This window comes from Schistocerca gregaria, chromosome 1, assembly GCF_023897955.1.
Source record: "Schistocerca gregaria isolate iqSchGreg1 chromosome 1, iqSchGreg1.2, whole genome shotgun sequence".
Taxonomy (NCBI): domain Eukaryota; kingdom Metazoa; phylum Arthropoda; class Insecta; order Orthoptera; family Acrididae; genus Schistocerca; species Schistocerca gregaria.
This window is the reverse complement of record NC_064920.1, coordinates 767,521,707-767,810,064: the sequence shown is the minus strand read 5'-3', so window position 1 is coordinate 767,810,064 and position 288,358 is coordinate 767,521,707. Positions and strand designations below refer to the sequence as shown.

Below are 288,358 nucleotides of genomic sequence, written 5' to 3'. Positions count from 1 at the left end.
AACCCGATACACTGCAACAGACAGTATCTGCCGTTCTGTGAGAATTGTATGTGAGGTTGTGGGGTCACTCTCACAGAGCGCCATAGGAATGAGGAGGCAGTGAGTCAGCACATACAGCAAAGGATATATGGAGAAAATTGTTAAACTTAAAGGATTTATTCATCTCAGTGGGCATCTCTGTACATATAGGATGCTGTGTAGAGCAGTTGGTTTCAGGGGATCAGTATTCATTTGCTAAGTATGGGCTTGGTGACCCTGGGGTTCCTGAGCTGGAGGAGGTAAGCACCACCAGTTCTGACACCACAAGCTCTGGGCCAGCTTCAACCATCACTGTGCCGTGTGGTGGTGGAATGTTGTGTGTCACAGGGAAGGCGGATCATGGGTTGACTGCCTGGATCGCAAGGATGATTAAAAAAACCTTCAGTTGGAAATGTGTGCTGATGTTATGTATGGCAGTTGAGATGGAACAGTCGTTGGTGGGCAATTTCTGGTGAACCTGCACACCTCAATGTATAAGGCTTACCTAGGCAGGCAGGTGAACTTTTTATTTTCCTAGCTGCTTGTGAAACTGAGACACCTCTTGAAACTCTCTCCTTCTCCTCCTTTTCCCAGCGTAAAACATGGGCCACTGTTGAATACCAACACTCAATTAAACAAGAAGGCTTGCATAGCCAGTCCAGACTTGGGGATTGAAAAGAGTTCTTCAGTGCAGAGTAGCAGAACACGTGCTGCTGGTCAGAATGTGTCGTTAATTGTTAAAAGAAAAGAAGGCACTTTCGAAAAAGCTCTATAGAGAGCATCGCAGGTACATTAAGGTCTATCAATTGGTTATGCAGTGGGATGTTGTTGTTCAAAACTTCTAGTTCCCAACAAGCAACAAACCTGCAGAAAACAAAAAGCCTTGAGAAATATGCTCTTGAAGCTGAGCTCCACACCACCTTGAATTACGCCAAAGGTGTTGTCCAGGGATCCGGTGTACATTTCCCAAGGAGGAAATGAAAGATGAGTGGGATCTAGAAGACACAGGCGACATGCAAAAACTTGTGAAGAGGTTAGACTTCTTTATTCTGACGTTCAATAGCACAAAGCTTCCAGAGTATGTCATGGCAGTTTCCTTTGCGCAAGTCGGTAGCCTTATGTCCCCAACTCAGTGCGCTGTTTCAAATTCCAGTGCTTTGGGCATACTACTCTGGGTGTAAGGGAGAAGTCACTTGTGGCAAATGTGGTAAGGCTGCCCTCAAAAGAATCACTTAGTCATCTCCCTTGAAGTGTGTGAATTGATACAGGGCTCACCCTGTCTGGAGTAGGGACTGCAGCATACATTCTGAAGAAAGGAAGATGCAAGAGTTCAAAACTACAAAGCACATCCCATATGATTAGGCCAAAGAGATGTATAAAGCCATGCTGCCTCCACATTTGTTTCGTCCTCTGTTCCAGTTCTTAAAAAGCCCGTTCAGAAAGCATATGTTGCTACACAAATGGAGGTTGCTAGTGTCAGCACAAGCACCTGAATTTGTCAATGCACTTTTGCTGCTGTAGTTATTTTCAAGTCCATACCTTCCCCCAGAACATCAGAAAAGATCGTGGTTGCCAACAGTGAGGAGTTTCCTACCCCTCCTAAAGTTCAATATGGTTCACTGTCCAGTGCTGCCACTATAACTTCTGCAGTTATTGCTCTGAAGTTACCCAGGTAAAAAAGTCGAAGGCAAAGAATCAATCACTGATAGAGATGAGAAGTAAAGAGTCTGATGATGTTGACATCATCCTCTGTGCCATCCCTCTTGAGTCTTCTTCAGAACTGATGGACCCAGATGTTGTAGTGGGGCAATCATCTCACCCCAAAACTGAGCTCCACACATTGTGGGCTCCCCTCCCCTCCCCAACAGAAAGTCGGTGTGAAAGTGCTGCCCCCATGATAGATGGCTTCCATACTACACTGGAACATTAATGGGTTCAGGACAAATGTTGAGGAATTGAAACTCCTAGCATAGGAATGCCCCCTAGGATTGTATTTGCAGGAAACATGTTTTAAAGCATCTGATGCCCCAGTATTACAAGGCTATATACTCTGTTGTAAGGTTGACCTGACATGAGAAAGGGCCATGGGAGGGTTCACTATGTTTGTCAGTAACGTGCACAACTCCTCTGCTCTCCCCCAAGCTACTGACCTGCAAGCAGTTGCAGTTGAAGTTCATGGGTGTCAGAGGATCACTGTTTGCTCGCTATATTTATCTCCGCAAGATTTGACTGACTCTGAGACTCTGACATATCTTATAGAACGTCTCCCCCAACCATTTCTCCTACTGGGAGACTCCAGAGGCAATAATTATTGTTAGGCTCAGCCTCTGCTTGCAATCGTGGTTGGAGTTTGAGGAGCCTCATGACATCTCATGAGCTGAGCATCCTAAACAAAGGTACTACCCATCACTTCTGTGCTGGTATTGGATCATTTTGAGCCATTGAACTCTCTTTCTGTTCTCCAACCCTCTAAGCTCTGTTCAGTGGGAAGTCATTGATGACCTCCTTTCCCATGACCAATACCCACTCCGTGTTCACCGACTGGAGGAGTCCTCCCCTGGAAGGCTGCAGTCACAATGGATGCCCAGCAGAACTAACTAGATGCTTTTCTGCCAGTTGGTTGTTTGAATGAGGTGACAATGTCTGATGTGGGTGGACTAAGTCACATGAGTGATCCACCATTCCACTGACATCTCCATTCTGAAGCCACCATGCCATTTTAGGGGGGGTAACCTGTTCTTTGGTGGACTGTTTAGTGCCATTCAGTAATCCGGGTGGGGTGTGCGGCACTGTGGTGATTTAAGTGCCACCCAGTGGCAGAAAACCTCACAGCCTTTTGATCAGCAAGGACCAAGGCTCGAGGCATCATCAAGGAGAGCAGAAAAGGTCATGACAATCTTTCCTGGAGTCTGTCAATCATTCAACTTGCTCTACAACAGTATGGGAAACTATCGGGTGGATTTCCAATAAAAGCAATGTGTTACCTGTTGCAGCATTGTTGAATCAGGGGTGTCTACAAACAATATTAGGACATCATGCAGGCAATTGAAGAGCATTTTGCAACAAGCCAGCCAGAAACCAGCATTCTTTCATTACCATGCCATTATGGAAAGGGGTGAACTAGACCTCACTCCACCATTTCGTAGTCCTACAACTGTCCATTCTTTATGTGGCAGCTGGATTTGGCACTGTCAAATGCTCATGGTACTGCATCTGGTCATGACCAAATCTAATACAGCATGCTGTGGAACTTGCAACCACCATCAAAGGAAGTCCTCTTACAATGTCTTAATTTAATGTGACTGACCGGCTGCTCTCCCAACTCTTGGAGGGAGGCAATTTTGATGCATCTTCTCAAACCAGGAAAGTATCAAATTTACCAGTAGTTACTGGAGCATCGCATTAATGAGTTGTGTAGGAAAGACATTGGAAAGAATGATTAATAGTTTGGTCTGGATGTTACAGACCAGGCAGCTCCAAAGTCGCTCTCAGTGTGGATTCAGGAAATGTCAATCCACGGTGAACAACTGATTGCTAGAGGCAGCTATCTAGCAAGCATTCCTAAGTAAACAGCATTGTACAGGTATATTTTTGATGTATGCATACAACACTACTTGAGGCCACTATTCTAGGGATGCTCCTGCAATGGGGCTTCTGTAACCATCTCCCCATCTTCATTTGGTCCTTCTTATAAAAGTGCTTTTTTTGATACTGCGTTGGAGACATGCTGTTGGATCATTGTAAGCAGGAGATTGGTGTCCCTCAGGGCAGTGTTTTAAGTGTTATCCTCTTTGTCACAGCAATAAACAGTATCATGTCTACAGCAAGGAGTTCCATACAATGTTCCTTATTTGTGGATGATTTTGCAGTTTTGTATTCCTCCTCCAGTATCCATTATTGCAACTTGCACTTACAGTTAAGAGGGTGGAGGAGTGCAATGACAGGTTTTACATTTATGGCAGGAAGAGAGAGAGAGACAGACAGACAGACAGAGAGAGATTGAGAGAGAGAGAGAGAGAATTTTCATTTAAATTGTTCTTCCTATCTTTTTCGTTTACCTGAATTGCGTATCTCCCTTTTAAAGACTGTGTGGTTTTTAGTCCTCAGTTTTGACTCCAAACTGTTTTGGTTACCACACCTGAAGGGAAATATCCAGAAGGTACTGAACATTTTGAAGTGTCTTAGCCACAAGTCTTAGACATACAAGGTGCATCTGCTCCAGTGTTTTAAGGCTTTCGTGCGATCATGGGCGAATTATAGATTCACAGTGTGTGGTTCAGCAAGGCCTTTGTACCTGAAGATCATTGACACTGTACACCATGAGAGTACCAGGCTGGCTATGGGCACTTGCAGGACCTCGCTACTTTCGCTTCCCCAGCAGACATACCACTGGTCATCCAGCTACGGAATGCCTCTTTACCAATCATTGACAGGCAGTGAGGTCATTTAGGATCAGTGCAAAGTATGTGCTTGGGGCCCTTGATGTGAGGCATGTAAAGGTACAAATCCAGGGTCCTAACTGATTGCCACTCTGGTTACTGCAGAAGCCCAAAGTAATTTTAGATTTAGTACAGTACGGCAGAGGTTGCACTCTTGCATACATTTTAATACATACTTTTTTGACGTAAATAAGCACCACAACTGTCTATCTATATTTACATATGGGTCAAAATGGGGACCCCCTTGATTGTTTTGTGTTTTACCCTGATTGTGTCCTCAGGACCAACTGCCTCAAGAATTTACTGTCTATGACACAGCGTTGTACGCAACCTTTCAGGCACTGGAGCACATAAGATGTGTTTTGAGTGCTAAACTCCTTTTCTGTTCCAATTCCCTGAGTGCACTTCACTCGCTAAGATGCTTGTACCTAGCAGATAAAGTTTAGTCTAGTTTAACATGTGTGCACACACACACACACACACACACACACACACACACACACACACACACGAATAGTGCTAGTATTAACATTACTGAAATTTTTAGTTCTACACATGCAACTACATTTAGAGGTACAATTTTTAAGACATTCAGAATATCCAGTATGGTCGTTCAGAATATCCGGTATGCCCTCCTCCTACTCGGGAAAGGGGTGTCTTTCTGCAGGGTGCAAGGGCACACGGGTATCGCATGCAGGGAACAAAAGGGCTGATGTAGCAGCCAAGGAGGCACGTCATGATCCTCAGTTAGTTGGGAGTGCTATATCCCAGCATGCAATCACCTAGCTTTTAAGACACAGGTCCCTGCATCAATGAGAGAATGAGTAGATAGAAGTGGCTGACAATAAACTCCATGTTTCAAAGCCACAACATCGCCAAGGTACACCTCTTTCCAGCCACACAGACAGGTCACACAGATGGTCCTATGATGCATGACTTGTTTCTCTGGTAAGAGGATTCTACAATGTGTGGTGCTTGTGGCAGTCATCACTGTTCACCACTTTTTATTAGAATGCATTTTCTTTTTCAGACCAGACAGCTGTGGCAGATTTACTGACAGATCTGCCTTCTATTTTAAGTGACTCAAATGAATGTAAATAGTGCAACATGTTTCCTAAGATATGAGGGAGATGGTCTTAATGAGTTAATACAGTGACTGACTCACCCGTGCTTTTTGTAAGTGGTCAGCTGGTCACATTTGTCTGTGCCATTGTTTTGCCTCCTTGCTTGTTGTACTTATGTTTTAATCCTTGGTATACCACTTTTCACCCTTTCTCCATTGTCGTAAGGCATTTGAGACTGAGTGATTGTATGGTCAATGGGAAAGAGGTGGCAGTGAGTGTCATTTCATAGGTTTCATCCTTACTGTGTGCAACAATTTTATCCACAATCATTTCTTTTAATATGTTTAAGGGTGCTGATAACCTCACTGTTGAGCACCCATAAACTTGAAATGCACACATCATAGATCAACTCATAAGATACTCTTTTAATTGCTTGCTCCCTATGAAATTCTTTCTGGCACCAAGGACACTCATGCCCCATGATGTTTTGACAGTTGGGCAGGAAAGATGATGGGACATGTTTTTCATTCAGCAGCAGTGTTTCTTCTCACCCTGAGATATTAACAAGAAAATCTACTTGTTGCTACTGCTGACCAGCAAACTGGGAAAAGTGAAGGATGATATTTTACGCTAAATATTATTTTGTACATCATACATATGACTCGCATTCATCCTGACCAAATGCATGAATAGAATATGGGGATTCACTTCTCATCTCAAGTTTACTGGAGTCCTGGAGTCTCATGGTAAACTCAATGTGCTCATGTTTATAATACAGTAGAGTGTCGATTATCCGAACGTCGGTCAACTGAATGACTTCTTAACCTGTCTACTCGCTCACACCTGTTACTCTCCCACCCTATCTTCCATCATCCCCCTCACTCCCAAACCAAGTTTCCCACAGTAGTCGCCGCACTGGGCCACAGCTGGCGGAAAATTGCTTCCAATGGGACCTTCACAAGGTGCTGCTGACAGGCCAAGCCGCCAGTAGCTGTGTTTCAACAATCAGCACACTTCTGTCAGCTTTGCACTGGCAGTAGAAATAGCGGCAGTATCAAAGCCGTTCACGGCAACAGTTGCGCCAGCTTAGAGTTGAGGCGTGCCGCTCCGTGCAGTTTGAAGGATTGCGCGCCCCCAAGAAGAGCTTCTCACGGTGCTAACAGGCACCTTCTGTTCTCTGTTATGACCACTTGTGTGCTGCTGCATGAAGGAGTGAACTTGGCAATACAAAATGCTTAAACGTAAACGTGTTGTCCTTTCTATGAGGGACAAGTACAAGATTATTACTATATTATATTCCTACTGAAGTTGCCTTGGTATGTTACTTTGTAATACTAGAAGAGATGCCTGTTTTTATGAATAAATTTACTGTACAGTACTTCATTTTGGCAAATAAACATGTACAGTTCGATTATCGGAATAAACCAGTTTTCTGAACACCCATGTCCTCGAATTACTTTGGGTAATCGATGCTCTACTGTACTCACAAATATTATGCATTTGGTATTTACTGGTATGCTATGCACGTTTCTTATTATCTCTCTTCCAAGCCAAAAATGACTATGCAAAGTAACAGAACTTGTCATTGTTTGGCCATTAATAATGGACACTCTATCAACTATATTCTTTGAAAGAGGCATATATGAGACCCCCCCATGTATTGTTTCAAACACTTACACGTAAACATCCATATAAATATACAGGATGCTACAAAAAGCTTTCCCAGTATCTCCTCCTTGTAATTCAGAGAATTAGGCCAATGCTGGGTTTAGGATATGTTCCTCAAACCTACAAGCAGTTGAGGTGCCATGTGATATTGTGTGCCATTATTGGCCCATGTATGTATGATGGTGGTTTTGAAGACACACTTGATAGGTGGGAGAGGGATCTGGATGCATAGCACAGTGCTGCACTTAATGGTATGAAACCATGGATTGTTTATGACCCTGGAAACTTCCCTTTCCAAAAAGGGGATTTATTTATTTATTTACCATCCAATACATCACACATGTGATATAGGATTTGTCATTTGATTACACATAACAACACATACACATCATAAATGGACAAACATATACAAACAGCAAAACAAATTACATACACATAGTACATAAGTAGTGTACAAGAACTTATTACACAAAAACAAAAGTATGTGCTCATGATAAACAATTATAGATCATGAACTATGCCTTATACACAAAACATATTACGGATATTTAACAGATTTTTCATAAGTACCATAATTACAAAGTTGAAAACATAACAATTAAATTAGTTTAAATTAAAAAAAAAATAAGTACAGGTTTCAATCCACAGTCTGAGATAGGTATTCATTTACACTGTAGTAGCATTTTTCCATCAAGTATTTTTTTACTTCACACTTGAAATTATTTTTGCCTTTCAATTCTTTAATTTGAGATGGAAGTGCATTTAAAAGCTTTATTCCTAAGTGGCTAACATGTTTCTGACTTTTAGTCTTTGCTACATAGGGAATGTGGAAGTCTTTACAATGCCTTGTATTGTGATCATGGTAGCTTGAGTTTGTTTGGAGATCACAGTTATTTTTACTGATCATTTCCAGGCATTTAAAAATATATGTCAATGGTATTGTCCGTATCTTTAGTTGTCTGAATAAGGGTCTACAGTGAGTTTGTGGTGGGCTGTGTGTCATGATACGAATAGCTCTTTTTTGCGAAATAAAAATGTCATTTAGCCTTGACCTGGTTTTTCCCCAAAAACTTATGCCATAGCTTGCAACTGATTGGAAATAACCAAACTACACCACTCTAACACATCCCTTGCTACATATCTTGGAAATTATTCTTAAGGCAAAACATGTTGAGCTAAGTTTCTGAGTAAGATATACACTGTGTTCATTCCAGTTTAAATCTTGGTCAATTCGCATTCCCAGAAGCTTTGTGATGCACACTTTTTCTATTTGTTTGCTATCAAGCATAAGGCACAAATTTTCCACTTGACACTTGCTTCCATACTGTATAAAGTTTTTTTTCTTTGTATTTAATGTCAGCATATTTGAATAAAACCATGACTGTATATATGAAAGCATTTTTTCTACTGTAGTACACAATGAACCTTTTATATCACTAATTATGATACTCATGTCATCTGCAAACAGTAGAATTTTGGCTGAGTTGTCTGGAGCCTGTATATCATTGATATAAATTAGAAATAACAATGGACCCAGAATGCTGCTCTGTGGAACACCTATTTCAATTTGTTTTGGTTCAGACATGAGTTTAAAATTGTGAAGATTGTTGGATGACCTCAGCTCACCAACTTGTGACCTGTTTTGCAGATAAGATTCAAACCATTTTTTAACAGTACCTCTGATGCCTGTTGCTTCAAGTTTCCCTAGTAATATTTCATGATTCACAGAATCGAAGGATTTGGATAAATCTTGATTAATTCCAATGACCTGTTTATTTGACTCCAAATTTCTTACTATTTCTGTTGTGTAGTCCAATATGGCTGTTTCTGTACTGTGTCCTGCTCGGAAAAAATGTTGACTGTTGTTTATTAGTTTATGTTTTTCTAAATATTTTGTAACCCTGATTTTCATTAATTCCTCATGTATTTTGGAGAAGGGTGGGAAGAGAGATATAGGTTGGTAATTTTCTATTTTATGTCTGTCACAATTTTAGTATAGAGGTATCACTTTAGAGATTTTAAGTTTATCTGGAAATATTCCTTCACTAAGTGACAAGTTTGCTATGTGCACTATAGATTTGACAACACATGGAACAATTTTCTTGATTATTGATACAAGTACATCATCCAACCCAGAGGACATTTTGGATTTCAAGCATTTAATGACTTTTGGAACTTCATGCTCATCTGTTGGGATTGCCATCTTGCTGGTATTTACCATTGGAGTCGCCACTGTTGGTTGTTGCTTAAATTTACTACTTAAAGTAAGGGGAATATTTACAAAATAATTGTTTACAGACTGATGACCATGGATGTTAAGTCCCATAGTGTTCAGAGCCATTTTGAATTGTTTACATAGTTTGCCATGGCATCTTTTTCTATGGGGATATTTTCATTATTTTTAAGATTGATTTCCTGTTCTTTAGTTTGACCCCCAGTTTCTTTTTTTACCATTTTCCACATCATTCTGGACTTGTTACTAACCTGCCTTATTAATCTATCATTATTTAATAATTTTACTTTTGCTATTACTTTGCGGTAAGTCTTTTTGTATGTCCTCACATACTCAAAAAACTGCTGATCATGACATGTATTTAACTTTAAACTTAGTAATTTCAAGGTTTCACTTGACTTTTTAATTCTGGGTGTAATCCAGGTCCCTTTGGATCAAGATGATCTATAACTCAAAAGCTTTTTTTGAAAACACATTTCAAAGTATGTCATAAAAGTGGAAGCAAATGTATTGTAAGCACCATTTGTGTTTGTTTGTGCCAAGACCTCTGACAAAACTGCATTTTTAAAATTATTTTTCAACTGATTACAATTTTCAGTAGAGAAAAATTGTTTGTACTCTCTTTTTATTTTCCTCCTCCTTGGGAGTTGCAGTGAGATTAAAGGTTAGTGCATTATGGCCTGATAATCCTATATGCACATTTGTAACTGCAATTTCATGTGTGACCACATTTGAGAAGATGTTATCTATTAGGCTTTCACTGGAATCTGTTGTTCTAATGGGAGCTGATATGTTGGGGAACATGTTGAAGCTTTTTAGTATATCTAAAAACTTGTTTTTTACTGAACTCTGGACCAATAGATTAATATTAAAGTCACCACAAAGAATTATGGTAGAGTTCTCATTTGAGAAAATGTTGAGCGTTTCTTCCAAATTCTTAAGAAAGACTTCAGTATCTCCAGATGGTGACCTGTAAATTGCTGCAACAATTATTTTCTTCTTTAAACTACATAACTGAATGGCTACTGCTTCAAAAGTCTTTTCTGTGATTAATGGTTTAGCCTCCTATCTTAACTTAAATTTAAGCTTGGGATTTAGATAAATGCATACACCACCACCTTTGTCATTTTGATGGCAAGTTTATATTACCTTAAGTTTATGCTGTTTAGGTCACTGTCCCTGCACTAATGTTCCATAACACATAAACAATCAATATGGTCACTATTTGCTGCTACCTCAAGTTCAAGGTACTTGTTTTTAAGACACTGAATGTTCAGACATATAATTCTTAGCTGATTTGAACAATCCATTTGACCTGTGACTTTACACTCTGTTGATGCATTTTCTCTTACACTGTTACAAGATTTCATACCTTGTTGTAGATTCCTCTGCTTGTACACATTTACCTGTTTCTGTGTTATGTGCTGTTGTTCACTGTTTTGCCCCAGCAAAAATCCTGGTTCCTCAAGGGTGGCTGCCTTCTTCATTTAGGTAATGTAATAGATCACAATACCCGATTATACTGCAATTTGGGCAGTTGATGTCCTTTCCCCAAGTGCACTTTGAGAGGCTGCTGCTGCTGCCTGATAGACAATCATCACTAAAGGTACGTAGTCCCAATCCAGAAGATGGTGCTTGCCATCAATTTTCTAGTTATGGGCACAGACACTGACAGCACCGCAGTTCATGATGGTCAAGTATTGCCTCTGGCAATGCCAGTGCTTATGCTGGCAGCAGTCCAGATGATCATATGGCCAATGGCAAAGCCACCAGTAGTGCGTATACTGTACATGGGAACATTGGGCTATTGATTGTGAAGGCTTGGGTGCAGACAATGGGGATTGCAGATCCAATTCTTCCACTGTTTCTGAAACAGCACAACAGTCTATTAGTGTCGAAAATTAGATATATATACAGGGTGGTCCATGGATCGTGACCGGGCCAAATATCTCATGAAATAAGCGTCAAATGAAAAAACTACAAAGAATGAAACTTGCCTATCTTGAAGGGGGAAACCAGATGGCGCTATGGTTGACCCGCTAGATGGCGCTGCCATAGGTCAAACGGATATCAACTGCGTTTGTTTTTTTTTTTTTTAAATAGGAACCCCCATTTTTATTACATTTTCGTGTAGTACGTACAGAAATATGAATGTTATAGTTGGACCACTTTTTTCGCTTTATGTTATAATTTTCCTTGAATGTTTGAAGTTCGAAAACCGTGTCTGTACATATGCATAGCTTTTACCTCTTGTTTGTTGGCTTTCATTCCATTCTTCGTGCCATGAGAGAACCGCTTGTTATTTTACTTTGAGGAGGTACTCTGTGTATGGGAGTTTAATGTCCATAGGTCTTCCACTGTTAATTGCATCTTTTGCTAGTTGATCTGCTTTGTCATTTTATAGAATGCCGAAATGTGATTTTACCCATACAAATTTTATACTTTGGCCAGTCTTCTTAGCTTTTTGGTATTGATCCAGTATGTCGAGGGTGTATTTACTAGTTCTTTTGTCCAAATTCCTGTAACTAATGGATTTCAGAAAGCTTTGAGAGTCAGTGATTATTACTGCCCTGGGCGTTTTAAGAGATCTTTCATATTTTATTGCCTCTAATAGCGAAAGTTTCGGCAAGAGATATGGAAGCATCACCTGGTAGTTGAGACTTTCTTTCTTCTGCAGATTCTGGATAGAAGAAAGCACACCCTGCATGATTTTCCGTCCCCATTTTTGAGCCATCACTTTTCTGCCAGGTTCGGTGTACATGAAAACTGCCCATATCCTTTTCCTTTGCTGGAATAGTCAATGTATGTTACAGGAATATCGTGATAAGTGCTGTGATAGTCATATAGCAACATTGGAAGAACCTCACCTCGATTGGAGATATTTTCAGTCTTTGTACCACTTGTAGATATAAAACTGCTGTTTCCTGAAATTTCTGTTATTCCCGGTTTGAGAGACGGTTTCGCATCATTGTTCTGCGAATATGTAGAGGCATTCCTGATGCTTCCAGGAGGAGGGCGTTGATAGGAGAAAAATTCACAGCTCTGAGGCAGGTGCATAAGCAGCAGTGTGATAGACTGTGCATCCCTTGTCTATAAGTGGAACGTATCAAAGTGCGGTAGAGGGTGAGCAGAGTGTTGGGGTGAGCCCCCCACCATCCTCTTATCACTGATCTGATAAGGTTCAAAGCTTCTTCACACATACTGATGACGGTTTGAATATGAGGTATCCAACTCATTCTGGAATCGAAGAGAACAGCAAGCAATCGGATTTTAGTGGTATTTTATGACCAGAAAGTCTTACATAGTTTGGTTCGTGAAAGGAAGAAGTACCGATTTTTCTGCCGAAATCTGTAACCCACAGCTACATAATGTTTGATCCAGTGTGCCCATCACCTTTGATAGATCACACATAGCCTGATCCATTTCTTTGATCGACACATGCAAACAAATATAATCTGCATACTGGAGGATTTTAACTGCAAAAAGGGATAATCCTCGCCAGCTTGTTAGTAATAGTGCAAAGACTAGGGGCTGAGGATAGCTCCTTGTGGAAGACCTGTTATAAGACGGCGTGGTCAAATTAAATTAATTTGGAACCGAACTCATATGTGTCTTTCATTGAGCAAAGTGCTGATTCCATAAATCAGTTGTGGCGGGATTCCAATGGTTTCCAACTTCCGTGGCAACACAGGTATAAGAACATTATCATATGCTCCAACTATATCCAGGAATATAGCTGTTACATTCTCTTTTCTTGTTCTTGCATCATAGATCTCTGAGGTTAAGATGTTTGAATTACCTATTGTTCTCTTGCCTTTTCTAAACCCATGCTGACCCGATGACAGGGTCTCATTTGATTCCAACCACCATTCCAAGTGATTTTTTACGAGGCGTTCTAAAGTTTTACTGACACAGGAAGAAAGAGCAATAGGTCTACATGATATGGCCCGCTCTTCATCCTTATGTGGTTTCAATATGGGTACTTGAGTTGTCCAATTTTCTATTAGCGTGTCATTCATTCATATTTGGTTAAATATCTGTAACAGTTTTCTGAGTGCTATGTCTGGGAGATTTTCTATCATCTGATAGTGTATATCGTCCTTACCACGTGTGGAAGTTACGCTCTTTTTAATTCCATTCATCAGTTCTTCACACGAAAACGGTACCATGAGCGGATTATTGTAATCCCGTTGCTCCGGGAGGCAATATGGCGGCTCAGCTGCGGAAGCTGGTGAGATTAAATTCACAGTCTTCAAAGCAAGCGTCACTTAATGACTGACGCATAGTGGAGTTTTTGCTTTTGAAAAATTTTAATTTCTTCCACACATTAGCGATACTAAAATTGTTATTTAAAGATTGACAGAAATTTTGACAGCTATTTTTTTTAGAGTCTTTTAACCTCCTTCGAACTTTCGCTGCTATTTTCCAACATGCATTGAAGTTTTCTACATATTGTTGTTTACAGAAGTAACTGTACGCAAGTTTGCGCTGTGCTATGGCTCTAGAGCACTCTGGTGTCCATCAGACTGGGGGCCGTTGCATCAAAACGATGACTTCCTTTTTTCTTGGAATGGAAATTGTTGCAGCGTCTTCAATAATTGAAATTAGCTGTTGGTAGGCCTCTTACGGAGCTAACAAATTGTTAAATTTCAACTGGACTGTTGCAGTATACTTTGGCCAGTCAGCATCTTTTATTTTCCACCTGCTGATTGGGTAGATAATTTCTACTGTATTTATAGGCAAGTCTATAGTGATTTCCAGAGGGAAATGATCTGAGCCAAGAGAGTCTCATTTGACTGTTCACTCCGTTACACGGTTGAAGTCAACAGAGCACAATGTCAAATCGATGGGCGTCTGTTTGGGTTATGTATCATAGTAGGAGAACCATCATTTAGAAGAATCAAATTGAACTTGAAAGTGTAACCAACTCTCTGCCATCTGCGTCATCTATTACACAACCCCATAGTGAATTGTGTGCATTGCAGTCTGTACAAAGGAGAAATGGCATTTGAAGCTGGGCTACAGTCTGATCCAGTGAAATATCTTGTATTCTACACTTAGGTGGTTTGTAAATGGTGACGATGGTGAATGCGCCGTTAGGAGTGTAAATTACAGCAGCAACTACCTCGCATTCTGTTCCCTAATAGTGATGTCCAATTTTTTAAACTTAATCTTCTCTCTAATCAACAGGGCTACTCCTCCTCCTTTTCCATCGTCTCTGTCGTTCCTTAGAACAGCGTATCATTTGAACAGTATTCGTTGGGCTGCCTGAAACAAAGTTTCGCAAGTACAAGCTACCATTATGTGGTTGCTGCTAACCTCCGGATAAAGACTTTCTCAGTTCGAGATTGCTCACCTTGGATTCCACTGGAGTATTTTAAAAGCCACTGTCAGATTTTCAGAAGTCTTTAACAGCATTACGTATAAGAGCTTGTGTCGTTACCATGTCTATTTAGTTTTTAAGTGAAAGAAAGATCTGCATTATTAAACCACAAATGCTGTTAATAGGTAGTAGTTTCTCGACCAGTATAAGATGTTGCCAGAGAGGTGGGAGGGTATGGATTGTTTTGTATTCAGTTCTGTGGACCCTGAAATTCGTGTAACATGTCAGAATAACCCTGCTTCTATGGACTGCGAGTAAATGGTTTATTTTTGTAAGACCTGGGAGCTGGAACCGACATAACTGCATGCTTAGGTCCCAGTTGTAACCTCTTTTGTCCGTCATGTTCAAACCTTTTGGATTCTCGCATATTTTAGGCCAGTCACTAGGAGAGAGCCGTCATGTTGTAGAAACACCTGCAGTAGTCAGCACAAATGTTGGTCGCGGTGACGAGACGACAGTCGCATAGGAAGCGCCATAGACTTCGCTGCTCTTTGCTTCCATGTGCTGCTGTTAAATTGGGCAACAGCGGATCAGTAGCGTGGTGGTTTCCGTTGCAATGCAAACATCTGGGCTCTCCGGCATGTGAGCACTGTGAGGTCTCGTGGGCTCCCGTGCATTTGGCACAGCGAGCGCTACTACGACATTGCAAACTTAATTGGAAATATCTAAGGTAGTTACGACATTGTAAAACTGACTGGACATACGGTGCAACAGGGCATCGCATACCGCACAAAAATACATACTGGGGAAGTTGTTGAGATTTAAATGTTATAGCACATTTTGGTGTGAGAATTACTTTCAACTCTCCATTTTCTATTACTTTCTTTGTGACCCTTAGGACGTCGGTTACTAAAAATTCCAACTTTGTTTCTGGAAGGATGTCTTGGTGGGATAACGCAATATCAACATCACGGATAACTCCAATTCTCTTTGTTAGGAAATTTGGAACATAAGCCTCTATATTCTTCAGCCGAAAACCATCAAGCAACCGAAATCTATTTTTCAGACTGCACTGTTTTGATTTCAATTTTATACCTGTTTCTACCAATAGGTGAGATATTAGCTATTTCATGTCTTAAGTTATTAGTTTCTGTCAACAACATTCTTCCAAGAGCCATCGGATGTAACTTTCGTACATTATCATTTTCTCCCTCTACAAAGACGATGTAGGGACCCATGTCTGTTGACTGATATGTATTATCTTTACTAGCATACTACGAAACGTGTTATTTCCTGTAGGAGGTGCTGCTGTGGTCACTGAATTGTCAAAGTTTTTACGACTAACAGACTTTTGGGAAGCACGCTGCTCATTGCATTTCGTCTCTCCTGTATTTACACTCAAGTTACTATCTAATCTCAGAATCGGTGTCTTGCCTTTTGTCGCTGGGTGTTGTTTGTCCAACACTGCGACAAGACAGCTGAACTTGATGGACACCGATCCATCTCCATCCGATCATTCTGAGGACAGTGATCTTGAGAGCATATTTCGATGGTACCCAACTGATGCTTATTTGTAATTAACATTGTTGAAGGAGGGTGCACCATGACAGTCTCGTTGTTGTGATTCGTATGCAAACCGATAGCCGACACTTGGCCGGTATCGACTGGGATTTGGTCATTAGTTTCCATTTTAAAAATAGCCTCTGAGAGAAATCTCCCAGCGACAATGCTTTGACACTTGTTACTAACTACTTGTAGTTAAATATCCAGTAGATTACACTTTTAAAAATCTTGATAACAGTTCCACAAAACACCTGATGGAATCAGTGCCGGCCGCCTCACGAAGCACGAACGACTGCTCAGGGCGGCTGCCGTAACTGCAAGCAACAATTTGTCGTTACCCACTCGTTGAAAAGTCTTTCACTGCAGACAACACAGTTAGAGTCGAACTGTTAATAATTAATCACCCCCTTTCTCAACATTCTTGAGAGCGAGCGGAAAAACAGCGTTGTGTATTTCGTTGCTAACCAAAGATCGATCTCACATAAAAATATACTAATTCACTACTCACTAGCAATCTAGAATGCAGTGAAGTGCTTCCAGCTCAACATAAACAAGTACATCAAAGTACCATCAGCGCAGAATGTTGGAAATATGTGCGCAATCGGAATAAATAAAGATCGAAAGTGGCGACACTTAGAAGCAGCAACAGGCAACGAAGGGTTAAGGGGCCCTCACACGTTCAATAATATTGTCATACTGTTATATTGACCCTATGAGGTGGCATATTGACGTCCTGTCAATGCTAGAAATACTGATGAGCAGTATTGATGGACCTCAAAATATTCTCACTATTGTCTGTACATACAGAACGTGTGAGGTCAGTTGACAATATTCTCCATTCAGATGTTGACAGAGCTTCACGTAAGTATTGGGGCTAGGCTGGTGCCATTCCAAAGTACCGTTATCCAAGATGACAGCGATGACGTCAATCAAGATTTGTGGAAAGTGCCACGCCTGCTTCGCCCAGAAAAATGGAGCGAAGTCTAAATTCCAAGAGGATAATGCACCTCACCACAGTTATCTTTACTAAGCAAAGAAAATGGTGGGAAAAAGGACTTGTCTTTGTTATTTAACCAATTTCAAACATGTGTATTCTCCACTGGGTCTGGACTCCAACTGGCTTAGTTCTGATCGTCGCTACCAGAAGACGCCACCGTGACGTCAGGTGATTACGCAAGTACCGTCATTCAAGATTGTAGCACCCGGTGTATCCACCAGCAGCTCCAGAAGCCAACTGGCTTAGTTCATATCAGTGCCACCACAGCACATCACTGTGACGTCGGGTTATGATGCAAGTACCGTTATTCAAGATGCCTGTACCCAGTGTGTTCACCATGAGCTCCAGAGCCCAACTGACTTAGTTCATATCGGTGCCACCAGAGGGCCCTCTCCTGATGTCAGATCATGACGCAAGTACAGGTATTCAAGATGACGGTACCCACTGTGTTCAACGTGAGCTCCAGAGCCCAACTTACTTAGTTGATATTGTGGCCATCAGAGGGCGCAACCGTGAAGTCATGTGATGACACAAGATCATTCACTCACCACGCCACCGGACCATGGGTGTCCGACTGCTTACGTCACACACCCTCGGTCGCCACCTCCATGCACACGCTAGAAATAGTCTTTCATAAATATTCTAACTAAACTAAAACTCACATCACATATCTAAAGTATTAATTACCTAAGTACTTAATTCCATTTCAATTTTAATCATATTCAATAAGTCTACATCTACATCTACAATTTCAATAGTCAATGATCAAATGATAAGCTCCACATTTTCCCACTATCAGTGAGGTGTTCATTCATGACCTAGCACACCCCACCCCTAGAATGCTGCACTCCTATTGGCTACTTCATTAGTCTCGTGGTTTGACTTCATTGAACCTAGTACTTGCAATCAACTTTCACCACTGCCACACCCACCTGGACTTGGAATCAAATAGTTAAAGTCTCCACTACGATCTTCAACCCAGCACCACTACCCCCCCCCCCTTACCGACCCATGTTGGCTGGCTAATGTACACTAACATGCACTAACGGACACTAAACTGTACTAACTTGCACTAACCTGTACTAATATGCACAGCGCATGACTTAATCCAAGGTGGTGAGGCTAAATGGAGGCAAAAGCCGGCCGCGGTGGTCTCGCGGTTCTAGGTGCGCAGTCTGGAACCATGGGACTACTACGGTCGCAGGTTCGAATCCTGCCTCGGGCATGGATGTGTGTGATGTCCTTAGGTTAGTTAGGTTTAAGTAGTTCTAAGTTCTAGGGGACTGATGACCACAGCAGTTGAGTCCCATAGTGCTCAGAGCCATTTTTGGAGGCAAAACTACTATTCGTATGCTAAACATAAGTCTTAATCATTTTGCATGCAATTTCTCCATCACGAGATCTAGACTCCAACTGACATAGTACACATTACTGCCATCATATCGTACTGTCATCCCTCCTGTGACCTAATCCCAGATGGTGGTCTGTAATGGCGAGAATTATGCTAAAATTACTCAGACTGCGTTAGGTTGCTGGGAAGAGTAAGGAAGGAGTCCACTCTATTTACTATCGAATATTTTATTTACAGGTCGAATATATTTATCACACTCACGCAAAAGACTCTCCATCTTATGCTCGCGCTCACAATACACAGTCTGCAGACAACTCGTAATTTACACAAATAATTTAATTACAGACATTCACACTCCAGCTAAATAATTTTATCACAGCTATGTCTAGACATGCACAGTACTCATAAACTGTCCAAATAACTCAAAGCACAGCCTACATACCTGCTCGCAAAATAATTCAGTCAACGCCCGCAGGCACCCCCAGCCAACTCCTGTCCAGTAGAGCGCACAGACAACCCCAATAACATGAAGCAGCCATCAGCTGTCAAACCACGCACAGGCCCCCACCCAGGTCCTGCAAGCGGTGACATCTCATTCATACTTCATTTCTGAGAAATTCCTATCCAAATACATGTTCACATTGACGCCTATGATACTGTGATGGGGTGGGAGTGCAGACATATTTACAGAGCACAAACGCTAAAGCCTCTTTCGCGCGCATCTGCTATCGACGTGGACGTCAGCTGTCAAAGCACACACAGACGTCCGTTCAGAACCACGCTGCGTCAGAGCCCCAAGGCACTGCCGCCGAACACAGGTGAAAGTCTGGCCTATACAGTCACCATTATACCAACATTGCAGAATTCCAAGGCGCAGCCCCCATACACGAGACACCTCCTAGCAGCAGATGTCTTTGCTGCCTATGACACAAAAGCACACCGCGCATTGCTCCTAGCGCGACATGACACAGCCCTTTAACTATACATAACTGCACAGCCTTGCTCGCCTCGTAGCGAAATGTATGCATCGCAGCTCACCATCTAAAACCTTCTCAATATTATTCCTACTTCTCAACATTCGCTTTCTTAATCTGTCACTTTCATGAATGGAAGTTCTTTTCCTAACAGAACCTCTTTACCAAAAGAAGATCCAATTCTCACCGCACATAACCTAATACTCTCAATATACGCAAACGTCCTCAACCCCCTATCTTGACGCTCATATATTCCGCCATAAACAATGTAATTCAATCAATCTAGCATTATCATTCGCGAATTACAAATGCCGCATCTATCCAAACACGAGTCACCTTTTCTTTATCGGACTTCCAAGCGGTAAAATTATGTTTACACAGATCGCTAAATCCCAATGACAGTTACACCTGCAAACTTGTATACTCTCCGTCTTCAGGTCATAAGTGGCCCATCGGGACCATCCGACCGCCGTGTCATCCTCAGTGGATGATGCGGATAGGAGAGGGATCAGTACACCGCTCTCCTGGTCGTTACGATGGTATTCTTGACCGAAGCCACTACTGTTCGTTCGAGTAGCTCCTCAATTGGCATCACGAGGCTGAGTGCACCCGAAAAATGGCAACAGTGCATGGGGGCCTGGATGGTCACAAACTTCTATACAGATCATCAAATACATACCACACTCATAAGAATATTGTAAGCCACGACCATATTTACCACTTCCAACTACAATTACATATTATTACCATTGCCACAACACTCTGTCAGCGGCCGATTTACACGTAATTTCTACTCTTGACAGTTATCATTCGTGGTCGAATATCACTATCTATAGAGCCCATAATTTTCCACATAAAAAATCTCACGCCTTTATCTATGTGATGAAACTATATGTCCCTCACTGTAGCATACACACTCACCTTCCCTAGTCATTATACAACATAAGCCAAACAAGTCTTATCATGCACACATGTCAAGTGCTATCTGTGATAATGAATACCCGTCCAGTGGATGTAATGCTTTGGAAGACATCACCGATGTGCACTTGTGTACTGTAATCATCACAATCGATAGAACAACAAGGAAAACACGAATTCGCTAATCCTCGATTTTCTAATGCGGCACTCTTTACATCACACATTACATTTCATTCTTTCAACATATGCATTCGTTTGCGCCGCCGTTTAGAGACGCCTATATCCGAACACAGAACATCAATCAAGCATTATCGTTTGCTCTTATCTAATTACTCATGCATCTGATGTGGAAGCAAGGTCTGCCTTTTGTTTCTTTCTGCACACTTGACTTTCAACAGCAAACAACTATTTTACACTGATCGCTATATTGCACTGGCAACTAAACATAGCCATACATATCATCAAATACTAAAACACTCCCACTCAATTACACCCTACTAAAGGCAGTGGCTCTGGAAATAGAAATATTTGTACCCTCCTTACAACTGAACATACTTTTCCCTTTGCTATCACAGTATTCCAACTCAAATCCATACCTTACATACAACATGGCATAGTCATCACCTTTCCACAAACACATAATTCATAAACCTGATGCTCAAATACGTACATATCACGCACCCACTGCTACTACTAATTATAATATTTCGGCAATAAATCATTGCCTACGATACGAAATAATACTGACCAAAGATTAACGATGTGTGTGCATACCCCTTGTGTTCTTCTTGCAAGTCCTACCACCATGTCATAGAAAGAGACACCAGATGGTAAAGAAAAAAACACAATCCCAACAACTACGGCATGTTACTCCCACGAGAGCTCCTGGTTCTACATGTGCACACAAATATCCATGTTAAAAGCTATACCCGCTTTACAAATTGTGGTATGACATTACCTCTGAATTAGGTAGTTTTCCTTTTTCCAGACAAATACTATGACTGTGATCGTAGGAATGTGTAAGCCCATGATCCAACCTAGTGATAAAATTACCTCATTTGAAAGTAAATCTGCTAAGAAACGTGGTATGTAAGCGGTTATTTGCGACTCCCTCACTCAGCCCAAGCTAAATAATTCTATAGTATTCTGAAATGTAACAGTCTAATTAAAATTAATTCAAACACATAAATTTTAGGGTTAGATAGAGCAGTGATCAGTCATAGAATTAAGTTGCTTTAGTATGACATTTATAGTCACAACACAGATCAGATTTCGACCTGTGTCAGGTCATTATAAATGCAGTGCGGAATTGTAGCAGTAGTTCTTGCTCAAGTGAATGCTTACACAGATCAACCATTACCATTTGTAATCAGTAGTACCAGTAGTAATCTGATCTGTGTTGTGACTATAAATGCCATATTAAAGCAACTTAATTCTACTACTGATCGCTGATCTATCTAACCCAATACAACCACAGTCGTTGCGTGCACCCACCCCACGGAGGGTAACCTAACATAAATTTTAGCCATGAACAGTGCTTATAGACTTGTATATCCTAAGTCCAAAAGGATTTTTGGACTCAGGAATGTTATGTAGCAAAAATTATACCAACAGCCTGCATCACTCATATAACATCATAAGAATTGTCTTTCCTCAGGAGATTGCAAGCTCGTTTTGCAATTTGGGGGTGGCGAACCCATGGCTCCGAGCTGGTGTGACACTTTCCTTTTCAAGTCACGTCCCCTTTTACTTAACCGTAGAAACTCACCCTATTCCACTTTCTGATTCGGCGACTAGTCAGAGACTGGATGCCAAAAGGAGCTGGTGCATGTATTTTATACTGGGCAAGCTGCTTTTTTTGTTTATCTGGATATGAGTACAAACTTTGGGCAGATTTAATAATATGTGGTTTAATAATACAACCAGAGTATGAATTTTGAGGAGAGTTGGTGTAATATTTACTTATGCCTATACAGTTACACTCACTATGCTGATAAAGTTATAATCTCATTGTGCTGATGACTTTGAGAAAAGTTGAGAAAATGTTTAAAGTTGGTGTGAAGATTACTTAAGATATCTGTGCTGTTATAGCAATATACTATTAGTGAGATGTGATTACAATTAGGTTAGACTGTTTGTAGCCTTATATATGTGTTCTCATTTGGTTTGACCTGTTACTATACCAATTATGTGAAAGTCGCTGGATAGATGTTGATTTACTATCAAGTATGAAAATACTTTGTCATGATCTTGTCTTTAACATGTAATAGATCTAATATGTAATTGGAAAGGGAATGTTTATCGGAAAGAAATTTATTATGTTTGTATTACTTCTGTAATTCATCTGTGGGGAATAAGGAAAATGGAATTTTATGTTCGAGATAGTTATTGGGAAATGCTCTGATTCCCAGGATTTAAGATTCATATAGTTTTATTTTCGTGTAATTTCTACCACTTAAATGAACAAACCATTGATAGTCTTATTTAATTTTTATTTTGACATGTTAATACTATAAGATATGGATGATGTTTGCAACATGTCTGGTATCTGTACAAGTCATGCTTTCTCCTCAGTATAGATATGAGGTGTTCTTTGTTACAATGTCTATACAAATCTGAACTATTCAATACTACTGTATGTTACAGCAAGTCCATGCTTCTCAGTACATACAAATGTTAGCCTATTATCTGATTATTAATGAAAACTGGTTAATTTTCTCCAATGTCTTACTGAAAATACTCTGATGACCACTAATGATTCATGTATAATGAGTAGCAAATAAATAAATAAATAAATAAATAATTGAAGATTAATATTCATGGTATAGTTATGGTTCTTGCAGACATCTACATTCAATTTAAAACTAGTTGATTCTTTAATATGTAACTGATGAGGAAATATAAATATATTTATCGTACCTTTAGAGTGGCTGAACTAACTATTTTACTCCTAATATTAACCCATTCATATTTAACCACTAGTACTTTACCCTATGCCTTAACCAATGTTGGAATTTACCTTATCTGTGCCCAATTTTAATTACTGTCTGATCTGATGTTGCTACATCATATCTAATGTGGTGATGTTCAATGAAAAATCTGTCAACTAGCTGTTAAGCAGTATCTATTCTGGAAGTAACCAGCTGATACTTAATTTGACAATGTAAATCTGATTCTACAGTGCCATGTGGCCATGGTGGCTCTCAGTCTCTACAAGAAGATGCTAAAAAAAATTGGGATGACGACATTCAAGCTACGAGAACAAGGTGCCTTTGACAGTTATTGTGGGCAAATCCCGTTATCCATCCTTGTGGTTTCCTGACCTGAAATGTTCATGTCAGTTCAGTTGTTTAAAGCCAGAGATTGACTTGTAAAGAAATGAGGATGTTTGATGCTACAAGTGGTACAGTCATTACATCTATGTGGATTTCAACAGTTGAATACTGACATAATTTTTCCATGAAAATAGATGTCTGAAAACGCCAACAATTACTGTTTTTTTGTAAATTGCTTGACAACTACCTATACATGATATAATGCATACTATAATCATCTGTTTAATCTGGTCTGTCTAGACTCAACACAATGATATAGTGTTACATGCAATGTATTCCTTTATAATCACCTATTGTCAATGTAATTTCAAACTTTAAGTGTTTATTCATATGCACTGCTGCTTGTAATATTTTCTGCCTATACTTAACACAATGATATACTGTTCTCAGCAATTTCTTTTCAAAAGAAATGCATGTACTATAATTAATCTACCACTTACAGGCACAAAATTAGAAGTACTGATGTATTGACATATACTATGATGTGCTGTCACATGCAACCAAATTCTCTGTAACTGTTTATTGTATTTGTGGTAAACTGCTTTCTTGTGGCATACAGCCTACCCCAGCAATATATATTCCAGTAACTTTAATTTTATATCTCAGACCTGCCTCTTGTTCAATTTTGAAAATGTAACAAAAAAAATTCTTTTGCCATTGTCACAATTGGCACTGTGATGTTAAGCAAATATATTGATGTATATGAAAGTGCTTCACATAATGCGAACATTGTAACACTTGAATGATCCGCCCAGTGAGGCAGTTGTCTTTGTTTATTTTTTTCACATATATATAACATTCGATACATTTGGCTACCTTATTTCTATATTGTTATATTTATATAATAATTTATGTTTGACCACTAATTATGTACCTCCCTTTAGTAATTTTCATGTATATGTCTGATATATGTCACAGGTTTTAATATTATATGTTTATGTAGTTGATTATATTTGATCAAACCCAGATACTAGAGGGACTGCTTATGAGTCAGCTGGTAGGATCTAGCATTTATTACTTGGTTAACAAATACAGTATTGTATTTGTCATTTACTATGTCCAGCAGAATGCTACTTGTTCACTCTTCGTTGATCAGTCAATAAGGAGTGTTGAGGTTAATTTTCGGGGATTGGCAAGGTGAAGCTGCGGCAAGTCTGCTCTGGAGGGAATTCGAACACTCTTCTCCTTCTGGCAGCACAGTGAAGTACTGGAACAGTGGGGCTCCTGGGTAGGGGGGTAGGGGAGTTTCCTGTCTTTGGGGTCTGTCGTCTTTTCTTCTTCAACTCCAACACTCCAAATCTTCTATTTCATTTCTTACTTCTCATTAGAGTACCAAGCTATCCTTCCCTCTGTCCACATGCATATGTCTCTATGGCTGAGACCCTTCTTATTTATCGTGTCTGCTTTATTAAGTGACTAAAACCTATTTTATAGCAGGATCCAGGGAACAAGCTACCATTTCTGCGTTATTAGATATAACCATACTCTTTCATACTATACTGTTTATTTTTGTCTGCTTTTGTTGTAAGTTGTGGCTCAGATGATAAATAATCACTTATGTATTTACTTTGCTATGTACTAGCATCCAAATCTTCTATTTCATTTATTACTTCTGATTTTAGTACCAAGTTATTCTTGTCTCTGTTCACATGCATATGTCTCTATTGATGAGACCCTTCTAATTTACCTTCTCAGCCTATTAAACGACTAAAGCCAGTTTTATAGGAGGAACCATGAATCAAACTAGCATTTATGTGTTATTCGATGTAACTATTCTCAGTCATATTATATTATTTATTTATGTCTAATTTTGTTGTTTGTTGTCACCGAATGGATAAACATTTCACTTATGTATTTACTTTGCTACATACCAGCACACAGAGTTGTGAACACTTATTAATATTTGTAATTATCGTTAGGTATGGCTCACTTATTGATATTTGTAATTATCGTGAGGCATGGCTCACCTACATTTCTCTCTATATTTATCAATGTCCAAAGTTGTTGTAAGTAATTTCTTTTCTTCATTTTTTTGATATGTAACACTTCGAATTTTCTATTTCATTTCTTACTTTTCATTAGAGTACCAAGCTACTCTTCCCCCTGTCCACATGCATATACTTCTATTGCTGAGATAATTCTAATTTATCATGTCAACACTTGTCATTGTTGACTAAAGCCTATTTTATAGGAGAATCTGGGAAACAAGCTAGTATTTCTGCACTGTTGAAGATACTGATTTTACTTATATATATATATATATATATATATATATATATATATATATATATATATATATATATATATATATATATATATATATGGTTGTCAGTGCTGTTCCAATTATTTATAAAACACAACCAAAATGATGTATTATGGAACTGCACTCTTACGTATCATGTTTGAATGATTGTAAAGCTGAGAAAGTGGCGTTGGAAGTGTCTTGGCAAATGAAAAATAGTAATTTGGTCATTGGTCAGACATTCCAGCCCAAACAGCAGTCTGCGTACTGCAAATTTGAAGACTCTCAACAAAGCAGTGTGTGTACTGCATACTTCAAGATTAACGAAGAAGCAGTCTGCGAACTGCAAATATCAAGACTATTTACATTTGTGTAAAGTACAGAGATAAGTACATTTACACTTAGGAAAATTGTACTAGTTTGAATTGCATTTTAGGTCATGCAGTTTAGACATAACTTGTTCTTCCCTTTGTACTATTGAGTAATAATTATTGTATAATACTTCATAATTAATTTAGATTTTTAATCAAATGTAGCATTTAACTCAATCCAAAAGTAAAGTGCTTGTTCCTCCAGTTTATAGTAGAAGGAGGACTGTTATGTAGATCTGTCAGAAAAGGTTTTGTTCAACTTTCAATTGCACAAATCCCTTTGTGGGTTGTTGAAACATAACAGTGTAATTAAAATTAATACAAACACAAATTTTAGCCATTGACAGTAATTTCTGACATAGAGGTGTATGAAAAATATGTACTTGTGAAAAAGTTACAAAGGCAATGATTATGGAACCTTAATTACACTAATGTGTAGAAGTCTGTTGACTGATAGGAACATTTTATATGATATGAATCTTCTGTAATTAGTAAATTTAACAAGTGTATTGTTCACATTTGATACCTAAACCTTTATACTTGCTTCAACTTATATAGAGATTAGAATTCACTCATGTATTTAATATATAAGAATCTAGGTAAATTTTTAATTTGTTTAAGATGAGATTTTTAATTGTTAATTTATGAAATAATAATTTTAAACAATGGCGAAGGTTGTTCACTGTTAAGAAAGTATACATACTAAATGCCATGTTGGCAGAGTGAGTCAGTCTGAGTTTGGGTTTTGAGCAGTGAGCATGTGACTGCTCCTTTTGTATTGTAAGTATTGTTTGCCTTTGTAAAATACTTTTATTTTGTTTTGAAAATATAAAAAATGAATAAAATTAATAAAAGATTAAACTAAATCAACTATCCAGTAGTTGTGTTACAGTGACCTTAATGTTCTCAGGACTATGACTGCAGCAGCCAAACTGTAACTATAATCAACTCCATTGTTATGTGTAGTTAGAGAAATGTTATGATTCCTAGCGCATTCTGTCTCAAGACCATATCAGATGTTCAGCAATATACCCACTGAGTTATAGGCGATGACAGACAGTAGTAGTAGATGATGTGCTGATTGAGGTCTTAAGAAGAAAAATATACACTAACTTCTCAGATCTATAGTGTTACGCTATATGTTATAAATTACGTCCATTCAAACACATACTTGCGTAAGCTCACACCCACAAGTCAATCATATTTCACGCACTCTCATATCTCTAAATGAGTCACCTTTCTCGAACCTGTCTGCTACAGTAATATTACAACCTGGTTTTAATCACACCCTACACATCTTGCAGTTGCACCCATTTCTACAGCTTTCCAAAAGTGCAATTTAAGTCTGAAGTGAGCAGAAGTCAGAGAAAGACATATCTAACACCTTCTGCAAACCGTGTAGAAACAGATCGAGTTGAGTTACTGAACAGGACTGTGTTTTGAGCATTCGGTGGAAATGCGCGCAATGTGGTACATCCCCAAACTAGATACAAGTACTACAGATCTTAAACATGATATCTTCATAATTCTGTACCAACCCCAATATTACAAACTGTAAAAGCTCATCCTATTTACAAGTCTCCTAGGTGTCGATGCTGCCGCAGTGGCGTATAGCTTCGGTCAGATTCCAGCACGAAGGAAGAGATTCCACAATACTTCCCCAGAATAGTGTAACATGCAGCCATCAGGCATTCCTAACAGTTCTGACACCTCAAACTGCAGCTGCCTATGTGGACACGATCATATTAAATATACAGACACCACAGAGATCACTTTAAAGTGTGCTCACCTATACTCTAAGCGAACTCTGGTCCTGATTCAAACACTGTTTTCTAGCAAGCTTTTGTACATTGCCAAACATTTCGATTTCTGCCACGACTTAGAGGTCTGTGTCAGATTCTAAACTGACATTAAGACCCTCTGATCCACGACCTCTCACAGAAAACTAGACATCGCACAGTGTAAATCATATTCTACGACGGATAGCATAACACTGGACGATTTTTAAATAAAAGACACTTACAACATGAGGAAACTAGACGAGTTTGGCAGCGTTGTGGAGATTTTCCAAACTAGCGTCCGAAAGCGATTGACAACCTGTACATTTAAACTCATATGTCACAGTGATGGCTCCATGCTCCATTTCGAGTGTTCCCTCATTTTGCACTCATGCACACGATCACTATTTCACTGCTAGCAACACCTAGAAGTTGTCACCCATACAAAAAACTTTTTCTCCAACTCAGACAAGCGTTGTCAGACAGTCATTATGTGGTAACCAGCAGCACACCAATGCATGGATGGGATGGAAAAGACACCGCCGATGTACTGTAACATTATGCCACACACTTGATAGCGCGAATAATTTTACAGTAACTCCAACACAGGCCAATCATGTGACAGCACATTTCCCCAATTTCAGTATCATCCCTTCTCTACTTTGCGAGCATCATTGCGGACATGGATATATGACTAATGAGTACGACTTTTCACAGTTAATTCTCGAACACATGTTTACCTTAATCAACGAAGCTATCAACTTTAAATTATTGTTCTAGAGTCTAGGATCTGTATCCGGAAGGTACCGGTAAGAGAGAGAATACAAACTCACGTACTCCTAAGACTACAACGTTCTGCACTTAAAAACGGGCTATAATGTTAGATCGAATACATTTCTGGCCTATCAGACATACATCCTTCTTCACGGTTTCCCTGTGCTGAATTATCTTATCGAATCGTAAAACGAAAAAGCTACTTTCATAAAACATTTACTTTACATCATACGAGCACAATATAGCTTTGCACAGTTGTATAGTGTCCACTGTTCACATCCGATCACAGTTCAGAAATTATACGATGCCTGCATCAGGTATATATAAAATGATAGTTAGTAGTTGGGGATACATCCTACAAGGAAACAGATAAACCCCCATGGCAGCAGCATCCGACAAGTGAAAATTACAAGTCGTTCCGCCACTAACTCTGTAAACACAACATCTGTCGGGCAAATGTGTGCATGGGGATTGTAGTGCATCACAACCTCATACCGCTGACTTAGTTATGACGCTGAAGTCTCGATTTTACACGCAAGCTGCGACAGGAGGGATCGCGTGAATCAAAGCTCTTTTAGGGGAGTGTGTCAAGTTTCTTCACGAGTAAGCTGGAATTCCTCTAATGACTGACAGTTTCACCATTAAGGATCGCAAGTAGATAGTGCTTTGAAGCACATAGGGAACACATAGCTGTATATGAGTAGAACACAGGCTATGTCACGTTACTGATGCATCCACACAGAACACTGGGAAAAAAAATTGACCTCCATCAACTTATCCTTACCTAGAATGAATCTGTCTGCCATTGAATCGTACCTTGTTACAACTCCATCTCAATCGATCACCCAGTCCACTCTTCGTTATACTTTAATGCTGATGTATGTATGTATAGAAATGAATCGTTCTCTGTCATCCCGAAAAGCATCAAATACAGTACTCAACTCGCGTGGATCACTGGTACCTCGATAGACATGAATTAGAATCCTGCCTCAATGGGAAAAAAATTGGCTACCTCCCTTATTCCCTTCGTTTCAATGTCCACGTTTTCCCAGATTCCTCCTGTTGTCGCACACTTGGTCTCATATACAAATTGTTCGACGCGAACCAGAATATAGGAAAGTACTTCCTCAATTTCACCACATTGGGGTCTATATTCAGTCATTTTATACCTAGTAGCTCCTCATTTTTCGCAGTTCATTCGATTTTAGGTTAGATCAATCCATGCGATCATTACATAACATCTAGTTCTGTGTTCTAAAATTGCTTGTAAATGTAGCACAGCTGCCACCAAGTACTCCAAATGCATTTATTGAGGGGTGTAATATAGCACTGTACTCGAATGTATGCAGTCACCTCCACATTCTGAGAGCGCATGCTCTGTGTTGTGTATGTCTACATGCGATCGTTAATGGTAAAACTGTCGGTCATGAGAGAACTTCCATCTCATGTGTGAAGAAACTTGACACACTCCTCTAAACGAGCTTTGATTTATGCGATCGCTCCTGTCGCAGCTTGTGTGTAAAATCGAGACTGCAGCGTCATAACTAAGTTAGCTGTATGAGCTTGTGACGCGCCATAAGAGGTCCATAAATAAGGATTTTACTGTTAGCGCACTCGAGCAGATGTAACTTCGATGGAATGCTCACGCGCTTCCTGCGATATGTAACCTACAATAGAATCACAGACCAGAGAGCAGTGTCGGCAGCAGTAGTAGTAGTAGCTCGCAGTCGGGCGGTTGGGCCGGTCATGGAGAGCAATGGCAGGGCCTGAGTGATGTAGTATAAGGTAAAACAAAAAATTATTATTTATAGCAGCGCGCACATGTAATTTGTAACAACTGATTTTGTACTATTGTTATATCAAGTCCCATTTAAATGTTTTTAAAAACATCTTATAATAATAATCTTTCTTATAAAATTAACTTTTGACAATAATTCATCTGAATTTAAAGATCTTACTAATTTCTCCTATACATGGTCAACCCGATTATTGTAAAGAAAAAATCAGTTGTTTCTTTTTATACATTACAAATCTAGTGGCGAGCATTGCACTGGCATGTGCCGGAAAAATTTCTTATAGGTGCAGATATCTATGCATTATCTGGCGACATAATGATTTTCAGTTTATTCAGAATGACTTTTCAGGGCATTGCTGGTGTCCAGATTGACCAGTTTAGATTCACAGCTAATTATTGAAAGGTTATATATGAGTCACCCCCCCCCCCCATGAACGATGGACCTTGCCGTTGGTGGGGAGGCTTGCGTGCCTCCGCGATACAGATGGCCGTACCGTAGGTGCAACCACAACGGAAGGGTATCTGTTGAGAGGCCAGACAAACATGTGGTTCCTGAAGAGGGGCAGCAGCCTTTTCAGTAGTTGCAGGGGGCAACATTCTGGATGACTGACTGATCTGGCCTTGCAACATTAACCAAAACGGCCTTGCTGTGCTGGTACTGCGAACGGCTGATAGCAAGGGGAAACTACAGCCATAATTTTTCCCGAGGACATGCAGCTTTACTGTATGATTAAATGATGATGGCGTCCTCTTGGGTAAAATATTCCGGAGGTAAAATAGTCCCCCATTCGGATCTCCGGGCGGGGTCTACTCAGGAGGACGTCGTTATCAGGAGAAAGAAAACTAGCGTTCTATGGATCGGAGCGTGGAATGTCAGATCCCTTAATCGGGCGGGTAGGTTAGAAAATTTAAAAAGGGAAATGGATAGGTTAAAGTTAGATATAGTGGGAATTAGTGAAGTTGGGTGGCAGGTGGAAGAAGACTTTTGATCAGGTGAATACAGGGTTATAAATACAAAATCAAATAGGGGTTATGCAGGAGTAGGTTTAATAATGAATAAAAAAATAGGAGTGCGGGTAAACTACTACAAACAGCATAGTGAACGCATTATTGTGGCCAAGATAGACACAAAGCCCATGCCTACTACAGTAGTACAAGTTTATATGTCAATTAGCTCCGCAAATGATGAAGAAATTGGTGAAATGTATGATGAGATAAAAGAAATTATTCAGGTAGTGAAGGGAGATGAAAATTTAATAGTCATAGGTGACTGGAACTCGACAGTAGGAAAAGGAAACATAGTAGGTGAATATGGATTGGGGCTAAGAAATGAAATAGGAAGCCGTCTGGTAGAATTTTGCACAGAGCATAACTTAATCATAGCTAACACTTGGTTCAAGAATCATAAAAGAAGGTTGTATTCGTGGAAGAATCCTGGAGATACTAAAAGATATCAGATAGATTATATAATGGTAAGACAGAGATTTAGGAACAAGGTTTTAAATTGTAAGAGATTTCCAGGGCCAGATGTGGACTCTGACCACAATCTATTGGTCATGAACTGTAGATTAAAACTGAAGAAAATGCAAAAAGGTGGCAATTTAAGGAGATGGGATCTGGATAAACTGACTCAACCAAAGGTTGTACAGAGTTTCAGGAAGAGCATAAGGCAACATCTGACAAGAATGGGGGAAAGAAATACAGTAGAAGAAGAATGGGTAGCTCTGAGGGATGAAGTAGTGAAGGCAGCAGAGGATAAAGTAGGTAAAAAGACGAGGGCTGCTAGAAATCATTGGGTAACAGAAGAAATATTGAATTTAATTGACGAAAGGAGAAAATATAAAAATGCAGTCAATGAAGCAGGCAAAAAGGAATACAAACGTCTCAAAAATGAGATCGACAGGAAGTGTAAAATGGCTAAGCAGGGATGGCTATAGGACAAATGTAAGGATATAGAAGCTTATCTCACTAGGGGTAAGATAGCTACTGCCTACAGGAAAATTAAAGAGACCTTTGGAGAGAATAGAACCATTTGTATGAATATCAAGAGCTCAGATGGCAACCCAGTTCTTAGTAAAGAAGGGAAAGCAGAAAGATGGAAGGAGTATATAGAGGGTTTATACAAGGGCGATGTACTTAAGGACAATATTATTGAAAGGGAAAATGATGTAGATGAAGATGAAATGGGAGATAAGATACTGCGTGAAGAGTTTGATAGAGCACTGAAAGACCTGAGTCGAAACAAGGCCCCTGGAGTAGACAACATTCCATTGGAACTATTGACGGCCTTGGGAGAGACAATCATGACAAAACTCTACCAGCTGGTGAGCAATATGTATGAGACAGTCGAAAGACCCTCAGACTTCAAGAAGAATATAAAAATTCCAATACCAAAGGTGCTGACAGATGTGAAAATTACCGAACTATCAGTTTAATAAGTCACAGCTGCAAAATACTAACGCGTATTCTTTACAGACGAATGGAAAAACTGGTAGATGCGGACCTCGGGGAGGATCAGTTTGGATTCTGTAGAAATGCTGGAACACGTGAGGCAATACTGACCTTACGACTTATCTTAGAAGAAAGGGAAAGCTACGTTTCAAGCATTTGTAGACTTAGAGAAAGCTTTTGACAATGTTGACTGGAATACTCTCTTTCAAATTCTGAAGGTGGCAGGGGTAAAGTACAGGGAGTGAAAGGCTATTTACAATTTGTACAGAAACCAGATGGCAGTCATAAGAGTCGAGGGACATAAAAGGGAAGCAGTGTTTGGAAAAGGAATAAGACAGGGTTGTAGCCTCTCCCCGATGTTATTCAATCTGTATATTGAGTAAGCAGTAAAGGAAACAAAAGACAAATTCGGAGTAGGTATTAAAATTCATGGAGAAGAAGTAAAAACTTTGAGGTTCGCCGATGACATTGTAATTCTGTCAGAGATAGCAAAGGACTTGGAAGAGCCGTTGAACGGAATGGACAGTGTCTTGAAAGGAGGATATAAGATGAACATCAACAAAAGCAAAACGAGGATAATGGAATGTAGTCAAATTAAATCGGGTGATGCTGAGGGAATTAGATTAGGAAATGAGACACTTAAAGTAGTAAAGGAGTTTTGCTATTTGGGAAGTAAAATATCTGATGATGGTCGAAGTAGAGAGGATATAAAATGTAGACTGGCAATGGCAAGGAAAGCGTTTCTGAAGAAGAGAAATTTGTTAACATCGAGTATAGATTTATGTACCAGGAAGTCGTTTCTGAAAGTATTTGTATGGAGTGTATCCATGTATGGAAGTGAAACGTGGACGATAAATAGTTTGGACAAGAAGAGAATAGAAGCTTTCGAAATGTGGTGTTACAGAAGAATGCTGAAGATAAGGTGGATAGACCACGTAACTAATGAGGAGGTATTGAATAGGATTGGGGAGAAGAGAAGTTTGTGGCACAACTTGACTAGAAGAAGGGATCGGTTGGTAGAACATGTTTTGAGGCATCAAGGGATCACAAATTTAGCATTGGAGGGCAGTGTGGAGAGTAAAAGTCGTAGAGGGAGACCAAGAGATGAATACACTAAGCAGATTCAGAAGGATGTAGGTTGCAGTAGGTAATGGGAGATGAAGAAGCTTGCACAGGACAGAGTAGCATGGAGAGCTGCATCAAACCAGTATCAGGACTGAAGACCACAACAACAACAACATATGAGTCACAATTTTATTGGGAGGTTAGTCACATTTTTATTCCAAGGTTACAGGATTTAAACTGTTGGGAGGTTACATTAAATGTGAATGCTATAATTATTTAATCTTTTGGGAGGTTACACTTGGCGACAGCTGGCCAGGATCGGATTCGGTTGTGAATTTCTGAGAATAAATCAGTTATATATCTGTTCTTATTTACCTAATGTTAAATGTAGTTTGCATCCGGCTCATAGCATTTACTTATTTGTCGCTCCTTCTTTAACAGCTTGTCAGCAATTTATTTCTCTTTGTTGTTATTGTATTTGTTCCAGTTTTGCTTTGTCTTTGTTTGACTTTGTTTCTACCTTTGATTTGTGAAAATACCGTAAAACACTACATCGCAATGCGTAATGAGTCAAAAATCCGAGTTGAATAATGTGACTGATAATACTAGTGATAATCCTCCAATTACAGATAACCAGTGAGTCCGACCACAAATAATGACTCTAATCTAAATAATGAGCAAACACATTCAGTTATGTCCACACTACATTTAACGACAATTGATGATGCGGTACGTTTTGCAGCAATGAATGTTGCCCAGTTTGAAACATCAGATTTGAAAAATTTACACATTGAACAGATAAATGTTTCTAACGAAGATGAACAATGTACTCAAAATGCGTCAGATTTATTTGGTTCCGATGCTCAACCAATTAGCAAGTCTTTTTGTGAATTAGACAATGAGCAAATGGTTACAAAAAACGTGACACATGCAGATGCACCATCACACAGCACAGAAAACAGAGTCGCTAATTTTGGCATGGATCAAGTCATGGCATTATAGATACAACTTAATGAAAAACACGACAACCTTAGTAAATCGAACAAACAACTATATGAAAATTTCAAACAACTTAATGAAAAACAAGACAACAATTATAGTCAACTTAATGAAAAACAAGACAACAACTTAGTGAACGGATTACAGTCGTTGCTGTGCAATGTCATGCATGATACCAAAGAACACTTACGTGAGGAAATTAAGGCTTGTGCTAGGAGTAGTAGTGAAGAAATGAGATCCGTTGCACAAGAATTACATAATACACATGGAGCCACAACAAAATTACTTAGAGATAAAATCAATGCAATCGCCAAACAATGTTCAGAGAACGCAACACAGTTACGCGACGAGTTCAAATTAATGCCAGCAGAACTTGCATGCACTCTGAATGAGAAAGTCGACAAGAAATTTGAACAGCAGAACAGGCAAATTGACGAAGGTTTTAATCACCACCTACAAATCAGTGAAACGCATTACTGTAAATTCATACAGGAACAGAACAAAGTAAAGAAACAAGTCATGGAAACAATTACTACACAGAGATAGAAAGACAAGCGTAAGTTGTTTATTTAGTTATTTATTTATTTATTTGTCCATATAAATCACTTTCTAAGTACATATATTGTACATGGGATATTAGACAGAAAATCTTTTTAGCTATTGGATTTTCAAAATTGGATCTATACAGTTAATAATAACAAATTTTTGAAATACTGTATATTGATAACTTATTTCTACAATTAAAGATACAAATTACATTTTTTTTGCATAAGATACTGTGAGACTGAATAGTAGCAGTTTTTCAGAAGGTAGGATGTCACATACTTTTTAAAGCTTTGTAGTTCAGAAAGAGATTTTATATGTCTTGGTAATCTGTTGTAAAGTTTTGTTCCTGCATGATATACACCTTTTTGGCATAATGTGGTGTTACAATGATTGACATGTATGTCACTGTCTGACCTGGTAGTGTAATCATGGACACTTTTGTTTTGAGGAAAAAGGTTTTCTTTTCTCAGTATGCTTTTTTTGACATCTGTGACTACTTCCAGTATATAAATGCAGGGAAGGGGTAGGATCTTTAGATCTTTAAAGAAAGTTTGCATGATTTTCTGCTGCTCACTTGTTTCATTATTCTTATAATTGCCTTTTGTTTCCTGAAAACTGTTATGGCCTGATGTACATTTCCCCAGAAAATGATACCGTACTTCAGTATTGAATGTACACGAGCAAAGTATACAGCTCGAACTGTTTCTGCACTAGTACTGTTGCAGAGAATTCTTACCACATGGCTCATTTTTGCTAGTTTTGAATTTAGGGCTGTGATAAGAGTGTTCCATTAAGATTTTCCTGGATATGAATCCCAAGAAATTTAGTTTCATTGACAGAACTAATGTTTTGGTTATCTATACATATTACAGATTGTGCTGGATTTTTATTTTGATCAGTGTCGAAAATTCATGATACCGTTTTTTGGGGATTAGCTATTAGTCTGTTTCTCGTAAACCATTCAGACACTCCTTTTGTAATATCATTTGTAGATGCAGTAAGATGTTTTTCATTATTCCCTTCAATCAATAGACTGGTGTCATCTGCAAACATTACTGGTTCAGAATCTGTAACATGTGATGGGAAATCATTAATGTAGACCAAAAAAAGGGACCTATAATGGAGCCCTGTGGAACACCATGAGTTAGTCCACATGGTTCTGAAACGTGCAACTGGAGTTCATTTCCTTCTGTGTTCTTAATTTCAGTTACCTGAGAGCGATATTCCAAATATGATTTGATCCACTGATTTGGCACACCTCTTACACCATACCATTCGAGCTTCCTCAGGAGTATAGAATGATCAATCACATCAAAAGCTTTTGTTAGGTACAAGAATAAACCTGAGATATTTCTGTGGTTGTCCACTGCATTTAAGACATGGTTTATCAGATTGAAAGTGGCAGTTTCAATTGATCTCTGTGGTCTGAAGCCATGTTGGCATACAGAAATAATATTATTCTTGTCAAAGAATGTAATTAGTTTTGAAAGGAACACTTTTTCAATAATTTTCGAAAACTCTGAAAATAGAGACACAGGCCTATAGTTCCCCATACATTGATGATCATCCTTTTTATATAGGGGTATTACTTTTGCCATTTTCAGTTGCTGAGGGAAGACACCACATGATAAGGATGAATTGCATATGTCCAATAAAGGTGAAAGTATTTGTCTTCCTTTTATTTGTATAATATTTATTTATTTATTTATTTATTTATTTATGCATTTATTTTACCTGGCAAGATTAGGGCCTTCAGGCCCTCTCTTACACCTAACCAGGCATACTCAGATTGAACGAGTTACAGTTACTAAATAACATTAAGAACATTTAACGTATTATGCAGTATTGATGTCAAACGAAAAAAAAATTGAGATTATAACAGTAGTACAATGATAGTTATAACAATAAAAATAATTATAACAATCAACGATAATAATGATAATAATAATGATAATAGTAATAATAATAATAATAATAGTGACTAAGTATATGAAAGTAAACATACATTTCTTTTGTGAATGTCAGTTAGTTGGGAATTTTCTCGTTATATTCTTGCAGCTTGTGAGTTATTCTCATCGAGCAGAGACATAAGACGATAGAATGGGGTGAAAGAGATATATAAGAGGTAGATAGGTTTGAGGAAGAGAAAAAGAATGGTAAAATTCGAAGCTGTGATGGAGAGAAGAAAGAAAGAGATGTTAGGGGCACAACAATGGTGGCTATACCGTCCCTAATATGTAAGTTTTGAGTTCCCTCTTGAATGTTGAGTAGTTCTGGATAAGACGCAGATCACAGGGGAGTGCGTTCCATAGTCGTATGGCTGAGATGGAGAATGACACGGAGAAAGATTTTTTGTTATGTAAAGGTACAGCCAAGATGATAGACGTATCCGATCTGGTATTGCGATTGTGGAATGATGATAGATGTTTAATGTGAGAAGATAAGTATTGAGGGCACCAGTGGCTAAGAAATCGATGAAGTAAGCACATCGTGTGGAGATCGCGTGCCTTATGTGGGCGTATCCATCCTAGCTGGGAGTATGAAGGACTGATATGATCATACAACCGAATATTGCACACGTATCTGACGCAAGCATTCATCACTAGCTCGAGGCATCTAGAATTTTCACTATTCGTGCCGTGTTGAACTACATCGCAGTAGTAAAGATTAGGCAAGACTAGTGTTTGGACTAATTTTTGTTTAACATGGGTTGGAAATATTTTTCTAAATTTTTGAATTGCATGTAGGGAGGAGAGCGATTTCCGGCAAGCTGTGACTGTTTGTTCTTCCCAGTTTAGGTGTTCATCCAAGATTATTCCAAGGTCTTTTACTGTTTTTTGGTATGGTAGTTGGGTACCATTGAGGAGTATTTTAGGGACCGTTTCGCGAAAGTACCGGCTGATTAACTTTGGATGAGATATAAGTGTGACCTGGGATTTCTTGGGGTTTAGTTTCAGACCTAGGTTCTGTGCCCATCGAGAAACAGAGCAAAGATCTGCGTTCATACTCGCTACTGCGCCAGCAATGTTTTTGGGGCTTGCACTTATGTACAGTTGGATGTCGTCAGCATATAGATGGTAGCTGCAGGAGTGAATCACTGAAGAAATATCATTAATATACAGTGAGAAGAGTAGTGGACCAAGGACGGAGCCTTGGGGAACTCCAGAGCGCACGCTTTTCCATGATGACTTTTCCGACCCACAAATGACTTGTTGACTTCTGTTTTTGAGGTAGCTGTCGAACCAGTGTATTGCGCTGTTTGAGAAATTCAGCTGTTTCATTTTAATTAGTAATATATCGAAGTCAACTGTGTCAAAAGCCTTGCTAAAGTCAAGCAGTGTTAGGATAGTAGCTTCACGTCTGTCCATAGCATGTTTAATGTCATCAGTTACTTTGATTAATGCAGTTGCTGTACTATGGTGCTTTCGAAAGCCTGACTGATATTCGTCATGGATGTTATGAGTTTTGAGGTAATCCGTCAGCTGTTCATGGACGATGTATTCTAGGGCTTTAGATATTGCAGGTAGTATGCTGATTGGCCTGTAGTCACCTGGCGACTTAGGGTTGTCAGTCTTGGGTATAGGCTGGATTAAACTTTGCTTCCACTCAGTAGGATATATACTACTGACAAGAGACAGGTTGAAGATGTCTGTGATAATTGGAATAATAGTGGCTACGACGTTTTTAATCATGCCAATGCTCACTCCATCATTTCCTACTGCCTCGGAAGAGATTCTCATAATTGCCTTGTGTACTGTGCCGGTAGTGACATGTTTTAGGAAAAACTTGTCTCTCAAGAGATTGATATCTTGATATAATCTGGAATATCAACAATATCAGTTGAATACTTACTCTTCAGTGAATTAATGGTATTTAAGAGCTCTGTTGGGCTTACTGGACTGAGAAACATGGATATATTGTTTATTTCAATAGATGAAAGTTCTTTCCATGTTGTATTAGGTGGATTTCCAAATTTTTCCTTCACTAATTTCCCAGCAAAAGTTGCATAGTAAGAATTGAAACTATTTGCAACTTCCCTAGGGTCAGTGACATTTTTGCCATCAAGTGATGTCACAATATTTTTGTGAGTTGTCTTCTTCCCAGCAAGATCCTGCACAGCTTTCCACATGGACTTAGTTTTATTGGATGACTTCATAATATATTTGTCATTTTCCTTAATTTTTGCCTCCTTTATAATGCGTTTCAAAACCAGCTTGTATATTTTGAAATAATTAATAAATTCTGGACTGCTGTTAGTTTTTGACTGCAGAAAAAGTTCCCGCTTCCTTTTACAAGATACTCTGATGCCTGGTGTAATCCAGTTTCTGAATATATCTGTGCTCTGGAAAATAACTTTGCTTTGTGGAAAAGCTATGTCAGAATTATGCTTGAAAATGTTCAAAAAATGTTCCATCTTTACGTTAGTATTAGAGGTATCATATACTTCTTTCCAAGATTGTTCACTGATTAGGTACTGGAAGCAACCAATATTTCTCCCACTATAAATCCTTTTATGGATGCTGGTTGAAATGTGATTTACAGGTATGATCAGAAATTGTGAAAAGTGGTCACTATAGCCGTTATCAAAGTTTTCTGATGTACACTTGTCCATGTTTACACATACCTGATCAAGGAGAGTGACACTAGTTTTAGTTGCATGTGTTGGAGAGCTAACAGTAAGACAAAGATTGTAGGCTTTTATAATATTTAAAAACGTTTCCCTGTGAGGGCTATGGCTCAGAAAGTCAATATTAAAATCGCCACATAGTATCACTGTTTTCCCAGTTGTCTTAAATTTGCCTAAAGCAAGGTCCAATTTTTTGAAAAAAAAATAAATAAACAGTTATGTTGGTAACAGGAGATCTATACACACATAAAATAATAGTGTTTACAGACATTAATTCTACAGCTGAGATTTCAAAGTCTGTTTTACAACCAAATTTGCAAACATGTTATACTCTTATAATCTACATTTTCTTTTACATATATACAAGTTCCCCCATGTTTTGATTCCATTCTACAAAAGCAGTTTGCAAGGTTAAAATGTAATATTTTTAAGTACTGAAAATACTCATTTTGTAAGCAATGATCACAAAAACATAACACTGAAACATCTTTCCATTCACCATTGAGGAGTATATTTATTTCATCTACTTTGTTTGTTAATGATTGTACATTCTGGTGTAAATCTTCAGTCTATATTTGCAATTTAATTCTGCATCACATTTTTTTGTGATACAGTCTTTTTCCCTAAAAAATGTCTTTCACCCTTTGTATAAGACGTCACATCTTTCTTTATGACCCATTTGTCCAAAGTACTTTGGACTGTTTCTATATTAGTCCTATTGTGATTCCAATTTGCTAGACGACAGATTTCTTCAACCAAAAATTGTTTCCCACTGTGATTTAAATGAAGGCCATGGCTGGTGTGCATGGACCTGTCTAACGTGCTTACATTTATTAAGTTCACATACAGAAACTTTTTGCATACAGTATCTATCTCTTTGTTTACTCTTTCTATTAATTTATTTACACATGACCAAGGAGGAAGGTCGTATCTGTGTGGTTGATTTACAACAGCTACATTTGTGTTGCCTAATTTTGGTAGCACACTTTCAAGAACAGTGATGAGTTCAGTACCTTTATCTCTGGCAACATCATTCGCACCTGCAAAAATTACGACACAGTCTTCTTGGTTAAGGTTTTCACACGATTTTACCACTGTTTTTGTCACTTCTGCAATGCTTGCTCCTGGTTCGACAAAGGCTTGGACACTTGCGTTAGTTTGTGTATGTGCTACCTTTTCTGCTATCTGGCGTCCATGATTATCGGCAAAAATCAGCACTTTTTGTCCTTTTTTGCACACTTGAGGCCAGTCGACTGATTGTTTAATCACATTTCTTTGTTTATCATGCGACATTTGTGAAAAATTTACAGTGCACGGCTGTTGTTGTTTGTAATTATTATCCGGACTCATATGTTCCTGATTGACATTGTTTGTGGAATCACGTTTGTCATTATAACTATTTGATGCACTTACTTTATTATTTCCAAGTTTTGTATTGGTTTCCACAGTAGTTCTTCCTTTGATTACATCACTCGTAGCCGATATTTCTTCCAGGTTCAGACGATGCTCTATTTGTTGAGTTTTACAGCCAAGATGTTGCAGCTGTTTCTCCAGTAAGGCTACAGTCCTTTTAAGTTCACTGGTTTCTCCGTTTTCTGCATTTAAAACGAGACGAAAATCATTGCAATGATTACATGTCGATGTCACTGAACTTGCATTTGCTACGTTTTTTCACTAGATTTTGATCTTGTAATGATTTCGTTTGCTTTAACTTCGCTGCAGTAACATTTTCCAGGTCGAACAACGATACTTTTTTTTGCACTGAATACATAAAGACTCATTCTTTTTTACGTTTTTCGCGGAACTCGATTTTCGTGAACCTTTTTTCACCGCCATGTTTACGAAAGCAAAAACATATGTAGACAACAACATTGCTACAGCATCAGACGAAGTCAGTACTATCAAACAGCTGAACACTGAATTCCATGGTGAAGTCTCCGATCTTAAAACAAAAACAGACACTAACATTCAGACTTAGGAAAACAAATACACAGAAGATTTTCAGACAGTGACCAGTAGACATAAACAGTTGGAATTAATACAGGATCCCTATGCCATTAAAGCAGACGTTAAGAAATTAAACAAAGCCACACGTAAAATGCAAAAACAAATTAATGCTTACCCAACGTAAAGTCCCGAGAGACTGGAAAAAAGGGCAGGTGACGCCTGTATATAAGAAGGGTAGAAGGACGGATCCTCAAAATAACAGATCAATATCCTTAACATCGGTTTGTTGTAGGATTCTCTAACATATTCTCAGTTCGAATAGAATGAATTTCCTTGAGACAGAGAAGTTGCTGTCCATGCATCCGCACGGCTTTAAAAAGCATCACTCCTGTGAAACGCAACTCGCCCTTTTTCCACGTGATATCTTACGAACCATGGATGAAGGGTATCAGGCAGATGCTATATTCCTTGACGTCCGGAAAGCGTTTGACTCGGTGCCCCACTGCAGACTCCTAACTAAGGTACGAGCATATGGGATTGCTTCCCAAGTATGTGAGTGGCTCGAAGACTTCTTAAGTATTAGAACCCAGTATGTTGTCCTCAATGGTGAGTGTTAATCGGAGGTGAGGGTATTATCTGGAGTGCCCCAGGGAAGTGTGGTAGGTCCGCTGTTGTTTTCTATCTACATAAATGATCTTTTGGATAGGGTGGATACAATGTGCGGCGGTTTGCTGATGATGCTGTGGTGTACGGGAAGGTGTCGTCGTTGAGTGACTGTAGGAGGATACAAGATGACTTGGACAGTATGAGTGACTGGTGTAAAGAATGACAGCTAACTCTAAATATAGATAAATGTAAATTAATGCAGATGAATAGGAAAAAGAATCCTGTAATGTTTGAATACTCCATTAGTAGTGTAGTGCTTGACACAGTCACATCGATTAAATATTTGAGCGTAACATTGCAGAGCGATATAAAGTGGGACAAGCATGTAATGGCAGTTGTGGGGAAGGCAGATAGTCGTCTTCGGTTGATTTGTAGAATTTTGGGGAGATGTGGTTCATCTGTAAAGGAGACCGCTTATAAAACACTTATGCGACCTATTCTTGAGTACTGCTTGAGCGTTTGGGATCCCTGTCAGGTCGGATTGAGGGAGGACATAGAAGCAATTCAGAGGCGGGCTGCTAGATTTGTTACTGATAGGTTTGATCATCACGAGAGTGTCACAGAAATGCTTCAGGAACTCCGGTGGGAGTCTCTAGAGGAAAGGAGGCGTTCTTTTCGTGAATCGCTACTGAGGAAATTTAGAGAACCAGCATTAGGGGCTGATTGCAGTACAATTTTACTGCCGCCAACTTACATTTCGAGGAAAGATCACAATGATAAGATAAGAGAGATTAGGGCTCGTACAGAGGCATATAGGCAGTCATTTTTCCCTCGTTCTGTTTGGGAGTGGAACAGGGTGAGAAGATGCCAGTTGTTGTTGCGAGGTACCCTCCGCCACGCACCGTATGGTGGACTGCGAAGTATGTATGCAGATGTAGATACTCATAATGACGATCAGATAAAAGCACTGACTGAAAAATTTGATGAATTGGCCAGTCGTATCGAAAATAACAATGACACCAAATCAGATGATACGTCACCAGTTTCGTTCAATCAGACACCCGAATTCCAAAATATACAGCAGACAGTCAGTGAGATAGGTTCGTCCAACGATACATTATGTAGAAAATTGTTATCTTTACAGCAAGAAGTGACAGGAATGAGAAATGTTTCAGCCGCTAACACGTCACAGCATATGCCACATTCTAACATTTGTCTCAAGCAGCCAGTATAACTTAGGTAATTTGGAGAGGGTACGTGACTTAAGATTCCGAACAGACACAGACAAACAGATTATCATACAATCCTGAATCTGCTCTGATATTCAGAGACAAGTACTTTCTATACATTATTAAATTTAAGGTATTTGAAAATGATAAAACATACATTGGATTGGATACAACAATTTGTTTTTGCATTTTTACTGGCTTGGCCTGTAATGCATAACTGAAATTTATTTGCAGTTTTTGACCTCAGGGGATTCATTACACTTCGATGAACATGTGCCGTAGCGCGCACATGACCCCGAGCTGTAGTAGTGCTATTTCTTCATAAGTTTTCGGCACTGCTGCCTACTCTTTTACTATTCTTTACATCTACAAAAACAACTCTTCAACTATCGATCTATCTAGGATTAGGAATGAGTAAAGAAAACCTGATTTGACAAGTTTAACCTGAAAGTGACACTTCTCATTATACGATCCAGAAATGACAACCACCAGAACTTTAATACCAGACAACATTTTAATTGTCAGTATCGTCAAAATTATCAGCAACAACAAACTCATTTTGGCAACAATTGAGGCTTTTCCCCACAACAGCAACAAAACCAGTCGGTTAGCATACCTAACCAACAATATAATGTGCGAGGTCAACCAAGCTATAATGTTTCAACGCCTACACGTATACACGAGTTACCGTATTTACGAACGAATGACGTCCGCAAGGCCGATGCCACGAGCCGGCGTCGGATAGACTGCTGGATATTTTCTTCGCCTTGACTCCTGGGGCCTATCCACAGGAGGAATAACCGTCTTTGTTCTTTGTTCTTTGTCTTTCTCTTTGTCTATCTGTGTTTTCTTCCTTTTTCCTCAATACGTTATATTTGTTGTTGTTATTTTATTCGCCCTGTAAGTCCCCACCTCGGTGGTGGACATGGCGTACACATGTCATCTTTTGTAATAATATACTGTATTGTATTTATATGTTGTTATTCCTCGGAATAAAGACGGCTTGTTATAGCGTCTTATCCGCCAAATAGTAACCCACGGCAACAAGGAAATCACTAGGTAGATACATAAGACACACTATTTCAACTCCTATCGCAACGTGCCGTATAGAAATGACTATCATGACAGACGTAAAAGTACTGAGCACAGTTTCCAGCGCACATTTTATAACAGCAGGTTTTGTCAGAATCAGAATCATCCACAGCATATTATCATGAATAAACCAGACAGTCGATATCATCCCCAACCTAATACGTCAGGACGAAATAACAGAACAGTACTGATAGATGCCACAGCATCCGCCTGCAAATAAGAGCACGTCAGAAAGAATTTGACTCCATACAGTACAGGTTGCATCTTCCAGCAACGTAAGCAATGCTTTTGTTACACAGAATCTTGTTCACGAAATTTTATTACTTTTGACGACATCCGAGGCACACTTTTACATGAAAAATCAGTTATACAAAAACCATTTCCCACCCTGTTGTATAAGTAAAGATTGGATCATCCACATTTTCAGCAGTAATCGGTTCTGGATCACCTATGTTAGTTATAAATGAAGAAACTTTCAACGAATGTAACAAAGAGAACACGTATCCTACGTTACCATTAGGCAAAACTAAAGTAAAAGGAGCAGTATCTGGTAAACGAGTAGATGTAAAACTACAGACACACTTATCATTTTGTGTTGCAGGTCATACGTTCCACATAAATTTTTGGATTGTTCCCTTACTGACAACAGACGTTATTGTAGGTTCGAATTTTTGGTGCAACATGACGCAATTATTGACTTTCAAAGTTCCTATTTGATGTTAAAGGATGAAAAGGTGCAACTGGCATTAAAATTTCAGCACGCTTTATAAGCAGAAGAACAGGCAGTTCATCGAACAGAGGTCATTTTTACATCGCGTAACACAGACTGTCATTCCACGCTGTTCACAGATACATATGTACACAATTACAATACACCAGACGAAGCCGACTATGACTTTATGCAAATGATTTTTGAGGAGGTATAACAGAGCAGTGCAAATACAGATGACGAACGTACTCAACTACTCAATATTCTTTTACAGCAAGCTCCAGATTTTGACAACATTCCTGGTACTATGTCCGGTTTTATCTAAGAATTTCAAGTTAAACAGCACGACACGTTTAAAGCTAAACATTATCCCATTCCATATATTCACAGAGAACAAGTTAAGAAAGTATTACAAGCTATGTTAGACCAAGGGATTATTGTACCGGCAGTTAGTCCGTACATAAACCCGCTCCATATTGTTAAGAAAAACGACGGCTTACTTCGCCTCGTACTTGATTCGCGTCATGTCAACGACATTATTATTAATGAAACTGATTGCCCACAGACACTAGAAGAACTTCTACAGAAATTTCATGGTACTGCTATTTCTTCCATATTAGATTTAAGATTTTGGCAAATTCAGCTCCACCCAAACTGCAGAAAGTACACAGCATTTCTCTATTTTGGTGACTATTATCAATTTTGCAAATTATCGTTCGGTCTAACAATTTCTTCAGCAGCATTTATTCGCGGTTTGAATACTATACTTCCGACAGAACTTCAGACAGAATCACAACGTATATAGATGACATCCTTATCGCAGAAGCTAACTAGTCTGAACACAGTTTGATTCTTGAACAACTGTTGCAAACTTATCATGCACAAGGACTCACAGTTAATCTTAGCAAATCGCACTTTGGCAAAACTTCCATAAAATTTCTTGGACATGTAATTTCAGCGGAAGGCATTGCACCTGACCCGGAAAAACTTCAAGCTTTACGTGACATTACAGTTCCAACGAGCAAGAAACAATTACACAGCTTTCTGGGATTAATTAACTTTTTCCGTAAATTTATACATTACTCTGCTTTAGACACCCTTAGATTATGCCAGTTGACGAGTAAAAACGCTATTTGGTCCTGTGATAGCCATATCTTGTTCAATGCACCACTTTTATCACACCCAGATCCTACCAGAAATTTTTCCATTGCCACTGACAGTTTTAACACAGCTTTAGGCGTACACATTTTTCAGGAAATTGAAGAAGACGGTACTACAGTAATTAAAAACATCGCCTTTGCAAGTCGCATTCAGTCATCTGCTGAACGGAATTATTCTGTTACAGAACTTGAAACATTATGTGTAGTACGGGCATTTACCAGATTTAGGCGTTTTCTTTATGGAAGACATACTACCGTTTATACCGATCATCGAGCTACACAGTTTTTACTTTTCGCTAAATCTACACATGATACGTTAAGCAGATGAAAGCTTTATTTACAGGAATTTAATTTTGCAATTATTTACATTCCCGGTACACAAAATATTGTAGCAGACGCTCTATCCCGTTCTTTCAGCAACAATCAGCAAGACATTGCAACGGAGTCCTGCCAAGCAAATTTTAGCCTCATATACAACAAGTTCTACATCTACATCTACATCACTACTCTGCAATTCACATTTAAGTGCTTGGCAGAGGGATCATCGAACCACAATCACACTATCTCTCTACTATTTCACTCCCGAACAGCGAGCGGGAAAAACGAACACCTAAACCTTTCTGTTCGAGCTCTGATTTCTCTTATTTTATTTTGATGATCATTCCTACCTATGTAGGTTGGGCTCAACAAAATATTTTCGCATTCGGAAGAGAAAGTTGGTGACTGAAATTTCGTAAAAAGGTCTCGCCGCGACGAAAAACGTCTATGCTGTAATGACTTCCATCCCAACTCGTGTATCATATCTGCCACACTCTCTCCCATATAACGTGATAATACAAAACGAGCTGCCCTTTTTTGGACCCTTTCGATGTTCTCCGTCAATCCCACCTGGTAAGGATCCCACACCGCGCAGCAATATTCTAACAGAGAACGAACGAGTGTAGTGTAAGCTGTCTCTTTAGTGGACTTGTTGCATCTTCTAAGTGTCCTGCCAATGAAACGCAACCTTTGGCTCGCCTTCCCGACAATATTATCTATGTGGTCCTTCCAACTGAAGTTGTTCGTAATTTTAACACCCAGGTATTTAGTTGAATTGACAGCCTTGAGAATTGTACTATTTATCGAGTAATCGAATTCCAACGGATTTCTTTTGGAACTCATGTGGATCATCTCACACTTTTCGTTATTTAGCGTCAACTGCCACCTGACACACCATACAGCAATCTTTTCTAAATCGCTTTGCAACTAATACTGGTTGCATTTGAAAATTTCATTTCGTCGTCCTTATAAGACAGCGCAAGAGCAGAACAAAGACAACGTATGGAAAGAAATTAAACACCTTTGGCTAGATAGGAATAACAATACCATCAGAAATAATTATATTGTACGCAATAACAATCTGTTTCGCCGCTTTCACCCTGACAGCAATAACTGGTTATTATATATTCCTGACGAGCTTGTTTACAAATTAATTTGGTATATTCATTTAAGTTAAGCACATTATGGACCCAAAAAATGTTTTCTTATACTGAAACAGAACTGTTATTTTGCCAACATGGAGAAACGTATTCGACGAGTTTTAGCGTCGCGTAAAATCTGCCAGAAAGCCAGACACGACTTCACATATTCCGTTACATCGCATTGTACCCATTAAATTGAGACATATGGCCGCTGTAGACACTTTTGGACAGATTCCCAGATCTAATAGAGGTTTTTGTTACATCATTGTCGCTGTTGAACTCACTTCGAAATTTGTTACCTTCACTCCGTTACGCTAAGCTACAGCTAAATCTATTTTGAAAGCATTTGTAAAACAATTTATATTTCATGTAGAACATGTATTGAAAGTAATTTCCTACAATGGACCTCAATTTCGATCTGCATTATGGACACATATGTTACGAGTTAGAAACATTTCTCCTATCTATATATACAGGTACACGCTTCTTCGAACCCTTCTGAACGTTTGATGAAAGAAATTGGTAAACTATGTAGAATATACTGCCATAAAAGACATATTGATTGGGACACATACATACTCTCATTCTAGGATGTAATTATCTCCATACCAAATGAATCTACAATGCTATCTCCGACAGTTATATTGAAAAACGTTGAACCGCCTGAGAAAATTCAAGAATTAGTATCTTTTACTACATCTTGAGGACTACACCATCATGAAATAATTGACATTGCACTCAACAACATCAAACTTGCCGCAGAAGACAGCAAAAACAGGCTTGTACACGCCGTGAATTTCATGTATGACAGAAGATATTAGTACGCACTCACTATTTATCCAACAGAGGAAAGAGTAGATGCACTAAATTTGAGCTTCTATACGCTGGTCAATATAGAATTCGCAGCATTTCTCACCCCAATGTAGTACATGTCGAAACTTTGAGAACCAGAAAAACCAAGGGCAATCACCATATTTCCAATTAAATTGAATGAATATACTTTATGACTTTTCACACTGTACTGATATTTCCAGGTATTTATATGACCACTTATCGATAATGATTCTATTTTTTCTTGGCAAGTGCCCGGAAAGGTAAGATTAGCAGGTCGCTTTTCTTGTCGTTATGTCTCAGACCATGCACATTTTTGCAGATAAACTTACATATTATATGACCACTTATGCTCCCATATCTATGTGACTACTTACTGATGATGATCATATTTTTCTTGGCAAGTGCCCCGCAAGGTAAAATTAGTAGGTCTCTTTTCTTGTCGTTTTATATCAGACTGTGCACATTTTCCATTTTTTAATGTATACGTGATGGTTTTCCTATCGAAAGTAGAATTTTCTCTGTATGCATTATGATATCTTTAAGATATAACAAACACCAGATGACTTTGACATTTTGCCTTATAATATCCCAATATCTTGGCTATTTTACATTTTTTGCTACTACATTATAATATTGTGTATACATTTTTGCACTTGAAAACTGTCTATGGTTGAAACAAGTTTTCATTTAATGGGTATATGAATTAAATGCAAGATATTAATTCATATTCATCATTTTCAGATAACAATACCGTGTAAAAGAAATAAATTAAACAACCACAGTGGTTTACTATGAAATGGAAATTTTACCATCAGAATGAAAGAAAGGAAATCAAAATGGTAGTATGAATAATGAAGTGTCTATTTTTTGCAGATGATAATAAATGATGATGAATATTTATATGAATCATATGGAAATATGAATAATGAAATTTTTCTTTGCAAATGATGATAATGAAGTCTATATATTTTCTATTAGTTAAGAGATACTATGTAGTTATGTAAGTATTTGTTGCAGTTCTTTTGGACAGTACGTCATATGTCACATAGTATAATGACTGAATGTTTTGGGAAAGACAGCTAGAGTACATACATATTAAGTACACTTTCAGCATAATATGAATACATTTCTTCTTTCAGCTCAATAATTCAATTCGTATTTTTTCCAGGAGAAGCTTTTCATGACATTAAACCTGTTCTAGTACTTACATTCTTTTATCCAGTTGTCTCTATCATTCATGAATATGATCACATATAGTGTACTTGTTTGATAAAACTTGCTACAGCTGACTCATGACAAACGATGTTAATAATCCTTACTTCCAGTAATAAGTCAAAAGCAAATATTTTCATGGCCCAGCTATTGATCGCAATGCAATGCAATGCATTGCTAGCACAAAATTTTTTTTAGTATTCTCAACTATTACCAGTATACAATAAAATAATGCTATCAGTTTAAGATATATTTCTAGTCCTAAATACAATGCAGATTTTTCTGATGTATTGATTCCATTATATCTATGTATTATTGGACTAAATACCTTGAGTACTTGAGTCTTATGTTGCTTGTAATGGAATATAGTCACCAGCAGCTTGTTTTTACATGGAATAACTCCTATTTTGAATAATGCATAATAAATGCTTTGTGATTTGACAATGAGTGCCCATAATTACTGCAATGAGATGACTTGTTAGTAATGTTTTATAATACTCCAGTAATGAAATGACTTCTAAATAATGCTCCATAATACTCCATACATACTACATAAATGCTTTGTAACTAGCCAATAAGTGCCAATAATTATTCAAATCGGATGACACACTAGTGTAGTTCTGAATGATGACTAGCGTAAGACTAAATGTATCCTTCACCTTCTGACATAATTACCATCAATTACTGTGATATCCTTATGTCCTGTCCATCCTCATGATCATGGAGCACTCTATTTGGTTTTTGCACTAATATTACATTGATGTTAGAGTATGGATTCTACAAGAATGTGGTGCTGACATCAAGCTGTCCACCATCTTGAACAACAGAGATGTTATTATGGACCTACTGTTTGGTGTACCTAATGTACTACCAAAATGATAACATACAATATTAATACAATATTTCAGTGTCTTGGCTACACTGATAAATACTTCAGGGAAGGGAACTTCAGATTGTGTCACTTGCTGTTGTGCTTCTGTAAAAAGATATGGACTTTTAATGCAGCTATGTGCAACCCACTGTGCTACAACTATGATGCTATCCTCCCCATTCCTTTCCTAATTCTTGTAAAATGCTAAAGACTACTACAGTGTGTGTGCACTTTATTTATCTTCTTTATATGTTCGGTTCTTCAAAAAATGCTAAAGACTTATACAGTGCATGTGCACTTTGTTTCATTTCTCACTGTGTTCAATACAGTGTGTGTGAACTACTTCATTTCTCATTGTGTTCAGTTCTTGTAAAAATGCTTAAGACTTCTACAGTGTGTGTGACCTCATTTCATTTATTAATATGGCCAGTTCTCGTAAACGTACTAAAGACTTATAAGGTGTGTATTCTATTTATTTCATCTCTTAATGTGATCAGTTCTTGTAAAAATGCTACAGACTTATACAGTGGGTGAGCACTTTATTTCATTTCTCAATGTGTTCAGTTCTTGTAAAAATGTTTAAGACTGCTACAGTGTGTGTGCACTTTATTTCACTTATTAATATGTTTAATTCTTCTAAAAATGCTTAAGACTTATACAATGGGTGTGCACTTCATTTCATTTGTTAATATGATCAGATCTAAACATGCTAGAGACTTTTACAGTGCATATGCACTTTATTTCATTTCTCAATGTGTTTAATTCTTGTAAAAATGCTAAAGATGTATACAATGTGTGTGCACTCCATTTCATTTCTTACTGTGTTCTATGCTCATTGTGTGTATACTTTGTCATTTCTTAATATGTTCCGTACTCAGTGCGTATGCAATCTTTTTCATTTCTTAATATATTCTGTACTCAGTTCGTGTGCACCCTATTTCATTTCTTAATATGTTCTGTAGTTTTATTTATCAATAATGTTATATATATATATATATATATATATACTCTGTGATTGTAGACCTAGTAAGCTAAATAGGTTATAGAAAAATTTGTTGCTCATGGCAAGTCCAATTGACTTACCATCGCTGCCAAATTTTTACCCCCACAGTGGAGGGTAATGTAAGAGTTCCATCAACAAGGAATTTATTGCAAGCACACTCGAGCAGATGTAACTTCAATGGAATGCTCATGCACTGCCTACAATATGTAGGCTATAATAGAATCGCAGATGAGTGAGCAGTGTCGGCAGCAGCAGTAGTAGTAGTAGTAGTAGTAGTAGTAGTAGTAGCTCACAGTCAGGCAGTTGGGCTGAAAATCAAAAATTACTATTTATAGCAGCGCATATGTATTTTGTAACAATTGATTTTGTACTACTGTTATATCAAGTCCAATGTAAATGTTTTTAAAAACATCTTTTAATAGTAATCTTTCTTATAAAATTAACTTTTGACAATCATTCATCTGAATTTAAAGATTTAACTAATTACTGCTATCCATGGTCATCCTGATTATTGTAAAGAAAAAATCAGTTCTTTCTTTTTATACATGACAAATCTAGCGGCCAGCATTGCACTGGGGTGTGCCAGAAAAACTTCTTATAGGAGTTATACGACTTATCTGGCGACATAACTGAGGTAAGAATTTTCAGTTTATTCAGATTGACTTTTCAGGGCCATGACGCAGCATTGCTGACGTCCAGATTTACCAGTTTATATTCACAGTCAGTTAATTATTTAAAGGTTATGTGTGAGTCACAATTTTATTGGGAGGTTAGTAACATTTTAATTCCGTGGTTATGGGATTAAACTGTTGGGAGGTTACACTAAATGTGAATGTTAGAATTATTTAATCTGTTTGGAGGTTACAATGTTACAAATTCCCATGTACACATTTGCCCGACAGATGCTGTGTTTACAGAGCTAGTGGCGGAATGACTTGCAAGTTCCTCATGTCGGACGCTGCTGGTATGCGTTTATCTGTTTCCTTGTAGGATGTAACCCCTCTACTATGATTTTATATAGACCTGATGCAGGCATCGTATAATTTCTGAACTGTGACCAGATGTGAACTGACACTATACAACTGTGCAAAGCCATATTGTGCTCGTATGATGTAAAGCAAATGTTTTATGGAAGTAGTTTTTTCGTTTTACGATTCGATAAGAATCACATGACATTCGTCATTAAAATACCAGAAAAAGGAAAGACCTATACTATCCTTTACTTAACCTACATTTGGCACAGAAGGTGGCAAAATATGCTGCTATAAAACTTTTTGATAAATTACCAGATGATATAAAATGTCTGACAGATAGCAGTATAGTTTCAAAATCAGATTGAAATCATACCTCATTGACAACTCCTTCTATCCATAGATGAATTCTTGAATATGAGTGAATAAATCTGGGGATATAATATATGCATTTTGTGCCATTTAAGGAAAATGGGATATAATAGAAATATTTATGTATAACACTATAATGTAAACAAAAACACTTGTTTCCTGTGCACTTTTCTTGTGCATTTGATATATTCCACATCATAACGGTTTTTCCATGATATTGATCAATAACATCTAACTAACTAACTAACTAACTAACTGTAATTCAGTGTGTAAATTCGATAAGAGGGAATGGGAATGCTAGATTGATTGCTTGACATGGTTTGTGGTGGGATATATGAGCGTCAAGATATGGGTTGAACCCCCAGACTGGAAAACGCTGTCTTTGGTCGATCCACTGGTGCTACTTCTATTTGATAATATCCACTCATTGTGAAGAAATACGTAGTTACACTGAGCCAAGTTGTCTAGAATCTCTGTTATGTCTGATATTGGAAATGCAGCAGTAAATAATAAATCATCTCCCATCAGGGAGACCATTCGCCGGGTGCAAGTCTTTCGATTTGACGCCACTTCGGCGACTTGCACGTCGATGAGGATGATTAGGACAACACAAAACTCAGTCCCTGAGTGGAGAAAATCTCCGACCCAGCCGGGTACCGAACACGGACCCTTAGGATTAACATTCTGTCACGCTGACCACTCAGCTACCGGGGGGCAGACAGTGCATCAGTGATCGTTCGTCCATTAAGTAATCTGTAATCACAGCAAAATCATTATTTTTTAATGCCTTCTGGTGTTTTGGGACCAAAATTACGTGTAACCCCCAGGGACTATCGTTATACACAGTAAGACCATCAGCTAGCTGCTGGTCGAGAAATTCTTCCATTATTGATTGCATACACTTCGGGACTCAATCTGGTTCTTCTAAACTGTAGCATCATTTCTGTTGGTATTCTGTGTTGCCTGAGTGGTTTTTCTGAACAGTGTGTGACCTTACCAGGTAGGACATCGAAAAAGTGCAAAGAAGGCAGTCAGTTTCGTGTTATAACGGAATAGGCTTTAGATTAGATTAGATTAATACTAGTTCCATGGATCATGAATACGTTATTTTGTAAAGATGTGGAACGAGTCAAATTTTCCAATACATAACATAATTAGGTTAATTTAACAACATAATTAAGTTAATATAACAACATTTTTATTTTTTTACAATTTTTTTCTTTTTTTAAAAAAAATTATTTCTAAAAATTTCTCTATGGAGTAGAAGGAGTTGTCATTCAGAAATACTTTTAATTTCTTCTTAAATACTTGTTGGTTATCTGTCAGACGTTTGATACTATTTGGTAAGTAACCAAAGACTTCAGCGGCAGTATAATTCACCCCTTTCTGTGCCAAAGTTAGATTTAATCTTGAATAGTGAACATCATCCTTTCTCCTTGTATTTTAGTTATGCACACTGCTATTACTTTTGAACTGGGTTTGGTTGTTAATAACAAATTTCATAAGAGTGTATATATACTGAGAAGCTACTGTGAATATCCCTGGATCCTTAAATAAATGTCTGCAGGATGATCTTGGGTGGACTCCAGCTATTATTCTGATTATACGCTTTTGTGCAATAAATACTTTATTCCTCAGTGATGAATTACCCCAAAATATGATGCCATGTGCAAGCAATGAGTGAAAATAGGCTTAGTAAGCTAATTTACTAAGATGTTTATCACCAAAGTTTGCAATGACCCTTATTGCATAAGTAGCTGAACTCAAACGTTTCAGCAGATCATCAATGTGTTTCTTCCAATTTAATCTCTCATCAATGGACACACCTAAAATTTTGAATATTCTACCTTAGCTATATGCTTCTGATTAAGGTCTATATTTATTAATGGCGTCATACCATTTACTGCATGGAACTGTATGTACTGTGTCTTATCAAAATTCAGTGAGAGTCCGTTTATAAGGCACCACTTAGTAATTTTCTGAAATACATTATTGACAATTTGATCAGTTAATTCTTGTTTGTCAGGTGTGATTACTTTACTAATATCATTGGCAAAGAGAACTAACTTTGCCTCTTCATGAATATAGAATGGCAAGTCATTAATATATATTAAGAACAACAAAGGACCCAAGACCGACCGTTGTGGAACCCCATTCTTGATAGTTCCCCAGTTTGAGGAATTTTCTGATCTTTGCATATTATGAGAACTGCTTATTTCAACTTTCTGCACTCTTCCAGTTAGGTATGAACTAAACCATTTGTGCACTGTCCCACTCATGCCACAATACTTGAGTTTGTCTAGCAGAATTTCAAGATTTACACAATCAAAAGCCTTTGAGAGATCACAAAAAATCCCAATGAGTGGTGTTCGGTTATTCAGATCATTCAAAATTTGATTTGTGAAAGCATATATGGCATTTTATGTTGAAAAACCTTTCTGGAAACCAAACTGACATTTTCTTAGTACTTCTTTTTTACAGATATGTGAAGCTACTCTTGAATCCATTACTTTCTCAAAAATTTTGGATAAAGCTGTTAGAAGGAAGATTGGATGGTAATTGTTGACATCAGATCTATCCCCTTTTTTATGCAAAGGTATAACAATAGCATATTTCAGTCTATCAGGGAAAATGCTTTGTTCTAGAGAGCTATTACAACGGTGGCTAAGAATCTTACTTATCTGTTGAGAACAAGCTTTTAGTATTCTGCTGGAAATGCCATCAATTCCATGTGAGTTTTTGCTTTTAAGCAAGTTTATTATTTTCCTAATTTCAGAGGGAGAAGTGGGTGAGATTTCAATTGTATCAAATTGCATAGGTATGGCCTCTTCCATTAACAGCCTTGCATCTTCTAATGAACACCTGGATCCTACTATATCCACAACATTTAGAAAATGATTATTAAAAATATTTTCAACTTCTGACTTTTTGTTCATTAAGTTTTCATTCAATTTGATGGTAATACTGTCTTTTTGTGCTCTTGGTTGACCTGTTTCTCTTTTAATAACATTCCAAATTGTTTTACTTTTATTATCAGAGTTGCTGATTTCAGACATGATACACATACTTCTGGATTTTTTAATAACTTTTCCTAATATAGCACAGTAGTTTTTATAATGTTTGATAGTTTCTGGGTCACTACTCTTTCTTGCTGTCAGATACATATCCCTTTTCTGGTTAGAAGATATTTTTATACCCTTAGTAAGCCATGGTTTGTTACATGGTTTCTTACGAGTATATTTAACTATTTTCTTTTGGAAGCAGTTTCAAATGCATTTACAAAAGTGTCATGAAATAAATTATATTTTAAATTGGCATCAGGTTCATGGTACACCCCATCCCAGTCTAACTGCTGTAGGCTTTCTCTGAAATTTTCAATTGTTAAATCATTGACTGAATGTACTTTGGAGTACTGTTTAGTATTGCTGAATAGAGCTAAGTCATATATTGTAACTAGCTGTGCACCATGATCAGAAAGACCATTCTCAACAGGCTGAGCATTTATCTGGTTAAAATTATCAAGGTCTATAAAGAAGTTATCTATCAGTGAGCTGCTATCCTTTACCACCCGAGTAGGAAAATCAATAACTGGTGTCAAAGTGAAGGAACTGAGTAATACTTAAAGGTCACTTTTCCTATTACCCTCTTTCAGAGAATCTACATTGAAGTCCCCACAAATAATAATTTGCTTAACCCTGTCTGACAGATAGCACAACAAGGAGTCCACATTTTTCAGAAATAGATGAACATTTCCCGATGGGGACGTATATACAGTTACAATTATAAATGTGCCTTTATTTAATTTAAGCTCACAGGCACATGCTTCTATATGTTTCTCTACACAAAAATTTTTGTTTCTTTACTTTTTGCACAGTGATAATTTTTGACATATATGGCAACTCCTCCTTTCTCCATATTTTCTCTAATTACATATACTGAGAGTTTAAATCCACTTACATTTACCTTATCCACATCAGTAACAATGTGATTCTCAGACAGCCATAGTATATCTGTTTCATCCTCAGCTTCGAAATCCAAACAAACCAGAAGCTCATCTATTTTATTCTTTAAACTCCCAATATTTTGATGAAATATACTTACATTATTTTTAATTATACTTTTATGAGAACCTTTCCTTGTTCTAACATTGGCAGTACTCTTCTATCTGAGTTTCTCATTGTGCTTAGGCCTAGTTCCTATACCAGTAGTGACATGGTGTTCAGCGAGGCAGATTATGTCAACTGGGTTGGGTGACTTTAATTCATCAATGCAATTACTTAGGACTGAGATAAAACTTGGTGGAGATAAAATTTCTGGTGATTGGTGAAAATTTATAATTCACAGCTGTGATTGGTGATCCAATGTGCTAGAATTGTGCTGTTTAATTTCTTTCCTAAACTGAAGATTTGTTTCAATCCTGACCTCTCGTAGAACTTGACATCTTTCTGTCTGACCTATCCTAAAAAAGGTGCTGCTCCAACACCTGTAACCACTGGTATTTTACCATTCATGGCAGTGCCTCCTCCCCTTAAATTTCCTGATATTACCCCAGCCAGTTTACCCTTCCCTTTCCTGTTGAGATGTAGGCTGTGCCTGGTATAGTCCCACCTACTGAGAGTGTCAGCAGGAACCACACCAATGAGCCCCCGCACCCGACCCAATCAGCTGTTCCAACTCCAAATTAACTCTCCCAGCAGAAGTTCAAATGAGGCCGGTCATGGCGGCTCAGGACAGATACAAATTCAAAATTGGTGTGTCTCGATGCCGACGCATACTTTAGCAGGTCACACTCTATACTGTACCCAGGATCTCTGTCGATACTGCTCCCTGGCCCTCCCACAATAACCACGGTGTCTTCCCTGTTAAATCCTTTACAGAGTGAACCTAAATCCTCTGTCACCTAATTCAGACTAGCACTTGGTTTGAAAAAATTTGTGACCTGGTATTCTGGTCCTAATTACTCCTGCAGAAGTTGGCCCACACCTCTGGCATGAGAACTGCCTAACAACAAAACTTTCTCCCTTTTCGATGACTTTCCTACATTATTTTTCAGTTTACTATTAAAAGTTTGTTGTGTCCTGTCTACACCTACCTCTGCTTGAGGCTCATCAGTTTCTAACTGAAGCAACAGGTCAAACTTATTTTTGACATTCGCCACAAAACTGTCAGACTTAGTTCTAGGCCTGTCCCTTCTGTTACCTGTTGCCACTTCCCACCTCTCTTTGCCCTTCTCCCTCCTTAACCTGTCCAGATCTTCTCTAGCCTGATTTAGCTCAGCCTGAAGGGCAGCAATTTTCCCCTCCTGTCCCACTATCTTCCTATCACTGCTGCAAATCCTACATAACCACTGATGAGCCTGATCCACTTTCCCGACACCCACGCCACTGTAGTCGCCCCAATGGAAAAAAAACTACTGCATCCATCACACCAAACCCCAGAACTAACTATTCTACTTCAAGTCAGGTACTTCTCACTCATGGCAAAAATAATACTTTACCTAGAATAAATCAATTAAATTACCGAAAATCAAAAAAGACGTTACAAGAACTAAGCCTATTCATAACTGTATATAAACAAGTTTCTGATTTAAAATTGCTCTCTTTTTCTGAGATCTGTATTAAAACATAGAAGGTATACGCTATTTATTACATATTTCACTCGATGGAATGAAAAAAGGAGAATTAAACGAGATACTTTAAGTTTGATTCCCCAAATACGTTACGAGAATTAGGCCTATAAACAAATGTATATAAGCAAGTTACTGATATAAAGTTACGCTGTTTTTTTCTGAAATCTGTATTAAAACAATGAAGTTACACGCTAATTACGGTAGTTTACTTATTTGTAACCGAGAAACTAGGCAAATTAGCGTGAAGCAAGAAACAAACAGGTTTACAAAATTCAAGGCTAAACACGACTTCGCGAAGTTGCGTTCTTTTCGTGTTTTCTGAAAAAATATGCAAAGAAAAGTGAACCCTTAAAGGCAAGACTAAACGATACACTAATGCATGTATTTAATTTGTTATCGGTGTTAAACTAAATTATATCCCTGTCTAAATCACTTAACTTCCTGGAAATAATTTCTGGAGTCACTTACTCGGCGACCATCTTGGAAGCACAGGGTCTGGAATCTCTGTTATGCCTGATATCGGAAATGCGTCAGTAAATGATAAATATCGTGTGACTAGGGTCTTCCATCGGGTAAGCCGTTCGGCGGGTGCAAGTCTTTCGATTTGACGCCACTTCGGCGACCTGCGCGTCGGTGAGGATGAAATGATGATGATTAGGACAACACTCAGTCGTGTTATAACGAAATAGGGGTGAGAGTGTCCCTGATATGATACGTGATTTGGGGTCGCAGTCACTGGAACAAAGGCGGTTTTCTTTTGCGGCGAGATCTATTTACGAAATTTCAATCACCAACTTTCTCTTCCGAATGCGAAAATATATTGTTGACACCCATTTGTTGTTGTTGTTGTTGTTGTTGTCTTCAGTTCTGAGACTGGTTTGATGCAGTTCTCCATGCTACTCTATCCTGTGCAAGCTTCTCCATCTCCCAATACCTACTGCAACCTAAATGATTCTGAATCTGCTTAGTGTAGTCATCTCTTGGTCTCCCTCTACGATTTTTACCCTCCACATTGCCCTCCAATACTAAATTGGTGATCCCTTGATGCCTCAGAACATGTCCTACCAATCGATCCCTTCTTCATGTCAAGTTGTGCCACAAACTTCTCTTCTCCCCAATCCTATTCAGTACCTCTTCATTATTTATATGATCTACCCATCTAATCATCAGCATTCTTCTGTAGCACCACATTTCGAAAGCTTCTATTCTCTTCTTGTCGAAACTAGTTATCGTCCATGTTTCACTTCCATACATGGCTACGCTCCATACAAATACTTTCAGAAATGACTTCCTGACACTTAAATCAATACTCGATGTTAACAAATTTCTCTTCTTCAGTTATTTTGCTCCCAAAATAGCAAAACTCCTTTACTACTTTAAGTGTCTCATTTCCTAATCTAATTCCCTCTGCATCACCCGACTTAATTCGACTACATTCCATTATGCTCGTTTTGCTTTTGTTGATATTCATCTTACATCCTCATTTCATGACACTGTCCATTCCGTTCAACTGCTCTTCCAAGTCCTTTGCTGTCTCTGACAGAATTACAATGTCATCAGCGAACCTCAAAGTTTTTATTTCTTCTCCATGGATTTTAATACCTACTCCGTATTTTTCTTTTGTTTCCTTCACTGCTTGCTCAATATACAGATTGAATGACATAGGGGAGAGGCTACAACCCTGTCTCATTCCGTTCCTAACCACTGCTTCCCTTTCATGCCCCTCAACTCTTATAACTGCCATTTGGTTTCTGTACAAATTGTAAATAGCCTTTCGCTCCCTTTTTTTTTTACCCCTGCCACCTTCAGAATCTGAAAGAGAGTATTCCAGTCAACATTGTCAAAAGCTTTCTCTAAGCCTACAAATGCTAGAAATGTAGGTTTGCCTTTCCTTATTCTTTCTTCTAAGATGAGTCGTAAGGTCAGTATTGCCTCACGTGTTCCAGTATTTCTATGGAATCCAAACTGATCTTCCCCGAGGTCGGATTCTACTAGTTTTTCCATTCGTCTGTAAAGAATTCGTGTTAGTATTATGCAGCTATGGCTTATTAAAGTTATTGTTCGGTAATTTTCACATCTGTCAACACCTGCTTTCTTTGGGATTGGAATTATTATATTCTTTTTGAAGTCTGAGGGTATTTAGCCTGTCTCATACATCTTGCTCAACAGATGGTAGAGTTTTGTCAAGGCTGTCAGTAGTTCTAATGGAATTCTGTCTACTCCCGGAGCCTTGTTTCGACTTAGGTCTTTCAGTGCTCTGTCAAACTCTTCACGCAGTATCATATCTCCCATTTCATCTTCATCTACATCCTCTTCCATTTCTATAATACTGTCCTCAAGAACATCGCCCCTGTATAGACCCTCTATATACTCCTTCCACATTTCTGCTTTCCCTTCTTTGCTTAGAACTGGGTTTTCATCTGAGCTCTTGATATTCATGCGAGTGGTTCTCCTTTCTCCAAAGTTCTCTTTAATTTTCCTGTAGGCAGTATCTATCTTACCCCTAGTGAGATAAGGCTCTACATCCTTACATTTGTCTTCTAGCCATCCCTGCTTAGCCATTTTGCACTTCCTGTCGATCTCATTTTTGAGACGTTTGTATTCCTTTTTGCCTGCTTCATTTACTGCATTTTTATATTTTCTCCTTTCATCAATTAAATTCAGTATTTCTTCTGTTTCTAAGGATTTCTACTAGCCCTCGTCTTTTTACCTACTTGATACTCTGCTGCCTTCACTATTTCATCCCTCAAAGCTACCCATTCTTCTTCTACTGTATTTCTTCCCCCATTCCTGTCAATTGCTCCGTTATGCTGTCCCTGAAACTCTGTACAACCTCTGGTTTAGTCAGTTTCTCCAGGTCCCATCTTCTTAAATTCCCACCTTTCTGCATTTTCTTCAGTTTTAATCTACAGTTCATAACCAATATATTGTGGTCAGAATCCACATCTGCCCCTGGAAATGTCCTACATTTTAAAACCTGGTTCCTAAATAATCTATCTGATGCCTTTTAGTATCTCCAGGATTCTTCCATGTATACAGCCTTCTTTTATGATCCTTGAACCAAGTGTTACTTATGATTAAGTTGTGCTCTGTGCAAAATTCTACCAGGTGGTTTCCTCTTTCATTTCTTTGCCCCAGTACATATTCACCTACTACGTTTCCTTCTCTCCCTTTTCCTACTACCGAATTCCAGTCACCCATGACTATTAAATTTTCATCTCCCTTCACTATCTGAATAATTTCTTTTATCTCATCATACATTTCTTCAATTTCTTCGTCATCTGCAGAGCTAGTTGGCATATAAACTTGTACTACTGTAGTAGGTGTGGGCTTCGTATCTATCTTGGCCACAATAATGCGTTCACTATGTTGTTTGTAGTAGCTTACCCGCATTCCTATTTTCCTATTCATTATTAGACCTACTCCTGCATTACCCCTATTTGATTTTGTGTTTATAACCTGTAGTCACCTGACCAGAAGTCTTGTTCCTCCTGCCTCCGAACTTCACTAATTCCCACTATATCTAACTTTAACCTATCAATTTCCCTTTTTAAATTTTCTAACCTACCTGCCCAATTAAGGGATATGACATTCCACGCTCTGATCCGTAGAACGCCTGTTTTCTTACTCCTGATAACGACGTCCTCTTTAGTAGTCCCCACCCGGAGATCCGAATGGGGGAATATTTTACCTCTGGGATATTTTACCCAAGAGGCATCCACAAAACACAATCAAATTAGCAATCAGATAAAAACTCAGAAAATAATTCCAGAAAACAACACGAAATAGTCAAATAAAAAAAAAAACAGAATAATCAAGGAACCAACGGGGTTCTGTGTGCAGTCATACTCCGCTGCGTTGAACGTTTCTGCTTTAAGCGCGACTACTCGAAATCACTGTCGTTCACCACAGACTCACTTCATCCTGCCAAAACTATCAAGACAGACCAGAACCGTGAAATCTCTGTCCACATCACTAATGCATAGTATACTTCTGTGCACAAAATAATGTTATTTATCCAGTTCTTCGTTAATTTCAAGGAATCTACAACATATAATAAATGACCGCCATGGTGGCCGCGCGGTTCTAGGCGCTTCAGTCTGGAACCGCGCGACCTCTACGGTCGCAGGTTCGAATCCTGCCTCGGCCATGGATGTGCGTGATTTCCTTAGGTTAGTTAGGTTTAAGTAGTTCTACGTTCTAGGGGACTGATGACCTCAGATGTTAAGTCCCATAGTGCTCAGAGTCATTTGAACCATATAATAAATCTTTAGGTAGTCCATATCTATGCTGATACAGATCAACTTCCCTGAACCTTGCGGTATCGTATCACACAAATTGATTTTTAGTGCTTGTATCTACAGTTCTTTGGGTACCAACTTCATGATTAGTGAACATTGCGACATTGTAATACTCGTAGCTGTTGCCCCTAGTGAAAACAATGCCCCACCAAGTTCAATTGTTCGTTGCAAAAAGGTAATTTTTTCTTGACGCTTAGTAAGGAAGTCGAGTCCCAGGACCTCGCTATACCCCTCGCCAACACATGGCAATATTTTTACATGCTCTCGAAAACACTCATTTCCCACGTTAAAGCTGAACAGCGTTGTCCTCAGTGACTTCGTGTCATTATGACCCACTCCACGTAACCTGTACTGTGACGAGCTCAGTTTCTTTCTGCCCAAGACATCGAGCCTGATTACGGACACGTGAGCCCCTGTGTTCACCAGAAATTTGTGTTTCGTAACATTTACTTTGCCTAGCAAGCGACACTCAATCTCTCCATACATTTCTTCAGTCTAGTTTTCTACTGGGAATCCCGTCTAGTGGATGAAGCATCCCAGTTCCCGTTTCACCATCTATTATTAGGACGTTGCTTGTCTCTTACTTTCTTGTGACAATCATGGGCTTTATGGCCCACCTATTCACTTTCACAGCATTTAGGCTGACGACATTTTTTTCCTGACATGACCTGTTTGTCCTCATTTAAAACACTTCACTTCAGAAGAAATAGCATTTCGATCTCTCTGTCTTCGTGTAGAAATATCAATCTCCTCCAATTGCGTAGCAATCTTAACGACAGCATATACACTACTGGCCATTAAAATTGCTACACCACGAAGATGATGTGCTACAGACGCGAAATTTAACCGACAGGAAGAAGATGCTGTGATATGCAAATGATTAACTTTTCAGAGCATTCATACAAAGTTGGCGCCGGTGGCGACACCTACAACGTGCTGACATGAGGAAAGTTTCCAACCGATTTCTCATAAATAAACAGCAGTTGACCGGCGTTGCCTGGTGAAACGTTGTTGTGATGCCTCGTGTGAGGAAGAGATATGCGTTCCATCACGTTTCCGACTTTGATAAAGGTCGGATTGTAGCATATCGCAATTGCGGTTTATCGTATCGCGACATTGCTGCTCGCGTTGGTCGAGACCCAAAGACTGTAAGCAGAATATGGAATCAGGAGGGTAATATGGAAAGACGTGCTGGATCCCAACGGCCTCGTATCACTAGAAGTCGAGATGACAGGCATCTTATCTTCATGACTGTACCGCTACAGTCACGTCTCGATCTTTGAGTCAACAGATGGGGACGTATGCAAGACAACAGCCATCTGCACGAACAGTTCGACGACGTTTGCAGCATCATGGACTATCAGCTCGGAGACCATGGCTGCGGTTACCCTTGACGCTGCATCACAGACAGGAGCGCCTGCGATGGTGTACTCAACGACGAACCTGGGTGCACGAATGGCAAAACGTCATTTTTCCGGATGAATCCAGGTTCTGTTTACAGCATCACGATGGTCGCATCCGTGTTTGGCGACATCGTGGTGAACGCACATTGGAAGCGTGTATTCGTCATCGCCATACTGGCGTATCACCCGGTGTGATGGTATGGGGTGCCATTGGTTACACGTTTCGGTCACCTCTGTTCGCATTGACGGCACTTTGAACAGTGGGCGTTACATTTCAAATGTGTTACGACCCGTGGCTCTACTCTTCATTCGATCCCTGCAAAACCCTACATTTCGCAGTATAATGCAGGAGCGCATGTAACAGGTCCTGTATTGGCCTTTCTGGATACAGATCTCCAGATCTCTCAGCAATTGAAAACGTCTGGTCAATGGTGGCCGAGCATTTGGCTCGTCAAAATACGCCAGTCACTACTCTTGATGAACTGTGGTATCGTGTTGAAGCTGCATGGGCAGCTGTACCTGCATACGCCATCCAAACTCTGTTTGACTCAATGCCCAGGCGTATCAAGGCTGTTATTATGGCCAGAGACGGTTGTTCTGGGTACTGATTTCTCAGGATCTATGCACACAAATTGCGTAAAAATGTAATCACATGTCAGTTCTAGTATAATATATTTGTCCAGTGAAGACCCGTTTATCATCTGCATTTCTTTTTGGTGTAGCAATTTTAATGGCCAGTAGTGTAAGTCACTTGGGTTCTCCATTCTGACCCTTCTTGAAATGCCAGCCCAGAGCTCTTTTCTCTACCTCATGCAGGATCACGGTATATTGGCATCTGCATTCTGCGTAAGTTCATAGAATTACGAGTTCAGTTTCCTAATCATGTCAGAGACGGATTCCACTAATCCGCCGTATTTCTGCGATAGTGCAATGAGTTCTGCTTCTGATAGCGCTGTACTGGACCGTTAGCCAGTTCATCAAATGTCTGGGCCTTACTGAGGGGTGCAGGGGAGTAGCTGCGCGGTCTAAGGGCGCCTTGTCGTGGTCCGTGCGGCTCCCTCCGTCGGAGTTTCGAGTCCTCCCTTGGGCATGGGTGTGTGTGTTGTTGATAGCCTATGTTAGTTTAAGTTAGATTAAATAGTGTTTAGGCTTAGGGACTGATGACCTCAGCATTTTGGTCCCATAAGACCTTACCACAAATTTCCAGTTTCTTACTGAGGGTCTAGCTGTACATAATGCACGTTTTCGTGTCACCCACTGACCTTAATCTACACAAATTCAAGGATATTTTTTCCGACCATTTTCCTCCCTCCCCCCTCCCTACTTTGGCGGCAGCCTTTACGTCACTAATAAAAATAGATACATCCTCGGTTGCTTTTACGGAAAATGGCATTATGATGTTAGCTGCTGTGATGAAATGGCCAGGTACACTCAACACAGTTTTATTTCCTCCTGAATCAAGGAGTCCTTGGGTTCCAATGGCTTCCCATTGCCCTATTCTCCTATGCAATGCTTCATTGCCTTGTCACTATCGTGTTGCAGGTTCTAAAAACATGCCTATTTGCCCCTTCAAAGTTACCACCATTTCATTCAGAGACGCTGCTCATGTGTCTGGCACTGGTGTAAGTTCCATCTGCCAACGCCAGAAAAGATGGAAACTACAAATACAGCAGGCAAAAGAAAAAAAAATGAATTTAATTATACTCAATCTTTACGCCATATCGTACCTTAGTGAGATTCTGCGCGCTGTTGTGCTTTGTGACCAAGCCTTCTATACATACTACAGGTAACTGATACAGCTTAAATATTTGGGAAAGTCATGCCCAGATAAATTACAGTGTGGACACCTCACTGGCTGCAAGTAAAGTTCTCTGGTATTCCCATGGAACTGAGTCAAATCTCCAGGTTCCTGAGATTTAACAAACGACACTTTTGATGTAATGTTGAGCTTCCTACAGCTCAACACGGCCATGAGCAAATATAGACAAGAAAGCAAACAAATATCAATCACTCACCACATTGCATTGTTACGAACTTCAATTTGTAGCTGTTGACCTCTCGTCGAAGCTGCGTGGATGGTTGATTGTTGTTGTCCTAGATGTGTGGCTGTAATACCAGGTATACATGTCTGTACCACTGGTAAACATTTGTTGACATCAGATGTGGGAATCCAGTCCAAGAATATTAAAGTCGTCAGGAGAGATCCAGACAGGATGTGATGTTGAGGTCCCAGCTACAGTCAAGAGCGCCAAGAAAACATAACTGACAATAACACATTTATGAGGCAGTACTACAGGATTCTCTTCAAAAGCACCACTTCACAGTCCGGCCTCAGCAGCAGCAGAAGGCCACAATATATTCGACTTGCAGTTTCGCCAGTCTAGTGAAGCGCCAAGTAGCAGCTGGTGTTGTCACGGACCGGTCATTGACACTCGGACGCCGACGGCCTCTAGCTCTATGTAACAGTCTCCAAAGTGCTCTCGTTAACCTCGAACATTTGCACTCTGGATTGACGTCTCCAGGTCCACCTAAAGTACTCGCTGGCTTGCAGAGGTTGACTCACAGCTCCTGTTTAGGAGACAGGAGCGAGGAGCATTGGTGTCTGCCGCAGGAGTGGCATGAGCAGCAGAAGTGGCCCTCCCTCTCGAAGGCGGATGACAGACAGTGTCCAGGTCGTGCGGGTCAAGTCGCCAGCAGATCTTCAGAGCGGTGGTGGCCTCTGCACCTCATCAGCATTGCCTCATAAGTTGGCAGTGCAGCAGTCAGCAGCAGCATCCTTCCAGTGGGACTCGTGATTCCGTAGGCAATCAAAGACAGCTAGGCATTCCGTGGGTAGACCTCCGTAGCCTTCTCTCTCACTGGATAGCTGCAACTGACACAGGGGCTGAGATATGCAGTGGGTAGTTGGCAGTCGGCACTCAGCACTCAGACATTTGTAAAGAAGGGTGGAGTATTTATGTTGGCGCTTCCTGTGGGGTCACTGGTGGTGGGGATGGCTATGACATCATGTGTTCTGGTTTTCTCTCAGTGTTATCTCTTCTAGTGACTTCTGACTTTCATAGCTTCATCTTCCTGATAAATCTTTTCTGCTGGTTCGGCAGCTGAATATTTTCTGTTGTGTTGTACCTAACCTTGCTCACGCCTCCCTGCTTTGTCACTAGCATAACGGTATCTTTTGGCTTCCAAGATGTCATTATGCTTCATTTGCAGACTTGGGCACTCGGTTGTTCTCCCATGCTGCAGTAGTTTTCTAGCTTTCGTGTGTGCAGCAACTTGTTCAGCATTTCCCCCTAGCTAGTAGACTACTGGTCATCGACAAAGACTGTTCAGCTTTCAGGAGCTGCCAAGGTAGAACTTCGACGAAAAACATAGGGCCTAATACATGTGCCGTTTCTGTAATTTCGAGCATAATATGTATTGTGTACTGCCATCTCAGACATAGAATTGCCCAAATCCTATTCTTACTTTCATTGAACCTGCCGATCCATGATAGTCATGCTGGTACTTGTGAAGAAGTAAGTCAACCACAATGAACAATAAGAAGTTGTGAAAGGAGAAAAAAGCAACAAAAGCAAAGAGGGCTGCAGAAAATCAGTGCTCAAGCAGTGTAAGAATGAGATACTGTATATAGTATAAAATATAATGAGAAGGAGGTCACGCCAAAGTCTTATTCAAACAATGAAGAAACACTGATAGGTGTGAAAGTGTCTCTGTTACAGTCAGGCCAACAAAATACGAATCCAATTGACAAGACTAATCTAAGAAGGGAAGAAATGTGATGGTTCAAACAGCAGCTGTCAGGACTGCAGCCCAGAAACTGAAACTAGGCCTCAATCCACCGTTCAATGCCCTGCGAACTCAGCAGCGTCAGCAGACAGGGCTTCTGCAGCCGTTGCTTCTGCATGAGGGATGCCATGCAGACTCCTGTCGCGTGATCGACCGACATGCTGATTATGCCACACCAGGCCATTGACCCCACTCCAGACTTTTCTGTGCGGTGTCGCCTTCCTCAACTGTCAGTCCATGAAAACTGGATTTTAATCACCAGGACTAGCATGTCAGCAAGTCGTCAGAGCTAGGCCATCCAATGACACACAGCTCATGTCGATTATCACTGCTTCTATGACACTGTCTCTACTGGGGCGCGAACCAACGACTGCTGCCCTAATGTTCACCCTGTGGCACAGGAACGTCGCCCCACTGCTATACCGCCACCCTGCAGCCGCCAGCCGCCATCTGTCAGCATGATACGATAGCTCGGCCACCGCTACCATCAACGGCAGACGCCTGCATCGGCACGCTTGTACTTGAGTGCTGGGGCCTGAGGATCACCTCCCGTCATGTGCAGCCTGTCTACTTCAGATGTGCTGTACCACGTCAGTTTGTGTTCATCAGTAACGTGTTCTGTAATCTAATGTCTGCCTTCTTCTTCCACTCCATCGTCAACATCCAGCAGAGAACTACTCGCCCACTCCTACCCAGGAGTAAACCTTATTACAAGATCGCAGTCGACTAATTCATCGTAGCGATATACTTCGGTCAAGGAACTACATAACTAAAAATAAATAAATGAATACAATAAAACGTCAGGGGATTTCCCATTTGTTCCTGTAACTCCGAGGGCAAAAAGTTAACGGTCATGACACAGCGGCAAAGGAGTAGATGTCTTTAATTTCATACTGACATGGAAACTGCAGATAATTGCTTTCTCTCATGCGACATATCGCAATTTTTTTTTTTAAAAAAAAAGAAAGATATTGTGAAAGGGGTGTATGCTATTAATTGCATATAAATCTGATACTGTATTTCGTAGTAAACGTTAATGAGTTTGGACTCTTTTAAGGCGGTAAACAGAGCAGTAACTTTCATCCTCAAATTAAATGTATGTATTTAATTTTTAAGAAGCTATCATCTCCTCTGGTAACAGCGAGTATTACAAGTGCAGTAGTAAATAATCGTAATTCGATACTATCGCAAATCGCTCTATAACAGAAAACAACTACATGGAATATGGCGTGTTATGTTTTGATTGTATAGGATAGGATGGGATTGGGTATGGTCCGTGGGCTTGTGTATCGAAATTTTGATACTATTTATTTTAAAAAGGAATATACCTGGCTACAGAAATAACTCGTCAGAAGTAACCGATGTGTGTATTCGTGTTTTATTTTTTGTGGTGAAATTCTGAAAGCTATTATGAGTGACTAGCCAACACGTTAGCGTTGTGATCACTTACTGGAATCATGTATTGTTTACTTGTCTGATGGTGACACCTCCTGAAGAAAAAGAAACCTTGTTTTATGTGTAAGATTTTCACTTAGCTGAATGCACTTTGTTGCGCTTGAGTTGTTTAACTACATTTCCCTCATATTTGAAAGCGAAAATGTTTAAATTCTTTACCTAATTAAACGTTATCGTTTTTTCTTTCCTTTCAGAAATGAAGCAAGATCCATCTTTAAGCTCACTGTTTAACCATATGCCATGGACGTCGAATGTGGAGGATTTACATTTTTATCGAATTTTGACTCCGGAAATCTGGCTCGTGTTGAGTTAGTACCACAGAAGTTCCATGGTGCGCAGTTTCGCTTTGTTGTATTAATATTCCAAGTTCTCCGTTTGTATCAGTTGTCTATGGTTATTGGAAATTTACCATATTGTACTGATTGCTGACACTCATAAATACGGAAATAGCAACACACTTATAGAGTAGGTTGCTCTGTTCTTTCTGTATGTTGCAAAAGCATTAAAGAAATGGTATGAGCTTTGATTAAGTGCTGTGTATATAATAATTTCTCAACTCAAGATGCCACATCAAGAAAGTGATATTTCATTTGTGAAACCCAGAGACATTTGAAGCTACTTCTTGCCCCATCATATATTATTTTGTCCATACACAATCCTTATAATAATATTTGAAGAAAAGCAAACCAAAATGGCGTATTTGATAGTGTGTAGCGGTTATCTCTCCTGAAATCTTGGTTGTGGTACTAAGTGATCTGGTGGCCAAAATCTATATTCGTTGTTCCCAGCATTCACTCACAGCTTCAATAGCTTTGTACATAATTATCAATAGATTCAAATCTTATTTTGCAAGTGACTCACATAATTGTAATTTACAACAGTATCTGTTCTTTCCAAGATTTTTTTCAGGTTTAATACTGTTTTCTTTATAATTAACTAAAATCACCATGCACATTGATTAACATATTATGTAATAGATTTGTTTGTTGCATGTTACACACACATACAGTTATGAAACATACCAGGGGAAGGAGCATAACATATATCAGACCTAGGCAGAGGTATTAGAAAATTGCATATAAGAGCACATAAACTTCATAGTTTCCTTTAGTTATGATGATAGTTTAGTGAGAAAATAGAATTTACTATTGGAAAGTTAGCCACAGGTTTTTCCTTCATATTTCATTACTTCCAGACTGTCATTGTGTACATTATCAGCTGTTTTTCTGCTTCCTCTCGTTAATTATGAAAAACATAAAAGAAATTGTCAAATATTCATGCAGGTATCTGCCCAATGTCACTTTGTTTTCTTCACGCTCTTTGTTTTCAGTTCTCTCTTGGTTAGCACACTGGACTCTCTTTTGGGAGTTTCAGATCTTCCCCACCATAATCCATATTACGTTTTCCATGATTTTCCTAAATTGCTCCTTGGCCATGCGGGGAAGGTTCCTTTGAAAGGTCAGGACCAATTTTCTCCATCATCCTTGACCCTGTGCTCCGTTTCTAGTGACCTCCTTGCCGGCAGGCTGCTAAACCCTAATCTTCCTTTCTTTTTTTTTCGGTTTCTTTCTTATAAAATTTCCATTTCCTTCTTCCATCTTACAGGATACATTCCCAAATATTTTAGTTTAGCATATTCCAGAATTTTTCTGTTATTATAGGCATATGCTTAAAACTTATGCCCTTAAAAACTTGTCTTATTCTTTGTGAAGGTGTCTTTTTGTTTGCCTTCTTTATAAATGAAACGTATTTTGCCATCTTCATTAATACATTTGTGAAGTAGGCTTAATTGCTTGTTTTGGCTGTCTGGATATTCTTTGTATTGTGAGGTGTTGAAGCTGTTGTTTATTTCAACCTTAGATCTACAAGCTTTTTGTTCGTAGATAAATTATCATAGTCTACATATTTGACTTCCTGTGTGATGAGCCTCTTTCATTTTTGCTTTTTATGTGTTTCTACTTTGTACCATAAAAGTCCATTATCACTTGCAATTCAAATGTGGTTTAGGACTTTCGCATCCTGTGTGATTTTTCAATTATTTGCTGGATGTAGTAAGTTTTATTTTTGTGAACATACTTTTGGAGTAAAAGTGACCACTCGCAGAATCGTTGAATCATTGAGACACACACACACACACACACATCAAAATTTCTTTTCAACGCGTCTGCTTTACAATGAGTGGTCTCCTTTACTCCAGGTATGTTCATTCTACCAGAACTTTCGTACTGGAACAGGTTTATTTTTAATTACATTCAGTTCCTGCAAATTCTATTTTCTGTCTGCTTTTCTTAGGAAGTGTGTGTTAGGGCAACTATGTCCTCCTTTGCAAATTTTACAGTCTGACCTTTTTTTAAAATCAGAGGGAGACTGAAATGTTGCCAACTCCCAGCACTGGCAGTAGAAATACGTAAAACAAAAAACAATGTGCCAAGTTTTCAGAAAATTGTTCCTTCTCTAGGGAAGAAATCTAGGGTCTGAGTGAACTGATTCCCTTCCCCACTCTTCATGTCATCTAGCAAATCCCTCATTCTGCTCTGAAGAAAGAATGCATTGTTCTGAAAGTTAGGTGTATTAGTCTTAAGCATTTCTCTTGGTAGTCGTGGAGACTGCAGAGTCTAGAGTTAAGCCCTGATAATCCTTCATACATCTTTGTGCTTTTAACTACTTTCTCAATAGAATTTTCTATTTTAGCAGCAGCAGTAGTAGTAGTACAACCACCTGTCATTTTGACCATCAGAATCAAGGTTTATCACTAAAGAATCTCTGTAGTCATTATCAACTTTAAGTCAAATTGTCTCATTATTTATACGTCTGTAACTTGCTATAGATCTTCCACATATTCATCAGAATGTGAACATACTCGAATTTAATGCAGTATTTTTGTTTATTTTTAAAACACACTTTACTATTCTGTCTGGCATTTCCAGCAAGATACTTAAAGCTTGTTCCCCACAGATAAGTAGGATTCTCAGCCACGTATGCAATACCTCTTTGGAGCAGGGTGTTTTCACCGATAGACTGAAATATGCCATTGTAAAACCATTGCATAAAAAGGGGGATACGTCGGATGTCAACAACTATCGCCCAATCTCTCTTCTGACAGTTCTATCAAAATTTTTTGAGAAAGTAATGTGTTCAAGAGTAGCCTCCCATATATGTAAAAATAAAGTACTAACAAAATGTCAGTTTGGTTTTCAGAAAGGCTTTTCAACAGAAAATGCTATATACGCTTTCACTGCTCAAATATTAAATGCTCTGAATAACCACACATCACCCATTGGTATTTTTTTGTGATCTGTCAAAGGCCTTTGACTGTGTAAATCATGGAATTCTTTTAGATAAGCTAAATCATTATGGTTTGAGGGGGGCAGTGCACAAATGGTTTAATTCATACTTAACTGGAAGAATGCATAAAGTTGAAATAAGTGGTTCATGAAATGTTAATACAACAGCTGATTCCTCTGGGGGGGGGGGGGGGCGCTATCAAGCACGGGGTCCCACAGGGTTCAGTCTTAGGTCCTTTACTGTTCTTGATATACATTAATGACTTACCATTCCATATTGATGAAGATGCAAAGTTAGTTCTTTTTGCTGATGATACGAGTATAGTAATAACATCCAAAAACCAAGAACTAAGTGATGTAATTGTAAATGATGTTTTTTCACAAAATTATTAAGTGGTTCTCAGCAAACGGACTCTCTTTAAATTTTGATAAAACACAGTATGGTATCATATTCTGGGGTAATTCATCATTGAGTAGAAAAGTATTCATTGCTCAAAAACGTGTAATCAGAATAATTGCTGGAGCCCACCCACAGTCATCTTGCAGACATCTATTTAAGGATCTAGGGATCCTCACAGTAACCTCACAATATATATATTCACTTATGAAACTTGTTGTTAATAATCCAGCCCAGTTCAAAAGTAATAGCAGTGTGCATAGCTATAACACCAGGAGAAAGGATGATCTTCATTATCCAGGGTTAAATCTGAATTTGGCACAGAAGGGGGTAAATTATGCTGCCACAAAAGTCTTTGGTCACCTACCAAACAGCATCAAAAGCCTGACAGATAGTCAACCAATATTTAAAAATAAATTAAAAGAATTTCTAGATGACAACTCCTTCTACTCATTGGCTGAATTTTTAGATATAAATTAAGGGAGGGGAAAAAACTAACTTAAGCATTAGTGTCATGCAATATTTTGTGTAATGTAATATCTTGAACAGTCATCTTTCATTAACCTGACACGTTCCACATCCATCAAAATAATTAGCTTATAAGACACTAACAGATTCATTATTGTCATGACAAATCATTACCAGTTAAAAATATTCGTAGTGTACAAACAATTGCTTTAGTGTAGATAACTGATTGCTATGTAATAGAGGCAGAGAACAGTCAGTATGAGAACTAAAACATGATAGTGCAAATCTTGTTCTCCAGAGTGTGTGTGTGTGTGTGTGTGTGTGTGTGTGTGTGTGTGTGTGTAAAATGGCAAAATAACCATCACCATATGTGCAGTAATGTGAAACCCAGCTAAATGTTCAACTTGCACACTATGTTTTTACACAACGAACAGCAGTCTTTAAATGTTTTTGTCTGGTTGGTTATGTGTTACTCTGTTATGCTATTCCACATCCCCCACCACTTGCTGTATTATGTGCTTACTACTCTAGTACATTCGGTGTTACAAATGAGTCTCATTCTACCTCAGGAGATTATGGTCATAGTCATGACATTTTTTTTTTACGTTATCACAATCCCAATTGCATACATGACAAGTTAATGGCTTGTTGATAGTGCTGTTTTCATTATTAGCCGCACAGCAGAATGTAGATCATGGCTATTATATTTTTCGTTGGGTTTTTTAATATTGTATTGAAACAGCATTTGGAATTTCACAAGATTTGGCTTTGGTAAATTGATCCTGGTGTAAAGACTTTAAGTTATTGGAACAATTATTACATCACAATTTGACTGTGTGCTTGGTTTTGAAGCACGTGATTACTGTTATGTGCTCTGTATTAAAAAATCTATGTGGAACATATCAAACAGGGAAACATCTCACTGGCTGCTAGTATATGCTTGTGCTCTTGTTACACTCAGTAAAAACTCATATGCATTTTGACAGTTTTCTTCCTAGACTGAAATTTTCGCTCTACAGCGGAGTTTGCGCTGATATGAAACTTCCTGGCAGATTAAAACTGTGTGCCGGACCGAGACTTGAACTCGGGACCTTTGCCTTGAGTCATACTTGGGTAGCTCTGTCGGTAGAGCACTTACTCGCGAAAGGCAAAGGTCCTGAGTTCAAGTCTCGGTCTGGCACACAGTTTTAATCTGTCACGAAGTTTCATATCAGCACACACTCCGCTGTAGAGTGAAAATTTCATTCTAGAAACATCCCTCAGGCTGTGGCTAAGCCATGTCTCCGCAATATACTTTCTTCCAGGAGTGCTAGTTCTGCAAGGTTCGCAGGAGAGCTTCTGTGAAGTTTGGAAGGTAGGAGACGAGGTCCTGGCGGAACTAAAGTTGTGAGGATGGGGCTTGAGTCATGCTTGGGTAGCTCAGTTGGTAGAGCACTTGCCCGCAAAAGGCAAAGGTCCCGAGTTCGAGTCTCAGTCCTGCACACAGTTTTAACCTGCCAGGAAGCTTCAGTTTGCTTCCTTTTCACAAACATCGTGGAGAGCATATGTTTGCATCCTGATTCATTACACAAAAACATTGTCTCATCTGAGCCTTCATTTCTCATGATTATTTTACTACTTCAGTTCACAGGCAAATTTCCCATGTCATCTTATCCAGTGCAACTAACATTACCAAATATTATGCTGGTATTATGCATCGAACAACCTTTTGTGTGAGATTATTTTTCTGAAATTATACTCTGAAATAAAATAAAATTCAATTCCTCTCTCACCCCCCACTGTCTCCACTATATGAAACTTCAACAAATTTCAATTTCTGACACTCTGTCCTAATGAAACTACAACAAAGCTCTGATCCACAAGCTTGAGGTATTTATATTACCAGAAGTACAGTTTAATACTGACTGTAGCATAGTGAATTTCGGTTAAATTAAGGGTCTCAAACATGAGGACACAAGAAAATAAGTGTGTAGATTTTCCAGATGCATCTGACAGATAGTGTTCTACTTGGTGTGCATAAGGAAAGATTACATAGTATGTTTCTCATTCAGCAATGGCATTTGAATGTTCGTTGTTTGTAAGATCTTATTATGTGTCAGATAAGAAGGAAAACCATGTACCATGTGTTATAATTCAACTGAGGATCACAGTTTGTCAAAACTGTGGTTTATTTTCTATGATACCACTGCCCACATTCGTCAGGATCCTGCATTTGTCACACGAATATGGATTTCATATTCCATGCACAATGCTGTTTGTGACGAGTGCTGAAGAGGACACATTTTGTTTGCTTGAACATGCAGGGTTTACAGTCACATTACATAATTTTGTGTCAGGAGATTGGCTTGTGTGCAGCAAGAAGAGTATCTACACAGTGTGTGCAACAACATCTGGAGTGCATTGACTGTCAGTATGGCAACCATTTTTTGTGGCTTCCCTGGATATGATAGCAGAGAGAGGTATGCCAAAAGTGGTGCACCCAGTGACAATACTAGTTACAGGAATGGCTCCATGCCAACTTTGCAGAATACTCCTAGTTCTTCATATGTAGAGGCTTTCAAAGAGAACTGACATTGCCAGATTATCATTTTCATACAGCCAAACATAATGATATGAAGTTTTGTTGGATACATTACACTATCACATCTTGTTCACACTACAGTTTTGATTTTTTAAGGCTGGTGGCTATCTTCGAGGCCTCATTGGCATTATCTCTCAAGACGAAAATGCAAGTTGACATGTTTTCCATACTGTCTTGACTCGATACATACGGTGTTCAACTGTTGTCCTGGCCAGCATTTTATCCATATCTCTCTCTCACTGAAAACCTGATCATGAGTGACCAAGAGCCTGACTCAAATTCACTTTTCAGCTACTATGATTGATGAATAGTAGCAAGGAGTTGAAGCAGCATAGAATGGTGTTCCTCTACCTCTCATCCAAGCCCAGTTCGACCTGGTGCCTAGGCGGGTTAGAGCCATTTTTGCTGCCAGAGGTTGTTACTTTGCATACAAAAGTGTTCACTTCGTATACCCCTAAATTGTGTACAAATTTAATTGTGTATACTTCATATTATCCTATATACACACAGTAAGTAAAATTTTGTTAACACATTGACTGCCATATACATACGATGAATGTTTCATTGCCAGACCAGGTCAAGCCGTCAGGAATGAAGCTCTGCTATGGCCACCAGCGGTCTTGTGGCAGTCATCATGTTAATGTAACTAATTAATGGAAAATCTCATATAAAGATGTGAAACAATTACTAAAAAAGAGATAGAAGGGCTGGCCAGTACTTACCTCAGTTCAGTACAGCCGATAGAAACACAAAAAACAACCAAAAATTTAAGTTCCTAGCTTTCGGAATAAATGTTCCTTCATCAGGGAGGAGAGAGGGGAAAGAAAGGGAAGAAGGGAAAGTGGATTTAGTTACTCACAACCCAGGTTATGAAGCAACAGGGAAAGGAAAACAGGGAAGGTAGCAAGGATGGAGGCATGGTTGTCAGAGGGAAGCCAAAGATATTCTACTGTAGGTACTGTGCCAGCTTCAAATCAAAGAGGATGCATACAGAAGTAAAGAGGTGTACAGTATAAAGATGTAGGATGAAAAGATGCATGAATGGCTAAAGAGGAAAGGGAAAGAGGAGAAGACTGAAAAGTAAATGGGAGTGAGTTGTTTAACGTAGGTTCAGTCCAGGGGGATGGCGGGATGAAAGGATGTGCTGGAGTGCAAGTTCCCATCTCCGCAGTTCAGAGGGACTGGTGTTGGGTGGGAGAAGCCAAATGGCACATACGGTGTAGCAGGTTCCTAGGTCCCTAGAATTATGCTGGAGGGCATGCTCCGCTACAGGGTATTGGACATCTCCTAGGCGGACAGTTCATCTGTGTCCGTTCATGCGCTCAGGCAGTTTAGTTGTTGTCATACCAATGTAAAGGGCTGTGCAGTGCAGGCATATCAGCTGATAAATGACATGTGTAGTTTCACACGTGGCCCTGCCTTGAATTGTGTATGTTTTACCAGTAGCGGGGCTGGAGAAGGTGGTTGTGGGGGAATGCATGGGGCAGGATTTGCAGCGGGATCGGTTACGGGGGTAGGAACCGCTGGGTAGAGAAGGTAGTCTGGGAATATTGTAGGGTTTAACAAGGATGTTACGGAGGTTAGGGGGACGACGAAAGGCAACTCTGGGTGGTGTGGGGAGAATTTTGTCAAGGGATGATCTCATTTCAGGGGTTGACTTGAGAAAGTCATATCCCTGGCGGAGTAACTTATTGATGTATTCGAGGCCAGGATCCTTTCTGGATGTTGACCTTCATCTTGTTGAAGCTCACATCCACACCTCTGTCCATATCAAACCCACCAACAAACAACAGTACCTTCACTTTGATAGCTGCCATCCATTCCACATCAAACGCTCCCTTCCCTACAACCTAGGTATTCGTGGCAAACGTATCTGCTCCAGTGACAAATCCCTCAACAATTACACTAATAACCTGACCAGTTCTTTCCTCTCCCGCAACTATCCTGCAGACCTTGTCCACAAACAGATCTCCCGAGCAATACATTCCTCCCCGTCCAACAACAATGTTCCTACCCTCAGACCACACAGAAGCATCCCCCTTGTCACCCAATATTATCCTGGCCTCGAATACATCAATAAATTACTCCGCCAGGGATATGACTTTCTCAAGTCAACCCCTGAAATGAGATCATCCCTTGACAATTTCTCCCCCCACCACCCAGAGTTGCCTTTCGTCGTCCCCCTAACCTCCGTAACATCCTTGTTAAACCCTACAATATTCCCAGACTACCTTCTCTACCCAGTGGTTCCTACCCCCGTAACCGATCCCGCTGCAAATCCTGCCCCATGCATCCCCCCACAACCACCTACTCCAGCCCTGCTACTGGTAAAACATATACAATTCAAGGCAGGGCCACATGTGAAACTACACATGTCATTTATCAGCTGATATGCCTGCACTGCACAGCCCTTTACATTGGTATGACAACAACTAAACTGCCTGAGCGCATGAACGGACACAGATGAACTGTCCGCCTAGGAGATGTCCAATACCCTGTAGCGGAGCATGCCCTCCAGCATAATTCTAGGGACCTAGGAACCTGCTACACCGTATGTGCCATTTGGCTTCTCCCACCCAACACCAGTCCCTCTGAACTGCGGAGATGGGAACTTGCACTCCAGCACATCCTTTCATCCCGCCATCCCCCTGGACTGAACCTACGTTAAACAACTCACTCCCATTTACTTTTCAGTCTTCTCCTCTTTCCCTTTCCTCTTTAGCCATTCATGCATCTTTTCATCCTACATCTTTATACTGTACACCTCTTTACTTCTGTATGCATCCTCTTTGGTTTGAAGCTGGCACAGTACCTACAGTAGACTATCTTTGGCTTCCCTCTGACAACCATGCCTCCATCCTTGCTACCTTCCCTGTTTTCCTTTCCCTGTTGCTTCATAACCTGGGTTGTGAGTAACTAAATCCACTTTCCCTTCTTCCCTTTCTTACCCCTCTCTCCTCCCTGATGAAGGAACATTTATTCCGAAAGCTAGGAACTTAAATTTTTGGTTGTTTTTTGTGTTTCTATCGGCTGTACTGAACTGAGGTAAGTACTGGCCAGCCCCTCTATCTCTTTGTTAGTAATTGTTTCATCATGTTAATGTTCTGATGTTGCAGTTCTAGTGATCAGCTGTGTATGTTACTAATAGAATCCCATTAACTTCCTGTAATTCACTTTGCCGCCATACAGGTTTCCTTAATTGGTACAGATTGAAATTAGCTGTTGCCTGTACAGTGACATTGAAGTGGCTATTCAGGGAGGAACGAATATCTCAGAAATTACTGAAACAGTAGTTGCTAAAATGTGGAAAAGTGCATTTTATTTGTTGTTGTGTAGGGAGAAAAGATTTGTAGCTGCTTCATTTAGGGGTATTTTACATTCTTTTTGCACTTCAACCTTCGACAGATCTGTGTTTCAGTGTGGGAAATCACACCCAAATTTCTACTGCCATTGTCATGATATCTCATCCTGTTTTAACAGTTATTACAGTGTATTTTCCATTGTTAGAAGCACTGCTGGTAGACAGCTAACTAGCTGCTGTGTGCTCAGTAACAGTTGTGATTCCATTTGATCTTTGATTTTAGTTTATAAGCTACAGTTTAAAGTTGAATTTCATTTTAAGGAAGATAATATAATCATGAAATGTTAGGCCAAGTGAGTACTCAGGGTATGGGACAATAGATTGTTTCACGTTGATAGAAAATTCTTTGTAGCAGGTGAGTTTAACAGATGCACATAATTATGATGCTGAAGTGCTCAGTGGTTGGTTGAACCAATGGAAAAAAATTGTGCAAACAATTTCATCAGAGTACAAAGATGATGATGCAGTTGAGGTGCGTTGTGACTGTGATTGAGAGAATTGCGTTATTCGTTGCAAAGATTACTACAGCATTTCATTTCATTGATTGTAAGTGTATATCCCTGGTTCATCAGTACTTATGACTGTGGAGTAAAAGGGGAGGGGGTGGGTGGGTAAGTGTTACATCAAACTGTCAGCAGCAGTGTCGGTGTTAGTGAGAACCTTATAGCTTTATTGATCAATTATTATTCAAAGAAGAATGAGCACATTTTGCTGCAGTTCATGTAACCTTGAGGTCACCTTTCAGTGTGTAACTTTAAAAAGTGTGAAAGCCCAACTATATTTAAGACACATTTGATTCTCTATCTTCTGACCTCATGGATCACATAACACACTTCAGTGTTGTCACCAGGCTTGTTCATGATAGTGCCTGAGAAAAATGTTTCTTATCCTCTGGGGACTCTGATGACCTTTCAAGTACTTGAGTCTCTAATTTTAAAGAAGAGAGTATAATTATGAGGTGTTGCTGTTGCTTAACTTCTTGGAACAGTTAAAAACACACGACTTTACAAAGATTCCACATGGCAAAATGTTAGATGAAGATACAGTAAGAGGTGCTTGACGAACGGTTTGAATAGAATACACCATGTGATCAAATGTGTCTGAACACCCCCCAAAACATATATGTTTTTCATATTAGGTGCATTGTGCTACCACCTGCTGCTATGTACTCCATATCAGTGACCTCAGTAGTCATTAGACATTGTGAGAGAGTAGAATGGGGCACTTGGCAGAACTGACAGACTTTGAACGTGGTCAGGTGATAGGGTGTCACTTACATCATACGTCTGTACGTGAGATTTCCACACTCCTAAACATCCCTAGGTCTACTGTTTCCATTGTAATAGTGAAGTGGAAACTTGAAAGGACACGTACAGCACAAAAGTATGCAGACCGACCTTGTCTGTAGACTGACAGAGACTGCTGACAGTTGAAGAGGTTCGTAATGTGTAATAGGCAGACATCTGTCCAGACTGTCACACAGGAATTGCAAACTGCATCAGGACCACTGCGAGTAGTATGACAATTAGGCGGGAGGTGAGAAAACTGTGATTTCACGGTTGAGCGGCTGCTCATAAGCCACAAATCGTGCCAGTAAATGCCAAACAATGCCTCACTTGGTGTAAGGTCAGTATTACACTATCAAATTTCTTTGTCCAATATCTTTGTCAAAGAAATTTGATGGTTTAATAGGGAACTTTGTCAAATGTCATCAAATATTTGATCAAATCTGGGGCCTTGCTGTAGATTTGATCAAAGAAGTCACTTGTCTTCTGTTCTCTGCAATGTGACATGTTACCCCCGTGGAGCGCTAGCATCGCTGCAGCATTCTGTCATCTGTAGTGTTTTTATAAACATTGCTGGTAAATACAATTGGTGTGTACTGACAACTACAAAATTAGTAGAGATGTATGAAGCTGATGAGGCACTTTACAATGTGAGGCACCCTGAATACAAAAAATATTAAGAAGATCGGAGACTTGACCTGACCTAATCCTCTCCTGTAGCAGGGAATCGGAGTGTTACAGTGAGCCGGTCTTCTGCAGAAATATCAGTGCATTGTGATATGAGGATACACTTCACTGAGCTCATACAGAAATGTATGCTCATCCATTCTTAAGTAATTGATGTACGACTTGACTTCCTCCATTATAAGCTCACATAACAAGTTTTGTTGAATGCTTTTATCGTGTCGTCATAAAACCCATGGCTTCACCCAGGTACGTTTCCTTCCCCCCCACTTCTCTTCTGCATGTGCACACAGTGCAATTGTGGTACATGCAACTGCTGCACTCAATAACAAGTTGTTGTTGTCAGCCAGCTTGAACTTTGACAAAAAATATGATGACAGTGTAATACCCCTTTTTAGTGCCACGTCAAATATCTTTGTCAAATATATTTGACGAATATTTGATTGCATCTTTAATCAAATCTTTGACAAAGAAATTTGATAGTGTAATACCGACCTAAGGAACATAAACATTGGATGAATGAACATGGAAAAACATTGTATGGAGTGACAAATCACGGTACACAATGTGGTGATCCGATGACCCACACGTATGGTGAATGCCCGGTGAACGTTATATGCCAGTGTGTGTAGTGCCAACAGTAAAATTCAGTAGCGGTGATGTTATGTTGTGGTTGTGTTTTTCATGGAGGGGGCTTGCACCCTTGTTGTTTTCAATGGCACTATCACAGCACAGGCCTACATTGGTATTTTAAGCACCTTCTTGCTTCCCACTGTTCAAGAGCAATTCGGGGATGGCAGATGCTTCTTTCAACATGATCAAGCACCTGTGGTGGAGTGGTTACACAACAATAACATCCCTGTAATGGACTGGCCTGCACAGAGTTCTGACCTGATCCCATAGAACACCTTTGGGATGAATTGGAATGCCAACTTCGTGCCAGGTCTCACCAATTGAAATCGAAACTTCTCCTCAGTGCTCCACTCCATGAAGAATGGATTGCCTTTCCCCAAGAACCTTCCAGCACCTGATTGAACATATGCCTGCAAGAGTGGAAGTTGTCATCAAGGCTAAGGGTTGGCCTACACCATATTGAATTCGAGCATTACTGATGGAGTGGCCACAAACTTGTGAGTCTTTTCAGTCAGGTGTCCGGATACTTTGGTCACATAGTGTATGTAACTTTTATGAAATTTTGTGAAGTGTATAACAATATGCAGAGTATTAAGAAAAGTGTTGAGTACTTTGGGATGTGGTAGTACTCATTGAAACAAGAAAAATAAGTACAATAAACATTGATCAGGAAATATGTACTTTCTGAGATAAGTTCAATAAACATTGCCGGCAACGCATGCTTTCTGCGATACACAAGTGTTTACAGGGGGTATTCAGCGTGGCATCCATTCATGACAGCGCACTCCTCCGGCATAAGGAATGATGTACCCTTTGCATTACACCCAATTGTTGTATCTCCTGGCATGTGTCGAAGATGTGACCCTGTAGTGTCCATACGTCGTCGATTGTCTTGATGTTGACCAATTCCGTCAAGAGTACCTATAACCAAAAGTCTAGGGGATTGAGGTCTGGGGAACGAAGGTATGCGCCCCCCCCCCCCCCCCCCTCCCAAACCAATCCAGTACAATTTTGGGCAGTGCTGCTGAGCAGCGCGGTGGCAGCGGTCAGCATTCCATAGTGGAAATAGGTGGGACATTTACACACATGGCGATTCATACAGCAGTGGCAACCACACGACCATCTCTGCACGAGCGGCTGCCTGCTGCTGGCAGCAACATTTTCACACCTGTTACCTTTCACACATGGCATTTCATTAGCGTATCAGTCCTTCTCACAGCACCATGAGTTTTGATGCTGAGCATTTCATTTGTGAGTAAGAAATGCGTCATGGTATTTGGGACTCAAGATGTTGCAAATACAGCAATAGGATTGTGAAACACAGAGCATAGGAAGAATTGTGTGAACTGTTCATTCCAGGATTTGCAAATGAAACAACAGATTCCAAAAACCAAAAAGGTATGTATTTAGAATTATATGTACAATGTGTTAATTTACAAATATCAGAAGTCCCCAGATCAAATTTTGTTCAGTTGCCAACTCACTGCACCTTTTTCACTTGCAAAGAATTCAGCAAATTTATCTCTGATAACAGCAGCTGATTTGTCCCTTGTTCTTGGCAGTAGGGCTTCCTTGATCCATGTAGTCCAACGATGTTCATTGTGTCTTTGAATGTGTACCCATCTCTATGGCAAATGAAATTATGTAATATGCAGCATGTTTTTATTATATCTGAGACCAAATCAATTGAAAAATTGAGTGGACAATGGAATATTATTCATTTGTTGCTGAGTATTCCAAATGTACTCTCTATGAATCATCTCACCGATGATAAACAATAATTATATATCTTTTTAATGACTGGCAAATTATTTCCACCATAGGGTCTTTGCATGTCTTCTGTCAGACCAAATACTTCATCACTTCATGGCAGTGGCTCTCCTACAGCACATATTGGTTTTGGTCTAGGAATGTTCATTTTGTTGTGTCTTATCTCATTGAGTAGCATACTGTTTTTAAAGATTTGTGAATATGAACTTTTGCCATAAGACCCGACATCTACCTAAACAAAATTATAATTTTCATCACAAACTGCTAATGACACAGTTCAGAAAAAATGTTTGTAGTAAAAGTGAAGTGAGCATCTATGCTGGTGCTTAAGGAAATGCATGTGTGTACCATCTAATGCCCCTATACAGTTTGGAAAATCTGCATTTGTCTTAAAACCTTGTGCAATATTCAACCAGTCCTCTTCAGTAAGCATTGGAAATGTAGTCTCTTTCAGAACATTCCTAATATTTTGACAAGTGTCCTTTACTATGCTTGAGGTGATAGAAACTCTACATTTATTTGTGTAATGCACATCTGTGAATGTATTTCCTAATGAAAGATACCTGAAATCAGAAAAGAAATCTTTTTATTTCAGCAACACAGTTGCAAAAGAGGTGGAAAAATGTAAGAGATTTGTACACTTGAGAGCTGCAAAAACAGAAAAAAGTGAAGAGTGGTTCAGCAGCAGATGCCAGAAAGCAGTACATTTTCTTCAAGCAATCGTCATTTTAAGCACCTGTATGTGAAACTAAACCTCCTGTTGAAGGGGGGGGGGGGGGGGGGGGGGGGGAGAGAGAGAGAGAGAGAGAGAATGAGAATGACAAAAGAAGAGTTAAGCACTTATCAAGAACCATCTTCTACTGTCTCAGGCTTTAGTGTTCCCAAACAGAGACTTCCAGAAGAGCATAAATTGTTTAGGATACTTGCAGAAAGTGTTAAAGAGAAATTAAAATTTATGGAGGAAGATCCTGATGGATTATTCCTCTTGTCTTTTGCTACCTCACTTCATGGCCATATCTTAAGAAAAGCAATTTAATGCGAAATTCTAACTTAAGAGTGTGCTGCAAAAATACATTACAAATGGTACTACTCATGGAAACATGGCTGTATCACAGGGAAATGTAAGTGGAACGCACTTAGTAGAACATGGCTCATCTGCTTCCATGACCACTTATGCGGAACAGCCAGCTGAGTCAGCACAAAGGGCGCCGTTGAATCACCATTTCAGCTATTCTGTACATCAATGTACGAGGATGTGTTTTAGGATGTCTATACATATTGTAATTTTCTTATGTAACACAAATTGCAAAATTAAAATTGTTTTACATCAACTATTTGTACTTACCTTAGTGTGATGGTCAACCTTTCCTCTGCAGAAATACTGTTTCTCATGCAAGTGTTCTGATGTGAAATGTGTGTTTTCAGCAAATGTAGTTGTTCCTCAAAGGTCGGTACTAACATCGTGAAGTAGTTGAAGAACTTGTCACTGTCTTCACATAACTCACTATATACATTGTAGAAGTCTAGGTATATTGTTCGAGTGGTGCATATTGGGTGTTGCCAGTATTTATGTTTATGACGTTGGTGCCTGAATTTTCTTTTGATCTATAAAGTCAGAGCTAATACTTCTTTGTCTGAGTCCATATTATCAATTGAGTGGATTTACATGGCGTGAGAGTACTAATCACGCACAGCAGCAGTGCTGCTAAGCAGAGAGAGAGAGAGAGAGAGAGAGAGAGAGAGAGAGAGAGAGAGAGAGAGAGAGAGACCGTGGGGACCGACTCATGCTGCTCAGCAGTGCTGCTGAAAATCACCCACGTGTAAGACACCTAAAAGTCTGCATCAGATGTCTGCGCATGTTGTGATGAAAGTGTGCTGGTGCACTACCATGCATGAACTACATTTGTATTCATTGCTGCAATGGCACAGCCTCCAGCAAGATAGGCAATTCATTAATGAGGAAGTCCAGATAATGTGCTCCAGTCAACCTTTGTGGTAGCACATATGGCCCTATTAATCCCTCACCAAGTATGCCTGCCCATACGTTGATTAAGAATCTGTTTTAATGCCCTCTTTCCTAAATTGTATGAGGAGTTACATCTGCCCGTACATGCTAGTTATAGAAATTCACAACACCATCTCTTGTTAACCCTGTTAACATCCGCAGCCAAGCATTGCACAATCGTCCCTATTAACACGTGTTTGTCTTGGAAAGTATGCTTTTCTGGACCCATGTTTATTGGACTTATTTTTCTTGTTTCGATGAGTACTGTCATCTCTCAAAGTATTGACAGCTTTTTTTTTTTTTTGTACACCCTGTATTTAAGAAGGAAAAAATAGTATGAGTTGATATTGTAAGTCTTAAACATTGTATTTTAGTGTTATTTCCAGAATTAAGAGAGAGATTGTTGTGATTGCTTGCAACCTCATTTTGTGATTTAGTTTACTAAATTATTTCATGTTAATTTTGCCATGTAATTGTTTCTTATGTTCAGGCAATGCAGCTCATACAAAGAACAGTTCTGGAGATGAAGTCCCTGACTTTGAGTTTAATATTTGGACTCGTCCAGATTGTTATGGAACGGAATTTGAGAACAGTAACAGAACTTGGTTCTACTTTGGAATAAAGGGTATGTTACTTTCTGAATATTTATTTACTTTCATTGTGAATTTTAGAGCTCTCATATCACAATGAAATTCATTTACATTCTGCTTTTATATGTATATCTGATGTCATCGCAATGTCTTTCAGATTTATATTTTGAATATTATGAAAAATATAGACTGTTATTCACTATGTAGAGGAGATGTTGAGTTACAGATAGACACAACAAAAAGACTGCTATACATTCTAGCTCTCAGCTTAAAGGTCTTCTTCTGAACTGAAATAGAACACACACACACACACACACACACACACACACACACACACACACACACACACACAGCTCCCATCAGCAGTTTGCAGTTTGGACACAGTGGTCATGTGTGCGCAGGTTGCACTTGTGTGAATGTGTGTGTGTGTGTTTTCCAGTTGAGAAGAAGGCGTTTTCGCTGAAAGCTTAGATGTATAGCAGCCTTTTCGTTGCACCTGTCTGCAACTCAACATCTCCTCTATATGGTGAACAGGAATCTGTCCTTTTTATAATACTGTTGTTAATTCATTCTGAACTTTCAATAGTTAGATGTACATTTTCCCTGGTTTCCCCCAACCTTTTTTAATTAACATGTTGGTTCCTAAAAAGAATGCAACAGATTTGCTTTCCCATCCTTGTCCTATCCGAACTTGTGCTCTGTTTTTGTGACGTTGTCACTGATAGCAAGTTACACACCAATTTTCCTTCCTTCCTTAATGTGACGTAATACAGGATTGACTATTAATATGTACAGTTATACTAATTTGTGATTGTTGTGATTTCTTTGCAAGAGATAAGTGAAATACTTCCGCCACCACCGAGAGCCAGCTGCAAAGGAACATCTACCTCATCACCCAATACCATCCCTGACTTTTCCTTCTATAAATATTACTTTCTAAGGCTAACATTCATGTGTTATTTTAATGCATTACCTGCTAACATTCTTCTTGGTCTCTGTGACAGCAGATTTTACATTTTGTCTTAATGTGTGTGGTATTCGTGCTCTTTAATGCAGTCTGTTACTCTAGGAACATAAAGTAACCTTATAGAGTGAGAGGAAGGTTCTTCATTCTTTTTGCTTGCATTACTATTACCACTTTGGATTGTTGAACGAAGGAGAATGCAGTAAGAGCTGTATAAAGCATTAAGAGCTGTAGGTTAAAGGATAGAAACTAAGTAGGGCTCAGAATTGCAGAGTGAAGGAGCATTTTACAATGTTGAGAAGTCAGTTGACTTGTCAGGGTTGAATGAAAACAAATGCAGAAGAGTAACTTTTGGATACCTTGTCTCTTTATCTATTCATATCTGTTGTAGTTTACAATAAATATTTTTGAAACAAAAGTTTGCTTTTATTGTGTTGTTACTTGATACTAAATTAGAATCTGTTTAATTTTGTTCATTAGTTCATCTCTTTGGCAACCTTTCTTGTTGGTCTTTTATCTGTGACTTTAAAGGATGAATACTTCACTCTTTGATTATAACTGAAAGAAAATGTTTTTCTTCTGCTCTCACAAAGGAGCATATCATTGTGAATACATAAGATAGTTGCAAATCTTTTCAGAATTCTTCTGAGTATTTTACACTGATCCTGATTTGCTTCAGATTTCACATTTCCTTCTGTAGGAAAATAGAAGCCCATAATTTACATTATGTTGCTAAAAAACACAAAACAGCCTACCAAATGTAAATTGAAGTTCAGTATGAATGCATGAAAAATGCATTAACCGCGTAGGATTTTTTTATACCAGAATGGGCCTGTGGAGTTCAGCCATTTAATTCAGACACTTCATTGGAGACAAATGTGCCAAGCTTAACAGTTTACGATGTTATTGTCAAGGAAACAGTAAGTCAAATCCTTGCTCCTGTAACTTTAAGAAATGTAGAAATAGGGCCAGTCAATACATGTATTTGAATGCAGCCTGGACATTTCCATGTGAATATCAAGATTAATTTTGTGCTTATAATTTAAATTTTGAGTACAAATGTGTTTTTCCACACGTCTGTCTGCAGAGCAGTCCAAAAGTGCGTTGCAAGATAGTTTTTATGTTTTTCTGCTTCCCTATTGTTGAAGCAGTGAGGATAACTGTGACAGACCAACATCCATTCACTCATTTTAAACCTTACAAGAATCTTTCTCATTATGACTTGTATTTTCTCTGTTTGTAAGCCACATTATTGTTTTTTTTTTTTTTAAATCAGAATCTTTTGATATGTTTAGTTGTGTTTACTTTATGCCTTTATAAATTTGTGTTTTGCTTTGTTTCTCATTTTTTCTTACACGTACATAATGCCCACAAATAATTTTTTTTCTCTTATCTATTACATGTGAGATACAATAAAATATGTCAACTTTGAATAGCCTTCAGTGAAATTATTAGGCTCGTACTTAGCACACCACTCTCTTCCACTGCTTGAAAATATTTTGTGTCATAATCTGAAGTAACTGACAGTGGAACTATTTCTTCCATTGTATCTCTTCAGCATCCTGGACACAGTACAAGTAAAATGAAGTTACAGTCTTACCTGACACAGCAAAAGAACTGACATATACCAGTATCCTGGAAGAAATGATCAGAAATAAGTCTGTGCCTATGTTGACAAAATGATTCTTGGAAACAGTCAAGTCTTCAGATCAAGAAAGTCAGACTGTGATCAAATTGTCAGATAATATAAGGGACAGACATGATGGATGACAAAGTGCACACATAGCAGCTGTTTACCCTACCAGAGAGAAAATACTAAGTGCAAAAACTGTTGAGGAAGGAGTATCAAGACGTGTGAGGACTACCATTTGATACTCCAGTATTACCTTTTGAAGAGTGGATAATGTTTGTCACAATGCGACACAAGAGACAATGGATGTAAGAAAAATGATCTTCCATCAGGAAGTATATTGTCTCATTTATCAAATATAACACATCTGATTGACCAGCAAGTCAATTCCAGAATCAGATCTTACATCTGCACAGACATCACAGAAGATGGCATTCATGAAGCTAGTGTGAGAAAGTGAACATGAATGTTACATGTACTTTTGGATTATTAGGTGGCTACTGCAGAATCAATCATTTAATGAGCATTCTCTTGTTAGAATAAGAGAATAAGAAAGAAAGTAAATGCGCCCACAGTTAAGCATGTGTGACAATCTAGACTTTCTGAGAGAAAACATCACTGCCTGGATGCTATGCAGAAATTGTGCTTGAGACATAATATCATATAAAAACAATATTGTCTTGTGAAGAGAACAGATATAATGTGGGAAGTCAGGTGGTATTCAGTTTATGTTTTTTGGATCTCACTATGTCATCCCAATCTGGAGGAATTAGTCTATATTAGTTGAGCCAGTGTAACCATTACTGAGAGAGTGCACGTTGTTACAGGTTATCTTCTGCAGACTTTTATTGCTTAAGTCTATCACCTTGGATGTTAACATCTGAGGAAGCAAGAAAACTACAGCAGTAACTGAAGTTGAGAAGAGAAAACAAGAATTGATCTACACATAAAGTGTTTGGAATTTATTGTTGTTCATCAAGGAACATCACCTCACATGCAGCTGGACCCGTACCACCGTCAATTGCATTGTGCTGAACTGGACAGTGGAGAACAGTATCATTTGAATGCTGCTGTGTGTTGAAAGGAGGATCATGTGCAGATTGTCTTCAATCTGGGCTGTAGCATGTTCTTGACACACTTGGAACAGTGGAAACTGTATGAAAAATGAACCTGAAAAGAGGAAAATTAGTGACAGCTGCAAGTAGTTTGATTTTAATGAGATGTAGGAGGCCTGCCATCCATTGATCTGAAGACTAAATGAATTGTATGGTTTGAAAAACTTTTTCAAATTTTTATTGCAATATTCAAACCATTGAGAAATGTAAAAGAAGAGTGTACTGTTGTAGATATTACTCATCTTATGTATCTGTGAATGTTATTGGTGGCCAGTTGTTGCAATACAGTGTTTTTTTTTATATGTTGTGTCCAACTTTGATAAATAAATTTATTTTCTGTTCTCTAATGTGTGTTGATTACTTAAAGAGCAATGTATTAGAGGAGAAAATGTGACTGATGTTTGAATTACTTAGCAGAACATTGCTACACTATGTGCATCATGTAAGCATGCACATTGTAAAATTGTTGTTAGTCACCATGCATTTTCCATTTCTTCTCTCGCAAAATTTCTGTTCCTGGATATGAGTACAGTGGACCATATTTATTTTTCCAATCGTAGACTATATGCATTTTGTCATTAGAATTGTGTTCTGTGGTTTGAATTTCTGCTGCTATTGACAGCTCTAATATATCAATGATCCTTTTGCAAAGTAGACTGTGATTTCATCAATTGGTTTAGAAACAATGGCACAGAACTCCTTTGTTGATATTATTGGAACTTACTGAGCAGATACTACTTCTTTTGTGAGCTTGCAGCATATGTGTCTAGTAGGTCTCTAATTCTGCCTGAAGTACCGCAGTACTGTATTGAGGGGAGGTTTCTCGGAATTGACATGATTCATTACTATTATAAACATTTTTTCAGTAAATTTCAGTAGCATAATGTTCTTGTAACACCTTCATCTGATGGTGAGCCTGCAGTGGCTCAAAAACATGTTGATAGTTGAATAAATCATAAAAGTGACCAATTGCTTATTTATTACCAGATAAATCACCAAATAACTATTTTTGTATTACCTTTTCATTCTTTGTCATTGATTGTTGGTCTGCTCACACTCTCAGTGGAGTCATTCTTTGAGAATTGGTGAATGAATTTTGCTCTGTACTGGTACCGTCATATAGCTTCTGCCCCTGGTAAAGGCTGCCAGAATACATGTTGACTAAGGCAAATTGGATTATGTGTTGATAACTGACAACATCTAACATCTAAACATTGAGTCAGCATCCTTGATTACATGGATCACATCCATATAAAGGACAAACTGTACCCAGTTCTCTACTTCGTCTTAAAGGGTATCATATCCTGTTTGAAATCAAAAATGTTGTTCTGCAATGCAGGTAGGCAGTGTTTTGATGGAGAGAGTGTGTGCACAGCAAACTCTATAATTTCTGTGGAAACCACTGCATATTAAAGAGAGAGAGTAGTCTGGTTTGAGTTTTAGTGACCAGTCAACACCATCTGCAACAAAATGAATTGATTATAAAGAGATTTCTACGTAGAATTCCATACTAGCAAATCACTAGAATATGTGCTCGAACATCTTTTGACAGAAGCAGTTGTCAGTCATGAGCCTACATTATACTCATATGACCAAGTAAGAAAGATGTTCCCAGCAATAGCTGAACCATAGTATCACACTTCTGCATTGGAACAAGAATAAGTCCTTAATATATCTTTGATACAGATGTATCCGGTATGTTGAGACAACAGTCTTTTCATTTGAAATTATCCTTTTAATAGTAAATAGTATAAAAGTTACTGTAATAAATAATCTTGATCAATAATCGGTAAGCTGGTCAGTGTGTAACATTACTGACCTCAACCTGTTGTTTTACAACTATCACAAACATGGAGGAAAATTCAACAGTAGTTTCTACCCAAGGTGGCAACCAGTCCACCATCATCTTGAACCATGCAATCACGATATCAGATTCTGGGGACAGGTGTCGGGGACACCAGGCAGATCAGACAAACACACCAGAACTTTTTTGATACTTTCATGCAAACTCCCTTCTCAAGAATGACAAACAAAACAAATCACTGACGCCTTGTCTCAATATCAGGTACTGATTGCAGCAATTCAGATAACAAGATTCACAGATGAACATTGCTTTGAGTCACAAGGTTGTAGAATCTCCAGTGGCAAGACTGGTAAATGCGTTCTGTACTAAAAAACATCCCACACTTAGGCACAGAATTTATTGACAGCAGACAGTTTTTGGATTTGATTATAGACTTAACCTCCCCTGACAGCATAACCACTCTTTCTTTTCTCTATGTAAAGAGAGTTCAGACAGTGGTGAACATATACGCGTCAATCAAACAGGAAAATAATAAGGATCTAGATGGAACAATCACATCCTGGGAGGAGCTGGAAAATATTCTCTCAAAGGCACCCAACAAACACTCCATCATTCTACTTGGTGATTTCAATGCCCAGCATGGCAAGGGAAGAAAATATGAATATGGGAACTGCTCAACACATAGAACCAATGACAATGGAGAGAGACTAGTAGAGTTGTGTAGAGCATTCAGTCTCGTTCTGAAGTCTTAACAGTTTCAAATGTGTTCAGAAAACAAACTCCAACCTGGGTGAATTACAGATTGACCATTATGCCAGTGCACAGAAAGCACAGTGAGAGATCCAGAATGTAGAGGTTCTGAGAATGCTAGCTGAGACTCGGATCTCTAGCTTTCAAAGATGCAAGTTTGACTAAGTGCAAGGAATATCGAGAGGGTTGGTACCAGAGAAAAATGTTAAATTTGGCAGAGACAAACTAAGGAGCGACCAAGAATTCACCCACAAGCTTGAAACTATATCTCTGGAGAACAGGGAACAATTATAAAAGGCTATAGTTGGAGCAGCTGAGGAGACTGCCCCGCTCATTAAATCAATGATGCATGTTTGGTGGGATAATGAATGCAGTGCAGCAGTACAGCTCATGTAGATGGCTTGGTGGAAATGGAATTGCCAGAAAAATTAAGTGAACTAGGTCAAGTTCTTAAATGAGAGAAAAGCTACAAAAACCATCCACAGGGTGAAGGACACATTTAATAAAAATTTGTTGATACAAATTGAGCAGGTCTCCCAGAAAATAACACCATAATTTCTGTAAAACCTTCAAATGCAATGTGAACAAATACAACTCCTCAGTTCAAAGATTTCAAAGGGAAACAAGCCCATAGTGACAAAGATAATTGCCAGAATCTAACAAGGTACTTTGAATGTTCTCAGAAGCTCCAGAGACTCCATTCATTCGTGAATACAACCCAAATAGCCACCAGATTCGTTTCCACCCAAGAAGGAAGAAATCAGGCTGGACATCCAAGCACTGAAGAACAAGAAGACACTTACTGCAGATTGGTTATTTGCTGAACTGTGGAAGCATACAGGGAACAAGACATTTGATAAACTTGTGCAGTTGTTCAAGATATCTGGGGGGAAAAAACAACAACAACTTGCAACTGGATGAATCTGTGCTCCAATTCATTCACTACATAAGAAAGTGGACAGAACAGATGTGAACAACTACTGTAGCATCTCTGTCCTGCTAACAATTTACAGGTTCCTCTTGAAACTCGACAGAACAACAAATCAATCCACATCTGGGGGGCTTCAGCAAGGGACAATCACATGCTAAGCTGATTATGAATCTGAAGTCCATCCTTCCATACCTGAAAATCAGAAATAGGGAATTTGTTGATTTCTGGAAGGTGTATGACTCGATTGATTGAAACGCCCTATTTCAATTAATTGAAGTGTTTGGCGTAAATAGTGAGACAAAATTGATTATCCAGCAAACCCTGACCAACACCACCTTCAAAGTGATGTTCAGGGGAGAGATGTGTAATTCTTTTGAAACCAGGGCAAGAGTGAGAAAAGGAAATGGATTATGGTGTCTGCTCTTCAACTGTGCTTTAGGAAAGGTCATCCGCGAGTGACAGAAAGAAATGAACAATTCTGGGTTAGAAAATGTGGTAAGAACAGACTACAGGTAAAAGAATCTTATAATTGACTGTCTAGCATTTGCAGGTGATTTAGTGGTCTTCTTGGATTCTGTAGATACATCAACAGAGCAACTTAACCTACTGGAACCATAGGCTGTGAAGGCTGGGCTTCAGATCTCCTTTCAGACTATGTACTATATGGCAGACATAAAATAAGCAGATCAGAAAATTTTAAATACCTAGGTAATTGGACATAGCCTAACCCATCAGAGAAAGAGGCCTTCATGTCTGGCATTAACAAAATGGAAATGGCCTACCAACTAACTAGAGTTATGTAGAATAAAATACTGATACCTTAAACACCAAACTGACACACTAATGTGCTGCTATTTGGCTGGAGGCTCTAAATATGACAGGGACTCTTGCAGTGAATAGGAAAGGCCTAACAGAGAAACTTAGAGCCAAAGAAAAATCATGGGACCTGCTTCACAGAAGTTGCAAGTTGAAGAACTGGAAATTTCGCCTGAAAATATCCAGGAGTGTGAACCACTTAAAAAAATGTGAACACACAAAGGTATCCAGGAAAAGCTGAAGCTGAAGATAGGGAAGGTGTGGACCCAAGAAGGAAAGTAACAACATGAGAAACAAATGCAGTGGCATTGGGTGGCAGTTAAAGGTAGGAAAGAGAGACAATTGAATTGATGTAGTCCCTAGTTGGTTGAAACAAAGAAAGATCTGATGTTTCATCTTGTGGGAGGACACTGTTAGGTTCATTATCATGAAATGCGAGAAGAGTTATACTTTCCATAGTGCCATCAGAGAGTGATGACCAACATCTTAGTTATATTGTTAGTAGCAATCTATCCTTTTTGTAATATTGCATTATTCCATCCTGGATTTGTCATTATTTGTTTTCATAAATACCTGTTTTCATTTCGCTGTTGGCCAAACTAATGCACTAACAAAATACAAGAGCCTCAAATCCTCCTCCAAATTTCATTTTTCACATAACATATATGTCAATACTATATGCTGAGTTTACATATACCCATTTGAATACCACTTCATATAATATGATTTATCAGTCTACAAAAATCTTCATCCAGTGCTCCACAGACAATGACAGCATCATTTGTTCCACACTAAGCAATACCATTTGTTTATTCTGAAGATTATCAATTTCTGGATACCAACAAGACAATGAAAATCAATCCTATCATGTCTTGGTGAGTCTGCCATTGACCACTATACTGAGCTGCAACAAGTTCTCTGTGGCATATGGTATGTACAAATTGTGGACAAAAATATAAATACCAATAACACAACAATTTAGCATGCCTAATACAGTGTACGAAAACTGTTGGCATTCAAAACCACTTCCATTTATCTTGAATGGATACATACAGGTCCTGTATGGTTTTCAAGGGAATCCTGCAAAATAGTGACAAGTTTAGGTAATGATGATGGAAGTGGATAGTGATCATACACCTTTCTCTCCAAAGTAGACCACAAGTGCTCAATAATATTGAGATGTGGTAACTGTGGTGACCAGGGTAGGTGCAACAATTCTTATCTGAGCTCACCAAACTAGGCTCGGATAATGTGAGCTGTGTGAGCAAGTAACTTGTCATCCGGAACATACTATCATCATTGGGAAACAAACATTGTACCATGTTATGGACCAGATCAGCCAAAATGGTCACATAATCCTTGGCATTAAAGCAATCTTGCAGAGTAAGCATGAGGACTACGGAATACCACATTATGGCTGTCCAAATCAGCACCAAACCCCCACCATATTTCACTTTTGGAACATAAACTCGGCTGGAAAATGGAAAAAGTGTGAAATAAGACTCAATCCACCAAGTGACATTCTTACAGACATTTACATCACTAATGAATGACTCTGGAATACCAGCTTACCCAGCATTTCCCTGTTTCTGGAGCTTCCTTCATGTTGTTTTGATGCAGATAGGGTTTATGAGTGTGAATTCAGTTGTGCTGTGACTTTTGCAGCTGGCGTTCTGTTAGTTTTCATCACACACATCTTCAGTGACTATCCATCACAATCACTCTCACACACTTTCATCCATATTGTGACTTAGTGGAAGATGTTTTTCCGCTTTTACTATGTGCAGTGTAAATCCTCGATACATTTTCTCTTGAAACGCAAAACACTTCAGCTATCTTGGTTACATAAGCACCCATCATACAAGCAACAATGATTTGCTCATGTTTGAATGCAGTGAGTTGTGACATAATGCACTCACAACTACACAGAACACTGCTCTCACCACAACTACACATGTGACACATTGAGGTCATTCCACAGGTGCCATCCATGGTCAGATAGAACACTGCAATCTGTGGACATGGCTAGCTTCCGCATTTATGTTCACACATTCATTTGTTGTAGTATTTCAATATTTCTGCCCATGCCTTGATGTCTGTGTTCTGTTTATACTGTATGTATTTCCTCTCAGTACATTTCTTAAGTCTGAGTGATGTTAGGGTTTAATGCTTTCAGTCATTTCCACTTCACAGTAGCATCTCTGATTTTAATATGCCTGAATTTTGATGCTCTTACTATATTGCCTTGTTTTAACTTACTCCTTTCTTTGTATTGTCTCATTCTGTCAGAAAACGTATCTATGGGATTAGCGCACTGTGTCTGCATTTTTACACCATTAGATGCAGAGCGTGATGTGACAGTTTAATGTGATTTGTTCAATGGCAACTCCACACTCTTGGCAATATAACCTGGTGTGATTTCTTTAAACAGGAGGAGTGTCAAATACTGTAATGAGTCTTAGATTAATTTGTTTCTAATCTGACTCAGCCTTGGGTGTCAATCTAGAATACTTCCCTATGTATTCTTTGATTTCATTAAGGTATACAATGCCACCTAAAATCTCAGTATGACCCAACAGCTCCAGAAAGATAGTTGATGAATTCTCCCATTATAAAATGGTCCTTGCAGATAGTTTTGTCCTTTAAAAAATGCTTGAGGTATTGTTAAACCATTTTGCTCAGGAGAGTGAAGGCATTCAGTGTAATATGATTTGTTTGCTGTTGCTATTAATAATCGAATATTAACAGTGTATCACAATCCCTTTTTGTTGATGATTTTCATTTTCTCACTTCATTCTCCCACCAGACACAATCATAGCTACTTAATTGCAACTGATCCTTGAGTATGATGAGTAATCATTCAATAAGGGTTGTAGTTTTTTCTGTAGAGCAAGATAGAGAGAGAGAGAGAGAATTTAATTATTCCTCTTCTGTTTTTAATTTGTCCATACTTTGTTTTTAATTTGTCCAAACTTTGAGCCGTAGGCACTGTTCAGGATTTAAAAATTGGCAGGTGTTGTGAAAGAACAGAGACAGTTAATAATTCTAGACATAATATATTAAAAAAGAAATTCTGAAGCCAATAAACTTTGTGCAAAATGGTCATGTTTGTTGTTTAAAATATTTTGTTCAGTGACATTGTCTTGATAGGCTCCATGGACTAGTGTGAGATCCATCTGAAAAATTCATTGATTCCATTAATTGCAAATGCATGATCTATGACAGAGGCCAGTTCCAGCCAAGTCTCACTGTTAAGACAGTTGAGTCAATACATATCATTTGCAAAAAGCTTCCTTTGATGCAGCAAATGTTCATTCTGCCTTGGCTGAAACTATTTGCAAGCCATCTTTCAGGTAGACTTAACAGAATTGTTCATAAATTAAACAACCATTCTCTGCCTAAACAAAGGATCATAAGAAGGAACATTAGGCGGTAGACATTAGTTTTCTGAAACAGAAATCGAAAATTATGTTGTTTCTGATTATCACCAAAGTAAGTTTCAATGTGACACACTACAGTACGTAATGTACCTCATTGAGACCTTCTAAGATATGTGGAACTTTATTGTGTTATGTGCAAGTTGAAAGACTCCCATTGCTGTCTGTTCATCTTCCTGCAACATACCTTTTCAGATAAAATTAAAATACAGTATACTCCTGATTATTTGGAATAATGTGTGGGAGAAGATGCATGAATAACAAAAAAACATGAGTAATTGAGATATTTTCAGCCATATATTGTTTGCCTGAAAGCGTATTCAGGTTCTGTGCATATGTACTTAGGCCTGTTTATTTCTTAAAATAGTCTGTGATGGTCTGCTTCTGAGGAAGCTGAAATTTTTTCGCTCATCATTTCTAATTTGTCTCACAGCAATAATGTCATTGTACTGCCACTACCTCTGGCCCATATAATCTAGAACGGTGTCAACACACTGAAATGCGGTACAATGACAAGGTCATGTCTTCATCCCCACTTTCATATTACTGATTACTGTCCTTTTCTTTGTTTTATTGTGACAATTTAATTTTCACTCATGTATCGGAAGCCAGGTTCACAGGTGTCGATCGTCAGCCACTCATTCAAATTTTCTTCATCAGCATCTTCAGAGGAATTTAAAACTGTTACCAGATTCATTATTTGTGCAGCTGTTGCTTCTTCATCACTAATACCGTGAAAATCACTTTCTTCTATATCTCCAAGAATTTTTCTGCATGACCTAATCAGTGTATGTGGCTTGACTTCCTGCAAGACCTCAGAAATCCCGTGTATTGCATCTAGAATTGTCAACTTCTTCTAGAATGTCACGAAATTGTCCTCATCAACTAGCTTCCTCAGTTGACCAGCCTGGTAGCACCATTTTAGCAATGCAGCTACATCTTGGTCCATTGGCTATATACTGGCAATTATGTTAGCAGGTAAAAACTGAGTTACAATGAGACCATCATCATATATGACAATCCTGTCATCGGAATGTGAAGGGTGTTATCAAGCAATAGAACAGCCTTCTGTGGCAGTCTTTTTGTCTTCTGGCAATCACTTAACTTGTTGTAGAAGGTGTGTATGTGGAACAAGTTTTTCAAAATTTCACTATCCATCCATGTCCCTTTTGGTTATAATAATGCATAGGGAGATCCCTAGCTCCAATATCCTTGAATGCCCCACTTTTTTATGTTATTTTTTTTCCCGAACACTAGTAGTTTCATGAAGTGTTTCCTATAGGCACAAGCTGTGCACAAAATTGTAAGACATTCTTTAGACAGCTTATATTCAGTAGCAGTTGTAAGAGTCGAGGGGCATGAAAGGGAAGCACTGGTAGAGAAGGAAGTGAGACAGGGTTGTATACTGCTATCAATGTTATTCAGTCTGTATGTTGAGCAAGCAGCAAAGGAAACCAAATAAAAATTTGGAGTAGGAATTAAAGTCCAGGGACAAGAAATAAAAATTTTGAGGTTTGATGATGACACTGTAATTCTCTCAGAGACAGCAAAGGTCTTGGAATAGCAGTTGAATGGAATGGGCAGGGTCTTGGAAGGAAAATATTGAGATGAACATCAACAGAAGCAAAACAAGGATAATGGAATGTAGTCAAATTAAATCGTGTGATGGAGAGGGAATTAGATTCGGAGATGATATACTTAAAATAGTAGATGAGTTTTGCTATTTGGGCAGCAAAATAACTGATAATGGCCAAAGTAGAGAGGATATAAAATGTAGAATGGCAATGGCCAGAAGAGAAGTTTTTTAAATTGAACATAGATTTAAGTGTCGGGAAATCTTTGCTGAAAGTATTTGTAAGGAGGGTAGGCATTAGGGAAATGAAACGGGGATGACAAACAGTTTAGACAAGACGAGATAAGAAGCTTCTGAAATGTTGTGCTATAGAGGAATGCTGAAGTTAGATGGTTAGATCACTTAACTAATGGGGAGGCACTGAAGAGAACTGTGGAGAAAAGAGATCTGAGGCACAACCTGACTGGAAGAAGGGATTGGTTGATAGGACACATTCTGAGACATGAAAGGAATGCTAATTTAGTACTGAAGGGGAATGGGGGAGGGGACAAAATCATAGAGGGAGACAAAGAGTTGAATGTAGTAAACATATTCAAAGGGATGTAGGCTGCAGTAGTTATTCGGAGATGAAGGGGCTCCACAGGGTAGAGTAGCGTGGAGACCTGCATCAAACCAGTCTTGAGATTGAAAACAACAACAACAACGATCCAGGAGCACGAAATTCGCTGTTAAAAGCAAGGGTTCTAGTTGGTTGACATTTCCAATACAGGCCATTTTTGTTTGTGTTACAGTTTGGTCTGGTTTGAAATTCTCTTCTTTCACAAATTTCTGGAACTCTTCCCCAAAGGAATCAGCTGCTGCAACATTTGAACTAAGCTGCTCTCCATGCACAGTAAGTTCTTGAATCATGTGACATTGTTTGACTCTGGCTAGCATTCCAGATGAGGCATTAAATTCTCCCTCTAAGCTTAGAACTTCATGAAAAAGTTTATATTTTTCGGCACACGTCACACCTGAAACAATAACACCTTCTTTCCGTTTTTGGCTAAGCCGTTGCAAAAGAACATCATCTGATTCATCAAATATAGACCCTTCAGTCTTTTCAAGTAGATTGTCCAGAAGCAGAATCACATTTTCTGATATAATTGTGTGTTTTCTGCTAATTCTTTTTAATGTCCCAAGCAGTCTGCATCCCAGTACCATTACCAGAACTTAGTTTTGCAGCAATTTCCCTCCTCTCCGATCTTTAAGTTAATTCTATTTTTTGTTTTAATGTCAACACGTATCTTTTGTTTGTTTTGTTGACACTTACACCTCACTTAACATTAGAAAACTGAATCTGTTTTCAGTTTACACAGAACTTGCTGTCTGATAACAGTGGGAACAGTACTCTGTTGTTAAGGGGCACTTGGTTAAGCAATGAAAATGGCACTTGTTGTCAAGGGTGGATTGATTGTCGCTGTTTCCTAGAACTGTTTTTAATTTTTAACCCACAAATAATCTGCAAACCAGATAATCAACACACAAGTAATTGGAAGTACATTGTATGTAATTTTGAACATTGTACAATACTAATTGCAATGGGCCAGTTGAAACACCTTGACTGAGTGAAATCCCTTATCTGTTGTGATTACTTTAGTCCTTGCAAATGATAAAGCAGATGTCCAAATACCAAACATTGTTTACATCTGCAATGTGTAAAACACTGTTCAGTGTATGGTGCAAGATTAAAAAGATTTTGTGAAAGCACTTTTGCCTTATCGGATAATTTATTTCAATGCAGTTAGGTGTTGTTGCACCATGTGCCTTGCTCACTTTATAAGTATGTATATATGTAAGCTTTCATCTGTTAATTGAAATTGATTTGCATTAACTACAAATTTAATTATGTGATTGAGTTAAGTGAAGAAGATTAAGGGAGCAGTGTATATGAGGGGCTTTCAGTAAGTAATGCCACACTTATTTGTTTAAAATTACAATACACCATATTATTCCCCACTCTTTTGGCTACAAAACCATGTTCTTCAACATAATCTCTATTCAATGTGACAACCTCATGCCACCTTACTGGGAGGGTCTGCATGCCTGCATGGGGTCCAGTCAAGTTTCGTTAGCTCCTCTTCAGTGAGCAGACTTGTGAGAGGCCTTACATTCTAATGGGGAAGGAGAAGTTTGTTGCATCACCTTGGATGAGTGTGTGTTCACATTTTGACATTGCAGTAGTCGCAGCTTTGTGCAGTTGGCTGACACATGGGAGACTGAACAGGTTTGTGCACCTTGTTGCAGTGGTGACAGGTGCTATGCCCCAACGTCTCACCATGCTTTTGTTCACTCCCAGGTCCCTGTAGATATTCTGCAAGAGCCTGTGGATATTTGTGATGCTTTAGTTTTCCACAAAAAGAAACTCTATGACAGCTCTGTGCTTGGAACACACCTATGTTACAGACACCATTTTGAAGGCTATGTGTAGCACCACCAACTATGTGAACTTCATGAAACTATAGGGGCTGATGTGGAAAGATTCCATGTCCCACAACAAATTCTGCATTTTTGTGAACCAACATTAGCCAGAAAAAAAAATGTTTTGCGTTACTTATTGATTGCCCCTTATTTTTTCAATTTTTTGTCAGAACACTAACAGAACTGAAAGCATTACTCCAACCATCAATCTTATGTTACCAAACTTTGTGGAAATGCTAATCACATTACTAGTATTAAGTGACTAAACTTTCATTTAATTCAGAACTCATGCCAATCATCATTGTCATTGTAATCACTTCACCTTCTGCACTTCTCTCCTTCTGCACTGCCCAGCTTGCCCATCTTCTCGAGTGGTCCATTCTCTCTGACATGTACTCGAGTGATCATTTCTTGTGTGTGCTATCTGTTTCCTGACTCCTATGTGGCCCATGTGCACGCCCAAATGGCCTTACTCCTCCCTGGTGACCTTCAACGAACATTTCCCAGTTGTGATGACCAGGTAGACTACTTTACCAACTTTATCCTTACTTGTGCAAAATGTTCCATTCCTTGTACTTAATCTTTGCCTCACCATGCCCTGCTCCCTTGGTGGACTGAGGCATGCCGTGACGCAATTCACGTGTGGGGACATGCTCGGTGCGTTTTTAACTTCCATCCTACAATGGCAAACAACAGTCATTATAAACAGTTGCATGCACATTGTTGTTGCGTTCTTTGGGATAGCAAAAAAGCTAGCTGGATTTCACTTACTAATTCTTTTAACAGTTTCCACTCTGTCTTCCATTGTGTGGGCTAACCTCTGCTGGCTCTCTGGGACTGAGGTCCATTCCCAGTTTCCAGCCTGACCGTAAAAGGTGATGTCATAGTGGACCCTATTGCTATCCCCAACAGCTTTGGCTGCTGTTTTGCGGAGATTTCAAGCTCCACCCACTCTCGCCCAGCCTTCGTCTATCTGAAATGAGTGGAGGAAGCTCAGGTGATACCCTTCTCTTCTCAGAATCGTAAGTGCTACAATGCCACCTTTACTATGAGGGAGGTAGATCATGCTCTCATTTCATCCCAGTCCTCCGCCCCAGGGCCAGACGATGTTGCAGAACCTTTCTTCTGCGAGCAAGCACTTTCCCCTTCATACATACAGTTACATCTCGGCAGAGGGCACATTTCCCAGACACTGGTGTGAAGCCACTGTAATACATGTACCTAAGCCCGGTAAGGACAAACACCTTCCTTGTAGCTATCACCCCGTTTCTCTCACCAACTGTGTGTGAGGTGATTGAACATTGGTACCTGCTCAACTGGCATGGTGGCTCAAGTCTCGCAATTTGCTAACCATTGCACAAAGTGGATTTCGAGTGTGCCATTCTGCAGTCGACCACTGTGTCACTTTGTCAATGCATGTCATGAACAGCTTTCTGTGGATATACCAGACTGTGGCCATGTTTTTCGATTTGGAGAAAGCCTATGACACCTGCTGGAGGACATGTATCCTGCATACTCTCTTTAGGTGGGGCTTCCAAAGCCACATGTCCTATTTCCTTCAGAAAGTTTTGAAAGACTTAGTTTTCAAGGTATATGTAGGTTCTGCCTTGTAGGACACCTTTATCCAGGGAAACACTGTGCCTCAGGGTCCGGTCCTGAGCATCGTCCACTTTGCTCTCGCCATTAAGCCTGCTATGGCCCGTCTCCTGTTGGGTATCCCCAGCTATCTATTCACTGACAATTTTGCCATCTATTACAGTTCTCCATGGACTTGTCTCCTTGAGTGGTGTCTTCAGCATTGTCTTGATGGTCTTTACTCATGGAGCATTGACAATGGCTTCCACTTTCCCACTGACAAAACTGCTTGTATGAATTTCCGGCATCGCAGTTTGTTTCTTCCACCATCTTTACATCTTGGACCTGCTGCTCTTGCTTTCATTGAAACTATGAAATTCTGGGGCTCATGCTTGATAGGAAACTTTCTTGGTCCTCCCACATGTCTTATCTGGCCGCCCGCTACTGCCTGTCCCTCAGTGTTCCACATGTCCTCAGCAGTACTTCATGGGGACCAGACTGGACCACCCTTCTCCATTTGTGCTTCTTTTATGCGTCTGCAAGTCTGTCAATCTTACACTGCCTCAAACAATCCACCATTGTGGCATCCATTTGGCCACTGGTGGCTTTTACACTAGCCTGGTTGAGACTCTGCATGCAGAAGCTGCCGAACCACCGCTGTAATACCACAGTGATTTTCACCTCAGCAGATGTGCATGCTATTTGTTTGCCATGCCTGACCACTCATCCTATGCCTCCTTCTTCAATGACTTCTTTGATTGCTAGTATGGGGAATGTCACCTTCTCTGTCACCTCCTGGAGTTCACTTTCACCTATTGCTTCAGCGGCTTAACTTCATGCTACCTGCCACTTTCCCAATGGCTGTGAACCGTTCACCACCTGGGCTTTGTGCACCAGCCCATGTTCACTTTGGACTTCACACACTTCCTAAAGACACTACTCCAGACTCACTCTATTGCCTTAAGTTTCTCGACCTTAGCATGGAACTTCACAATAGTGCCTTTGTTTATTTCTTTTATTTATTTAAACATCAAGTTCTGTAGGACCAAATTGAGGAGCAAATCTTCAAGGTCATGGAATGTGTCAGTACATGAACTTACAACATAAAAGTAATAACAGACGAAAATAAATGTTCATGAACCTGCAAGAAAATCAGTCCATAAGTTTAAGCAAACGCCATCAGCTATACAATGAGAATCAGCTTAATTTTTCAAGGAACTCCTCGACAGAATAGAAGGAGTGACCCATGAGGAAACTCTTCAGTTTCAATTTGAATGCGTGTGGATTACTGCTAAGATTTTTGAATTCGAGTGGCAGCTTACTGAAAATGGATGCAGTAGTATACTGCACACCTTTTTGCACGAGAGTTAAGGATGTCCGATCCAAATGGAGGTTTGATTTCTGCCGAGTATTAACCGAGTGAAAGCTGCTTATTGTTGGAAATAAACTAATATTGGTAACAAGAAACGACAATAAGGAATATACATATTGAGAGGCCAATGTCAAAATACCCAGACTCGTGAACAAAGGTCGACAAGAGGTTCGTGAACTCACACCAGTTATTGCCCGTGCCTCCCGTTTCTGAGCCAAAAATATCCTTCTAGAATGGGAAGAGTTACCCCAAAACATAATACCATACGACATAAGTGAATGAAAATAAGCAAAGTAGACTAATTTATGTGTCGAAGTATCACTCCCTTTCGATATCGTACAAATAATGAAAATGGCAGTATTAAGTCTTTGAACAAAATCCTGAATGTGGGCTTTCCATGACAGCTTATTATCTATCTGAACACCTAGGAATTTGTACTGTTCAGTTTCACTAATCATATGCCCGTTATGTGAGATTAAAAGTCAGGTTTTGTTGAATTGTGTGTTAGAAACTGTAAAAACTGAGTCTTACTGTGATTTAACGTTAGTTTATTTTCTACAAGCCATGAACTGAGATCATGTACTGCACTACTTGAAACCAAGTCAATGTTGCACACAACGTCCTTTACTACCAAGCTAGTGTCATCAGCAAACAGAAATATTTTAGAGTTACCCATAATACTAGCGGGCATATCATTTATATAAATAAGGAACAGGAGCGGCCCCAACACTGATCCCTGGGGCACCCCCCACTTGACAGTACCCCACTCAGATCCCACACCACAGCCGTTATCAACATTGTGAATAATGACCTTTTGCTGCCTGTTGCTAAAGTAAGAGGTGAACTGATTCTGAGCTACTCCCCTTATTCCGTAATGGTCCAACTTGTGGAGCAATATTGTGAGATCAACACAGTCAAATGCCTTTGTTAAATCAAAAAATACACAAAGTGTTCGAAACTTTTTGTTTAGCCCATCCAATACCTCACAGAGAAAAGAGAATATAGCATTTTCAGTTGTCAAAAGACTTCTAAAGCCAAACTGTACATTTGATAGCAAATCGTGTGAAATAAAATGATCAATTAACCTTACGTACACAGCCTTTTCGATAACTTTTGCAAACACTGATGGCATAGAAATAGGTCTAAAATTATCTACATTATCCCTTTCTCCCTTTTTATAAAGCGGCTTTACTACTGAGTACTTTAATCGCTCAGGAAACTGACCATTCCTAAAGGAAAAATTACAAATATGGCTAAATACAGGGCTAACGTGTGCAGCACCGTACTTTAATATTCTACTAGACACTCCATCATAACCATGAGAGCCCTCAGTCTTCAGTGATTTAATTATTGACTCAATCTCTCTCTTGTCTGTATCATAGAGGAGTATTTCAGACGTCAATCTCGGAAAGGCATTTGCTAAGAAATTTATATGATTTCCTGTAGAAACTAAATTTTTATTTAATTCACCAGCAACGCTCAGAAAATGGTTGTTAAATACTGTACATATATCTGATTTATCAGTAACAGAAATATTATAACTGCGAACTGACTTTATATCATCAACCTTGTGCTGCTGACCAGACACTTCCTTCACAACTGACCATATGGCTTTAATTTTATCCTGTGAATTAGCTATTCTATTTGCATACCACATACTTTTTGCCTTGCTGATAACATTTTTAAGCACCTTGCAATACTGTTTGTAATGGGCTACTGTAGCTTGATTGTGACTACTTCTAACATTTTGATATAATTCCCGCTTTGTTCTACACGATATCCTTATCCCACTAGTCAGCCAACCAGGCTGTCCATTACTGCTAGTACCCCATTTAGAATGTTCTAATGGAAAGCAACTCTCAAAGAGCATGAGAAATTTGTTATGGAAAGCATTGTATTTATCATCTATGTTATCAGCACTATAAACATCTCGCCACACTTGTTCCTTGACCAGTTTTGAAAAACTCTCTATTGCTTTTGGATTAACTTTCCTACGTAGTTTGTAATTAAATACGACATTGGTTTGAGTACATAAACCTTTTAGTGTTAAAATTTGTGCATCATGGTCTGAAAGGCCATTCACCCTTTTACTAATATAATGCCCATCTAGTAATGAAGAATGAATAAAAATATTGTCTATGACTGTGCTACTGTTCCCCTGCACCCTAGTTGGAAAAAACACAGTTTGCATCAGATCATATGAATTTAGGAGATATACCAACATCCTTTTTCTTACACGATCATGTACGAAATTAATACTGAAGTCACCACATATAACTACTTTCTGATCTTCCTACAAAGTGAATCAAGAACCCACACTAGCTTAAGCAAAAATGCTCTGAAGTTGGAGTTAGGGGACCTATAAACAACAGCTATTAGAAGTTTAGTTTCACTAAATTCAACTAATGCTGCACAACTTTCAAATATCTGTTCAGTGCAGTGTCGTGATACATCTATGGACTCAAATGAAATACTCTTTTTTTACGTACAGAGCCACTCCCCCACCACGCAAGGAACTCCTTGAGAAACACCCAGCTAATCTGTAGTCTGGTAAAGGAAGCCTCTGAATTATCAAATTATTTAAGTGGTGCTCTGATATACCAATAATTTCACAGTTAACATCTATTAGCAGTTCACTAACTTTATCTCTAATACCTCTTATATTTTGATGAAATATGCTAATTCCTTCTCTACTTGGAAGCATTACATCCTCTGGAGGTGAGCCCTTAGTTAGAGGCACTTCCTTGAAGCAGGTATACCGATCAGCTGACTACAGTCTAAAAAAGGTACAGCTCTAACACCAGCTACTACAGGAATTTTTCCATGAGTGATACCACCACCACCACCACCACCACCACCACCCACTACACTGTCACCTATAAGCTTAGCCAGCCTCCCCTTCCCATACCTATTGAAGCGCAGGCCATGCCTAGTGAAACTCCATCTACTGATAGACCCAACAGGCACCACTGAGATGTGATCCATGCCCTCCGCCATCAGTGCCCTCCCCAGCCCCACATTAACATGCCTAGCAGCCGCATTAAGGTGAGGCCGATCATGATGCTGAAACAGTTGCACGAAATGCACATTACCGTATTTACTCGAATCTAAGCCGCACCGGAAAAATGAGACTCGAAATCAAGGAAAAAATATTTTCCCGAATCTAAGCCGCACCTGAAATTTGAGACTCGAAATTCAAGGGGAGAGAAAAGTTTTAAGCTGCACCCCCAAACCGAAACAAAGTTGGTCCATTGTAATATGAGAGACAATTTAGGTCAAATGAATGACGATACAGCTACAGTAGTTTGGTTCGAGTCATAAACTCCACAGTTAAGCTTTACCAGGTAGCCATTGCTATGCGTCAGGCGCTCCGTCCTTATTTATACGGGTAACCTTCCTTTTCCACGTCTGGTTTGAATCGGTTGCTTATTTTTCTTTGATATGATAAGTGCCGTTCTCTTTGTTATAGGTGTTTACGTCACTCAGCTGAAAATGCATTACTGTACTATGCATTGTTTGTCGCATTCTGACAATGAGTGTTTACGGCCTGTCGCCGCTCGCGGCACGGCTTGCTTTTGTACGCGCTTCCGCCGCTTACAATAAAAAAAGACAGGAATTGTCTCATTAGCGAAACCATGGCAAGAGACTGCTATTTGTTGTTACATACACTGCTGCTTTCTTTGATAATGATCAACAAAAACCAAATAATAGACTGTGTATGATAGATGATGTTCTGAACGAGAGTTTAGCGAAAATTTTTCTCCATTTGAAAATCTTTGCAGACGCCTCTTTAGTACATTACATTCTGCACAGAAATTAGAGTCATCTTAGATTTAAAAATCTAGTCAATTGCCGTGCTTCATTTCTGACTGTATCACTATTAGGCATAAGAATAATACGAATATAAACATGACATGATATGTATATTCTTCTGCGTTTGCTGTTGTCTCACTCTAATTTCGTAGTTTATTAGGCAGACAGGATTTAAATGAGATAGCAGCAAACACCAAAGAATACATGGCAAAAAGTTTATATTCGTATTATTCTTATGGTGAAGAGAATACTGCATGTGATTCACAATTCATAAAAGTTCCTATTAGCAACCATCTCTTCTCACAGGTAGGAAAAAATTCAGAATGTAGAGTTGGCCATATTGAAAAACATCCCAGTCTTGCCAGTCGGATTTTCGTAGTAAATTGAAATGCTGCTACATTCGAAGATGAACAATACGGAATTTTTATTTACTTCGTTGGATAATGTATGAAAATGCAATGGTAGAAACTCGGGGCGAAGAAAAATGCTCGTCTTCCACTTTTTTTTAAATTTATTTACCGACGCAGAGGTTTTGGCGCCAGTATTTATCTTTGTGCCTGCAAAGCATGTCAGTGTAGCGCTACATAAAGGGTGGCCAGAAAATATGTGAAATAATTGTAGGGATGTTACAGGGCAGGTTGTACTGAGACATAAATGTTAAGAAAGAAATTCGATACGTTGCGCCGTTTCCGAGTTATTTAGCATTGAAGTTAGCCAATCAGATTGTCGCGCGCGTAAATTCAAGTTTCAACTAACGAGACAAAGCACTCGTTTGGCAACACCGCCCCTGGCAGGCCGCTTGAATGCGAGCGCGCGATACCCCGATTGGCTAAATTCTATGCTAAATAACTTGGAAACGGAACAACGTATCGAATTTCTTTCTTAACATTTATGTCTCGGTACAACCTGCCCTGTAACATCCCTACAAGCATTTCACACATTGTGAGCACCCTGTGTATTTGACGGCAGAAGTTAGTTGTGGCGGCACCTACCAACATTTTTCGGAACTTCCGCCTACTTTGCACTCGATTCTAAGCCGCAGGCGGTTTTTTTGGATTACAAAAACCGGAAAAAAAGTGCGGCTTAGATTCGAGTAAATACGGTAGTGCCACCAGTTTGAGTAGCTATCTCAACCAAGTCACCACTGACATCATATACCCCATCCCTATCGAGACTGTTCCCTGCTCCACCCACTATCACTACCTGATCCTCTTTCGTAAAATTCTTACATAACTCCCCTATGCTTTCAGTCACCTGAGCCAACCCTGCACTAGGCTTCACAATGCTGGTGACCTGGTACTCACTCCCAAGCACTTCCTGCAACCGTTGGCCCACGCCTCTACCATGGGAACTACCTAGCAGCAGAACCTTCTTTCTGATAGACTTTGCAACTAACCTAGGCCTCCTAATTGCTGAGGACTGCTGCAAGTTACCTACATCTACGGCTACACGAGGATCCTCTCCACTCAATTCTGACAGTTGGTCGTATCTATTGCATGTATGCAAAGTAAAACTGTCTGAATACCTCCTCTTCCTAGCTACCTTCTTGCCAACTGCGAGTTCCCATTCCCCACCATCCTTCACCCTCCTCGACCTTTCTAGTTCCTCCTTTGCGCATTGTAACTGCACCTGAAGGACACAGATCTTACGCTCCTGCTCCTCTATTAACTTGTTTCTACTACAGATTCTACATTACCAGGAGAGGTTCTCCCTAAAATGACCACTGGCTTCCCCACTGCATTCCCCTCAATGAAAAAATACTTTGAACAAATCCCACACTGTAATCCACTACTCACAAACCTACAACAGAGCCCACACTTTTCACTCATGGTAAAGTTTTACATACTGAAAAAACCTATATGTCTACGTTACCAAAGTTCAGTTACATCAGTAGAACTATTTAAGAACTAACAATAATGGTCTCGAAATTCTCTGCCTACTAAGAAAGCAGCTACTTGTATTAATACTACTACAACACAGCCAATACCAATACCAGCGAAACTTCACAAAGTTATTAGCTAAAACCAAAAAATTAAAATGACCACTGTAACACTAAGTGAAGTTAAAACACTAAATGAAAATTTTACTGAAATATTTCACTAGAAAGAATAATAAATGTCAGTTGAAAACTAAAGCATGAAATTTACTAAATGAATTCAACACACTGAAAACTCTATAAAACACAGCGAGCGAGCGATTACAAAAGTTTATTAAGTCGTTATTTCGCCACAAACGGCACGCAACACCGCTGAAATCTATTAAGTTTAATAACTGAATCACAGAGCACAAATAAGTTTGTCATTACTTAGCTTATAACCACTACAGCTGCAGTGCACGCCACAAAATGTACACACACTGCTGAGGTGCGAGGCTTAGACGAACGACGAAAGCAGACTCACAAATAATAGACCACTCAAGTCAATAACACAGGAAGAAAGACCGAGATTAATGAAAATCCACTAATAAGTTACTTTTACACCAAATATTAAAACAAATAAACTTTAAGATAAGTAAATGCAGCCTAAAATTTATAAAATATTAATGAGCTATTTCAACAGCAGTGCAGCACACGTACACTGATGACTGTCAGACTAACCATGGTGTCAGGAGTGCCTCTGTCATTGGCACTGGTGTTTTTCAGTAGCAGATTCTGGAACACTTCTTCACACTGTATTGGGCCATGTAGTACGTCTGGCAACACAGGCTTTTAAATTGTGTAATTTGCTCCGACTCTCTCTTTGTCCTTCAGAGCCTTGTGTGCTTTACACTATCCACCCTCAGTGCAATGGATCCAGGAAATCTTTCACTTGCTCACTCATGATGGAGCCACTGGAATGCTTACGTGGTTCCCTGGTTATGCTGGTCTGATGGGCAACGAGACACTGAAACTGCTGCCAATGCTGCAGTCCTTGAATTGTGGCCCACTAGGCTTTCCATTCCCTCAGATGATCTCTGTGTTGGTCTCTGTCACTAGGCAGTGTCATTTTGGCATCACAGCTGGTCTCTCTTTCATGGGAACAAGCTCCAGGGAATTAAGCCTCTTCCAGCGGCTTGGCTGACCTCTCAGTAATCTCATCATGAAGAGATCATTTTAGCTAGATTGCGTATTGGGCACTGTCTTTTTAGCCATCGCCATTTGTTAAGTGGTGATTCCTCATCATATTGTGCTCATTATCCTCAACCATAGATAGTTTGCCATTTCCTGATGGAATGCCCTTTTTCTAACCACCTACATTCTCATTTATGTTTGCTATCTGAGTTATCAGCCATCTTAGCAAATGACACATGGGTTGTCGACCACGTTTCACTTTTTATCCGTCATAATGAGATGGTGAAGGACATGTAATCTTTAGTTCAGGCCCTCCGCTGTCTCTATGGAGTATTTTATGAACCTTTTTCCAAGTCCATGTTTTTAGCTGTCTTTCCTTCTTTCGATTGGGCTTAACATTTTTAACTCCTTTTTTATCTTAGTTTTCTGTGGTTCTGAGATGGGTGCGTATGACCCTAGTTGTTTTTATACCCTAAAACAAAACAAAACAAAACATCCATACTATCTTCAGAATTCTCTGGTAGCATGTTTCAAAAGCTTACATTCTTATTTGTACTGTTTATTGTATAAGTTTCACTTTTCTTCTTTTCTTACAAGGTTACATTCCACACAAATATTATGAGAAAAGGACTTACTGCCATTGAAATTTATGTTTGTTAACTGATTTTTCCATTACTACTTGGTATATCAACTTCACAATTGCAACTGAAAATCACAGTGTTGCATATGTTCTACAGTATTAATTTGTTTTATTAACTGATTTTATACGGATCGGAGCGTGGAATGTCAGATCCCTTAATCGGGCAGGTAGGTTAGAAAATTTAAAAAGGGAAATGGATAGGTTAAAGTTAGATATAGTGGGAATTAGTGAAGTTCGGTGGCAGGAGGAACAAGACTTTTGGTCAGGTAAATACAGGGTTATAAATACAAAATCAAATAGGGGTAATTCTGGAGTAGGTTTAATAATGAATAAGAAAATAGGAGTACGGGTAAGCTACTACAAACAGCATAGTGAACGCATTATTGTGGCCAAGATAGACACAAAGCCCATGCCTATTACAGTAGTACAAGTTTATATGCCAACTAGCTCTGCAGATGATGTAGAAATTGAAGAAATGTATGATGAGATAAAAGAAATTATTCAGGTAGTAAAGGGAGATGAAAATTTAATAGTCATGGGTGACTGTAATTCGAGCATAGGAAAAGTTAGAGAAGGAAACATAGTAGGTGAATATGGATTGGGGGTAAGAAATGAAAGAGGAAGCCATCTGGTAGAATTTTGCGCAGAGCATAACTTAATCATAGTAACACTTGGTTCAAGAATCATAAAAGAAGGTTGTATACATGGAAGAATCCTGGAGATACTATGGTAAGACAGAGATTTAGGAACCAGGTTTTAAAATGTAGGACATTTCCAGGGGCAGATGTGGACTCTGACCACAATATATTGGTTATGAACTGTAGATTAAAACTGAAGAAATTGCAGAAAGGTGGGAATTTAAGAAGATGGGACCTGGAGAAACTGACTAAACCAGAGGTTGTACAGAGTTTCAGGGACAGCATAAGGGAACAATTGACAGGAATGGGGGAAAGAAATACAGTAGAAGACAAATGGGTAGCTCTGAGGGCTGAAGTAGTGAAGGCTGCAGAGGATCAAGTAGGTAAAAAGACGAGGGCTAGTAGAAATCCTTGGGTAACAGAAGAAATATTGAATTTAATTGATGAAAGGAGAAAATATAAAAATGCAGTAAATGAAGCAGGCAAAAAGGAATACAAACGTCTCAAAAATGAGATCGACAGGAAGTGCAAAATGGCTAAGCAGGGATGGCTAGAGGACAAATGTAAGGATGTAGAGGCTTATCTCATTAGGGGCAAGATAAATACTGCTTACAGGAAAATTAGAGAGACCTTTGGAGAAAAGAGAACCACTTATATGAATATCAAGAGCTCAGATGGAAACTCAGTTCTAAGCAAAGAAGGGAAAGCAGAAAGGTGGAAGGAGTATATAGAGGGTCTATACAAGGGCGATGTACTTGAGGACAATATTATGGAAATGGAAGAGGATGTAGATGAAGATGAAATGGGAGATACGATACTGCGTGAAGAGTTTGACAGAGCACTGAAAGACTTGAGTGGAAACAAGGTCCCCGGAGTAGACAAAATTCCATTAGAACTACTGACGGCCTTGGGAGAGCCAGTCCTGACAAAACTCTACCATCTGGTGAGCAACATGTACGAGACAGGCGAAATACCCTCAGACTTCAAGAAGAATATGATAATTCCAATCCCAAAGAAAGCAGGTGTTGACAGATGTGAAAATTACCGTTCAATAAGTCACAGCTGCAAATTACTAACGTGAATTCTTTACAGACAAATGGAAAAACTTGTAGAAGCTGACCTCGGGGAAGATCAGTTTGGATTCCGTAGAAATGTTGGAACACGTGAGGCAGTACTGACCCTACGACTTATCTTAGAAGAAAGATTAAGGAAAGGCAAACCTACGCTTCTAGCATTCGTAGACTTAAGAGAAAGCTTTTGACAATGTTGACTGGAATACTCTCTTTTAAATTCTAAATGTGGCAGGGGTAAAATACAGAGAGCGAAAGGCTATTTACAAGTTGTACAGAAACCAGATGGCAGTTATAAGAGTCGAGAGACATGAAAGGGAAGCAGTGGTTGGGAAGGGAGTGAGACAGGGTTGTAGCCTCTCCCCAATGTTATTCAATCTGTATATTGAGCAAGCAGTGAAGGAAACAAAAGAAATATTTGGAGTAGATATTAAAATCCAGGGAGACGAAATAAAAACTTTGAGGTTCGCCAATGACATTGTAATTTTGTCAGAGACAGCAAAGGACTTGGAAGAGCAGTTGAACGGAATGGACAGTGTCTTGAAGGGAGGATATTAGATGAACATCAACAAAAGCAAAACAAAGATAATGGAATGTATTCTAATTAAGTCGGGTGATGCTGAGGGAATTCGATTAGGAAATGAGACACTTAAAGTAGTAAAGGAGTTTTGCTATTTGGGGAGCAAAATAACTGATGATGGTCGAAGTAGAGAGGATATAAAATGTAGACTGGCAATGGCAAGGAAAGCGTTTCTGAAGAAGAGAAATTTGTTAACATCGAATATAGATTTGATTGTCAGGAAGTCGTTTCTGAAAGTATTTGTATGGAGTGTAGCCATGTATGGAAGTGAAACATGGACGATAAATAGTTTGGACAATAAGAGAAAAGAAGCTTTTTGAAATGTGGTGCTACAGAAGAATGTTGAAGATTAGGTGGGTAGATCACGTAACGAATGAGGAGGTATTGAATAGGATTGGGGAGAAGAGAAGTTTGTGGCACAACTTGACTAGAAGAAGGGATCGATTGGTAGGACATTTTCGGAGGCATCAAGGGATCACAAATTTAGTATTGGGGGGCAATGTGGAGGGTAAAAATCGTAGAGGGAGACCAAGAGATGGATGCACTAAGCAGATTCAGAAGGATGTAGGCTGCAGTAGGTACTGGGAGATAAAGGAGCTTGCACAGGATAGAGTAGCATGGAGAACTGCATCAAACCAGTCTCAGGACTGAAGATCACAACAAAAACTACTGATTTTCAGCATACAAGGCCATCATCAGACTTTTGCTGACTTTTGAAGTCTGACGATGGTCTTGTAAGTTGAAAAATGATTGATTAATACTGTACAACATACACAGGACTGTGCTGTTCATTTATAAATTTATATTAGAGATTGAAATATTTCCCTTCTACAGAAATTGTTTTCTTTCTATTGGCTATATACATCTTACATCTTCTGTACCTTCGCTCTTATCACTTACTTTCCTGCCAAAATAGCAAAACTGATCTACTGATTTCAATGTCTCACTATCCATATTATACGGTTGCTGATATTCCACTTTAAGTAGTCAAATTTGCCTTTGCATTCCCTATGGGAATCATATGTAAGAGGTAGACAGGTTCTTAGGTTCATCCCTCAGTATTACTGTTCGAAATTTTATAATTAGTCTTTTGCAGTTTAGCTGGTGTTTGTCTTGTTTGTCTTCAAGGATTTTCCAGTTCAGCTTTTTCAGCACTTTGGTGATTCTCTTATATAAGTCAGACCAACCTTTTACAATTTGTGCTGCTGTTTTTTGTAAATCCCCTATTAGTCTTCTTTTATATGTGCCCATCACTCTTGAGTAATACAGCAGGATGGATTGGACAAATGTTTTGTTGGAGATCTTCTTTGTAGGCTGACAGAATTTTTCCCAGTGTACAACACTGAATCAAAATCTGCCATCTGCTTTATGTATGCTGAACCCTGCACTGTCACTCCATTTTATATTCCCACAAATTGTTACACTCTGGTATTACTGATTGCAATTGTGGCCCATTTGCACAGTAATCATATGGTACTATTATTTTGCATTTTGTAAGGTAAACGTTTTTGAACAGTTAAAGCACATCTTTGCACCACTTTGAACTCAAGATCTAACTGGACATCTGTTCAGATTTTTTCAGGTAGTACTTCATTATAGGTAATTACATTATCTGCAAAAAGTCTTAAGTTACTAATTATTCTGTTTGTCACATCATTAACATAGAGCATGAATAGCATGTTTTCTGACATATTTCACCGGGGCACACCTGAAGTTACTTCTACTTCTGTCAGTGACTCTCAGTCAGAGATAACATGCTGCCTCCTTCCTAAAAAGAAATTCTCAACCCACTTAAATATTTTGTTTAATATTCTAAATAATTGTACTTTTGTTAGTAAGTGCTAGGGTGGCACTGATTCAAATGCTTTACAAAGTTAAGGAATACTGCATCTACTTGATTGCCTCAGTCCAAGATCTGGACTCGAATTCAAACGTGCATCCAGTCATCCAGATTTAGCTTTTCCATGATTACTCTATATCACTCCAGGAAAATTCTGGGATGGTTCCTTTGAAAGAGGATGGTCAATATTCTAAAATTTCTACAACATGCGGTGTCAGTGATATTGCATGGCACTTTTGTGGTTCACTTGTGATACTCTTGTAGTGTGACCCATGCTTCCTTTTTGTGTGAGGAATTTACAGTATATTATCTTCAAGAGAGGGACTAACTCAGCTGCACATTCTGTATAGAGTCTGTCAGAAATTGAATTGAAACTGGGGGTTTGTTCATTTATAGCGATTTTAGCTGTTTCTTGCTGCTGTTGACACTGACACCTATACCACTCACTTTTAAAGTGGTGCAAGAATTAATCTGGAACAGTATTCCTGGATCTTCATTTACAAAGAAACATTTGAAAATGTATTCCAGCTTTTCTGGTTTTGTTTGTCTATTCCTAGTTTCAGTTCCTGTTTCTGGATACTTGCTTTATTGCCACTGACAGTCTTAAAATATGAAGTAACTTGTTTGGGTTGTGAAAAAAGCTTTTGTTTATAAGAATATCTCCAGGAACAGCCAATAACGCATATGAAACGGACTGAATTCACCAGGAAAGAATGATAATGAATAACAATATAGGTTGAGGCAGAAGTCTGGATATTATATTTATGTGTGTCAGAATTGTCACAACTATGGTACAAAATTGTTTTAGATTATATTGTCTCGCACCAAAAGTGCCTACATTTAGCACAATTGGGTTAGCCATGGGTGTTTGAGCACAGTTCACACTGCTGGAGGTGTAGTTGTCTACAGGTGTCCACAGTTACAAGGAGTCTGTTTATCCTGGAGGCTCCACCTCCACAATTCTTCCTTTTTTTCAATTTCAGGGAATAGTCTACTGAGAGACTTACAGGTCACCCACTCCTTGCGGTGGTGTGAAGTGAGTTCTGTGGAGGGTTGACCAGTCACTGTGCAGTTCTTTATTTCCACAGAGGCAGTTGTGTGTAGTGTAGTATCATTGAGGGTCTAGCGATTTCTAGATTTAAGCCATTGATGGTCTGTGATGAAGCTGTACAGCAGATCTATTGCTGCAGTTAATGCTCTTGTTTTCTGCTTTGTGTTTGCTGCTTCTCATCTGATGTCCAGTGGTGCAGACCAGCAAGACAACACAGCATGGCTTGCTTGTTGGCCTCAGGCATTGTGTTATGATACAGTATGGTTTGTTAAGGCAGGCTGTTCCACTGCTGTCCAATCAGGCAAGGGCATTCTCAGTACACTTACAGGCAGGCATAGGTAGTGCAGGCTACCTGTGGCCTTGTTACCAGCAGCATTTGACACTATTTTTTGACTATATATTTCAGATGGGTGCACAGACTGTCTTTTGGCAGTAGTCTGCTATCTCTTAATTGAGAAAAAGGAGGTAATGTTGTCATAGCCATGTGTGGAGATGCAAACACGAATATAAAAGTGGAGAGGCTGTAGTGGTATGGAGCATATCAAAGGTTGTGTCACTCATCCATGACAATGAGCTCCCACCATCTTTTAACAACAATAGATAACACACATTAGTTATACTTACATCGCCACAATGTACACATGTTCACATAATGATTCATAGATATACTTAACAACTCAGTCCTTGTAGGAAGTTCCTTAAAATCCAATTTGGACAAAAGCTTCAATGTAGTAATTCGGAATAGGAGGCATGAACTGTTCATACACATTTTAATAACAATAGATTAGTTATACTTACATTGTCACAATGTACACATGTTCACATTATGATTCATAGATATACTTAACAACTCAGTCCTTGTAGGAAGTTCCTTAAAATCCAATTTGGACAAAAGCTTCAATGTAGTAATTCGGAATAGGAGGCATGAACTGTTCATACACATTTTAATAACAATAGATAACACACATTAGTTATACTTACATCGCCACAATGTACACATGTTCACATTATGATTCATAGATATACTTAACAACTCAGTCCTTGTAGAAAGTTCCTTAAAATCCAATTTGGACAAAAGCTTCAATGTAGTTATTCGGATTAGGAGGCATGAACTGTTCATACACATTTTACAGTACATATAACAGTCAGACTACAAAGACATACATACAGTGAACTTGTTCCAGAACTGATTTGATGCATAACTGTATTTGTCTCACAACATGTGGTGTGTCTATACAAGTTAACATAATGAATGAGACTTGCAGGCATGTATGGTGAGTACCCAAGGTGATCCTTCTTGTCCTATGCTTCCATTTTCCTAAGGAATATCATTATTTATCTTACATTCAAACTATTGATCATTGACATGCAGATACCCTTTTGTGCTTGCACTACTGTTTCCCTAAAGGTTACCGTTATTTGCTGTATGTTTGAATTGCTGATGATTGACAGACTACTAACCTTTTACAGATTCTTCCCTCACACACAGGCTTCCCAATTGCTGAAGTGTGTCGTATTGACTCAGTTTTAGTTTCAGTAGGAGACAAACCTCAGGAATGATGGTATAGACTGTTAGTGTAGTAACACAAGTCCTCCCTGGTCCCTGCATTCCCTGTACAGGTCTTCTAGACGTACCACTATCATTCAAATTGACAAGTAGTGATAGTTTGTTTACTTCCAGGAGAGGAAATGCTATCTTCAGGAGACAGTAGTACATGATGTGCATATCTCATAACTCTTCAAATGTTAATGTTTTCCTTCCCCCCCCTCCCCCCCCCCCCCCCCCCCCCCCCCCCCAAAGAAAAGTTGGTTTTCTGTGAAATTTTTCAACTTTCGTCCTGTGAAAAAGTATCTTATCCAAGTCAACCAAATGTCTGGCATGTTCAGCACATTTGTTTTCATGGTAAAGGGAAGTCTTGGTGGAATATAAATAATTTAAGATGTAAAAGTAACCAATTACCATATAGTTCTGATGTTGATTCACTGATAGACACATAAACAAGACTAGAGATATGACTAATTCAAACAGCCCTATTACCACCTGACAAAAGAGTTGTACCACAGGTGAACACTATCTATATTGTCAGCAAAGTAAATGACAGGGAACATAAATTCTATACTTAGCTTTCTATAAAATTTTGGTGGTATTAATTTCTTTTTCATGAAAGTTCCAGCCTTCCTAAGGTTTTAATATTAGTTTTTCATCTTCCTTACTTATTGTAAGTGTGCTAACTCAGAAAACATCAGTTTCTGGGTGTGAGCTTTTCCAATTTAAAAGCCAGATTTGCAAAATTCTGAGGTTGATCTGGAGACAGATTAAAAAAAAAAAAAAAAAAAAAAAAAAAAGGAAGTAATATTAAAGTCTTAAGAAGATTGGTCATATCCTCCTGTCTAAAAAATACTAAGGATCAGTATGGAACATCAAAAGTGGCACAATACCAAAAAATTTGTGCCAGGATGTGAGGAGCTAATGCCATATATGCTATCAGTGATAACATATCATAGCATCACTGACATAAATGTCATCCTACCCAATGATTTTTTTACATCCCCTTCACTTGTGAAACTCTCTTACCTGTAAATTTCTTATTCTAGATGCTAATCTTGAGCAAGTGAGGTGGTGCAGTGGATTGGTTATCTCACTGAACTCTATTCAGGAGAGGTGATGTTCACCTTATCTTGTTGCCTGTATCTAATGAATGCGACATTGACAAAATGTTAAATCCTAATATTTTTTCCTTCCTTCTACTCTTGATTACACTCTGCTTGACTTCCTCAGTTAGGTAATTTCATAAATCACAACCATATCAGTATGGTATCAGTATGGCAGTAATGAAAAAAGCTACATCAAGTGTCAGGGAACATCGTCCTCTGCTGGAGCTATAGAAATTGTGATTTGCTGTCACTAATGAAAAGTGTTTATAATTAGAACTTTTGCACTTCTCCACCCTTTTACCTTAAAGTGTGTGTGGTGTTAATGGTGGTAGTGATACACCGATTAGTTTACGAATCTGCGAATGTAGTACATACTACTAAATCAGAGAAGCATATGACATTTGTGTGGGCATGTTGCCATTAAGTCATTCCAGAACAACTGAGTCTCCTACAAAATTCCCAAAATTGTGTTGTTGTGTAGTGGTACAATGGGAAAATGTGTTTTCTGAAATTTCATTTTTGTGAAGTGTGCAAAAAGCAGATACAGGGTGCTTGCCTCCCCTCTCCATGGAGGGGGAGAAACATGGTGGCTTTAGGTACAGGCGTTGAACCACACAAAACTGGGTTGCACAGATATAACTAGATGGCTGTATTGGCACTAGAAGGAAGTGATTATGGTTGGATTTGAGCCTTTTCACTCACAGTGACATGGTGACAGATACAAGAAATGAACTCAGTCACTGCTCTGTTGTCATCTGTGTTCCTGGCTGTATTGTCAGAAATGTTCCTGACTTCTCAAGTTAAGTGTCACTCTCACTGTAGACCATTGTAGTAGTGCCAGGTTCTGTCTTCTAAAAAAAGTCTTGGTGTTATTTGGTGGCTGCTCACTATTGAATCTGAGGTCCTTTGTCTGGAGGACCATTCCTGCTAATGCCATTGCTGTCACGTGTCAACTTGCAGATGCCATGCTGTTGCCTGGAGTTCCCAATGTGTGGACCCAGCAGCTCAGTCCATACAGGCTAGGCTAGGCTAGGCTGCAATTCATGACATGCAAGTCAGGCATGGCTTACTATAGTGAGATGGGCTTTGTGTGAAGTCAGTACACTTATATGCCAGTGAAATGTCTGTCAGAGTATCTCATGAAGATCCAGTTCAGAGTGAAGTTGATGAACAGCCTCAGTCCTTCCCTCCATTCTCTTTTCTATCATTGTGATATTAAAACTGAAGACAATTGAGAGAAAAGCAAAATACGAGGGTTGGAACTTTAATATATTTATTTACAGCTCATACCAAATAGATACTTCTTTCAAAGTTTTACTGACCTTCAAAGTAGTCACCAGCATTGTGTATAACCCATTGCCAGTGATGTGGAACTTGTAGGATACTCTTAGCAGTGTCAGTTGTGCGACAGTTCAAGCGGCACAGTCTATTGCCCAACGAATTTGTAGCAGTTAAGAAGTGAAATTGTGTTTTCTTCAGTTTAGAGTGGTTACTGGTTTGTTTGACTGATGGGGCTGCTAGGTGCTATACCACCTACTGCACTCCCCTGACCTAAGTCCTTGTGAGCAAACTCAATTTCTAAACCAAAGGAAACACGTCATGGCATTCGCTTCAGAACTGCTACGAATTTGTCGGGCAACAGACTGAGTCGCTTAAACTGTCAACACAACTGGCACTGCTAAGAGCATCCTACAACTTCCACATCGCTGGCAACGGGTTATACATAATCCTGGTGACTACTTTAAAAATCAGTAAAACTTTGAAACATGTATATATTTTGTACGAGCTGTAAATAAATAGTTGCCACTATTAAAGGTCCAACCCTCGTATTAAATGCCACACTTCAAACTGTGTTTTTACTTGAGGACACACACATACCAGTACTAGCACACACATACCATGCAGTAAAAATTAAGTAAGTCTGTTTAAATGTATACACAGATATTTCTATCATCCCACATACTGATGGCCTGATAGTGGTTTTGTGGTGGTTTACTGTGCCAAACTGAGTGAGTAGTAAGCTGTTTTCCATTTCTGTCTCAATTTCACAATTTTTGAACGGTTTTAATTCAGTGAAGCACTAATAGTTTATGCGGTTCACACAAAGTAGCCGCTGTGTAGAGATTTAACCTAATATTCTTTGCATTGAATTATAGTACTGACTGAGGTAACCAAATGGTTAAGTTACTGGATGTCTATCCAGGAGGAGTGAGATTCATACTTCAGTCCCTGACTCAGATTTTCAGTTTCCCACTGAAAACTGACAATGGAATCATAACTGAAGTGGCAGCAGGATTACTCATTACTCATTCACTATCGAATATTAACGTTTTGGAACTTGCTTTAACTTTTTTGTGTGTGAGAGAGTTAAGCTAATCTATAAGAATCTAACAAGGAGAAGGCCTCAGACACGGCCAATTGATTTGGTTCAAATTTGGCAGGTCGCTTGTGTACAACCTACAACGAAGGAATCTAAGATATTTTGGGTCAACACCCTCGCAATTTTGAGAAAATTACCCCTAAAGGTTATGAAAAGCAATTGACGAAAAATTGGAGTGATCGATAGGTAATTGTAAATAGAACATTCTTCTAATCATGTGTGAGGTCTGCAAATGCAAACTTTTCCAGAAATCGAGGGAAGAAACTTTTACAACTGCCCCTTCTGTACCCACATGGTAAACGCTTTTCCCCGATAGCGCAATGGCCAAGGTAACTGGCTGGGAATCGGAAAAAACTGTGTTCGAATCTCAAAGAAACCTAGTGGATGTTATTCTTTTCGTTTGTATATTTCCATATCTCAATTGATAGGGATAGGAGGATTAATAAGGTAAGTAAATCAATAAGGAATGATAATAATAAGATAGGCAAATAAATTTCTCAAACCTCTTGGGATAGTAAACAACTAAAATGTTACTCCAGGTCAATTGAGATATGGAAAATACAAATTAAAAGAAGAAATCCGCTAGGTTTCTTCGAGATTCAAACCCGGGTTCTCCGATTCCCAGCCAGTTACTATGGATGTTTTCTTTCTTTCTTTCTTTCTTCTTCTTCTTTTTTTTGATTGTTGTGTTTGGTCGTTCCGGACATCACATGACATCTGTTCAAGATCGTTTGTTGATCGTTCCACTCAGTTTTTATTATTACAGAGGCCAACCGGCTTTCTGACTGAACAGACTTAGCTACCGTGCCGGCCCGTTGCGCTATGGGTGCCGTCGGTGGAAAAACGTTTACCATTTGGGTACAGAAGCGGCAGCTGTAAAAGTTTCTTACCTCTATTTGTGGAAAAGTATGTGTTTTCGGACCCAATACCTGATGAAGAAAAATGCTCTATTTACAATTATCTATCGATCCTGTCAATTGTGAGTCGATTGCTTGTCATAACCTTTAGGAATGATTTTCTCAAAACTGTGGGGGTGTTTTAGGTTGTACACAAGCGACCTGCCAAATTTGAGTCGAATTGGTTGGCCGTGCCTGAGGCCTTCCCCTTGTAAGTCGAAACAGATGGCAAGAAAAGTCACTTAAAATGTCACTAGAGAAATAAAAACCACTAGAGATGAGCACGTTGTATGCAGCATAGGGTATGCAAATCCTTCCTGTTACCAAGTTTCTAAATGCACTCCTCACTCCTATTTTGCTGTTTTATCTCTCCATAATGGACATTTACATTTATTACAATCTAATCCAATTTCTTAATTTTAAGGTTGAATTATTTTCTTTGGTCAGTGCTTTACAAATATTGTATCTCAATTCGTACAAAAATTGGTTACCTGTTCCACGTAAATGTAATGAGACTACTGTAAATGGCCAAATAGTCTAATTGCTGAAAGGAAAAAAAGTCCTGGTCATTTCTTGTTACAGTTACTTCATAAAATCGATTAAGACATATCATGTGAATGTCTGTTACAGGAGGAGCACCATTTGCGGTTGTGAAACTCAATATTGTTAATTTGAACAAACAGTCAAAGATGTACAGCCAGGGTATGGCACCAGTTTATCGAATAGTTCCTGGACGGAATAGCTGGGATAGAATTAAGGAGAAACCTACTTTTGTTGTAAGTGTGTACTTTTTGAAAAAAATTCTTTTTGTGATAGCTCAAAAATTAGAGAATACAAATAAAATAATAGAGTGACTTATGTTTCATTTGCTTTTATGTAATGACAACGATAGTGTCAATTTCCTTTATGTTGATGCATATTGTTATTAGTTTAAAATGTGTTTTAGTTGTGCAAGTGGCAGTGGTTGTGAAAACCATGTATTAATTTTTACACAGTCCATTGTATAGTCTGCAATAGCTTTGAGAAGTATCAGATGTTATCTATAAACAGTAGGTTTCCACCTTTCAAGATAAGCAGCTTTAGGCAAAAAATGGGAAACAATAAAACTAATATTGAGTTAGCTTGTGGTTTTTGTTTGTGTTGTAGGTAAACTGATATAGATCTGTTTAATTTTCATGTTTCAGATCGAGGATAATACATTTATATTAAGTTTCAAGTATCGAACTCTGGAGAATCTACGTTCCATAACATATTTTGCATTTACATACCCGTACTCCTATACGGATTTGCAGAATATGTTATGCTCTCTGGACACAAAATTTAAATTATCAGAAGGTACGTTCTAATACAGGTGTTAAAAATGTGCACTCGTGTCATTTATTATAATATTACCAGGATATCTGTATGTAGCTGTTTTAAAATGAAACAGAAAGTTAATACCAAAACATAATCAGAATGAAACTATTCTGCATTTACATTTGCCATACATTTTACACATATTCACTGAAATAATTTATGTTGTAATAGTTTTGGTATTTTCTATTAGTATGCAGCAGTTGATGATGTTTTCAGCAGTATTAAATAAAAAGTTATTCATAAATGTATTGTGTACTTTGTATTTTCTACTGGCACCCTGTTAATAGACTAGAAAATAGGGTGTGCTTTGCAACAAGCATAATCTTGAACCTCTCCACTGCTAGAGTTTTTTGTATCCCACATGACTGGGATATGTGCCTCAGATGTTCTTTCATTTAAAACAATGACATATATGCACCATATTTTGAAATCAGACTGAGTTGTCATTGTCAGGTGCACTGGTGAAATGTTGCCTATGCTGCAGTGGTGGACCCAGGCATACTTTTCTTGATTAATGCACTAACTCCCTTTCCTTGTCATCCCTTCTGATCAGTTCCTCCTGACCCGGGGTGCTGGTGACTTTTTTGAACACTCCCCAATTCCTAAACCTTGCCAGTTCTTTTCCTTTATCCTTATTCCATCCCCTTAAGCATTTCTTCCAGAAGAAGGAGACACTGGCTCCGAAAGATTGCACATGTACTTAACTTTTATCTATGTTTTCTCTTGCCCCTGCCTGGGTTAGTAGATTTTTGATCCATGCAATTACATTATGTTTTCCAAAATTTATTATTTTCATTGATGTTGCATCTCCACACTTGGCTAAATTCTTATTCTAATTGCTGGTATCCAAGAATGCTTTCCTTATGTATTGTTAGGAACTAGAATTAAGATTCATTGGAAACAAAATGCGAAGAGAATTCTCATCTTAAACACTGACAACAGAAAGAGATGTGCAGATAAGAAGCTGACATATTTTTGAAGAGTCTAGGAGTCACACATGAGACAGCTATACCCCTTCCCAAGAACAAAATGATATTGTTAACTGGTCTTCACTGTTTGAAACTACCCAATTTCTTGGGAGATAGGATCTCTACAGCTGTATATTTTATTAAAAGATCATATACAAAGGCTTTGCATGAGACGAAGGTGGAAGAAATGTGAGCAGAAAGAAACTAGTTCTTTGCCATTTTGAAAGGATAGAAGAAGATACAGTTTAATGTCATGTTATAATCAATGAAGAGTTGTGTATGAGCTCATATTGGATGAGAAAGAAAATAAACCATTCACTGTTCGGCAGTATCATTCCAGTATTTAGTGAATGGGGAGACTTGCTCCACCCACGTATGAGTTCAATGTTTCACCACACTAGAACTTTAAGCAGATACATGGTACAGTAATGGAACATACATCTTCATCACAAAGTCTTGATGTATAACTTTGTAGAGGTTATTAAAAAAGAAATTTTAACATATTGCTTATTTCAAAATCGATTATCAAAGAATACTAGTATAAGCGAGAGGGTAAGGAGTCATTCCAATCCCGGGAGCGGAAAGACTTCCCTTAGGGGGGGAAAAAAAAAGGACAGGTGTACACTCGCACACACACACACACACACACACACACACACACACACACACACACACACATATCCATCCGCACATACACAGACCTGTGTGGTGTCTGTGTATGTGCGGATGGATATGTGTGTGTGTGTGTGTGTGTGTGTGTGTGTGTGTGTGCGAGTGTACACCTGTCCTTCCCCCCCCCCCCCCCCCCCCCCTCCCCCCTAAGGGAAGTCTTTCCGCTCTCGGGATTGGAATGACTCCTTACCCTCTCCCTTAAAACCCACATCCTTTCATTTTTCCCTCTCCTTCCCTCTTTCCTGACGAAGCAACTGCCAGTTGCGAAAGCTCGTAATTCTGTGTGTGTGTTTGTGTGTTTTGTTCATGTGCCTGTCTGCCGGCGCTTTCCCGCTTGGTAAGTCTTGGAATCTTTGTTTTTAATATATTTTTCCCATGTGGAAGTTTCTTTCTATTTTAAATACTAGTATAAGGTAATACATGTTATTTTCACTTGCGAAAATATTCAAAAGACTCTAAAAGACTGATACACTTGTGGTTGCTTACATGAGCAGGGTCAAGAGAAATGCTGTAGTCTCACTTAGTTGCTAGAACACAATGAAATAGGTGTTTGATCCACATCTTCATCTATAGTCAGCAAACCACTTTCAGTGTGCAGTGGAGGGTAATTTGGATACCACTTCCATTTCCCTCCTTTCTTATTCAGTTTGTGAACAGTACACTGGAAGAACAGCTATTGGTAAGCTTCTGCATGAGCTGGAATTTCTAGTGGTTTTTCTGTTACAATTGTTTCATGTTTGGGTATAAATAATATGTTGCTTGGTTCTTCTCGGAACATGTGTTTCCAGGTAAAGTGGCAGATGGAGTGAGTTGAAAAGGATCATAAGAAGTGTTAGCAGATCATTTTATGTTGGAACCAACAGTAATTTATGAGACATAATTTTAAATGGTACTAACACCGACGAGTCTCATTACTCTTGAGGAAACTGAGCATAAGAAAGTACTGCTGTTTCTTCCAGGTGGAAAAGCAACACTCCCCGATTTGGTTTTCCATAGCACATAGATTGTGAGGCAACTGTTAAAATCGGTCATGTTCTATTGAGCAGAATGGTCTGCCATTGAATGCTCAAGGATGAACTTGGTCACAGTTTGCCAGTGGCATACATACATGCGGTCATGCCCATATAAAAAGTATTCCATTGGTTACACCAAAGCTGATATATGACATAGCTCCTTTAGTAGGTGGCATGGCACTGGATAGGAAAGACAGTAGTAGTAGTAGCAGCAGCATTAGTAGTAGTAGTAAAAGCAGTACAAAGATGACATAGGCCAGGTTGTTCCATTGTGGATTTTCAATTTAGAAACCCTAAGTAAGATTCAGTGATAATAGATTATACAAAATATTCAGGCATCCTTGTGCCATTCCTACTCCCAGCAACATGCCTTGTGAATCATAGCAATTTGAATGATCCAGGTACAAAACTTATCCCATGCACCTGCCTTGCATTTCCTACACCATTCATGTCATTGGTTTACCATGTCCCATCAAAGCAGGGCCTTTTGTGAAAGCAGATGTACACTTATCAACTCTGCTGCAACCATAGCACAACTTTTTATGGCAGAGCTAAATAACCAATAACCTGTCCATCCATAAAAATTGTTACTCCCTAGTTGTAGTGTAGGTTGCAAAGCTACTGTAAAAATAGATCAAGTTAAGTGGGGTCACTTGATGGCAGAGCATGCTCCTCAACACGCAATCATTAGTTTCTGTTCTGTCAGTTACTGTTTTACAGTACTACTACCTACCACCCTGTTTTAATAAACTTATCGTTGAAGGGGAACATAAATGTGTGATGAGATTTACCTGAATTGATTTTGGCCCATCAGCTATTGTATAGAGACCAATCGCATACTTCTGCAAAACAAGCCCTATTTTTTTTAAATTGCATGTTTATAAAGTTCTTTGCAAGCTTGTTAACTGCAATATAAATAGATTATTGTACTGTAAATGGAGTTGATTTTTATTAAATGAGCTTGTCGACACAAGGAATTACTTTGAAATTCAATAGTTTATCCACCAAAACACAACTCTGTTGCAGTGGCACTAGGTACCTTGGCAACTAGCAGGCAGCCAAATTCATGAAAGCTAACTCAGTCCCTTGCAGTATGTAAATAAATGACCAAACTGTTAATTGTACAATATGTATCACCATACCTGTCTATAAAAAACTTTATAGTTTCTCTGGGGTGTCACCTGTGGAATAATTCTAAGTCAGTATGTAAATTTGGCTCATGAAAAATCAAAGTTACAACACTTGTACTAGTGGCCACTTGCCACCCAGAAATCAAATTACGCACAAACTTTACAATAATGCCTTCTGTAGACGGAGTGTGACATTCCCCTTGGCTATTACACTAATTTATTGTTCTTTGCAAATCGATCTTCATTCAGTGCAAACTTAATATCAGCAGGTAGACTGATGCTCTGTCCAGTTAGAATGTATAATGTAAAGTGGATTCTTGTTGCCAGTTCTGGTCTCTCTGCTGTTTTATAGCCACCATAAACATCACTCTCAGGTGGGCAGATGCCTTGCCGCCTTATGTCATCATTTTCCTATGTCGTAATTCTTTTCTGTCAGCTGCGCGTGACACTGAGACTGACAGCATGCCTAGTTTCTCGAAAGGTTGACTTATCAACCATTAATAACCTTCCACAATTGAACAGCACTGTCACCATGACCTTCTGCTTGCTTGTACTCACCTTAGAAGTCACAATGCTGAAAACTCAGTTCCAGGCTTGGAGAATTTGGATATTCAAGTGTACAATTATATTACAATACTGACTTGCTTCTGCACCTTTCCGTCAGTAGATTTCGTTCTCTACTGTCAAAATCATCTTAACACACACACACACACACACACACACACACACAATTGTCCTTTTTTTTACTGTCTGTTTCCAATTCACTGTTTGGTTTAATCCTTTGAAGGTCTTTTTATGATTTTTGTAAGCTTTAATTTAAATTTTGAATTGACCTTTGAACTGTTTCCACCAGTCAGCAGGTTTCTTCGAAACATTCTCCTGCTTGGGCCTCACGCCAGCACAGCAACAAAAATTGACCTGTGTGCCACCATATAGTGTAATGTCATTCACATAAAATTAAGAAACATTTTGCTACCATATGGTGTTATCATTCATCATTAACATAAAATTAAGAAATATTTTCTTCACCTCTCAAATGAAGCATGATCGTTACAAGAGTGCCTCAGTATTTTTGTCTAAATGCCAAGTCCTCGATGTTTTCATTCCCCTGAGTCTCAACACATCTGTCGAGCTTACTATGCTTTAACATCACTATTTCTATCAGCTTGCTTCCTATTGGCTACTGCTATTGTCTGTTTTGTACTATGCTGTTTTGGTGCAGTGATGTGCATTACATATTAATAAAACAGCTCTAGAACCAATCAGCCAACATTAATAAAATGATTTTCTTAAAAAATGGTACTCAAACACAGATCAGAAGTGAAATTATACAAATTCCTTTACTGGTCTTGTACAGATATGATTTCATTTATATAGAATGAAGCGGTGAGTGAAAATTTGTACCAATGCCAGGAATCGATCCCTTGAAACATTCTCCCATGTGGGTCTCTCATCCCTGCAGTTGTGTGAACTGTTGTGCCAAGGAGGCTTAGTGGCTAATGCTCCTGTCTAGTAAGCAGGAGACTCGGGTTCAATTCCCAGCTTGGGGCAAATTTTCACTCACCTCTTCAGTCTATATATGTAAAAACATACTAGAAAAGATATAAAAAAACATTCATTGAAGATTCTGCAAGAACAGGACCAATGACAACTGAAGAGAATCTTTCAGTGTGATGGAAGTGCAACCCTTCCTCAAATTGCTGCAGAATTCCGATGGACTTGGGCAATTCCAGTAGGACAATTCAACACTCCATACTTCAAGAATTGCTACAGAGTGGCTCCAGGAACACTCTTCTTAGTTTAAACACTTCCACTAGTCACCAAACTCCCTAGACATGAACATGATTGAGCGTATCTGGGATGACTTGCAATGTGCTGTTCAGAAGAGATGTCCAACGCCTCGTACTCTTATGAATTTGTGAGCAGCCTTGTAGTCAACTCCATGCCAAGTCATGTTGTGGCACTTCTTCGTACTCGCGGGGCCCCTACATGATATTAGGCAGGTGTACAAGTTTCTTTATCTCTTCAGTGTATATATAAAATGAATTGCTTTTCATAAAACATTACATTAAAGTGAATATTCTGTTGCTAACCTAAGACATTTGCTGTCCTAAGACATAAGTAATCTACAATTTTCAATAGTAAGTAATGATGTAGGCGTACATAAACACGGTGTCAGCTTTGCATGCTGTGGCGTGTGCGTTAATTTCCGCCCATTCACTCATGGTTAAGGGCTGCATCTCTACCCCTTTGAAGATGTATTGGTTCCTGCTACCTATACCCCATCTTAGCTGCTGGTGTAGCTGCTCCGGCTATGAACTACCATAATCACTCTTAATTCGTGTGCCAGTTTGCATTCAGTAGAATTGCACCGCTGTCAGTTTCCTATACTGGAAATACCACAGTCCCATTTATGTGCGGACATCCTGTCCAGCAGTATTTCTAAAGGAAATCACTATAAAAGTTTTATAAGCTGAGCTGCAAGCTCACAGCTCACATTGTGTTTCAAGTGCTCTATATTCAGCATTCTTGACTGGAAATCTTTAATAAACTTAAACCCACACTCAGAAGTTCCCTAGTATCTGCTTGCACTGCTTGCATTACCAGACCAAGCTACTCAGAACAGTATTCTCCATGCTGAAATTACTGTTGGAAATTTTCAGATCTGCTTAAACTAAACACAGGGGTTCATTCTGGAATCTCTCCATACTTGTCATCTTGACTGCACACCACGACACCAAACACTAGCCATTTTAAACTGCGAAAGTGAAAACTGTCGTTCCAATACACACTTAGTCCCACACTTAGCATCAATATAATATCCTTTATCCTGCTTTCAGCTCTTCCTCTGCTTTAGTTCCCATCCATAGCCCTTTTTCCATCTTGTTTCTTGTCCATATCTCTAAGATAGGTTCAAATTATCTTTGTTCCACTTTATTGAAATTTATAGTGCTATCACAACCATCCTCATGATTCTGTCAGCAGTCTCTCCTTGGCGTCACATTTTACTAGAAATAATGAAGGGTAAGTTCAGGGAACGGAAAGATCTTACTATGCAAAATCACATCCTGAATGTGTCAGTATGGAGGATTATGATGTTATCTCAATGTCAATGAATAAGATTATGATATCCAAATACTAGATTAATCTTAAAATGGAAGAAAACAGAGGAGATCAAGAATTTTGCATTTCTAGAACTCACGGATGGTCCACAGTTAGTGACCAAACTAGGTGAACTGTACATTATTGGTAAAGTAAAATATTTAACAATGGTCTGTGATTCCTCATTGGCAAACAGTATTTCAAAGGCACAAAAGATATTGTAGATCACATCTTTGGAAAGAATAAGTAGTAAGACACAGGCATCTCATTTGGGAGGAGTACAGTAGAAATCCCTATCTGACCATCTAGATTCATGTTTTCTGTGGTTTCCCTAATTGCTTAAGGTAAGTAATGGGATCATAACTTTTCTTTACCATCTGTCCACAAACCAAGCTTGTGCTCTATCTCTGATGTCATTATCATTGAGGGAATGTTAATCACTGATCTTCTTTGAAAGAATAAGACTGCCACATGGCTGGATAATGCAACTATGAGTGCACAAGAAGTAACTGAAAATGGAAAATCTGCTACAGGATTTTTTTTACTTAAATCACACAAAGCAGATTTCACAAAACCCTGAGAAGTGACTAATTATTTTTCAATAGCTCTAGCAGAGTGTATGGCATTCATTTCATCAATATGTCTTCAGTATTTATGGCTATAAATAAAAATGAAGGAAATATTTACACCTATTAAAGCAAATATTAACTTTTTCTTTGAGGCAATTTACCTGTACTGTGCAAGTGTAAGGCTTGCGTAAGTAGTACAGCCATGTGGTGATTTTGCCTGTGAAGTTTTGGAGGACTTGCGAACATCTGATTATGTATGCTCTTTTGGGATGCTGATTACAAATGAAATTGCCACCTCATTTTTTGCTCACAGAAATATCAAACAAAACTGTAAACAACACAGAAGTCAGTTTTTTGCTAAAACTCTAAAATGATGAATTTTTTAGTATTCCTAAATTGAACAAGATTGTATTCCCTATAATTTTTGATTCTATTAACTTTGTTTACGCATTGCATCTGACAGTTATGGGAATTATAGTAGCTTGTGACTCATCATTTGATATTATTGATTAAGTTGTAATTTTTATTACTTCTTCCATCTTACTAGACTGCTTTTTCTTTCAATGGTGTATTTGTTTCCTTATGCACTATTAATAACTATAAGAAAATAAGAAGCTATGTAATAGAAATAAGGAACTGGAAGAAGCCGGCACCCATGATTCCCCAGAATCACTTCTTAAATCTACATGAAATGTTGTGATCCTTCAGTTTCTCATGATGTATTTGTTGATAGAATAGTCCGCAGGTGTACTGCCGGTTCTTAGTATTCAACAGACACAACATTTTGGTGATCAGACACGTCGCCATCATCAGGCGTGCATACAAACTCAGCTCCTGGGGGTGTTTGACTGACATATATCCCCTCCCTCTGTGAGCCATTCCCTCTGCTCCCATTTCAGATGCAGAAAGTCTGCCCCAGGAACTGGAACACCTCAAAAAAAAGTGTCCAAAAAAAAACATTACTCAGAATGGCAGATTAAGAATGCTCCTCACACCACCACTACAGTACAATCTGCAATCTGTAAAGTCAGAAGAAGTCACCGAGGAAGAAAGAGCCACAGGCTTTATACACTGGTGCACTATCGGGAAAAGTCAGGCACATACTGAAAAAGAATTTGAGTAAGAACTGTATTTTGACCACCCAATAAAACACATGCTTTGTTGGGGAGCATCAAAGATTACCTCGATTTGTGGAAGTCCAGGGTATATCAGATTCTGTGTCATTTTGGAAAGGGATATACTGAACAAACACTGCACATCATCAAAGATCGATGCTGAGAACACCAGTGGCTGACTGATGTATCCAATGAGTTGGTGGTCGCAGAGCACTGTTTGTCAGATGATTATGTGATGGAACATGAACGTGCCAGGATTTTAGCTCAGGCTTTGAAATACTGGGACAGTGTCATTAGAGAAGCCATCAAAATTCGCAACGGGTACATTCTAATCAACCAGGACTGTGGCTATAATCTTAACAGGGTTTGGGAATGAGCACCGGGTCTAATTAAGAAGACACTCAGCAAACACAATAATTTGGCAGCCAGGGTGGGCATGGCTACTACAATAACTCTGTCACAGACACCGGTGTAATCACCTCTGCGTCTGCCAAGGTAATGGCTCACAGAGGGGGGGATATAAGTCGGCCACACATTTCCAGGAGTCAGTTCATCAGTGTAAATGATGATGATAACATGTCTGATTGCTGAAATATTATGCCCATTGGACCCAAGAACTATCAGTGCACCCAAGGGCTGTTCGTTCTATGAGGATTGACTGAAAAGTAATGCCTCCATCTTCGTAACTCTTCAACAGTTGGCAGCATTGGTATGCTGCAGGTACTGGCTTGTTCCGTAGCCTCTTCTCTACAGCTCCAATTGGTGGGAAGCTTTAGCATTGAATGGTTGCGTTGTTACAGTGTAAAGTATGGAACCCTGCGCAGACGGTTGGTCAATGCGATTTAAGCAACATGCAGTCATTGAATTCTTGACAGCAGAAGGTGTCACCCCAAAGGAGATTCATCAGAGAAAGAAAGCAGTTTATGGTGATTGTGTTGATGTGAGTAAGTTTAAAAATGTTGAGGTGGGAGCATCTGACCTGCATGACATTCTGTGACACCAACCATCGTGTTTCACAAGCAAAATGTTGACAGATTGATTCAGGACGATCGTTGTATCACTCAGAGAGAAACTGCCAGCACAATCAGCATTTCACAAGAACGTGTGGCTCACATTTTTGCTTTCCTTGGCTATCGGAAGATCGGTGCACGACAGGTATCCTGGATGCTGACTCCTGAAATGAAAGCACAAAGACTTGAAATTTGCCAGGAACTCCTCTCGCGTTACAAGAATGAAAGTGACGCCTTTTTCCATTCAATTGTGACAGGAGGCAAAACGTGGGTACACCATTATGACAGAACTTTGAGACTGTGGTTGCGAAAACAGAGTGTCGACTTCTTCCGTGACAGCTACAGAAAACTTGTTCATCATTGGCAGAAATGTATCCAATTGGCTGGTGATTATGTGGAAAAGTGAATATCGGTAATTAAAGATCACATTCTAAGGATTATTTCTGCATTTGATTTATTAAAATATTCCCATCCAAACCCAATTAATGAAGGTGGAGGCATTACTTTTCATTCAACCTCACACATGAAATGTTGAATGTTTCTGATTATAGCCCCTGAGGCTTGGGAGTGCAAAGCAATGATTTGTGTGAGTCTGCGATTGGATGTTTTCTTCCATTCTCATTACTCCAGTAATTTTTCATGTTCCAATCATTGTTATAGTAAATTGTGATGAGCCATAGCTTCAGTCAGAAGACGTGAGGCAATATCATCCATAATTTTGTTAGTATAAAGCATAAGCTAAAATGTTTATTTGTTTAGTTTATAACATCCTTTTTAAGATCATGATTTTTAATTGTGGGCAGTGCAGTGCAAATTTGGATCCTTTTACAAAGTGTTGATGAGCATCTACTTTCTCTGATAGCAGAAATGTGAAGTTATGTCTTACCTACTTTTAAAGTACAAGAACGGCATATGTTCGGCATTTGTGTTGTTGATTGGATTTAGATGATGATATAAAAATATGAGGTATTTTACCTCTCAGTGAAATTTTGCACACCTGTAGAAATTAACTGACTTTTATTTTTTGTGTTGGCTAGGAAATTTCCTGAGAGTTAGTAGCTATTATTTTCCCACCAAATGTTATTTCCAAAGTAATGTTTTTATCTGTTCTTCTAGTTCATTCAGTGTTTTTGGAAGTATTGTCAGAATATCCATAAAAACAATTAACACATCTGATTTGGCTTTGACATATGCAGCATATCTATCAAAAATTGAATGAAATGGAAGGCGCTACCTTTCACCCAACTTTAAGCAGGAACAACACACTATCAATCACAAATTTAGTATGCTCCAAATTATATCATTTAGTGATTTGAACACTTTATGTCGAAGAGAGGTAGTACATTTCCATGCCCCATTTTTGTGAAATAAGGACAAAGGATATGGAAAAAGCACATATGTCATGAATTTTTCCAAATCTTTGCCATACTCTTTACCTAATGTACTCTCTGGAGTAGGGTAGGTGAGCTGATCGGAACCAGTCTGACCCATATTTTATACCATTACCCATAATGGCAAGGTGTTCAGTCTGTCACTTCTTTTGAATTTTAAAATCTGGAGATCACCACTGACATGTTCCTTGCACTACAAGCCCTCTTCCCAGAACTAGCCCATTCAATGAACACCAGGAAATGAATGAAAGTCGTGTGACTAGGGCCTCCCGTCGGGTAGACCGTTCGCTGGGTACAAGTCTTTCGATTCGACACCACTTCGGTGACTTGCGCGTTGATGGGGATGAAATGATGATGATTAGGACAACACAACACTCAGTCCCTAAGTGGAGAAAATCTCCAGCCCAGCTGGGAATCGAACACGGGCCCTTAGGTTTGACATTCTGTCGCACTGACAATTCAGCTACCGGGGGTGGACAAGACCAAGAAATGTCAACTAGGAGAAAAAAATTCTTGTAGCAGCAAATTTTTGAAGTGATAGGACTGTCATTAACAATAAACTAAAAATACTGATCAGTGTGGTGAGGGAGTCGTGTAAAGATAACTTTTTAGGTTTCTCTTGAATACCACAAAAGCACAGCTTGTAGCAGAAATTTTTTCCAGTTCAGAGTTAAAACACATTGAATTTCCTACAAAAAGAATCTCTTATTCACTTTTCTTTAGGACTAAGTTTCCATGTTACAGGGGATGGAAAAATAGCAGATTACTAAAAATTCATTTTAATAATATAAAATTAATGTTTATCATAAAATGAAGTGGGTTAAGAACAAATATTACATGTGTGTACTGCATCTAAGTGTAGCAGAACTGCATTAAGGGATAAATTGTATTCTACAGTTCTAGTGGCTAGTGGTGTAACAGGGTGGGAAGAAAAATAGGCTAGGGAAAATAGGTTTCCAGATTATGGTCATGCTGTTCTCTCCTTCATAGGTCTGCAAAATGAGAAGCAAGCAGGCAGCTCCCCCCCTTTTTTTTACCACACTGTGTCACAAAAAGCAAATAAAGGGTATTTCACAAAGTTATACCGACCCTTCTGCAACTCACCTTATGAATCGGAGGCAACACACTGTGCAGGCACTGTGGCAGGAAGGGAGAGAAGGGAGGAGGTTGAGGGGGGCAGGGTATTTTCCATGAAATGTGTTAACACAACATTGAGTACAAATATGAGTTGCTAATAATTAATAATAAAAACACAAGAAAGACATAGGGTCAGTTTCTAAGTAAATCTCTGCGTACTGTTCCATGCTGCTACAGGGGAAATTGGTTCTTAGTTATGGTGTATGGCAGTTGTGGCATTCTTGCAGGAGAAGTAACTTCCTCCACCATAAGTGCTACTCATGTTTCAGTTTACAGGTAGACTATGTCTCCCTAGTAGTTCCTCTCCAGTTCTCTTATGTAAGGAAACAAAATAACTTCATTGAACTAGTGTTCTATATAGTGTTGTTGTCAGTTTATTGAGTGAGTAATTATTTGCAATTGGTAAGTGAGCTTTAATGTAAAATATCTTCCTATAAACAATGGCTGGAAAGTGCTTAACTTGTAAGTGTGGTGGTGGAAAATAGAATGGATTGGTAAACGTGGCATCTTGCTGCTGTCTGCCATTGACAGCATATTGTAAACTTATGTTGTAGCTGTGTTATTGTCACTTGGTGGTGAATTAATGAATGACTGGAAAGTTACTGCATTTCTCTTACCATCAATTGTGTTAGTTCTAGAGTGCATAAATTTCTTCCATTCAGAAATTACTGGTACTTGTAGAATGGGATGCACTGTGTGGAGCCACTACTACACATCCACAGCATATCTTCCAAGGTTGGTGTCAGTAGGTCTGATGAAATATGACTGATTATGGTTAAATCTAAAACAGTAATGTTGACTGAAGTTGAAATGTTTGACTGAAGTTGAAATATCAGAAGTTCCGTAACACCTAGGTGACACGCTTTTGTTACAGAGGGACCCAGTTTAAGCCTCTGGGCATCTTCAGATGCCGGAAGAGCTGAGGCTGGGATGATGTATTTCATACCCTCAAGCTGCAAACAGTATTTCAACCATTAATAGTGGATACAATGAAATCAACAATGTTGAATTCATGTTGACAACATGTTACGCTTGGGACAGGCTTTTCAGGATGATTGATAGTTGGCAGTTCCAGCTGTTGAGCTTTTTTACATAATAACCCATTTAACATCTGCAAATAAATACTTACTTCATAAACTGAAAATAACTTCACTATATTTGTAGAACAGTGTTCAGATTTTAGTAATTTGTATCTGTATTCCGTCTAGTGTTAACGTACTTTGCAGAAAATAAACACTTTACCTCCCCTGGAGGTGTCTGCACACTGCCAGTAATTCATAAGGTGAGCTGTGGCATGGTTGGCAGAACTTTGTGAAGATGCCTGCTGTTACTTCATCAAAATGCCAAGGTGATGGTTTTACTTAATTTAGCATAGAATGATGTTACCTGAAAATCATACAGTTTTCAATTTATAAGCCAAAGAAAAAAGAAAAAAATAGAATTTCTTTTCCCTATTTGCCTTTTTTTTAAATATCTGTGGGGAAATTTTATGCTCTAGAAGTAGAAACTCATATTCACCACTCCAAAAATGTAAACGAGCAAAATTTTTTGGGTGAAATGTTTATTTTGTTGTATATTATTTCTCTTACCTTTTTGTATTTCACACAGTCTGAAACTATATTTGTTCTTCAAGTGACTTTCATCATAAGAAAGTACTTTTACATATGCTTCAGTTGTCCTAAATTCATTTGTCTATGTCCTGGCAGATTAAAACTGTGTGCTGGACCAAGATTCAAACTCGGGAACTTTAACTTTTGCGGGCAACTGCTCTACTATCTGAGCCACCCAAGCATGACTCACGACCCATCCTCACAGCTTTACATCCACCAGTAACTCGTCTCCTACCTTCTAAACTTCACAGAAGCTCTCCTGTGAAACTTGTAGAACTAGCACTACTGGAAGAAAGGATATTGCAGACACATGGCTTTTTCTGCTGCAGAGTGAAAATTCATTCTGGAAATATCTAACAATTATTTTTATGGTTTTTCTTCAGGGCTTAAAAATTACTTATTTAAGCCCTTAATATAAAACCCCAAATTATCTTGTTTTTATTATTTTGACGGAAACTTAAAATCCCGAGTATACTGGGCCAACTTAAGGACAGACCTTCAGAAAAATAAAAGGCTGCTCATATCCATTTCAGCACTGATAGCTAAGTGTTCAGCCACTAGAGAGCATTCTGTCCTACATTTGTGCCTGGCTGCCACTAAATATCATCCTTACTGTGTGCAGCTTTGGATACTTGACAACAAAATGTGTGCTTTCAGCGTCTGTCCTGTATTGTTGTTTAGGCATTGCTTTCAAAAATAGGATGGCTATATTGATCCAGAGTTTGGCATTGGATTTAGCAGCTCAGGAAATGAAGAAGAATATGATGTTACTTCATTAAAGTCTGAAAGTAATGACAGTTTGTCAGTTGAGTGACAATTAGTGCTCACCGGTAGTATGATATAAATACATCCACTGTGCCCCTGCTAGCTCCTCCAAGATTTATGTTCACAGAAAACTGTTGTGAAGTACATGGCTAGATTTCATAGCTATGCAGAAACTAAAGAAAGTTACTTCAAGTTTCAGGATATTTTAGTCCAATTCCAGTCATGAGTATACTTGGGATTTTGTTATTGGTGGTCTTCAAAACTTTGCAACTCCTTATTTTGAGTTTTAAAAGCTATCTTATATGTCTTTGTGTAATGTTTTATTGTAGGATGCTTTTTGTTAGTAAAAAACTTTTTTACTGTAATTTGAAAAAAAAAAATATCATTATGTTAAGGGGTTAAAATAAATACTGGCAGGTTCTGGTTAGAATACCAACAGCAGAAAGGGTAATGACCATCACTCACTGTATACCTGAGGCATTAAACTTAGCCAGACACACACACACACACACACACACACACACACACACACACAGAGAGAGAGAGAGAGAGAGAGAGAGAGAGAGAGAGAGAGAGAGAGAGAGAGAGGGGGGGGGGGGGGGGCGGGGTTGGTGGGGAGGGGGGGAGAAGCGTTAGCTCAAGAGTAGGACATTTCTGAAGCTTACCTGGAAATTCAATCTTTGTTCAAATGACTGGCTGTTATTCAGCATCTGTTTGCAGTGAGTGATTGTCTTTACTATTTCTACATATTTACAAGATTAATAAATCAATGTTAAAATTATCTGCAATATACCTAAAAAAGCTTACTCATTGAAATTAATAGTCCCACCTAAAGAAGTTATTAACTGGTACCTTAGAATTGGCATGCTTCCTGCTATAAAATCCTCAGGCAAATTTGAAAGGTACTCTAAAAACAAAGGCATGTAGTGCCAGAATATTGAGAAATTCCTTGTAAAAACCGTGTAGAGGAGATGTTAAGTTGCAGATAGGCACAACAAAAAGACTGTTGTACATTTAAGCGTTCTGCCAAAACACCTAATGTAGAAAACACAGACACATTTTTGCAAGCACAACTCATGCACACATGACTACTGTCTGTGCCTCAGCAACCACAGATAATAGTCATGTGAATGTGAGTTGTGATTGTGTGTGTGTTCTTAAGAAGAAAGCCTTTTGGATGGAAGCTCAAATGTATAGCAGTCTTTTTCTTATGCCTGGATTTTCCATTGTTTGAAAAACAATTAAGGCTGTGCAGGATGTATTGTTCATGAGCGCATAGAACGTACACAGTATTATTGTGTTATTGTTAAGAGTGTTATCCCATTCAAGTGAAGAGCTGTATCTGAAAATAGTAATCGATAACATGATAGTAAAAGTTATACAAAAGTGGATTAATTATCTGAAGATGTCCTAGACAGTATATGAAAATTGAAAAAGTGATAATAGCTAGAGTAAATCAAGTGACTCAGAAGTGACCTGAAGGCTATAATAAATTATTCTGTTATTTATAAAATAATATTGGCACTAATCTAATACTTTGAAAATGTTTTAAAAAATCTTTTTTGGCATGTGCAAAGGACCAGTACACCCTTTCTCTAACCATAAATCCTGTTATTGACTACCCAAGTATCCAAAAAGATTAAATGGTGGCATAATTTTCCCAAAGTAAGAAAGCCTCCTTTTGGCAATGGTTTTAAGAGCACTAGCGTAATTAGATGAGAAATGCTGAAGGAGTTATAAATATAAAGTCAGCTTGTGAAAGCATGGAAAAACTGACTTATGATGATTGAACTAGGATCTGAATGTAATACTCCTTGAATATTAACTCATTGTTGTACCTCTATCAGAAGTGTTCAAATAAAAATATACAAAACATCACAACAACCAAACCAGTTAATATGTATCTACACATCTCAAGGCCACACAAATTTAATGACCATGTTCAAGTGGGAGCAGTGTGAGCATCCTCCATACAGCTCAGACATGTTGCCCTGCGATGTCCATGTGTTTGGTCCACTAAAAAACATCTCAAAGGGAAGCACTTTAACTTGGATGATGAACTGAAGGCACAGTGGAAGACTTGACTCATGTCACAGCCACAGGAATTCTGACAACAGAGAACTCTTCGGGTCGTGAAGCAGTGGGGTAGTTGCTCTCTCAGGCCTCTGGTGATTACTTTTGAATAAAGACTTAAGTTAAATACACAGTGTTGTTTTGTACCTTTTCTTTTGATAATCCTTCATTTATTACCTTGTTTGACACAAAGAAATTGATAAATGTGGGTCATATATGTTAATTGTGTTTTTGAAAGAAGCTGCTGAAAGAAAAAGTATGGGAGTGGAAGGTGACATGGTAGTAATATGTTATGTGATAATGGGTAGTCTAATTTTCATCAATTCCAGTGAAAATGTTACCTGCTGTGGACATTCAAAAAACTACTTTTGTATGTTTTGTGCTCTTCATACCAAAACCGACAAGGTGGGATAATGGCTAGCACACTGGATTGGCATTTGGAAGGACAAAGGTTAAAATGCCTGTTCAGCCATCCAGATTTATATTTTCTGTGATTTACCAAAATCAGTTGATGCAAATGCTACGATGCTTCCTTTGAGAGGGCATGGCCAGCTTCCTTCCCCATCCTTTTCTAATTCAATTTCAGCTCTGTGTCTAACAGATTCACGTTCATCTTCCTTCCTTCAGACGAGGTCTGAACACTGGTTTGATGCAGGTCCCCACACTAGTCTATCCTGTAAAAACCTCTTCATTTCTGCGTAACTACTACAATCTACATCCATTTGATACTACTTTGTATTGTCAAGGCTTGGTTTTCCTCTACAACTTTTATCCCCCATACTTCTCTCCATTACCAGGTTGATAATTTCTAAATGCCTCAGTATGTGTGCTATCAACTAATTCCTTTGTCTTGTGTCATTAATTTTTTTCTCCCTAATTCAGTTCAATATCACCTAATCAGTTTTCTGATCTATCCATCGAATCTTCAAGATTTTTCTGTAGCACGACATTTCAAAACCATCTATTCTCTTTTTTTTTACGAACTGTTTATCGTCTGTGTTTCTTTTTCATACACACTCCAGACAAATTTCATAAGAAAATACTTCCTAACATATTAATTTCTGTGTGATGTTCTTGTTTTCAGAAATACTTTTCTTGCTGTTGCCAGTCTGCATTTTATTTCCTGTGTATTTTGGCTGTTCTCAGTTATTTTGCTACCCAAATAACAAAACTCATCTACTGCAGCGAGTGTCTCCTCTTCTAATCTAATTCCCTCAGCATCACCTGATTTACTTCAACTAAATTCCATTACACTTTTTTTTAAATCTTGTTTATTGATCATTTTACAATCTATTTGCAGGACACTGTCCATTCCATTCAACTGCTCTTCCAAGTTATTTTCTCCCCATTCCATTCAACTGCTCTTCCAAGTTATTTGCTCCCTCTGACAGAATTAATGTCATTGGAAAACCTCAGAAGTTTTAATTTCTTTTCTCTAAACCTTAATTCCTTTCTCATATTTAGCCTTGGTTACCTGGATAGCTTGCTCTCCCCCCCCCCCCCTCCCCCCTTTCTCTCTCCACCCCTCCCTCTCTCCCAGCCCCCCCCTCCCCCTCCCTCCCGTCCCTCCCTCCCTCGTCCTTTCTTTCCACGCCTTTGACTCCTATAACTGTAGTGTTGGTTCTTTACAAGTTATAGACAACCTCTGTTTCCTGTATTTTATCCCTGTTACCTTCAGAATTTCAGCGAGTGTATTTCAGTCAACATTATTGAAAGGCTTTTGAAATCTACCAATGCTGTTAAGTTAGCTTTGATTTTCTTCAGTCTATCTTCTAAAATAAGTCAAAAGATCATTATTGCATTGCACAATTTTAACTGATGATTTGGTAATATTCAAATCCGTCAGCATACATAAAACCATTACCTGTTTTGGAATCAGAATTTTTACATTCTTTGAAATCTGTTGGCATTTTGCTTGTATCATATGTCGTGCATAACAAGTGGGTTAGTTTTGTCATGGATAACTGTCCCAAGAATCTCAATAATTCTGAGGGAATATTGTTTATCCAGAGGCATTGTTTTGATTTGAATCCTTCAGTGCCATGGAAAATACTTCTGGGGTATTGCATCCCCCATTTCATCTGCTTCTTGCACCCATTCCACAGTGCTATCTTCTAGTTTGTTTTCTTTGTATAGCCCCTCTGTTTATTTGTTCCACCATTCAGCTTTTCCTTCTTTGCTTATTATTGACATCATATAACTACTTTTATTTCCTCCAAAAGTTTTCTGTGAGTTCATTTGAGATGCTTGATCCTAATATTCTGAAACTTATTGCCCACATTTTTTTTCCTCAAAATTACACCTTGTTGTTGTTGTGGTCTTCAGTCATGAGACTGGTTTGATGCAGCTCTCCATGCTAATCTATCCTGTGCAAGCTCCTTCATCTCCCAGTACCTACTGCAGCCTACATCCTTCTGAATCTGCTTAGTGTATTCATCTCTTGGTCTCCCTTTATGATTTTTACCCTCCATGCTGCCCTCCAATGCTAAATTTGTGATCCCTTGATGCCTCAGGACATGTCCTACCAACTGATCCCTTCTTCTAGTCAAGTTGTGCCACAAACATCTCTTCTCCGCAGTCCTATTCAATACCTCCTCATTCGTTACGTGATCTACCCACCTAATCTTCAACATTATTCTGTAGCACCACATTTCGAAAGCTTCTATTCTCTTATTGTCCAAACTATTTATCGTCCATGTTTCACTTCCATACATGGCTACACTCCATACAAATACTTTCAGAAATGACTTCCTGACACTTAAATCTATACTCGATGTTAAAAAATTTCTCTTCTTCAGAAACGCTTTCTTTGCCATTGCCAGTCTACATTTTATATCCTCTCTACTTCGACCATCATCAGTTATTTTGCTCCCCAAATAGTAAAACTCCTTTACTACTTTAAGTATCTCATTTCCTAATCTAATTCCCTCAGCATCACCCGACTTAATTAGACTACATTCCATTATCCTTGTTTTGCTTTTGTTGATGTTCATCTTACATCCTCCTTTCAAGACACTGTCCATTCCGTTCAACTGCTCTTCCAAGTCCTTTGCTGTCTCTGACAGAATTACAATGTCATCTGCGAACCTCAAAGATTTTATTTCTTCTCCCTGTATTTTAATACCTACTCCAAACTTTTCTTTTGTTTTCTTTACTGCTTGCTCAATATACAGATTGAATAACATCGGGGAGAGGCTACAACCCTGTCTCACTCCCTTCCCAACCACTGCTTCCCTTTCATGTCCCTCCACTCTTATAACTGCCATCTGGTTTCTGTACAAATTGTAAATAGCCTTTTGCTCCCTGTGTTTTATCTCTGCCACATTTAGAATGTGAAAGAGAGTATTCCAGTCAACATTATCAAAAGCTTTTTCTAAGTCTACAAATGCTAGAAACATAGGTTTGCCTTTCCTTAATCTTCCTTCTATGATAAGTCGTAGGGTCAGTATTGCCTCACGTGTTTCAACATTTCTAAGGAATCCAAACTGATCTTCCCCGAGGTCGGCTTGTACCAGTTTTTCCATTCGTCCGTAAAGAATTCACGTTAGTATTTTGCAGCTGTGACTTATTAAACTGATAGTTCGGTAATTTTCACATCTGTCAACACCTGTTTTCTTTGGGATTGGGATTATTATATTCTTCTTGAAGTCTGAGGCTATTTCGCCTGTCTCGTACATGTTGCTCACCAGATGGTAGAGTTTTGTCATGACTGGTTCTCTCAAGGCCGTCAGTAGTTCTAATGGAATGTTGTCTACTCCCGGGGCTTTGTTTCGACTCAGGTCTTTCAGTGCTCTGTCAAACTCTTCACGCAGTATCGTATCTCCCATTTCATCTTCATCTACATCCTCTTCCATTTCCATAATATTGTCCTCAAGTACATCACCCTTGTATAGACCCACTATATACTCCTTCCACCTTTCTGCTTTCTGCTCTTTGCTTAGAACTGTGTTTCCATCTGAGCTCTTGATATTCATACAAGTGGCTCTCTTTTCTCCAAAGGGCTCTTTAATTTTCCTGTAGGCTGTATCTATCTTACCTCTAGTGAGATAAGCCTCTACATCCTTACATTTGTCCTCTAGCCATCCCTGCTTAGCTATTTTGCGCTTCCTGTCGATCTCCTTTTTGAGACGTTTGTATTCCTTTTTGCCTGCTTCATTTACTGCATTTTTATATTTTCTCCTTTCATCAATTAAATTCAATATTTCTTCTGTTATCCAAGGATTTCTGCTAGCTCTCGTCTTTTTACCTACTTGATCCTCTACAGCATTCACTACTTCGGCCCTCAGAGCTACCCATTTGTCTTATACTGTATTTCTTTCCCCCATTCCTGTCAATTGTTCCCTTATGCTGTCCCTGAAACTCTGTACAACCTCTGGTTTAGTCAGTTTCTCCAGGTCCCATCTTCTTAAATTCCCACCTTTCTGCAATTTCTTCAGTTTTAATCTACAGTTCATAACCAATATATTGTGGTCAGAGTCCACATCTGCCCCTGGAAATGTCCTACATTTTAAAACCTGGTTCCTAAATCTCTGTCTTACCATAGTATCTCCAGGATTCTTCCATGTATACAACCTTCTTTTATGATTCTTGAACCAAGTGTTACTATGATTAAGTTATGCTCTGTGCAAAATTCTAACAGATGGCTTCCTCTTTCATTTCTTTGCCCCAATCCATATTCACCTACTGTGTTTCCTTCTCTCCCTTTTCCTACTGTCGAGTTCCAGTCACCCATGACTATTAAATTTTCATCTCCCTTCACTACCTGAATAATTTCTTTTATCTCATCATACATTTCTTCAATTTCTTCGTCATCTGCAGAGCTAGTTGGCATATAAACTTGTACTACTGTAATAGGCATGGGCTTTGTGTCTATCTTGGCCACAATAATGCGTTCACTATGCTGTTTGTAGTAGCTTACCCGTACTCCTATTTTCTTATTCATTATTAAACCTACTCCAGAATTACCCCTATTTGATTTTGTATTTATAACCCTGTATTTACCTGACCAAACGTCTTGTCCCTCCTGCCACCTAACTTTTACTAATTCCCACTATATCTAACTTTTACCTATCCATTTCTCTTTTTAAATTTTCTAACCTACCTGCCCGATTAAGGGATCTGACATTCCACGCTCCGATCCGTAGAATGCCAGTTTTCTTTCTCCTGATAAAGAGGTCCTCTTGGGTAGTCCCCGCCTGGAGATCCGAATGGGGGACTATTTTACCTCCGGAATATTTTATCCAATAGGATGCCAGCATCATTTAGCCATACAGTAGAGCTGCATGCCCTCGGAAAAAATTACGGCTTTAGTTTCCCCTTGCTTTCAGCTGTTTGCAGTACCGCAACAGCAAGGCTGTTTTGGTTAATGTTACAAGGCCAGATCAGTCAATCATCCAGACTGTTGCCCCTGCAACTACTGAAAAGGCTGCTACCCCTCTTCAGGAACCACACATTTGTCTGGCCTCTCAACAGGTACCCCTCCTTTGTGGTTCACCTACGGTATGGCTATCTGCATCGTTGAGGCACGCAAGCCTCCCCACCAACGGCAAGGTCCATGGTTTATGGGGGGGAGGAATTACACCTTAACAGCTTGTTATTTTTATCACACTATGCAATGAAAACAGTTTCTTGTGGATGTATTTCTACAACAGTTTACATACAGACTGTAGCCAAAAAATCATTATAGTAAAGTAATACCACTTGTAGAACCTGTAAATGGAGTTCTACTAAAATGTTTATCTTTTTTGTGAGAAATGTAAGGGAATTTCATAAATTTTCACTGCTAAATTAATGTTCATATTCCCCTAATTTGCTTAAGGATAAGAAGCCTTGTGCATTATTTCCACGTGAATGTTCTTCATACATGAAAAAGTACTAGTTACAGCAAGTAATCATTAATTAAATATACTTTTGACCACCATAGTACTTTATTTGGTATACTCTTGATGCAGATGGTAGCCTATACACTTGCATTCCTGTGCCTGGAGAACTGACACAATCATCTCATTATAAGGGAACCTAACATTTAATCTGAAATTTGGACAGTCATACAGTACTGAACTTTTCACATACAAATTCCCAGATGTGAAGAAAGACCACGGAAAATTCTCAGATGAACATTTTTGTAGCTACTATATCTTAATGCACATAAGATTGTAAAAACATTCAACGGTAATGAATTCCTCAGATGCTTCTCATGGTGCAAATTTCACAGATATAATAATTCATTCACATATTTCACTTGTAGAACTATGAGTGTAATCATATTGTAAAACAGTCTTTGTTTTGTTTTTAATGTTCTTAGCCATACTACTGATATATTAAAAAAACAAAAATTCCTGTAATTCTCCACCAAGCAAAAAGTTACAAATTAATGCAGTATTATGTTTTTCATTATAGCTATCAGTGATTCTATCTAAAAAATTTCCATCACTTTTGAGGTTTAGAATTTTTCCTGTAATTCATGCCGGTATTATTACCCTGACATGTACTGGTTGTAAGCACTATTATTAAGAGACATGTACTGATATTTGTTGCAAGGTCCGACTGGAAAGTTAAGTACATTTTAAAGAATTTATATGTACATACACAGAATTCCTCTTTTTCCAGAGAGTACTCCTAAACTGAATTTGGATGATATTTATTACCACCGGGAGTGTGTGTGTTACTCATTGGAAAGGCGGAGAATTGATCTTATTACTATCTCATCATACCACAACATAAGCCTGGAACGTGAACCAAGACTCAGACATTTATTTCCAGAAATAAATGTTCCACGTCCATTCAAGTTTCTTGAGAAAAAGGTAAACAGCGCCAAACACATGAATAAAGATGAACATGAATAATATTGTATATAGTAACTGCTGTTTTACCATTGACAATAATTTGAGTGTCATTTCAACTGGTTTATGATCCACAGTTTGTTTCTGGTAGTTACTGTGGGCAGAGTAAAAAACGAGATAATATTTATCTTAGTGTAGCCTGAAACTGTAATTTTTTTTCTTTATTAGCAGTTGACTTTTCAGTAAGAGGGGTATATTATAGGTTCCTGAATGTGCCCTACTCTTTACACAACAGTTGTGCCTTCAGGGGTGGCCATTGTAATTGATGAAGGGGTACTGATTTACTAGTTGCTGGAAGTAACATTGAAAGTGGGATAAGAAAGATCAATGACAATAAATTGCACATGTTCCCTGGATCATGTCAAAAGGCAATCAGGTCATGAAATTTGTCTAGTTTTGCTTAGGAACAGGCATTTTGAACTTCATATTCACAAACTGTGGGCTGATGAGTGTCAGCAGTCCACTATAACCCTAAGCTGCATGAATACTTCAGCAGCTACCACTTAAATGGAAAGTTGTGTCACAGGAAACAGGAATCATGACTTTACCATCTATATTGTAAAGATGGTATCAATATTCGTTTATCATAAACTTAACTTAGAAGCATGCTGTATGCCAGTGGGGTGGATTGTTGCCAAGGCAAAACAGTCACTAGTGGGCAATCTCAGGAGTTCCTGATGTGAGCTATTTGTATTAGGCTTGCCTAGATATTTTGGGCTCTGCCTGGGCAGCCTTTTGTATGATGAATATGGAACTTACATATCAACCCTTTAGTGAGCTGTTGGACAGTATTATTTACCTACCCTGTTAAAAGACCATGGTAGGTCTCGATGAGGCCCCATCAACACAACATTAAAGATTAGTAACAAAGCACATCTACTGTGTTGAATTATCTGAATAGTTATCATAATAATATATGCAACATTTGGCAATTTGTTGCATGTCCATTCCACATATGTATAGAGGAAAAAGTGGAGTAAAACAGTGAGGCCATGATGGGAAATAATTCACAAAAAGTTGAAAATTGATTTATTTGTTATGCATTTGAAGTTTAGTACAGTCATAATAACTCACATATTTCACTTGTAGAACTATGAGTGTAATCATATTGTAAAACAGTCTTTGTTTTGTTTTTAAAGTTCTTAGCCATACTACTGATATATTAAAAAAACATAAAAATTTCTGTAATTCTCCACCAAGCAAAAAGTTACAAAATAATACAGTATTATGTTTTTCATTATAGCTGAGTATCAGTGATTATATCTAAAAAAAAATTCCATCACTTTTGAAGTTTAGAATTTTTCCTGTAATTCGTGCTAGTATTCTTACCCTGACATTACTGATTGTAAGCAGTATTATTAAGAGACACGTACTGATATTTGTTGCAAGGTCTGAATGGAAAGTTACGTACATTTAAAGAATTAATGTGTACATACATAGAATTCCTCTTTTTTCAGAGTGTGCTCCTGAACTGAATTTGGATGATTTTTATTACCATCAGGAGTGTGTATGTTACTCATTGGAAAGGCAGAGAATTGATCTTATTACTATCTCATCATACCACAACATAAGCCTGGAACGTGAACCAAGATTGTTTTTTCGATTAAACATTAGACTGCCAAAAGACGCAGCATCAGGAGGTTTTGGGTCAGGGAGGCTCTGTTGCCAGTCTAGTCCATGCGCACTCCACTAGACAGCATTCGTCTTTTTGCCCACCTGTACACTCCCACCTGTACACTGGTATCCCCTCCCTTTCCTCACCTCCTCCAGATTGCTGCGTGCATCCTCTGTGAAAGTTGCGTTCTGATCTGAGATGCTGGAGATGGTTGTGTGTCCATTAGGTGCGCTTGCTTGTGTGTGTGTGAGTGATGTGGATTTCTCTGTTTATCTTTTGCTGTTGAAACCTATGGCCTAAAGTTTTTGTAAGTCTCCTTTAATTGTGCTTGTCTGCAACATGATGTGTCTTCTTTACCGTAAGTACAATCTGTCTTTCCTACATTGTTGATATTCGTACCTGGAGTTTCTGTTGTTTGAAAGCTAGGATATCTTTATCTTTCATTGTAGCTCTGAAAGTTAGAAAGTTACTTTTAATGGAATATGAGACACACAGGTTTCCCTGTCACTAATAAATTTATAACATAACACTGTTTTTTATATACGAGGGTGGTTTTAAAATTTCTCGTAACGGAATAGAAAAAAAAGTACTTACATCACTGAAACTTTTTTTTATTTTTCAATTTAATTTCCTTGTAGATTAATGCACTTGCTCCAATGATGTTCCAGTGCCTTGATCCCTTCTCGAAAATGAGTTTCCTCCAGGCCTGCAAAATAGTTGTCAACTCCGGTTATCAAATTTTTGCTCGAAGTGAATCTTCGTCCACAAAGAAAAATTTTTAGTTATGGGAAGAGATGGAAGTCTGATGGAGCCGTATCAGATGAATAAGGTGGCTGTGGCAACAATTCATACCTTAGTTTGTGTAATTTTGCCACGGCGATGGCACTTGTGCGGGCACACATTGTCTTCATGGAAGATGACTTTCTTTCTTGCTAATCCTGGCCTTTCTTCACGTATCTCTTGTTGCAATTTGTCCAGGAGTTTAGCATAGTATTCTCCAGTAATTGTTTGCTCAGTGGGGAGATAATCTACAAACAGAATCCCCTTCACATCCCAGAACTCTGATCTCATGGCCTTTCCCACCGATGGAATGGTCTTTGCTTTCTTTGGTTGTGGAGAATCAGCATGTTTCCATTGCTTTGACTTTTGTTTTGTCTCTGGGGTATAGTAGTGCACCCAAGTTTCATCTGTGGTCACAAACGCATGCAAAAAAATTTGTTTGTTTATCGTAAAACGGGCCAAATATTGTTCCGATATGTCCACTCTCATGCGATTTTGATCCAGTGTCAAGAGTCATGGCACTCGTCTTGTAGATAATTTTTTCATTTCAGATTCTTCAGTTAAAATGTTATATACCCTTTCAGATGACATCTGGCAAGCATGAGCAATTTCATGCACTTTCGGCGATCCTCCATGACCAATTTGTACACTTTTGCAATGATTTCGAGAGTAGTGACACACCTTGGCCACCTACTGCGCAGATCATCATCTAAGCTCTCCTGACCAAATTTAAATTCACTTTTCCTCTTGGCAATAGCTGAATATGCAGGAGCAGAACCTCTAGTGTATTCTGGAAACTGGCATGAATGTCCTTTGCTTTCATACTTTTCTTTATAAAATACTTTATTCACTGCTTGAATCTCGATTTTAATTATTTATTTATTTATTTTTTTTTTCCATCTTCACAAATCACTACGTGGGAACAGCAAAAGAGCTATGTCATTGCCACAGCTTTCTTCCAAGAGCACCGACGTGGCACATGTGCGCAGGAAACAATGAATATCATGTGAACAACTCATTGTGTTAGTGCTGACTTCTCATGGCGATTCTGAGAACTTTTCAAACCAGACTCGTGTAACACTTAATACATGTAGAGAACACCATTTAAATGTAATTTAACAGTCACAGTAAGTGTACATATGGCCAGGCATCATCAATAAATACAAAAGGTACCAAAAATTTGGAGAAAAACAATAACAACAACAACTCAAAGGAAACACATTTAATAATGATTATAAACTTTGAGTATCTATGGCTCTGACTTATCTGTGTTGGCTCTGATTCCTCATTTGGTGTTTTCTCACTGAATTCGCGTGTCTGTAGCCGAGGTTCCTTGGTGCTGTCAGTGATCAGTAGTTAAATGCAGTCTCTCTGCTAATTATGTTGTTGGCCATATCTATTTCAACTGCTTTCTTTAATGACAGCATCCCAGAATGCAGAGGCAGAGAAGTTGCAGTGTCTGCATCTCATGCTTTGTTTAATGATAACTTCTCAGTATGCGGAGGCAGACAAGATTCAATGTCTGCGACACATTTGTCTAGTAGCTGCTCTGGACATCAGTGTCACCTGGGATAATGTGATGGCCCTGTCTGTTGGTGCCTGATTTTTTCTAGTGAACCAGCTTCTAAGTTTGTGAACAGCTAGCTGCAGTCACACATGAAGATGATAATCAGCTACAGTCAAACTTGAAGGTGATGAGCAGCTGCCTCATAGAAATATTGTGCAGTTTAGACAATGCCATCTGACACAATGCCCAAGAAACTTTCACACTATGAATTGGTTGTCTGCAGAAGATAGAGGGATGAATTTGGAGGTGCTTGACATCTGCATGGGGTGAGAGAGTAAGTCCCCCTAATTGCTTGAATTTCAGGAGGAGGGCAAAATACATTACACCATGAGCAACCCCCCCCCCCCCCTCCCCTACCCTCATCCTACTCTTGTGTTGTTCCATAAATAATATGATGCTCTACATCTTTCATTCTGTTAATATTTTTCATTCAGTGTGAATTTAATGTCTTGAATAGAGTGAAAACTCATTTTTGTGTAACATTCACAAAAAAATGCGAAAAATTTAATTTTTGAGCTCATATATTTCCTATAGCGTCAAGCCTATTTTTCTGGAACAAGCATTTTTGCAATACAAAATTTAATGCTGTAAAATTTGAAATGGAAGTAACATTTCTGTGGGTTATGAATGCCATTCTTTTCACTTTTCATTATTTCTGCACATTTACCTTTCACTTAACAGTTGGCTGTAAAGAATTAAAATAAATTTTGCAAGGCACAACTATGTTGTAAGAAGTTTGTACAAAAATTATTTCTGTGTGTGTGTGTGTGTGTATGTGTGTGTGTGTGTGTGTGTGTGTGTGTGTGCGTGCGTGCGCGCGCACGCGCGCACGCGTGCGTGTGTCCCTTTTTATGTTGTCTTTTTTGTACATTTATTCAACTCAAATTTTTAGACAAGATTTATTCTATAATGTAGTGGACACACGTCTGAAATGTGCCATATTTGACCAAGTCGCCAAATACAACAGGTGGAATGCTGTTTTGTGTTTGGCAGATGTATACTTTTACTTGGATAACACAGCCCAGCATTAGTTCAAGAAAAATGAAGAGATAGGTGAAGAGATAAATGAAGGGATAAATTCCAGGTCAAACCAAAGGAAATGTTTGGCAACAATCAGCAGCATTGTGGAAGAACAATTTCATAAGATTAACTGAAGAACTCTGGCAACATTATAGGGAAATGACAAAGTTCTACAGGGTGTCCTACATAAAACTGGTGCGCATCACACCCAAGTTTTAAGTAACAATCAACTAACCAAACATAATAGGTAGCAGTAATATTAAAAAAAGCATGTAGTTACGTGTCTATAAGATATGCTGGAAGTGGTGCCCATGGGCATCCACGCATCACTGACTTCATGTGATGACGTTTACAACAACACATAATTCTGCAGAAGAGCTGTTGTTAATTTATCTAGTGATGCTTTGTTTAACATCATTTATTCTATTGTGTGAGGACTGTCACCACCCACTTTGCTTTTTAGTGTGCACTGTAAATAAAACTCAACCAATGTTAAGTCCAGGGGCCTTGGGGACCACAGGCCTCTACTAACAAGTCTGTCTTCAGGGAACACATTGGTGATGTGGGCCGTACTTCGGTTGGAAGTGTAAGTGGGTGCTCCATCTTGTCGAAATAGTGCATACAGCTCCTCTGCATGTTACTGCACTAAAGGAGTTGTGCAATTTTTTTGTTCACTGCTCCTGGTCAGATATTGTGAGAGGGCCATCAGACCCTATCAGATCAGACAAATAACAATAAATAAATACACTGTGTAGTAAGAAATGCACCAAGAATCATTCATCAAGAAATATGAAAACTATTTTGCCATTCACTATGAAACTTATATGTTGAAGCCTACATTAATTCTAGATTTTCATTTCTTTAAAACCAATGCAGTATTATATAACCAGATAAGAAAATGAATAGTGAATTGAATAAAAATGAGCAGGATCTAAACAGGACCAGTACCCAGTGAACTTGTTTCCTTAGATGTATGAATTTGATCTTCGCCAAAAGATGTATGATAAAGGATAAATACCTTCGGTCTTGAGAAAAAAAAAAAAAAAAAAAAAAAATCTCATTTTCAAAGAAGGCAGCTGCAGACAGGTTTGAGTGCTACTGAACCATCAGTTTTCTTAGATCCATCTTCTAAGATGAGTGACATCTTGAGCTGCTACATTTCTGCATAACCCAAACTGATCTTCCTGGAGATTGGCTTCTACCACTTCGTCCATTGTCTTGTAAATAATTAATGTCTGTGTTTAGCAATCGTGAGTTATTACACTTTTGGTTCAGTAATATTCACGCCTATCTGCACCTGCTTTTTTTGGAACTTAAATTATTATTTTTTTCTCAAGTGTAAGGGTATTTCAACTTTATCGTGTATCTTGTTGAAACTAGTTCACTGGTGTATATTTCTGTTTGGATTTTTCGTTTTCACTCATTTACCATTCCTTTTTTTATCCAGTTGTATCATGCTGTATTGGTTTTAAAGAAATGAAAATCTAGACATACTTTATGCTGTAACATATTAGTTTCATAGTGAATGGCAAAATAGTTTTCACATGTCTTGACAAAATTGCTCTGGTTACACTTCTTACATGCCAGTGTAGTTATGGCTTATGTTATTTATTTGTTTATTCTCCGTGGACAAATACAAGGATTTGTTGTGGATAGTTTACATATTGTTCATTTCCCCTTATAACATTGTGGGAAACAATTATATACAATAGGCCTACAGATAAAAAATTATGTTGCTTTATTTGGTACATGTAAATACTATTTATACAAATGACAGTTTTCTACTCCTCTGAGAGGAATTCCTCAATACTATAAAAACACTTACTGCTGAGGAACTCCTTCAAGGCAATTTGAAAGCAGCTTCCACTTAAGCTTGTTAATGTTTTTGGAAGTTTGTTATAAAATTAAACTGAATTTATCTGCGCCAAGAAGTTGAATTCAAACTCGACTTATGAAGACCAGTTTTTCCTAGGGAGACAACACGTACACTTGAAGGAAGCTTCATGTCCCCATCAAGATAGTGCACAGTAATAGCAATAAAATGTCGGTTTTTTGGGAAGTCCACCTGTCAGCCATTAAACAACTGCTATTGTTGATTTCAATTTCATTATCAAATTACTACAAAAATGACTATAGTGGTACTGTAGAAGCTGGTTGTAAGTGTTTTCCTGTTTAAAAGTTGTAATTGGGACACATCCTAAATTCCGTATCTTCCACAATGCTTAAGGGGTGCTATTTTTTACAGATCATTTTAAGTAACTGAAGATCAGTTTTTTCACCTTAGAAATTGATAAGAGTTGAATAACATTGGTCAAATTGGTCAAAGAGAATTGTGCTACTCCTGTTGAAATGGGCACAAAGATGGCAGATGCAGCTGTCCTGCACATCAAATTGCCCAATAATAATGAATAAATTTCACAAACACATTCAGTGGTTTTGTCTTAGGCAGCTGAAGAAAGCAGAGGCTGAAAGAGCAGTGGCCATGTTGTATTGTTAGTAAGATTCAATTGAAGTTGTGAACTTGTTTCTGTAGGTTGTGATGAATGAGACAGAAACTTAGATTGAATACCCATCACCTTCAGTAACATAATGGGATGTTTGCTTTTTTATGTTGCTTATGGGACTTCCTTCCAGGAATGTTGATGATGCCCTTGCAGTACTTGCATTCCCATCGATCCATGTCTCTTTTCAGCGTAATGGTACCATAATATACTGCCAGAAGGTGAAAGACTTGTCATCTTGATATTGTTCAAACATTATTATCAATTTTCTTTCACAAGTATCATCAAAATTTGTGAAAAGTATTTATGTACACATTGTGTGCAGTTACAAGTGAAGATAGATATGTACAACTGCAAATAACCAAAATAGTTGGAATCTGAATAGAGGAGAACAGAGTTAACCAGATGAATGACAAAAAATTCAGAATATCAGTGTATCATTTTTATTTGTGGTTGAAATGCAGAAATGACATCTTTTTTGTAAACTGTTTAATGTTACAAGTAGAAAAATGATTAAAAACTATCCAAAAAACTGGTAGTTAAATCAAGCATTTCTAAAGAAAAAAAAATGTATGAATTAAAAATATTGCTTTGTTGTAGATATCAGTTTTACAGTTGATCAAAACAGTGAAGAGATTGGCAGCAGTTTTGTGTGTGTGTGTGTGTGTGTGTGTTCATGAAGAAATGTACGAGGGTAATTCAATAAGTAATCCAACACTTTTTTTGCCATGTCAGTTGAAAAATGCAGAATTTGTTGTGGGACATTGTACAATATTCCTGCTTCAGCCCCTATAGTTTAATGAAGTTCTGATAGGTGGAATGCTGTATGTAGCATTTGAAATTGCATCTGTAACGGAGATGTGTCATTGGGTTTCTTCTGCCATGAAACCAGAGCATTGCAGATATTCATGGGCACTTGCAGGATATCTTCGGAGGTCTGGCAGTGAACAAAAACATGGTGGGTCGATGGTTAAGGTGTCTGTCATCACTACAAGGTCACGTGAACCTGTCTGATCTCCAGCATGCCAGCTGGCTGCACACAGCTGTGACTCCTGCTCTGTTGAAACGTGTTGACACACTCATTTTAAGTGACTGACAGATTGCTATCAAACACCTTGCTACTTGTCTGGGAACTTGGAAAACTTCATTGGACTTTTCGTCCTCATCCACCCTACAGCTCAGATCTTTCACCTTCTGACTTCCATCTGTGTGGCCAATTGAAGGACGCACTCGACGGGAAGTATGTGGATGATGGGGAGGTTATTGACGAAGAAATACATTGGATGTGACATTGACCAGTCGAATGGTACCAAGTGGGCATACAGGCCCTCCCAGTTAGGTGACATAGGGCCATCACATTGAATGGAGATTATGTTGAAAATTAGGATTTTGTAGCCAAAAGAGTGGAAAATAATGTGGTGTATTGGAATCCTGAAAAAAAAAACCAGCCTGCTTTCAGAAAAAAAATGTGTTGCTCTACTTATTGAACACCCCTTATTTATTATATATAAATCAATTTTTACGTCAGTTTAATAAATTACTGATTGTGGATGCTGAGCAGTAAAGAACCAGATGTCAAAATTTTGAAGATAGAGAGAGTGCTAACACAGTGAATTAAAGGAATGACAATTCATATGGAATGAGCAATGATGGGAACTGGAATGAAGAATGAGCAACCACTTACGAAAAAATGAGTCTGACAGAACAAGACTGAGGTGGGAACAAGACCAACCAAAGTGAATGGTGAATTCCTTTCACAATTTCGTTTCTCTCTCACCTCATCTTCATCTACTTTCTGTTCCTTTTCCATAATATTGTTTCTGTCCTCTTTCTCATGCAGGAGGTCCCTGAATTGAGTGACCTTGCCATCAACAAACTGTGCATTTCGTGCCTATTGTTCTCTGTTAGTGAAGACTGCCAACTTGAGTGTTTTAACCAATATTGTGTAATGAGTTTTATCTACCATAATTTTATCAATAATAAGTCTCACTTTATAACATGAATATCTTTTTAGTATGGCTTCATGAAAAACGGTTGCTTTCAGTTTCTTGTGTTTTACGCTTTTTTGGGTCAGTCCGCTGAAAAATGTAAATAGGTGGTTTCACTGTTTTCCTTATATCTTTTAGCTTCCCATTCTTTTCTTAGTACTGACTTCACATGTGAGCTCTTGATGTCCATAAGGCTACTGTTTTTTTTTTTTTTTTTTTTTTTTTTTTTTTTTTTTTTTTTTTTTGTCCAAAGATTTCTTTCTCATAATCATATACACTTGTACAAATTTGCATTTCTCCTCTTGCAATTCCTGCTTCTCCAGTTTGCACTTTCTGCATGTGTCACTTCTTATGTATCTTTGTTCAGTTTTGTGTGCTTTATTTGATGAATTTTTATATTTTCTCATTTCATCAGTTGAATTGTATGTTTCCCAGGTATTTCTACTTTCCTTGTCTTTTGCCTATTTAATACTTTAGTGCCCTCACCTTCAATTGTTTCCATTTCCCCTGGGTCATTCAATAATTGCTCAATGTTCCCTTTGAAATTCTTGACAACTTAGAGTGAGTTCCTTTAATTAATAAGGTCCCATCTTCTAAATTTCATACTTCTCTGCAATTTCATGAGTTTTAATTTTCAGCTGATAACCACATCTGCCCTAGAAATAGTTTTGCAGTTTCAAATCTGGTTTTGAAATTGATGTCTTATTATTATATAACCCATCTGAAAATTTCCATTGCTTCCATGTCTCATCTATGTATATCTTTTATAATTCTCAAACCAAGTGTTGACAATGCCTAAATCATGCTGTTTGCAAAATTCTGCCAAGTAGCTTTCTCTTCCATTCCTTGTCCCCAGTCCACATTCCTTACTGTTTTTTCTCCATAGCTTCTTTATCCCAGTATAAAATTCTGGTCCCAATCGCTATTAAATTTTTGTCCCTTGTAATGAATGTTGCAAGGTTTTTCTCCCCCCCCCCCCCCCCCCCTTTTCTCTTCGTCATACATTTTTTCAGTCTCTCATCTGTGGAGCAAGTTGTATTTGTACTTGTACTACTGTAATTGGTTTTGACTTTGTTCTTGTCCTTGCTTGTCTTTGCTATGACAATACCTTCACTCTGCTGTTCATGTTAGTTCCCGGTAGCTGAATGGTCAGCACAACAGAATGTCAATCCTAAGGTCCTTAGTTCGATTCCCGGCTGGGTTGGAGATTTTCTCCACTCAGGGACTGGGTGTTGTGTTGTCCTAATTATCATCATTTCCTCCTCATCGATGCGCAAGTCGCCGAAGTGGCATCAAATCGAAATCAGCTAACGGTATACCTGATAGGAGACCCTAGTGACACGACATTTACATTTATGGTAGTTCCCCACACTTGTATTTTCTTGTTCATTGTTAGTAGTACTTCTGTGTTGCTCCTATTTGATTTTGTTTTAATATCCCCTTGCAATTTACTAATTTCTGCTAAGTCTAACTTTAACCTGTCAATTTCAGTTTTCAAGTTCTCTAACCTGTCTACCTCAGTAATGATTTAATTACATCATATATGTATTCCCTTCCTTTTGTTGTGCAACCAGCCTTGTACTTGAACAGATTTCTTCATGTGCTGTGACAAGTTGAAACTTAACTGAGGTCTGGTCTCCTTCTAAACCCAGTGTAATGCATGTAATTTTCTTGTGTTGTGTCCCATGAGCTCATGCGAGCTGCCCAGTTGCCTTTCCATATCTTTGATAACACACTGTTCAGTTCCACGGATCATATTCTTGTGATCATAAAACTTACAAAACCTGTCCTAAACACACACCTGCTTCTTCGTACTGTATGCCCAACAAAAGATGCATAGCCAATGTGAGAGTCATTTCAGAACACTCTGTATTTCTTATTTATTTGCTAGCAACTTCTTTTTAGTGCATTTTCTTAATGCAACTATTCATAACAGGCAAAAAGTTATCTCAGAGTGTATGCAGTTGCAATATAGAATGTTCAGAAAGCAGTTATTTGGCAAAATCATTTGAATTATTCCAGCCTGTACTAGTGAGCCAGAATGTCTTGGCAGATAGTAGCTCATCATGGCAGTTATTCCTAACTTGATCTTGACTTAAATAACTCATTACTGTTATTGCTTATTTTTCCCATTTTCCTCTCATAAATATATTGTCCCCTCAATGTAATTTGACCCTGTACCTCTTTACCAGCACTCATTGTTCCTGTCTGTCTGTCTGTCTGTCTGTCTTCATATGATTGTGACAGAGTGCACAGTGTTCTTTTTTCTCAGATTCTTCTTTTATAATAATTGACATTCTATGACTTACAATTTGCTTTTTGTCTTTACTGTAGGGTGACAGTCTCTGTGCAGTCAATTGTTTTCACCAAATTTGTTGAGTTGTAGTTTTTAAACTGAACACTGGTCATACTCTACCTTTGACTCACAATTTCTGACTTACATGTACGAATATCAAGAGCTTAGATGTTAAACCAGTCCCAAGCAAAGAAGGGAAAGGTGAAAGGTGGAAAGAATATATAGGGGGAGGTATATACAAGGGAGAACAACTTGAAAGTGGTATTATAGAAAGAGAAGTGGACATGGATGAAGATAAGATGGGAGATGTGATACTGTGAGAAGAATTTGACAAAGCTCTGGAAGATGTAAGTCGAAACAAGGCTCTGGAAGTAGACAATATTCTGCAGAACTGCTGATAGCTTTGGGAGAGCCAGCCATGACAAACTCTTCAATATGGTGTGCAAGATGTATTAAATTGGCAGAATACCCTCAGATTTCAAGTAGAGTGTAGTAGTTGTAACTGCAGAGAAAGTGGCTGCTGACAGATATGAAGATTACCTAACTATCAGTTTAATAAGCCATGTTTGCAAAATACTAAGACAAATTGTTTAAAGAAGAATGAAAAAACTGGTAGAAGCACAGCTTGGGGAAGATCAGTTTGGGTTCTGGAGAAATATAGGAAGACACGAGGCAGTACTGACCCTACAACTTATCTTAGAAGATAGCTTAAGGAAAGACAAACCCACATTCATAGCATTTGTAAACTTAGAGACAGCTTTTGACAATATTGACTGTGATACTCTCTTTGAAATTCTGAAAGTGGCAGGGGTAAAATACAGGGAGCGAAAGGCTATTTACATCTTATGCAGAAACCAAACAACAGTCATAAGAGTCGAGGGGCATGAAAGGGAAGCTGTGGTTGGTAAGGGAGAGAAACAGGGTTGTAGCCTATCCCTGATGTTATTCAATATGTATGTTGAACAAGCAGTAAAGAAAACCAAAGAAAAATTTGGAGTAGGAATTAAACTTCAGGGAGAAGAAATAAAAACTCTGATGTTTCCGACAACATTGTAATTGTGTCAGAGACAGCAAAGGACTTGAAAGAGCAGTTGAGCGGAATGGACAGTGTCTTGAAAGGAGGATATAAGATGAACATCAACAAAAGCAAAGAAGGAAAATGGAATATAGTCAGATTAAATCGGGTGATGCTGAGGGAAACAGATTAGTAAACAGAGACACTTAAAAGTAGTAGATGAGTTTAGCTATTTTGGCAGAAAAATAACTGATGACTGTCGAAGTAGAGAGGATACAAAATGTAGGCTGGCAATGGCAAGCAAAGCATTTCTGAAGAAGAGAAATTTGTTAACATTGAATATAGTTTTAAGTGTTGGGAAGTCTTTTCTGAAGGTATTTGTCTGGTGTGTGGTCATGTATGGAAGCGAAACATGGACAATAAAAAGAGAATAGAAGATTTCAAAACAAGGTGCTACAGAAGAATGCTGAAGATTAAATGGGTTGATCATGGAGCTAATGAGGAAGTACTGAATGGAGTTGGGGAGAAAAGAAATTTGTGGCACAGTCTGAGAATAGAGTAGCATGGAGCGCTGCATCAAACTAGTTTTCAGACTGAAGGCAACAACAACAACAACAACAAAAATAGCAATGTGTCTTCCTCAGTCCATCCTTCAGAATGATGTATCCTTACTTTTACTGCCTGTGTGTATTTCTTTTCTTTTTTCCTTCCTCTCCATTTTCTGCTACTACAAAAATTTCAGATATTTTTCTTTAACACTGCGGCTATCACGCAGCTGTTTAGCTTAAAGTGGATAGACATCATGAAAGAAGTCAATACAAGAGTTGTCATTTAAGTTTTTAGAAGCAACTTCCAAATGACATTATTGATATATGGCATTACTATTTTTTTTTAATTTATCATTTGTTATTGTCAAAACAATAGAAGCTTAGAAACTGTCAAAATAGTTTGTTTACAGTGAGCGCTCAAGGAACCATTGTTCTAAAGAAATAGAAATTTCACATGGAAATTTTCAATGAGTGATTTTTAAAATTTTCATAAAGGTTTAATTCAGAAGTAATGTGTTGGCTACATTAATTCAACTTTCAAAAAAGACTATGTACCATAGGTCTGCAGAATTTTGTCATGATTTTACCATCATTGAGACATTTCATGATGGTCATGTTAAATCAGTTGCTATTCTGAAAAACATCAAGGATGTGTGCTACATGATTTCAGAGGACCGGCATTTGACTTACTGTGAGATAGAGTCATATTGGCTTCCTTAGGCATGCTGAAGACTACAGTATACTCATTTTTGCATGTACATTTAACTATGAAAAAGATCTGTTCCCAATGAATTGTGCACAATTTGTCTGAAACTCATTAAAAATAGCTTTATGCCAGTTGGTGGAAAGAAATATCCGTAGTCACATTTTCACTCTGCAGTGGAGTGTGTACTGATATGAAACTTCTTGCCAGATTAAAAGTGTGTTCCGGACCGAGACCCGAACTCAAGACCTTTGCTGTTTGCGGGCAAGGTAGTAGATGAGGTACTGGTGGAAATAAAGCTGTGGGGATGGGTTGTGAGTCATGCTTGGGTAGCACAGAAGAGCACTAGCCCACAAAAGGCAAAGGTACAGAGTTCAAGATATGCTCCAGCACACAGTTTTAATTTGCAGGGAAGTTTACTATTCATAACATCCCACAGAGTAAAGACAAAATTAGTATACAATATTGTAATAGGAGATGAAACTTGGATATATTTGTACAAGCTAGAAACTAAACAGCCATCAACTGTTTGGGTGAAATAAAATTAACAAAAATTATTTGTTTGTGAAGCATTTCCAAGAAAATGACAGCTTGTTTCTTCGGTTACACTGGATCATTGCTTCAGATGATCAAAGAACAACTCATTTTCCACAAATACATTAAGGAGGGAACGAGAAATGTCACATCATTCTTCATTATGAAAATTCCAGCTATCAGATACTGTGTTAAATAATTCATTATCTGATGCAGAGAAAGATAAAGATACTGTGTCATTGCCAATATTCTCATGATTTACCATCTAACTAGTTATGTTTCCGTATATCAAATAAGAAAATATATGGAGCATAATTTTCACCATCTCAAGAATCTGTTGATTCCTTCCCAAACTACGTTTTGAAATATCAGTATTAGAGTGGAAAAACATGTTTCGATGATTGTTTCAAATAAATGCAAGAAAGTGTATATATTTCAAAGGGCAATATTTTGAGAAAAAGTTAATTTATATTGAAAAAAATGTTTTTTATTGTTTTTGTAAGAATGTACAAGGCAAAAATTTTGTTTTTTTAAATGTAGGATCAAGTTTGTTACATCATTTTAAATAGTGCAGCTGTGTTTTAGGTATGGTTATTGTCATATTAGACTTTTTAGATTACAATAATTGAACTGCACTCATTTTATATGTTCTTCCTTGTTCATTTCATTCCATTTCACCAACTTCTAGTTTGTGTTTTCTTTGAAAGCAATATGATCTTGAATTTTTTTATTCAGCAGAATGTGTTTATGGATATCCTTCAAAGTTATTCTAACTAAGCCTCCTTGGTTTTTACATGTGTATAAAATCCATGATTGTGTCATCTCCTGAATTCACCAATTTCTTTGATTGGACCTAGAATTTTTCTCACGATCTATCTTTCCCTTATTTATCATTTCTCAGTCGGGCCTTTTCTATTCATAGTAAGATGTTCTCTTTCATACAGAGCCCCTCTGATTGTATTACTGTGCAGTGATATCGTATCTTGGCATTAAGTGATATTGATTTCTTCATGTAGACACTTTTAGTTAGTTTTATATGTTGTCTTCTTTTCCTATTGTGTGAAGTAAACATGTCCTTGTCAGAAGTGTTTGACTTCATCCACTCTCCAAGATATTTAAACTAATCTGTTTGTTTGACATCTGCTTCCTCTGCCTCTAGTACTCTGAGTGGTGACTTCATGTTTGTAACAATTTTGATGATCTCAAAGGAGATCTGGAGTCCTATCTTTCCTGCTTGTTTCTTCAGTTGTTTGATTTTTCTTTAGCCGTGTCTAGACAACTAGAAAAGATTGGAAGGTCTTCTGCAAGGGCCAGGCAGTCAACTGTCAAATTCATGTTTCTATATCCAAGCTTGACTACATTTGCAACACCTTTGTCAGTCATTCCATTATGCCACTCACAGATCCCCCAGTAGCTGAATGGTCAGCATGACAGAATGTCAGTCCTAAGCGCCTGGGTTCGATTCCCAGCTGGGTCGGAGATTTTCTCTGCTCAGAGATTGGGTGTTGTCCTGTCCTAATCATAATCATTTCATCCTCACCGACGTGCAAGTTGCCGAAGTGGTGTCATATCGAAAGACTTGCACCTGGCGAACGGTCTGCCCGACGGGAGGCCCTAGTCACATGACATTTACATTGTATTTACAGATCACTTTCTCTGGTTCACAGTAGATTTCAAGAGTATGTGAAATCTCTCCATAAATTTTGCCTTGTTGTCGATATCAGTAAGACTGTGTCAGATAATATCCTAGTTTTTAAATCTAAGCCAGATTCTTTTTTAAATTATATTATTCATTTTACTTCATTCAAAGCAAGAGTCTGTTTATGGATTGCTAATTGATTTTGAAATGCATTTAAGATCAAACGATGTTTTTATGCCATTATTACGAAATTATGTACAGTGACATCAATCTTTTAGTCTTTCAGTTATTTTCTGGCAAATAACTGGTGCTGGGATCAGAATAACATGTAGTATTCTTATCAAGACATAGACTGTATATAAGAAACGTGGTCTAAACTCCTCTAGAGATGCAGAGTTTTTATTGCTGCAAGCAAAAGTAATAGATCATCTGACTGGTTCTAAGCACTATGGGACTTAACATCTGAGGTCATCAGTCCCCTAGATGTAGAACTACTTAAACCTAACCAACCTAAGGACATCACACACATCCATGCCTGAGGCAGGATTCGAACCTGTGACCTCAGCAGCAGTGCGGCTTCAGACTGAAGCACCTAGAACCGATCGGCCATGGCGGCTGCCCAGATCATCTGACTGTGAACAGATTTAGATGAGACTAACTATTGAAGATGATATAATATTATAATCAGATTTTTTTTCTTCCTTTCGAGATGAGAATTCATTACCAGTGGACAGAGACATTAAGAAATCATCTAATCTGTGCAGTATAGCATCATGTGATAATTGTACCAGGGGGTTTAAATATTAATAGTGTTGTATTGAAACCTAAAAAGTCTGGTCATATTTACAATTGCTTATCACATAAATAACTTCCTATCAGTGGTAACACAGATGTAAGAGACTGTTAAAGAAATACTACAATCTTCAGCATTACTTTTAAAAGTTAGTTAACACAGGAAGACCATACCATTCAGCCAGTATCTGAACAGTACGCAAACTTCCATAAGAATGGCACAGAATTTATGATTTGAGGCACAGAAATGTAATTAAAAGTGTTGCAAACAAATGAAATGCAGGACTGATGTGTCTCCATGCTAGGTTTTATATAATGGACACAGTAGAATTAAGCCATGTCCTATTTTAGTTTTTTTACATCTACATATATGCTTTGCATGACACCATAATGTGCATGTTAGTGTGTACCTTCCAACTCTGTTAGTCATTCCCTTTCCTGTTACATACAAAAATGAAGCAAAGAAAAAACGACTATCTATATTTTTCTGTACGAGCCACGATTTCTCTTATCTTGTGTTTATGGGTCTTATGCAAGGTGTATGTTGGTCTGCAGTCTATCACAAATGTTGATTCTCCAAACTTTCTCAACAGTATTTCATGAAAAGAATGTGTTCTCCCTTCCTGGATTCCCATTTGAGTTCATGGAGCATTTCCGTATTATCCTTGTGTTGATTGAATCTACTGGTAACAAATTTAGAATGTGCCTCCAAAATGCTTCAACTACTTCTTTAATCCAGTCTGTGGGGATTCCAAACAACACTTCTGCAGTACTCAAGAATTGGTCAAACAAATGTTCTGTATGCAGTCATCTTTATAGATGAACTACACTTTCCTAGTTTTCTCCCAGTAAACTGAAATAGACTATGTGACTTCCCCACGACTGACCTAATGTGCTCATTTCATTTCATGTCACTTACTTATTTAATAGAAATGACTATACCAAGCAAGACACCACTAATAATGTATTCAAACATTACAGGATTATTCCTACTCATATTCATTAACTTTTCCCGCATTTAGAGCAAGCCACCATTCATTGCACCAAACAGAAATTCTATCCAAGTCATCCCGTACCCTCCACAACCATTCAAAAACAATACTCTTCACTGTGTCACTACAGATGATACCTTGGTTTCCAATGAACACTTGCTTCCCGTACAATGTACTGGGTTGTATTACTTAAAAAGCTTTCAAGCCACTCATATATCCGAGAATTTATTCCGTATGCTCAGATGTATGTTAACAGTGTGCTGTGTGGCACTGTGTCGGTTGTTTTTTTGGAAATCTAGGAATATGAAATTTGCCTTTTGGCCTTCATCCATGGTTTTCAGGATATCAAGCGAGAAATGGCAATTTGAATCTTGCATGAGTGATGCTTTTTAAATCTGTGTTGATTTGTGGATATAGGCTGTTCTCCCTCAAAGGAATTTATTATATTCAGACTTAAAATATACTTAAGAATTCTACAGAAAAACAGTAAGTTGGAGCTTTCCACTGGGCAAGTGATTCTGTAAAACTGAATTGTGATTTCATTTGGACATGGTGTCTTACTTGGTTTTAACTCTTTCAGCTGCTCTTCAATGCCAGGGATGTCTATTTATATGTCCTTATTGCAGGTATTTGTAGAGTAGTCAAATGATGGTATGTCTATACGCTCCTCTTGCATGAGTGATGTTTTTTAAACGCGAGATTTAAAACTTCAGATTTCTTTTTGCTGTGTTCTGTTGCATGTCCATCACATTGGAAATAAATGACAACCATTCATTAACTAATTAGGATGCTAACAACTGCTTACCTGTTCTTTCCAGCTTAATACCTCTCCTAGTCTTTTCACTACATTTATTGACCTTATTAACCATTGTGCCATTGGTCTTGCCATAGTGGTAACTCCGGTTCCCATCAGATCATCGAAGTTAAGTGCTGTTGGGCTGGGATAACATTTGGATGGGTGACCATTCCGTCTGCCGAGCACTGTTGAAAAGCTGTGTGCATTCAGGCCTTGTGAGTCAAACTGAGGATTTACTTGATTGAGAAGTAGTGGCTCCAGTCTCGTAAAATGATGTACATCTGGGAGAGCAGTGTGCTGACCACATGCCCGTTCCTATCTGCATCCAGTGACACTTGTGGGCTGAGGATGACATGGCCGGTCGGTACCAATGAGCTCTCATGGCCTGTTCAAGCAGAATTTTTTAAGTAACCATCATGGTTATGATGACATTGTGATCAATAATCTCTGTTTCTTTACTGACAGAGTCGATAATGTCAGGCTTTTTCTACCTATGAAGTCTAGAATATTTGATCTGCATGTGCGTTGTCACTGTAGTTGCTCAAGACAATATCTGAAGTAAGTGTTTGGAACTTCTTCCCCAGACTGTCTCTCTGTACAATGTGCAATGTATCCGTTGACATCTTAGTCGATCCTTGGTGGTTTAAAGTCACCTCCAACTAATATTGCTTGATAAGTGTACTTCTTCTGAGTGAAGACTTTTTTAATGATTCTATAACCGTTACATCTGAGTGGATGATAAGAACAACCAATGTTTAGTTGAGTTAACCTAAGGTCATTACTCCCATCCAGATAACTTCACAGTCGATGTTATTAATTTTGTCGATTGCAATAAACACTCCCCTCCTCTTTTTATGCCTAACCTATCTTTATGATACAGATTACATGCCTCATTAAATATTCCAGAGCTCTCTACTTAGGGTTTCATCCAACTCTCAGTTTTGAGTATAATTTGAGCATGACATCTTTCCAGGAGAGTGGTAAATTCAACGATTTTGTAACAAATGCTTTGGCAATTTACTGTTAAAGTCTTAACATTGCAAGCATCTGTGACATGTGTGCAATCAGATTTCAGTCTTTTGCTTTTTCTGCATGGATTGATGACCCCTTTTTCAGAGGACCTCAAACCATCACCTAACCTTTTTAAAAAAATAATAAAAAGCCAGGGGGTACCCATATGTATTTTGCTACACATGAGGCTCCTTTGTGTAACACATCTCTGACCTATCTACGGATATGTTAATATTCTCCACCCAATGACGCAGGTACAGCTGAGACTATTACGGAAACAGTGGAGTCTCTGGTAATGCCTTCCAGTCAACTCCAAATCAAAGCGTCCAAATTAACACTGGGTATGATACTGCAAATTGTAATCTCTCTCTACTTTCATGCCACAGACAAGACCAGCAGTCTCCACCTATTCTGCCTGCTGCCTGTAAGAAATGAGGATGGCCTCAGAACCCCAACAATAGGAGTCATTGGTGCTGACATGAGTCTCAATTTGAAAATGATTGCACCCTGCACCATCAATAGCCAGAGGCAGAGCCTTTCCCATATCTTGGGTGAGGCCCCCCCGCCCCACCCACCCCCTTCCTTCCCACTAGACATATCGAGTGTACATTGGATTTCTTTCTATCCTCAGGCTGCATTCTCTAAGAGGCTCCATAATGTACCTAATGTTGGAGCTGCCAATAAGTAACAAACTCGCTGCCAATAAGTAACAAACTGCCCCCCCCCCTCTCCCTCTGTGTTCCTGCCCAAACCCTGCTGAGAATTGCTCACTTGTCCACTCATACTGTGAATGCCCAAGGCTAGTCAGCCAGTCGGCCAGCACTGACATACACCATTCACCTCAAGCGACAAAAATATGTTACAACCTGCCATTTACCCTGAGGTGGACAGTTCCCCCACATCAGTGCACCAGACAGTGCCTCAGTAGCTGAGCATGTGGGTGTAACAAGTGGCACTATAGGTGTTCCATTTGATGCACCATTTTCTCTGCCACTACTACATCTCGAGGCAGCAGCCTCCAGATGGCTGACCATGACCTGCAGATCTTTAGCTGATTGCGAACTGCGGCCTGCTGCTCCTGCATTCACACAAAGCAGACACCCCCCCGATCTGTCTCAATATTAAATTTATAATAGAAGATAAATGAGCCCTGTTGTGGGTCACTAGCAATGTCAAAAGTCTCAAATGAGTAAAAAGTGAGTACGACATTCATTAAATTATCGATAGTCTTTTGTTGTCGTACAATATTGGGATGCTTTAATTTCCTGTACTGTCTCCATGAGTTTACATAAATGTTTATTCTTGTAGCTTTGTGACTGAATTCAAAATTGATCTCCATTGTTTTTATTTTATTTATCTTTTTATATAGACTAACATAATTTTTGCCTTCCCATTCATGTTTAGGCCATTGGTGAAGTGTCAGTAGCCATTTTAACATTAATATATCATCAGTTCCTGAATGCTGAGGCCTCATTTCTCATTTCATTAGTGTGTATGGAACAATCATCATGCCATGACATGATTGAAATAAAGAGTTACAGCTGTATGCTGAGAAAATAATTGAAATGCACTGATCATGTAACACAAAGTGTACTTTTATTTTAAGTTTTCATTCACTGAGTCTTGTTGAGTACTAAAAATACATTTATGATCTAGTCACTTCATTTCATTATTTACAGGTAAACCAACAAGTGACTTCTTATGATCTTACAAGCTTTGAGTACTTCAGTTTTAGTTATATTATCAAAGTGCTGAGAACAGTAATATGTATTATTAAGATGTGGAAGAACCAAACAGATGTAAATGGACAAGCATAACATACAAAAAAAGACAGAAAGAAGCTTTATAATAAGACAGAAAGTGAATTCTGTATTATAGGTGACTCATTGTTGAAAAACGTAGTTGTTCCAAGCTCCTATATGAGCGTTCAACCAGGAATCAGGATGCATCAGTTGCATACGTCCTAAACAATGTCTTAAACTCAAGAGAGAGGATGCAGCAGATAAGCATAACAGAAATCCAAAAGGCGTTTTTATGAATTTGGGAACAAATTCACTTTGAAGCAACAGTGTGGAAGAAATTGTAAACCACACATGGAACCTCATCCAAATGGCCAGAAGACTATATTCCAATTGCAGAATAATAATAAGTGCCATTGTGTAAAGGAGATTGGTGAGTGACAGCTATGTGCAGAAGATAAACGAATATTAAAGAACAGTGCAATAAACTAGGAGTTGTCTTCATTGATCCCATCAAATTTCTAAGTGCAAAGTGTCTTGCCAAAGATAGTCTACATCTGAATAGGTTGGGCTCAAAAATAATCAGTAAGATGTTCATAGATGCTTGTCAGGTCTTAAAAAATATGGGAAACTAATAAGTAGTGATGAGGATTAAAAAACTTTTGTAATATTAAGAAAGACAAAAACAAACTGTTATCTGACAAGAAATGTGCTAAAGTCCTTAACTAATACTCAAAGTAGATATGTTATCCACTGGAATATAAATGGTTCAAATACTGATGCTTCAAACAATGAAAGCTCCAAAATAGATGAATTTGAAATCATTCTGTCAGAATGTGCAAATATTAGAGTTGTTTATTTAAACGAGCACTGGTTTACTGAGACACAATTAAAATTTTAAACAAAACACTGAACTTCAAATTAGCAAGCAGCTTTTGCAGAAGAAACAAGTCACATGGAGGCTCACATATACTTCCACCTAGTCATATAAATTAAGAGACCAGAAACTGTTTTAACTATTTAAATGAAAAATATGTGTTTGAGATGTATTGTGTAGAAATAGCGGACTCACTAGCAAACGTGACAATAATCTCAATATACAAAATTCCAGGGACGTCAACAACAGAACTATTCTTTTCTAAGCTTAAAATTATACTACAAGACCTTTTTAGAGAAATAAAGAAAAAAAGACAAAATTGTAATAGCTGCTGATTTTAATATTGATATTACATGTGATAGTAGCTAAGCTTCAAGATTCACTGACTTTGTAAAGAAATATGGTTTCAAATTGAATTTCTTTGAATCTACTAGTGACAATGGGCAATCAGCAACCTGTATTGATAGTGTTCTAACAAATTATGTGTCTGAAGATGTGTATAAATTTTGTATAGATCGATGTATTTCAGATCATTGTGCATTGTTCATTGAGCTGCTACGGACAGACTGGCACATTTCACGTATGAGAACCCATATGAGCAGGAACTTTAGCAAAGAAAACTTGCTAACATTTAGTGAGAAGCTAAAAGAGAAAACATAACCTTTTGGTCATTGTAACTCAAGTGATGAAAACTTTGAGAAATTCCTAATTAGTTTTCTTAGTGTCTTTAATAAAACATTTCCACCTAGATGTTGCAGCCATAAAATAACAAATAAATTAAAGTGGATTAGCCAGGGCATAAAAATTTCCAGTTTAAGGAGAAGGCAACTGCACAGAGAACTAAAATATAATCTACACCTACATCCATACTCTGCAAGCCACATGACGGTGTGTGGCGGAGGGTACTTTAAATGCCTCTATCGGTTCTCCTTTCTATTCCAGTCTCGTATTGTTCGTGGAAAGAAAGATATTGATTTCATTAAATATGTTAGACTCTATAAAACCATATTTAAAAGAGTTGTCAAGGCAGCAAAACAACTGACAAATAGCATGCTAATTTTAAATCAAAAATAAGACAAAGGTTGTGTGGTCAGGTGTTAAACCCATCTTCTTTCTTTTAGTGTTCAACCCTGAAGTTGGTTTGCAGCAGAGAAGCCTCTCTTCTGTCTTTTATTGTTACAATGATGTTGTTGTGTCGTAGGATGTGCCCTACAAGTTTGTCTCTTCTTATTTGGATGTGCCTCCACAGAGATCTGGTTTCCTGTACTGTTCTAAGCACCTCTTCGTTTGCTACTTTGTCTCTCCAGCTGATCTTCATCATCCTTCTATAGCACCACATCTCCAAGGACTGTAGCTATCTTCTCTCTTCTCTTCCAATCGTCCAAGTTTCACGTCCGTATAGGGCAACACTCCAAACGAAACCTTTCATGATATATTTCCTTATTTTCAGACTGATGTTGTTGCTGGCGAGTAAGTTCCTATTCCGATTAAATGCAATTTTGACCTTTTGTATTTGGGTCGCAATTTCTTTCCAGCTTCTACCATATCTTGTGATTTTGCTTCCCAGGTAAGTAAACCTGTTAAACCCTGTAACAAAGAAATTTCAAAAATTGACATTGAAGGAAATATTATTGTAAGTCCAACTCAAATACCAGAGTACTTTAATGAATTCCTTATAAGTATAGCAAAGTCCAGTGTAGATGTAACAGATTATCATAACAAAGTAAATCCCTTTTGCCTAGGTGAAAACTCTGAAAACTGTACAAAATTCTTAAAAGTTTCTATGGAGGATGTAGAAAATGCTATTCCAAAATTAAGAAACAAAAAAATGTGCAGGTTGGGATGCAATATCCAAGTGCTACATATAAAATTGCAAACCCACTAGCTCAAATAATAAATCAATGTTTTGAAGAGGGATGTTTCCCAGAGGTTCTGAAATATGCTGAAGTCAAACCATTCTTCAAGAAGGGATCAAGAGAGACCATGGGAAATTATTGTCCTGTCTTGATTCTCCCAGTCATACCTGAAATATTTGAAAAACTTGCTGTTGCACAAGTCTGAAACTTCATTGCAAAATACTCTGTTATTCTAATCAATCAATTTGGTATACTCTGTTATTCTAAACAATCAATTTGGTTTTCAACAGTGGAAAAACACCATAAATGTAGTGAACATTTTCATTGAGAAAATAAGTGCATCAATAGACAAGAGAAATAAGGTGGCAGGAGTTTTCTGCTACCTCACAAAGGCGTTTGATTCTGTAAACTGTGCATTACTTGTTTACCAACTTGAAAAGTATGGCATTAGTGGCAGTGCCCTACAATGGGTTAATTCCTAGCCATCAAACAGAAAGCAAAGAGTTAGCATCTCTTCAAATGGCTTATTTTTCTGACTGGAAAAAAATATCTCCGGGTGTTCCACAAGGCTCCATATTAGGCCCAGCCATATTTCTCTCTTGTGTTAATGACTTACCATTAAATATCAGCTCCCCATCAGTTCTGTTCGCAGATGATATTTATGTTTTAGTTGAAGATCAGGATTTGAAAAATATTCCGAAATCTGTGATCAGGACCCTCAGTACCTTAGAAACTCGGTTTCAGCTAAATGGATTGAATCTAAACATATCTAAGACTCACATAATATAGTTCAAAACCAAACAGTCAAAATGTGAGCAGATTACGATTGTACACAACAGCCAAGATATAGAAGAACTTGTAGATAAAATTTTGAGCTGGCAGGCACACATTGAATACCTAGCAAACAAACTGAGAAGCTTTGCATTTGCAATGCAAATATTATCAACTGCAACTGACATGGACACACAAAAAGAAGCATATGCATTATTAGTTATGGTATTATTTTTTGGGGTAACTATACATAGTGTGGATACTAAAAATACAGAAAAAAAAAATCATTCGAAATATGTGCACTCCAAATCACAAAGAACCATTGGACCATTATTTAGCATACATAAAATATTAACTCTCCATCCCTATACATATATGAGATCATGTTTTTATACACCAGACATGAATTATTTTAGGGAAACCATTTTGTACATTTACATGCTACTAGAAACAAAGAAAATTTTATGCTCCCCATCCACTACCTCAGACTGTTTGCCAAGGGACCTCAATACATGGGAATGAAAATTTATAATAAATTAAAAGGGAACAAGTTGGTGCAGGTGAATTTAGCTCCACTTAAAAGAAAACTATATGAGGTACTGACACTGAGGTGTTTTTACTCAGTGGCTGAATTAATGCATGACAAACTGGAAATTTGAACTGGATACAATATGTTACATATCCAAGAAATATCCTTATAGTGTTATTATTTATTGTAGTGCAATTATTTATTATTGAAAAAATCATTGTAACTGTATTATAAATTTTTGATATGTCTCCTGTATACAAACCAAATGGATTGCAAATGTATGTCATGAGATGAATAAAACACAATTCACTTCCTGCTTTTTTCCAGGTTGTGTTCATTAGTGCCCGTGTTCACCCTGGTGAAACACCATCAAGTTTCGTGTTGAATGGACTTCTCAGCCTCCTGTTAAATCGAGATGATCCTGTTTCTATTCTTTTACGTAAAACATTTGTGTTTAAACTTGTACCAATCTTGAACCCTGATGGTGTTGCAAGAGGACATTATAGAACTGACACACGTGGTGTTAACCTTAACAGGGTATATTTGAATCCATCACTTACTCTGCATCCATCAATATTTGCTGCTCGTGCACTAATCAGGTACTATCATTTTGGACAAGAAATTGAAGAAGCACTTTCAGATGCTCCTGTGGCAAGTGTTTGGAGCTGTGCTAATTCATCATCATCTGATACTATTTTACATGATGAACCAAATGATGAACCACTATCTTCAAGTCCTGAAGATAGGACAGATGCCTCAGAAGATCAAAACAGAGTCTGCACTATAGAAAGCCAGGTGTCAGGACTGAGTTTGTATGAAAAGGAAAATGAAAGTGTTAATAACACACCTATTGATAGTAATGTGATATCCTCAGTGAAAGCTGTTTCTGGAAATCTTGAAACTAGTTTTACAAGTGCAGATAATAATGTTTTCTCTGCTGTCTGTGAAACCATATTCAAAAGTGTTGCAAGTGTCTGTGATGGCATTTCGAAGGGTTATACTGCTACTTCAATAGCTCCAAATATGACGTGTAATCAGAATTTTTCAGATACTTTTTCAAGTGTTGATGAAACAAACACTGCTGGAGCATTATCAAATCTCTTCATTCAGCAGAAAAATTTTGTAGCAGCAGCATCAACAAATGGTGTGAGTTGCTCAGGTGTTTCAGTGACTGTTAGTAAATGTAGTTCTTACACTCCTAGTGTTGCAGCATGTGATGTTTTCTGCAGTGATGATACAGAAAATGGTGCGAGTAATACTGTGTCATTTGTGGGTATAGAGAAAAACTTTAACCCTGAAGATTCTGGGCTTTTCCTATACATTGACCTCCATGGACATGCTTCAAAGAAAGGTAAAGTAAAAGCTTATATTGAAAAGTCATATGTTATTAAATTACATATTTTCACAAATAAGTATACTTGTGTTGCATGATTTGTCTTATTAAAAATTCATAGTCAGTGTGTCATTAGAAAGTGTAATTTTTTTCCGTGGTGTACTATATTCAAATTCATGGAACATTTCATAACTGCCAAATCAATTTGATTATGAAAAAGCACATGAATTTAGGCTGCTTCTGCTCAACTAACATGATATAGCTTCATTTTGAAAATTCATTGACAAAGCAAATTTTAAACATGATCCTAGTGAGTTACTTAACAAAACCCTGCTTTTGTTGTGTGCTGTCATGGATTCTGATGGTGGTCAGTCATAGATATTACACAGACAACTGTGAGAGGCCATTTACAGAATGTGTGCTGTCTTAAAGTGCAAAATAGTAAAAGGCTATCAGATTATAAGTGCTGCTAGAGCTTAGGAACACAATGCAGTAGCTCCAGGAATGTGCCGCAGGTGTTGTTTCCAGCCAGCAGTACTGAAATTACCATACCAGCCTTTTTACTGTGTGGTCCATCTTCATTTGTGACACTGACTGTGGTTTAACAAATGTTGATGTTGTATTTTAATCCATGTAGCCATGACATTACATGATTTAATAATTGAGATATTTCATTATTTGCATAAACATTTCATTTGTTTGTTACTAAAAAATAATTAACTACTGTCAATAGATCACTCATGGCACTGTAGACTAGACAGTATATTACAGATGTATCTCATAAAATGTGATGTGGTACAACCTCAGAAAAAATAAATGTTGTGATAAGAGCTATGACCTCCAGTTTTTAAATTTATGCAGGTAGTGGCAAGGAACAGTACTTCCAGGTACAGAGGATGGTTATGTAATTCTCTAAAGGTTTGAACACAACAGTACTTTACTAGCATGGTGAGGTGGTATGTTGTTATGTTCCATCAGCCTTTGAACTGACTTATCCAGCCAGTTGCAGTGGGACTTAACAGTTTAACAGGGGCTCTGAGCCATGGTGCAACTTTGCATGCCAACAGTGAAAGAAGTAATAAATGACAAATTAAAGTCCTAGGACTGGCTGGGAATCGAATCCCAATCCTTTGGATCTGTGGTCTGTCACCTTGTCACTTAACCCCCGAGCCTAGTATTGTACAAAAAGATGCGAAACCAATAGGCAACTTTCATGCAGAATGTGCTTAATTTTTCTGTTTCCTGTATCAGTTTTTACAAAACAAATTAACCATATTGGTGTTAAGACTTACAGTACATAGAATTCCTGTTTTCTGGTCAAAGGGAAGATCAGTGGTGAGTCAACCCCACAACCGTTTATTACGCATTTTATAAAATGTTATATTCTTAATTTGTGGATTTCCTTGCTTTGAATTACTTTCATCCATTTCCTTATTTGAAAGTGTTAGAATAGATGCACATGCCTAGAGTATATTTTTGGAGCTGTTTCTTAATCACCCTATTGACTGTAATGAGAGAATTTTTCATCAAATAAGATACTTTATGGAATCAGGAAAGAGGAACCCAGATAATGCTTCACACAGTGTTGATTACCATATTTGTAAGTTACCATATTTGTAAGTTACACATTTAATGTCCATCAAAAGAAAAGGATTACATGTAATTAATGTAGGTGGCCTTTGAGCAGAAAACCAAAAAGATGAAATGTGGAAAACTTTGCTAACCAGAGACAAGCTTGTGATATAGGTATCCTACAAATTATATTAGTTAGAACTGGTGGAAAGAGGGGGGTGTGTACAAACTCAATTTGTGCTGGTGAAAAGCTCTCAGGCTTCCACCCTGGTGGCAGTGTTAAAATACCAAGACGTTTCCATGATTTGTCATACTCATCATCTTCTGGCGATGTGTTGAGATATGAAGTGTGAGGATGCTGTGATATTTATACTATTGGAGTGACCCCCTTGCACCTGACTGTGTGACCATGTGCTGTTTGGCCGGACAGCAGGCAGGGAGGGGGATGGGCTGAGGCTGCAGTGGTGGGGGTAGCGGGTGCTCCATTTGCATCTTTGTGTGGGCATTTCGGCTGTGTGTTAGGAGTTGGACAGTGCTGGTTGCTCTCTCATCGTATTGCTGCCAATGCCAGAGTCTCTGTTAACAAGATTTTTGTGAACCCATATTTCAGTGGATTCCTTTATGATGCCATCCCACTAGGCAGTTGCTCAGCAAAGCACCTTGGTCTTGAGACTATGCTCTACTATCACTGATTTTCCTGTCTGCCCCAGCTGTGCATGCTTGATGGGCCCCTCGCAACAATTTGAAATGCACTGCTGCAATTGCCCAATCTACTGTTGGCCACATTCACAGGGGATGCTGTATATTTCCAGTACATTCATTTTTACTGGATCTTCCGCAGAGCCAAGCCACTCTTTTGACCTCAGCGGTGGTTGAAAGATAGTTTTTATGTTGGATCTTTCAAGTAGCCTCACGAACACTGCCTTCAGGTGCAGCTGGTCTGAGAGGCTTTCTTCATCACAGATGATGTGTACTGTACGTATCAGGGTGGTCAGCTTCTGCCATTTGACTGAATGGTAGCTGTTCTTTGTACCCAGGTAGAGGCCTGAGTGTCTTCTTCCTGTGTACTGAATGGCCTAATGTACCATCTGCCTTCTTCATTATTAGTATATCTAGAAAAGGGAGACAACCACTCTCCTGTACTTCTATAGTGAAAGCAGTGTTTTCAAGCAATGGAAAATTCAGGATGGAATGTAACAATACCAGAGAAGGAAAGTTGCTACTCAGCATATAGCAGAGATGCAGAGTCACGATAGGCACAACAAAAAGATTCACACAATTATAGCTTTCGGCCATTAAGGCCTTTGTCAGCAGTAGACACAAATTATGTGAATCTTTATGTTGGGCCTATCGCGACTCAGCATCTCCGCAATATGGTGAGTAGCAACTTTCCTGCGTGGTATTGAAAGCAGTGTTTTTGAAGGATGCCATTAAGGGGGGCCAAAAACTTGTCCACTGTCTGTCCAGCATATTGTCTTACCACAAACGTATCGTCAACATAGTGGAATAAGTGCTTGGGTTTCCAGTGAGCGATTTGAAGAGCCACCTCCTCAATGTGTTTCACGTAGATGTTTGCTGTTTCTGGAGCTAGTGGGGATTCCATGGTCGCTCCATCCATCTGTGCATTACACACTTAAAGTGGGATGCTGTCAGTGCATTTACAACAGAATTGAACTATTTGTGGCTCAGAATGTTGAGACAGCAGTGCCATGTAGTCATGCCAAGGACCTGTCATGAATATCATAGTAATGTTGCAACAGTGCTTTCACTATGGAAATGAGGAGAATGGTTGTTTTCCATTCCTGGATATATGGTACTAATAAGGAAGGAGGCAGATGGTACACTAGGGTATTCTGCGTATAGGAGGAAGTCACATACTTACATGCAACAAGCTGCCATCATTCAGCACACTAGCAGAAAGTGCTGAAAACCCTGGTACATAGGGCACATGTCATTTGCGATGAAGAAAGCCCCTCAGAAGAACTACAACACCTGAAGGAAGTATTCTGCAAAAATGGGTACAGTGAAGTGCAAATTAGAAGAGTCAAGATGCTGGAAACTAGGAAGAGGAAGAAGAAGACAAGAGACTGACTTTCCTTCTGTAACTGGGATTGTTCTCAGTCAAAATTGTGTGGCTGCTTGAAAAATCCTACATAAGAACCAGCTTCTGATCACCGCTGAAGACAAAAGAGTGACTTTGTTCTGCAAAAGACTCACTAAAAGTGAATGTACTGGGAATATGCAGCATTGCCTATGAATGTGGCCAACAGTAGTGGGCCAACACAATGCAGTATTTTGAAACACTGTGAGGAGCACATCAGGCATGTGCGTCTAGGGCAGACAGAAAAATCGGTGATAGTGGAGCATGGCTTCAAGGAAGACCACACCTTTCATATGCAGAAAGCCAAGGTGCTTTGTTGAACAACTGACTATTGGGACAGTGTCATAAAGGAATCCAAAGAAATTCGTTGAAATACGAGTTCACGGTAGTATTGTCAACAAAGACAAAGGATACCAACTAAGTTCAGCTAGAAATCCGGCGTTAGTGACGATACAATGAGAGCTCAACCAGCACTGCCCAATTTGCAAGACAAAGCTGGAATATCCGCACAAAGATGCAAATGGAGCAACTGCCAACCCCACCACTGCAACCTCAACCCCCCCCCCCTTCCCCGCTGTGCATGCCATTGGAACGGTATGTGGCCACCCGTAAGAGGGCACTCCCACTATTATAAATGTCACAGCATCTGCATATCTGGATACTTCACCACAAGATGATGAGTATGACACTCATTGAAATGTCCTGTATTTTAACACTGCCAACATGTTGGAAATCCGAGAACGTTTAACCAACAATATACACTGGAAGAGTCTACATTCACATGTATCAATCTGTGCTATTTTTAAATTCTCTAGTTTGGATCAATAGTTCACCTTTGATTAATTGTATTTAATAGGAAAATTGGACAAAACTTGAGAACACTCATTGACTATGCATTTTGAGCCACTGTCTCCTTTTTGGAAGAAAAGAGTAATGGTATTGAATAGAGCCGGAGGCTCTTTTCATATTCAAAGATTATATGGCTGGTACAGGCTAACGACTCAAAAAATTATTTTGCAGCTGGTGCAACCATCCATGTGTATGTACGGGGTGGGGGGAGGGGGAAGGTTTAAACTAGTTATCATGTTATGGGTTAAGTATAAGTTGGAAGAAGGAGGCAGTACCAAAATAACTGCTTAGTTACACTGTATTGCATCAAACTTATAACACAGGTGAATGACTGCAACTTTCTCTCAGGTGAATGACTGTAGCTTACTCAGTGATGAAAACTTCTGAGAGAGATCAATGTAAAATTTGAAAACAATCTGAAAAAGTTTCTCCTTAACAATTGTAGAAGAATTTCTGTTATTGCAATATGCAAAAAGTTGGTGGGTAGGAATTTGTTGTTCTTGCACTTTGTGTGGATGTGGGATGGTAAGTAACCTTATAGGTGCTATAATGTATTCCACAGTCTGTAAACATTACATCTGAATTCCAGTGGCACTGATCTGCCAATATTTGTTCATTCTTCTGTTTAGTAATGGATCAACTTTCAGGTAATCTTTCATCTTTCCTCATCTAAATGTGGTTCCATTGTTTACTTCTGTAATCTATGAAATTACCCATTGGTGGCTCGTGCAAAATTATGCCATGTGCTACAATGTGGTGGCCTATTGCCTTTTGACTTACAATGGCAGTAATTGTAACCAGATTTAGTATGTTAATTTTACATGTGTAAACTGAACTGTTTAAATATATTTAAGTTTTGTAATTAATACACTCCTGGAAATGGAAAAAGGAACCCATTGACACCGGTGTGTCAGACCCACCATACTTGCTCCGGACACTGCGAGAGGGCTGTACAAGCAATGATCACACGCACGGCACAGTGGACAACCCAGGAACCGCGGTGTTGGCCGTCGAATGGCGCTAGCTGCGCAGCATTTGTGCACCGCCGCCGTCAGTGTCAGCCAGTTTGCCGTGGCATACGGAGCTCCATCGCAGTCTTTAGCACTGGTAGCATGCCGCGACAGCGTGGACGTGAACCGTATGTGCAGTTGACGGACTTTGAGCGAGGGCGTATAGTGGGCATGCGGGAGGCCGGGTGGACGTACCGCCGAATTGCTCAACACGTGGGGCGTGAGGTCTCCACAGTACATCGATGTTGTCGCCAGTGGTCGGCGGAAGGTGCACGTGCCCGTCGACCTGCGACCGGACCGCAGCGACGCACGGATGCACGCCAAGACCGTAGGATCCTACGCAGTGCCGTAGGGGACCGCACCGCCACTTCCCAGCAAATTAGGGACACTGTTGCTCCTGGGGTATCGGCGAGGACCATTCGCAACCGTCTCCATGAAGCTGGGCTACGGTCCCGCACACCGTAAGGCCGTCTTCCGCTCACGCCCCAACATCGTGCAGCCCGCCTACAGTGGTGTCGCGACAGGCGTGAATGGAGGGACGAATGGAGACGTGTCGTCTTCAGCGATGAGAGTCGCTTCTGCCTTGGTGCCAATGATGGTCGTATGCGTGTTTGGCGCCGTGCAGGTGAGCGCCACAATCAGGACTGCATACGACCGAGACACACAGGGCCAACGCCCGGCATCATGGTGTGGGGAGCGATATCCTACACTGGCCGTACACCTCTGGTGATCGTCGAGGGGACACTGAATAGTGCACCGTACATCCAAACCGTCATCGAACCCATCGTTCTACCATTGCTAGACCGGCAAGGGAACTTGCTGTTCCAACAGGACAATGCACGTCCGCATGTATCCCGTGCCACCCAACGTGCTCTAGAAGGTGTAAGTCAACTACCCTGGCCAGCAAGATCTCCGGATCTGTCCCCCATTGAGCATGTTTGGGACTGGATGAAGCGTCGTCTCACGCGGTCTGCACGTCCAGCATGAACGCTGGTCCAACTGAGGCGCCAGGTGGAAATGGCATGGCAAGACGTTCCACAGGACTACATCCAGCATCTCTACGATCGTCTCCATGGGAGAATAGCAGCCTGCATTTCTGCGACAGGTGGATATACACTGTACTAGTGCCGACATTGTGCATGCTCTGTTGCCTGTGTCTATGTGCCTGTGGTTCTGTCAGTGTGATAATGTGATGTATCTGACCCCAGGAATGTGTCAATAAAGTTTCCCCTTCCTGGGACAATGAATTCACGGTGTTCTTATTTCAATTTCCAGGAGTGTAGTTTAACATTGCAAGTGAAAAACATGCATTTTCAAAGAAAAATACTGACCTTTTGAATTCAGTATTCTGTGCAGATGACTGACTGCAGATTGAACCTAAAATCGCCTTTATATTCGCCTAAATTACTCTCCAATGTCGTTTCTGCTCTGTTTATTGCAATCTTGGAATATATGCTACATACAGCTGGTTGCAAAGAAATTCTTCTGTTGTTGTTAATGTCTTGTGTATTGCCCTTATTACGCAAGGCCACCTTCCACTTGCTTGGGAATTTTTCTGTCTTCCAAGTTTTCTCAAAGATTAATTTTAGCTTCTTTTATTTTTGGTAGAGACCACTTCAGAAGCTCTGCTGTAATAGTCTTCTCCACTAACTTTATAAGATTTTAGTAACTTCAATTCCTGTGGTAGTTGGGGCAAATGTTCTTCTAAATTTTAATAGGTGTTTAAGTATTTGAGCTTATGGGCTGCTTCTGGACTATTAAGAAACTGATCAAAATATTTTGCAAGTATTTATGGGCCTCTGTCATTAAATTTACATTTGAAGTACATCTACATAACTCTTTAAATCCCACTTTCTCCTCCAAACATCTACTGGAAAAGGGCCTCTGTGGTAGTTTATCTGCTGATTATCTATAGAAAACAGTTCCATACTCTTTCTTGTATATATGCTTGTTTTACCACCATCTAGCACATAGCCTTTTGATTTAAAAGAGTAGTAATCGTGACGAAATCAAACATATTATTTTATATGTATAAACTGAACTGTTGTTTTCAAATTTTATGATTAATATTATAAAATTGTGAGGAAAAGATAAATGGGGAAAATTGCTAGTATTGGTGGAAATTGATCCTGGGTCTGCAAATTACCAGTCAATGCTTTAGGCCACTTGACCATAGTGGAGTCATGACAATGGAGCTTTAAAAATACCTCATACTCTATGCTTGCACAATTCACGAAGTGCAATTAAAGAAAGAAAAATACAGACATGGTGCTGTGAGCAATGTAGCACCTGTAGTCCTGGAAGTGATGACATCACACCAGATCATACACAATAGAAAATGGACATCTGGATTGCTTCTCTGAGTTGATTGTAGTATGGCTGACCATCATTTCAGCACTTGATACTGGTTTCTAGTTCTCACAGAGAGAATGATACAGAACACATTTTTGTCAGTTTTATTTGCGTGCCAGCATGCATTTGAAGAGAAATGGCTTCTAGCTTGCATGCAAGGAGAAATGTAGTAATTTTAGGCTCACATTTGATGCAAAATGGTGTTATTTTAGTGTGATATTTACGGTGTGATGTCACACATGATAACTGGCTGCCACTGATGTTACTTGAAGATGGTAGGCAGGTGGCTAGTAAAATACTGTGCTTGAGGACTGGCTGTTGTCCTCTAACATTGGCAAGTACTCAGTACACCAGGGAAACATCAAGATCTGTAACCTAAATGCTCAGCTGCTGCTGTATGTCTATGTTTCTCCATCTGTCGCCTTGTGACACTTAGAACTGACAAAAAATTATTTACCCTAGGTTAGAATATGTTTCATCTGTCTCTTTTTAATACTTTTGTACTTCTTTATTACAAATTTCTAACAGCCATATATAGCCATTTTTATAAAATTTTGTTATTGGCTATTTCACTTTTTTTTATTTCACCTTCTTCAAGGTGTTTCACATGTGTAGTTGAACTGTTCCAGCCTACTGGCAGTTAGTAATTCTTAGATGAATGAGAACTTGGTTTCACATTTCTATTGTAAAAAATGTGTGTGCATATTGGTTGGTAATTTACAGCCATTGTTTTCCATAATACCACTGCACCTACATTTATATTTACAGACAGCATAATTTGAAGCTTGTGTCAATTATGCATGCAAACTTCTGGAAGCATACATTGTGCCCTCATTGTTTAAAGAAGCAATGATGATGGAAAACATAAAATATGATAAACAAAAGGATAGACAAAAGTGTAGGTAGGGTATGGTAGAAACTGAGCAAATTAGGTTGTGTACAAAATTTAAATGTCTTGGTAGTAGCAAAAAACTAATGGGAATAAATGATCAGGTAATTGTAATTGAAAACTTATGAAATAAAATAAAAGAAGGCAAATAAGTGAGAAGAGAGAATATTGTGGAAAGGTATAGGCCAGGGCTAAACAAGAAAAAAGAAAGAAAAGGGAATTAAAAATGAAAATGTACTGCAGATAGATGTAAAAAAAATAATAATAAATAAAAAAAGTAAGCTGGGAACAGTGGTGAATAGTGAAGGGATTATGAAGCAAAACATGAGTAAGATGAAAAGAAGGGAAGGATGGAAAAAAAGATCAGCATCAGTAAGAAATTAAGAGAGCTGTGAAAAAAGAAAGATGTGCCAGTGAATGGATGATATTAAAATCTTGTCTGAAGTACCATTCTACTATTAACTAATAATTTTTTTACCGAGTGACATTTTTGATTAAGCCATTTATTTTTACCGAGATGATACACAGTCACACTATAGACCTCAAGTATTCTGAATAATGGCAGAGCATAGTTCACAGTGAGTTCCACAAGAGCCGTGTTTGTAAAGAGCTTTTGGTTTTATAGGCTGATTACTGGAAGTACTTTTAAAGCTTTTCTACCAAAATTTCTTTTTAACCAGTCATGTTACACTCCCAAAATAAACTTCTAGGCATTATATTAGTAGCTGCATTACTCTTGTCATGTGATTACTGATAGTGACTCGAATCTTCTCTCACCAGTGCAGTTGGTTTTGAAACAAGTGACAGAGGTAGAATTGGATACAAAGTGGAAACAGAGTGCTTGTGATAGTGTTTATTTAATATAAATATTTTTATGTGTGATTTTTATATTACCTGCATTACAAAAGAAACAATGAAATAACCAAGGAAGAACATAAAAAATATGCTAGTGGTTCCAGACACAATACATGCACTCTATCAGCATTTTTCACATAATGCATTCCATCCAACTGACACAAAAGAAAAAGCTCTCTGTAAACCTCTATGCAAAATTCTGTCTTTCGGATGTATGCTGTAGTTTTCAGTTACTCATTTACTTCTAACTGCTCATGGAAGAACTGTGGAACTGAAGCCATGGTGCAAATCTACAGGTAGTTTGTGTTTTGTGAAAAAGTGTTTAGCTGGGAAAGGGTAACACTTTTGAATATCTTACTGAAGATGAGAATTTATGATATTGGGCTATAGTTTGAGGCATCTTCCTTACTTCCGTTTTGATACACTGGCTTCACTATACTGAGTTTTAGAACAGTTGGATACATGTTTTCTCTAAAGCTGCAGTTACTCAGGTAGATAGGAGTCTTAGAGATTCCTTGTAAGCACACCTTAGCAATGGCACTGGATATGCCATCCGACCATTTTTTTTCTTTAGCATGCATATTGTCTTGCATACTTCCTGCTCATTCACTTCCATAAATTCAAATTCAGTACACAGAATGTGGTGACATGGCTGCACTGTAGTGGCTTTGTAAAACAGGTTTAGATAATGTATACTCTGATTTAGCTTAATAAAAGTTGGTGGGAATTTTAGTCTAGCATTACTTCATTTTGGCAGCGTTTAGCTATCTTATGGATTTCTCTGAGTGGACAGCAGTGTTCATAATGATTCAACAGGGTTGAGTAGAACTCACTCCATTTGTCATCAGACCATTTCACCACATTCACAGAATCCCATTTTTCATTTGCTAACTTGTGTTTAAGGACATTAATGTTTCAGGTATGCAGAGTTTGTTTCTACAAGACAGTTTTTGTTATTTTTGGCACAGCTAAATTTACCTACTCTTATCACCTGACAAAAGTAGCCAGAATAATGAAAATCTGTTATTGTAATTTAACTTGTCTATACAATCATTAATTATAGCATAAGCTGTTATAGTGGAGCATTTGTCCATCACTCTGGTGGCAGAGCTTACTATATTTGAAAGATTGCGTGAGCTTAAAATATCACTGAGCTTCAAGTTTACTGTACTATTTGAACTTGCATCTATATTAAAGTCACTTATTATAATGAGGTCGTTAGGACCAGCCTGACCAACTATACTATCAAGAGTATTCATAAACAAAGTTATGGCAGCATTTGGTGGCCAATGTACCCAAGTCACTTATGCTTTTGTGACTTAAGATCACTACTATTGAGCACTATGCCTGTCACGTTGATTGCTTCTTCTTTGGTGTGATGTTCGAGAAGAGAAATAACAAAAATTTCAACATACCGTCTTCATGGTTTTGCCTGCTAACTGTTTGCTAATAAATAACTCTCTAATCTACAATATATTATTTCAATGGATTTTAGTCTGTGTTCAGTCCGCAGCTCATGGTCTTGCGGTAGCATTCTCGCTTCCTGCTCACGGTGTCCCGGGTTCAATTCCCGGCGGGGCCAGGGATTTTCTCTGCCTCGTGATGACTGGGTGTTGTGTGTCTTTCATCATCATTTCATCCCCATCGACACGCAAGTCGGCGAAGTGACGTCAACTTGAAAGACTTGCACCAGGTGAACGATCTACCCGACGGGAGGCCCTAGCCACACGGCATTTTCATTTTCAGTCTATGTTCACTTCTTAGTAATACATTATCATTTTCTTCCTGTTATGACATCTTTACCTACTCTTATCACCTGACAAAAGTAGCCAGAATAATGAAAATCTGTTATTGTAATTTAACTTGTCTATACAATCATTGATTATAGCATAAGCTGTTATAGTGGAGCATTTGTCCATCACTCTGGTGGCAGAGCTTACTATATTTGAAAGATTACGTGAGCTTAAAATATCACTGAGCTTCAAGTTTACTGTACTATTTGAACTTGCATCTATATTAAAGTCACTTAATATAATGAGGTCGTTAGGACCAGCCTGACCAACTATACTATCAAGTGTATCCATAAACAAAGTTATGGCAGCATTTGGTGGCCAATGTACCCAAGTCACTTATGCTTTTGTGACTTAAGATCACTACTATTGAGCACTATGCCTGTCACTTTGATTGCTTCTTCTTTGGTGTGATGTTCGAGAAGAGAAATTTTTTTAACTCCTATGTCCGTAATAACAAAAATTTCAACATACCGTCTTCATGGTTTTGCCTGCTAACTGTTTGCTAATAAATAACTCTCTAATCTACAATATATTATTTCAATGGATTTTAGTCTGTGTTCAGTCCGCAACTCGTGGTCTTGCGGTAGCATTCTCGCTTCCTGCGCACGGGGTCCCGGGTTCGATTGCCGGCGGGGCCAGGGATTTTCTCTGCCTCGTGATGACTGGGTGTTGTGTGTCTTTCATCATCATTTCATCCCCATCGACACGCAAGTCGCCGAAGTGACGTCAACTCGAAAGACTTGAACCAGGCGAACGATCTACGCGACAGGAGGCCCTAGCCACACGGCATTTTCAGTCTATGTTCACTTCTTAGTGATTGCTTCTTCTTTGGTGTGATGTTCGAGAAGAGAAATTTTTTTAACTCCTATGTCCGTAATAACAAAAATTTCAACATACCGTCTTCATGGTTTTGTCTGCTAACTGTTTGCTAATAAATAACTCTCTAATCTACAATATATTATTTCAATGGATTTTAGTCTGTGTTCAGTCCGCAGCTCATGGTCTTGCGGTAGCATTCTCGCTTCCTGCGCACGGGGTCCCGGGTTCAATTCCCGGCGGGGCCAGGGATTTTCTCTGCCTCGTGATGACTGGGTGTTGTGTGTCTTTCATCATCATTTCATCCCCATCGACACGCAAGTCGCCGAAGTGACGTCAACTCGAAAGACTTGCACTAGGCGAACAATCTACCCGACGGGAGGCCCTAGCCACACGGCATTTTCATTTTCAGTCTATGTTCACTTCTTAGTAATACATTATCATTTTCTTCCTGTTATGACATCTTTACCTACTCTTATCACCTGACAAAAGTAGCCAGAATAATGAAAATCTGTTATTGTAATTTAACTTGTCTATACAATCATTGATTATAGCATAAGCTGTTATAGTGGAGCATTTGTCCATCATTTTGGTGGCAGAGCTTACTATATTTGAAAGATTGCGTGAGCTTAAAATATCACTGAGCTTCAAGTTTACTGTACTATTTGAACTTGCATCTATATTAAAGTCACTTAATATAATGAGGTCGTTAGGACCAGCCTGAAAACTATACTATCAAGTGTATCCATAAACAAAGTTATGGCAGCATTTGGTGGCCAATGTACCCAAGTCACTTATGCTTTTGTGACTTAAGATCACTACTATTGAGCACTATGCCTGTCACTTTGATTGCTTCTTCTTTGGTGTGATGTTCGAGAAGAGAAATTTTTTTAACTCCTATGTCCGTAATAACAAAAATTTCAACATACCGTCTTCATGGTTTTGCCTGCTAACTGTTTGCTAATAAATAACTCTCTAATCTACAATATATTATTTCAATGGATTTTAGTCTGTGTTCAGTCTGCAACTCGTGGTCTTGCGGTAGCATTCTCGCTTCCTGCGCACGGGGTCCCGGGTTCGATTGCCGGCGGGGCCAGGGATTTTCTCTGCCTCGTGATGACTGGGTGTTGTGTGTCTTTCATCATCATTTCATCCCCATCGACACGCAAGTCGCCGAAGTGACGTCAACTCGAAAGACTTGCACCAGGCGAACGATCTACCCGACGGGAGGCCCTAGCCACACGGCATTTTCATTTTTAGTCTATGTTCACTTCTTAGTAATACATTATCATTTTCTTCCTGTTATGACATCTTTACCTCTCACCTTGTGCAATCATTGTGACTCAGTGTATACCAATGTACTACCTTTGATGTTCTTCTCTCTCTGACACTTCTCCATTTATCATTTTCCTCCTCACCCTCACACAGGTGGGTCCATCTCAATAGGGGACTGATGACCTCAGATGTTAAGTCCCATAGTGCTTAGAGCAATTTGAACCAACCATCTCAACCTGTGAGTGACATGTCCTCTTCTTTCTAACTGCCCCCATTCTATAACCCTTTCCTCCCTGAGGAAGGAATTAGGATAGTGTTTTGTACTTCTAAATGTGTCTATTCTCACTACTTAGAATTTTGCCTCTGGAAGGAAGTAGTGGGCAGCCATTCTGTCTTGTAATGTTCAGCTGTCACAACATAGCACATGCAGGGCTTAGAGATTGCACTTTGTGTCCAGCATTCTCAGCCGTAGAAACAGTAACTTCTTCAACAATTTGTGGCACAATTGGCTGTTGGCCTCTCTGAGGAACAGATCCCAAGCCACTGTTTAATTTGAACTTCTGAATCATGCTGTTCAACCCCAGTATTGAAAGAGGACCTCTCAGTATTCCTTTAATGCACTGGTACCCATGAAGAATAGCAGCACTAATGCTGTTGTTCTGATAAACAGCTTTATGTGTAAATCCCTGCTCACCTTGTCCAGATCTCAGTTGACTGACTGCATCTACCATGCACACTGATGCATATGTTCCAACCCTATGTTGCTGTACTAGTACTGGCTCCAAACAGCAAGCCGTGACTCTAACACTATTAACAACAGAAATCCTACAACATACAGTCTGAACATCATTCCTATAAATTGGATTCCATTATGGTAAACAGATTTTCATCATCACTGGTTCAAGTACCAAAAGTTTAATTATAACCACCCTGTATGCTCTACTTGTGTTAAGAGTCTGTGCCTGTGGAAAATGGGAAGAGGAAATCAATGTCTTTTGTGATCTTCATAGTTTGGAGGGAGTCGCAAAATCATGTGTATGACTGTTGTTCTTGTATGGTTAATATTGGAGGTCACAAGGCATAAAGTAAGAAGGATATAAAATATTCTAATTTTTTTTTGGCATTACGACAAGTTACACATAGTGAATCTCTCCCTATTCCAATTTCACCTACCATTCCTGAAGATTTACAATGTGAGAGCAGCTCTGAAAATGAATGTGATGATAGTGATAATTACAAGCCAGAAAAACACTCTGCACCAGATTTATTTCATTAAAACAAACTAAATGATTTAAGTCATGACTTGAACCTGACAAAAGATGCCACCTAATTGCTTGTGTTAGTACTGAAACGCAAAACACCGGCTACTACCTGGATCATCATTCATTTGGCACAGGAACTGAGAAAAGGAATTAATAAACAAGATGAGATCCATATGGTATTTAGTTGTGTTGTTGAAGTTTTATTGACCTCCTTACAGTCACTTATGGTCCAAGTCATTGGAGGTTGTTTGTAGAGTCATCAGGATGTATCCTGAAAGGTGTACTTTTGCATTATGAAAATTTGTTTGTCTCAGTATCTGATGCCACCATATACACACCACGCCATAAAGGCGCATAAAGACATCAAAGCTGTGTTGAAATGCATGAACTATGAAAAACATTTGTGGACAATATATGGGAATTTGAAATTAGCTGACTTGTTATTTGGTCAACAGTCTGGCTACACAAAAATGCTGTATTTCATTTATGAGTGGGACAGCCAAGCCAAAGACAAGCATAGAAATAAAAACCCTCCAACCCAGTTGAAATGTAAATGTTGTGTGACTAGGGCCTCCCATCGAGTAGACCATTCCCAGTTCACAGAATATAATAAATGAATCAATTGTTTAGCCAGGTAAGATACTATTGCTTCCTCTTTACATCAACCATGGATTAATGTAACAGTTCACAATACCAGTTCCAAAAGATGGAGACTGCATCCTGTACTTGGTAATATGATTTCCCAGATTATCTTAAGATAAACTGAATCTTTGTGGGGCCAAAGATCAGAAATTTAATGAAAGGCAGTTTTTTGAAGGTACAGATGAATCCATTGGAAAAAGAGCTTGGATTTCAGTTGAAGAAGTCATCCTCAACTTTTTGGGCAACAATAAACATCCAGATTATAAAACTATGGTCAAAAAACATGTGGTGGAGTTTCATGAAATTAGGATGTGACATGAGTGTGAAGCTTCATTTTCTACATTCACTTATCATTTTTTCCCTGGCAATGTCAGTGAAGAACAAGGAGAACCATTCTACAAGGACATCAAGAAGATCGAAAAAGATCCAAGGAAGGTGACCCACAAACATGATGGCTGACTACTGTCTTATTCTAAAGAGAGATGGCACTGATGAAAAGAGACAATCAAGGAGGAGAAGTTTCACCCCTTATCTACCCTAATGCACTGCATAGTGATTGTATACAAGATTATGAAATAAATAAGTTAGTTTTAGTCTAATTAAAAAAATTCCCTGTTGAAAAAAAAGTGTTTTCAGCTAAAACTTCCGATGTGATTCATACAAAAATCTGGTGTAATACTGAATAACCAAAGCTAGATATGAAATCAAAATGAAAAATACTTTAAATATTACCTGATAGTCATAAAAGATCGTTCCAAATTTTTTAAAGTGCATCATATTATTATGTTGCAAAGTTATGAGAAAATGAGATAACATCAGGCCAAATAAACTTATATATGATGAGAAACACTCATACTCTTTGTATAAACTATGTACATTTCTTTGTTCTGAACCTAGTGGTAGTTGTTTAATTTTTCACCAAAAAAAGCTATGAGCTTAACAGTAATAAGTTATAAATCATTCCACGCAAATGCCAAGACTGTTTGTCATAGGCAGGCTCAAGCGTATCAAAACTGAAATGATGAAAGGTTGTAAGTAGCTTAGTAAACTTAAATTAAAAGTTAGTAAGGTGTTGACATCCTAAGAAAATGTTTTTATGTTATACAATACTTGTACATTTATTTTTTGTGTTTCCATCTTTATCAATATTACAACATTCTCTTGTAGAACAATGAAGACAGACAACAGGTATAACTTCAGTCAAGAACTGTGTTACAAGCTCAACGGTACTGAAGGAGGTGAGGGCATTCCCCATGTTTTGGAACCAATAGTGGTGTTATTCAGAGTAGAGATTGCAATATGAAAAAAGGAAATCTGAACAAACTAATGGGGAGGGGAGAAATACCAAATCCTTGTTCTTTTCCTTATTTCTCTATCCTGTGTGGAAGAACAGTTGTAAGTTATTAAACATAACAGCCAAATGCCAAGACAGTTTGTGCATTAAGGCCAAGGATAATCAAAATTGAAATACTTTTTTTTATGACTATCTGGTTGTAAGTAGTGTATCAGATGGTCGCGGCTTCAAAAAACCTAAGTTTCAGTCATCTTTTATTTATAAGTATGAAACTGATAGTATTTAAAATTGCTGTTGTCAGGCTGTTTCCATATCTTTATTTTATGTTTCTTTTTTATTATTTTTATTTAGTAAATGTTAATAGTGTGCTCTCTTTTTCAGGGATCTTCATGTATGGAAATCATTTTAATAATATTGAAGATAGCATCGAATGCATGCTGCTTCCAAAGATTATGTCACTTAACAACCAAAATTTTCATTTTACTGCATGTAATTTTACAGAAAGGAACATGTATTTAAGGTAATGTTAGTTAGAGATTGTCTTCTTTATTGATGAGTGGGCAATTTCTTTATATAGTGTAATTGTACTCTAAAGATTTTTGTAACATGAGGAACAATATGCAATAGCAGAAACTGATTCTGCTTTATCTCGATGGGATGGTTTTTGAATCATCATTGTCACATAAAGTAACAGCTATTGTTTTAATGGTAAAAATCAATGATTTCATTTTAGCTTGTAGTTTTAACATAGTCAGAGAAGGAGAAAGAAAAAATGTGTCAGCAATATTATACACTGGTGTCCAAAACTATAACAACAAACAGAAATTTTGTAAGGTTGCTTTTATTTTGCCACAAAACAGTATAAACAGGTGGTAGTAAAGTAGAAACAATGAAAAAGATACAGAACCTAATCAACTGCAACAAACATAATGGTAGATAAAAATGTACTTAATTTTTTTCTGACTTAATGGATTTGCATACACATACTGACAACTGGTTAATGTGTTTAATATGAAATGTTACCACCTCTGGCATCAGTACAGACCTGACAATGATGGAACATGGTGTGAATGATGTTATCACTCTCATATTGAAGCAATAACACCCATTTTTTCCACAGAGCGCTCTCAAGTCTTGGAGAGTGGTTGGTGGATGCTGTCATGATGCAACCTGTCTCCCTAGTGCATCCCAGACATGCTCTATCGGATTCAAATCAGGAGAGTGAGCATGCCACACCATGCATGCAGTATCTTTAGTTTCCAAAAAAAAACATCAGCCACCTGTGCTCTATGAGATCGAGCATTATCGTCCATCAGTACGAAGTCTGGGCCCACAGCCCCTCACAACAACTGTGCATGAAATCCCAAGATCTTCTCACAGTACCTGACAGCAGTTAAATCTTGATGATTCACCTGTACAATTTCATGATGAGGTGTTCGAGTGGTCAACATTAGCAGCCAACATTAGCTAGCTGAGTGTAATGTGTGAGATAGTCATTGTTGACTGTTGGGTTTGTGTGTTGTACTTCGCTCTATTTCATATTGTTTCCTTTTGTGATAATAAGTGTATGTATTTTTTTCAGTTTTGATTACAAGCAACATTTAAGCAATCTTTACCTCCCTATGTGACTTCTGCTTTTGTGTAAGCACGAACCACAGGTTGAGGTGCCTACACTGTGGGAGGCAGGCAAGGCAGGACTTGATACCCCCCATCAGCTCTTTTCCCCATGCCATTCTATGTGGGGACCAGGCTTGCTTCCTCTCCTCCCCCTAAACTCTTCCGGAATCAACTTGCAGTTGACACACTGTATGATAATCGAGATCTGTCCAACAGCTGGATCAGTTCCTTCCTGAATAACTGTAAGCAAGAAGTTAGCATCAAATACACTAATCTCAATCTTAAAACTACTTCAGAACACTTTTCAGAGTATAATTTAATTAAATATGGTGTACACCTATGACCAATAAGAGGATCACTTTGATTCATTCTGTACATTAATGATATAAGCTTAAATGTGGATGCACATAAAACAATCATATTTGCAGATGACACTAAAATTCTACTGAAAGGGGAAAACAAGAGAGAGTTACAGAAATTACTAAACACTGTTACAACCAAATCACAATTGAACCTTTCTTTTTTTAAAAAAAAAAAAGAAAAAAGAAAAAAAGCAGCACAGTAAATTTCACATTGCTCTAAACAAGGATATGTACATTTTGTTTCTCTCTATTAACAATAAATCAATTGGTAACAATACGGATAAAAGATTCTTAGGATTATGGTTGCAAAGTAATGTAACATGGAATAAGCAAGTATAATATCTTAACACAAAATTGAGCAAGTCATGCTAACTTCTTTGCTCACTAAAACCATCCTATATTGAGAAAACATTAAAGAGTCCATATCATGCCTACTTTCATCCCCACATTAATTATGGGGTTACATGTTGGGGAAACTCTGGACCAGCTACTACAACATTAAAACTGAAAAAAGGCATTAGAATCATGTTTGGATTTAAACCTAAGGACTTATGTAAGACTCTGTTTAAGGTCTCTGGTATTCATCATTTACTCTTTAAGATAATTGTAACAGGTAAATACAGTAGACTGCTAAAAACTGTGAAGTTTACCAGACAATACAAAAACTGACATGTGACCCAAATCAACAAATCCCTACACCAAAAAAGTACTTTCCACATGTGAGTTAAATTTAATGACAAACTTTCAAAAAATGTAAAAGCAACTGCTGAGGTCAAAATAACTGTAAAATATTTAAAGTCATATTTATTTTATCCCATGCTTCACTCCATTGAAGAATATTTAAATGCATGTCATGTATCATATAGATACTGAAATTATGAAGTGTATTATTCGTAATTTTAAATATGCATGGATGGAAATCACTTTCACCTGTACACATGTAAATTGACCAGCCCAGTATGTTATAAATGCACCATTTTTGCAAGCAAAAAGACCAATTAACATACTGTACATTGAAGGGATAGAACATAATGAAAAGTTATAGTCAGCTGCTGCTTGTAATATAACAGAGATAGTAGTTCATTAGTGACAATAAACTTCTTTGCCAAGATCACTAATAGTAACCTGGTAATCAAAGTTACAATCTTCAGATCACTACAGACAGGTTACTGCATATGTCTTAAAATAGCTGTAAAAGTACTCTTTCTCCTGAATTTAATTGACAGGTATGCAACGTACTAGAAGACTGATGCACTGGCATGTCAAAATTAAAACAACTATATACACAATTACAGTCCTCAACTGGGCGGTAAGCATGCACTGCCTCTGGATGTGCAACTGTACATATTACATTTACTGTATCATTTCTCTAATTCATGTTGAAAACATTCAAAATGTATCCCTCAAAGAATGTAATGTTGTTTTTCTCTAGTTCAGCCATTCTTTGTTAGATATATAATATGTTTAGCTTTTCAAGAGACTTTAAAATAACAAAACACTCTGCCTGATTCAGCATCCATTTCCCAGTTTACATTTCATCAGATATGTTTGCTTTTTGTAGATGAAAATTGCTATGCCTGATCCTGCTTCTTGCTTAGTTTTACTCCCATCAGTGAGTTCTTATGTGTAGTACTGCCTCTTCTTATTTCTTTCATTAAGAGTAACAGTATCAGCTGGATGAGGCCAGTTTTTGTGAGGAACATTAGCTTCTAATTTTTTTAGTATTTACAGCTTTAATTTCATTGTATTCATTTGCTATTTCCTTTATTTCAATAATTATTGATGTTAGACCTGACACAATACATAACACTTTGTTACATACTGTTCTGTAGGCTTTGGCAGTGTAAATGTTAATTAATTGTTGTACTTATTGCAACAGTTCTGACTGGTAAAAGTAGTACATATTAGAGATTCCTATGATAACATACTAGCTAGTATTATTCCTCTGCAGATGATTCTTAGAACCTAGAGCCATAATTACAGTTTAAGTTCAAACAGTTTACATCATTTGCCTGTGTACGTCAATATATAAGAAACGTTTCTGCAACAAAGAACATCAATGACACACCACAATGTCCTGTTCAGGCACCAATAATAAAACAGTAACCAAAGCACAGACACTTATTTTGAGTGAAAAATATATACCGTATTTACTTGAATCTAAGCTGCACCTGAAAAATGAGACTCGAAATTCAAGGGGAGAGAAAAGTTTTAGACCGTACCTCCAAATCAAAACAAAGTTGGTCAATTATAACATGAGACACAATTAAGGCGAATGGATGAAGATACAGCCACAGTGGTTTGGTTAGAGTCGTACGCCTAACAGTTAAGCTTTACTAAGTAGCCATTGCTATGTGTCAGGCGCTCTGTCCATATTTATATGGGTACCCTTCCTTTTTTCATGTGTTTCGTCTGGTTTGAATCGATTGCTTATTTTGCTTTGATTTGATAAGTACCATTCTGCATTCTGATAATGAGTGTTTATGACCTGTCGCCGCTCGTGGCATTGCTTGCTTTTGTGCATGCTACCACGGCTTACACACACACACACACACACACACACACACACACACACACACACAGAGAGAGAGAGAGAGAGAGAGAGAGAGAGAGAGAGAGAGAGAGAGGCATTGTCTCATAAGTGAAACAATGGCAGGTGACTGCTATTTATTGTTATTTACGCTGCTGCTTTCTTTGATAATGATGAACAAGAACCAAATAATAGACTGAGTATGATAGAAGATGTTCTGAACAAGAGTTTAGCGAAAAATTTTCTCCGTTTGAAAATCTTTGCAGACTCCTCTTTAGTACATTACATTCTGCACAGAAATTAGAGTCATCTTGGATTTAAAAATCTAGTCAGATGCCGTGCTTCATTTATGACTGTATCACTATTCAGCATAAGGATAATACGAATATAAACATGGCATGGTGTGTATTTTCTTCAGCATTTGCTGTTGTCTCATTCTAGTTTCGTAGTTTATTAGGCAGACAGAATTTAAATGAGATAGCAGCAAACATGAAAGAATACATGGCATAATGTTTACATTCTTCTACCTTTTCTGTTAATTTATTTAGTGATGCAGAGGTTTTGGTGCCAGCACTTATCTTTGTGCCTGTAAAGCATGCCTGTGTAGCGCTACATATATTTGATGGCAGAAGTTAGTTGTGGTGGCACCTACCAACATTTTTCAGAACTTTTGCTTACTTTGCACCCGATTCGAAGCCACAGGCGGTTTTTTGGATTACAAAAACTGGTAGAAAAGTGCGGCTTAGATTCGAGTAAATACGGTATATTCTGAAAAATACTTGTTATGATTGTACTTACAGTATAAGTTGCCAGAAAGCAGCTGATACCCAGAAGTTTCAACACAGGATGCATGCTAAGAATTGTACAGGTTCGAGAGCTCCCTTGAGCCTGGATGTGTGTTGTTCTTAGCATAAGTTAGTTTAAGATAGTTTAAGTAGTGTGTAAGTCTGGGGACGGAAGACCTCACCAGTTTGGTCCCTTAGGAATTCACGCACATTTGAACATTTGAATTGTACGAGTGGTCAGAGCACAGTGTCTTTCACTTGGCTACCAGCTATATCCTTGTTTTGTCATTGAATCTGTGGTCTCATTTAAACTAGTTGTCACTTCACGTTTTGAAAGTTGTGGCATTGTCTGTCAAGTACAGTCTGCAGGCAGCCACCAAAGCACATCACTCCCTGATGCAATAGAAAATCACTTTAAAGCCACTATATTCCACAAAAATCAAATAAACATTAAATTTTTGCCTTTGTAACCAGCTCAACTCACCATGTCACGTCTCAAAAACTAATGCTTTAACAGCAAAACTTTTTTCCTTCTGTTCATTATTAAAATATGTTGCTTGGCAATGAATCTTTTGAAATTTTCATACCACATTGCATTTCCTATTTACATTGATCTGCTAGAACATTATGACCAACTCCCTAATAGCCGTTATGCTTGCCTTTGACACGGATAACAGCAGCGATGTGTCTTGGTATGGCAGCAGTGAGGCCTTGGTAGGTCGCTGGAGGGTGTTGGCACCACATTTGCATGCACAAGTTACCTAATTCCTGTAAATTCTGGGGAAGGGGTGATGAGCTCTGATGCCACATTCAGTTACATTACAGATGTGTTGGATCAGGTTCAGATCTGGTGAGTTGAGGGACCAGCGCATCAATTGTAACTCATCACTGTGTTTCTCAAACCACTCCATCACACTTTTAATATGCACATTATCTTAATGAAAAACGCCACTGCCATCAGGAAACATGATCATCATGGAGGGGTGTACATGGTCTGTAACCAGTGTACTATACTCCTTGGCCTTCATGGTGCATGCCCCTGTGAATGTTCCCCAGAGCATAATGGAGCTGGTGCCAGTTTGTCTCATCCCAGAGTACAGGTGTCAAGGAGATATTTCCTTGCAAGATGACGGATTCATGCCTATCCATTGGCATGATATAAAAGGTATAGCTATTTGTCAGATCATGCAGTGCTCTGTCCAGTGCCAATGGCCACATCCTCATTTCAGTCATAGATGCTGATGTGGTGTTAACATTGGCACATTCGTAGGTTGTCAGCTGTGGAGGCCCATCATTAGGAGTGTTTGGTGCACTGTGTGCTCAGAAACACTTGTACTCTGCCCCGCAATGTTAGTTCTGCCACAGTTTGCCGCATGTTCTATTTTACCAGTCTGCACAGCCTGGAACATACGACAACTGTAATGAGTAGTGGCCGCCTGCCCCCACAACTTCTTGACATGGTTTCACCTTGGTTATGTCACATGTTGTAGATGCTCACCACAGCACTTCTTGAATATCTCACATGTCATGCAGTTTCCAAAATGCTCGTACCAAGCCTCTGGGTCATCACGAAACGCCTTCGCACGAACTCAGATAGTTCACGCGTGGACAGTACACTCACTGATAATACATGCACCATGTGTGTGACTGACTAGCAAGCATTCCTCACCAGGTGATGCTGCAGTCGCCTGGGCAAGGTTATATCGTTAGTAGGTCAGTGGTCATAAAGTTCTGGCTGATCAGTGTGTGTGCTTCCAAAGACTGCATTTTATGCAACTATGCCAGTATAACTCATAACAAGTTTAAAGTCAGTATCTTCTACAAGAAGAATGTAAAAATCCTGAAATTTATGTACAGTATTACTCTCAGTGGCATCTCCCAGCACATCAGAAATCTTTTCCTAATTTTAATAGGCTTCGCTGTTGCGTTGATTATTAAAACAAGAGAAAATATTCCCTCTGGAAAAGTTTCCTTCTTATCATTGTATATCTTGAAAACTATTACACACATGAAATGATATCTTGGTGTCTATACAAAATTAATATATTATGAAAGCGAAAGTTGCTACCCACCATATGTTGGAGCCGCTGAGTCGCAGATAGGCACAACAAAAAGACTGTCACAAAAAAGCTTTCGGCCATTAGTTGACACAGTGTCGTTTCAGTTGCCTGAGACTGCAGTCGTGTGTGTGTGTGTGTGTGTGTGTGTGTGTGTGTGTGTGTGTGTGGTGTTGACGATGCCTTAATGGCTGAAAGCTTTATTTATTTGTGACAGTCTTTTTGTTGTGCCTATCTGAGAATCTCCGCTATGTGGTGAGTAGTCGCTTTCCTTTTCATAATATTGTTACATTCCATCCCGAATTTTCCATTGTTTCATCAAATTATTATATTTAATATACAGTTTAAGGAGATGATGGGAGGTGGATGAAAAATATTCCTTGGTATCACAACAGGAAAGAGAAATTAATGAAAATAAAATCACAAACAGATGATTTAATGGAAATAAGATGTTCATTGAAGTTCACATACACTACATACTAATAAGACAGTGTGAAGAAACTGCTTAATTCAGAGTCAGAGTCAGTGGAACTATCAGTGTCACTGTTCATATTGACAAATATTATCAAGTCTTCAACACACTGTTGTAACACATCCTCATTGTTTCATGCTTTTTGTATCACTCCTTTCACATGATCTGTTACCTTTTGCAAGTCTTCTGGTGTAACTTTTTCAACTGCCTCCTCAAAAGCCATTCCACTTTGGTCAACATAAACCTTTTTTTGATTTTCCACAGCAGTATGCTGTTTAACAAGAGCCGAAATCAATTCTGTTTGCATTGAAGTGACACTAGTAGGTAGGCACTCTGAGCACTTTATGTCCACTGTAGTTTCATCTGAATTGTAAACTGGGTTCTTTGGATTGTGTTGCAACTAGTTCTAGTAATTCTGCTCTTACTGTCAAACCCTATCTTATGTTTCTCAAGTCAGCAAACAATGTTGTTTTTCTTCATTGCCTTTGTGGACTCCTTGTCTTGTATAACCAAATGATATAGTGTTATCCATGACAATAATAGAGTTTTCTGTTGTGACTGGAACACAGTGTCTTCAGAGCATTTCGCGAAAGTGTTGTGATTATATCTCATTGTGCTAATCTGAGGTCATGTTCGGAGTGAATAGAGGAGACAATTAGGAATAAAAGCTTTTGAATTTCCAGCATGTGCTAAATTATTCTTTTTCCTCTGCTGATTGGAGCTGACATACTGCCACTGATGGTGTCATCTGTCCAGCCTTTTCTTAAACTGTGTCCTGCAATCATGTGTTTCATCAAGCGAAATTTGTTTCTGCCAATTCTCTAAGAAAGCAGTATTGCTAGGCTGGAATAAATTGGTGTTCAATTAATAACTTGCAGCCAGAAACGGATTTGTAACAAAATTTGAACTTTTTCATGACTCAAAACGGGGATAATTTACTACCCTGCATAGGTCTGCTGCTACAAGGGTAGCATGTTGTTTTTGAGTGTTGGGTAACCTTCCTTGAATATTATGACAAATTGAGTCTTCCTGATAAAACTCAAGGTTACTGACCATACTCTTCCCAGGTGTCTCCAAGATAGATGACATGTCTAATTCTTCTGTTGTGAATTTCTCCTTGCAGATCCATTTCAGTGGTCATTCTATGATTTGTAGAGGGGCTGCAGTTTGCTCCAACACTTATTCAAAGGAAGCAAGGTGTACCTGCATCTCTCTCTCTCTCTCTCTCTCTCTCTCTCTCTCTCTCTCTCTCTTTCTTTTTCTCTTTCTCAATTCATGCAAATGACTGTGTATAACCACACAATGTCTGACACTTTTTGAAAGTTCCTTAGGAGTGTTCAGCCTAGGTTTGCCTCTTTCGACTACTTTCGTCATATATCATAAGGCACGTGAAGCTGAATCACCCAAATCTCTTACTGCAATGGCTCGCTGGGGACTGGCTGACACAATGCTTAAGGCAGCACAGCACAGTGAAAGTGGCAACGCAGTGGGAGCCAACAGTGCTAGGTTCCTTTTGGTTTATGGGTGGTGGGAGCCTTGAAGCCTGCTACCTGTCGAGTAACAGCTTAAAATGGTCTATAGTAGTGACAGCTTTGAGCTGAGGCCTCAGACTTTCATCTGTGAAGAGCTGAACTGTAGGTTTTGTAAGCTGTTGCTGTGCTTGCCAATGGAAGAGTGTAGTGCACTGTTTAATATATGATTCTTTGTGGAACACTGTCATCATGTGACTAAATATAATGCAAGAAGACCAGAATATTACAATTAACTATCAATTATTGTTATGCCTTACTTGAACCGGAACATGAACAGTATGAGGGAATATTAGATACACCATCTGTGAACTTCCCCAAATGCATGGCATACAGCGGAATGGCCGTTAAGAAAACAGCAAGGCACATGAATACCATCATGCCTGAAGTACTGAATCACCTTTGGAGACAATGGTGCACTCTAAGATAAGATACTGAGATTACTATGAGTAATTCACAAATGAAAGTTCTTGGTATCGTAGATTGATAACTGGAGCAGGGTGTTTTCCCCGACAGACTGAAATATGCCATTGTAAAACCATTGCATAAAAAGGGGGATACGTCGGATGTCAACAACTATCGCCCAATCTCTCTTCTGACAGCTCTATCAAAAATTTTTGAGAAAGTAATGTATTCAAGAGTAGCCTCCCATATTTGTAAAAATAAAGTACTAAAAAAATGTCAGTTTGGTTTTCAGAAAGGCTTTTCAACAGAAAATGCTATATACGCTTTCACTGATCAAATATTAAATGCTCTGAATAACCGGACATCACCCATTGGTATTTTTTGTGATCTCTCAAAGGCCTTTGCTGTGTAAATCATGGAATTCTTTTAGATAAGCTAAATCATTATGGTTTGAGGGGGGGGGGGGGCAGTGCACAAATGGTTTAATTCATACTTAACTGGAAGAATGCAGAAAGTTGAAATAAGTGGTTCATGAAATGTTAATACAACAGCTGATTCCTCAAACTGGGGGGCTATCAAGTACGGAGTCCCACAGGGTTCGGTCTTAGGTCCTTTACTGTTCTTGATATACATTAATGACTTACCATTCCATATTGATGAAGATGCAAAGTTAGTTCTTTTTGCTGATGATACAAGTATAGTAATAACATCCAAAAACCAAGAACTAAGTGATGTAATTGTAAATGATGTTTTTTACCAAATTATTAAGTGGTTCTCAGCAAACGGACTCTCTTTAAATTTTGATAAAACACAGGATATACAGTTCCGTACAGTAAATGGCACAACTCCAGTAATAAATATAGACTTTGAACAGAAGTCTGTAGCTAAGGTAGAATTTTCAAAATTTTTAGGTGTGTCCACTGATGAGAGGTTAAACTGGAAGCAATACATTGATGGTCTGCTGAAACGTCTCCTGAGTTCGGCTACATATGCTATTAGGGTTATTGCAAATTTTGGTGATAAGAATCTCAGTAAATTAGCTTACTATGCCTACTTTCATTCAGTGCTTTCGTATGGTATCATATTCTGGGGTAATTCATCGTTGAGTAGAAAAGTATTCATTGCTCAAAAACGTGTAACCAGAATAATTGCTGGAGTCCACCCCCAGTCATCCTGCAGACATCTATTTAAGGATCTAGGGATCCTCACAGTAACCTCACAGTATATATATTCACTTATGAAATTTGTTGTTAATAATCCAGCCCAGTTCAAGAGTAATAGCAGTGTGCATAGCTATAACACCAGGAGAAAGGATGATCTTCACTATGCAGGGTTAAATCTGACTTTGGCACAGAAGGGGGTAAATTATGCTGCCACAAAAGTCTTTGGTCGCCTACCAAACAGCATCAAAAGCCTGACAGATAGTCAACCAACATTTAAAAATAAATTAAAAAAATTTCTAGATGACAACTCCTTCTACTCATTGGCTGAATTTTTAGATATAAATTAAGGGAGGGAAAAAACTAACTTAAGCATTAGTGTCATGCAATATTTTGTGTAATGTAATATCTTCTACACACATCTTTCTTTAACCTGACACGTTCCACATCATTATGAAGTGTCGTATTCATGATCTATGGAACAAGTATTAATCTAATCTAATCTAATCTGTCCATCTCTTTAGCTGAGTTGTCAGCACGTCTGCCTACCATGCACTGGGCCCAGGTTTGACTCCTGGCTGGGTCAGAGATTTTCTCCACTAAGAAACTGGTTATTGGGTTATCTTCATCATCATTTCATCATTGTTAGCAAGCAAGTCACCCAATATGGCATCAACTGAAAAGACTTCCATCTCAGCGGCCAAACTCCCTTAGTTGGGGATTCCTGGACATCAGTGCAATATGATCATTTCATTTGATTCCTAACTGTCTTGTTCCACTAAAAGCTATATTTATTTAGTATACAGTGAATACATGTGTAGAGTCCACCACAAAATGATGATTTCTTTTCTGCTTAGTGACAAAGACAGCTGCCTCCAATCTTGGGGCTGTTAGAAAGAAAGTATAGGGCTCAGAACCCTTCTGAATCAATTTTAGAATGTTGTTTGACTGTAAAAATCACTACCAATAAAATAATAAAGCAAATATTTTGAGATTCCATGAAAATCGTATTCTACTTGGCAGTTAATGTTTGGTGATAGTTGCTGTTTAATTATTGTTTTTGTCAGAAATGTGGACACTTTGGGTATAATGGGTCAACTCATCTGATGATACAGTGATGTGGTATTAAGTTCTGAGGCAACAGCGCTTATGTTTTCAGTGGCAACACTATGCACTTTGAGTCTATGGCCTGCCAGTTCAGCAAATGTCTTAAAAGAGGTTGCATTTCGTGGGTGTCACTCGAAAGGTGTTTCCTCTGTAATATTTACAGCAGCTTATCCTAGATAGTATAACTTTTCTTTAACCTGCATGGATTGTTAGGGAATTTATGTTCAGTTGCCTTCTATAGAAGCAGCTGATAAATGTGCTCCTCATTTGATGTGTGATATGCCATATGAGGTTTGATTTAAGTGGCTCACACTTGAGATTTTGTTGTAGGTGTCACTAATTTAACTTATTTAGCTCATTCGGAGCTGTTCTACATCTTCTGCTTTTCTCTGGACAAACATGCTCTTGAAAGAAAGTAACAAAGAAAAGTGTAAAACAGTTTTCATTCTCATGCTATAGCACTTATCAAACCTCCATGACATATTAAAGACAGAAGTCGTTTAACAGTATTATGGTATCAAAAAATCCTTTGCGACAGTTGTTTTAACCAAGGCACTGTATTTGGTAATGTGAAAGGTTATGCTACACATAACATTTCATATAAAAATGTTGCCAGAAACAGTTGAAACAGTTTCTGAATACAACAGAAGTGCAGCAGATGTAGATATTGCAGTTCAGACAGGACATAATACAGTGAGACTATATTCTCAGTATGTTGGAACTGTTTAGTCACCACATGTGAGGTGATATGTAGTAACTGAATTGAAGCTCAGTCAGAATAAGATAGCCATGTGGTCAGAATTTAATTTTGGAGCTGCTACTACTAAAAAGTTGCAGATAGCCTGTGCTGATGCAGAATTCACAAGAGAGAACAAACTTCTCCCAGAAAGAAGGCCTCCGGAGTGTGTGTCGGGCTCCGCTAACTGAATGAGAAGTCAATCTTTCTGCTATGCTTATTGTTGTATGCATTGCTCTTCTATTGAGAATTACAGGTCAGCAAGTGGATATATTAATGATGAGTATTTTGAAAGAGATAATATAGTTTGCAAATACTTAGAATTTGGGTGCAGTTATGTGAAGTTTGGACTGTTAAAATATTTGTTTGTTCGTTGCACTCATTTACTACAAAAGGCTTTGGTTATCTCATGCAAAATTAAGATATTATTGTAACTGTTGCTGAAAATAAAATAGCTTTTGCTCAGTGTAGAACAATAATCTCTACCAGTCACAATAGAAGGTGATTTTATTTAATGCATGACTGGTTTCGGACTTGTACCTATCTTCAGGTGGTTTACATTCAGTTACATGTTTCAGTGTTCAGTGTTTAAGCCGTTTAAATAAAATACAAATAATGTGACGAAGACTAAATTGCTAAGTGACATGTGTTGTAAGTTGTTAGAGTACTTACTTACAGCTGGACTATCCATCCACAACATTTCCACTTACATTCATCACATTTTTCACAAAAATATGCCAATTTTTTTACATGTATTCTGTGTAACATTCACCATGGTGATTATTGGTACTTCCGCTGAGATACTTTGGAAAAAATGTGGTGAATGTAATATGGAAACAACATGGATACTCCATCTATATGTAAGTACTATATAATATTTCATAACACATGTCACTAACAACTTCCAGTTGTTTCAGATGGATCTGTTTGGTCATTGTCACATTATTTGTTTTTTATTTAAACAGTGATCTCCAACATTGAGCATCAGAATATGTAATCAAATGTTAACCATGTGAAGATGGACACAAGCCCGAAACCGATCCTGCATTAAAGAAAATCATCTTGTACTGTGGCTAGTTGCAGTTATTATTCTGCACCCTATAAGGGAACAGTCACAGAGTTCAACTGTGTCCATTATGAATAAAACTCGCTTAACTTCTCTTTCTTCCCAAGCTATCCAGTTTATTAAATTGTGTATGTAACAATATAATTTATAAGCAACAGATCTGACTACACTGTGTGTCAGGTTAATGTGACATGTATAGCAGTTATCAAGAATGTATCTGGTTAGTGCAGCTTTCCAGGTGGAAGTGTCAAGGCACTCTTCATTGGTACGATTTATCTTTACCTGTGCTAAACATGCAGGAAAGTTGGGCTGTATTCCACTGTTTGTGAATTCTGTTCACATGTTTCAAAATTTCAAAATAATTTGTTGTTTGAGCAATGTGTGTGTTCTTTCGTAGGGATCGCCGAGATGGAATGAGTCGTGAAGGTTCTGGTCGAGTTGCAGTTTTAAAAATTACTGGTTTGGTGCGCAGCTACACCCTCGAGTGCAATTACAACACTGGACGTTTGGTGAATATACTTCCATCATGTTCTCGAGACAATACAAAATCACCACCTGCACATGTGATACCACCAAAATATACACCACATATTTTTGAAGAGGTAAGTTCTTAATGATTTAAGTTGTATTCTTGCACAACCAATAAATAAATGTGAACCATGCTTATCTTCCACATTTGAAGCAATACTGATGTTTTACTAGCACAGAATGGCAGTATTTTCACATCTTAGAGAAAATTCATGTTGTCTGCCATTACAAAGAGAACACACAGATATTAATCCAGAGGAAAGGGCTGTGTTTCTTTACCTGTACTTGAAGATTCCGTTCTAGTGTACTGAGTAACACAATGTGCTAAATTCATACAAATTGTACAGATACCTTGTCTTTGTGATAAATAAGTCTTTACTATGTCCGTGAAGATAAATGGCACAGAATCAAGAGTTAACACCTCTGAAAATTTGACAGAGAAACTGTGTGTTTTTGTGGGATACTGATATCAGTAACAGCAGTCTATAAGGTAATATGCTATGAATGGAATAGGAACCATGTACTATGTGTGCAAACACTAGGTCCATAACGATGTTCTATCTTCCTGAAAGAGTACTTTGTTGTATTTTAGGCCCACCAGGATGGTGTGTATAAATACAGTTCATGCAGTGATGGGTCTGTGGGAGTATAGATGGTTTGCCAAGAACCATCCAGCATGTTCAAAGTGAGCTGGCAGCTGTCTACTAGTGTTGGTGCCTGTGGTCTAAAGAAAAGTGCACATCCGTTATCCTGATTGCAAATGAAAAATTGCGTCATGTAAGCAGGCATTGCTTACTGTACAGTTATGAGAGGGAAAATTAGGATCAATTTTGTGTCCAGGATATCAGCTAAGGCTTTGAGACAAAAATTTCCAGAAGCTGAATCAGAGTAAAGTTTCTGCTCAACAAACACCCATTTTACATCTCATTACTATGCAGCCAAGTGTAATGGTACAGTGAAAGACCTGTTTGGGACCAAGCATAGAAACTCAGCCTCTGATATCTCCCAGGGTCTTGAAGGGGGTTGCAGTTCCCATACTGATTCTTGTCTGCCACCACACCTGTCTAACACAGAGGGGTTGTGTGACAGGGGTTAATCAAGAGCACTAAGTCTCTATCAATGTCAAAGGGGCTTCATGTACCATAGCAGATTAATTATGCATCCAGACAAACTTTGGTTATCTGGTTGGTTGGTTGATTGATTTGGGGGAGGGGACCAAACACTGAGGTCATCAGTCCCATTAGATAAGCGAATGATGGGGAAGGAAGTTAGCCGTGCCCTTTAAGAAACCATTCCTGCATTTGTTAGAAGTGCATTAGGGAAATCATGAAAAACCTATATCAGGATGGCCGGATGTGGACGCCACCTCGCTCGACCTGGATGAGCTTTTATTCATGGTTACCCCTCAAGGCATTAGCAGTCAAAGTGGTTTCCACAATCCTGTTACTCAAATGCTTGATTGAGGTATCTCCCTCCTGTTCTCTTACACCCCTGCCCTCCTTGAAGTCCCTAGATGTATGAACACAAACCAGCACCGAAGGCCTTCCGCAGGTTGCTGTGTATCTGATAACACCCAAACCTCTAATGAGCAACTGGCTTCAGATATCCAAGAATGTGGGCTGATCAGATTAAGAGATAAAAGAAATCCATGTTCATCACATATGGAAGTTTCCTGTTGCTGAAGATTCAATAGTTGCTTATGAAATCAAGAAAATATGTGCAAATGTACATTTCAGTAGAGTGTTAGTGACATACACTTCCTGTATGATTTTCCTTCCAGCAGGTGTGTCAGTTTATTTTAGTTTTAATTATAACTGAAAAAGTTGTGTGTTAGGATGCAACATAGCTCAAGTGTAGAACATACAGTATATGACCAGTAAAATAACTAATGAAACAAAATGAAGAATTAGCTAAAAAGAATAGTTTCACCAGAAATTACAAAATGCATATTCTTTTTTCCAACAGATAATACTAAAGCTACAAAAGTTATCAGACCACTGAAAAACAAAAACACAAAGGGCCTAGATGGAATATTTGCAAAAGTAATCGGACACTACTTGCAGTATCTGGTAAAGCCTTTGACAGTCTTAATAAACTTGGTAATAGAGAAGGGTCTGTTCCCAACGTGTGTGAAAAAGAGTAAGGGAATGCTGATTTATAAAGGTACTGACAAGGGGGATCCACCCACCTTATAAGAAATTGTAGAAACAGCTGTAGAAAAACAGTGTTATAAAATGTACAAAAAAGAATATCCTAGATTAAGTACAGCAAGGATTTTGGAAAGGAAAGTCTACAAATACAGCTGTGGCAGGATTTGTGGCACACATGATCAGAGCATTAAAAGATTAAGAGAAAATTTGTTGTGTATTCATGTATCTCTTAAAAGCCTTTGACAGTTTACTGCTGTGGCAGGATTCATGGCACACATGATCAGAGCATTAAAAGATTAAGAGAAAATTTGTTGTGTATTCATGTATCTCTTAAAAGCCTTTGACAGTTTACTCATAGATCAACTTCATAGATTATGGTATGAGTGGGAATGCAGGCAGTTGAATAAAACCTGTATACATTATCATATCCCACATTGATCCAGTGCATTTAGCTCTTCACCACATGTTGTAGCCCTTGGTTGTGACATTTGATGCCAAACTGCTTATAACACACTATTTTGCAAACTTGGGCCAAGTATAACGCTCTCACAAACTACTAGTGTTACCCTTTGGGAGGAATTTTAGTTGTTTTGACCATGTGTTTACCTAATGGACAGCGGGTATCGAACAATAATTTAGTATATATGGCAGTCAATAGGAAACTTAACAGGCTTTACTTTGAGAGTAATGAAAGTAGAGAAGTGCATACAAATGAAATAACAAATGCTCACCAGCCTAACTAGGCATAATAATTTGAAAAATTATGTTAACACTCCCTTTGAATAGTGCTTTGGATGCACACGTCTTCAGCGCGAACTAATTTATAGGTAGCAGTAGTTACCATTTACACAAACCAGTAATCATGGGAAGCTAAATAGAACACTTTTTATACTCTCATTTTTAGTAATGACACAGATTTCTTTTATTAGCAATGAAAATCCCAATTATCTTTCTTGTAAGAGAAGAATATGGTGGGGACCCATAAACTGATACTGTCTCTCCAGGCAAATTCTCCGATTATTATTTCAGAACCAAAGTGCAGTTCACTGATATTGATTCCTAACCTCACTTGGAATGGTTTATATTTTCATTCTTTAAAGCAAATTACTCACAGTTAACCTCAGAAAATAGTTCATGTTAACAATCAATGCTAAATTACTTTTCGTATAAGTTCAATTTATGTGCCTTTTTCATCGCCTGAGAAGCAGGTATTTTAGATAGAAACATTTATACCCTTTGGCACTGAACTTTTGCACATTTAATTACGAAACCAAATCACTATTTAGTTAGAAACAGGATACTCGGCTTCTGCACATTTAGGATGGGATCCTGCATTGGTTCATGATTAGGATAAATTTAAGGTTCAAACACAGGTTTATAGCAATTGAATTATTGTTGAAAAACACTCACACAAATATACTGGTCCACGCCATAATATATATCTGTGTTCCTGAAGTTGGCAGAGCAGTGGCGCAATAGTAATGGCGGGCAATATGGCAGCTAACTGGTCTCACACTCTTGATGTTGAATGCTCTTTCTTCTTGGCACGGATTTTTCTCATTTTAGAGCCGTTCCATAATACCAAGAGCACCATGCAACAGCCAAACCACAAATTTCCATATAAAGCGACTTCTAAATGCCTCACTTGGCACCCTTGATGTTTACCACACATCGGCTAGCCACTGACTGCGTAGCGTTCCCACCAAGTAGCCGCCCAGATAGACTGCCAAAACCACCTTTTACCATGTGCCAAGCGACTTCTGGAGTGGAGCGGTTCCCTACAGCTTTTATACTTCACAATACAAGTTCCCTAAGCATGAACCAGCTTCCAATATATAAATTCTCTTTTGTGAACAAACATATATTATGAAATTTCACTATTTTTAAACATTCTTTAGTTTTTGCAATACATACATTACAAACTTTAACTTTCCTCTCACAAATCAGTGACCTTAATTAGTAAAGAACAACCACTTCATAGTTGTTGTTGAAAAACACTCTCACAGATATACTGGTCCACGCTATAATATCAATATTGCTATTACACGCTTTTCAGAAATTCCTACTACAACTAAAGAAGAGGTAACTGCCTGGTCACATCCATCAGTTTGACCTGTATGTAACCTGCCATTGGCTTATTATGACAGTTGTGAAGTAGATAATACCTCAATGCCATTAGGCCATGCTGACTATCCCAGTAGTATTGTCTCATTATATAATAGAGATAACACAAAGGGACTGCGCTGATAATGGTTTAAAGATGGTTATTTTGCATAGCTCTACTAGGCTAATAATTCTTTTGCTGAGTTATTGTTGCATTTGCCCCCTAATTTATAACCAAGGAAGTTGCACAGTGATTAAGATGCTGTAGTTTCATTTGAGAGAAACAAGGTGTAAATCCCCATCCATCCAAATTCAGATAATGACCACGGGGTGAGCAGGATGTTGAACCCCTTTCTTTCTTTCCTTCTTTCCTTTTTCCTTTTCCTTTCTATATATGTTGCAAGTCAGGTAGAATAGTTTTGTCATGCTCATTTCTCCCAAACACCTCAAGTCTGAGGAAATGTCACCAAGTTCAGGTGCTTTACTTCAACTTAGATCTTTTAATCCTCTGTCAGATTCTTCCCACAGTATCACATATCCATATTATCTTTATTTAGTTCCTCTTCCCTTTCCATAATATTATCTTCAAGTTTTTGTCCTTTATAAAACCCTTCTAGATACTCCCTCAACATCTGAGCCATTCTTTCTTTGCTTAATACTAGCTTTCCATGTGAACTTTTGATGTTCACATAGTTGCTTCTCTTTTCTCCAAAGGTTTCTTTAATTTTCCCCATAAAAGGCATGTATCTCTCCCATAGTCATGCATGCTTCTACAGTTTAGCATCTCTTTTCTGTCAGTTTTTTTAGAGTCTATGTTCACCTTTGAGCACGTCATTGCTGCATTTTTACAGTTTCTCTTTTCATCAGTTAAACTTACTATCTCTCATGTGTTAGCCATGGTTTTCATTTCACTTGTCTTTTTATCTAGTTGTTGCTCTTCTGTCTTCACTATTTCACCTCTCAGAGCTACACATCTATGTATCATTGTATTCCGTATTCCGTCTCCTGTTTTAATTGACTTTACCAAATGCTCCCTTTGATACTCTCGACAACCTCTAGTGCTTTCATATTAGTGAAGTCCCATCTCTTTAATTTCTTACTTTTCTACAATTTCTTCAGTTTCATACCATTGTTCATAAGCACTAAATTAAGGCCAGAATACGCATCTGCTCCTCAAAATTTTTTGCAGTTTCAAATCTGGTTTCTTTAATTGTGGTGATATAACCAGTGTGAAACATCTGAATGTCTGCAAGTAGCTTCCATGTGTATAGCATTCTTTCATGGTTGTTAAACCAAGTATTACCAATCATTATATTGTGCTGTGTTCAAAATTCTAGCAGATGCCTCCGCCTTTCATTCCCTTCCCTCAGTCAATGTTCTCATACTATTTTTCCTTCCTCTCATTTTTCTACTGCTAAATTTCAGTCCTCTGTCACAATTAAATCTTCACCTTCTGTAACATATGAACAGTTTCTTTCATTTCATCATTCATTCTTCTGCCTATTCACCATCTGTGGAGATAGTAGGTGTATATACTTGTACTAATGTGGTAGGTGTTAGCTTTGTAACTATCTTGGTTCTGATAATGAATTCTGTATGCAGTTCATAATAGTTCACTCACATCCCTATTTTCCCATTCAGTATTAAACCTATTCCTGCATCACCCCTCTCTGGATTTGTGTTGATAACTCTATACTCACCTGACTATTTTCAAAAAGCTTATTTACATCTTGATTGTGGATGGAAGTAAATTTTTATGTTACTGACTGTACTATGATCACTACAGCTTAGTGATGATGCCATCATTTCAGCTCCATTTCTCTTCTCAATCTAACCTATCTACCTGATTAATGGATGTAATATTTCACACTTCAACCTGTAAAATGCTGTGTTTATTTTTCTGTTGACACCATCTTCCTAACTGGTCTGAAAGATGTGAATGGGGGCAGTTTTACCTCTGGAATATTTTACTTAAAAGGGCCATCCTCATTAAGCCATTGGGTAGAGTGGCAGCTCCTTGGTAAATTTTTGGTTGTTGTTTCTCCGTGTTTCTAACTATGCCACGGCACCAACATAGTCATCTTGACTAATATTGCCAGGCCAGATAAGTCAACCATCCTTCTGAGTGCTGGAACTATTGAAAAGCCTGCTGATCCTCGTCAGCAACCCTGTGTTAGTCAGATACCCCTTTGTTGCAGCTGCACCTACAGTCTGGCTGGCCATATTGTTGAGGCACACAAGCCACCCCGCTGTGACATGGTCCACACTTCCTTAATTCAAATGTGCTTCATCTGTAAAGATCTAATTTTCAATGGGATATTAAACCCTAATGTTCTTTCTTCCTTTTTGAATGTCCATGTTCTCAAAAAGCTGGTTACATTTCTTTCATGTATTAGTAACAAAGATTTTATAATTCATGCTCAAATACAACCAAATTTGCTTTTACACATACTAGTGTCACTGACATACATTTGGTAGCATACCAGTACCTTGGACATTGGTTTACACAACTAATTTGATGTCTTGGTATTGAAACGTGTTTTATGCAGGCAACTTTTTGTTGTCATTAGAATACTACAGTGGTGTACTGGATTAGTTATCCATGGTGATACTGTGAGTGGCAAGCTACATGTCTATGCAGGAGCTGATTATATGCAAATACTAATTGCGTATGTCTTCTGGAGTTTTAGTTCTACAGCTACTTCAAAAGAATGCTACCAACTCTATTGTATAGGCAAATTATGAATAATTAAATTATTTGTCATTGATTGCTATGTAATGCACTTAACATGTCATCTGAATAAGAAAGTGATCACAATATGGAGGAATTGAAAACAGTATTAGAAAGATATGCACTGCTAACATGCAGTGAATAAGTAGACATGTCAGAATTGCGTGCAATAAGTGTATGGTTAACCATGATGTGACAGCCTGTACTCATATGATCTTTGGTGTGTGCAAACTGTGCATGTAGGTGACTCTGATTTCATTATCTTCTTAAATAAAAATGCAAACAAAAGAAGTATACTTGTATATTGACATGTATTGGTGCATATGTCTCCCAGAAGAATAATGCATGAAGCTTACAGTAATTACTGCTGTTGAAAGATCTCTCCCAAGACCCTCAGAAATTCTGATCAATTGTGAAGGCTGATCAATTGTGAAGGCTGGCACTTTCATAAAATTTAGTGTCATGCACTATTAGCAGGAGACGGACCAAAATAAATAATAGCAAAATGCTAGCTAAAAATGTGGAATTCTGTTTTCAAATGTTTCTTTGCTTACAAAATGGAAGGATATTGCTACCATTTATTTTTCATATTTCTGCAAAGATGAGTGTAACAGCAGTCAGTGTGAGTAGTGTTGGAAAACAGATCAGTAAAACTTTACAAGCCCTGCAGCCAGAGGGCTTCCTGTTAGGTTGTTAGATTCTGTACTAATTTCCCAGGACAGCAGATTACCTGTCAGATTCTATAGTAATTCTGGGCAGGTTAGCTACACTGTGGACTGTAATTTAACAAATATCTCTTTAATATCCTGCAAAAGGCCATGTATATGAGTAAAGTAAGCTAAGAAGTATTTACCAGTGTAAGTAGATCTGCACGAGTCATAATTAGTTGTTAGTATCCTATACAAAAGGAGCCTGCAGTGATTGCTTCTGCCAGTTATATACAGTATAATTTGACTCATTCCATGGTTTAGCTCATGATGGAATTTATGGAACACAATGTTTAAATAAATTTAGAGAATCTGAAGTTATACTGTTCACTAAATGTAAGATTGAATTAGTAAGTGTAAGAATGAATGTCTTACACTGCACAATTAATGAATTATAGTTAGAAACAGCCATGTCTTAAAAATACCTGGGTGTAACAATGTTTAGAGATTATATAAAATCCATTGAAGGTAAAGCAAATGGAAGTTATCTACTTACCAGCAGGATACTGGGAAACTGTAGTACACCTACAAAAGAAAACAATTGCAAAATACTGGTATGGCTCTGTTCATGAGGTCAAGAAGATTGAAGATAGCAGAGTCTAAGTTGATGTCATGTTTCTTGATATCTGGAAAGTCTGTCAAACTACATCATCATTGGCTAAACAAAATAGACACTTAAAAAATATTGCAAACCAAATGTGAATTAACTGAAAACTTTCTAGCCAACAAAACACAGTGTGCCATTCTTAAATGAGGGATATCGTCAGACGTAACATTGGCATCCACTGTATCTCTAGGAAATATGATAAATTCGATTTTGTTCACGATACTTCTAAACAACCTAACAGTCAATCTTTTTAGCTCTCTGAGGATACTCACAGATAATGCAGCTGTACACAGAGAAAGGACAGAAAACTATTTTGAAATGCCGTAATACTTGAAGATAATCAGTACTTGATGCACTTGATGCAAAGACTAGCAGATTATCTGTCACACAAATAAATGGAAAATAAATAAACAAGTAGAAAAAATACTTTACATTAGAATAAATGGCAAATTATTGGTCTCAGTCACTGCCTGTAAGTATCTTTGAGAATCTGTCTGAAGTGATTTGTTGTTGAATGATCATATAAATCCAACTGTAGTGAAGACAGATGTCAGACACATTTATCTGAAGATTCCAAGGAAATTTAATTCATCTACAAAATCCATGGTCAACCCACCTCTTAATTACTGGCTGTTGATTTGGGACCCTTATCAAGCTGGATTGATGGAAACTATAGAGAAGTTCCAAAGGGAAACTGTTTGCTGTATCATGGGTTTGTTTAGTCAGCTCAAGTGTTTCTGGAAAAAACTCAATAAAGTTGAATAAGTGAGGCTACAAGAATAGTGTTGTGATCTGCAGAGAGGCTTACTTTCAAAATTCCAATAACCTACAGTTGCATATGACTCAAGAAATGTATTACATTCTCCAACTTAAATTTTGCATAATGATCACAAGGAAAAAATCAGAGACACAGAGTGGAGGGGGGAGGGGGGGGTTAAAGACTGCCTTTCTACTCCTGTACTGTCCTACAAAGGCATACATAGAAAAAGACAAGACCTCACTTTCAGAGTGAAAACTGTGTCTTGCTACATACTGACTGCAAAGATAAACCTGTACCAATCTACCAATGACATCTTGCACAGATGTGTACAACCAGGCATTGTTCCCAGTTTCCTTGTGTGATTGGAACATTAAGAAACCTAAATATATATGATGCAGTGAAAAATACCCTCTTTGAGCTATATTAAAACAGTCTGCTTACACTGGCACCTGCAAAAGCAATGGCTCATTGTGTTTTGGTCTAAGAAGCCCTGATAGTAGGTACTCACATTAACTTCTTCAAACTCTGAATGTCTTCAGATTTTATTGAATCTGTTTATAATTGGGAACATATAGGCAGCACTGACTCAATGTGAAAAGGAAATTCATACATCCCATAATAAGTGATAAATATTCACTTATTTGCTAATAAACTGTCTATTCACTTATTTCAGCAGATACAACTGATATTCTTCAAAGCCCTCTTGTGACCTTGGTGCCTGCCTGCTGTCAGTATACTCCAACTATGTATAATTAACAAGGTCTGACACTGTCCAAGAAGGTTCCAAAGCCCAGCCAGTCCACATAAAGTCGAAAACTGAGTGCCATATAAACTTAGTGCAGGTTGTGTACAAAAGTAATCTAAGTGCACCACACCCTCAAAATAGTTAAGAGTCCAAAATCATATGGAAATTGTTGAGAGTCTGAATTGTTCAAATAACTTTCCCCACTCATCGCAATGAAACGGGTCACTGTAGACTGCTCTCCAAGATTGTCCAGTAGAGACTGCCCTGCACATGTGCACCACTGGCTTATATGGCCATTCGAATACTGAATACTGTTGCTACCGCCTACCAAAGTCTCATTTGGTTGCTTACTTAAATTTATTGTACATAATATTGGATTCAGACCTATCAGTAGGGGCAACGTTTGGCCAAGCATCTGGCTACGTAGCCACAATTTTGATGTAGCATTGAATAATTATTGAAAAAATGAAATGTTTTTCTGTCTTATTAATCTAATAACAAAGAAAACATTATTATTTACTATGCAATACGCTATTGTTCTTGGCAGTGGCAGCTGGTTATCATGTGCTAATATGCTGTAGTAGCACACTGTAAATATCGCACTAAAAGTTTGCCATTTCTCTTCGAATGAAGCCAGAAATTGCACTAAAATTATGCTATTTCTCTTTGAGTGCCACTGGAAATTAGACTAAAATCACACTGTTTTTATTTGAATGTGTGCTGGTATGTCCATAAAATGGGAAAAAAGATGCTTTTTATTGCTCTCTTCATGACAACTAGAAACAAGTGTCAAGTGCTGAAATTATGGTCATCTGTGCTAAGATCAACTCAGAGAAGGGACACAGCTGCCTGTTTCGACTGTACATTCTCTGATGTGACATCATTCCTTCCTGCACTGAGAGTGCCATGTGGGTCACAGCACCAGGTCAATCTTTTCCTTTGAAATTGTTTGTAATGTGTTATACGAGTGTAGATTATGAAGGATTTTTCAGGGGCTGTTGCAAAAATGGCTCTGTGGGTGAATGGTTAGCTGCAGTGACTTTTAATGTATTGGCCTGTGTTCAATCCCCACTCCTCCCATTGTTAAACAGTTATTTGTAAAATTTTAAGTATATTTAAACACTTTAATTAAAGTGTTTGCCTTTGAATATGTCTGCTTGTGTCTGTATATGTGTGGATGGATATGTGTGTGTGTGTGCAAGTGTATACCCGTCCTTTTTTCTGTCCTTTTTCCTTTTTTCCCCCTAAGGTAAGTCTTTCCACTCCCGGGATTGGAATGACTCCTTACCCTCTCCCTTAAAACCCACATCCTTTCGTCTTTCTCTCTCCTTCCCTCTTTCCTGACGAAGCAACTGTTGGTTGCCAAAGCTAGAATTTTGTGTGTGTGTTTGTGTGTCTGTTGACCTGCCAACGCTTTCGTTTGGTAAGTCACATCATCTTTGTTTTTAGATTTTTTTTTTTACCCACGTGGAATGTTTCCCTCTATTATATTCATAAACACTTTAATTTATATACATAAAATGAATGTATTAAACATAGTTACAATTCCTGCATTTGAAAGTCAAAAGGCTACAGACGGTTGTACAAAGACGTATACAACTAAATTTAGGATGAAAGGTTTCCCCTCCCCACAGAGTGTACCACAAAAATGAATTTATTAAATGAAATTAGCATTTTCCACTGTGCTGTACTAATTTTGTTTTTGCATGACTAGTTTCAGCCTTCCAGACTGTTCTCCTGTGATTTTGTGGTTCTGCAATAGAAAGCTATGCCTCTCATATTGAAATGTCAACATCTTTAAATTTGTGTTTCCTATTCATTTTGGTTTACAAATACTGTTTTGTTGGTTTGACAGCTTGACATGTACTAAACTATTACACCTTTGTAAATGTCAAACTGTTAAACCAACAAGACAGCATTTGTGATCCAAAGTGAATAGCAAATACAAGTTTTAAAGACATCGACATTTTAATATGCAAGGCATAGTTTTCTATTGGAGAACCACAAAATCACTTGAGAATGGCATTGAAGACTGAAACTAAATTATTGCCGCAACAGTGGAAAATGCCACCTTCTTTTAGTATGAAAGTATCTCCTGTAGATGATTTTCTAAAGAGGCCCTTTTCCAGTAGCTCATAGAAGGAGAAAGAGAGATTTAAAGAATTAGTTAAATCTTCTCCAAATATAAATCTATCAACAGGAAGGCATGGGACAAGGCTCTTCAATTCAGCTCAAACTATGTGAACAGAAGGGGGTAGATGCTCCTTTCAAGTCCTTATAATATTTCGTCTGAGTGGGTCATATAGAAAGGTAAAACACACACTAAAGATTTATCCATAGAGTATGAGCAATAGATAGCAAAGTGGTTACAAGTATGGACTTGTAGTTTGGTGGTTGGGGTTCAAGTCCTGCTGGTTTCATCATTATTTTACTTTAATTTAATTTTATTCCTTGCAATGTGAAACGATTAATTATAAAATTGAAATATATTTAAACAACTCAGTTTATATAAATAAAATTAATATATTCCGTTCAGTTACTACTATTACTACCACCCTCGTAATTCAAAAGGCTATAGGCCACCGCATTGTTGCACATTCATAAAAGTCTGCGCAACCTGCATCTGATTATTGGGTTTCTGAAAGGACAGATAACCAGATTTTATGTGGTGTATGTTTATTTGACTGTGTTCTAAGCTTTGGTTCTACTTTCAGTGACTGAAATATCAATAATTCTTTTTTTTTCAATTCCAAGGTGCCAATTTTTCATGTATTTTTCTGTAAACAATGCTGCACAGTTTCAGTGCATCTGTATTCAAAGAACTACATCAAGGAAGCATAGAAAAAGGGCAGTGGTATAGTTCTTACTTGCAGACAACCAATTTCAGTCAAGTGATCATCTTCAGTTCATGGTTACAATTACACTTAAAGAAAGCTTCCTTGGTGCCAAGTACAGCAGCATCTGTCACTTATACATGAATCCCTTGTCCTATACATCTTTCTTCCAGTCACTAAATGCATGAATTGACAGTCCATTTCATTGTTCATCATACTGACTCACCAAGACAATAACAATGAAACTGGCCTTTGAGCTTGTATACCATTTTTTCTTCCTTTTTGATATACTGGCCATGATGTTTTTGGATATGTTAGGAAATGTCCTCTTGCCAGTTGAACAGTTTAGTAGGTACTGATGGTTATCAGTTTATTTCTGCGTTATTTAAGTAATCTAGATGATATGTCATCTCAGCCACTGGATGTTTTTGAGCTTTGAAGTAATTCCAGGACATCATGTTCTGTAAAATCCACAGGAAAAATAAATAACTCATTTTTGTTAATTATTTTGCCTAATTTTTCACACAGAAAATGCTTACTCTCATAATTAAAATATGAGTTTAATTTCATGTTTGGTGAGTCTCATGTCAAGTACTTATGTCTAGAAGCTACATTTTACAGCACATGACCACTATTTTGATTTTTGCATTTGTTTTTCTCATTTCAAGTGCATAAGCCCTCAAGTAGGTCAAACTGGTTTCTAATTGTATCAACAAAATTATTCTACAGCTTGTTTCACTTCAGAAAATTCATCAAACCTCCAATACAAACATCCACTTCATTACATTACACATCATTTGTAACAGGTACACAGATGACAAAATCACTGGCATATACCATTTTTCTCTTTAAATCTATCTTTGGCAAAGTTTTTTAGTCTCACACCTGGTTGCATCACAATGAGAGTAGTGCTAGTAGTTTTATTCATAGGTAGATCACTTTTATAAGGATAGGTGGACATGTCTTGCAAGAAATCTCTTGAGTGTGATGTTGCAAAAGGTCAATGATATTTACAGTATTTGATTCCCCACATAATGTCTACCATGCAACCACAAAATTGGCCTCTAATGGCAACAGGGCCACAATATTGGCTGCTACTGGCAAGAGGGGTGTGACTGGAGGTATCCAGTTGCGACTGCAGCGTGAGACTATGGAGCATACTTGAACTGCTTAGTCAATGAGTAACTCACAACAGTGCCAGTGATGTTGATACAAAGCAGAGAAATGGCAATGATAAACAAAGGCATTATATTTACATCGACAGTTGCTTTAGTTGACATGTCATCAGAAAACAACCTAAGGAATTTCACGAAGAGAGAGTGCCAGCTGAACCATTAGCATTGCTGTAATATGCGTCAGTGGGATGTGTTGTGTCATATAAGCTCGACTGTGAGGACAGTGTACGTAAGGAGTACAGTGATGATGTCACATGCTTAACAAATGCAAATGATACTGAAATAGGTGTCAAGCCATAGAGTTCATCATCGTCATTGCACAGGGAGCCACAAATCCTGCCTTCAGTGAAACATAGTAAAGGACAGTCGTCCAAGGGGTGCATACTAAGTGTAGTTTTGCACATGGAAGATCACCCACACAAAAGTAAAAAATAAATAAATAAATGAATAAAATAAAAATTAAAGAAAAATCAGTCGTGAACAGATTTGTAATAAATCCACAGCAATATGCCCTTGCAAAAGCACACTGAATTATGCTACTTTGGATTGTAAAGTGCTGTTGCAGTTTTAATCATGCTTTTTGCAAGGGTTATGAATTTATTAAGCACAACCCCCTTCCCCAACCCCACTATCTGATTTAATTCTACAGGTCATATAGGTGCAATAGTCAGCAGACATATAGAAGAGAGACTGTGATACAGTACCCTGACACTGCTCCCCTAGATGCACAATGTTGCCCTGTAGTTGAGGAGAATAATTATGAATTAGTAGGAAACTGACTGCTAGTAAACTGAAAGTAAGCAAATTTCCTTCCAGCAGCTTTTCAATAACACATTATGCCATAACACACAGTACCCACTCTGGTCCAATAGCGCAAACCGAGACCTCATTCTAGCATATAGTAATTTCCAGTTTAAGAGAAACCCCTCCCGTTGTTGTCTAATATTTGCTACACACTACTGTAGAGAGATTATTTAAGTTTTCTTCTCGAAACCAAAGCGATCAAAGAGCCATAAGCACACATATCTGCATATCAAATTGCAATAAGTATACTCTTAAAATGGTTGTGTTGTATTTCCTCAAAGAACAAGATTATTATGGAATATGGGAAATGTAAGGACATTTGCTAATGCCAATTAGTTTTTATTCATTACAGGTCAGATAGTTCCTACCCTTGTCCTTATCAACAGTTGTTTACAAGCATTTACTATAGGTTTTCATCTCAACACTAGATAAATTTGTTATTATTTGATAATAACAGTTCCAGATTTTGAGGTGATAACACTATTAAATGCTTGTATACAAGTGTTTTTACTTAGTTAGGAAGGAGAGAGAAAAATGAAATCAGAATAGCTTTGTCTTGGGCTCATAATTATTCTATGAATTGCTCAGGAGAGTATTTCCTTTTATATTCGCCTCATGTGAGCCCATCTTGAATGTGTCTCTTATAGTATATTAGCTTCTCAAGTTTTCACTGCCAGAGGGACATTCCTTGGGTGTTTCTGTGATGATCAAACTAACAGTTGGGGATGGCAGAGGAGGAGTTTGAGGTAGAGAGCTTTTGTCCATTGTTGCGCCATAGGGTGGTGGGGTTTCAGGTTCCGCTGGATAGGTCAGGAGTCCACTACACCCAACAGGCGGCTACACAGGTAGCAGGTGTTGTGTGGCGTGGACTGGGCTGTTTTTTAGGTTAAATGGCCTCAGCAAGTACAGAAAAGGCAACAGCCTCAAAGGGCGTGGGGCAAACTCAGGACATGCGGGGAACAAGCAGCAGTTGGTATTGTAATTGTAAACTGTCGAAGCTGCGTTGGTAAAGTACCGGAACTTCAAGTGCTGATAGAGAGCACCAAAGCTGAAATCATTATAGGCACGGAAAGGTGGTTGAAGCCAGAGATAAATTCTGCCGAAATTTTTACAAAGGCACAGACAGTGTTTATAAAGGATAGATGCATGCAACCAGTGGTGGCGTGTTTGTCGCTATTAGTAGTAATTGATCCTGTAGTGAAATAGAAATGTATAGTTCCTGTTAATTATTATGGGTGGAGGTTATACTCAACAACCGAGCTAGGTTAATAATTGGCTCCTTTTACCGACCTCCCGACTCAGCAGCATTAGTGGCAGAACAACTGAGAGAAAATCTGGAATACATTTCACATAAATTTCCTCAGCATGTTATAGCCTTAGGTGGAGATTTCAATTTGCCAAATATAGACTGGGACACTCAGATGTTTAGGATGGGTGGTAGGGACAGAGCATCAAGTGACATTATACTGAGTGCACTATCCGAAAATTTCCTTGAGCAATTAAACAGAGAACCGACTCGTGGAGACAACATCTTGGACATACTGATAACAAACAGACCGAACTTTCCGACTCTGTAAGTGCAGAACAGGGAATCAATGATCATAAGGCCGTTGCAGCATCCCTGAATATGGAAGTAAATAGGATTATAAAAAAAAGGGAGGAAGGTTTATCTGTTTAGCAAGAGTAATAGGAGGCAGATTTCAGACTACCTAACAGATCAAAATGAAAATTTCTGTTCCGACACTGACAATGTTGAGTGTTTATGGAACAAGTTCAAGGCAATTGTAAAATGTGTTTTAGACAGGTACGTGCCGAGTAAAACTGAGGGACAGGAAAAACCCATCGTGGTTCAACAACAAAGTTGGGAAACTACTGCAAAAGCAAAGAGAGCTTCACTGCAAGTTTAAATGCAGCCAAAACCTCTCAGACAAACAGAAGCTAAACAATGTCAAAGTTAGCTTAAGGAGGGCTTGCGTGAAGCATTCAGTGAATTTGAAAGTAAAATTCTATGTACCGAGTTGACAGAAAATCCTAGGAAGTTCTGGTCTTAGGTTAAATCAGTAAGTGGATTGAAACAGCATATCCAGACACTCTGGGATGATGATGGCATTGAAACAGAGGATGAAATGCGTAAAGCTGAAATACTAAATACCTTTTTCCAAAGCTATTTCACAGAGGAAGACCACACTGCAGTTCCTTTTCTAAATCACCACACGAACGAAAAAAATGGCTGACATCGAAATAAGTGTCCAAGGAATAGAAAAGCAAATGAAATCACTCAGTAGAGGAAAGGCCAATGGACCTGTCGGGATACCAATTTTGATTCTACACAGAATACGCAAAAGAACTTGCCCCCCTTCTAACAGCCATGTACCGCAAGTCTCTAGAGGGACGGAAGATTCCAAATGATTGGAAAAGAGCACAGGTAGTCCCAGTTTTCAAAGAGGGTCGTCGAGCAGATGTGCAAAACTATAGGCCTGTATCTCTGACATCGATCTGTTGTAGAATTTTAGAACATGTTTTTTGCTCATGTATCATGTCATTTCTGGAAACTCAGAATCTACTCATAGGAATCAACATGGATTCCGGAAACAGCAATCGTGTGAGACCCAACTCGCTTTATTTGTTCATGAGACCCAGAAAATATTAGATACAGACTCCCAGGTAGATGCCATTTTCCTTGACTTCTGGAAGGTGCTCAATACAGTTCCACACTGTCACCTGATGAACAAAATTAGAGCCTATGGAATATCAGACGAGCTGTGTGGCTGGATTGAAGAGTTTTTAGCAAACAGATCACAGCATGTTGTTCTCAAGGGAGAGATGTCTACACACATTAAAGTAACCTCTGGCGTGCCACAGGGGAGTGTTATGGGACCATTGCTTTTCACAATATATATATAAATGTCCTAGTAGATAGTGTTGGAAGTTCCATGCGGCTTTTCGCGGATGATGCTGTAGTATACAGAGAAGTTGCAGCATTAGAAAATTGCAGCAAAATGCAGGAAGATCTGCAGCAGATAGGCACTGGTGCAAGGAGTGGCAACTTATCCTTAACATTTACTTCTGTAAAATATCTGGGAATATTTTTGTATGGAACGATTTGAAGTGGAATGATCATATAAAATTAATTGTTGGTAAGGCGGGTGCCAGGTTGAGATTCATTGGGAGAGTCCTTAGAAAATGTAGTCCATCAACAAAGGAGATGGCTTACAAAACACTCGTTCAGCCTATAAGTGAGTATTGCTCATCAGTGTGGGATCCGTAGCAGGTTGGGTTGGCGGAGGAGGTAGAGAAGATCCAAAGAAGAGCAGCGCTTCCTCACAGAGTTATTTGGTAAGCATGATAGCGTTACGGAGATGCGTAGCAAACTCAAGTGGCAGACTCTGCAAGAAAGGCGCTCTGCATCGTGGTGTAGCTTGCTGTCCAGGTTTCGAGAGGGTGCGTTTCTGGATGAGGTATCGAATATATTGCTTCCCCCTACTTATTCCTCCCAAGGAGATCACAAATGTAAAATTAGAGAGATTTGAGTGCGTACAGAGGCTTTCCGGCAGTAGTTCTTCCCGCAAACCATATGCGACTGGAACAGGAAAGGAAGGTAATGACAGTGGCACGTAAAGTGCCCTCCGCCACACACCGTTGGGTGGCTTGCGGAGTATAAATGTAGATGTAGAATTCTGCTAGTTGAATGTAGAAATGTGTTAATCATTGTTCATGGAATAGCCCAGTCAAAAAAGGCCAAAATATGTCGAATAGGGGGAAAAATCGTGTAGTTGCAAATTTTTATACTCGTGCATATGTGAGGTGTGCGTCCATTTGTGAATATGCGTGTGTGTGTGTGTGTGTGTGTGTGTGTGTGTGTGTGTGTGTGTGTGTGTGTGTGTGTGTTTTTCTTTCTGACAAGTACCTTTGATGAAAGCTCAATGTGTAACAGTTGTTTTGTTGTGCCTGTCTGCAATTTTATGTGTCTTCTTTATGGTGGGTAGCAATCTATCCTTTTCATGATATTATTTATATTCTAACCTGGACATCTGTTGCTTGATTTTCTCTAGGACTTATAGTTTCCAGGTCACAGGGGATGGAAAAATTGAAGATTATTAAAAATAAGTGTGGTAGAGTCATATTAACAGATAAATAGTGTTTTGAGGGTGTAAAATGATGGGGAATGGGGGGGAGGTTGGAGAGTAGAAGCACAAGGGAGGTGACTCACCAGAATGTAATCATGCATTTCCTCCTTTCATCATAGGTAGGCAAACTGAAGACGAAGCAGATGATTCCCCACTCCATCTACTCCACTACATCAAGATGTAGCTACAGTGCGTTTCACAATGTTACTCCAACCCTCTGCAGCATGCTTTATGAATCACTGGTGATGCTGTGTGCAGACATACAATTGGAGTGTTTATGTTCCAAAAAGTACATTAAAACTACATGTAATACCAATATTAGTTGGTAATAATACTAATGCAAGAAACAGATATGGATAGAACCTGTGTAAATCTCTGCACAATGTTCTACACTGCTAGAGGGGGAAATCGATTCTTACTCATCCTATATTGCAGCTGTAGTGTTCTTCTGGGAAAGGCAACTCCCCCCTACCCCTCCTGCCCTCTTATGAGCACTGCTCACTTTTCAGTTTACATACATAATATACCTCCCTATCCCCAGCATTTCATGTCCAGTTATCTTAAGGGAGTAGACAAAATAACTTCACTGAACTTGTGTTTATACAGTGAAGTTATTTTGAGTTTATTAAAATGACTACTTATTTACAATTGTTAAGGGAGCTAGTATGTGAAAAAGTTCGACAGCTGGAGCTGTCAGCTGCCCACCACACTGAAAGGCCTGTCCCGAGTGAAACATGCTGTCAATATTTATTCGATAATGATGATTTCATTCTGTCGACTCTCACTGTATGGAATACTTTCACTGCAAGAGAGCTGCCAAATGCATTACTCCAGTCTCAACTCTTCCAACATATGAAGAGGAGCAGAGGCTTAAATTGTCTTTCTCTGCGACAACAGTATGTCACCTAGATGGTATGGAACTTCAGATATTTCAAAATAAGTCATGCAGTATGCTACAGCAGACTACTATTCTAGACTCAAACAGTATCAGTTCCATTGCATCAAACATTTTCACACACAGCTTGGAAGATACACCGTGGACTCATGTTAAGTGGCTCTACTCAGTGCAGCTCACACTACAAATACCAGTGATTCCTGAGTGGAAGAGATTTATGCAGTCTACCAGTAACCAGTTAATAGTGAGAAAAGCACATTAACTTTATGGCCATTCATTAATTCACCTCCAAGTGACTACAACATGACTGCAGGGCTTTGCAGTATGGCACATTTACCAATCCAATCCCTCTGCCACCAACACTAATGAGGTCACTAATGACATCACACTTACAGATTAAGTGCTTCTCAGCCATTGTTTATAGGACCATATTTTACATAAAAGCTGACTTAACAACTGGAAATAAGTACTCATTTACTAAACTAAAAACTGCAATTACATATATTCTGTCCATAAGCATATCTTGTACTAGTATTATTAATAACTCGTACCTGTATTCCATATAGTGTAAATGCACTTTATGGAAAATAAATGCTCCCTGGCACACCTGTGCACTGCACTTGGACTAGTTTACTCCGCTGCAGAATACTGTGCTCCTGTACATGCTCAGCTGAACAATGGGAATTACCAGTTGTACATTAAGATCAACCCCTGTCGAAAGGCTGGTCATATTGACCCACGTTCTGCCCTGTGAACTTTGATGAAAGGCAGCTCTTCTCCATGAGTTTAATACAAGGCAAACGACAACTTCCTGTCCATCAAGACACCATTGTCCTCAGAAGAAACCAGTTTTGATAAAGAAAATCATCCATCAGAACAGCCATGGAACGGCATATCTCAGCTTAACTGAGTCATGGGAATGAGACTGGACAGTCTACTGGTAGTTCACATTGCCAGATCTTCCCCTGCATCACAAAGGAACCCTCTGCCTCTGGTCACTTGCACAGAACATGATTACGTACCACTCGTGGTACAAGCATAGATTGTCTTCATAGGTGGGGTAATGTGTGAAATTCATTAGCTACAAGTTCTAGTACAAAACTGCTTTGATAAGGGTAAAAGTGTAGGCCTGTGTTTTATTGGCTACGAAAAAGCATTCAATAGAGTACATTATAAACTCATGGAAATTCTCAAAAGAACTGATGTAGATGAGAAAGATATCCGCTGTATAGGGAATTTATATTAGAATCAGACAGTGCAGATTAAATTTGATAATGAGGTCACAGATTTGGTCAATATATGAGTATGTAGAGGAGTCCGACAAGGATGCATTCTGTCACCCCTGTTATTTAACTTATACTCTGAGAGTATTTTTCAGGAGGCACTTGATGATGTAGAAAAAGGCATAAAGGTTCAATTAGTGTATATCGATAACATTTGCTGTGCCGATGACACAGTATTGATAGCTGATAATTTAGATGACCTTCAACAACTTGTCAACATAGTAGGAGATCACAGCAGTACTCTAGATCTGAATATTTACATCAAAAAGGCTAATTTTATGATTGGCACACAGGAGACTGACTCATAAGATGCAAATCTACAATTTCAAGGGTCTGTAGTACAAAGAGTCAACAAGTTTAAGATTCTCAGAATCTGGCTTTGTGAAGATTGGCAAACAGACTTGGAAATAAAATGTTACATAGAGAACACCTGAAATGTCTTCATAAAATTTAGAAATATTCTTACAAGCACAGACCTAGACCTAAACCTTAGAGTCCGATTTGTAAAATGCCACATCTGGTCCATGCTTCTACATGGCTCTGAAGGATGGACACTAAATATGACAACAATGAAGAACTTAGAGGCCTTTGAAATGTGGATGTATCACAGAATGCTTAAAATACCGTGGACTGGAAGAATAACCAACAGCGAAGTACTGGAACAAATGTACAAACAGCGAGAAATGTTGACATGCTTAAAAGAAGAAAAGCTATACCTAGGACATATAGTGTGGAACACCAAATATATGCTTCTGCAGTTAATAATAGAAGGGAAGATTGAAGGTAAAAGAAGACAAGGGCAAAGAAGAACATCTTGGTTGGGCAATATAATGCAGTGGACAGGACTATTAAGTGTAGACCAGCTATTACATACTGCAGTTCACAGAAGAAAGACACATCATGTGGTCATCAACATCTATTCATGGATAAGCAACAGAAGAAGAAGAAGAAGAAGGGGGGGGGGGGGGTATAGCTCCATCTCCAAAATATGATTGTGGAGCACCCAGGCAAACCATTCACCCCCTTTTTTGTTGTTGCATTTTGCTTCATTTCTGTCTTTTTTCTTTCAACTTTCCAGCTTGGTTTTAAAGGAATCTTTTCTTTTCAGATGTTTGTTTATTTTGGTAAGTGTCAAGTCAAAGCCTTCTTATGTGTATCTTAGCTGCCATGGCACTAGTAAATTTGCAAAGCCTTTTAATATTGAGAACACAATCAATAATGGAAGCTTACTCTACAGTTCATATTGGATTGGTGTTTGGCGTGTGCTGAACATTCTTCCTCCACCAATAATCATATTGGCTATTTCTGAGATGGGCACCACCAAAGAAAAATGTGTTAGCGATCTCAGCTGGAGAGTGACTTATTGTGTCTGGCTTCCACTGAGGGGGCTAACATGTGCTCGGCTTTTTTCTTATTGAACTAATGCGTACTGTACATTTGTCTCTAAAATGTGTTCTAATCTACATATGGTGGGCAAGCACCCGATGTATGGATTTGCAGAATTGCAATGTGTTTGAGGCCAGATATTTGTATGCTGATAGATTTTGTAGTAGACATTTACGGAACAATAACACCTTTCAAAGAAAACTTGAACATTTTATGGAGACAGGCTCTTTTGCAAGAAGGTTATTTCATTGTGTAGAACCCCTGATGTAAAAATCGACTATTTCATGCATTGAGGACAAAAATTGTAGCAGTGACAGAGAAACAGCAGAAACTGAGAAAGTGAATCATGTTACAGTGCGGAAAGTGTTGTGAGCTCAACTCTTTTATACACATCAGCTTCAGGGAGTGCATGATCTTACGGAATCAGGGTTTCAATCCAGAAAAGCTCTTTCTCTACTTGGTTACTGAGGATGTATGCTCAGGGCCAACACTTTTTGTCTATAATCCCATTCACAAGACATCAGCATCAGTCTAGCATTAATATATGGGCAGGCATGATTGGAGACAGATTTATTGGAGCTTTCATTTTGCATGGAACAATGAGTGGAGCATCATGCAGTGCTTTTTTAGTAGAACATTTAAATATTTTGTTGGAAGAAGTTACACTACACTTACATCAGAACATGTGTTCTGTGCATGGCAGGACACCTCTTCATTTTGCTCTACAAGCAAGAACAATTTTAAATCAGCATTTCCCAAATAAATGGATAGGTCATGGGGTGGCAATAGCTTGGCCAACACTAATCAGTTTTGGGAAACAATTAAGGTACATAGTGCATTCAGGACCTATTGTGAAAGTGAAAATTCTTCACTAGCATATTTAATAAGGATTTCAATAGATACAGCAAACACCTGGAATATGGGAGCATATAAGACATCCCACAATGCGGCATTTAGTAACTTGTGTTATAGTTAATGGTAGAGATTTTGAGCATTTCATTTGACCACGAGAAAACAATATCTGACAATAAAATATAATTGTAGACCCAAGCTGGAAAGCTGAAAACAAAACAAAAACAAACAGAATGAAGCAAACATATAACAATAAAAAAGTGGCTACAACTAAGAAAATTAAAAAAAGTTGACCGTATATACACTGATCAAGCAGAACATTATGACCACCTACTAATAGCTAGTATGTCCACCTTTGGCATGGATAACAGTGGCAATGCATCATGGCATGGAAGCATAGAGGCCTTGGTAGGTCGCCAGAGGGAGTTGGCAGCACATCTGCACACACAAGTCAGCTAATTCCCATAAATTCAGAGGAGGGGGGAGGGGGGGGGGGGCGATGAGCTCTGACGTAATGTTCAATCACATCACAGATGTGTTTGATCGGATTCAGATCTAGTGAACTGGGTGGCCAGCACATCAGTCATAATTCGCCATTGTGTTCCTCAAACTGCTCCATCGCAGTCCTGGACTTGTGACATGGAGCATTATCTTGTTGAAAAATTCCACTGCCATTGGGAAACATGATTGTCATGAAGTTGGTGTATATGGGCCGGAACCAGTGTATGATAGTCCCTGGCTATAATGCTACATTGCACAAGCTCCATTGGATCCAGGGATGCCCACGTGAATGTTTCCCAGAGCATAATGGAGTTGCTGCCAGCTTGTCTACGTCCTGCAGTACAGGTGTCAAGGAGTTGTTTCCCTAGAAGATGATCGTTTTTGCGCCCCCTCATCATCATGATGAAGAAGGTATTATGATCCATCAGATCACACAGTGCTCTGCCACTGTTCCAATGTTCAGTGCCAAAGGTCATGTGCCCGTTTCAGTCATTGGTGCCGATGTTGTGGTGTTAACATTGACACATGCATGGGCTGTCAGCTGCGGAAGCCCATTGTTAGGAGTGTACGGTGCACTGTGTTTTCAGACACCCTTGTACTCTGCCCAGCATTAAAGTCTGATGTTAGTTATGCCCTTAGTTCACTGCCTGACTATTTTACCAGTCTGCCCTGCCCACAGCATCCGACATTCTGTAATGGGCTGTGGTCGCCCAATCCCACAACTTCTTGACATGGTTTCAGCTTGGTTTCACCACATGTTGAAGATACTCACTACAGCTCTCCTCGGACACCTGACAAGTCATGCAACTTCTGAAATGCTCGTACGAGATGCCAGGTCATCACACTCTGCCCTCGGTCAGACTCAACTAGATCGCATATCTTCCCCATTCTACATACGGACAGCACACCCACTGATACTAGAGGCACTGTGTGTGTGTGTGTGTGTGTGTGTGTGTGTGTGTGTGTGTGTGTGTGTGTGTTTTACAAGCATTCCTTCCCTGGATCACTTTGCAAATCCACCTTATTCACCTGATTTCTTCTTGTGGGATCACATGAAGAAAATATTGTGTACAAAACATCTGTTGAGAATAAAGAGAATCTCGTAGTTACAACTGCACTGACTTTGTCTTTATTAAAGAAATAGATGTTTCTTTTCTGATAAAACTTTTCCAAGTATGTGACCGTTTCATCATATTTTATGGACCACTGTTTTGGTTGCTGTGGTCTTCATCTGGATTGTGTTTTTCCCAATCAGTCAGTGCCATATTCAGATTTTATGTAGTATTAATGAATCCTAGTCCTAAAGTCAGCTCATCAAGCAGTGCAGGAAAAAAACACATTAAAAGGATATGAAAATGTGTAAGTTTTCAGAACCAATTGCTCCTTCTTCTGTCAGATGGATTGAAGGGAAAGTATCAAATAATCAAACATTGATTATTTTCCTTGCTATACTATTCCTAGAGTCAGTTTGTCAAAAATGCTATTGAAGTGTATTTTTGATTGCACATGCTAAACAAAGTTTCTGTTTCAATACGTACAACAGAACTTTGTATGACACTGTTGTGTCTATGTATAATCTGGGACTGTCACTTTGAACAGTTGCTGTGATTGTAGCAGCTTGTTACAAGTTGTAGAGGTATATGAAATTATTACAGACATATGCCTAGTGGGATATCTGTCATCATCAGCAGACAAACATAAAACTTGATGGAGTGTAACACACTGGCATCCATATTCAGGAGGGGGGCAGTTCAGATCTTCATCTGGCTATCCAGATTTAGCTTTTCTATGATTTACGTAGATCCCTTAAGGCAGCTGCCAGGTTAGTTACTTTGAAAGCGCATGACCAGTTTCCTTTCCCATCTTTTCTCAGTCCAACTTATGCTCCATGTCTAATGACCTCATCACTGATGATATATTAAACCCGTATATTCCTTATCAATAATAATTTTGTAATTGTTTCACTTATGAATTCCAATTCCCTACTTACATGAGGTACCTTCCACCATGGACTATACAATGGCCTGCAGAGTATATATGTACATACCTAACAAAACCTGATTTTTAGTTACAGTGACAGTTATGTAAAAAAATCTTTTGTGTTCTTTAATTTGTTATCTGCTCCATAGGTTGGAAGAGCTCTTGGCGTGTCAATATTGGACCTTTCAGGACAGAACCCATGGAGTCGCATACCCAATTCTGAGTTCCGTTCTCTAACTGGGATAAGGGACTGGCTGCGTGCTCATTGTATTCCAGAGCAAGCACATGGACACAAAATGTCAAGAGCTCAGAGGCAAGCACGTAACTCACAGCCCATCTCACAGGTAGGCGAACAAGTTACGCTCTTGGATGACATAAATATCAAGGAGTGCTGTATATGTTAGTTTTCATTTTGGCTGAAGAATTATAAATTCCTGTATCATTACTCGCACTACAAATTGTTTCAGTGATGTCTGCATTTGAGGCATGGTTATGTAGAATGTGATAAAAAAATTATTTTTAAAATGTATATATAATAGTTAAAATTGTGAGACTGAGATTTGTCCCATTTAACTTTAGTCTTTCGAGGACCGTATGTAATACTATGCCTTTAATATAAGGGACCATGCAAGATTTTTAAAATATTTTTTATATTAGAATGTTATTTTTGTAATTCTGTTATTTACTTGGGCTTTTTTTTAGTTTTTAAATCATTGTGTTCAACTGGTATATGATATGAAACAGTTCTCTTTCTAAATTGTACGGTTTTTTGACAAATACATCATTTCATACGCCTATTGTGTATGCATTCAGTTCTCCATCCATGCATGTTTAAGAGTTCCTGTTTTATAAGCAGCCTGCCTCTCTCAGGCTCTGTAAAGCATGCCAGTCAATATAAATAGAACTAATGACTGCATTTTTGCTGAGGATTGAAGTGAGAGAGTCTTTGCCAGGTTGCTGCAGCCAGCAGATCACCACTGCGGCCATCCAGTAGTGATACTGCCCTCAAGAGCATTCCACGTGTCCGAAGACTGGCTCCCCTCCCAGCAAAAGCTACCAGCAAGCTGAATGGTAACTGCCCTCAAGGCATTGCAGAAGAGAGGAAAGAAAATGTTTCAGGTTTCCCTGTAGGCACATCTCGTACTGTGTCAGATGTGAGGACTGGCCGCAGTTTCCAATCATCCAGAACCCCTGCAAGCCCATGTTCTCTACAGCGATGTCATTTAACTGGAACAAAGAGAGTCAGAGGTACTCCAGGTGCTGCAGGAACATGTGTTTTTAAGCAGATACTTAGTGTTAAAACTAAATGTGTATCTGTTGCTGCAGTTGCTGCGAACTCAAAGAATGGGAAAAATATGGTTAATGGAAGAGTACTTGGTAATGTTGGAAATGGCAAGAGAAGTGAACAGAATGTTTCTACCTCATACAGTCATTCTTCCAAAACAAGAGTGCCAAGCTCAAAAAATTCTCACGAAAATCGATTTGGATTTCAAGGTGCAGATATCCAAAAGGATAAGGTATTGTTGAAGCAGGTTTCTCGTGGAAGTGGCATTACAGTAGGGAGAATAGTAACACCCAACAGGATAAAAATTATTAAGGATGATCACAAAGCACTATGTGATCAGCACATAGTGAAACAAGGATCAAAACGTCTAAAAATATCCCCTGTAAAGGGTGATCATTCAATTTTCCATGCTGCTTCACAAGTTGATAATGGATCAGTGTCTATTGGAAATTTAAGCTGCAAAGGTGCTTTGTCATTAAATGCTGATACAGATATAAGTATGTTAAGAAGTTTTAATACTCTGGATGAAATACCAAAATTTTCAAAAGATGTTAATTATTCTGAATGTAACAGAGATAAGTTGCACTGTAATTCCTTAATGAAGGAAGATACTGATAATAGCTGCTGTCACTTGTCTCAGACTAGGAAGCAGAAACCACTCACAAAACTAGCAAATACTGTGGTTCATAGCTGCAAACATGAAGGTGATAATGTCACTGGAACAAGTAAAGATAAATATAGCACTAGGCTTGATAAGCAGGCTAAAAGTAAAACTACACACCTCTCACCTGTTAAAGTACTGAAGAAGTCACCATCATTTGGGAAAAAACTGAATACTGATGTGACAAAGAAACGAGTAAAAGTTTCAGTAAAAAGTCTCACTACAGTTGCTGCTAAGCTGAAAAAGTCATTTAGTGGAGAACTAGCAATAGACAAAAAAAGGAAAAAAAGTAAATCTAACAAGCTTTAAGAAAAAAACTATACTTTACTTGAGTAGCCTGTGATAAATGTATGAAATATGTTGAAAATATTATGTTTATATTGGAATATATTGATAAATCTTCATAAATATATTATACATTTTATTCTTAGCCTTAATCAATGTATATCTTTATCTTTGTGGAGAAGTCATGTATATACAGCCACAATACTTCAGGACTACAGGGTTTGATTTTTTTCACTTGCAAAATTACATTGTTGAGGTGGTAACTTCATACCACAAATGCATTACTTCTCTATGGGGGTAATTATTTGTTCTTGTGAGAATACTTTATTGTATTATACAATTATACCAATTCTTCTGTGAAGATTAATATGAAGCATTAATTAGTTTGTATGACACTGGTACTGAATTTTACCTGTAAGAATACTTCTGTGTTTACAGAGAACAAAAGATAGTTTCTATCTTCTGTGTACAAATGCTGCCACTGTCTTTCTGTTTCCTGTATGCACCATTCCTTGTTACTGATCATTGTTAATATAAATTATCTTAAACTATGTGCTGTTTGTTCATGTTGTTGCAATGTAATTGTTGTAGAAAACATAGTGTTCCGAGTACTGCGACTAATGTGTTTACTGCCTCAGTGTGTATAGTAAATGTGCAACAAAATGAATTTTTGAGGTTTTACCAGATTTTTTGTACTTTAGTGTTAATAGATAATTGATTTAGAGATCTGAATGCCCCTTGGTACTTAAATGATTTATCTACTAAAATAAAAATATAGTGTTGTTGTGCCCCATAAAATTAAATTTAGATAGGCTTTAATACTGTGAAACATTTTCAGGGAAATGTTTCATGCATTGGTACCTTTCAAACATAATCTTTTTCCACACAATTAATTGCTTGTGGAAAAGTAAGACTTGTGTTGTGAAAAATTTGTACTTGGTGGTTTATTGTTGCACCATGTGAGCACTAGATTGTTTTTTTTTTTTTTTCCAGATAAAAGTAAATGAATTAATTATATTGTCTGCCTTTTCTGCCTGTGTGTGTGTGTGTGTGTGTGTGTGTGTGTGTGTGTGTGTGTGTGTGTGTGCGCGCTGTTCACAAGCTTCTTTACTCATCTTTTACAAGTATGTAGAGGAAAAATAATTATGTGAATGAATCTTTGCTTTTATAAAAACAAAACACATCATGGTTTGTTGGATTGTAGTATTGAAGCATATTAAACTTAAAATGTGCTGAGCACACATGAAAATTATAAAACAGAAATTACTTGATTTTTCGGTGTGACATGTGCTATCACAACTATATTGTTAAATAAAAATGTACTTATTTTGTTTTTATTTTTATGAATGTGCTGTATAAGTCACATGCCATAGGTACCTTCATGGTAGACAACAATTAAACATAATTAAATATATTTTGGCGATGTCTGCCCTGACTTCCTGACCCATGTGTGCAGATTCCAAATTATCTATAACATTACATACCAAATAGGGCATGTATATAACCGCACACAAATGTACACACACACATTCACATAGTAAATAAATTGTTATTAGAGTACTCTTCTGGTTCCGAAATGGATCTACCATCAGTTTGACCATTCAGATATCATGGAAAAATAGTTATGCAACACTGTTGAAAACACTTAATGAATATTTCCAAATCTAATGTGAGATTGTAACAGGCAATAAGAGAGTGTTTTCCACAATATTGTTAAATTTTCCTCACTCTTTGTCAGATTATGTTCTGCTTATTTGTCAGAGTACTCTTTATGTAGCTGATGTACTATAAATATTCATTTTGAGCTGTCAGACACTGATGTCCCTGTAATTTAATAATCACCTTACCATATCTTAAACTGAAATGTGAATGGTACATACATTAAAGTCACCCAAATCTGTATTCTCCAGTAACTGTTAAAATACAACTCTGAACCCTCATGTGCAACAGAATTCTCCACTTTCAGTTATCATTGCATTATGTCTTGTTACAAAAGCAGAAAAGATATTTTATTTCCATTTGTAAATTTTTAAATTAATGAGTTCTCCTTCATATAAAAATATTTATGGTTGTGTACTAAAACCCAGAAATGTAAACTGGCTGTTTTGTAAAACTATTTCTTAAATAATATTTGTTAGAGACAAAGCATTCACAGAAATCCACTTGGTATTAAAATATCCTATGTAAATAAATTGTTGACATTTGTATACACATATATTATGTCAGTTTTCAAACAATTTCAAAACTTGACTGTTTCCTTTTCCCATTACTGAGTGAATATATTGTTGAAAATAATAGCAGTCACACATAAATTCATTTTTATTTCCTTATCAAACTTATCATTTTTCCTAATGTCCATTTGTATAACAAACTACTCTGTGTGTGTATGTGTGTGTGTGTGTGTGTGTGTGTGTGTGTGTGTGTGTGTGTGTGTGTGTGAGGAGGGGAGAGAGAAAGAGAGAGATAGTGGACTGAAATCTTATAAAAAGAAGACGAGATTCATTTTATTATATTGATTAATTATTTTGTGCATTTCAGACATTAGTGTGATTCATGATGTGCATCAGTAAATAAAGCTAAAGTAACTATATGTTCTCTTAATTTAATGTAGTTATCAGGTTCCATGGAAAAAATGTGAGCCATAGCTACACAGTAATGTAGGGAGCCATTACATAAAAAACAGAAAGCTGATAAGTAACAACACCAGAGAAGGAAAGTTGTTACTCACCAGATGCTGAGTCATGATAGGCACAATAAAAAGATTCACCACACACACACATACACAACTTGCACACACGTCTGCAGTCTCAGAGAGCTGAAACTACAATAAAATTTAAAAACCAGAAAAGATGATTATTCAAAAAATTACACAGAAAATACCATAAACAATGCATTACAGTGCAGTACTCTCAAACACTGCCAAGAACTTCTGTACAAGATAAAAAAGTAGACTACAGAGAAGCCTGTCAACCTAGATTTTAAAATTTGAGATTTATTGGACAGTTGTCAGTTACACTTGGAGCCTGTTAAAAACAGAACCTACATAATAGTGCAAACCTTCTGTACAATGGCTAGAGAAATGTTACCCAACAATGAACTGTTCTTTCCATCTAGTGGCTACTGAATGTTTGAATGCGTCCTTATTACATACCACAAATCCCTTGAGGGAGTAAATGTAAGGAAATAAAGTGTATTGCCTAGATATCAGCCTATACTTCCAGACTGGAGTTCTCTCTCTCTCTCTCTCTCTCTCTCTCTCTCTCTCCATCTCTCTCTCTCACACACACGCGCGCGCGCGCCCACACACACACACACACACACACACACACACACACACACACAGTACAAATTATGGATGACATTAAGCAATATATTTGAGCATACATTAGTGCACACACACATCTCACGAACTGTCAACATCTGGCAACACACACACACACACACACACACACACACACAGAGTACAAATTATGGATGACATTAAGCAATATATTTGAGCATACATTAGTGCACACACACATCTCACGAACTGTTAACATCTGGCAACAGACAGTGGGACTCAGTTTTCATTGTTATGCTGTTTTTGGAGACCAGTAATGTCAGGAACAAATGCATGACATTGCTGAGAATGGGACAAATACATTACATAATTGGTATGTGAAGCAGTGGAAAATAATTTTGTGAAGTGATGACATGGGGCACTGTGTTGGGCACCTCTGTATCTAGTTGATGTGCAATGATAGGTATTGATAATTGTGTTGTGATTACAGTATAATTTGGAGGAGGCTGTTTTCCTGGGATCAATGCTTTTGATTAATGGCAAAATCGGCTTGTTTTTATGGAAACATTTTAGGTAATAATATGTTGTCCACATATCTGTGAGAGAACTGAATCAAGCAGTAACACTCCTGCCCCTGTAGTAAGGACCACTGCCCCATGATTAAAAGACAATTAAATGGATTTGCTGGACTGGACTTCCCATAGACCTGATATGAGGCCCATACATCTTTGGGATGTAGAAGAGTGTCTTTTGCCTATCAAACAAATTCACCCTAAAACTCAGCAACAGGCAACAAATGTTCCTCAGGAAGAATGAAAAAAAATCCACTTTTCATTGTGTCACTCATTAGTGAAAACCTTTCAAAAGGACATGCTGCAGATTACTAGTTGCATGGTTGGTATCTTGAATGAATCTGCAGTGGATTTTAAGATACTTTTGGTTGTGTAGTGTAAATTTGAGTGGAATTTCTGTAATGTTTTATAAATTCTAACCACACTAACCTCCCAAAAGGCATCACTGATGTGTGCACAGGTTGTGTCATCATTGTACTACCACAATTATTATTATCATCATCATAGCTGAGTGGTCAGCACTACGGAATGCCATGAAAAGAGGCCTGGGTTCGATTCCTGGCTGGGTTGGAGATTTTCTCTGCTCAGGGACTGAGTGTTGGGTTGTCCTTATCATAATTTCATCCCCATCAACATGTGAGTCCCAATAGTGCATTCAGCTCGAAAGACTTGCACCAGGTGAGCAGGCTACCTAACAGGAGGCTCTAGCCACACGACATTTCATATTTTTTTTTTTTTTTTTTTTTTTTTTTTTTTTTTTCTTCATCATCATCATGTAATCGGACTTAAGAACTCTATATATGACTTATGACTTCAGTGGTGACCAGTATATCTTCTCCAGTGTGACAGTATGTCCTCCATAACAAAATCTTTGTTAATGGTACATGCCTTAGAGGAACCATATTCACTCCTTAGGATATAGTGATGACGGGAAAAAGTTTCAGTCAAAACTATTTCAGGGCGACAACATTCCAAGATATTATGTTTGGCTCTTAGAAGTATCTCACTTTATGTTGGCTTGAAGATAAGAGTGTTGGTGCCTTTTGAATATGTATTATATCTTTTGGCGCAATGCAAGTAAAGAAAAGAAAGTATTTATTCGATATGAGTGTAAAGTAGATAACTGCACATCTTACAAAGGCCTAATTAAGGATCTTGGTTTTCTTACAAGCACTTCCCAGTACATTATCCTGAGTGGTTTTTGTTTCTGACAATAAAAATGAATTACAGCTTAGCTTCGATTTGCATAATGAGAATATAAGACACAAAAATAATTTCTATGTATGGTGTGTCTCCAAGTCCAGAGTTCAGAGTGGAATTATGTACTCTGATGCAAATGTTTTGCACAAGCTCTCATCTAACATAAACCAAGAATTGTCAGACCATACCTTTTCAATATAAAATGAAAAATTACAGACTCCAATGAATTGGCCATTAAAATTGTAGGACCATGATGGTGATATGCAACTAATATCAAATTGGTACAAATTGTACTGCTTGCTTGGATATGCAAACTATACCACATGAAGTAGGTAGTAGAAATGTCCTTTTAAAATGCTGTTAATAAGAAAAGATTACACACAAGGTTTCTCATCCAGTACTCCATATTAGTGACCTCAGTAGTCATTAGACATCATGAGAGAGCAGAATGTGGTCCTCTGTGGAACTCACAGACTTCGAACGTGATCAGGTGATTGAGTGTCACTTGTGTCATACGTCTCTACGCGACATTTCTACGCTCCTAAACATCCCTAGGTCCACTGTTTCCGATTTGATAGTGAAGTGGAAACGTGAAGGAACACCTACAGCACAAAAGCATACCGGCCGACCTCATCTGTTGACTGACAGAGACCGACGATAGTTGAAAGAGGGTCGTAATGTGTAATAGGCAGACATCTATCCAGACCATCACAAAGGAATTCCAAACTGCATCAGGATCCACTGAAAGTACTATGACAGTTAGGCAGGAAGCGAGAAAACTTGGATTTCAGGGTTGAGTGGCTGCTCATAAGCCACACATCACGTCAGTAAATGCCAAACGACACCTCGCTTATTGTAAGGAGTGTAAACATTGGACGATTGAACAGTGGAAAAACGTTTTGTGGAGTGATGAATCACAGTACACAATGTGGCGATCTGATGGCAGTGTGTCGGTATGGTGACTGCCCGGTAGATGTTATCTGCCAGCTTGTGTAGTGCCAACAGTTAAATTTGGTGGTGGTGGTGTTATGGTGTGCTTGTGTTTTTCAGGGTGGGGGATTGCACCCCTTGTTGTTTTGCATGGAACTCAGCATCTTTCAACACAATCAAGCACCTGTTCATAATGCTTGGCCTGTGGCAGAGTGGTTACATGACAATAACATCCCTGTAATTGACTGGCCTGCACAGAGTCCTCACCTGAATCCTATAGAACACCTTTGGGATGTTTCGGAACACTGACTTTGTGCCAGGCCTCACGGACCGACATCGATACCTCTCCTCAGTGCAGCACTCCGTATGGACTGCCATTCCCCAAGAAACCTTCCAGCACCTGATTGGACATAAGTGTCTGAGAGTGGAAGCTGTCATCAAGGTTAAGGGTGGGCCAACACCATACTGAATTCAAGCATTACCGATTTAGGGCTCCACGAACTTGTAGTAATTTTCAGCCTGGTGTCTGGATACTTTTGATCACACAGTGCAGATAATGTTGTGGGGAAACAAACCAAAGACTGCATTTTATTGGCAGAACCCCTAAAATATTCAGCAGTGTATAAAGAGACTGTCTAAACTATTCTTTTCTGTTCTCTTGTGGAGTATTGCTCCACAGCCTGAGATACCAGATATTATTCACAGACAATATCGAAAAAGTTCAAAGATAGGCAGCTCGTTTTGTACTATTGCAGAATAGGGGAGGGAGTGAAACAGATATGGTAAGCAGTTGAGGTGGCAATCATTAAAAGAAAGATATTTTTTGTTGTGGCGAGGTATTTTAATGAAATTTGAATGACTTTCTCCTTAAAATACAAAAAACATTTTGTTAATGCTCACATGCATAGCCAGAATTGATCATCACCTTAAAGTATGGGAAATTGGAGCTTGGACTGTAGGATTTAAGTATCTGTGTTTCCTGTGCATTGTTGGAGAGTGGAACAGTAGAGAAATAGTATGAAGGTGGGTCGATGAACATTCTGCCAGGCACGTAAGTGTGAATTGCAGATGTAGTCATATTTATGTAGACTCAGAAATAGAGTCTGAATATTGTGTGTTTGTGAGACGATCATTTCATGCCTTGCATAAGAAAGAGAAACATCTACCAGCACTTATCGGAACTCTTCAATAGCAGGTTTGTAGACTATCAAGACTGGGGTTTATGATTGCATGATATAGCTGCTCAGGTTGTTCAAAATCTCACAATTGCCATGCGAATATGGAATCTGTGAGCTCAGAACAGCTATTCTCAGCATCATGCAGGATCTGAACTAGACCCAAGAGAACAGTCATATCGTTCACTCAGCCATGCAGGATCACACAACCATGTCCTATCAGTCAGAAAATGGGCTAGTTTGCAGGAACACAAGTATCCACACCGACCATAATCTTTAGCAATACAGACTATCAGCATGGTGACCAGGGAGCCAATGTTGTGGCTTCCTATGGCCAGCAGTCAAGGAAGGTGCACTTAAGAGTGGTGCACCCAATGACAGCTCCAGGCGCAGGAGGGGCACCACATTGTCTTTTTGATGAGTCCTGGTTCTGCATGTGGATTAACAATGGATGTGTCTGTGAATGGAGATTCAGAGGTAAATTAACATTGCCAAATTGCATTCGTCATCCTCATCCAGCCCTAGCAGCTGGCCTGATGGTGTGGAGTGTCACTTGTGGTTTACATAGCTGATAATTTGGATAACAGCCATTACATTTGTGAAGTATGAAGACTGATAGCTGTGACCTGTGATTAAGGGGTTGTCACATTCTCTATCAAACAGATAATACAACACCACATGTTGACCATGCTCTCCTCACCTACCCTAATACAGAGAGTGTTTGACTCTTGCCCTTACAAACAGTCTCCAGCTCTCTCACCCACTGAAAATGTGGTGATCGGCTTCTGAGAGGCTGGCATGCCCCACAGGGGGCCAATTTCTTCAAAACCTGGGTGTAATAGATAAATGGCTACAAAGCCACACAAAAACTGTGTCCTTTTTAGATTTTGGGAGGTCACTTATTACAAATCTGATGTCAGAATTACATAATTCAAAATGGTGGATCCAATATGGCTGACCAAAAATTGCAAATTTAGCATATTCAAGTCAAATTTTGTTTATTAAGTATTTTGAGATCACTGACAACAAATTAGGAGTTGCAGTTTCTCTATTGAAAAGTTTTATTCGATATTTTACATTTTTTACGTTACTTGCTTGCAACATTATCACTATCAGATGGGTCACTGCTGGTATGCCTACTGGAAGATGGTTTGAAAAGGATATCTTTTACCTCTTGTGGCATCTGTTTATCTTCTTCTGTTGTCATTTCCTGGAAGCTCAAGATGAGTGGATACAAAGATGCCAGAAGCTGATGAAATAAATCATGTATCATTTCCTCACAGGTATATTTGTGTGTAAAATATTTTTTGATAACACTGGATAACCTTATTCTGAGCTTCCTGTGCATCTTCAGACAGCCAATCAGTCAGCAAAGGAGCAGCTTTGATCATGGCATATCGGTGGATCAGAAATATGTCGACTAACGTCGGCATCGTGTGTCATACATAGAAACATACATACCATCTGTCCATATTCAAGCAGTACACTATAATCTTCTCAATGTTAATGGCACACTCACTTAACATTGTCTGCCAGATTGCTTTGCTCATTGCCATCAGTCCCTCATCAAGCCTCAAACTTTGTGCAGTTAAAGGTGCATCACCAAAAAAGTGCCTAACAGTACTGCTGTACAGATCTGCTTCTCAAGCCATCCCCCAGTGGACACCCCAACAACTACGTTTCTTTTAGCAATAATGATACAAGCAGAGAATGTGACTCCAAAAATGTTTCAGTTTAGCTGGTGAGTCCATAGATGGTGGTATAAGAGGCATACAATATAATTGACCATACTTTCCCACCTGAGTATTGTGATAATTAAGCCAATCTGTCCTTCAACTGACTTAGTGAGCTGCCACATAGGAATTCCTCCTACTTGTTACATGAAGATCCTTTCATAATGTTATGTCCCCTTGTAGAGTCATAGCAGAGCCATCCGATTCTGAAAGTGCGTTGCTACTGTCTATGTTTTATGTAATTAAGTGGGAAGAAGTTTTTTATGCAAATAATTTTTACACAGGATGCCATTGTGGTACAGTTATCGAAGAAACTCCTTAAAATTAACTTGTTCATAATGATTATAAGCTAACTATTAATGGTACAGGAGTATGGTCTGTTGCATGACTTGATTGAAAGGCATCCTGTTGATGACTGCTAACTATGGTGCACAGTCTATAACTCGAGTGTACAATTGGGATAGTTTGTGTAAAGTCGTACATCTTCGGTTGTGCCACAATTATTCATTTATATATTAATATCAATGTTTCCTGGCATTTTAAAATTACTGAAAGACAGTATTTATTACCCATGGGTTCTTCCTACTGTCTGTGTGGCAAAAGGCAACTTTTGTTACCAAATATTTATTAATAACAATTACTTGATTCACGCCAGAATAAATGTACTTTCCCTATGTATCTCTTTGCCGACATCATGAGCGATACCTGCATCTCATTTCGCTGGCTCTGGGAGTGCCAGATGATCAACCACCTCTGTTAGCCAGTGTGGGAAACTTCCAGTCACTCTACTCCGTACATACTGCAACACTGATACATTCACTTCACATATGTGTAACAGCAAAACTGGAATTAAAATAAAATAAGTTCTTATTTGAAAATAAGAGGTACCTCACAAGTTCATCTCCTTATCAACACGTGAATCAATGTTATTAAATTGTTTCAATAGCTGCTTAGACATATCACAATGTTGAGCCAATAATTTCCACAATATTGTGCATTGTTACATAATAATTGTCTACCATGTAGTACTGCCACACAGAAAAATGGCTGTCCACGAACAATATGTAAACATGTGCATGCAAACGTGCATGCAAACACATTTGAACTGTTTAACAATACTGTAAGGTAGTAGGAGAGCAATTTAGAAAAGTGGAGTTACACAGAGGGAATTTTGTAGCCAACAATTTCGCATAATATCAATAGTAATTTAGTTTTAACACCAGTTAAAAACTTCATAAGCATACCTTCTGGAGTACTAGTCAACTTATTTTATCCGGAGAATTGGGCAGGATTGTGGTCATATATAAACAGGCCACACACACACTATCTGAAAAATGTGTCATCATCTGATTTATTGTTTACTGGCAGCTGTCAGGGCACATAGAATATCAACTTGTTACTGGAATGCCACCATAGCATTGGACAAGTATACACTAGAGCCATCTATAAAAGATTTTGTGGGAGTAAGCTCAGAATGCCTACCCTTTTCTATTTCTGTTCCGCCCAGGTTGTGAAGTGAGATGTCCCACTGTGTACTGCTGCTCCCCAGCAACTGCGGTTGATGAATTCTGGCACATGTTGCTACCATGTGAACTAAATTCTGCATCACATACAGCCCGAAATCAGTGATAAAATTAATTATGTATTCTCCTTACTATACAGTATAAACACAAGTAGAATTTTGTTGTTCATTATACTTCCTGGTGTTTCAATTTAATGGTCAATAATGTACATTCTTGGATTGAAATTCCCTGTTAGATACATGGCAGGAAGCAGTGTTCAACAAGAAGTGTACAACAAACAGCCTATTTTGTTAGAGATGTATATAACTACTTTCTTGTAAAAATTAAAAATATCAGTGATTTCAAGTTAATATACTGCCTGACAGAAGAAAAAGTGAAGCACCCATAAGGGAAGGAGGAAACAAAATGAATCTTCATGGGTTGGGAGGGTATGTTATGTTGTTTCAGTGATTACAAAACAGAGCCAAATTTTCAAAGAATTTGGCAGTACGAGCCCATTTATCAGTATGACATTTTATCACCTCTGGCCTAGATGCCTTCCCAACTAACGATTTAGCTGTTGTATCCTCTCCAGAGGCAAACTGGTGATTGTAACTGTTTCTTGATATCGTGGGGATATCAGTGCAATTGATGTTCAAGCTGGTCCCACCCATGTTCTATTGGGGAAAGATACTGGGATCTTGTTGGTCACAACAGTACCTCAGCCTCATACAGGCACTAAATAGACAGGGATGCAAAGTGTGGATGAACATTGTCATATGAGAGGTAACATAGGAGGATGCAACATGTCCATGATGTGCTGTTGTGCGAGTTCTCTCAATTCCTACCAGCCAAGACCTGAAGTCATAGTTGGTGACTCCCCACACAATGATGCCAGGAGTCACACTGCTTTGCCTCTGTAAAACCTTGGAAGAATGGGACCTCTTCCCAGGTTGCCACCATACTTGCCACCATTGGCCACCCAGTATAGCGTAGGAACAAAATTCATTGCCGAATACAATGTGACACTTTTCATCAGCAAACTATGCATGAGAAGATAATTCCATTGCCTGACTGCCGCTAGTTTTGCAGCGATGGTGCAGGATAAAACAGAATGTTGCTGGGAGTCTCTTTCTGTTCTCAGATCACAGGCACAGATGTGAAGAAGTTGTGATGTGTGTGATGCGCAGTACAATATTCCAATGGTGATCGGTTACATTTAGTTGGTGTGAGTGCAAACAGTGTTAAGGAATATAGCGACAGTTATTATCGATACAGTGTACAGCTCTAGCTTCTAAGAGTTAATTTTCTGTGATTATTGTATACCACGAGTCATTCCGTTCACCGAAGGTTCTCTTTCATGACAGGAAATGTGGAACACTGTGGGTCGAAAAAATCCTATAATCACAATCTTTATTATAAAACAAGTGGGCTTATATATTGATTCAATAAACAAAGGTGACATGGCTTGTAATGTTCATCTAAAGCCATGTCCACACCAGCTGTGCTGTGTAAAACCAAGACTGAGTTTGGCGTGTCCAGTGCGTTCTTAAAGCTTCACTGCTTGGTGCAATAATGAACTTGTTCTGTACTGTGGTGGTGCATGAAAGAAAATAGTTCCTTCATATGCACTCTGTTTCTATAGTGTTTCTCGTGTTTCATTTTTACTGACATTTGTATGCACACTGGAACACTGCTGCGCATCTATAAACATGCCTTGAACTGTTGTGTCCAACATAACACTGTGCGGTGCGGCACCTTCAAAGTGGACATGGCATAAGATATTATCAAAGAAGGTATGACACGATTCACTCACTTTTGATGTATGGGTGTGCACCAGTGATGGCAGTGGACACTTTCGTCCTTCACAACTGAAATAATTAATACCAGTATGTCAGTCAAGTCAAACTGTGGGCTCCTTGCAGTTGTCTAGCTGTGGCATGAGAATATTCATGATTCAAGTCAATGTACTATTACATATCAGCCTAACAGTCGTCTCATTATATAAATGCCAGTTTTATCACTAACCTGTCGGAACTCTTGGAACAATATGTAGGACCATATAAGGTACTAAGACGACTGTCCAGTTTTACTGTCTCTCAGACAGCTGAAAAATAATGGATGTGGTATACAATTTTTAAAATGAAGCAAACCAGAATCATAAAGATTGGGATCATTATAGGAAGTTTAGTGGTCCACAGCAGTGGATAGTAGCAAAAATGGCATCAAGGACAATGCCCCCAATAGGCTACTGCATGGATAATGTGGTAAGTGGTAAATTTATGTATTTACAAAACGAGAGGATGCTAACTATGAATAAATATACCATAATGCAGTTCTGATATTGTGGCAATGAAGTAAGTGGCATTTTCTCAGCTCCCAGCCTCAAAGGATTTTACACGAAGTTTCCTGTTATTACCAAGGTTAGGATTTTTAGGTGCAAATTTCAAATGAGAAAAGGAAGGGAAAAGGTGCTCAAATAAGATAAAAAATGGACAAAAGATGCTGGCTTATTCAACTAGTTCAATGGTTTCTCTTGCCTGTATTCTAGCTTATTGAATTACAAATCAAATTATCACTTGTCAAAAGAAGGAAAAAACATGAAGCTGTTGTACTTCAAGTTCTTGGAACTTGATACCAGTAGGCCAGAATTTTTTGCAGAATTCTGTAATTGATGGCGTTACTGCACTGACATATATTTTTAACAACATGGGCTTAACTTTCTACCCTGGTAATGGAAAAACTAAAAGTTCAAAACATTTTACTCCCTTGAGTCAGTGGTTTTATCCACTATGATTCCACATTGCAATCAGACACTTTCTCTTTGATTATTTGTATGGTTTCTTGGTAAACAGACTCCATTTAGTATTTTCTTAAAGCACTCTCATCAGGCACTGACATCTTTGTGTATTTTTCAGGAAATCCCTGGAAGGCTGGATCGTTAACATTACTGGAATTCCTGCTTTTGTAAAGGCTCACACAAATCAATGTTTAATTCCTTCAAATTTTGGCTTCTTGAAGAATATTGTTGAAATGCATTTATTAGTTGAGGTTGGTGCAATTTGTTTGCTTCAAGACTCTTATTTATTTGACTCTTAGAAGGGAAAGGCCTCAGACACGGCCAACCGATTTGGCTCACATTTGGCAGGTCACTTGTGTGGAACCTAACACGAAGGAAGGAAGGAAGATATTTTGGGTCAACACCCCTGCGTTTTTGAGAAAATCACCCCTAAAGGTTATGACGAGCACTCGATTCAAAATTGGTGGGATCGACAGATAATTGTAAAGAGATCATCCATCAGAAATGGGGTCCACAAACACAATCTTTTGCGGAAATAGAGGAAAGAAACTCTTACAACTGCTCTTGTGTATCCACATGATAAACATTAATCGTCGACAGCGCAACGGCCAAGATAACTGGCTGGGATCGGGAAACCTGGGTTCGAATCTCGAAGGAACTTAGTGGAAGTCGTTCTTTTCACTTTGTATTTACCATATGTCAATTGATAGGGATAGGAGGGTTAATAAGGTAAGTAAATCAATAAGGAATTATAATAATAAGGTAGGCAAACTAATTTCCCAAATGCCGTGAGTTAGTAAAGTATTAAACTTTTAAGCCTTGTCACATGAAAACAACTCCAAGAAAGAGTGCTGCGAATTCCTCACGAGGGATCACAGTTCACAAATAGCCAACAGCGCGACGCTTGTTTACAGCGAGGCACAGGACAGAATGCATGTGGGAGAGTTAAATTGTCCCGTTGCATCTTCGTCATATCATAGTTGTGAACCTGGAAGAGTGAAGGTGCCCAGCACGAGCCTTATAGAAGTCAATCGGAAAGAGTTGTTTTCCGCTGCTGCGAACCTCGCGGATACATTTAGTGATTTTTCCATTGTTAATGCGCCTAATGAAATACGTTTTGTGAATGAATACAGTGTTCTTCTATAAGTAACATATGACGAGTTCTGTGTGTAGTTTGTAGTAATTAGCTCGTCTGTTTATGCCGTAGTAACTAGTTATCGTTTGTTGTCATATCTTTCAGGTGCATAATCTGAATAATAGAGGATGTACACCCTTCGACTAGCACAGTAATATATAGTTGGGAGCCTGTCACAGATAATGACAAGCGGGAAGTTACCGACGCTGTGTTTCGGTTTGTAAAAGAGTTGCAAGACATGCATTATCAGTGCACAACCGGAATAAGGCAGCTCTGTTTCTTGGTGTTCCAGATTCATAGGAACAGCTATCGTCGAGCGGTTTTTGGAGCTAACGAACGAAATGACTTTTGTTGATACTGAAGTATACCATGAAGACTCCCCCCCCCCCCTGCAGGTTCGGGGGTAAGAATAGGCCCGCGGTATTCCTGCCTGTCGTACGAGGCGACTAAAAGGAGTCTCAAACGTTTCGGCCTTATGTGATGGTCCCCTCTTGGGTTTGACCTGTAACTTTCAAAATTTCCGTTGTTAGTGCGTGCCATTTGGGGAAGGACGCCTTAAGTGGTGTTTTTCTATTGGTCCATCATGCACCACCATCTTGCATGCTATCTATTGTCGTGTGGCGGATTTACACCCCATGTCTTCTGGGTTGCCTCCTCGTCTTGTGCGCAATCCCCTTCTTAGCGCCCACGACAACTGTGGACCCTTTCAACACCTAAAATCCAGCACAGTAGCCAGTCCGTTGTGGTGGGGTCGTCATGTACCCTCTTGGTGGTAGCCCCCTGACCACGCAGGGATCGCACTACAGATGCCAGAGCTGTTTCCTCCCCATGCATGCCAAGGAGTATGTGCCCATCTTGTCTGGGGCACGGGGACTCCGGGCAATGGGATATTGGCCAGGTACCTGTTGCTTTGGCTGGGTGGCGCCCTTGGGGAGAGCCCTCATTCGGAGTAGGTGGCATCTGGGCGGATGTGGCGCAATGAAGCGCAATAAATCTCACCAAGCTGGTGGTCGTACTGCCACCAGCGTCTCTAAGCGAGGCAAAATTGAATTTGATGCTGCGCAATATGACCCTGAGTCGTTCCCCTCATTGGCTGCGCCGTGGGAGGGACGCAGATCTAGTCCCAAGCCGGAGCCTTATGTACCACAATACCTTGTCTGCAGCAGGACTGATGGTGACTCCTTTCTTATGACAAAGCATCTGTTTTTTGTGGAACACCTGGAAGATAAGTTTGGGGAAGTGGCGGGGTTGTCTAAAATGAGGAATGGGTCCATCCTCCTCAAGACGTCCTCCCCAGCCCAGTCAAGGGCACTGCTCTTGTGTGATAAGCTGGGAGACGTCCCTGTTACCGTCACTCCCCACAGTAGCTTAAATATGGTCCAGGGGATTATTTACCATCGCGACCTCTTGTTACAGTCCGACAACGAGCTGAGAGCTGACTTGGAACGACGTGGTGTGCATTTTGCCCGTCGTGTACACAGAGGACCCAAGACTAACAGGGTGGCCACCGGTGCCTTTATCTTGGCCTTCGAGGGTGCTGTATTGCCTGAGAAGGTCAAGGTAATGGTTTACCATTGTGACGTCAAGCCATATGTCCCTCCCCCGATGCGGTGCTTCCAGTGCTGGAAGTTTGGGCATATGTGCACCCGTTGCCCATCCAGCGCCACATGTCGAGATTGCGGATGCCCCTCACATCCTGATTCTCCATGTGCGCCTCCGCCTGTCTGTGTCAACTCTCCATGCTCGCCGGACTACCCCGTTCTTCATAAGGAGCAGAAGATAATGGAATTTAAGACCCTGGACCGGCTTACTTATCGCGAGGCAAAACTTAAATTCGAAAGGTTGTATCCTGTCCCACTTCGAACATCCTATGCTGCAGCCACGTTATCGTCGCCCTCGCGGGCGGCAGTTGTCGCCTCATCTGTGCCACCTTCAGTGGGCCCTCGGGGCCGTACATCTCTGTCTGCCCCCCTCGTGTCTGGGGGCAAGCCTTCCTCTGTTGCCTCCTTAGCAGTTGAGGGCAAACCCTCTTCTGTCACTCCCCCCGCACATGCTTCGGGAGTGACATCTGCTCCAAAACCAGGGGGCTCGATCCCTCCCCCTCCCCCTCCTTCTCCGCCGGCGTTGCCTCTGCCGGTTCCTCTCTTGCGGAAGGGGTCCCTCGGGGCCCTCCCTTCTTCCGTTTCTTCTCCTACCCCGCCGGATGTCAGCCAGTGGCTGAAGGTTCCGCCACCTGCTGGTCGTAGGGCTTCTGCGTCGTCGTCAGCCTCCAACGCTCCTTCAGAGAAACTCTCCCAGCCCTCTAAGCCAAAGGACAGACGCGAGAAGAAGGAACGGAACGTGTCCAAGAAGAAGGATGCTCCGGCAGTTTCAGTACCGCCTGCTGTACATAGTTCTGGTTCTGGGAATGAGGTGGAGATCCTCGCCTCTGCCACGGATCTTGCCCTCATGGAACCCTCAGGGGCCTCTCCTATGGACACAGCTGACTCTCGCTCGGTGGCGGCCGTTGACTCTGAGGCGCCGTCTGCCTCTTAGTCGCCTTCACACCCTCCCAGTCCCTTCCTGCTTCCATTCTCCAGTGGAATTGCGGCGGTTATTTCCGCCACCTGCCTGAGCTCCGGATGCTTCTGAGTGTTTCCCCTGTTCTCTGCATTGCTCTTCAGGAAACTTGGTTTCCAGCAATGCGGACCCCTGCCCTTCGTGGTTATCAGGGATACTATAAGAACCGCGCTGACTGTCAACGAGCTTCAGGTGGAGTTTGCCTCTTTGTTCACCACTCTGTCTGTAGCTCGCCAGTACCCCTTCTGACGCCTTTAGAGGCAGTCGCTGTCAGGGTTGAGCTCTCGCCGGCTATTACTGTTTGCTCTGTTTACGTTCCTCCGTATGGGCAGCTCCCCCGACATGTCTTGGCTGCGCTGCTGGCTCAACTCCCGCCGCCATTGCTGCTTCTGGGCGATTTCAATGCCCACTTGTCCCATCCCTCCACTGGAGAGTGCATCCTGACCTGTGTGGTAGTGACCATTTTCCCATCTATTTGTCGCTGCCCCAGTGTCATTCTTCTGGACGCCTGCCCCGCTGGGCTCTCAACAGGGCTGACTGGCCGGCTTTTACTTCCGCTGCCACCATTACTTCTCCCCCACAGGGTGACATTGACGAAGTGGTCTGTGTCTTGACCACGTCAATTATTTCTGCGGCCGAGGCTGCCATCCCCCTCTCTTCTGGACTCCCTCGGAGGAAGGCTGTCCCCTGGTGGTCGCCGGAGATTGCTGAGGCTATTCGCGACCGTAGGCAGGCTCTCCAGCGTCATAAGTGGCACCCGTCTCTGGAGACCCTCATCGCCTTTAAGAAGCTCCGTGCCTTGGCCCGTCGTCTTATTGCACGGCGTAAGCAGTAGTGCTGGGAGAGGTACGTTTCATCCTTGGGCTCCCGTATCTCCCCGTCGCTCGTGTGGTCCCGCATCCGGCGGATTTATGGATACCAGACCCCTATGGGTGTCCCTGGAATCTCCCTGGACGGCGCTGTCTGCACTGACGCTGCCGCCATTGCTGAACACCTTGCCGCGCACTTTGCTACGAGCTCTGTGACTGCAACTTACCCTCCCGCCTTTCGCTCTCTAAAGGAGCGCGCCGAGCGGACGCCGTTATCATTCCACACACGTCGTTCTGCAAAATACAATGCTCCTTTCAGCGAGAGGGAATTCCTCGCTGCCCTCGTCGATTGCCCTGATACGGAACCAGGACCGGACTGCATCCATGCGCAGATGCTGAAGCATCTCTCCAGCGACTGCCAGAGACACATCCTCACCATCTTTAACCGCATTTGGAGCGAGGGCGTGTTCCCGTCGCAATGGCGAGATGGTGTTATTGTCCCCATCTTGAAGCCTGGTTCGGACCCTCTGGCGGTGGGCAGCTATCGTCCCATTACCCTCACCAACGTTTTGTGCAAATTGCTCAAACGTATGGTGGGGCGGTGTTTGTGTTGGGTCCTTGAGTCGCGCAGTCTCCTCGCTCCCACCCAGGGTGCCTTCCGTCAGGGCCAGTCTGCTGTGGACAATTTGGTGCGCCTGGAATCTGCTATCCGTACGGCCTTTTCCCGCCGTCAGCATCTCGTTGCTGTATTTTTTGATCTGCGGAAGGCATATGACACAACATGGAGGCATCACATCCTTGCTCCTTTGCGTGAGTGGGGTCTTCGTGGTCAGCTCCCAACTTTTCTTCAAAACTTTTTATTGCGCCGCTCTTTCCGGGTGCAAGTCGGTGCCGCCTCTAGTTCATCTTATATACAGGAAAATGGGGTCCTGCAGGGCTCGGTGTTGAGCGTTTCCTTATTTCTAGTGGCCATTAATGATCTGGCTGCAGCCGTGGGGTCGTCGGTGTCTCCTTCTTTGTATGGCGACGACTTCTGCATCTCATTAAGCTCAACGACCACGGGAGTAGCCGAACGCAGGCTGCAAGCAGCCATTCACAAGACGGCGTCATGGGCTCTGACTCATGGATTTCAGTTCTCTGCTGCCAAGACTCGAGTTATGCACTTCTGCCGGCGTCGGACAGTCCACCCTCATCCGGAACTTTACCTCGACGGTCACCTACTTGAAGTGGTGGACACTAGCCACTTCTTAGGACTCGTCTTTGATGCCCGGCTCACATGGGTTCCTCATATTACTCAGCTGAAACAAAAGTGCTGGTGGCACCTCAACAACCTCCGCTGCCTGAGCCACGCGTCTTGGGGTGCAGATCGCTGCACGCTGTTTCGATTGTACAGAGGCCTTGTGCAGTCCAGGCTTGATTATGGGAGCCTGGCCTATGGGTCTGCATCACCCTCAGTGTTGACGTTGTTGGACCCCATACACCACTGTGGGGTTCGGCTTGCAACTGGTGCTTTCCGTACGAGCCCCGTGGATAGTCTACTGGTGGAGGCCGGGGTTCCCCCGCTGCGGATTCGCCGCGATCAACTGCTCGCCGACTATGCTGTCCACGTGCATTGCTCGCCGGGCCACCCCAATCATCGCCTGCTTTTCCCTGCCAGGGTCCTCCCTCTGCCCGACCGGCGACCTAGGTCTGGGCTTTCCATTGCTGTCCACGTCCAGTCCCTGCTGTCGGAACTGGGGTCGTTCCCTCTTCTGCCACCCTTCCGGGTCCGTGCACCCACGCCTCCCTGGTGTATGCCCCGGCTGTCCGTCCACCTAGACTTGGCACGGGAACCCAAGGACTCAGTTCCGCTTGTGGCCCTCTGTCGCCGTTTTCTTGCGCTCCTCTCCTCATTTTCAGGCTGTGAGCCTGTCTACACTGATGGTTCCCTGGTGTATGGTCATACTGCCTACGCGTTTGCTCACGCTGCCCATGTTGAACAGCGCTCCTTGCCAGCTGGCTGCAGTATTTTTACTGCAGAACTGGTGGCCATATTGCGCACTCTTGAGCATATGCGTTCCTGCTCAGGTACGTCCATCATCATCTGCAGTGACTCCCTGTGCAGCCTCCAGGCTATTGACCGCTGCTATACCTCTTCTCCTTTGGTATCCTTTATTCAGGAGTCTGTTTTTGCCATTACCCACTCTGGTCATTCGGTGGTCTTTGTTTGGACGCCAGGTTACGTTGGCATCCCGGGGAACGAACGTGTCGACAGGCTGGCCAAAGGGGCGATCGACGCCCCCACTATGGAGATCGGCCTCCCAGCTCGTGATCTGCAGCTGGCGTTGCGCCGTAAGGTGCTTGGGATGTGGCATGACGAGTGGCGTAGCCTGACTTCGTCGAATAAACTGCGGGCTGTTAAGGAGACGACCGATGTGTGGCTGTCCTCCCTGCGGGTGTCTCGCAGGGACTCTGTCATCCTGTGTCGGCTCCGCATCGGCCATACCTACCTGACGCACGGACATCTTTTGCGTCAGGAGGATCCCCCCTGTGTCAGTGTGGGTCCCGGTTGACAGTCGCCCACATTTTGTTGGAGTGTCCCCGCCTGCGCACCCTCCGGCAGACTTTTAATCTGCCGGGCACGTTGCCTTTGGTTTTATGCGACGATGCCTCCATGGCTGACGACGTTTTAAATTTTATCCGTGGTAGTCCTTTTTATGGTTCCATTTAGGGGGGAACTGCCCCTTTCCCTTTCTGTGTATCTTGTCCTCGAGTATCTCATTGGTTGCAGATTTTAATGTGTGTATTCGAATGGTTGACTCTTTCCCATTTTTTGTTCTCATGGTCAGTCAACCAGTCTCCGGCCCTCTTCTTTTCTTCCGTTTCTTTCTGTCCGGTGTTCGTCTGTACTCTTCTTGTCTGCAGTGTTCGCTGCCACATTGGTGTTCTTTCAGTGACTGGAGGGAGGGGCGTCTCCTCCCCCCTTGGGGTTTTACCTGTTCCGTAAATTTTTGTTTCGCCTGTTTTTGGAATGGGGGGCTGATGACCTTAGCTGTTTAGTCCCCCTTAAACATCCCAACAACCACCACCTACCATGAAGACAAAGCAGAAGGTGATTCAGTGGAAGATATCCCGACTAGAGAATCGCAAAATGTTCATAACACTTTGGAAATCTCCACGTCACTGGGAATATGTGCTCCATCTGTTCCCGATGAGTATTACAAACTAGTTACTGAACGATTGAACTATGGCGCTATACCCTTTGAAGTAAAAATAAAGGCGGTAGCGCAAGCCAGGAATCATCCAAATTGGAACTTACAAACACTGTAAAATAATGGAGCAACAACAGCCCTGAAAAGGAAGAAGGACTTGAAATTGTGGGAAAGTGATATCGTTAAAGGAGGGACAAGATACGACAAATACCAGGCGATAAATAAGTGAAAATATGACCGATTTGTCGAATCTCGTTGTCCCAACGAGAATGTAACCATGAGAATTCTTCTGGATTGGGCTGCAGGTGCAGCGCATCAGTATAGCCAGCAAGAATTTTACGTTTGCTGCATCATTATCTTGGCAAGAAAGTTCAAATCGGAGTATAAAATTCGTCAATGGCACGTCACTTAATACGTCTCTCATAAGGAGGTACAAAATATAGAAGATATGATAGTGGCAGCTCTTTCCAGCACGCAAACAGTGTCACTTATGACCGGTTTCAATCGTGATTAACACCAATCAAACAGGATGCAAGTATCGGGTGAACATTCGACGCACATTATCGCATAAGGGAGAAAAACAAACCCTTGTCGCAGTTGGTAGTAAAAACAAACTAACACATTAGTACACGGCGCAATATGCATGCCATCACAGCCTATGGAAAAGTGTTGCCTAAGGTTTTCCTGTGTTTACAAGAAACGAATGTTTACATTAAACATTTGGTCCTCAGGTTATAGAAGAGGTCAATCGTTTAACCAACTTGTTGAAAATGTTTACATTACCTGCTCCAAATCCGGGAGACTGACGAAAAAAAAAATGGCGAAAGATTTATTCGCTTTGAAGGGAAACCATTGGATTCCTGGAGTGGGCAAATTAATACTACAATATATGACACAATGTTTGTAGATGGTGAGGGTCAGCAGAAGTGCACAGTAAAAGTAATACCGCCAAACTGCACACCTGTGTGCCTGCTGTGTTAAAAACTTTATTTCCAGGCTTCAGAATTGCAGTGTGCTTCTGGAAACCCAGCAGGAATTGCACAACTGCATGGATGCAATTATTCACAGCATAATTCATAGCCAACTTTAAGCGCCAATTTTCAGGCAATGATATCGTATGAGTGGTACGCAGCAAAATTAATTCCCGAAAAAGACATATTTTGAAATGTAAACCAAGTTTGTCTTCCGCTGACTCTTTGGAAGGAACAGTGTAGCTGTCGAAAGATTGCATTCATTAGATATTCTTGGTGCAGTGACTATATTTGTTTCGAATGTTTATATGATAAGTACCATCCATCTAGTTGTTCGAAGAATAGTGACTGGAAGAGCCATTGTAAAGTGACCTGGAGTAACATTTTAGTTGTTTACTATCCCAAGAGGTTTGAGAAATTTATTTGTCTGCCTTATTATTATCATTCCTTATTGGTTTACTTACCTTATTAACTGTCCTATCCCTATCAATTGAGATATGGAAAAATACAAGCGCAAAGAAAAACGTTCCGCTATGTTTCTTCGAGATTCGAACACGGGTTCGCCGATTCCCAGCCACTTACCTTGGCCGTTCCGCTATCGGTGCAGTCAGCGTACATTATGTACTATGCGGGTACAAAAGCTGCAGTTGTAAATGTTTCATACCTCGATTTCTGGTAAAGTATGCGTTTTCGAACCACATATTTGATGATGACAAATGCTCTCTTTACAATTATCTATCGATCCCGCCAATTTCGAGTCGATTGCTCGTCATAACCTTTAGGGGTGATTTTCTCAAAAACGCGGTGGTGTTGACCCAAAATATCTTAGATTCTTTCGTTTTAGGTTGCACACAAGCGACCTGCCAAATTTGAGCCGAAACGGTTGGCCGTGTCTGAGGCCTTCCCCTTGTTAGAGCTGGAAATGTGTTGTTTGGTAAGTTCCAGTGAGAAAAGGAGAATAGACATCCCAAAGACAGCTATTATCATGCCGCTCAGTTTGTTCCAATACATCTTCATGCCGTTCGGCCTAAAAAAAGCGGCACAAACACGGCAACGTTTCATGGACTCAATCGTACGACTGTTCGAGTTTTGCTTTGCATATCTGGATGACATACTCATTTTCAGCAACTTGGCTGAGGAACACGAAAATCATTTATCCAATGTCCTCCAGACCTTAAACTCCAAACGTGTCGAGGTCAACAAGGACAAACTCTAATTGCGCAAGTCTTCTGTCACATCTTTGTTTACACCGTCTCCACACACGGAATACTGCCTCCCAAATCCTGTGTGCAGGCCATCACGTCACTGCCATCTCCGGCTACTTGCAAAGAACTTCTACGTTTCTTGGATACAATAAGTTACTACCGTCGGCATCTGCCTTCTGCCTCGCTGACAGATTCGCTGTTGGGCAACCAGACTTCAGGCCTTAAATCAGTTCGATGGACTGAACCTATACTGGAAGCCATCAAGGCTCTAAAACCTTCCTTAGCACACACTGTGACACTCACCCATCCCAACCTGTCGGCCGAGTTGTTCATCACTACAGATGCTAGCGACAGCGCAGTGGGGGCAGTACTTCAGCCACCCAAAAGCGACATGGTTTCTCCCCTTCATTTCTTCTTTAAAAACGTCTCTGCAGCTCAGAAGAAATATTCTGCTTTTGATAGGGAACTACTGGCGGTCTATGAAGCCGTCAAACATTTTCACCCCGATGTCGAGGGCCGTTCTTTCTTCATCCTTACTGATCACAAACCACTAGCGGGCACTTTCTGCAACCCTCCCGGGGACCTACCCCCTCGGCGTTTCCTCCACTTTCATTTAGACTCTCAAGTCACAACAGACGTTCGCTACATCAAACATACAGAAAACATACCTGCTGATTTCTTCTCGTGGATCAATGCTGTCTCGCGCATCATCGACTTATCCAAGCTGGCTGCTCACTAGGCCACTGACTAGGCATCTCAATCTCTCCTCGCAGATCGCCAAACACCTCTTGTATTTACCAAAGCCAAGTACCTTGGCGATTTGGACGAGGTGTGATTCTTCTACTAGCTCCCTGAGGCCGTTTCTCCTGCCCACATTGCGCCAGCAAGCCTTCGACGCTTTACATAACATCACTCACCCTGGCGTCCACTCCACCACATGGCTCGTATCCGACCATTTCATTTGGAAAAATATTAAACACGACTGACAGACCTGGGCATGCACCTGAGTCTCCTCTCAATGCAACATAATCGGCTGCCACACCTCCCCTCCACTAGGCAAGTTCGACATTCCGCAAGGAAGATTTTGTCTTGTACATATCGACCTTATCAGTCCACTACCACAGTCGGAGGGCCACAGATATAGTCTCTCCACAGTCGATCGCATGTCTCGCTGGGTGGAAGCTGTTCCTTTACCCTAACATCATCACTGAAACCGTGGCCAAGGGTTTCGTCTCCTCATGGATTGCCAGGTTCGGTTGCCCAACCACCACCACCACCGACCAACGTTAGTTTGAGTCTGCCCTGTTCACCATTTTACGTAACATCTGTGGCATTAAACAAATTCATACAACAGCCTACCACCCAGTCTCTGTTCAACCTGTAAACAGGGAACCATCTCTGAATTCTTTTTCAGGGAGAACCCAGTTCTACCAGAGGAACTTATCGTGCCTCAAGCACCTGAGGATTTCCCCCCTCCCCAGGTTTCATTACTCGCATGCACACTCACTTCAAACATGCATGGCTACACCTGCCTATCAGCTATTCCCTGCAGGACACATACGTGCCAACCGCATTCAACACTTGCTCCCACGTTATGCTCCGGGATGATTCCGTTATACATCCCCTGCAATCACCCTACCTCAGCCCCTTTAAAGTACTGTTGGGGCGAAAAAAGTTCGACATTGTGGTTAAAGATCGTCCTCAAACTGTTTCATTGCACAGGTTCAAACCTGCTTTCGTGGACTCTGACACCCCTCTGACATCTCAGTCAGACCCTCCTGACGCCTTTTTTGACGTGGAGCCTGAAAATACTTTGTCTCACCTTATGCTGCTGTGTTCTCCAACCCATGATTCGTCGTCATCATTCACAGGTTTTCCAGGCACGTTGCCATCCACCCCATGTGCGGATTTCACTGTCACTTCACCAACTGTGGAGACTCGCTCTCCCACATTCAACCTGTGCTGCAACATGCTACCACACCACATGGAAGGCGTGTCGATCGTCACCTTCGATGACGTTGTGCTCATGCTCCTAACAGACACCGCAGCCTCACCCTCCAACAGGCAGTTAAATGTCAGTGTAGCATGACATGCATAGCATGTCCCTCCCCCGCGAGTGCGACCCATCAGAAATTCGCGCGTTCATCTCCTTGGACGGCACGATCTGCATTCAGGGTGGCCACGCCTGCACCACGCTGCAGGCCGTTCCACACGCCTGCTCTCAGGCCAGCTGGTGCATCGTCTGCCCCTGCTGGTTGACTGACTACGAGGTGGACCTGCCGCTAATCACTCTGCCTCCACACTCTATCTTAAAATCCCGGTCGTGTGCCTATCACCTCACACAGCTACTACCGATGCCGACACCCACATAAACTCCACTCAAGCCTCACAGGTGGTACCCTGTAGTGTGTTGGTGGGGGGGGGGGGTCGTGTCGACCACGATCAACACCGTCTTTGGACTCTTATTGCTCTGCCGAGCCTCCATGTTAATTTTTAATTCTCTTCTGTATCTAAAGCTGTGTACACGTTTATGACTAACTAGGAAACATATCTCTATGTGGAATTTAATGGGAATAGTTATTACATTTGACCCATAATCGTATCTCTTTCATGTAACCACAGTGCTGTAGAAACTTTAGTAATACATTCTACTATTTACTAACCATATTTGGTAAATATGATAAAAAATCACATTTTATTTTAAGCATACTTATTCTTCGATAAAGCCTCTTTTTTTGCTCTGAAACCTAATCAGAATACTCAGACAAAACCTTAAAAATGTATAACTTCTGTGTTTCGTTTTTTTTTAAAGTATTTATTACAAGTGTTCCATGAGCCAGATGCCTGACTGAGGTAGATAATGTACAACGTTTTCTTTAGGAAGTACATGTAGACCACAGAGGTAAAAATAAGGGGAGTTGTCATGATGTCAAAACCTTGAAGCCATCTTCCGCCATCTGAGTCGCCCCAAAACACGACCTTCAGGTGTTTCGATTTTTTCGAGTTGTGAAAGTTGTTTGATCAAAAATGCCAGGTTGTGTCTATATTGAATGAATAAAATTATAGTTGCCTGTGATAGTATGCTTTATTGGTTGAAATATTAACAGTGGGTGATCCTTCTGGTAATCCACACACAGTGCTTTCTCAATCGCGGATTTTCTGGAGTTCAAACGTTCGGAACGTTTAATTACGTAAAACTTTTCTACTTATCTCTTACACAGTTTATTTTAAGGCGTAAGATGTTGTTTCTGCTTTTTGAAATTTTATATCTGAGTTTTATCTTTCTCTTTGTTTATCTGTAAATCAAGTTTATAACAAGCAATTCTCATACTGTAAACATGTTCTGTTGTCCCCAAAATGTATTTTGTAGTTAGTAACAAAAAAAAGACGATATTGTTCATATGGCACAGGGGCTGGATGATTGTTCTCCGGTTGCAACTGGTGTCATTTTCGAACATTTATTCTTGGGGTAAATGTAACCTTTTGCTATCATGGTTTGGTCTGTGGCTTCCAGTGACTGTTTACCTTGATGCACGTTAGATGCAGTTTCTCTTTTAAGTTTGTTTGGTCTAGTGTTACGTTTTCCTGTGGTATCAACATGTGTCCCGTGTAGCAGTCAGTACCCTTTTGAGAGTAATATGACGTCTGTTGGCGATGCCATGCCATGCCATGCCATACTTGCTGATTAACATACCTGAACATCTCTTTAATATGCACCTTATAGACATAGGAAAAATCATGACATGCAGCTTCGTTTGGACTTTTCTTTGGCGTTCTAAGCATCACAGGATTTTATTGTTGTTGCTATTATTGGCCTGACACTGAATAATAATTTATAGGTAAAATTTCAAAGCGAGTTGTATAAACTACAATGTCAATGACGCACAGACAGTCTAATAATACTAAAATTCAGTTCTGCATGGACTTAAACCTCCATGCAGTTCTATTCAGTCCACATTTCAAGAATTTTTCTTTCACTTTGTTGACATCAATAAGTCATGATACCAAGCCTTGCTTACTTCTTTCCACATTGCACACATTTATGGCCTAATAAAGAAAACGCAGGTAAGTTTTTTTTGCAAATGTGAACATTAAACATGTTGTGCAGATTTGATCTGAAAGTTGAAAATACAATGAGTAAGAATCAGTAGCGGGAAGCAAACAAACACTGATTGTGGGTTTCTAGCTTTGTCAAATATCGATACAAATACAGTAAATGAAGATTTAAATTAATTACTAAAGCAAAATCTTCAAAGTGGATAGGTATATGACATGGGCGAATCATAAAAATAACAAGTGTAGCTATTTATGTATATGAGAGATTTATGTAAACATGAAGTGTCCAATATCATTGTAAGAAATGATCTACGGACAAATAAAGAATGTCCCATTCTTCTCATCTTGGTTACTTGAAATGTATAACCAAAAATAAAATTACATTTAGGGGGGAAATACATTGTATTACTGCATCAAATACACATTTAAGACCAGAAAAATGTTTTAATCCTCAACTCACGAGGTGTGCTCTCTCAGACCAGGCGAATATTTTCGAACTCGTTCTCCAACTTCAGTTGTGGTGGAATGCTTCTACACTCCCCCTGCTCTCCTTAAATTGCCAAGCCTATGATGTTTTGTTGTCGGTTGTGTTATCGCCTTCTGTGTTTATTGTTGACACTTGTCACTGATACGTGTTGGAGTCTCCCAGACCATGCTTCTTGAACTATCAATACAGTACCGTAAAGCTCAAAATGTGTAGACACGAATGTGTCAGTTGTAACTTTCCCATGTTTGATGAAGTTGTTAGTGGGTCTATGGAGGAAGGAGTCAGTGATATAGATCAAGGAATAAACGAAAAAGACGACAATTTTACATTAGCCAGTGATCACAGTTCTGCTATCGAACAAAAGTGTCATTCAGAGAAAGTACGTCAGGATACTTGTGATAGGGATCTGTCTCTTTCTCCAATGAAATACTAAAAGTGTCTGCTAAAATCTAATGTGTTCTGAGTGGTGATAAAAATGTAGTTCCCAGCAATGAATGTCAATTTGACAGACTTTCTTTTTGTACTTGCGGGGATGAATTTTTATGTGCAAATTTAAGCCCTAGAATTGAGTTTTATCTGGAAATTTATTTGCTACAGAGATTGTATAATTTTTCAGAATGTAAAATTCAGCCTTCTTAACAGTCTATTTATGTGTACTATTTAAAAGAACCACACAAAATTATGTGCTTTTGTGTGATAAACAGTAAAATGCTGCAGGCATTACTTAGAGCAGTAAAATAAACTAGAAGCATTTAAATAACACTTAAGCCTTAAATCTCGGTTTTAACATAGGGATCCTACACACCCCACTTTGTGGTATACGTTAAAGAAAAGTAACCTCACGAGTTAAGGGTTAAAATGCATCTCTAAAACAATGGTATTAGTGTGAGCACTGTAATATATTCTAGACAAACAAGTGTCCCATGCACATGACACAAATTACGAACAAAAAGCAGTTGTAAACAATCTCCATGTAACCAATAGCCTGGTAACGTTTCATGGCATTTAACATGGCGGCATCAGCTTCAAAACAACGCATAACCAAAGTCTAACTAACGTAAATCTGTAGCGTCATCTCCCCTTAGTTTTACCTCCATGATATAGAACGTTGATGAAACCTTTATTTTCAAGCCACTGTGAAGAATCTGTCTTAAGAAACATGCCACTCAAATAAAATCTGTTAAAGATACTCTTATTTTATGAGTAAGGAACTCTTGAGTCACATTAGTCATAATTTTTGTGATTTGATCGACCCTTGTTTCATTATTTCTATATTTTCGTCTGTTGCTTCTGCTTAACGATCCAGTGTATTACACTGATATAATTTTTGATCCGGAACATTAATGCAACAGAACAGGAAACAGGAAGCATAAAAGGTGTTTCAGTTTTTGTAAAGCTACACACTTGGTATCACTATCAGCGATATGATATACATATATAAAGTTCTAAATGAATTTCGAAATCTAAATAAGCTGCTTTGGCACTTACATACTGATACGGAGAAAACGGATGGAGCAAAGTGCAGTCTCTTCTTCTGATCGTAATTCAACTTCATCACAGTACATAAACTTTTCCAATACATATATGCCTTTCGCCATCCACCTTGCATGATGGATCCCCTTGAAGCATGGAAAGATAGTCCAAGAGATGGTTGCAGTTAATTCAAAAATTATGATCCCTTGGAGCACAGAAAGATAGTCCAAGAGATGGTTGCAGTTAATTATAAAACTATCTACATCATCATCTCATACATCTTATACATGCAAGATAAATGAAAGATATCTTTTTCTAAAACGTTTACAATCAAAAGACACACACCTATAAAAATGGTGTTATTTGATGCTTTGTGAAAAAAACTAATGGTCTGACTAAAAAGGCATTCAGCACGAGTTTCATGGACGACTTTTTCCCACTCTTTTCCTTAATAAGTTAAATGACTGAACTATGTGTGCTGTACCTGCAAAGTAAGTTGACACTCGGTGCGGTGGCCGCTGGTAGCGACCGAAAAGACATTTACTGTACGTGCAAACAAAGTTGACCCTCGGCGCAGTGGCTGATGGGAGCGACTGTAAAGGCATTTCCCATTTACAGCCGCTCCCACCAGCCAGCGCGCCAGTTGTCAACTTTGTTTGAAGTGTAACACTACATAGTCGCTCCCATGAGACGCTGTGCTGAGTGCCAACTTTGTTTATGCGTAAAATATAATTGTCAACGCTGGACTAGTAGTGAACTTTAATTTTCACAACTTTTCACTGTCGTCAGTTAATGACTGCCTGTTTGCTCAGAAGTTTCTGATGATTGATTCCATGCATGAACCTTTCAGTTAGTGGCTAATCATAAATGGTAATCCTTTTCGACTGCAAAGATTTTCGAAGCAATGTTGTCTTATATGTCGTGAGGGTTTTGAAAAAAAGTGTCTTATTTCTTTTCCCTTGGGAAATTATGTAGTTGCCCCTATTGCTGATATAATGCTTCTAATTTCAGTATGTAATTTCTCTGCTCCTGCGCCAGAAGTCATTTTTTTCCAAATAAATCTTCACTTCCCACACAAAGTATGGCACTTTGATGTGTAGTTAATTTACGCACCTGCACGTTGTAAAACAGACTGTTGGTGTCGCACTGACAAATGACTGTTTACCAAATGACAGTTTACTTTCATTTATTTCATGCTAGTACATTAGAAGCGAGTATATTTTATTTTCTCTAAACGAACCGAAAATGAGTGCACTGTAGTTAATACGATTCCGAGCTTGTCTTGAAAGTAAATGAGGGCTATGGTGGTCCGAGATTGGTCGTAAACTGGTTCCATTATCCGCACTTCCGTTCAATTTGCTCTGGCCTCTCTGTAATGGCTTGCGTTCACTGGCTCATCACGTCAGCTGACGCACATGAATCTAATGTCAACTGTGATACCATTCACACAACATGATACATAATGTGTGCAATGTAAACAAGTGTTTGAACCTACATTAGACTGTGTGTCAGGCTTCCCCATTCACTTAACTTAAAAGCAGTCGACAGTTCCTAAGTTTTGTAGAGCCCGTCTATCATCTTTCTCCATGCACAAACAAGTTAAAGCTGAACTAGGTGATTGCAAAGAATGGGAATTGTATACCTAGTATCATCTTGGCATCTAGATCACAGTTGTAGTTAATAAACCAAGTGGATCACTTCGAATTTGTGGTGATTTTAGGTCTACTGTTCATGCTCAAGCAAATATCAGTCTGCATCCTAGGCTGGAGGAATTGTTGGCAAAATTGGCTGGGGGATGTAATTTTTAAAAATAGATTTCGCTGATGCCTAACCTTCATAGACGATCAGATGAAACAGGTTTTAGTGATTAATATGCTATGTATCATGATTGCCATTTTGGGTCACAGATAGCCCAACAATATTTCAGAGATACTGTGAGCAACTCATCAGAGGTATCCCAGTTCTGTTAATTATTTACATGAGTTCCTAATCACCGAGGTCCTGTTAGAGCTGCAGCTGTGCAATCTATAGATGTCTGAGCAGCTGCAAATCCATGGTCTGCATTATCGCCTCAAAAAATGCAGTTTCTTTGAGCCAAATGTAAAGTATTTAGGGCATGTCTTAAGTAAAGGAGAGCTCATCTCGCACGCACAGAAGATTATTTTGACACAATAACTAACTTATCAGATCCTAAGAACCTCAAAGAACTGCAGTCGTTCCTAGGCAATGCAAATTAATATGCGAAATTTATTCTCAATGCAGCCCGGATTTCCCATGCACCTAACCATTTATGGAAAAAAAATGTTAAATTCTTATGGTCAGAGGCGTGCTACAAAGCTTTTGTGTGACTTAAAAACTGCCTTAGGTCAGCCCCTTGTTAAGCAATGTTCCATCCGAGCAAATGTTTAACATTTGCCGCTGATGCTTCAAATTGTGGTATTGAAGGCATGTTGTAAGAACAACATCCACTGTTGCAGCTGCTGTGCCATCTTATTGGGAAGTTTCGCTTGGGAGCAAATAATGAAATAAGGGGCTTATTTCACTATTTGGTCCCAAGCGAAACTTCCCATTAAGAGGGCATAGCGGCTGCAACAGTGGGCGTTGCACCTGCACAACTATACGTACAATACCCATTAATGGTCCTCCAGACAGAAATCAAACTTAAGATACACTTCCCTGCTTGCTGTGCGGCCCAGATGTAGAGTTCGGAGCTGAAAGTGTTGTATTTCGCCTTAGAAACTAATCAACGACACACCCTTGACGAATTCCCAATTATGGTGAATGAAGTAGCAGCAGAAATAGGTCATGATTCGCTAGTTAGCAAGGTGTTGTCTGCCGTAGGCAGTGGCGAATACAGAAAAGCCTCAATGAGGGGGCGCTATTGATATCTTGGGCTACCTTTTCTTTTACCATAATAAGAAATAATCAAGTCACATGCAACTGATTATACACATATACAAATTGGTTCAATTGGTCTGAGCACTATGGGACTCAACTGCTGAGGTCATAAGTCCCCTAGAACTTAGAACTACTTAAACCTAACTAACCTAAGGACATCACACACATCCATGCCCGAGGCAGGATTCGAACCTGCGACCGTAGCGGTCGTGCGGATACACATATACAAGACTATGCTATTGTATGATATAAAAAAGTTACAGTTATGGTTCTCTTCCTTAAATGATGAATTCTATACGCCTATTCTTTCCGACAAATTGGTTAATTACATCGTCAATAGAACAATCAATGCCAAGGTGAGTGTTCCACTGAGCTAAGCCATTAAATCGATCCTCCTTCATTGTCGACCTCAGCCATGTCTTTGTACGCCGCAATGTTGACAAACTTCTTTCTACTGTAGCAATGGTTGCACGTAGACAACCAAATATTTGTACAACGTGTGCTACGTAGGATAGTCAGATCTAGGAGAAACAGACAACGTTTGCATAATAGAATCACGATCATTAAGCGCGTTTATGCTCGTTTGCTTGTTCTGAAGAATCTCTCCCATTAGTCTCCTTTTAATGACAAAGAGTGAGTCTTCTTCAAAGAACAGGGTCGGCGCGCGTGGCAATGCGGACGGATGCACAAGGGGTAAAAGGGGGGGGGGGGGGGTCGCTCGCCCCCCATATGTATCCGCCACTGGCCGTAGGGTGGGGTTCAAATGGCTCTGAGCACTATGGGACTTAACATCTGAGGTCATCAGTCCCCTACAACTTAGAGCTACTTAATCCTAACGTAAGGACATAACACACAGCCATGCCCGAGGCAGAAATCGAACCTGCGACCGTAGCGGTCGCGCGGTTCCGGACTGAAGCGCCTAGAACCACTCGGCCACCACGGCTGGGATTGGGGTTTGCCAGAGCACCTACATAAGAGCACCGACCCGTTGTGGCGCACGTTTTTTCATTACACAGCTAGCTTAACGTCATTGGTAATGTCATATTGTTGACTATGGACGATTCTTACCACGGGATAGTAAATCTTCACACACTCCTATACTGTATACTGACGTTCATCCACACAGCACGTTGGAGAAAGTGCAGAACGAAAGTAACAGTGCAGTGTTACGTGAACTCGCCATCTACTGGTCAACCCCCATGAATGCTGGAATCTGACCCTGCTGATCGCGATAATGACCATCCGCTGGGGCCTTTGGTAGGGCTTGCAGCATCTCTCTCTCTCTCCTTCCTCGATGAAGTTCGTACAGCAGTTTGCCAGTGTGACATACACTGGCTTACAATCAACAATAGTAATTTTGCCTGTTGCTTCATGGACCAGTCTTGCAGTGTCTGCTGCTTTAAACATTGTATTTTTTTCTGTCACATATCTCTTCACTTTTGCCCACAACAGTTCTATGGGATTGTAATGGCAATGATAAGAAGGTACCATGTGGACATGTTGCAGAGCTGTGGAATTTATTTCGTATTTTTTACCGCCTCTTTTTGAAATCTTAAAAAGTTCCAACAGCTCTGCTCTTCTTTGTATTTCGCCATGGGGTATACTCGTATTATTACTTAGTATGAAATAATGTCACTTTTTCATGAGTTTGCAGTGGGAGACCTGTTGAGAACAACAGAGTCGTATCTTCCATTGGCCATAACAATGACAGAGCCTGGATGCAAATAAAGCAACAGTTACATCTGAAATTATTGTTCATCCATTCATTTCGGCATGGTAGTAAGAGATGGTTTTCGATTTTGCTCGGAATACAAGTTTATTTTCAGTCACAAATCCGGTAGCAGAGCAACCGCCATGGCATATTATTAGAAGTCCTTCTTTTCTCACTGGAACTTTCAAGCGGCCTTGGCCCTGTGTTGTTTGGCAAATAAAATTCCTTATGTAGTCTTGATTTACCCAATTCTCATTCCTTTTGGTATGAATTCATGCGTTATTTTTAGAAACGTCGTCTTAGCATCAGCAATATCACTATGCTCCATTAAAGATATCCATCCACCATTGGATTTTACATATTTAAATCGGATGTTCTTCAATATAGTTTGCATTGATCGTACACTTCCTTCAGAACCAGGAGCTTCATGCATAACAGTGAGCAACTTCTCTGCCGTGAGGAACTCGGCACTTGCATAAAATATCTTGATTGAAGTCGTAAATTCCTGTTACCCAATTTGGCGCAGTATGTTTCTTTTCTGAAGATCGAAATTCCACATTTTAAGTTGCCTGCTGAGACAGCTTAGCCTCCTGTACAATCTGTCTGAAAGTTTTTACAACGTCGCCACGGGCCGCTCCACTGTTTCTGCACCTTCGCTGCTTCTCAGACCGGCTCGCCTAAATCTGTCACACGCTTGAAGAACGAATACATTTTAAAAATAAGATCCCTTGCCTGTTAGTGAAACACTTGGTGCTGTCTAGATGTTTCACAGAATACTACAGAAATCAGTCCATCGCAGTTTCGTGCGCGTTACTCGCCGTAGAACGCTCAAGTATGACGGAGATTTGCTCAGTATGGAACTTAGGCACCAACTGAGCGCTCATTGGCTACCTGCGCAGCTGTCTACGGCACATCCCCAGACCACAGGCCATAAATGCTGTCGCTGATCGCTGATCATAGTGATGTGCGCTCCCTTCCCTGTACCTCCTTTTCTCTCGCTTTGTTCAACTGACCCAATGCGGCGGCACGTGCAGCGTCACTGCCAACCGATGCGTGCTGAGGGACGTTGGCGGGACTGCACATCATTGCAATATGCAACTGCAGTAACTGTGTGGACATTGTGCACAAATTTAACGATTTTTCATGTAGTTTATATTCACTGATCTAAAAAAAAGATGTTCCACCCCTTCCTCCACACTCACAGGAGTCGACTGGTTTCCTAAGGTTTATCATTTCTTTTCTTTTTTTCTTTTTTTTCTATGTAAATTAGCCTCTGTTCTTCCTCATGTTCTTATATCCATAACAAATTTAATAGCAGTTGATTCAGCAGTTTAGGTGTGAAAACGTAACAGAGAGAGTTACTTTCACATTTAATAATATGAGTGTGGAAGTACGGATTAAACACATTGAGGATTGTACTTACAAGTATTGTATTCCTTACATTGAATCATATCAATCAATAACATGATGCAATTCAGACAGCAAAGAGTAAACAGCTTGTTCAAACAGGCAGAAAGACATGACAGTCTTACAGTTTTATTATTAGTATAGATCAGGACCGGGCAGAAATTCTGCACGCGTGCGGTGCTCCTGCACATGTGCAACTTCCGGGTCAGAGCGTGCACGCCGCAGCCGTCAGCGTTCATGTAGTGCATGTTTCTACGCACAGATGTCGCTTTATCCACTTGGTGGGATATTCTGTACCGGCGCATTCTAGTGCTCTTTTCACAGATTGCAAGCCAACCATGGGAAGTATTTCGCGTATTAAACATTCAAAATACTGTCACAGTCTACTCATTGAGACATCTACTTTTATGTTAACAGTTTAACCCAGTAAGACATGTAATACAGTTAACAACCGTGCGTTTTTATTAAGGTAGCTTGACTAACGGCACGTAAATACGCGTAATATATAAATCACAGATGGAATCAGTAAACTCATACAAATCGTTGTGTGTAACCTTTTGCAGAGATAGGAAATGGTACGATCACATAGCGTCAGTTATGGCTGTATCTGGTGTTAGGCTTCGATTAGTTGATAGCATACTGCGTAATTCAGTCAGTCTACAAAGAAAATGGCTTACATATCACTCTTGTGAGCCAGCCGAGAATACTGATCAAGTGTGTGAGACCTACACCATGCTGGATGAACAGGGGATATTGAATGGATACAAAGGAGGGTAGCGCGAATCGTCATAGTTTATTCGACCCATGGAAGAGTGTCACAAAGATGCTGAAAAAACTGACCTGATAGGCTCTTGAAGATTTACGTAAAGTATCCTAGGTATACTACAACCCCCTACGTATCACTTCCATAGGGATCGTGAAGAGGTTGTGCCACAAAACAAAGCAAACAGTACAGATTAAGAAGACACGAAAGCATAAAATCTGTTTCTCTAATAGGAGTGAACTCGACCAGAATAGGTTATACGTGGGTGGTTTGAAAAGTTCTCGGAACGGAATAGAAAAAAAGTACTTACATCACTGAAACTTTTTTTTATTTTTCAGTTAGTCTCCTTGTAGATGAATACACTTGGTCCAAAGATGTTCCAGTGCCTTGATTCCATCTCGAAAATGAGTTTCCTCCAGGCCTGCAAAATAGCTGTCAACTCTGGCTATCAATCCTTCGTTTGAAGTGAATCTTCGTCCAGCAAGAAGAATTTTCAGTTTTGGGAAGAGATGGAAGTCTCACGGAGCCATATCAGGTGAATAAGCCGGGTGTGGCAACAATTCGTACCTTAGTTCGTGTAATCTTGCCATGGCGATGGCACATGTGTGCCAAAACGCTTCTCAGAACGCTGATGCTATGACCTTTCTCACCGAAGGAATTGTCTTTGGTTTCTTTGGGGGCGAAGAACCAACATGTTTCCCCTGCTTTGGCTGTTTTTTGTCGCTGGGGTATAGTAGTGCACCAAAGTTTCGTCTGTGGTCACAAACTGGCGCAAAAAATGTTGTTCATTTCTCCTAAAACGAGCCAACCATTGTTCCGATATGTCCATTCTTATGCGTTTTTGATCGTGGCACCCATCTTGCAGATAATGTTTTCACTTCTAATTTACAGTTTAAATGTGATATACCCTTTCAGATGACATCTGGCAAGCGTGAGCAATTTCACGCACTTTCGCTTGGCGATCCTCCATGACCATTTTGTGCACTTTTGCAGTGATTTCTGGAGTAGTGACACCTCTTGGCCGACCACTCCATGGATCATCATCCAAGCTCTCCTGACCAAATTGAAATTCATTTGTCCACTTGGCAACAGTCGAATATGAAGGAACAAAATGCCCTAGTGTATTCTGGAAATCATCATGAGTGGCCTTTGCTTTCATACCTTTCTTTACGATGTACTTAATCGCTGAACGAATCTAGAATTTTTCCATTTTCGCAAATCACCGGAAACAACAACAGAACCACGTCAGCGCCACAGTTCTCTTCCAAGAGCATTGGCGTGATACGTGTTTACAGGCAACAGTCCAATAAATATCACGTGAACAAATCGTTGGGCTAGCGCTGACCTCTCGTGGTGATTCCGAGATCTTTTCAAACCATCCTCATAACTTCTGATGTTAGCAGACGCTGTCATAGTCCCTTGTTTTATACACAGGTACGAAAGCCACACGCACATCGAGTAGTTGGGTTTGACCAGAAAGTCACTCGAAAAACGGGTTCAACCACTCTATGAAATTTTAACTCATTGGTTCACACTCAATGAACTTCCTACCGAAGCGAGCGCGCTATAGTGAATTCTCGTTGATGTAAATACTAGGTGCTGCTGCGTGGTGTTCGGTCGTGTGTAGGTCATATTTGCAGATCTTTGCTTGTGATCTGCTGGTTGACGTTGTCGATGTTTAGAGCGATGCATCAAAGGAAGTTTGTGTCCTCCTCGCTTCTGTACTAGCTTCGGTGTGATAAATTGGGTAGCCTACATTTCACAAGACTTCGTGCATCATTGACGAAACTGGGTAGCCTACATTTCACAAGACTTCGTGCATCATTGAATTGATTTTGATGCCACATGTTGTGAGACGAAAAGCACTGTCTATTGACATTTTAGATCGTTCAGTTCACAACATACGAGGCAAATATGACGTTAGGAAACAATAATATTCACCTTGCTCAAGTAGAGAGAACTGGAGATTATACTTTTTCTTCATTACAGAGTTGCATTCATGTGGACTACGCAGTGGAAAAGGGAGAGATAAAGAGTTTGCAAGAAATAGTTCCAAAACCTACTGAAAATGTTTTCTGACCATTTGTCTTCATTATGCCCTCATCAATCCCAAAAGTGACAAGTCTTGCTGATCTACAGGCAAAAAACAAGTTGAAGCTAGCCAGCATTGAATCGAATAACGTATAGGCCTATATTCAATGGAGTTCATTAATTTCTGTAACTAGAAAGGATGGGTAACCGTACCAGCAGGCGAATTGAAGCAGCAGCTCATTTATCGCATGTCCTATTATAAATGTTGCTTCAAACCAACGTTGAGGATCTCTTGAAAACGCAGCTTTATTGGTAACATTTGCTGTAGTAAAATGATGAAAAAAGTCATATTCGTGATTAAACATGTATTTTAGCTAAAGATGTTCTTGATTGGCGAAGAAGTGTCCTAAAAGAACTAGCTCGTAAATCGGTACACGTGCGACATCTTGTGTTCCCTAATACACTCCTGGAAATGGAAAAAAGAACACATTGACACCGGTGTGTCAGACCCACCATACTTGCTCCGGACACTGCGAGAGGGCTGTACAAGCAATGATCACACGCACGGCACAGCGGACACACCAGGAACCGCGGTGTTGGCCGTCGAATGGTGCTAGCTGCGCAGCATTTGTGCACCGCCGCCGTCAGTGTCAGCCAGTTTGTCGTGGCATACGGAGCTCCATCGCAGTCTTTAACACTAGTAGCATGCCGCGACAGCGTGGACGTGAACCGTATGTGCAGTTGACAGACTTTGAGCGAGGGCGTATAGTGGGCATGCGGGAGGCCGGGTGGACGTACCGGCGAATTGCTCAACACGTGGGGCGTGAGGTCTCCACAGTACATCGATGTTGTCGCCAGTGGTCGGCGGAAGGTGCACGTGCCCGTCGACCTGGGACCGGACCGCAACGACGCACGGATGCACGCCAAGACCGTAGGATCCTACGCAGTGCCGTAGGGGACCGCACCGTCACTTCCCAGCAAATTAGGGGCACTGTTGCTCCTGGGGTATCGGCGAGGACCATTCGCAACCGTCTCCATGAAGCTGGGCTACGGTCCCGCACACCGTTAGGCCGTCTTCCGCTCACGCCCCAACATCGTGCAGCCCGCCTCCCGTGGTATCGCGACAGGCGTGAATGGAGGGACGAATGGAGATGTGTCGTCTTCAGCGAAGAGAGTCGCTTCTGCCTTGGTGCCAATGATGGACGTATGCGTGTTTGGCGCCGTGCAGGTGAGCGCCACAATCAGGACTGCATACGACCGAGGCACACAGGGCCAACACCCGGCATCATGGTGTGGGGAGCGATCTCCTACACTGGCCGTACACCTCTGGTGATCGTCGAGGGGACACTGAATAGTGCACGGTACATCCAAACCGTCATCGAACCCATCGTTCTACCATTCCTAGACCTGCAAGGAAACTTGCTGTTCCAACAGGACAATGCACGTCCGCATGTATCCCGTGCCACCCAACGTGCTCTAGAAGGTGTAAGTCAACTACCCTGGCCAGCAAGATCTCCGGATCTGTCCCCCATTGAGCATGTTTGGGACTGGATGAAGCGTCGTCTCACGCGGTCGCACGTCCAGCACGAACGCTGGTCCAACTGAGGCGCCAGGTGGAAATGGCATGGCAAGCCGTTCTACAGGACTACATCCAGCATCTCTACGATCGTCTCCATGGGAGAATAGCAGCCTGCATTGCTGCGAAAGGTGGTTATACACTGTACTAGTGCCGACATTGTGCATGCTCTGTTGCCTGTGTCTATGTGCCTGTGGTTCTGTCAGTGTGATCATGTGATGTATCTGACCCCAGGAATGTGTCAATAAAGTTTCCCCTTCCTGGGACAATGAATTCACGGTGTTCTTATTTCAATTTCCAGGAGTGTATGTTTCAGAAAGCCGCGCTTAAAAACGGTTTTCTACCGAGGCGCATACCTTAAAGCTGTCGGCACACGGACCGTGCATCCGAACGTTGAGCGTTGAGCGTGCCGAGTTTCCGACGTCATAGCGTGGAATAGCAAGTTCGGAAGTCTTTCCGAACGTGTAGAGCAATATCTGGCATGTCAGATATTGTGAGCGTGCGCCGGAGTGTTGACCAATGAAATGGCACAACGCCACCTACGTCACATGCAGCCGTCTCCCTTCAGTACAGAGTTGTGAGACGGCATATTGGCATTCATTTCAAGCCTATATGTATATATGCCGTTTCTTAGCACCAGCAAATTGAGAATCACTGGAAAACCCGTTGTTAGTTGTGTGATTCGTTCCAATAAAATGATGAGAAACATCATATTTGTGGCAAAAGAATTATGAGAGTAGGCTACTTGAAGGCAGTGACACACTGAAGATCCATCCAAAACGCATTGTTTTTGGTACAATTTGTTATAATTAAATTTCAATTAGTAACATAATTATCTACGATTAAAGTTTTTAGCAAGGGGTTATAGAATATGATTTGTTTCAGGCAGTGTGTCGTTGGTTTAGGGTAATGACAAGCGTCTCTGACCATGACTGAGTTTTTGTTGAGGTGGTGGTTCGCGTCGTAACACTTCCAAAAATTTTTTCCTAACATTAGCGTTTTTATTAGGTTCTGATACTTTATTATAAGTTTAATATAAGTATATTCTGTAATATTTGACGTTATGTAAATATAAGTTCACCTTTTATTGAGGGGCGACTTTGTTCGACTGGCTTAATCTACAAGACAGCTTGCGCTACTTGTATAAAGATATTTTTCTCCTTTTCTTTTATGCTTCGTAATTCACATGTTGCAAAGATTCTGCTACTGAGCAGGAACAGTGATCAGCTAAGGCTGATCTTGGGGTTTTACTAAAATGTGGGAATGATGAAATAATGTGTATCTTATGCGGAGAAGTATTCCAAATTTGTACCGCACTGTTTGTAAAGGAACTTTTATAAGTCTGTGTCCTTATTGATTGGACATGGTACTTTCTTTTTGTGGACGATGGATGAAATGTGCATTTTAATAGAACTAACGTGGGAATTTTACGCGCGCCTGTTGTGTGATTTTGAGGAGTGAGTTTGTTCAATTGGCTTAATCAACAGGACAACTTGAGCAACTTGTATAAAGCTATTTTGTTCATTTTTCTTTAGAGTTTCGTAATTTACATGTTGTAAAGATTCTGCTACTGGGTAGGAACAGTGATCAAGTAAGAATGACCTTAGGGTTGTACTGAAACGTGGGAAAGATAAAATAGTGTTTATCTTATGTGGAGAACTATTGGAAATTTGTGTCGCACTATTTTTAAATGGAACTTTTATAAGCCTGTATCCTTATTGATTGAACATGGTACTTTCCTTTTTGCCCTGAATCATGTACATCGATATTGAAGTTTTTACTTGTGTATATTACACATTGAACAACGTAACTAGGATGTGAACACTGGAGGAAATGTGCGTTTTAATAGAGTTAACGTGGCAATTTCACGCGCGCCTGTTGAGTAAACAGTGTGATTTACGAACCAGAAACATCCGATAACGGCCGCTGGAGTGCGTTGCGATCGCGTATACCACGTTGGGGCCCACGTATCGTATGCACAAGTCGCATCGTTCCTGAGCGTTCCGCAGCAAGTTGACTCGGCATGCACAACGTTAACGTTCGACAGCACGGTCCGTCTGCTTTAGGTTCTGTTGGTGATAGGAACGTAGGGTTAAGCGTTTTGGATAGCCCTTTGGCAAGGGACCACTTGTATACTCAACAGGAGGATCGTTTTAGTGTCACTATCCAACAATACAGGATCAAAGTATGCATATTACACTTCCTGCCGCGCGGGGTAGCTGTGTGTGTTGTCCTTAGCGTAAGTTAGTTTAAGTTAGATTAAGTAGTGCGTAAGCCTAGGGACCGAGGACCTCAGCAGTTTGGTCTCATAGTCCTTACCATAAATTTCCAATTTACACACTTAATCATGAGGGCAAATGGAGTAGATCGTCGGGTTCAACGGTGGAGCTTAAGAGACTTGTGAAGATACCATTTATTCATGGGTGGTTGCGTAGAAAACCCGAAAAAGGTTTTTTTGCCGTTTTTTCGTACGAAAACCGAGCCGTAGATTCCAAAACGGCTATGAAGAGAAAATGTCTGAAATTTTTAATATATACTCATAAGATTCTGATCTCGAACGATCCTGAAAATATTCGTGATATTTTTGTGTGTTTCCAAGATGCAGAGGTTCAAAGTTACCTTACCTCCACTCACAAAAGGCGCTCGTAAAATCCGGTCTGTGGCAGAATCTAAATAATAAATAACCGCAAAAAATTGCTAAAATTTTAACGGCATATTTTCTAGGCGTTTATATAGAAGTGCCATATTATTAGTTCATGGACGCTTCCGTAGAAAACCTAAAAAAAAGCGTTTCTTTGCCGTTTTTTCGTACCAAAACAGAGCCGCGGTTTCCAAGACGACTGTGCACAGCAAATGGGTTAAGCTTCTTACGGCATATTCCTAAGACCCCGATCTCGTACAGCCTTGACAGTTTTGTTGATACCTTTCTCCGTTTACTAGAGACAGAGACTCGTGTTATTAGCTCTAGCGTGGTTCGTCAGAGAACTTACGCAAAAAGCGTTTTTTGTTTGTTGTTTTAATATTTTATTGTACCAAAATCGAGTTGCGGGTTCTAAGACGGCTATGCACAAAAGATGCCTGAAATTTTTAGGATGTTTTCCTAAGATACATATTACGAACAGCCTTGAAAATTTACTTGATATCTTCATCCGTTTTCGAGTTTCAGGGATTCAAAGTTACACTACTTGCACACATACAATACCCACGTAAAATCCGGTGTGAGGCGAACTCTACATAACCTCAGCAAACTGCTCAAATTACAACGTTATATTCTGTAGGAATTTATCTAGGTGTTTCACCTTCCCTTTTCAAAAATCTTTATCTGTTATCGAGAAAACTTCAAAAACCTGATTTTTGAGTGCCAAAACCGAGCCACAGATTCGAAGAGGTCGTGCGCAGCGATTACCTACTTGTACACGTAACATACGCACGTAAAATCCGGGGCTAGGCGAAAACGTGGCTTATAAAGCAACACAGCACGTCGAAATATGTTGTAAAATGTCTTCGTCATCATCAGAATTGTATTGAAAATGCCATGTGTAGGACCGAAGCACATGAAAAATTTTTTACACGCAAAATCCGGTCTGAGGTATACATTATTTCAATTTCACGCAAGTAAAATATTAAAATTTTGCTAATTTATGAAGTTCTTTGACATGCCCTGCTGTGGCAGTAAAAAGAAGGTAACCACCAGAAACATGATCCAGCACAGAAAAAGACGAATATGCGCATGTTTAAAAAGTGTCTGACTGAAAAGTGGGGCACCGCCTGAATCGTTCTCCTTTCCTCAGCGCCTTTAAAAATTTTCTCAGAAGTTGTGGCACATGAACATATTGGAGAAGGAGATTGGTGTTTAACACCCATCGGCAATGAGGTGATTAGAGATGGAGCACAATCTCGGATTAGGGAAGGATGGAGAAGGAAAGCAGCCGTGTCCTTTCGAAGGAACAATGCCCACATTTGCCTTAAACCAATTAGGGAAATCATAGAAAACCGAATTCAGGATGACTGGGCACGCGTTTGAACCATCGTCCTCCTGGATTTGAGTCCAGTGTGCTGACTACTGTGCTACCCCCCTCGGTGCGAATTTACTCTTGTTTTTTTTTTTTTTTACACTGGCAGAGAAGAAGACACTGACAGTAAGAAAGAGACGTAAAAATAATAAATACTGGAAGGTAGTAGACAGTGTCTGTGGCAGAGATAGAGAAGAGAATAGAAGCTTTCGAAATGTGGTGCTACAGAAGAATGCTGAAGATTAGATGGGTAGATCACATAACTAATGAGGAAGTATTGGATAGGATTGGGGAGAAGAGAAGTTTGAGGCACAACTTGACCAGAAGAAGGGATCGGTTGGTAGGACATGTTCTGAGGCATCAAGGGATCACCAATTTAATATTGGAGGGCAGCATGGAGGGTAAAAATCGTAGAGGGAGACCAAGAGATGAATACACTAAGCAGATTCAGAAGGATGTAGGTTGCAGTAGGTACTGGGAGATGAAGAAGCTTGCACAGGATAGAGTAGCATGGAGAGCTGCATCAAACCAGTCTCAGGACTGAAGACGACAACAACAACGAGACTTTTTGTAACACCCTGTATAAGGAGGCATGACAGCCGCAACCGATCAGTCTTCTGCGGTAGTTGAAAGTGTCATTGTGGACTCCTCCAAAGTGCTTAACATGCCTCAGCTGTTAGGGAGGAGACGACACCTACCGACGAATGCATTGGTTTATGTTTATTACTGGAGAAAATGGACAATCTTGTTTCTGACATTGCCCAAATAAATTACACCGAAAATGTTAAGCTCCTTAAGAAGAAGAATTTAAATGTGCTTACTCCTATTCAAGAACCGTTTTGCGATAACATTATGATAGTTAAAAACTGTGGTCAAGGGGACTGTCAGGAGCAGTTAGAGAAGGGACGACCTTTAATTTTAAAGCAGGAGATGTGTGGCTCATTTAACTATTGTCTACTTAGTAAGTTCTCCTAATCCTCACTGTAAAACATAGTGTCAAATTCCAGCCATTTTCTCTTTTGTAGGACAGTGTTTCGATTTCTGTTTGCGTAATTGTTCTGATTTTCCCGTCTATGCTTAGACAGCGCTTTCTTTCAAAACAACAGAATGCTTTTATGCTTAACGGTGTTTTTGCAAGCATGCACAGGCATGATGAAGGCTTTTAGTGGTGAGAACGTGAGTGAACGTTACCGTTTCTGAGACGTATGTCGAAAGTAGGACATTAAGATTTCTGGGATGGGTAACACGTGATGGATGGGGTGCCTCATTAGGACCATCAGGAAGAGTGCATTTGGTGTTATTCAGGGCTGCTTTTGTAAACATGTCTTTTTAGGACAAGAATTTCCATGCAGACAAGCTGAAACATCACGAAATCTCCTACAACAAGAAAAGTGTCCATTAATTGTTTCTGCGAAACTTTACAATTTCCAGGAAGGGACTAATATGTATTGGATGGACTGTTCCATTAGGGTTGCTAGGAAAAATGTATCCTGTGTTATTCTGGGACATTTCCGTAAATAGTTTCTGAGAGCAATTCAAAAGATTTCTATGGAGCATCCAGAGGGAGACTTGGGTGTTTCTTACAGATATGAGACGTCAATATAACACTCTTTATGCTGCACCTGTGAGGGTGAGTTGCTAGGCAAACATCTCACTGCGATGCATCAGCCATGGTGGCTAGGTAAACACATGTTTGGACAGGAATTTCTCACGTTTCAAGTATGAAATTGATGCTGCCACCTCATGCTTATGTTAAAGGATTAGTGTCACATCCAGTCTGTCAGTTGAGGGACCTGTAACATTACAGGACATATTGAAGTATTCGATACTGTAGACTTTTAGGGGATGTCGATACAGATATGCAAAATGTAAAGGGAAGCTTTGGTGATGTTTAAATATTGTACTGTGTCAATATTAGGACATTTTGCACAGAAAGAACAAAAATAGAATTAACGTAAATATATATTAGTGTTAGTAACCTATTTTCATTCAATTTTGTAATTATATTTCATTTTGTAAAAGAAAGACTCACTGTTTGCTGTAGCTCTGATTAATTGTATAAATTATCAGTTTTGAGCTAAATTATTTCGTATAATATGGACAAGATACTTTTGAGGACTCACCAGCTAAAGAGAAAGTCTGTGAATGAGCGTTTGATGCACACTTCTGGAGCTTTCTATGGAGAAATTCTGTATTATGATCGCAAAAATACGAAAACTTGTGAAAACTGTTTCATAATCTAATTTCGAGGGACGATTTGTATCAAGAAATATTGCTGGAGAGATTTATTTATGTTTTGAAACACGATTTAAATCATTTTACATATAAATAGGTGTTCTAAATCACTCAAGAAATATCCAGAATCAAATGTCAAGATATTTCTGGAAACATCGGTACAAATCTGGTGAAGGTTATCCAGAAGCTGGTAGAAAAATGTTATAAAATCTATTTGGAAATTATGCTTGTAAGAATTTATATGTACTGATCCTTTTACTTACTTTAATCTGTACTAAAATTCTGTAATGTCTAATTTAGTTTTAAGTCGTGAATTGCTATCGTATTGTAAACAAAACATTGTCAAAGACTCTCATTGTTTGGAAAGATATTAATACACCTAGGAGTTGTCAGTTGCCAGTTCAGTTCGGATATGCAGTGCGGTTAGCTCGGAGAGTCAGTTGTTGAGTCTGTGAAGTCTGTCAGTTCTGTTTGTAAATAAATGTCTGTAATGAAGAATTACTTGTTGTCGTCAATATGAACTCAAGACCTTTTGCACGAAGCAGACACCTCCTAATGCAACGTTTTAATTTGGTGTTGAGGAGCTGAAATGTTATAATTTGGTGCAGAAAGTCCTGGGACGTTATAATTTGGTTGAGGGAGCTGGGATGTTATAGACCCAAACTGACACTTGCATGTGGCTCGACATCTGAGGGCCACATCGTCGCATTCCAAGGGCCACCGGTGCATGTTGACTCTTGGGAGCATGTGAGGTGACGTTTTGTCCAGTCCAGTGGATGGCGTATTCTTTGGGATAGAAAGATTTTTAACTGTGTAATTATGTGTGATAGGTGTTTCATGATGGTATTACTTGCGTGATTGGAATAAAAAGAAAACCTATCGATTTAACTGCTTCTTACAAGAGCTGCATCTTCCCAAAGAGCGGAGAATGATGAACAAGAGAAATACAACCCCTGCAAACACATTTTTAATAAATAAACAATATACCCCTGAATTTCCTGTCATGAGATCCTTCCTCTCCACCAGAGCCGCCAAATTCCAGGTAGAGAAGGGTAGAGGGAGAGAGAGGGTGGGTGGAGGGGTTACTGGAGGATAGGGGTTATTTAATTAATCAATTTAATTAACTAATCAATCAGATTGATAAGAGTGAGAGGGGGCTATTAGAATAACCCAGACCTGAAAATGTAGCTGTATTAGTGAGGGGCAGAGGGTGAGTTGGAGGTTTTCTGAGGGGTTGGTGGGCAGGGGAGGAGCAGGGGGCCAATTGGTTAAGGACCTGTCAATCAAAAGGGTGGATTATCTCCAGGGGGTCAGTAACTGACAATCAAAGGAGGACATTAGATTTGCCCCTGACTGTATACTTTCCCCTGATGCAGGCAACCTGTGCTAACAAAATGCACCAGCTCTCTCTTTGTTGCCCTACTGCTGTCTATCGCCCAGCCATGTTGGTTGCAGGTCCCCAATTGGTTTCCTTCTATCCAACACATGGTCATCACTGGCACCAAGGCAGAACCAGCTTTCATCAGAAAAAACGACAGCCCTCCACCCTACCCTCCAATGAACTCTTTCTTGAAGCCATTAAAGTCAGAAATGGCAGTGGTTTGAGATCAGCAGAACACACGCTACAGGGTGTCTGGCTTGAAGGTGTCTTTGTAGTTCCTTATTTATAATAGTTTGTTGTGTCACAGTGGTACCAACTGCTACTGAAATTGCTCTATAGATGCAGTATGATGTGCCATAGCCATACGCCATACATGATGGTCTTTCTCCCAGTAATGCCATGTGCCCATTCAGAGCCTGGTCATCTAGCAATCGTACATTCTCGTAACCACCACTACCAGCTGTCATGTACAGTGACTACATTTTTGCCACTGGACTGCCTTTTGATTGACAGGTTCACTGGAATGAAAATCCAGCTTTTCGCTGCTCTATTACATGACCTCGTTCAACTCAGTGATGTGTTTACAATGGCGTCTTTGTCACCTTAAAGGGTCTTGACTAACATCAACTCATCTCATCCAATCTCAAACGTAAATAATGCTCATGTCTCTTTAAAGCAAATCTGATTTGTTATCTCGTAGTGGCCAGTCTTGCGCGACAGTCGCGAAATTTCAATAGGCATCATCTTTCAGATGCGAAAACACGTCTTCCAACATTCGTTTATGTCACACAACTCCATCTTGGTGCTGCGAATTTTTTTCCATCGGCTTACATAGGAGTCGCAAGTGACTGTATAAAGTTAAGACCAAGAAATACAACAATCTAGATAAGAAGGTAGCTGCTTATAATTCTTCAATGGAGAAAATAAGAGCAGTGACCCTATGGCAAATAAGGAAATGGTAATTAAAAAGAAAATCATACAATTTACCTATAACTCCAAGCCCACCTAACTGTAGCTCATTCACACCCACTAGACCAGGACTGTAAGTTGCTCACGCCCAGCCGCGCAGAGTGGCCGCTTGGTTTGAGGCATCATGTCACAGACTGTGTGGCCCTCCTGCCGGAAGTTCGAGTCCTGCCTTGGGCATGGGTGTGTGTAACTTACATAGTGTGTAAGTCAAGGGACCAATGACCTCAGCAGTTTGGTCCCATAGGAATTCACATACATTTGTACATTTGCTCACGCCTGTCCACCCCCACTTTCCCATTCTCAGTTACTCATTCAACCCAACTCATTGTCATTATCCTTTGAAATCTGTCTCCCTACAGTCTGCTTCATTCTGTCCTACTACTACTGTCTCCACTCATTGTGACTGTCTCCCTCATGCTCTCTCTTACTGCTACTGTCTCATCCAGTCAGCTGTGGAACAAAGACAACCCCACTCCACATTGCATTGCATTGCAAATTTAATCAAGATGGCGGATCCAAGATGGCGGCCATAGATAAGGCAACATCGCAATGACATCAAGAGAGAAAGTTCAGATTTTGGTAGAAAAATAGGTCTACTAACCTAACCCCCCTCTGCTCCCCTCTCCCTTCCCCGTCCCCTCCCACCACCATCTGGAAATTTGTGGAAAAAGGACTTAGTTTGTGCTGGGTTGCTGGACAGGATGGATGTAAGTCTCTATTCAGTATGCATTGCTCTCCTTTCCCCATCTGGAAATTGGTGGGAAAGATTGCAGTCTGTGCTGGTCTGCTGGGTAAGATGGATGTATAAGTCTTTTTTATGTGAGTTGTTTATGTAAACAGTTTGAGTTGTCATAGACAGTGGCTCCATCCAGTGTGTTCTGCAAGATGTCCAGAGTCCAACTGATCTAGTTCTCAACATCGCCACCAGAGGGCGCTGTTGGCCCTCCCTCTCTCCCCTCCTGTGACATAATCCAAGATGGCGGTCTGAGGAAAATGGAGGGAAAGTGACTCGGTCTGTGTCTAGCTGCTGGACTGGAAGGATGGATGTAATTGTTTACTGTGTTCAGTGGACGAGACTTCTGTGCTGCAGAAGGAGTTTAACAGGTATGTAGTTGGCAGTAACCATATAACTGAGAACTTGTGTTGACAGTGATGATATTTGGTGAAAATGAATGTGCTTCATCAGATAATGAAGATGCAGCAGGATGGAGCTAATTTAAATTTCGTAATTCAAGTTGATAAAAGCGTGTGCTGTAACTATATATCGATCGATAAAAGTACAGTCAGTCTTCTGAATCTTAAGAGGCAAGACGTTCACTCTGGTGCATGCATTCTGCTGGAAGAGAGACCACCCCCCTGGGTTCATGCCGCACCACGCGGTAGTCGCACGAGTGGTTGGGTACTTCCTGTCGCGGTGGAAATACCACCGCCTTCCTCCCTACACTCAGTGAACAGCCGGCCGGGGTGGCCAAGTGGTTCTAGGCGCTTCAGTCTGGAACCTCGCGACCGTTACGGTCGCAGGTTTGAATCCTGCCTCGGGCATGGATGTGTGTGATGTCCTTAGGTTAGTTAGGTTTAAGTAGTTCCAAGTTCTACGGCACTGATGACCTCAGATGTAGAGTCCCATAGTGCTCAGAGCCATTTGAACCATTTGAACCCAGTGAACAAGTACCCTTTGTCATTCGACATGAACTGCTTTGAGAACTATTACAGCTGGTGTTTAAGCAATGTGTAGAATATTGTCACATACATAACTTGAAGATGTCACAGGAATTAAATGTGTCAATGCACAAAGAGAGAGAGAGAGAGAGAGAGAGAGAGAGAGAGAGAGAGAGAGAGAGAGAGAGCTTTCCAGATGACATGAGAATATTTAAACAATTACACGTTTTATTCTGAGGAGTACCACCACCACCGCACCTAAACACTGACCCTACAAAAAAATCGTGACATAGTTGTGAAACCACCCCTGAGTCAGTTCGTGCACTTTTGTGGGAAATACGCTTATCTTTGAGCAAGAGATGGTTCAGGAGTTATTAAATCCAACTGAATATGTCTCTAAATACACTTTCAAATAGATCGCTGCACAGAAGCTTGCTTAATTTTTGCAATTTATACCGCCACACTTGAACACAGACTCCAAAAACAGATTGCAGCACACTTGTGAAATATCTCAGCCATCCTACACTACTCAGGAATATTTGCCTGCTTAACCAAATTAGGTAAAGTGTTTAACGCTTCAGTACGTTTGCAAATGTTCCTTTAAACAATTTGTTTCAAATATACTCGCACGCAAAACATATGGAACGGAAATACATCATGGCACAATACAGTCGAAAAAAATACATCGCTAAAATAAATGAGTGAAAAATACACAGCGTCGAAACTCTGAAAACGATCGTGCCTCACGTTAAAAAAAATTACAAGTGCACTATCACAGTAGTTTGCTACGCGAGGCACAGTTGTAACTGGGGACCCGCAAAGTGGCGACGCGTCGGTCAGCGGTTGCAGCTCGCCACAGAGTGAAGTGCCGATCGGAAGTGAAGTTTTCCGGATGGATTAACGAGGCACGTAAGCCGTGGCTGGCCAGACCAGCTCCAACTTATCCTGCGTGCTCAGACCAACATTCATCTGCAGGTGGGGTAGAATGGCGCACTCCTATTGGCTCCCTGGGTAAAATGGCGGGTGGAGGGAGTGGACGCGTTATAAACCGTCGCCGTGGTACAGTCACTCTTATTCTGCCTTTACCAGTTCACCTGTGTGGTTGATTGTGTGCTCATCAGCATTCCTAGCCTTCCTTTGTTCGCTTGTGTGCTGCTCATTTACATTAGAAGACGAAACATTCAGCAAGCTACAGCATCAGCAGCGATAACACCAAACGCCTTCGCCAGGACAGTCTGCCATGTAAGTTAATTGTTCTAATCATTCAATGTATCTGTGTACGCTACGTAATTTTAGTATCTATAACAGCATTTGTTAAGGTCATAGTCGGTAGAGGCAAACCTCTATGCTACTGAACTTTTGAAAGGCTCGTTACTGTAATTATAGAGTGTGACGAGTTTTTATTCTACAGCTGGTATTGCAGCCATTCTTTTTTCCTTGTCATTGTAGCTTTCATCCCTGAGATGTTGGCTGGTCTACATCGGTAAATGGAGGCTGAGACACTTGCAGCAACGGCCTCCAGCAATATTAACTGAATCAGCACAGCAAGGACGTAAGTGCAATTATTTTTTAATTTTTTTTACATGTGGCTGTTAGAGAAAATGCTTTTGTACACTTAATGTATTGTGGTTCTGAGGATGAAGGTTGGGGAATGTATATACATTTATTTTTCGTAATACGACGCATTCAGCTGTCTGAGACATAGGAATTTCTATGGATGAGGAAGGAGGCATGAGATATGTGCTGAGGTCGAGAGCCAGGAACGATCGATTCAGTATTGTAAGTAGCAGAGCACAATTTTAAAATTCAGTGTGTTTCATATATAATTAATTTCACTGGAGAATACGATTTTATTTTTATATTTCAGTGAGTTAGTGAAAACAATTTTCAGTACCATTTTCTATGTGTGTATGTGTTTAACACTTTCAACAAATAATTACATTCAGTATCTTATTGTTGTAGGTAGCGTCAGTGAACAAGACAAATGGCCCCAATGCAAGGGTTAATTACCAGAGTGGTTACATGAGATGGTGGCGGTTGCAGAGGAAGCTGTAAGCTGAAAGGCAGCACCATCTTGCCCTTCCCGGGAGCGAATGCAGAAATACTGCATTGGGAGGGAGAGCTACTGCAAAACCCGACTGAACTGCTCAATCCTTGGAGCCAGAGTGGAAAAAGTGATTATATTGCAACAATCGTCGCTGCAGAACGTAACTATTATTATTCTGAAATGTTGTTATTTGTTTACAATATATATATATATATATATATATATATATATATATATATATATATATATATATATATATATTCCTGGAAATGGAAAAAAGAACACATTGACACCGGTGTGTCAGACCCACCATACTTGCTCCGGACACTGCGAGAGGGCTGTACAAGCAATGATCACACGCACGGCACAGCGGACACACCAGGAACCGCGGTGTTGGCCGTCGAATGGCGCTAGCTGCGCAGCATTTGTGCACCGCCGCCGTCAGTGTCAGCCAGTTTGCTGTGGCATACGGAGCTCCATCGCAGTCTTTAACACTGGTAGCATGCCGCGACAGCGTGGACGTGAACCGTATGTGCAGTTGGTGTACTTTGAGCGAGGGCGTATAGTGGGCATGCGGGAGGCCGGGTGGACGTACCGGCGAATTGCTCAACACGTGGGGCGTGAGGTCTCCACAGTACATCGAAGTTGTCGCCAGTGGTCAGCGGAAGGTGCACGTGCCCGTCGACCTGGGACCGGACCGCAGCGACGCACGGATGCACGCCAAGACCGTAGGATCCTACGCAGTGCCGTAGGGGACTGCACCGCCACTTCCCAGCAAATTAGGGACACTGTTGCTCCTGGAGTATCGGCGAGGACCATTCGCAACCGTCTCCATGAAGCTGGGCTACGGTCCCGCACACTGTTAGGCCGTCTTCTGCTCACGCCCCAACATCGTGCAGCCCGCCTCCCGTGGTATCGCAACAGGCGTGAATGGAGGGACGAATGGAGACGTGTCGTCTTCAGCGATGAGAGTCGCTTCTGCCTTGGTGCCAATGATGGTCGTATGCGTGTTTGGGGCCCGTGCAGGTGGGCGCCACAATCAGGACTGCATACGACCGAGGCACACAGGGCCAACACCAGGCATCATGGTGTGGGGAGCGATCTCCTACACTGGCCGTACACCTCTGGTGATCGTCGAGGGGACACTGAATAGTGCACGGTACATCCAAACCGTCATCGAACCCATCGTTCTACCATTCCTAGACTGGCAAGGGAACTTGCTGTTCCAACAGGACAATGCACGTCCGCATGTATCCCGTGCCACCCAACGTGCTCTAGAAGGTGTAAGTCAACTACCCTGGCCAGCAAGATCTTCGGATCTGTCCCCCATT

The 288,358-nt window shown here is 39.3% G+C and overlaps 1 protein-coding gene across 2 annotated transcripts; it reads left to right on the top strand.

Moving 5' to 3' along the window:
• Positions 1 to 69,962: 69,962 nt before the first annotated feature.
• Positions 69,963 to 237,571, top strand: LOC126268178 (cytosolic carboxypeptidase-like protein 5). Of its 2 annotated transcripts, XM_049973779.1 has the most exons (11): positions 69,963 to 70,634; positions 70,766 to 70,902; positions 87,531 to 87,665; positions 125,300 to 125,445; positions 125,854 to 126,004; positions 149,190 to 149,383; positions 175,319 to 176,342; positions 193,416 to 193,554; positions 207,258 to 207,462; positions 233,178 to 233,372; positions 233,982 to 237,571. In XM_049973779.1, the coding sequence occupies exons 2-11, from the start codon at positions 70,812 to 70,814 to the stop codon at positions 235,281 to 235,283; spliced, it is 3,582 nt and encodes a 1,193-aa protein (XP_049829736.1). In that variant the 5' UTR covers positions 69,963 to 70,634; positions 70,766 to 70,811; the 3' UTR covers positions 235,284 to 237,571. The 2 variants fall into 2 exon arrangements, with proteins under 2 accessions (XP_049829736.1, XP_049829744.1); XM_049973787.1 differs by lacking the exon at positions 69,963 to 70,634 and having other exon boundaries at positions 70,809 to 71,036.
• Positions 237,572 to 288,358: the final 50,787 nt, after the last annotated feature.

Coding starts and splice junctions, on each gene's coding strand:
- LOC126268178 (XM_049973779.1), top strand. CDS start 70,812: ATGGACGTCGAATGTGGAGGATTTACATTTTTATCGAATTTTGACTCC. Junction 126,005..149,189: donor AAAATTTAAATTATCAGAAG/GTACGTTCTAAT, acceptor CTCTTTTTCCAG/AGAGTACTCCTAAACTGAAT. Junction 207,463..233,177: donor CACCACATATTTTTGAAGAG/GTAAGTTCTTAA, acceptor TCTGCTCCATAG/GTTGGAAGAGCTCTTGGCGT.